At 38.1% G+C, this 288,358-nt stretch overlaps 12 protein-coding genes and 2 pseudogenes across 32 annotated transcripts; 9 read left to right on the plus strand and 5 right to left on the minus strand.

Annotated features, from left to right (window-relative positions):
• The first annotated feature begins 13,351 nt into the window (after positions 1 to 13,351).
• Positions 13,352 to 46,844, plus strand: frem1b (Fras1 related extracellular matrix 1b). Of its 4 annotated transcripts, none has more exons than XM_077226346.1 (37): positions 13,352 to 13,466; positions 13,589 to 13,692; positions 15,763 to 16,072; positions 16,148 to 16,242; positions 16,395 to 16,675; positions 17,397 to 17,596; positions 17,677 to 18,000; positions 18,817 to 18,925; positions 19,000 to 19,131; positions 21,040 to 21,384; positions 21,482 to 21,624; positions 21,712 to 21,908; positions 22,022 to 22,112; positions 22,206 to 22,373; positions 22,644 to 22,852; positions 22,975 to 23,068; positions 23,182 to 23,434; positions 32,326 to 32,520; positions 33,848 to 34,033; positions 34,503 to 34,699; positions 34,782 to 35,007; positions 35,518 to 35,662; positions 36,160 to 36,301; positions 36,795 to 36,990; positions 37,749 to 38,013; positions 39,375 to 39,789; positions 42,240 to 42,441; positions 42,514 to 42,658; positions 43,986 to 44,115; positions 44,188 to 44,260; positions 44,357 to 44,506; positions 44,599 to 44,876; positions 44,979 to 45,026; positions 45,719 to 45,898; positions 46,124 to 46,239; positions 46,333 to 46,418; positions 46,497 to 46,844. In XM_077226346.1, exons 3-37 carry the CDS (start codon positions 15,839 to 15,841, stop codon positions 46,691 to 46,693), a joined length of 6,447 nt encoding a protein of 2,148 aa, XP_077082461.1. In that variant the 5' UTR covers positions 13,352 to 13,466; positions 13,589 to 13,692; positions 15,763 to 15,838; the 3' UTR covers positions 46,694 to 46,844. The 4 variants fall into 4 exon arrangements, with proteins under 4 accessions (XP_077082461.1, XP_077082463.1, XP_077082462.1 ...); XM_077226348.1 differs by having other exon boundaries at positions 44,599 to 44,867; XM_077226347.1 differs by lacking the exons at positions 13,352 to 13,466; positions 13,589 to 13,692 and adding an exon at positions 13,956 to 14,053.
• Positions 46,845 to 47,387: 543 nt separating this feature from the next.
• Positions 47,388 to 51,225, plus strand: atpaf1 (ATP synthase mitochondrial F1 complex assembly factor 1). Its single transcript, XM_077226324.1, has 9 exons — positions 47,388 to 47,619; positions 47,708 to 47,816; positions 47,951 to 47,998; positions 48,091 to 48,153; positions 48,251 to 48,301; positions 48,491 to 48,538; positions 50,236 to 50,331; positions 50,410 to 50,517; positions 50,604 to 51,225. Exons 1-9 carry the CDS (start codon positions 47,411 to 47,413, stop codon positions 50,778 to 50,780), a joined length of 909 nt encoding a protein of 302 aa, XP_077082439.1. The 5' UTR covers positions 47,388 to 47,410; the 3' UTR covers positions 50,781 to 51,225.
• Positions 51,226 to 51,902: 677 nt separating this feature from the next.
• rab3b (RAB3B, member RAS oncogene family) lies at positions 51,903 to 57,666 on the plus strand. The gene is made up of 5 exons (XM_077226325.1): positions 51,903 to 52,161; positions 53,005 to 53,229; positions 54,595 to 54,713; positions 54,801 to 54,925; positions 55,576 to 57,666. The coding sequence occupies exons 2-5, from the start codon at positions 53,005 to 53,007 to the stop codon at positions 55,758 to 55,760; spliced, it is 654 nt and encodes a 217-aa protein (XP_077082440.1). The 5' UTR covers positions 51,903 to 52,161; the 3' UTR covers positions 55,761 to 57,666.
• A 519-nt stretch (positions 57,667 to 58,185) lies between these two features.
• On the plus strand, positions 58,186 to 71,681 carry nrd1b (nardilysin b (N-arginine dibasic convertase)). Its single transcript, XM_077226326.1, has 31 exons — positions 58,186 to 58,282; positions 58,468 to 58,631; positions 59,512 to 59,698; positions 59,772 to 59,853; positions 59,935 to 60,088; positions 60,182 to 60,255; positions 60,342 to 60,437; positions 60,526 to 60,648; positions 60,741 to 60,798; positions 60,890 to 60,963; positions 63,442 to 63,511; positions 63,724 to 63,801; positions 63,895 to 64,015; positions 64,129 to 64,187; positions 64,396 to 64,450; positions 64,551 to 64,655; positions 64,737 to 64,860; positions 66,856 to 66,942; positions 67,020 to 67,139; positions 67,216 to 67,267; positions 67,379 to 67,529; positions 67,630 to 67,757; positions 67,851 to 68,013; positions 68,098 to 68,129; positions 68,837 to 68,975; positions 69,064 to 69,111; positions 69,189 to 69,241; positions 69,323 to 69,406; positions 69,491 to 69,698; positions 70,668 to 70,757; positions 70,914 to 71,681. Exons 2-31 carry the CDS (start codon positions 58,483 to 58,485, stop codon positions 71,136 to 71,138), a joined length of 3,189 nt encoding a protein of 1,062 aa, XP_077082441.1. The 5' UTR covers positions 58,186 to 58,282; positions 58,468 to 58,482; the 3' UTR covers positions 71,139 to 71,681.
• Positions 71,682 to 72,332: 651 nt separating this feature from the next.
• axdnd1 (axonemal dynein light chain domain containing 1) lies at positions 72,333 to 82,533 on the plus strand. 2 transcript variants are annotated; one of them, XM_077226335.1, is made up of 25 exons: positions 72,333 to 72,800; positions 73,304 to 73,476; positions 73,837 to 73,940; positions 74,033 to 74,135; positions 74,220 to 74,305; positions 74,392 to 74,448; positions 74,615 to 74,723; positions 75,434 to 75,555; positions 75,633 to 75,773; positions 75,861 to 75,965; positions 76,082 to 76,202; positions 76,273 to 76,374; positions 76,460 to 76,626; positions 76,700 to 76,754; positions 76,850 to 77,084; positions 77,168 to 77,384; positions 77,597 to 77,690; positions 79,523 to 79,722; positions 79,810 to 79,894; positions 79,998 to 80,099; positions 80,188 to 80,295; positions 80,610 to 80,723; positions 80,810 to 80,901; positions 80,973 to 81,103; positions 82,352 to 82,533. In XM_077226335.1, exons 1-25 carry the CDS (start codon positions 72,701 to 72,703, stop codon positions 82,468 to 82,470), a joined length of 3,042 nt encoding a protein of 1,013 aa, XP_077082450.1. In that variant the 5' UTR covers positions 72,333 to 72,700; the 3' UTR covers positions 82,471 to 82,533. The 2 variants fall into 2 exon arrangements, with proteins under 2 accessions (XP_077082450.1, XP_077082451.1); XM_077226336.1 differs by having other exon boundaries at positions 72,689 to 72,800; positions 79,998 to 80,087.
• nphs2 (NPHS2 stomatin family member, podocin) lies at positions 82,500 to 85,277 on the minus strand. The gene is made up of 8 exons (XM_077226344.1): positions 84,925 to 85,277; positions 84,741 to 84,844; positions 84,551 to 84,623; positions 83,980 to 84,062; positions 83,368 to 83,571; positions 83,241 to 83,296; positions 83,081 to 83,159; positions 82,500 to 82,992 (listed from the first exon to the last, which is right to left on the minus strand). Exons 1-8 carry the CDS (start codon positions 85,232 to 85,234, stop codon positions 82,726 to 82,728), a joined length of 1,176 nt encoding a protein of 391 aa, XP_077082459.1. The 5' UTR covers positions 85,235 to 85,277; the 3' UTR covers positions 82,500 to 82,725.
• A 1,734-nt stretch (positions 85,278 to 87,011) lies between these two features.
• Positions 87,012 to 97,877, plus strand: tdrd5 (tudor domain containing 5). 6 transcript variants are annotated; one of them, XM_077226341.1, is made up of 17 exons: positions 87,012 to 87,069; positions 88,232 to 88,468; positions 88,849 to 89,265; positions 89,363 to 89,520; positions 89,612 to 89,695; positions 89,769 to 89,825; positions 90,113 to 90,281; positions 90,393 to 90,571; positions 91,484 to 91,698; positions 91,782 to 91,991; positions 92,103 to 92,169; positions 92,777 to 92,974; positions 93,072 to 93,215; positions 94,122 to 94,235; positions 94,303 to 94,443; positions 96,805 to 96,949; positions 97,311 to 97,877. In XM_077226341.1, exons 1-17 carry the CDS (start codon positions 87,066 to 87,068, stop codon positions 97,505 to 97,507), a joined length of 2,736 nt encoding a protein of 911 aa, XP_077082456.1. In that variant the 5' UTR covers positions 87,012 to 87,065; the 3' UTR covers positions 97,508 to 97,877. The 6 variants fall into 6 exon arrangements, with proteins under 6 accessions (XP_077082456.1, XP_077082452.1, XP_077082455.1 ...); XM_077226337.1 differs by having other exon boundaries at positions 88,849 to 89,280; positions 97,293 to 97,645; XM_077226340.1 differs by having other exon boundaries at positions 88,849 to 89,280; positions 97,311 to 97,645.
• Positions 97,878 to 100,897: 3,020 nt separating this feature from the next.
• On the plus strand, positions 100,898 to 114,999 carry fam163ab (family with sequence similarity 163 member Ab). The gene is made up of 3 exons (XM_077225752.1): positions 100,898 to 101,084; positions 113,137 to 113,251; positions 114,183 to 114,999. The coding sequence occupies exons 2-3, from the start codon at positions 113,159 to 113,161 to the stop codon at positions 114,540 to 114,542; spliced, it is 453 nt and encodes a 150-aa protein (XP_077081867.1). The 5' UTR covers positions 100,898 to 101,084; positions 113,137 to 113,158; the 3' UTR covers positions 114,543 to 114,999.
• Positions 115,000 to 116,364: 1,365 nt separating this feature from the next.
• Positions 116,365 to 198,473, plus strand: rabgap1l (RAB GTPase activating protein 1-like). 10 transcript variants are annotated; one of them, XR_013203336.1, is made up of 27 exons: positions 116,379 to 116,499; positions 122,419 to 122,605; positions 122,698 to 122,854; positions 125,327 to 125,537; positions 127,295 to 127,469; positions 127,553 to 127,713; positions 127,919 to 128,029; positions 128,936 to 129,002; positions 129,858 to 129,960; positions 130,802 to 130,968; positions 134,743 to 134,869; positions 139,379 to 139,472; positions 139,610 to 139,760; positions 168,988 to 169,101; positions 169,931 to 170,005; positions 171,119 to 171,244; positions 173,120 to 173,263; positions 177,122 to 177,163; positions 182,806 to 182,934; positions 191,077 to 191,169; positions 193,638 to 193,748; positions 193,826 to 193,930; positions 194,023 to 194,106; positions 195,584 to 195,655; positions 195,730 to 195,927; positions 196,951 to 197,179; positions 197,467 to 198,473. XR_013203336.1 is itself a non-coding variant. In XM_077226327.1 (26 exons), the coding sequence occupies exons 2-26, from the start codon at positions 122,468 to 122,470 to the stop codon at positions 197,083 to 197,085; spliced, it is 3,090 nt and encodes a 1,029-aa protein (XP_077082442.1). In that variant the 5' UTR covers positions 116,365 to 116,499; positions 122,419 to 122,467; the 3' UTR covers positions 197,086 to 198,473. The 10 variants fall into 10 exon arrangements, 7 of the variants coding, with proteins under 7 accessions (XP_077082442.1, XP_077082444.1, XP_077082443.1 ...); XM_077226327.1 differs by having other exon boundaries at positions 116,365 to 116,499; positions 196,951 to 198,473; XM_077226328.1 differs by having other exon boundaries at positions 116,414 to 116,499; positions 125,330 to 125,537; positions 196,951 to 198,473.
• On the plus strand, positions 147,193 to 150,579 carry gpr52 (G protein-coupled receptor 52). Its single transcript, XM_077226345.1, has 2 exons — positions 147,193 to 147,253; positions 147,341 to 150,579. Exon 2 carries the CDS (start codon positions 147,808 to 147,810, stop codon positions 148,918 to 148,920), a length of 1,113 nt encoding a protein of 370 aa, XP_077082460.1. The 5' UTR covers positions 147,193 to 147,253; positions 147,341 to 147,807; the 3' UTR covers positions 148,921 to 150,579.
• Positions 198,474 to 218,898: 20,425 nt separating the features above from the next.
• LOC143735964 (interferon-induced protein 44-like) lies at positions 218,899 to 223,358 on the minus strand (annotated as a pseudogene). Its single transcript, XR_013203341.1, has 9 exons — positions 223,308 to 223,358; positions 223,118 to 223,158; positions 221,637 to 222,143; positions 221,464 to 221,518; positions 220,215 to 220,410; positions 219,956 to 220,108; positions 219,698 to 219,869; positions 219,499 to 219,599; positions 218,899 to 219,421 (listed from the first exon to the last, which is right to left on the minus strand). The product of XR_013203341.1 is annotated as an interferon-induced protein 44-like (transcript).
• Positions 223,359 to 233,600: 10,242 nt separating this feature from the next.
• Positions 233,601 to 238,414, minus strand: LOC143735965 (interferon-induced protein 44-like; annotated as a pseudogene). The gene is made up of 7 exons (XR_013203342.1): positions 238,060 to 238,414; positions 237,855 to 237,909; positions 237,585 to 237,781; positions 237,339 to 237,491; positions 237,081 to 237,252; positions 234,016 to 234,116; positions 233,601 to 233,938 (listed from the first exon to the last, which is right to left on the minus strand). The product of XR_013203342.1 is annotated as an interferon-induced protein 44-like (transcript).
• Positions 238,415 to 243,923: 5,509 nt separating this feature from the next.
• Positions 243,924 to 249,040, minus strand: LOC143735962 (interferon-induced protein 44-like). Its single transcript, XM_077226390.1, has 9 exons — positions 248,892 to 249,040; positions 247,145 to 247,802; positions 246,921 to 246,981; positions 246,648 to 246,843; positions 246,389 to 246,541; positions 246,142 to 246,313; positions 245,900 to 246,000; positions 244,727 to 245,693; positions 243,924 to 244,158 (listed from the first exon to the last, which is right to left on the minus strand). Exons 2-8 carry the CDS (start codon positions 247,800 to 247,802, stop codon positions 245,523 to 245,525), a joined length of 1,512 nt encoding a protein of 503 aa, XP_077082505.1. The 5' UTR covers positions 248,892 to 249,040; the 3' UTR covers positions 243,924 to 244,158; positions 244,727 to 245,522.
• Positions 249,041 to 274,433: 25,393 nt separating this feature from the next.
• On the minus strand, positions 274,434 to 276,833 carry LOC143735596 (interferon-induced protein 44-like). The gene is made up of 7 exons (XM_077225753.1): positions 276,257 to 276,833; positions 276,057 to 276,117; positions 275,784 to 275,979; positions 275,525 to 275,677; positions 275,278 to 275,449; positions 275,036 to 275,136; positions 274,434 to 274,829 (listed from the first exon to the last, which is right to left on the minus strand). The coding sequence occupies exons 1-7, from the start codon at positions 276,831 to 276,833 to the stop codon at positions 274,659 to 274,661; spliced, it is 1,431 nt and encodes a 476-aa protein (XP_077081868.1). The 3' UTR covers positions 274,434 to 274,658.
• Positions 276,834 to 288,358: the final 11,525 nt, after the last annotated feature.

A 288,358-nucleotide genomic window follows, 5' to 3' on the forward strand; every position in this document is an offset into this window, starting at 1 on the left:
TGTAAATTGACAATCTGTACCCAAAGTTTAAAACTATCTGTCACCACGGATTGTAACAGTAGCGGCAGCGCGGAGTAAACGCGAGTAAACGCGATCATCTCTTCCTCAGTTACAGAATAAACATGAATGGACACCTGAAGGTATGCTGAAAAATACAGTATACTTACTGAAAGGCATCATAACTCGTGTAATCGCTCAATCAGTGTTTCAGCAGCGCAAAGACGTCAATAAAACTGCATAGCTTGTCACTAGCATTTTATTTACCTCAGCAGGCAAGTGATTCAGTGTCCACAACTTGTTGGTTCCTAGAGAAATTAACTCTTGCACTAAATAAATGCACAATATTATCCTATATATTATATTTTACTTAACCTGTTAATTATATCTTGATTATTTAAAGTACGTTTAAAATATCTTTAATGAAAATGACAGCAACTGTGTAAATTATTATATTTCAATAACAAATTAGAATAAAGTTAATGCAAAAACTGCCTTATGTTCAGTTTACATGTTTTCATACAATGCGTTGGGTGTTGATTATTATATCTAAAAAATAAATAGCATCTAAATTTAGGCTCTGTTGTTAACCTTTAATGTTATAGTAATGTGCGGCTCCCTATACAGCATTAGCAGATTTTTAATCCTTGCAAAACGTTTAATTGTAATTGAATTAATTTTAAGACAAAGACAGCATTTTTTCATTAAACCACTGTTTAATTTTTTTTTTTAGCTTTCTAAACCGAACCGAGACGTCAAAACCGTGGGAAATCCGAACCGTCAGTTTTGTGTATCGTTACACCCCTACTTTTTATGATTTAATCCAAATATATTATCAAAAACGGTGGTAATCAAATGTAAATTTAAACTTGTGTCCTTTTATTTTTTGGGGAAGCGCTGCAAAAACAGATTTACTAAATTAAACCATGAACAAAAAACAATATTCCTTTAAATAATGTTCAAATAAAATGTATTATTATTGTTGTTATTATTATTATTTTGAGAAGTAGGCTACGTTCTACTGTATGCCTACAATAGTAATATATTTCTGTCATAATTTCTCCTAGTAACACCGAACTTTTATTTTGACGGGTTGTGAAGACCTGTTAAAAGTGTATTTGACAATGGATTTTCTCAAATAAAATTATGAAAATGCTCATTAGGCGTTCTCTCAGAGCAGCTCTGGTAATGTTCACGTATTCATATCCTCAAATTGTTTGTGAGACGCTGAAAACACCATGAACGTCACGAGTACTTGAGTATGTAGTAGACAAACGCAGCTCAGCAGAACAATAGGGTTATATATTTACATGCAGTATTTTTGTGCTTAGCTTAAATATTCACAGACCATGTCGTGATTGGATTTATTGCACAGTTCTACTTTCCATGTATTCATCCATCCATTATTTTACATGTTTTACGTGACATCTGCATTAAGTGAATTCCATTTTCATGACTGGATTCCGGGATTCCCTTTGCATCACGTAAATCGGGACATACCTTTATCTGCAGGAGGGATGGTGTCCTATATCCTCTTTTTGCAGCCACTTTGCGTCCACATTTTTTGCAAATTGGATATCTATCCTCGAGGACAACCACGCTTTTTTTCTACTTTTCATACTGGCCATAATTCGCTTTGCGCTTAGCTTTCAGCTTCAGCTGGGCGTCACCTTTTTTGCGCGTTTGTTCTCCCGCCCTTCAATCAATTCAGTAGTTTCCGGAGTGTGTGATTTTTTTCCCCCCCTTGTATTATTATTTTTTACTCAGTAACGGATATGATTTCAAATGTAGCGAAGTACAATACTTCTAAGAAAACGTACTTAAGTAAAAGTAAAAGTACAGATTTTAAAAACTACTTTAAAAAGTAGAAGTACACAAAAAAACTACTCAATTACGTAACGCGAGTAAATGTAATTCGTTACTTTCCACCTCTGTGCAAATGTATGTCCATTTGCAAGCAATACAAATGTGCATGGGCCTTCGGATGAGACGTTAAACCGAGGTCCTGACTCTCTGTGGTCATTAAAATTCCCAGGATGTCCTTTGAAAAAGAGTAGGGGTGTAACCCCGCCCGGCATCCTTGGCCTCTGTCCATCATGGCCTCCTAATCATCCCCATATACTGATTGGCTTCATCACTGTCTCCTCTCCACCAGTAAGCTGGTGTGTGGTGGGCGTTCTGGTGCAAAATGGCTGCCGTCACATCATCCAGGTGATGCTGCACATTGATGGTGATTGAGGAGATACCCCCTTCCATTTAAAGCGCTTTGAGTACCCGGAAAAGCGCTATATAAATGTAACAAATTAATTATTATTATGGGCATCCAACGTGCCCTATTTATACAATTCCCTGCGCTAAGACGACAACAAAACTTGCGTCTTTGGCAACATCTGCTGTTCGTGCCCAAGTTGGGTTTCATGTATATATAATAGATGTGTTAGCTCTCTAAATGCTCAGTGTGTCAGGCAACAGCTGACGCCTCAGGTGAACTGTGCAGCAGTCAAATAAAATTATCTCCGCTCCACACACCTCTGCAGACCGAGAGCACAGAGACCGAAGCGCTTGGCAGAAGTCCGCAAGATGTCTGTAGTACACAACTAGTGAGTTGGGTCGGGAATGAGCGGTAAAAAATGTGAAATGCAAAAAATAATCTTTTGATCAAAAGTCATGTCCAATCAAACTCTACTGTATTGTGACATATTTGGTTGAAGCAGCCAAATTTGTCAAATGCCAACAATGACAGGTTGCGTGACATGCCCTAGTTCTCAAATCTTATCAAATCTATGAAATGTACAAATAAAGACTACATTAAAAAAAAAAAATTAATAAAGCAGGCAAAAATAAAAGTGTGGTTCCTCTCAAAAGTGATGTTGATTAATTTTAAAGGGAGTTCATTTTAACACTCAATATTAATGCCCACAGTTCTTTAGAAATATTTTTTTGTTATATGAAAAATTATGAAATATAAAATTACTACAAGTATTTTTATTTGCTTCAATTTTCAGTTGTTGTTTGTAGTAAAATTAAGTTCACTTGATCAGTTTATATATATATATATATATATATATATATATATATATATATATATATATATATATAAATCATACAATTAATAAAATATTGTTAATGCAGTAAATACATGCTGGCATATGGTTTGCCTACATTAAATAAAATAAAACCATGTTTTTGTTGTACATTCAAAATGTTCTTTTCTTTTCCACCAGAAATTTGACGTTATCATTGATACAGTATATTTGGCTTGTAAAATGCGTTCGCTCTAGACAAGACTTCAGAATTAAATAGTGTAATGCAAGGTGGGGACCTGTGACATAAATGAATATATTAATCATGCAGATCAAATCATTGTCCTCGTATTTGCATTTCCGAAATGCTAGCCTACTTTAAGCAGATTTAAATTACAAATACCATGAATCCAAACCTTCATGCATTTTAAAGAACTTGGTTGTGAGTCAGACTATAATAGACGGTCTGAATAAATGAAGCACAATCGCAAAGATTCATTCTGCTGCATTGCCAATGAGGTCCAGCAGAGGGAATCCAAATGCAAAACACCTTAATCGAGGTGTGTTAAGAGACTTTATATCGTCTCCTGTATAGTTTTTAACTATTTAAGGGGAAAAAATCTAAATGGAAGCTGTATTTTTAAACTCAAATCATGAGCTTAAATATAGCATTTAATTAAATGCTTAAATTAAATGCTATGAGTATGTCAAATGTTTTGACTAAAGAGCAGTTTTTGACTGACACTGTCCATGCACATACGATCATATAAGATTGCTGTTGTCTCCCTTGTTTTAGCATCAGTCAAAAGCCCCTTTGCATATGAGACCTCCAGGTTACTTGTATATTTTTTGATGTACAGTCAACATGTAATTGATTAAATTAACAGAAACATTTGCATAATTGAGTGGCTTTTATTCTGTATTTCTTATAGGACTTCAGCTAGGCCCAGAGCACATCCTTGGTGTGTGTCAGTGGCCGGTCAGTCATTCGGGCTGTATCTGCTGTCACCTCACATCAGACTCACTCACTCTGACAGGCGGTATTCAAAACAGGGCGTTTGGACAATGGCCCGAGCTGTCAGAGAAGATGCCAGCGTTCGCTAGGAGGAAGACAGCGACGGGGGTCACTGAAAATGTATGCAAATTTGACATTTCTTCACTCATTTGCATACATGGCCTTCAAATCAGACTGTTTATTTATTTACTTACCCCGAGTGTTCATAGACGTAATTATAATGATAGGATTTGTACATTGTATACAACATGTACCCATGAATTACTGACATATTATTTTTAGCACATGTTCGCAGTGGTGACTTATAACTGTTTCTCTGAGTCAAAGTCTCGAGTTCATCCTTTCTAGGTCATTTGAAGACAAACATTTCATATAGATTGCAGGAACATAATATAAAGAGATGTCAATCCCAGCTAACAAATGTATGTTTTAAAAATGTGGGAAAAGTGATTTTCAATGTTTCAAGACCAAGTTTTGTTGTGATTAGAACGTTTTTTAAAAGGGTATGATAATGTTAGTACAGCATTCTCCTAACCTTAATGTTAACAATAAGATTTATCAAGTACAAATAACATAATCATTTAGGTCCGTCCGTTCGTGATCGCCTTCTGGGGGTCCAATCAGTCCGTTCAACCAATAGACAATGGACCTTTTTTTGACCGCACCTTAATGAATTATATACATGACAATTAACAAAGATACCTACATTTCATCTTGGATATTTTTATACACATTATCAGTCTTTTAAGTGTGTCAACTGTATTGTTTTTTCTTTTTATTTTAGGGAGAAATAATAAAGAACATATGCTAAAAATATGATATTAGTATATCCCATAGAAAATTAAAAAATGTCAGGGGAGTAATGGCTTTTGATGATCATGCATTTTTGAGATTGTGACGTATTCTGGTTGTACTGTCTGTATAACATTGTCCTCGCTGTTTTAAATTAGAATGAGTCAGCCTCCTTTCTTTACATGGACAGCATAACCTAAGAAGCATTTACATTCTGATTGTACACAAATACTCAAGCCACTTGACACCTTGAAACACCCAGCGTCTGGACAGAGATAGCGACTAGGTCACCCAGGCTTGGCAGGCCCAGGCTTGGCTCTCCCACACAATCTGTGCTCGTGGTTTTGGCAGGTCCTCCCACTCCTCCTCCCCTCCCCACCCAGGCCCCCTCTTTGCCAGGGCTATGTGTGCTGATCTGAAGTGTCTACCATCCTCCATCGTCTCCAACTGAAGATTACACACCTGTCTGGCATGCGCGAGCAGCCAGGGACAGAGGCAGAGCCATGCGGATGGCAGCCAGCCCTGCTCCCCTGTCCCAGACCGCTCTGATGTCAGCTGGCTGTGAAAGGGAAAGGGTCTTGTACTGACCAGAGACTGTGATTAAGCTTGAACTGGGAGGTGGCCAGAGCTCTGGACCCACGCCACGCTGCCCTTGTCTGTTCAAGCCACTCCGCCAAGATTCTCCAGCCCTGGTGAGACCAAATCTGCAGCAATAAGAAAGGGAGATTGCATTGGTTTATTTATAAACTGTAGATTCGTAACTTGGGCTAATTGGTTTCCTTTTTATTGAAATGTCCATAATATTCATGATTTTTAAGTTCAAATTTGACCTATTTCCACACTATAGTGTATTACATCAGTATATCTCATCTATGAAAACAATCCTACTATACAATCTAGATTCTTATAATACGTCTTTGCATACAATTAGTATAAGGCCTCTCTGCCTGTATTTTCACCCAGTTACGGAGACTAAATTTAATGTGCTTTACGGAGACAAAGTTTAATGCGCTTTATCTAAGATTTATTCTAAAAAGTTCCAAAAAACAAAAGGGGAAGCTTTCATCCTCTTTAGGCGGTAAGTGATGAGGCATGACGCTAGGACGGTGGCCAAGTTTACTCCAGCCATTCTCTCTAATGCAAAGTCACTGTACTGCTACTTCAGTGCGCACTAGGGGAGACACGCCGCCACCGTAGCCGCTGGTAAATCTGTACGTGGCTGTCACATCAGACCTCTATCCGGAACACAACTCACAACTTATGCCGCATCTTTCGCAAATTCGACGTATAGTTGAATGCAAATCAACCAAGAAAAACACCCTTTCCAAATGAAGAAGTTCCAGTGCGCACCAGTGATAAAAGAGAAACAAATAACAGTCTCCATTTTTTCTATATGACCAAATTTTTTTGTAAATGTCTATGAAATCTTTTGTTTTTTGTAGCGATGTTTAACTGGAAATTGATTTACACTGACACCTTGTGGTGTGGATGCAAAAGATAATGTTTTAAAGCTAGCTTTTTTTACTGGTGTCATTATAGAATTAAACTGTTTACACTCAGCCATGGTTAATTTATTCCATGATCGAAAGAGTCCAATAACATGGTTAACAAGAAGTGAGATTTATTGAGCTGATCATGTGATCTTGTAATGTCAGCCCCAATGAGATGACTTACTCTATGTTCAGTTGTTTTTCCAAAAGTTTTTTAAATAAGCGGGGAAATTATTCCATGCACCTCAATCAAGATATTTTAGCAAGTATTTTATTTTATTTTTTTAGATTAAACACTAAGTGATTTCCATTTATGTTCAATTGAAATTCTTGTGTGAATATCTTCAAAGTTAAGCGGTCCCAATCTAGAGCCCTGAGGGATCTCATGGGCTTTGATATAGAACTACAGTGCCAGCAGTCATCTGCTCGTGTCTCACTTTAACATATCCTCTCACCTTCCAAAAATGCCCCTCACCCATTCTGATTGGCCTGCATACACTATTCATGAGACCCATAACTGAGAAAACTTAATCTCCCTGTACATTAATTACATTTATCCAAATATGAATGTGTCATGGCCACAGAATGGATGTTGGGGGTTGTTGTTGTTGTTATCTGGTGGGGTTAGAGTTCATTACAAATGGAAGAGGTGGATGCAGGGTGGGTACCCCGTCTTAACCCTCCAGCACTGGATGCACCGTCGATCCGCTTTTTCATTTCATGTGGAAAAACAAACTAATTACGTGGAAATATGATAATGTATTGTGCTGGAGGAGTCGCCTATGACTCTCATTAAGAGTCCATGCAATCCTACTTGTTTCCTTGCTCTAATCCACCTATCTCTCTCACTTGCTCTCTCTCTTCATCCACTCAGCTAACATGCGTTATTTCTCCCAGGGAGTGTTGCCCTTTCACGAGCCATGAACATTAGTGACCAGTCTGGGGCACTTTGCATCAAAGTCAGCCTCATTTACATAATCGTGGGATTATTCCCTTTTTTACTGCCAGTGATGGTCAACATCTCCCATGATTCCGCAAGACCGCTACCCCCCACTTCCCAAAATTCTCACATAGCTCTTCTAATACCAGCATGAAGCAGAATCCCTTACCTGGTACCTCAGGCAAGACTGTGGGCATTCCTTCTACAGATTTACTCTTTATTTATCCCTGATCCCTCCATCCTTACATGATGAAATCACATATGATTCATCAGTGCTCATTACATTTGACAAGTCTTCACTGCAGGAGCTTGTCAATTATCCTCTGGTGGCCTGTAGAGTCGCTCACACACTCTAGGCTTGTCTCGTAGCAACCCTGATAAGATCTAACAATCCTAAGGTGGATGTTAGCATTCAGAGGACCCCATTTAGTGATAATAGAACAAGTGGTACAAGTCTTAAAATTAAAGGTTCCAAAAGGTTGTTGTTTTTTTTTAACAGCAATGAAATAGAATAACCATCTTTGGTTCCCCAAAGATACTTTCAGTAAACATTTTCACAGAACAATTATTTTTTCATGGTTTTCCAATATAAAAAGAAAACGTTTGTGCAATGAAAAGGTTCTATGGATGTTAAAGGTTCTTCATGGAACCATAGATTCCAATAAAGAGAATTTATTTTCAAGAATGTAATGGTAATACTATAGTAATTTAAGATACACCACAACTATAATATTACCATGTTACCCTATCATTCAAAAGCTTGAGGTCAGTACAATTTTTTTTAAATAAGTGATTACTTTTATGCAATTAATATTAGAATTATTTCTGAAGGATCATGTGACACTGAAGATTGAAGTAATGATGCTGAAAATTCAGTTTTGCCATCATAGGAATAAATTACATTTTAAAATATATTTAAATACAGTTGTCAACATTTGAAGTGGATCAAAACCTTTCATCAAAGTTGGAATTCAAGACATGAATTTTGAACTACCCATTCTTGTCTTAGAACAACTTTGATTAACTTTTTTTACCCAATTCAAATGTTCACTATTGTAGAAAATTATTTTAAATTGTGATAATATTATTTTAAAAATTATAAACATGTCAATTAAACTTTTTGGTCTTAATTGAGCAATTTATTTATTACATCTAGCTCCTACAAGAAATATCTCTGACAAGATCTGTAAGGAAGTGAGGAAAAACACAAGACGGCATTCTCTGTTCACAACTGGCAAAGCTGGTGCAGTGAAATGGCTGCCATTGGGCTTTAGGGTCAGATACCATGCCAGCATCACCAATCCTACTACTGTTGATTAGCTGAACGAATAAGGAATATCACCTTACTTGATCCTGTGATCGTGAGGCGTTAAATCAACATCCACATCCTCCCAGTCTCCAGTGATATTGTAAGTATTATCTGTTAATTAAAAAAGTTCTTCCTGCAGTGCGATGCCAACTTCACACTGTTGGTACTTTATTGATCAAAACTCCCTTTAAACAATACTCATTGCACATTACTATGCTAGTATGGAATGTTGTCCCATATATGTAATGTAAAAAGATATTCATGTAGATTTTCATAAATAACAGTTACCCAGTCGCCTGTAAACTTTCCTGCGCATGCTAACCAAATGTTGTTGTTGTTGTTTTTTTCAGCTCACTGGGCTTGCCTTTCCCGAATCAACGGTCAAGAAGCTACATTAACTTGGTTCCTGACAAAAAGTCAAGGCCCAAATATGACAGATGCCCAAGGCCAAGGTGGGCACTCGGCCAGTGCCGCTACTGCGAAAGGGTAGCAGTCAGAACATATCAGGAGTGACTGGACACTTCAAATGGCATCAAAACTAAAGCGTATACAAGTTGCTGGCATCCTCTCAACTTCGTGACGGTGTCAAACATATTTGCAAAGATGAGATTGTAAAATAAAGGCGCTGTTTTTTACGCTTCAATAAATACTGCAGAAAGTAAGGCCGTTTTTGGAGGGGTTAATACATAATACATAGGCTATTCAAAGCTTGTTTTTAGTTCCAATGCTAATACTAACTATATGGTCCACTTTCTAACTGGGTTCACATTTAATATCCTCATACAATATTTAGCAGATCTGAAATGCCATCAGTCACAATTTTTTTGCGTGTTCCATAATTCCATACTTTCATACAGTAATATTCTACAGCTTTTATTTTTTTATATTTTCATTTTAAAACCATTTTGTGCAATTTTATTTGCTTTTGTAATTTTTATATATTTTTTTATTTCTATATATTTAATTTATTTCCATTTCAGTTACTTCAACTTAAACTAATTTATTTCAGTTAGTTGCCAAGGCCACATTTCTAATGTTCAAAGTCTAAGTTTTTCATCTTATATTTACATTTTATTTTATTTCAGCTTTATTTCAATTGCTGATTTAAAAAAAATAATAATTTTAATAAACAATAACACTGCTGCAGGTTAAATTTGGACCTACAGTAGCTATTAATGTGGAAAAAAAATCTGCAGAACATTCTAAATGTAGTATTATTATAGTATTTAATCATATTATAATTTTGCTTCTTTTTGTTCAACTTTTATTTTAATTTTAGTTATAGCAATTATGTTCTTTTTTGTCTTTTTAAAATATTTTTATGTAGCTTTAATTTTATTTTAGTTTTAGTTTGATTGATTTTAGTATTTAAGTTCAAGTTTTTCATGCTATATTTTATTTTATTTCAGCTTTATTTCAATTGCCCAAAATTATGTTTAATAATTTTTGTGGTAACACTTTATGTGCTCTACACTTTATGTAGTTGTTAAGTTTACGTATTTAGTAGGATTAAAAAATGTAGAATATGGTCATGCAGAATTAGGCATTAATATGTAAACAGCCAATATCCTATAATATGCATTCCAATAAGCAACTAGTTAATAAGGAGAATTGTACCCTAAACTAAAGTGTTACAATCTTAGTCTTAGTTAATTTTAACAACACAGATTTTAATTGGACCTAGTTAAAGGCCATTGCAATACAAAAGAGCAGCAGTTATCACTTGAACTTTGTAAAACTCAACATAAGAACATGAAACACCTTGAAAGTCTCAGAGCAAAAAGACAGAGGCTAATTTGAGCCAGCAGCTAGAAACAAGCGGCCCTGTTTTTGTGTCATGGTCTTGTTAAACATGCCTCAACACATTCTTGATTGGATGCAGCTTTGGATTAATTAGAACCGACGTGTGGACGCCATCAGCTCTGTCTGTGTGCGGCCTCAGATCTGTTACTCAACCGCGCACTGAGTCCGAGGGAGAGAGAGGGAGTTAGATATGGAAAATCAACATATTTTATATGTAATTTTCATTTTTAAAGGTGCAGTGTGTGACTTTTAGCGACATCTAGCGGTTCGGTTGCGAGTTTACACTAAGGGCTCAGCCCACCGCTCACCCCTCCCTTTCGAAGAAGCTACGGTGGCTAAAACGGGACAAACATCGTCGCCTGAGACGGCAGAGAATAGCCAGAGTAAACCAAGTTTCTGTACCACAGTCCATTATAAACCACATCATGGATAAAGTTTACAAAGCCATAGTCAGGTGAGGATCAAGGGTCTTAATACGTAATATAATAATAATAATTAGTTGATTGTCTCATGAACGTAACCAGCACATTTCTCCCCACATAGCAAACCCATAATACAGCGAGGGAGAAGAACCACATGAAACTATGCAAATATATATTTTTTCTAACAGGGTAGTAAAAGTTTAGCTGGCTAATATGAGCTGTTACTGTGGCTGAGCTGGTTAAAGCGTTAAGCCTTGTTTATACTTTATACTGGACGCGTCCGCATGAGCCCAAAGGTGCGTGCGGCAAAAATAACGTGATTGTAACAGCGCGCGCCTCCGCATCCCCTAGACACCATTTACTACACACAATAGGCTTTTTTTCTCCGATTTTGGAAACTCGATCGACTTAAAATGCTTCCAAGATCGACGGGTTGGTGATTCCTGTAACTGTTTACGGTCAATGACCAGAGTACTAATCGGCTGTCTCACGAACGTAACCAGCACATTTATCCCCACATAGCAAAGCCATAACACAGCGAGGGAGAAGAATTAAGTTACATGAAACAGTCCAACTACATATTTTACACCACTGACAAGGGAAAAGTCACTACTCACGGTGTTTATGGCTAGCTTCTAGCTTTCTGCGGCTTCTCTTTCAAGGTAGTGACGAAACGCGCTACGTAACGCTGTATGTTCGCTGTCGGCTACGGTAGAAACATGACGTCACAATATGTCGACCTTCATAGAAGGGGATTCCCGCGCCTATGTAGATATAAATGCCTCATTCTAAGGTAATAAAAACATTACGGTTTATTAAGTAAGTTCTTTATACACCACTGAACACATAGTAATGGATGTCATATTGCATTTCTGTTAATAGATACTCAAAGATTTTACACATTGCACCTTTAAATACTTGTTTTTCCAACCAAAAAACACCAAAAAGAGCAAAAATTAGGTCTACTTAAAAGATCCAGCAAGTGAGGGGTGCCGTCATTAAGCAGGAAATGCAGGGCGCAAACAAGGGCAGGACAAGTTGTATTTTCATTGCAGCATATGTTATAATACTTCAGCTCTCTGGAGACTTTTGATACTGCATATGAACGAGAATGTTCAGCTCTCCTGCAGTCACTGCTGAACATCTCTTGAACATCTAAAGAAAACAGGAAAAGTAGGAACTGATCTTAGTGAAGGAGATATCTGGGAGAAACTCAATCTAATGGACAGCGTGCTTTAGTTATTTGCTATTGATTTCTACCCAAACAGCAATTAAAATAATATTAAATTAAAGTTTATTAAAATATTTATACTTAGAGAGTGAGAGATTATATAAACAAAATATTGATCTTAATTTTTTTTAAATTATTCTTTAATCTTGAATTTCTCTAATGTTTACAAATTTTTTTTTGTATTCTATAATTATTTCCGTATTTACACTACCGTATTAAAGTTCAGTCAGTAAGATTTTTTTAATGAAACAAATGTGATGTTTATCTAAAGTCATTTTTTCTTATTTCTATAGTTAAATTAAATAATCAAAGGTCAGCAGCAAAGATATTGGTTAATAAAGTGAGAATAAATACATAAAGTATATATTTGTGTAATTTAACATAGGTTTGTGTAATATTAAGTTTGCATTTCATGGTTTTATTCATTCTGAGGAATACTGAATCTGTTTTTGTTCAAGTGAGATGAGTAAAAGCATATTCACATTAGTAGAACTACAATAAGCATCATGTTCACACACAAAGCCTCTGCACTTATACTCTCATTTCTCTCAACATGGAGACAAGAGAGCTGTCAGTCAATAAACGGAAAAACAAAGTAACTTGCATTATTTATTTGAAAAGTATCTCAGATATTTTGTTGTAAATTAATCCATTTCCAAGTAATCCATTACTTTATTAGTTTCTTGTAAAAGTAATCTAATTACGTAACTTGCATTACTTGTAAAGCAACACTGATCATTATAAATATTCCATATTATTTCATTATATTTATTTTTTCACATTTTTGTTCCTTGCTAAAACTAAAACTCCAGTTGTGTAACCGGTCTCCAAGTTTTCTTTTGGAATGACTTCCTAAAAAAAATGAGTGAGAGGCATGGCAACAGAGTTTCTCACCCCCACGCAGACGCGGCGGGGGGTAGACGAGAGTGACCGGCCCACATTTATCAGTCTGGCCTGAACGGAGTTGCACAGCAGGGAAGAGGCATGCCTTTGTCCCGCAGGTCAGCCTGGGGCAAGAGGAAGGTGTATGCGGGTAGACTGTGTTTGTGAATCATGTGAGTCGGATGTGCTACAGTTTGTCAAAACACCTTTGTGTTAAGGTTACTTCTGTTCCCTCAGCCAACAAAACGCTACTTCCATTTCCTTTAACGAAGGCTGCAGGGCCGTAAAACATCAAAGCGAACAGGGTTGCTTTTCAGACATTTGATAAATTGAAAACTTACTAGAAGCTGTTACTAATTTCACTCTCTTTTCATCTAACCTTCTTACTCTTTTTGAGAGCAGGAGGGTCTTTCCATCTTCAGGGAATCCGAACATCTGGGTTTGTGAGAAGTAGAAACCTTTGGAAACTGGTCTGCACGTTTCCTGTGTGAGGAGATTGAATTTTTCCTCCCCTTTTTCAAGTCTTCCTTCGCTCTGCTGATTTCTGTTGCTCTGCTTCAAGGTAGGACGTGATAAGCAAAGGCAAGCAGTCATGATTCTTGCATCTTTTGTTCTTCTCTCCGACTCCTTATCTTTCTTTCAGGGTCTGTTTGTGTTTTGGTGATGTTTTTCTGTGGTCTTTAGGGGGGCAGTTGAGGGTAAACCTCTGCTGTTTGAGGAGGGCTGAACTGTTCTGTTAGTCTACACACATTAAAGGAACTGCAGGCCAACCGTGGATTCAGCTGTAGGTATGTTAAGAATGCTTCTGTATTGTCTCTCTCCATCTTCTGCTCTGTGTTTTAGACAGTTAAAACTTGGCAAAATAGGACTGAATTCAAATGCAAATCTCGCTATCCTTTTTCTCGCTGGTTTATTGGTTCTTAACACAAACAATTGCTTTTTATGAGTTACCAACTTTCTCTTAAAGCCTTTTATTGTCTTCTCAGAAAGAGGTTCAGGCTGTTGATTATTTGTCTGAACATGTTAGCATCTGTGTGCATGAGTCATGTTTAAACAAGCAGATTTAAAACATCTAGATGAATTATTGAAGCTTGAAGCGAAGTCAAAACATTTACAAACCATTTTGAGAGAGCATGTTTGCACCATGAGGTAAGATTGTTAACAACACATGGTGATAAGTTCTGTTCTTTAGCCCATTTAAGTTTTTATTGAGCAATGAAATGTTCGATGTGGCTAAAACTTTGAGCTTGTATCAAAGCTTTGTCTGATAGCACCTCTGATGTTTGGCTGCATAGAAAACAACAACATTACTGTAGTTCAGATGCTTCTTTGATGCTTGATTCCATTTCCAGGACTGAGGCAGCGTGAGACTGATTAACCCTTCTGTTGCCACATAGTTTTAGACCCCATGTAATCTAAAACTTTTAGATTTTGAGGCTTTTAGATGTATGTTAGCTTTGAGAGGCAGTGTTATTTTAGTGTATTTTTTTATATATACTATAGTGTTTATTAATATTTTAAATTTGCTTTTCTTTTTAATTTTAGGTTTGGTCATTTTTCTATGTGCTTTTGTCTTTTTTTTTTATTAAAGGGACATTGTGTAGGAATTTCTCGAATCTAGCGGTGAAATTGTATTTTGCATTCAAACGAATTGTGCTCTCCAGCGCCTCGCTTTTTCAAATGCGTGTTGCATCTACGGTAGCTGTTATGTACCAAAAAGCTATGACAGGATGTCTTCTAACAGCACTTCGTCGAGTTTTCCTTCGGGTGAACAGGTTTGTTATTTCAAACAAACTGCAACTTGACACAACGAACAAACGAATGTTACAGTATGAATAATAACAGTGCAATGCAGCCTTTTAAACTCGCCGGGGCCGTGACAAGCGCCTCTCACTGCTCTGCTCCTCCGTTTCTGCTGCTTTCAGTGACGTGACGCTGGCTCTGAAAGAAAACGGGTTGTGGAAACGCGTTGGCCTAGTACTTTTTTACCCTCTCTGCTTTTATAGTTTTTCAAGATGGCGGAACGACATGGAAGCTTCCGTGGACCTACCCGTCACATGTATATAAAGATAATAAATTCTTCATTTACGAGGATCAGTCAGATAATTGGCAGAGGTATTTGTATACCATTGAGGACATATTTATGAATAAAAATATTGATTTTAGATAATAAAATACCTAAAAAACTACACATAGTCCCTTTAATTTAATTTTACTAATTTTTACTAATTTTACCTTTTTATTAGTTTTACTAATGAACTTAATAAAGCTAAATCCATTTAGCTTTATTAAGTTCAGTATTTTAAACTTAAGCTTTTTTATTTCAGTTAGTTGTCAAGTTTTCGTTTTACATCTAATATTTTTATTTTTATAGTTAAATTTTAAATAGTTAAGTTTTAGTTAACAATAACAGCTGCTTTAAGCTACCTAATGCTAGTGTACTCCTACACTGCTAAAATCCTATTATTAATGAGTATTTTATTTATTTTATGTTTTATATATATACATATATCTTATATACCTGTTCAAATATTTTTCAACTTATTAAAAAAGAAAAATGAAAAACTCAAAATCATTAAGTCATTTTTTGCAGTGTACGAGCTACAAATATGTGCAGTCTTTCTCTCCTGAGACTAAAAATACTGATGACTCATCTTGTGCTTGTGGGTGTATCCACATTTTTGTCCAATCAAATGCTTTATAGAATGAAAATATCCCTCTCCCTATGTCAGGCTACTCTTAAACAATAGTTTAATAAGTAGTCTACTTTATTGTTGTGAAATATTAATGAATGTATGAATTGTTCTATTTAATACTTATTTGTTGGTTTATATTCCTCGTCCTTTATTTTCATGCAGCACACTGTTGGAAATGAGAGCAAGACGTCTGATCTGAAAAGGATAATCTTGGATATCAAGCAACTGACCAAAAAAAATGGGGGTGTTCATTCTTGCTTTGACATTGCTCACCTTGAGTCATCTGTGGTCACATGTCCAAGCTTCCAGTCTGGTTCGGCTAAACGCAGGTCTTCGGGTAGCCAGAGGCCAGTCTGTGTTTGTCACGGCTAGTGAACTTCAGTTCCACACAAATGGTATATCTGAGGCCTGTAAGGTAGAAGTGTTGCTTACCGAGCCTGTGACGCAAAGGGTGGGGAAGCTGACTCCTCAGGTAACGAAACAAATCCAGATTCAGCACATTGAGCTATTAAATATAAAATAGGAAAATAATTGTATTGTTTCACAGGTTTTTGACTGCCAGTTCTTACCTGACGAGGTGAAGTATGTTCACAATGGCAGTCCTCTTCTTGAGGAGGACACTGTCATGCTGAGAGTCTACAGGTGAAACATTGTGTGGTCATTATCCTTGTCCAACATCAACATGTTACGGCTGTTACTTCAATAAGGGCTTTTGAGAGCTGGAAAAAAAAAACTATTTCCAAGACCTAATGTAATTTCCATACCAAAATGCTTTTTTCTATGCCTGTGTTCAGGTTTACAGAAATCCAGACTTTTGTTGAGACTGTGCTACTACAGATACATGTGCTGGAACCTCAGAGGAGCCTCACAGAGCTTGGAAATGTTCCTTTGGTGGTTCCTGAGTTCTATGGCCTTTCCAATGCCATCAATAGCAGTGTCCTTACCTTTAAAACCCAGCCTGATGTGATCTGCAAAGTACGTCTTCTCAGCTCTGAGATCAACGTCCCAGTGCTTGGTCAACTGGTCGTTGAGGATCCTGAAACAATGATAGCCACTGAGGCTGGACCAAGAAAAGGTATTACATAATTTTTATGAATTAAAAATTAATTATATTTTTGAAAAGTACTTTTTACCTTAAAATAATATTTAAAATGTAATACTATTTAATCTTTTTTTTTAAATATGATTAATATTTTTTAAATAATGTCATGTGGTTTGACACCCTAAAAACAAAAACAAAAAATGTTTATAAATGAATAATTTATTATATTTTTCTTAAAAGAAAATATTTTAAATATTTTGAAAAATATATTTTAAATATTTTTGCAAAAATGTATACAGAGATGTTGTGACTCCCCAAAAACTGAAAATGATTCAAACTGTTTATCATTTAATAAATAATGTTATTTGTTTTTTTTGTTTTTTTTAAATACTTTTTACCATTCAACATTTTATTTGAAAATAATGACTAAAATGTTTACGAAAATGTCAAGTGGCGCGACACCCCTAAAACGTAATTTTGATGAATTAATAATTCATTATATTTGTAAAGAATAACTTTTTATCTTGAAAAATATATTTAAAAACTTTTTTGAAACTAATGATTAAAATGTTAGTGTGAAAATTTGGAGAATTGTTCTTATTTTTACATAATGGTTATACCACATGACACTTTTGGAATTTTTTTTTCTTAAAAGTGGATTAAAAGGTTTTTGTTTTTTTTTACCACATGAAACCTAAATGAATACAAAGAATACATTTCTAAGAAATTCTCATCTCTATTCAAACTTTTCAAGGACGTCACACTGGAATTGCGTGCCCTGGAAATAAAGCCTGTGACCACAACACAAGGGAAGTTGAGTTCTTGAAGACGGACTGCACCGAGTTCTTAACTTCAGGTCTGAAGTACCAGCACCACAGTCCTCCATCACCTGAGATTGATTACATCCCGATCAGGGTTGAGTTTAGGGACCAGACATCCCGAGCCGTGTTGGAGGTAGAATGGCTTAAGAATCAGGTTTGTATTAAAACATAACACAGGCCTCTGAATCTTCTCCTTCCCTTCTTCTCTCTTAGACCGAGAGTATCTGGATACCGGTATTGATCCAGGGGGCCATGGAGAACCAACCTCCCCACGCTGCCTTCATGTCTACGTTCATCCTGGAGGTGGATCAGTTCATCCTCACCCCCATGACCACTGCTGCCCTGGATGCCAAAGATGACGAGACCTCTCAGGCCCAGCTCATCTTCAACGTGACCAAACCTCCAGCAGAGGGGTATATAACTCATTTGGACGATCACACTAAAACGGCATCCTCCTTTTCGTGGCAAGACCTGAATGAGATGAAAATCGCTTATCAGCCCCCAAACAGCAGTCACGCAGCCAGGAGGAACTATGAGGTCAGTTAGAGCTGATAAATTATTTGATGTACAGGAAAGTTTGAAAGGCAAATTTAAGTTTTTTTTCCTGTCAAATTATGAGATCTTTTTAAAACTTTTTAATGCGACAGGCCCCCGAATAGGATGACCCACTTGCGAGGGACTTCAATCCTAAAATTTAAAGCCAGCTATAATTTTTTTGTTTTGTTATTACAAATATATTATTTATATAAGGACCCCTTTATATCAGTGTTGTTATTGTTAACTAAATCTATCAAAAATATTTTTTTGTTCATTGAAATTAAAATAAAATATAAATATTAGAGGAAAAATGTTGCTATGGCAGCTAACTAAAATAAAAAAAATAAAGCTAAATATAAATATAAATAAATTAAAATAACAAAAGCACATAGTAAAAATTAACTAAAATGTACACTAAACTTAACGCTAAATCAAAATATGAATGAATACTGTAATAGTAAATAAATAATATTAAAATAACACTGCTTTATGTTGTGAAGTATCATAAGCATTATTATAAACCTTAAGATATTTATAATATTTAGAATAATATAATGAATTAAAAATTAATAATATATAAATGTGTAGAAAGTATTATCGAATGTTTAGAATGTCTGGAAAATATTTAATTTACAGTGTCTTGTTAACAATGTATTTTTTTTTTTTTTGTGTTAGTTTGCATCTTATCTGCCAAAATAATTCATATTTAATATAACTTCTAACCAGTGTTCTCAGAAATAAAAATGAAATGTCAAATTTGACTTTTATATTTTATTTATTAATTTATTTTTGCTTTTTAATTAATTTGTTCTCTAGGTTGAGTTTCAGGCCATCGATGGCTCATTTGTGCCGAGTCTTCCTATCCTGATGCACATCTCTATCCGCACTGCAGAGACCAACTCCCCTCGAGTCTCGTGGAATATGGGTACTCTAGCATATTAGCTAAAATAAATCATCTTCTAAATGAGACAATGAGGCTAAACATCTTTATCTTTACAGGCTTAGATTTGTTGGAAGGCCAATCCAGACCGATCACATGGGAGCACCTACAGGTTGTTGATAACGACAACATAGACGCCGTCACCCTGATAGCTATGGATGGCCCTCTTAATGGACACTTAAGTGTTAGAGGTAAAGGAATCTGTCACCTCTCTGAAAGTATAAGCAAATCCAAATGCAATTCCCAAGACCTTAGTCTCACTGATTTGTCATAGTAAGTGTATACCCACTCTTTTATTCCTTCTCCATCCATGTGGTAACCATTCATCATGTGGGCATCATTCAAGAAACATATGTCCGTGTAGCCTGCACGGGTTTGCTAATCAGGTGTAAAATGCTTCGGCAACATTTTGCCAGGGGCCGCAGACCAAAGATGTCTTTAGAGCCGTAGCGGCTGTCCTTCCACTCCAGCAGACTTTTGTTTGCACAGACCCTGAACGAAGCAGATTGTAAAGACTTATGGCATTTCATGCCAGATGTCCAACACAAGGTCATTTCTCTTCCATCAGACCATTATCTTAGCAAGCTTTGAGAACTGGTGACAATCATGTGTCTATCTGAAAAGATTTATTCATGGGAATGTTCTAGAGTTTCAAAAGCACTGAATGAAGGGATAGTTCACCCAAAAAGGTATTTTTTATACAATGAAATCAATGGGGAATAAACAACATTTAGATTTAATGGACAAAAAAAAAAAGACATTTTTCATAAACCTCTACTTTTGTGTTCCATAGAAGAAAAAAGAGAGGCATGCAGGTTTGGAATGACATGAGTAATTGATTTTTGGGTGAACTATTCCTCTAAATCTTTGGTATGTTGGAAAGAACATGCCAAATTGCGATTCCAGGTTTTGAATGGGATGTTTTGCTGCATGCGTTCTCCCGTGAAAACTGCGGTAGATTGTTTTTGTGTTTTCTGGTTTGGAGGATTTCCAGGCCCATGGCCCCGTTCCTTGTGTCATTCCCGACAGAAGACCACCTGATCAGCAGAAGCCTCCAGCCTACTTAAACAACAGCTCCCGCTTTTAGCCAAACCTTTCATTTAATTGGTGTTTACGTTTTGGGTTGATGTGTCACTTTGTGATCCCTCTGGCTGAGAATAGAAGCGTCCCATAAGTTTGGCTTCAAATCGACTCCAAAAGCACCTCATTTTACTACACGAAGATTGAGCTGAACAGCAAGTTCTGGTCCAGAATGGACCGATCTCTCTTGAGAATCTAAATGCGGATTGGGAATTGCTCACGTAGACCTCGAACTCAGGGACTCCGACCCTTGGGAAAGTCCTCAGTCAGCCTTCGGCCAAATGGAAAGCTGCCGCCCAATGTCCTCTTGCGTCAGGTATCTATATGGAGACTGTTTTTTTGGGCCTGATGCCCACAGCCACCTTTGGGCCCAATTACTTACTTGTTTCTCCATTGGACTTGTGGCCGTTTCCCCCTGATAAAGTTGCTAATTAGGTTTGCTGTGCAACCAGTCATCATTCAATCCGTCTGGTGACCTTGCCCTTCTGTCTCCCTGGCAAGCAAGAGAAACTCAGCTTCACGGTGGGCAGCAGCCATTGCCTGGGAAGGACGCCATCTTTCTTTTTATTTTTTCGCAATTGGGAGAAGCCAAAGCCAACATTTGTGCCTTCAGGCGAAAAACAAAACTTTCACAATTGCATCGAGCCAAATGAATGAAATTGCAAATGATAGTATGAGTTTAAAAATAATTTTAGATTATATTGACTACTTGTCAACATTATTGTCCGCCCAAACAACTGTTTGTGTCCATAAAATGAAACAAAAACATGATTCATCCCCATTTAATTTCATTTTATGGACAAAAACAAACAGACAAAAAACAAAATGTCTTTCGAAACATCCTTTGTGTTTTATAGAAGAAAGAATGTCATACAGATTTGGAACGACATGAGTAAATGATTCTGAGTTTTAATTTTTGGGTGAACTATCGCTTTAACTTGACCTGGAGTTTAATTGATCAAACATTCAAACAGGCCCAAACCACATTTCATAACCAATCTTTTCTTATTCATCCAAAGGTGGAAAAGGCTTCATGTTTAAGGTCAAGGATCTCAGAGAAGGCGTTGTGGTCTATCATCATTCGGACAGCGACACCACAAGGGATTACGTCGTCTTCCGAATCACAGATGGCCGCCACAGCATCAGACACAAATTCCCCATCTATGTTCTTCCAAAAGACGACACCCCTCCTTTTTTAATCAATAATGTGGCTTTTGAGGTCCAAGAAGGTGGTACGGTTAGGGTGGAGGAGTACATGCTGATGGCCTCAGACTTGGACTCCAGCGACGACTACATTCAGTATCAGCTGATTACTTTTCCCAGAGCGGGACAGCTGGTAAAGAAGTCTTCTCCTCATGAACCAGGTCAGTTGGATTTAATGCAATGGGTTTAATGGGTTATATTTCAGTAAGTTTCAACTTATCTGACGTGACTTACATTAGATGATGTCACATCAACCAGGTGTCCCAGTGAAGAGCTTCCTGCAGAGGGACCTTTTTCAAAGTCTAATCTACTACAAGCACTCAGGGGAGGAAGTGTTTGAGGATTCGTTTGATTTCATCCTCTCAGATGTCCATCAGCCTCCGAATCTATCGGACAGACATGTAACTTGGTATCTGTTTTCCTATTAAATTCCATTTCAGTGTGAATATTTATAACCGGAATGTTTTCTTTGTACGTTTTCAAATTAGACTGTGGTGATCCACGTGTTTCCAGTGAAGGACCAGTTGCCTGAGGAAGTTTCCGGAACGGTTCGCTCCATCACGGTGAAGGAAACTGAAGTAGTTTACATTACTCAGAGCCACCTGCACTTCAGAGATATAGAGCATTCGGATACTGACCTTATGTATGTTATCACTCATCCCTGCTTTAGACTGGGAAACACCAGGTATGCTTATGCATTTCCTACCTATTACAGTAACAATGATGTTTATATGTATATTATATATTATTAAGAATATGGTTCCTTTCTTGTTCATTTTACTTCTCGCATTCTTGCAGGTTATTAGATGCAGGCAGACTGTTTTATACTGACACCACAAACTCCATGAAAAAAGATGCAATGGTTCCAGTGCTTAAGTCCTTTACCCAGGTCTGAAACATGCACACAATTTAGTTCCCTAAATGTTCCATGCTATTGTAATGCGTATGTTCAGAAAGATGTTATTATTGTTGTCTTCTGCAGCATGGAGTGAACCACCATAAAGTGGCTTACATGCCTCCAATAGAGGATATTGGTCCTGAGCCTCTTTTCGTGCAGTTTGTGTTTTCTGTGAGTGACCAGCAGGGCGGCGCTCTCACAGGACTCATCTTCAATATCACAGTCACACCTGTTGACAACCAGGCCCCAGAAGTGAGTTGCTCACTCCTTGTGTTATTAAGGGAAGCGTTTGGGAACCCAAACAGTTGAGAACCACTGTATTAGAGTATAATGTTAAATCTCAGTGAGTATATTTGTAGTAGATATAGATTTAATATTTCACACTTCATTGAAGGGTACAGTATACTGTATCTACAATCCTAGTCTAAAAGTCAGTATTTATTCCTCAACAAGTTTCGTGTAATCAGTTTATCAAACATAAATCTAAATAATTGTATACATTTCCCAAACCTTCACTCATAGATGTTCACTAACTTGCTGAGGGTCGAGGAAGGTGGCGGTAGTTTCTTGATGGAGGAGCACATGTTGGTGCAGGATGTGGACAGTTCAGAAGATCAGCTCAGGGTACATGTGAAGACTCAACCTCAACATGGGAGACTGGAGCTGCAGGGCTCGACACTGCTAGAAGGAGACACCTTCAGACTGCAGGACCTCAAAGCATTGAGGGTCAGGTATGAGGTGAAAAAATTTAACTAAAAATTATATTTGTAAGGTTAAAAATTCATGTCTAAGAAGAATTGATGGGGGTGATTTTATGATCTGTTGAATATCACAATACTCTCTCTATGGCTAGATACATTCATGATGACTCTGAGACCCTGCAGGATAGTATTGGTCTTACAATCACAGATGGAATCAACTCTGCACATGGAAAGCTTTTAGTTCAGGTAATTTTCTTGATGTTTGACACATTTTATTGTGCTTGCATTGTGTTTCCATGCAGCATTCCCTTATTAAAATGCATATTTCCTTGGTGCTTCTTATTTGCATGTTTTATTAGATCATGCCCGTGAACGACGAGCCCCCACAGTTAGACTCCAACTTGAGGGCTGAACTGTCCTGCAAAGAGGGGGGTCAGGTCCAAATTACGGTTGAGTACCTCTCTGCTACAGATGTTGACAGCGAGGACACTCGGCTAACATACATGCTTGCCAGAACACCTGCACGTGGGGCGCTACAGCGAAATGGGGTCACAGTGGACAAGTTCTCCCAGCTGGATGTGCTCAATGGGCTCATCTTCTACCTGCACACAGGTTATAACCAAGACAGGAGGCTAGTTAGTGATACTTAGGTGTCACCTACTGTAGGCCTGTTTCACACATCATGCAGGTGTGCTGCGCATAGTGTTTTAAATAATAATATAATGAAAATGCACTATAAATCTTTTGTGATACAGACTTTTATGTCACGATATTAAATAATGTAGCGAAATATTTACCCATTGTTCGAAAAAAAAAGTGTAATAAGGGCTGATAAGCCCAATTATTACAATATTTATTCATATAAAATAATTGTAGCAACGTTTGTTGTTATGGGAGGAAGGAGGCGGGAACCGGCGGACATTCACAGACTTTAATAAAATAAATAAACAAATACAAAAACTAAAGTAAAGACGGCAGCCCCTCACGGTCGACTGCTGCCACACACAATAAAACAACATAAGATAAAATAGTCCAGGCCTGGATTAACAATAAATGTCAGATATTATAAATCTATTAAAAATTTTAAATAAACCACAAAATAAATAGCTTAAAATGCTACAAGTAAATTTAGGCATCAAAACATTTTAATGTACAGTTTGAAAAATGGATATTAATTTTGAGACACGCTAAAGATTATAGCATTTAACAGCGTTATTAAATTAGCTCTAAGTGAGTGTTAGATGATGGCAAAGGTAATCTATATGTGGATATAAATGTGGTATATATATATATATATATATATATGTGTGTGTGTGTATATATATATATATATATATATATATTTATTTATTTTTGTATATAAAGTGCTGGGCAAGAACTATCGTGATTAATCGCATCCAAAATAAAAGTTTGTGTTTACATAATATATGTGTGTACTGTGTATAATTATTTTGTATATATAAATACACACACATGCATGTATTTAAGACAAAATGTGTTATTTATATATAAATATATATACAGTATATCCATGCAAATATTTCTTAAATATATACATGCATGTTGTGTGTAAAATATATATACAAATAATTAACCCTAACCCTACACAGTACACACACATATATTATGTAAACACAAACTTTTTTGGATTTTGGATGCGATGAATCGTTGCCCAGGTCCAGGGCTGGACTGGCCATCGGGCATACCGGGCATTTTCCCGGTGGGCCAACGTGTTTTTTGGGCCGATACAGATCATTCTTAAAAAAAAAAAAAAAAAAAAAAAACGTTTTTGTCTAAACGGCCCATAATACTTGTACATCGGCGGCCCATTCTTTTAGTTCCCTTTCGAGAGGTCTCTCCTATTGCGTAAGTAGCTTACGCTATGGGAAAACTCCTTTTCTCGAGAATATTGAAGTCTTTATGTAAAACGCATTGCAGCTGCACAGCTGACAGCAATGAACGAAGGCAGCTCGGTCATTGGCTGTGCTGCGGCAACTTGCTCGAACCAATGACGGGGCGACTCTGAATGCGCGACCAATGAGCGCGCTTCGCGCCCGCGCGCGTCAGAGCCCGCCAAGATGGGCGTGGCCAAGAGCTATATATTGGGCGCCCCGTCATGAGAGTTCTTTAGATTTAATCTCCTTCAGCGAACACCTTCTTCGCTGGATCCTCCGGATTATTGAAGCTTCGCCGTCGAAAAGCATACCAGCGGGATTTGCTACGAGGACGTCGGCACCTTCAGCCGCCTTCTAACGCGATCCTACTGAGCCATCCGGCGTACTGCTCACGCAAGTATTTACATCTGTTCGCTCTGCGACACTTGTAAAAGAGCAAATTTTCCAAGGCGTTGTTTCAAATGCCTTCCTGCGCGTCGTGCAGAGACCTTCTCCCGGACGGGGATCGTCACATCATCTGCGCTCGCTGCCTGGGCCGGGACCACGCAGAAGCTGCTTTGACCAAGGGCGGATGCCCCGAATGTGACGACCTGGGTCTCTCCGCACTGCGGGCTCGCCTCGCCGCTTTCGCCGTGAGCGAGCCCATCGCCGCCATCCCTCTGTTCGAGCCGCGCACTAAGAAAAAGCGCCGCTCACAGAGGCTTCCTGAACCTGAGCTCAGTGACGTCACGCCGAGCCAGTCTCCGCGTGCTTCACCGCCGCTCTTGCCTTCCCCACCGCCGGTTCAGTTCACCCAGCCGGACCCACACCCCTCTAGCAGAGCGGTGGGCCTTGTGACTTTCGGCGCGTCCGAGGACGACGGGGGAATGGATGACAGCTTGTCAATCGACGCTGCATCGGACGACTGGCCGGGCTCCACTCTCGACCCCGCCCCGTCGACGCTAGCTAGCGCGAGCGGGGGCTCCACCATGGATAGCGAGATTATCCGCGTTCTCTCTAAGGCCGTGGAAGACCTCGGGCTCGATTGGTCTTCTCCCGAAGAACCAACCCGGAGCCGACTGGATGAGTGGTTTCTGCAGGGGCGCCAGCAGGCCCCTCGGCAAAGGCCTTCTCCCTTCTTCCCGGAAGTTCACGACGAACTCACCAAGTCGTGGAAAGCCCCCCACTCTGCGCGCCTAAAGCCTTCTTTTTCTTCCTCGCTCTCCTCTGTGGACGGCGCGAAGGAAAGAGGCTACGAGGGAACACCGCCCCTCGAGGAGGCCGTGGCCAATCATCTCTGCCCGCCCTCCACCACCGGATGGAAAGCCAAAGCTTCCCACCCCTCGAAGCCCTGCCGCACTACTTCAGCTCTCGCCGGTCGCGCCTACGCCGCCGCCGGCCAAGCTGCATCAGCGCTTCACTCTATGGCGGTACTTCAAGTGTTCCAAGCCAAGCTTCTCCGCTCTATGGACGAGTCTGGCCCCGAACCCGAAGCCTTTAAGGACCTACGCAGCGCGACTGACATAGCCCTGCGAGCCACGAAGGCCACCGCCCAGTCTATCGGCCGTGCCATGGCTAATTTGACTGTTCTCGAGCGCCATCTGTGGTTGACTCTGACTGAGATGAAGGACGCGGATAAGGCGCCATTTCTCGACGCGCCTATCTCCACCAGCGGGCTGTTTGGACCGGCGGTTAAGGGTTTCGCCGAACGCTTCACTGAGGCCCAGAATGCTTCACAAGCTATGCGGCATTTCCTGCCCAAGCGCTCCAGCTCATCGCAGAGCAGACAGAGGCCGCCGCAGCCGCAGCGGGCTAGAACAGCCCCCACCGCCTCTCAGCCCGCGCCTCAGGCTGACGCCCGACGCCGCTCGCGCTCTCACAACCGCAAGCCGCCTTCTGAGCGACGGGGTCCTCGGCCCAAGATTGTGCTGAACCCCGAGCCTCGAAAGCCGTCCTAGCCACAAGAATGAAAAGAGAGAGTGCGTGTCTCGCAAAAGCCGGACCACTCTCTCTGCAAAAGCTCAAGCATTACCCAGTCCCCTTACAGGCGGCTGGATATGTTCATACAGCAGTCAATGGGCCAGTCACAGAGCTCGCTCACCTGCAAACAAACGCCGTTTTTACGGCGACGCACAGAAAACACAAAAAGAGTCTTTTTCTGCCTGTGTCACTAAGGGTTCACATGTCCACAAGGTGTGCATTCCCAGATACTGTCAAAACAGTGCCAAATTCATTCCCAGCTCAAGCTGCGCACCCCATGAATGTAGATCACGTGCCTACGGTCATGTACGCACCACTACACACAAGCACTGTTCACACAGTTATAAATTCATCCCCAGTAAAAGCGGGAAACATTATAAAAGTGACGCGTGTGCCTACCACTGTTTATGCACCCCCACTTATAAACACTGTCCTTACAGTGTCAAACACAACCCCAGCCCAGGCTGCGAGTTTTACAGACACAGCGCGCGCTGCTGTAATCACACACGCGCCCATTCACTCAGCTGCTCAGCGCGCGCCCGCGCCTCTGAGAGCTATGAGCTCAGGCGATTCGCTGGCCGGGTCCCTGCGTCACAGCGGCCCGCCCCTAGCCTGTATTCAGCCCATATCTGTACACGCAGCGGCATGGGAAAATATTCCAGATATGCCGAAATGGGTATTGAATATAGTAAAGCACGGATACTCGCTCCAGTTCGCTCGCAGACCACCACGTTTTACGACTGTGGTCGAGACGAAAATGAGAAAAGAGTGCTCACATGTTCTACGCACCGAGGTGCGCAAACTAATAGAAAAGGGTGCTGTGGAAACTGTTCCCCCCTCTCTGAGCGAGGCAGGTTTTTACAGCCGCTATTTTCTCGTCCCGAAAAAGGATGGCGGTCTCCGCCCCATCCTAGATCTCAGACACCTGAACAAAGCACTAATGATTCGCTCGTTCAGAATGTTAACAACCAAGCATATCCTCGCGCAAGTACGCCCAGGAGATTGGTTTCTCTCAGTGGATCTGAAAGATGCTTACTTTCACATTCCAATAGCGCCTCATCACAGGCCGTTTCTGAGATTCGCTTTCGAGGGACAGTCGTACCAGTACACAGTACTTCCGTTCGGCCTGTCCCTGGCTCCCCGTACATTCACGAAATGTATGGATGCAGCACTTTCCCCCCTAAGGCGAAGGGGAGTGCGAATACTGAATTATCTCGACGATTGGCTGATTCTAGCACAATCAGAGAGTCAGTTAATAACACACAGATCTTGGATTATCAGCCATTTAGAATGCCTGGGTCTAAGAATCAATTTTGCAAAAAGCATACTATCTCCCAGCCAGAGGATTTCTTTCCTGGGAATAGTTCTAGACTCGATGCAAATGACAGCGCGTCTCTCATCAGAGCGCGCGCTCACCATCCGGCGCCTTGCAACATCATTCAGGGCGGGCGCGCTCGCCCCCGTCAAGCGGTTTCAGAGGATGCTCGGTCTCATGGCCTCAGCATCGGCCGTACTCCAGCTAGGATTGTTGCATATGCGCCCTCTCCAACGCTGGCTCAAGAGCCGCGTCCCTACTCACGCGTGGCGTTCGGGCCACCTTTTAATCAGAGCGAACCACGGCTGTATAAAAGCCCTGACGCACTGGAAAGCCGCCGACTGGTACCAGTCAGGCGTGAGTCTGGGTGTGAACACAAGGAGAAAGATGATAACGACAGATGCCTCCAAAATAGGTTGGGGGGCCCTTTACGAGGGCAGGCCTGTCTCCGGCTTTTGGTCAAACCCGGAGAAGCGCCTACACATAAACTGTCTGAAAATGAAAGCGGTCGCTTTGGCTCTCAGAGCCCTGCTCCCACAGCTGAGAAACGAACACGTCTTGGTCCGAACGGACAACATGACGGTAGTATCGTACATAAATCGCCAGGGTGGACTCAGGTCGAGCTCCATGCATTCAATGGCCAGGAGACTCATTTTATGGTCCCAGCACAACTTGCGCTCGCTGAGAGCAGCGCATGTGCCAGGTGCCCTGAACCAGGGGGCGGACATGCTATCCAGAGACAAAATTCTCCCAGGAGAATGGGCTCTCAACCCGCTGACGATTCACTGGTTATGGAAAACCTTTGGCAAAGCGGAGATCGACCTCTTCGCCTCCAAGGAGAACGCGCACTGCCCTCTTTTCTTCACGAAAAGCATGGATGCGCTCGCCCAGAGCTGGCCGAGCCGTCCCTTATATGCCTTTCCCCCGATCGCGATGCTACCGCAGGTCATCAGTCGGGTCAGAGAGGAGAAAGACGCAGTGCTGCTGATAGCCCCACTCTGGAAGAACCAAACATGGTTTCCAGATCTGATGCAAATGCAATCTGCACCACGGCCGATTCCACTGAGGCCAGACCTCCTCAGTCAGGCCAACGGGATGATATTTCATCCCCGCCCCGATCTGTGGGCCCTTCATGCATGGCCCCTCAACGGGTTCCCAGGAACCTCACGAGCGGAGCACTAAAAACCATCGCTGAGGCGCGGGCGCCCTCCACGAGACGCTTATATGCCCAGAAATGGAAAGTGTTCAGTGTCTGGTGTAATGCCAAGGGCCTGAACCCTGAAACATGCGAGATTACGAACGTACTCGCTTTTCTACAAGGGCTTCTGGAGGCGGGCCGCGCCCCCTCCACGCTCAAAGTATATGTGGCGGCCATCACAGCATCACACGACCCTGTAATGGAACGTCCATTGGGAAGAAACGACCTAATTATTCGTTTCCTAAGGGGCGCTAGGAGGATGAACCCTTCACGCCCCCCCTCAGTGCCGATCTGGGACCTAGCTACTGTCCTAGACGCTCTTAAAGGGCCTCCGTTCGAACCACTCCGAACCGTGCACCTTAAACAGCTCTCGCTCAAGACTGCGCTCTTGCTGGCACTCGCCTCGGTCAAGAGAGTGGGCGACCTGCACGCGCTTTCGACAAGCGCTGCCTGCCTAGAATTCGGACCTAACGACTGCAGGGTCGTCCTTAGACCGAAACATGGGTATATTCCTAAAGTGCTCACCACTCCCTTCAGAGCACAGGTTATCTCCCTAACTGCGCTATCGTCCCCAGCAGACGAACACGACGCTAATCTACTCTGCCCCGTTAGGGCTCTCAGAGTGTATTTGGAGCGTTCTGCCCTATTCAGACAGACAGAACAACTGTTTGTATGCTTTGGCGGCCGTACGAAAGGTTCCGCCGTTTCAAAGCAGAGAATCTCTCACTGGATAGTTGAAGCTATAGCGCTGGCTTATGAAGCTAAGGGACTTCAATGCCCCTGGGGAGTCAAAGCACACTCCACCAGGAGTGTGGCTTCTTCCTGGGCATGGTCGAGCGGGATACCGATCGAGGATATTTGTGCGGCGGCAGGCTGGGCCTCACCGTCCACATTTATCAGGTTCTACAACCTACAGGTCCCGACACTGCATTCCAATGTACTATCAGCATGATGCTAGTTGAACTACGAGTTCGTATCTAGATTATGTATGTGCTTGTGTCACACTGAGCGCCTTCTAGCCGCTCTGTATTCTTTCCCACATATAAAGCTCGCCTCTGCCGGCTAGTTGGATGATAACTTTGCTTTTTTAGCTCAGGCACCTGCCTCTGGCTATCATAAGGCGAAGTTCAGCACGCACGGCGTTTTGCATGGTGTTCCCATAGCGTAAGCTACTTACGCAATAGGAGAGACCTCTCGAAAGGGAACGACTCGGTTACTAACGTAACCTCGGTTCCCTGAGAGGAGGGAACGAGTATTGCGTAAGCTGCCGTGCTTGTGCTTGGTTAGTTCGCTTCAGTCGTTTTAACCTAAAGAACTCTCATGACGGGGCGCCCAATATATAGCTCTTGGCCACGCCCATCTTGGCGGGCTCTGACGCGCGCGGGCGCGAAGCGCGCTCATTGGTCGCGCATTCAGAGTCGCCCCGTCATTGGTTCGAGCAAGTTGCCGCAGCACACCCAATGACCGAGCTGCCTTCGTTCATTGCTGTCAGCTGTGCAGCTGCAATGCGTTTTACATAAAGACTTCAATATTCTCGAGAAAAGGAGTTTTCCCATAGCGTAAGCTACTTACGCAATACTCGTTCCCTCCTCTCAGGGAACCGAGGTTACGTTAGTAACCGAGTCGTTTTGCGCGCTGGGATCTGTGTACCGGTGTAATGCATTGGACAAAAAAAAGTCAGCGTTTTTCTTGATTGGCACTGGGCTGGTCCAATCACATCTTTAAACTCCTCTCCCTTTGGGCTCTAAGCGCGCGTGCAGTGACAGTGTGTATCTGTAAAAATAGTCAGAGATGGAGAAGAAACGAATGTAGGAATGTGCAGAGAAATAGCGTGAAAAAAAGAAACGGCTCCTTCAAGTGTCTGATGAGGATATTGAGGAGGATCAGGAGAGAATGAGTGAGTGTAGAGAACTGTGGTAAGCAGAACTAGGCAACTTTCAGAACACTGAGGCGATGAGTGTAGGAACCCATTAACCAGTTACGCATTATTTACACATCTGCATAGTTGAAGATTACGCATTTTACTAGAATTGTAATGAGACGCGTTTGTAAACCATGTTTTGCGCCAAAATAAAAGATCATGTGTTCATCTCTTTCAAGCGTATAATTAGTACAAAACTAATTATGAAAGTTGCTTTTACTTTTCAGTGCATTTGTTTTACAGTATATGGCTATTACTGTCATGGAATTAATATTATATAACTATTATTATGTAGTAGTGTATTGTAGACAGACACTATATCACAGCTAAAAGAGTGTTGAGTTTTTCTTTGTTCTATTTGCACACTGATTATGGGTTGGAGCTCTTAATTTTTAACTCTCAAAGTGCACCAGATTGATGAAATTAACATTAAAAAGCACAAATGTTTCTGACGTGGTGCTCCCCCGAACCCCCCTAAAGGGACAGAGGTCCACCCACCACAGATTTACCAAAAATCCTGTGTCAAACACTGGTATTGCTATGCCAATGCAGCTTATAGCTTGTTTTAGGATTCATCATTGTGGAGTAGTTTGATTGTATTTTACAATTAGTAGTTATTTCATCTATTAACTTTTACTCATTCCTACTCACTCATTAGGCTACATGGCATTAGTGGTTGTTTTAATAGGAGTTAGTATACATAGTCAGGGGTGTGAAAAGATCGGTTGTGTTTATGATTATATTTAGTGGGCCAGTCTGGGCCAAAATGCCCGGGCCGATTTTTAGTCCCAGTTCAGCCCTGCCCAGCACTAATATGTATGTATATATATATATATATATATATATATATATATATATATATATATATATATATATATATATATATATACATATATATATATATATACACACACACACACACACACACACACACACACACACACACACACACACACACACACAAATAGTAACATTGGCTAATAATCAATATGGTATCATGCATGATCATGATGAATAAGATCATGCATCCTTAAAAATGTTTGTTCATGCAGGATGTTTGAAAAGTCGTTATAGTGAATGTCTAATGAATGATAGTAAATTTAATGTCATTTTTATTAATTAAATTAGCATGAATATATATATATATATATATATATATATATATATATATATATATATATATATATATATATATATACATTCATCATTCACTAGGGGGTGAGATTGGACCTGATCCTGTCTCGGACACTGTCACTCTCATTGTGTCGGATGGAGAGGCTGGAACAATGGATGGCTGCTGCCAGGAGGATGCTGTCCCCCCGCCTGTCCCCCTGCATGGCACGCTTCCGGTCTATGACTTCAACATTACTGTGATGCCTGTCAACAACCAGGTCCCAACCATAACGCTGGGTAAACATCTACCACAGGGCCTGTAGTAAATCTCTTACTCGACAAAAGACGTTTCATACACTGGCGCTGCTTTGTGTTGAGGGACCGAATGGATTAAAACAAGATGCTCTCTAATCTAGATTTAATCGCCAGAGCATTTGGCTAAGGTGTAATTAATTCACTGTAATGACAATCCGCTTAAATCAAGCAACCAGCAATTTTCGAGGCAGGTGATGGACCGCAGATTGGTAAATGAATCACTTAATCGCGGTCTCACACACCCAGCTAAGGGATTGTCACTAATGCAAGCGTTTTATTCCCCTGTACATACGTTACGAGGCAGGGTGCAGGGGACGCCTCGCCAAAATGGGGATTTCACACTTCATTCCAGAAACTTTGCAGTTATCAATGGAGAACAGTGACCAGAGCAAAACAATGAGTAGAAGACGGTAGTTAGGTGCCGGTGGGACGTTCACAGGAAATCCTTGCATTCTTGTCGTCAGTGCATGTGGGGCGGCAGACGTACACACAGCTGGTTGGGATTAAAGAGAGAAAGCAGAGCATGTGTGGTGAAAAAGCACAGAAGAAAGAGATACATGTTCCTGTAAGAATAATTTGACAATAGGGACACTGAGGAAAGACAATGGGCAGTCCCGCATTTGGATAAAACGACACGTCCATTGTGTCTTCTATCCCTTTTCTCATTCAATCACAACTATAATCTCCTAATTCGGTTAATCCCCATCAGAAAAAAAGGAGGATTTTCCAATCTTGCGTCCATGCAGTAGATATAGACTGGTTTGTGAGGAAAAAGTAGTCATTTAATTAATTTGCATTGAATAAAGACTGGGTTGGCATAAGAGCTTTAAGCAAAGGAACGCAAGGAAAATCCAGCTCTTGCCCTGCTATGGGATGAGTTTTATCACTTTTACTCCAGACTGGGGGTCATTAATTCCTCCCCTTGTTTCCGAGCTCTATCCAAGCACAACCTCATCAGTGCCCATTCTCCATTCATTATTTATCAGTGCAGTAAATGGAAGCAGATGCCAGTAAGCATTGGCATGATGGCTTTATCAACACCCAGGTGGCAGCGGGCTGGCCGAGAGCCGAGCAAGAATGCCGGGGAAAAGAGTGAGCGTTAGTGAGGTGCCATTGTAGGTGTGAGGAAAGTGGGAGCGAGGGGAGCAGCCTGTAAATTAGAGGAAGAAGAAGAAAAATATTGGGACACGCTCTTGGGAAGAATAATATAAGCATGCTTCAATGAAGGCACTTTCAGCTCACTAAAATGAGATCTTGATGATTTCTGCTAATATTACTACTTACTTTATGCTGTTTATTGTATCATCAGGTAACATGTTTGTGGTAGATGAGGGTGCCAGTGCATGTCTGTGTGGGGGGTTGTTGGAGGCCACCGATCCTGATACTCACCCAAACCAGCTGATGATTCACTTGGTGACCCCTCCACAATATGGGTTCCTGGAGAACACCCTTCCATCCCCTGGATTTGAGAAAAGCAATGCTGGACTCCGAGTGGGTCAGTAGTATTCCTGAGGCTCTGTAAACATACCCGATGACTGTGACTTATGCCAAGCAAGACGTGTTTGTGGATTAACATCTTTTGTTGGTCATGGAACAACATTCCTGTCAAACAAACATTGTCCTCTATCCCTGACTTCAAACTTAACATTAATCAGTGTCCTTGTTCTCACTTGTTTCAAGCCCATTTTACTTTCTTTTTTCTGTAAAACACAAAAAAAAAAATTTTTTTTTAAATGTCTTTTTTTGTGTGTCTTCTATACAAAGAAAGTCATTGGGGTCCAATATTGTTTTGAAACTGTTGAAATATCATTTCATCAGCCCTGAGCCACTATCCTGAACTCTATTCCTATAATACAGGAACATGTCCTACTTGGCAAAATCATAATTTATATTTTGTTGTGTCCTTTTTAAATGGAAAGAAGACCTTATCTTTCAGACCACTAAGTCATATTGTATAAATAAAGTTTCTTTCAGCCAGCTCCACCTCAGTTTGGGTTTCATAAACTATGTCCAGTCGGTGCACCAGGGTGTGGAGCCTACAGCAGACTTCTTTACCATCAGTGTCAGTGATGGGATTCAGAGATCAGCACCATTGCCCTTCTACGTCATCATCAACCCTACCAATGATGAGACCCCATCACTGCTACTTAGCAACTTCACAGTAAGATATATTTTTTAAAGACAAAATTATCTGATAATCAAGCTGTCTACTAACAATTGTCTTGCCCCTCACCTCTTGATAGGTCATGGAGGGAGGGATGAAAGACCTCAGTCCTGATATTCTAAATGCTGTGGACATTGATATTCCAGCAGAAACTCTTACTATGTCCATCCTGGTTCCTCCAGCCCATGGCACACTGCTCAATGGCATATATGGCGTTGAGATAATTCGTTACAAAAACATGAACCCAGAGGTCCTCCAACGAACATTAGCAATCCATTCTTTCACCTTACAGGAACTACAACAAGGTCAGTTCTGGAATCTATGTGATCTGTAATACCACAAACTTTTCCTCCCCTAACTTCCGGGGTACCACTATATGCTTCTTGAGGAAGGTTGTAAGGACAGAGTCACTTCCCTGATCCAGCCACCCCTCGGTGCCTTCACTGTGGGTATCCAGGCTTGCAGAACAGATGTTGCAGTAGACAAAGGTCAATGTGTGCCTGTGGTGCTTCTGCTTCATCTGCAAAGTCTTTCCAACTGCTCTCTGCACAATTATGTCACCGTGCATGAGGTACTTGGTGACTGCACAGCTTTGCTTGTTAGCAAGTGATAAAGAGCCATTGAAACGAAGGTGAGCAGGTCATTGACAAAATGGGATGTGTAAACTGGTGTCCTTCTTGGTAGTAGTGGTAGAACTAGCTGTATTAGTCAAAGGAAGTTACCAGGAAGCAAATGCCTAGTGACTGTTATATCCTAAATGTCGCTAAACACTTAATATACTAAAATATTATTTTCTCTCTTGTGTTGATCCATAGGAATGAAGATCATGTATATGCATGACGACACAGAAACCCTCAAGGACACTTTCACCATACAGTTGACAGATGGTGGGCACACAGTCCAGGGGACTGCGTGTGTCCGCATCATACCAGTCAATGATGAAAAGCCGTGGCTACTAAAGTAAGGACGCCCTGGGATAAATTCAGAGCCAAAAAGGCGGATGAAAGCGGGAACGGGGGAGGGATTTTAGTGGCGGAGACTGGACAGCAACAGAAGGGGGAGGCCAATCCTGGATGGGGTTATGGAAGGGGGGTCAAACACAACCTGTACTGCACATGTGGCTGGGGAATCTATGTCCCTGACTGAGTAACTAGGAATTAACTTAACATCCTTGAGTAAATTGCTAATTTTTATTCCATCTTCTTCCTATAAGATCAGCAAGATCTGAGGGTGTGCATGTAAAATCCACAACAGCAGAAGTAATGTGTCTTTTTGGCAGATGCCTTCATCCTTGTTTCAAAGTCCTCACGGATTAGGATAACAGGCTGGTTCTGCTTGTGTTCCTTCCTTTTAGAAGCAGCTGTTTGTGTATTTATTTATTTAGGATTCAGGATTTTAGCATGCAGGCTTGGCACCAGTACCTTTAGTGTCCAAAGCGTCTCAATCTTTGTTCTCAGAAATGCAGGTGTTGAGGTTGAGGCCCTGGAGAAGAGACTCCTCTCCAGTGTAGTGCTGGAGGCAGAGGATCAAGACACTCCCAACAATCATATTCTCTACATCCTCAATGCAGGTCCCAGATTTGGCATCCTTCAACTCAGGGTTAGCAAGTAAAATATAGTCCTTTACATTATTCCTTAAGCCTGGAATACACTACATAACTTCTGAATAGAACTTCTGAATCGGAACAGATTAAAACACTAGGCATCACTCACTTGCCCATTTAGTAAATGTTTACAGAGGGCATCATACACTCCTTTTTAGGTCACTCCAAACACAACAAACTCACACAGAAACATGCACCTCATTGCTAGTCAAAGTCAAATATAAAACATGTTTGATATCCTTTGACTAGATGGAATCATAGTCTGAAGCTTAAAAAAACTGTAGTCCATACCTATCATACACTACAAAATCTTGCTACTGCCAAAAATATGAAGACTGTCTCTGATATTTTGCAACTAGTGCCGACCCCTCCACAATTCTAATCAGTTCAAAAACCTGGGTAAAAATCATGTAGTGTATTCCATTCCCAGCCTTTAGTGTGACATACTCTATACTTTAAGATTGTATGAAATAATGTGATTTTCTGCAGACAGAAGCTGGATGGATTGATCTGAGTCCAGGTCAGAATTTCACCCAGGAGGATGTGGAGATGAATCGCCTATGGTACACTCACACTACAGTTAACGGTTTCAAAGGCCATGACAGGTTTCACTTTGTTCTCAGTGATGGGGAAAACAGAACACCTTCACAGAGTTTCTTCATCTCTGTCCACACTGTTCAAAAGGGTAAGTTTTATTGTGAACAAAATAAAATAACTATACACCTAGTAGGAACTCAGCGTGGCTTAAAACCAACACTTTAACATAGGCTCACACCTTACATTTATTTTTCAGTTTTGAAGCTCCAGGGTTATGAAGTTCGGCAGACTGCAGTGGCATATTATGACTGTCCAAATCCTGTGACATTATAGCATTGGCATAGTGACAGACCGATTTACATTTTGTGACTCAGTGATCGCTGCTTTTGTTTTACCCTCAATCAAAGTCCAAGAAAAACAACTTTGTTGACAGATTAAATCTGTGCATGTATAATTAAAAACATTGGCTTTCCCTATGGCCAAAATGACTTTGCCAGTTGGGTGAACATGGAAGCATGGCAGCCATTGTCCTCTTGGCTACGTTCTGGCTTATCCTGGAGGAACAGAGGTGAGAATGTTCTGCCGCAAAGGATGAGCCACCTTTAAACGCCCAGCATGAATAATTAACAGAGCTGGGGCCAAACATCTGTAGTCCAGGCCCTAGTTCCCAGTACTGTCCCTGCTGCACAAACAAATCTTACACAACATCAATAAGCTTACTTGCACACAACCTCCTTTAGACTTAACACGCTTACATTTTTCAAAGCTTTACACACACAAACATATATATATATATATATATATATATATATATATATATACATACATATATGTATATATATGTAAATGTGTATTTATCTACAGTATATGCCTCTTTAACATCGTTGACCTACTTGGCACGTACAGGTGACATTGCTCTAATCACTAAACCTGTGACCTTGATGGAGGGAGAGAGAGTCATTCTGACCACTGATATTCTGATGGCCGCAGACAGTGGAAGCAAGCCAGATGAGCTCATGTACACTGTATCAGTTCCACCTGTACACGGTCACCTGCACATGGTCCAAAGTCCAGGGGTTCCAGTGTTCTCCTTCTCCCAGATGAATGTGGCTGCCAACCGGGTATGCTACACTCATGACAACAGCCGTTTTGCTGACCGTGATTCTTTTAGGTCAGTGGTTTTCATTGTTCTTTTAAAAATTTTCTATCTATCTTTGTCTGTCTGTCTACTGTGCAATCTGGTCTAGCCCATAGACGGCAAAACCTCAATGCGAAATTAGAAATTATGTAAAAGCAAGAGACTGAAAAAACAAAAAGAATAATTTTTGCTTCGTTTGCATGGGTTTCCAGCCAATTTGGCAGAAAGTTGACTTCAGTCAGAGGGTAAAGTTGACCTGTGCTGCCTTTCTCGTGTGAATCTTTGACACCCAAAATTCTGGCTTGGTTTCATCATTGGGTCATCTGGGAGCAAACAAACCTTTCCTGAGCCAAGCCTGACGAGGGGCGAGTGGCCCTTCGGAGAGGGTACGGAGCAGTCTGTGCCAATGTGTTCAGTCAGCACAGCATGGGGTGGTATGGGGTCCAATCACAGCACATGGACACTAAAGCGTTAGTCATGTGGGCCCTGAGTACTTTCAATTAGCAATTCCAACACAATCACAAGAGACTAGGGAAAAACTTGGTCATAATATCTAACAGACTTATTGTTTGAAATGTTTTTTGGGTCTTCACAGCTTGTATTTGTGTTAATTCGAGGCAAAAGATGCAGCATGCGACAGCCGGTCTCCTTGATCGGGAAAGACACCTGAGCAAACACCTGTGTGTCAAACTCTAGGCCGACAGCAGGGGCCAAAAGAGACGGGGAGACAGGGTTTTTTTCTGGGAGCCTTGTGTCTCCCTCTGCTCTTCCGTGACAGCTGATGATAAATGGCCATTATTAAGAGAGTAATAACTCAGCATGGAATTGGTTATACGGCTCTAGGAGGTGTAGTCAGAGACAGGGATCCCTGGGCACAATTACCGAGCAAATATGGGACAATGGCAATGCCAGATGTTGCACCAGTTTGGCTGTGAGAGTGGACCTGCGTGTTCTTTACGAGTCTACTGCGAGGTGGCAGTTGTGTTGTTTACCATGGCTGGCAATTATCAGCTTCAGGGCAATATGTGTTGGGAGGCAGATTGGCTTGGCAGAGGGTGGAATGGGGACTCGGCTCGCACCCCTCCCTGTCCTGTCTTTCTGCTCCAACACATCAACCATGTTGGGTGAGTATAGCAGCTCAGAACATGCTGTAACACTGACAAGACCTTAGAATAAAGTGATAAGGCATGAGGCCATGTGTTACAGTGATTTTTACTATGGTTAAAGGTTATGGTTAGATCCGAGTGGCTTATAATGGTTTTAATAAACCCCTAACCCCTAAATAAAACTGCACTATTAGCAATGTGACCAAAGGATTTTACCCTCAATGATCTGTGCATATATCAGAATTTTTTCTACCGCTTTTATGACGCAAAATATGTTCTCTCATGCAGCTTTGTAGTTACCAACAGTGTGACGTCCAGAAGCGGTACTATTCTTTTCACTGTGGAACACAGTGACCGTATCCCACCAACCCTGAGTATCAACAAAGGCCTTGAACTCACAGAGAACTCTATGAAGACCATTTCCACTAATGACCTGAAACTGACTGATCCAGACACAGCTCTAGGGAATCTCACCTACATCGTTATTCAAAGCCCACAATATGGAAAGTTGCTCTTGAAAGGTTTACCCCTCTCTAAACCTCATTTCACGCAACTGGACATCAACAACATGGATCTAGCTTACCACCATCTAAATGGACGAGCCAAGATTGACAGGTTCACCTTTCAGTCTACTGATGGAACTAACGCAGGTTATTTGGAGTATGGACAGCTGAAGAGTGAACCTGCTGTTTTTAACATACAGGTAGGCTGTTTATTATTTGGGGATATTCACCCAAAACCAATAAAAACTGGGAGATACTCTTAAATACTGTATGTAAATAGGTAGACCTACAACAACTTACTTTATAAAATGATGTTTACTGCAACCTCTTACAAAAATTAAATGCATGCATACTACAAAAACAAAAACATGCTTCAACATACCATATAGTGATTGCAGGTTACATTGAGTTTTAGGGATGTGTAGTGCAGGATAATAAAATTCATATTTTGATTCCATTTTCTTTGATGAGGAAAACCCTAATTTTAAATATGTAACTCATAATGGTGAAGGTGTCAGCTTTTATGGGTTTAGCATATAAATAGACACTAAAAGGCACAAAATGTTATAATTCATTCTTATACAAGTCTTTAAAATCATAATAAACGAATGAATTATGAGGCTGGTACCACGTTATACCATAGTTTACCTTACAGTTTCTGTCAGGAAAACGATTTCTTTCGTGCAACCAGGTAACTCTTTCAGAAATTTCCGGCTTTCTGTGTTTTCACTGTTATATGGTAGTAGGGGGCGCTATTCTGAAAGAGAACTGAATGTCCTGATGAGCACAGCTGAAAAAGAAGCAGAAACAAACTATATCATATGTACGCATGTGCATCTGGGGGGCACAAGCATTTTTTTGGGCCGGCACGGCCCCCTATTGCCCGCCCATAGCGACGGGTCTGATCTGTAAAATAACTCGATCATCAAAATTAAACCGCATATAAACCAAAACTGCTTAATGGTACTGAATGAAATGTGACCCAGGACGAGCTACAGGACTGTGGAGCTTTGAGGGTGTTGATGAACTCGATCTACTCCATATGTCTTGAGCATCATTCTGAATACGATCTGGACAAAGTATTTGACTAAAAGGCGATTTTCTTAGCTTTTTGCTCAAATTTGTGCTCTTATTAAAAAAAGCTTACCCATTCAAATTTTGATAAAAAAAAGAAGAATTCCTTAAGCAAGAACAAAATTGGTCTGTTCTTACTTTTGACATATTGCATGTTTAGATAATATTCATAGCAACATTCCGGGGGCCATACAAATTTTGTGAAAATGATCAAAAATTCCGGCGGTGGCTAGCAACTTAAAAAAATAATAAAATAAAATAAACGCTGGCGGGGAACCAGTTAACATAGCTGTTAAATAAACCGCTTTCACACAAACCACTGAGCCCAGCAAGAGAGCAACGGTTTAACAATGCGTTCCCTGTTGTATTGCATGTTAAACGGAGAGGATTTGCTGGCCAGGTGCTCGTGCAGGTCCGGTGCCATTGACTGTAGTCACAGCGTCGCTCTCCTGAGGCCCGCGCCACAATTTAATATTCCGTTGAAGCGTTCAGCGAGGCGACAAACGCGCTGGCCAGCACATCCAGCTCTGCTACCGAGAGAAAAACTCCCAACTGCACAGGTGAAGGCAGCCCAAAACTTTGTTCGAGCCCCGCGGGAGCGCGCACACTGTCACTTGGCTGAAGTCGCTGCCGCGCATTGCTTAAATGCGGCGCGTGCTTGTCTAACCGCACGACCCCTGAGACCGGGATGGATGGGCATAAATAATATAAAGGCCTATTCCTGCCCTTACTTGAATTTACATGTGATAATACCACACAACAATAGCACACATTGTGTTTTAAGGTGCCTTAAGTTGAGTTACGATTTTTCTGGTAAACAATATAGTATTGAACCGTTTTTTATACATTCATATTTTTGAACCATTTCCAAATAAAATAGAGGGAGATAGTGAGAGTTGTCAGGTTGTGAGTCAACATGTCACAACATTTATTTTAAAACTAAGTCTATGCATGTGCTTTGATAGTTTTTTTTATACAAATCTCACTTAAACAGATATTTTTCATTGTGAAATTTTGTATTAATGTTAATAAAAAATAAAATAAAAATGTAATAAATAAATAAAAATATTTCAATAAAATATGTATTTACATTTCAAAAATCAGTATTTCAAGGACAAAGCAGATACACATGACAACATTACAAGATTTAAACAACAGTGATTTCACTTAAATTAACCTGAGAAATATTTATTCTGGTAAAAAATGACTCCTAGTCTCCCCTAAATAATATATTATATATTAATTATATTTTATTTATAATAACCTTTGTTTTTTACGAATCTTATTTAGAAAAGTAGATCGTTTATCATTTAGAATTTTTAGAATTCATAAAATATACAAAATTAATAATAAATAATGAAGAAATAAATATTCTATTAACCTATGTATTTAAAAATAAAAACCAATTAATAAGGAAAAGACAAATATGCTTGACAACATTTTACAGTATTTAAACTACTAAAGTGAGCAATGGCTGTGAAATGATTGCTTGCATTCTCTAATGCTTCCCTCTAGTGGTAGCGCAGCATGAATGGCCGCTCTCTGTAGATTGTACTGAACTATTATATCTTCACAGATAAATATATTGGACAAGACACCACCCAGTATTGTAAACAAGGGGATTCCAAGTACTGTGGAGAATCTTCCAGATGGCAAACAGGGCATCTACATCACCTTCAAAGAACTGAAAGCCTCAGATCCAGACAGTCCCGACGACACTTTAGAGTTCACAATCACAAGGCCTCCACACTTCGGTTACCTTGAAAATGCCCTCACAGGCAGGTGCATGGGTCACTTGTTAATATTCACAGATTGTGTCCAGATTATAATGATTTTTCTTCCTGATATAGGTGCCTATATCAAAGGACGCTTTACCCAGAAGGATCTGGACCAGAAAGCAGTGCGCTATGTCATTCCTGCAGATATGGAAGTGACCGCAGACAGCTTTGAGTTCCAAGTCACAGACCCTGCAGGAAACACCATGCTTCCTGAAGTGTACATATATCCTCTTTTGTGGATCATTTGTTTAGATATCTTGCAAAACTTTCACTAATATATGTGCACAGTGCAGTTACTGAATGTTAGAGGTGCATAAGTACACTTCCGATGTAAAAAAAAAAAAAGAGGGAGAGAGGCATATTCCTGTATTTTCTTAAATTAGAATATTTATATATATATTTAGAATATTTATATATTTACATTGGGCAGGTCCAAGACTTGAAACAGACACAAAATTACACATGTGCACCTTTAAAAAAAATATATATATTTTACCAAATGACTCACTGAATTCTTAATGTGATTTTATAATAAATAAATAACATTTTATTTAAACTATATATATAAATATATATATATATATATATATATATATATATACTGGACAAAATTATAGACACAACTTTTGTTTTTGCCCCCATTTTTTATGAGCTGAACTCGTTGTACTATTCTATGTACACAAAAGGCCTATTTCTCTCAAATATTGTTCACAAATCTGTCTAAATCTGTGTTAGTGAGCTCTTCTCCTTTCCTGAGATAATCCATCCACCACACAGGTGTGGCATATCAAGATGCTGATTAGACAGCATTATTATTGCACAGGTGTGCCTTAGGCTGGCCACAATAAAAGGCCACTCTAAAATGTGCAGTTTTATCATACAGCACAATGCCACAGATGTCACAAGTTTTCAGGGAGCGTACTATTGGCATGCTGACTGCAGGAATGTCCACCAAAGCTGTTGCCCATGAATTGTATGTTCATTTCTCTACCATAAGCCGTCTCCAAAGGCGTTTCAGAGAATTTGGCAGTACATCCAACCGGCCTCACAACCGCAGACCACGTGTAACCACACCAGCCCAGGACCTCCACATCCAGCATCTTCACCTCCTGAGTTCAGCTCATGAAAAATGGGAGCAAAAACAAAAGTGTTGCGTTTATAATTTTGTTCAGTGTGTGTGTCCGTGTGTGTATGTGTGTGCGCGCGTGCATAATATAAAATATATTTATGTATATGATATTCTATTCTATTTGATATTCTATTATTTCTGTCAAATTAGGAATTCACTGATTAATTTGGTAAAATTATTAGCATTTTATACAATATAAACATATAAAATAATATAGTAAAATATTAACATAAATGTATAGAAAAATAAACATTATCATCAACAATGTTAAACAATATATGTTCTATTGTTTTTCTATTAAATGATAAGTATAAATTAGGACAGTTTGCATAACTAATCAGGAATTTATCTGAATTCTAGACACAATAATTTCAGTCCCAATGTAATTTTTTGGCTTTTTCGTCTGCCAACACAGGATGGAATTGAGGTGGTCTCGTGTGGAGCTGTCTGCTTCCTGTTATCGTGTTTGTGAGAATGCAGGAACTCTAGCTGTGCAGGTGGTGCGCAGTGGGAACAGCAAAGATCCGGCGTACATCGCTATACAGGTGTGCTAAACTATCTTATCTAAACTTACTATCCTACATAGAAGGAGTTTGATTGAATACTTTTTCTTACAGGTGGAAGAGGGAACAGCTAAAGTCGGGAAAGACTTCACTCACAGTTCTGCCAGTCTCGTACAGTTGGATCCAGGTGATTATCGCGTCAAACTTCAGCTGTTTACATTTACTTTTTGATTTTTTTTTATCTTTAGAATATGCTTAATCTGTGCTTTATGTTTGTGTTCAGGTGTACATGTCAAAATGTGGAACATTTACCTCAAAGATGATGGACTAGAAGAGAACCATGAGAAATTTGATGTGGTTCTGAAGACTCCAGAAAATGCTGTTTTGGGACAGAGGAACAAGGCCACAGTTGAGATTGTGGATACTAGAAATGGTAGACAGAAGTCTTCTAAAAACTAGTAGTTCTACATGCCCACATTCTGCTCTTTTATATATAGATAGCCTGAGAATATTTCCATCTTCCAGGCAAGTGTAATCCAGATGACCTTGTTGTTGAAGAAGATGAGAAGCAACATCCTTTCCAAAGCCCACCCTACGTCCAAGAGCCTGAACCACCCCTACTTGAGGAATACACTCCAGACCCAAGGAGCGGTATATTTTGGGGGAACAATCCGCCAAGAGGGGACGTCCCATATCGCACTCACTTCAGCCATTTCAGCGTGGGAGAACCTCAGGACCACTTTCACAGTCAAGGCCAAAGACAGCTGAGAATCCAGAGTAGAAGCAGACACAGAGTGAGCCAGGTCACCTCAGCTACAACATTTACGTCATCTAATATCTAGTGTGGTATTCAAAAAATGATATTACTATTATTAGTTAATACTAACATCTGAGCGTGGTTTTAGGCACATCTTTCAGAGGTGGACAACAGAAATCAAGAAAGAGTTTGGAGAGTAAGTTATTTATTTATTAGTTTTAAATATTTAATATTGTTTTTAATTCTTTGTTTATTTGATTCTTAGTATTTATTCATTTCCCCATTGTTTATTTTTTTAGTCATATTTATTTATTTGTAGTAGTAGTAGTAGTATTTATTCATTTATTTATTTTGGTTGGTTGGTTGTAGTATTATTTAATGATAGTAGTGGAATTGTTTTTTTTATTTAATTAAATTTTTTATTTCTTAGTAATATTTATATATTGCTATTAGTAGTATTTATTTATTTATTTGGTAGTGTTATTTATTTAGTATTATTTACTATTTTTTATTATATGCATGTTTGTTTATTTATTTATTAGTACTATTTATTTATTTATTTATTTGGTTGTCGTATTATTTACACATTTAGTGTTAGTATTATTTATTTGTTAATATTTATTGATATATTTATTGTTTTCAGTAATGAGAACATTATTAATACTATTTAATATTTTTTTGAATATAGTTTAATTAATTTTGCATTTGATTATTGGTATTTATTTATTAATATTATTATATCTATTGGTTTCAATATTTAGAATATTATCTATAACATTTCATATTTTAATATAATTTAACCTTTTATTTATTTACATGCATGCATGCATACACCATAATGTGCCGTGTGCAGGAGTCAAAATGTGTGATAATTCGGTCATCCATTAGTTCCATGGACTGATCCCAGTGAGAGTAGAGGAAAAGGCGGCAGCTCCTCGTGTCCACTCTGAACTGGAGATCACTCCCATCTGGACCTGGCCGGGATATGCCGCTGATGCTGAATCAGTAGAACCTCCCCAGCGGGACTCAGCCTCTTCTGTCATTGATTCAGGAGTGCGACAACACAAGGTATTATAACAGTAGCTTATCCCTACATTGGGAATCAGCTGTTGTGTATTTTTAGATCAAAAAGAGAACATCACATGGCAATGTATATTATGTATTGTTTAGACTTTGTGACCTACTCTATGTTTTATCTATCAATATAGATTTAAAGTTTATTTTGAATTTTCCTGCATACTTTCTCAAATGTTATGAGCTTTCATTACATAATTCTTTCCTCTCCCTTTAAAGTCTCAGAAGCCTGTTAGTATAGGTTGTCCTAAAGGCTGGACTCACTACAGGAGGAACTGTTATATTTTGGGGCCTGGTATTGCTAGCTGGAGCAGCGCACAACATGCTTGCATGCTGTATGTTATACCTCTATATATGCATGCATTCATACTACATACGCATTTGCCTTTTCCACTACTAAATAGTAATGTTATGACTCCAACATTTAGGCTTGAAAGTCAATTGTCAAGTATCCACTCAAAGACTGATATGAAGTGGATATGGAAGTTTGCTGGAAGGCAAGCGTTCTGGATCGGTAAGCAAACGAGATGTATATTCTGTGCGGTACTTTTTTGTAAGGACTGAATGTAAACTTTCCCTTTTAATTGTGCAGGGCTCATGGGGGGTCCACAGCAGTGGTCCTGGACGGATGGAAAACCACTGAAATTCTCCAAAATCAGGGACGATCATGAGATCCACACAAGCTCTGCCTGTGTTTTAGCTCAGAACCAGAAGATATGGATTCCTAAAAGTTGCACTGATGTATCCGAACACAAATTCGTTTGTTCAGCACCTGCAGAAATCAGTTAAAACACATTTGTTTAATTATGGTTTCTATTAATTATTTAAATTACATTGTAGCAGTCATAGCACTGAATAATTATATTTCAGCTCCCGATGACATGCTTAATGTGTTATTAAAATAAATATGATTGTTATCAAATAAATTTGATAAACAGAGTAACCTTTTATGGAGTTGTTTATTTGTGGTATGCACGGTATACATGTTTTATAATTTGACTGGTGAATTAATTGTTACAACAATAAAACTGTTAAGGAGTCCTAAATATATTATGATTTTATGATGGATGTGTATATATATATATATATATATATATATATATATATATCATTTTATTATTGAGAGATATCAAATAATCCATTCCTTAAGGTAGAAACCAATATATTTTATTCATTATTTTTAATTACATTTTTCTTGTTTTTTTATAATATAATATAATATTCTTGATTCTCATATTTTGGTTTTAACGTCAAACGGGGACATATAACATTAAAATGATAAGGAACCAATATATTTTATTCATATGTATTTCTTGGTTCTTGTTTTTAATATAATATAATTAAACATAAATAATATATAATAACTATTAATATTATGTATTATATGGTTATAACTGTATAATAATAATATGTTTTGCGTTAGGAGCATTATATAAAATAATCTAGGGTAGGAACTAATATATTTTGTGCATATTTTAAACGTGGTTCCGCCACGGACATTCATAGATGTTGGACGGGGAAAAGATGGCGGCGGCCATGGTACAAATGTCATGTTTGTACCGTGGAATGTTGGCAGTCAGGGCCACTGGCATCAGACCGCTGATTCCAGGACTTGTACCATCTCACTTCAGGGCGTTTTCCATAAAGAAAGAACCGGAGTTAGAGGAAAATCCGTATTATAATAAATATGAAGAGAAGATCAGGAAACTGCGCAGGTGAGGAGCTGTCAAATGCTGCTGATGCAGTTTCTATATAATACAATAATGTCAAATATTAATCTAGTTTGTACTCCTGTAACATCAGTTCTAAACCTCAAGAATATGAAGCCCGACTAGAGAAGCGCAGTGAGAAGAAGACAGAGCCGCTCGGACAGTCCAGACAAGCAGAGTTCGTGAAGTACATGGAGAAAGAGGTGATGAACACATTTACAGTTAATTCTAGAAATGCATTCATTAAATTCAATCTAATTTAGTAAAAATTCAAATACAAGTTGTTATGATTTAAATGCATATTGTATTTTTAAATTACTGTAATAAATGGTTGTAGTTGGACAAACGAGGTAAAGCAGGAACTGGGGGCTTCACCAAAGATATGGTAAGAAATCAAACCTCATTATTATTAAATTCCATATTTTGATTTTGAAACTTGCATTTTATTATTTGCTACCTTTTTATGTTATTTTATAGACATTAGGATCTATTCTTAACCTTGATATGGTTCAGGAGAAATCTGGATCTGAAATAGCTGAGGTAAGTATTTTCACTCTGCACTGAACTGTAAAATAATTTGTAGAAAGATTAAATAGACCACCGCACAAAAAGTCAAACCCTTCACTTTGTTGCGCAGCTTTGGATGCAGCACTTCTCGAAGAAAGACACAATTAGTGCCGTCATACCAGTGAGTTCTGTTTTACGTTATCTTATCAGTCCATTAATTTCTGTAACAATACTAATTGAATAAACTGTTTTTGCTTTATTTCAATGCAATTCAATCTATTGTGATAAAGTCAAAATTTAGATCTGATTTTGTCATCCAATCTGTAATGTTTTCACCAGAGACGAATAACCTTGTAATTCTCCATTATAGGGCTCAACATTTGATATTATTTTTGGCCGTGCCAAATCTTGCCCAACGGTAAGAATTTCAGTCTGAAACAGAAAAGGTGAAGTACATTTTTTTTAGATGGTCAAGTAAAATGTCATACCAACAAACAATAAACCCTGCAAAATGCTAAATGGCCACTTAGTGGCAGTAGATGCTTTCACTAGTGGTTTCAAGATTGAGGATTTTCAGTGTCTTTTGAATATCTTGATCATATCTGTGGCAACCGAGAGAATATTGAGATATTCGGTTCCATTAATGGTCCTCACCATAGATGGTAAAAAATGGATGACGTCTCTACTTCCTTCCACTGTAGAAAAATTAGGCCAAAGTATCCCAGTAACAGTCGTTGACGATTACGTCATTTGGAGCCCGAGTCTGCGCAGTAGTACTAAAACCAAACCTTTTGGAAAAAAAGAACACTTGAACGTATGTCAGCGTGATAAGAACTACCTAAAATGACAAAACCCATCTTTGGAAGAAAAGAAAAAAATAGATTTTATATTTTGGCTCATGTCTCATTTGATTACATGGAGAGGGCGGAGCTTATGACTTGCACTGCAGCCAGCCACTGGAGGGCGATGGAAATGTTTTGGCTTCACTTTTCAGGACGTGTGTACTGCACACATGGTTCTCACACGTGTGTGCTTTCCCCGACTGAACACAGAGGCTGTGTTCGAAATCGCCCCCTACACCCTCATCCACTATTCCCTACATTACTCCACTAATACTGTTCACTTGAAGAAGTGATTGAAAACGAGTGAGTGACTTGCATAGTTTGTGCTTGCTGTTTATGATTATTTAAAACTTACTAAACTGGCAGCTCCAGTAGCAATGAAAAGATTTATCTTGAACTCTGTTATGGAAACTATGTATAAACATTAATTAAACAATTTAATAATCAATTAAAAAGGAATTAATACCTGTATGATATTACGCTGTAGCCACATTGGACCAGCGGTTTGGAAAATGGATGGATGGATGATTCAGCTGTGAACGCCATCTTCTGGTCAGACAAGGGAATTCATGCGGTGTGCGCCTCTCACAGTGCATTATGGGTATTCTCTAGCCGATGAGCGTACATAGGTTGTACAATTGTTATTGCGGTGCATTGTGGGATTGAATGAGTGCACTCGATAATATCCCCTATGGTTTCAGACACCTCTACAAATATCTGTTCCCTCAAATAGTGCCCTATTTAACGGTATAGGGGGCGATTTCTGAGTTTCTTGCATTCATTATTCAGTGGCGGGTAATGCTGCTAATGAATCTACAGTACAAAACAGATAATGAATAACTGTTATGAAATAGTTATTTTTAGTGAATGAAAAACATACTAAATAATTTGGTTAGATTTCAGAACAAATCACTTTAATGAAGGGGTTCTTTTTATGTAATCAAACGTACAATGTAACCAGTGTAGTTCGATTCCTGAAGGAATGACTTATGAGTCGGTTATTTTTTTAGTGATTTAAAAACTGTCAGCGGGACTAGTCGTTCAATTCTCAAATTAATTACAACAGTAGTCTTGATTAAGAGTATTTTAATATGTAGTGTATAATCGAATTACAAGTACTTAATTTTTGGAATCTGATTACATAATACAGATTCCATGTAATCAGTTACTACCCAGCACTGCTCACCAGCATTTATATTGCCTTAAACTGAAATCCACTCAGTATTTATGAGAATCCACTCAAATATTTATATTTTTGTCAATCTTTGTGCAGTTTCTTTATGCTCTACCCCAGAAAGAGGGCTATGAGTTTTTTGTCGGCCAGTGGGCTGGTCATGAGATGCACTTCACATCTTTAATCAATGTTCAGGTATTATATTTTAAAATCTTTTAATATAAATTCCACACTGTTTTCTGGCTTAGGTACTAAAAATGGCTTCTATTTCAGACTATGGGAGAAAATGCACCCAGCCATCTTATTTTATACCATTATACAGACCTGCAGAAGGACAAAGGCATCGTGCTGATGACCGCTGAGATGGATATCAAATTTGTGGTAAGTTCAATGAAGTTACTAAGTAAAACAAAAAGCAAACTATGTAAATTTCAATTCTTTTTTTCTTTTTTGTAAACCTCTTTCAGACTGTCCACCAGGCACAGTGCTTGGCGAATCAGGTGCAGCTATTTTACGGATCGCAACGGCTTGAGACTTTCCGATTGGTCGAGAACTTCAACCACCAGCCAGAAGAGTTTAAACACATGTCTGTGATAGCAGAACTAGAACAGAGTGGTATTGAACCAGCAGTCACTACAAACTAATCCTATGGCATTAAATATGGTGTTGCCTATTGTGGACTATCGCCTTTGGGAAGAAACGGTCTGTAACTATGTATGGAGTCCCGTGAGAGTCTTTGCAGCAAGATAAGAAGATAATATGTGTTGCCTTTCAGCATTTGTGAGATAACCGGACATGGCAACAGACCCTTGTGGTTTTATGATTATTTTGTGCTTGAAATACAAAAAGGAAGCTTATTGTTAGGATGCCATTAAGATGCCATAGATATTGTATGTCTCCCACAAAAATAAGTAATCTTTACTACATATTTATGGATCCACTGTGTGGTGTTGTTCATAATAAACTTCACATTTTGGCAGTACCTAATTCTTTATTTTGCATATCATTACGGTAACCCTTTAATTGTTTGAACACTTATGGCGCACATAAAAATCAGAAAACAAAATAAAAAAATGACATGCAGCGAAATGGTGCTTCATTTTGACTTTTAATTTGCATGAATTTAGGTGATTTTTAGTGAATTTAAGAAGTTCGCAATAATGTTTCAAAAAGGTTTGATTTCATTTTGAACTGTTTAAGAAATAGTGTACAAAAGGCTGTGCTAAATTGTGAATAATAAGCTTGCCGTGCTTTACATTGCCTTTTAATCTCGACTGTATTCACAATACAATATAGCCTCAAGCGCCTTTTTTTTTTTTATAATACGTGTATGTATTGCCTAAACTGAGGAAACGCATTTAAAAAAAAATTTTATTCATGAAATTTCATCCTTTCGCTAGATGATATAGTTCCTGACAGAACGTCGTGAGTGCTGCGCATTGATATGGCGCAAAACTTTCTCGTTTCGTTATTATAAAGGGGTTTTTTTCGCAGGTGAAAATCCGGTCATTTCAATAAGATTTCACACGATCTGGGATCATTTCGCCTGAGGGCGAAAAAAATTCCACAAACTTCGCAAAAAAAGTAGCGCGAATTCCGCGACAACCCAAAAAAGCTGATTGTTTTGAAAGTGATATTTTATCATTTTAAACAATTTTTTTTGGAAAGTTTGCTCTTTAACCTTCTTATAAATTATTTTATTTTGTTGTTGCCAGGGTATTATATTTTAATATAGTGACATTAAAAGTGTCACTGTAAACTGATTTGAATCGTTTAGCTTACATTCAGCGTTGTAAACGCAGGTTAATTGTCGCTAATGCCCCACCCTACTGTACACTGCCACCTTTCAAATAAACCCGATGATAAATATCGATTTAACCACTTACTGTCGCTACTATACGCGTTAAGCAGGCGTTTTTGTGCGCGTTAACAGAGTCAGTGAAGACGCGTCGTCAGGTGCTGCAGCGTCCATAAACGCCCATCTAGAACAGCACCAGACGAGATAGAGCTGCGCTTACATCCGAGGTGAGCATATCCATCGTATGCCATTGATTCATTGACGGGTGCTTGTCATTTATGGATGTTTGTCGGTGAATGTCGTCCGTCAATATGTCGTTATTGTCTCAATGACTTTGTGAATGAGCTCGTGTGTTTACAGTACATTGTCATAATAACATCCTCTGATTATGCAATGATATTTATGCTTGTGAATGGCTATAGCTGCAAAATGTCACCTGTATTTGGACCTGTTATGTTGATTCTGTGATGCTTTAACGATGTTCATGCCAAACGAACCAGTGTAAAATGAGATGAAGGCTCGAAATTATGCATTGGCTTATGCATCATCAAGACTTGTTTTGATGATACATAGACCACACAGCTGGTGGTCCTGTTTTTTAAATGCTGTGTGTGTGTGTGTGTGTGTGTGTGTGTGTGTGTGTGTGTGTGTGTGTGTGTGTGTGTGTGTGTGTGTGTGTGTGTGTGTGTTACATTGTGCTTATTTAAATGTATTTTATTTATAGTGGATGCTGCTGCATCTCAGTAACAGGGATGACACCAGTCTTTATTCTTGTCTAACCATGAGTATGCGTGTGTGTGTGTGTGTGTGTGTGTGTGTATATATGTATATATATATATATATATATATATAGGCTATATATATACACACAAATATAGGCGTTATTTATTTTGCTCACACCATTTTCAGTATCCACTATTAGTAACAGGGTTGACACCAGTCTTTATTCTTGCCTTGATAACTATATTATTTAAATACCTGCTCAATACAAGTAACAGGGTTGATACCAGTCTCGACTCCTGCTTAAACCTTAACCTGTATATAACCTTAACTTCTGTACGTGTTCACAGATGGCAAAAGCAGACCAACGCTTTGGGCAGAGAGATGGATCTGATCAGAACTTTGACTACATGTTCAAACTCCTGATCATTGGCAACAGCAGTGTAGGAAAAACCAGCTTTTTATTCAGATATGCAGATGACTCCTTTAGCAACTCTTTCGTCAGCACAGTCGGCATCGACTTTAAGGTGAAGACCGTTTACAGGAACGAAAAGAGAGTCAAGCTCCAAATATGGGTGAGTGCTGTAGCAGGTTTATTGGTGTGATTAACCGCCTAATATTGCATGAGCATGCAATATGTGAATGGAAATGATTATATTTTTAGCCTCAGTTTGTTTGTTGTTCTAATGTGATTGGCTGGCATCGTTCAACTCAAACTGCATCCAGCTGCATCTATCCTCTTCCTTCCACATTCACCTATATCAGCCTGTGATTGAGAGCCATCTTTTTCTGGAGGAAAAGAAAGCAAGTGCCTCCCCCCCACACCCCACATGCATCATCGATGCTGGTTGTCATGGAAGCAACACTCCACACTGCTCCCTCTCAGAGAGAGATCCTCATAGCCAATTAAAGCGGCCCCTGAGGGTAAGGGGGCGGGCAGAGATTTCGAAAGCACACGAGCACAGAGGTGACAAATATGACACAGCCACAATGTGTGATCATTCATAATCTGGGCGTATTGATCACAAGGTCTTAAAAATAGGCTCTCATTCAAAACAGCTGCAGGGAAACTGGCGCCAAGTCGAACCAAACAAAATGGGCTTTGAATAATTAAGGGCCCAAAATAGAGAAATTACAACCTCTCATTTAGTTTGTCCTCCACATGCTTGATAGCTATTGCATTCATGGAGCACTGAAGGTCATGGTACGTCACACTGTTATAAATAAAATGCCACCAAGGTTTATATTGTGAAAGTCTGTGAGATAAAAATAATAGTTGAATAATAAAAAACAATAAATTAAGATTAACTTACCATTTATTTTTAGATATTTGTTGATTAAATGAAAAAATTATAATGGGTAATAATCTCAATAATAAATTGAGATTAGTTTGTAATGAGATAATTGTAGCCTATTCATTTTGTACATTTTTCTAATACACATTCTAATATATTGAGATGCCATACAATTTAAGGGTGTTATGTGGTTGTCAGGATGTTGCTATTTGATATTCTGGTCTCTAAAGAGCCACAAAGGATATCACAATGATAGCTATAATGATGTAATTTGAATAACTGTTCTAATTCTTTGAATATTTGAGACCTTCTACGAGAAGTGCACATCACAACTATAATGATAATGACACACAGATGACTGACAACATTGAAATTCCCTATTGAAATTTGAACATTTGGGGGGTAAAAATCCAGTTGATGAATGATAAAAACATTGACAGCCAATCAGAATCCACCTGTCTTTAAAGAGCTCGAGCATTTAAAGCAGCTGAAGACAGAACGACACAAGTGTTATTGTCCGTCGGTGTGGATTCTAATATAGTTATTGTTATAGTTATCTTTACAGTTATAGTTCTTTATGTGAATGGCCTTAAATTTATGTGATTTTTCCAAAGCATATCATTTTCTGTGTTGTCTATACTATAGGATACAGCTGGACAGGAGCGGTATAGAACTATTACTACAGCTTACTACAGAGGAGCCATGGGCTTCATCCTTATGTACGACATCACAAATGAAGAGTCCTTCAATGCAGTGCAGGACTGGTGAGCACTTTTAATCCGGAATCCATAGGTTTTTTGTCCATAATGCGCTGATAAAGTTAGATGCCATAAATGACCATTTCCTTTCAGGGCAACACAGATTAAGACCTATTCATGGGATAACGCTCAGGTTATATTAGTGGGGAACAAATGTGACATGGATGAGGAGAGGGTGGTGCCTTCTGAGAAGGGGAAACACTTGGCCGACCAGTTAGGTAAGTTATGTGCCTGATCTTTAAAGGAGTCCTATTATGTCATTTTACATCAAGTCTTGATTTTGGTTTTGGGGTCGGCTAGAATAGGTTCACATGCTTCAATAACCTAATTATAAAAAAGTTAAAAAAAATTGTTATTTTGATGAGTTAAAGCAATCTAAAAACATATATTGTTATAACTTATTGATCATATAATTTTTCACAGTGCAGGAACGCTCTGTTTAGTTCCTGTTCCTCCTTCTGAAAAGCACACTGTGCTCTGATTTGTCGACTGTACCTGTGTGTTGTGATTGGTCAACCGCTTCAAGCGTGTTTTGGAAATATCACGGCCCTTACCATAACCGTGGGTTTCAACACACTGCTAACGCAACTCTGCCAGGCCTTGCCCCCTTAATTTTGCATTGACCTTGAGCGAGAATTATTTAAATGTGGAATATTGTGAGATGTTCGTTCCCGGAAAAAAATTCAAGACTACAGTCGACTACAATACTGATGTTGAGAATAACTGGAGTGACTTGTGCTTTGTAACTTTGCAGACCTTTTTATGCTCAAACAGCAACGTTACACACTAAAGAAAGTTGAAAATGTTAGAAAAGCCTAATAGGACCCCTTTAATCTGATTCATTTTGTATTTGGATTCTTTCTCGCAGGGTTTGAGTACTTCGAAGCCAGCGCCAAGGAGAACATCAACGTCAGACAAGTATTTGAGCGCTTAGTCGACATTATCTGTGTGAAGATGTCTGAGAGAGTCGATACGGATCCACCCATAGTTACCGGTGCCAAAACCACCCGACTAACCGATAAACCTCCCCAGCTACCTCAGAATTGTTGCTGATTTCTCTCTCTACTCAACCTATCAGCAGCGGATCCGATGTCGTTTGGTTTAACGTTCTGTTGTATGCCGATCGGAACCGACCTGGGGTGCGTTTCCTGCGCAAACAACGTAACTCACTGCTTAACCACCATCGTTAGAGGAATTAACTAGTTAGTCACAAATATTTCCTGGAATCATTGTAACATGGTTGCACTTCCATTGTTTGAGCCATGTTGTCTCAACAATATAGGAAATGTAGTTAATGACATCACACACAGGTAGTGGAGAAATAACTTCTGGTAATGAATTGATTTAACATCGCTATTGATGTCAGATTATCATAAAAACTATTTTGCAATTGCTGTACATTTCATTAAGTCAGGAACTTTCCCACAACATAGTTTTTCTCAGAGATGCTACACTGTAAAAAAAAAAAAAGTTGCTGCCTTAAATTTTTAAGTACAATCAACTTGGATGTTTAAGTCATTTCAACTTAAATTACATTAAACTGACTTTAAAAAACGAGTTGAATCTTGTATAACTTATACAAAAACTTGAAAATTGCTTAACTTATTTTGATGAGGTAAAGCAGTGTAAAAACATATGTCGTTATAACGTTGATCATATCTTTTTTTTTTTTTTACAGTGTACAAACATGGCATCTGAGGACCACTTAAATATTTTTGTTCCCTTCATTTGATGTTTGATTCATCGCGGGTTCCCTCTTCATGATCCAAGCTTCCCTTACGCGTTTATGCACATGCACACTTCAAAAACAGCGCTAAAATACATAGCATTTCATACTAACAAGAAACTATGCTTCAAGCCGCAAGTCGAAAGCTGTAGTTCTAAACTCACAAAGTTGAGTTGCTTCGTTTAACTATGTTGGTAAACGTTGGAACTTGCGACTACAGTTGGCTAACGATTGCGTTCTGGAAACACACCCCTGTTTGTTTGTAGCTGTCAAACATGTGAAGTAGTTCAGTAATAATAGTACACTCTACCCTAATCAGTCCATAGGAAACTTAACGCAGGGACTAGAGCAAAGCACAAAAACTACTACTTGGCTCGCAGAACTTCAGTGCTCACTGCCGAAACTAGATTTAAAACGCAATCTGTGGTGGCACAATCTCGCTAATATTATGAATTATATATTTAATGTAGTACTTTAATGGAGGTAAAATGGTGGGTAATCTGTTTAAAGGCACAAAAATAAACTCAGACTTTTGCAAAATGGCCATTATGCAAGATTGAGTTTTCAGGGTGGTTTCGATACTCTGATCTGATTGGATCAGGATCAGAAGCAGATGCACATTGTATGTTGGACTCCATCTATTAACTGCTGGCACAGTATGTTTTGAGAATATAAGCACTTGTTTAAGCTATCTTCATCTTGAGTGGAAAAAAATGATTAGATACACAAAATAAAATTCATGTCTTGCACTAAAATACGACATTCAATTCATGTTAAACTTAGTATTGTCAGAACCACGTTACTGTTGTGTGTAATAATAGACTGAACACAATCAGCACATTTCATAGTCGGGCGTTGTTACAAAAGATATGATTCTTCACTCAAATCCTCAAGAAGAAAGTGGAGATTTATTGTGAACTCGTGCCAGGATGTTTATATTTCAGAAACCTGTAGCAAATCCTTGTGGGTTCGTGTATTATCTACCTTGGTTTTTTTATCTAGTGATGTATGAGTGTTTTATGTAATAATAGTCCAAATTATTCCAAATGAGATATCCCCCAAGTAGATTTTTTTTTTTAATGCTGCTGGAATATATAGTTGTACCTTTGCTGTCAGTGTATTTTGATTTGTAGACAATCTGCACTGGGGCGTACAGTGATTGTACAGTTGTGAATGTTACTTTTAGATGCAATTTGTAACAATAAAAGCACAAATCACATATAATAATGCTAATATTTATGTACTGTGTCTGTCATTGTATTGAGGATACTATAGTATATAGACTATATATGATAGAAAACAAAAATTGCTGAAATGAAATAAACTTATTTGACACTATATTTACTTAAAAGTCACAAAAGACACTTATCCTTATTTTTCACATAGTGTTAAAAGATTAAACAACATGGTCTTATATTAAACAACAAATCTTTGTTATTTTGTTTTTCGAATTTCTGTAGCAGTGTTATTAGTATTTATTAATATTGCACTGTATTTTTATATTTTAATTTCTATATATCTTTAATTTGATTTCCCGTTCAATTTCAGTATTTCAGTGCTAAAGTAAATGTTAGTTTTTCATCTTATATTCATATTTAATTTTAATTCAATGATTTTTAGGTTTACATTTAGTCAACAAAAATAGCTTTGATCTGAACGATTCAACCTGTTTCTAAATCAAACGCTTAAATTCCATTTTTCACACCGGTTGGCTCGACCAATCACATTGGTTCTTGTTTTTTATGTCACGGTGTATCAGCCAATGAGATTTCAGTGTATTGGGTGTGCTCAACATGAGCGTTAACGGCGCAACATCCGTAGCCTAATCCATTCGACAACAGAAAGGAAGGTATGTTACTTCATTGTATGCAAAAGTTTAATTATTAAAACGTTTTTTTAGTGTTGTGTTGTGTTGTCTTAACGCAAGTCCTGAAAAGTATTAGTAGCTACTGGAGTTTTGATACAGAAGATGACGTAAAGTGTATTCGTGACAGGTGTCAATCATGTTAAATGTAGTGCGCATGTTAAATCTAGCGTGTTTGAGTCAAAATGCCGCGAACTTCCTGTGGACCTGCCTGTGAAGTGTCTGGTGACGGTCCAGAGAGCGGAGAACCTCAACCAGCTCGAACTGACCAACCAGTCTCCGATCAAAGTGACCCGAGAGTAATCAAATCACCAAACGACCCGAAAAAATACAGGTAGCAAGACATTTTATGCTCTATAGTAAAAATATCAACAACAACAATAATAATGTATTAATGTTATGCATGTTATGTAAATAGATTGAATAATATAATAATAGTAATTAATAACAACAACTGTCATTTGCATACTATCAGTCTTTATATTAATAATTATAATAATAATAATACATTTATAAATATATTGTTATTGTTCACATATACATTTTATCATTATTATTAGTAAATATTATATAAAATATTAATAAATAAAACATATTTAAACCATAATTGAATAAATCTGATTTATCATGGATATTAGTTTATTTTATTATATTATCAAATTTATGTTTAAAATAAAATTATACATTTTGAAAAAATATGTGATTATTGTTTTATTTATAATTTAATAATTAAATAATAATTATATTATTTATATTATTTTAAAGCATATCAAATAAAATTATTAATTTTTATTTTATTTATATAAAATTATAATATCAAGTGTATTTTTTAAAATAAATGTATGAAATTGTTAAAAATTGTTGTCATTTTCTTTTTCTTTTATTATTATTAATAAAAAAAATCAATAAATGTTATAAAATAAATAACAATTTAAATGAAAATAAATGTATTTTTGAAAAATTAATATTAAAAATATTATTAAAACCGTATTTCGATACAATTTGAGAATTTCTTTTTTGTTATTATTCGTTTTTATTACATATTTGTATTTATTCACATTATCAAATGTATTTTTAGAAATACATTTTTTTTTTGTCATTACAATTTTTATTTTTTCATTTTAATAACAATACATCTCTAATTTATAAATATATATATATATTTTTTTTTTAATGGTTCTTTTTCTGACTAGAAGTAATTAAACCTTTTCCAGGTACATTGAGCTGAGCAATGGACTCAAAGTGCTTCTCATATCAGACCTCACCCAATCAGAGAGTAGCAAAGACCCGGCTGACGAAGAAGAGGAAGAGAATGTTGACAGTGAGAGTGCTGACGAAGACAGGAATGACGTGACTAAATGCAGTGAAGGGAGGAAGAAGAATTGCCGTTCAGAGAAACAGGTGACCGTCAGTTCTTTACAGTTACTTCATTTATAAATAGATATAATACTCAATATCTTATATCTTCCCTCAGTCCGCAGCTGCGCTCTGTATCAGCGTGGGAAGCTTCAGTGACCCTGCGGATCTACCTGGTCTTGCCCATTTCCTCGAACACAGTGTGTTTATTGACAGCAAGGGGTCATTTATTTTATTCTTACCTTTTTATTTCCTTTATATTCACATTGTTATTTTTCCAGTGGTCTTCATGGGCAGTGAGAAGTATCCGGACGAAAATGGCTTTGATGCTTTCCTGAAAAAACACGGAGGAAGTGACAACGCTTCCACAGACTGCGAGCGGACCATTTTCCAATTTGATGTTCAGAGGAAATGCTTCAAAGAAGCACTGGATCGGTGAGCTTAATATTCAATCATCAATCACATATTCGTTTAATTTTAGGGTGAACTGCCCCTTTAAAAACCTGCACTTGCATTATTTGTCCACAGGTGGGCGCAGTTTTTCATCTGCCCCTTGATGATTCCTGATGCAGTTGACCGGGAGGTGGAGGCCGTAGATAGCGGTCAGTAAAAACACGTCACAAACTACACTGCTGACGCCGATCAAAGTTAATAATGAAATGTAATGTAGCTAAATTCTTTTTAACAGAGTACCAGATGGGCCGACCGTCAGACTCTAACCGCAAAGAGATGCTGTTTGGAAGTTTAGCAAAAGCCAGTCATCCGATGAGCAAGTTCTTCTGGGGTCAGTCACATGTTCATAATGTTTTGAGATTATGCCAAACAAGAGAATGATGGTCATGATATTTGTCCATCCCTTGATATTTCACCAGGAAATGCTCAAACACTGAAAGACGAACCCAGAGAGAAGAATATCAACACTTATGAGCGTCTGAGAGAGTTCTGGAGGAGATTTTACTCTGCTCATTACATGACGCTCACTGTGCAGTCCAGAGGCAATGAGAATAAATCATTTGTCTCTGAATGAATACAGTACTATCCTCATATTTACATCAGGGGTCTAATTTTGGACACTTTATCCTCATAGACACACTTGATACCCTGGAAGAATGGGTGCGAGAGATCTTTATTAAGATCCCAAATAAGTACGTATGCTAAACAGTCATATTTCTTGCCATTTATGTCACCCAGGATTGATTTTACTGTAATTTTTTTCTTTTCTTTTTTTCCCCACAGTGGCCAGCCACGGGTGAATTTTTCAGACCTTCAGGATCCATTTGATACCCCAGATTTTAACAAGCTATACCGAGGTAGTGTTGGATTTTAGATTGTATAGCTAACGTCAGTTAGGTTACCTAGAATCTTTTTAAAAAGCTACATTGAACTTTAATTTAATGTAATATTATAAGTTTTAATTTAGTATGCAATTTAACTTAATATTTAATTGAAATATGAAATATTTATTTACATTTAAAAAATACAGGTCCTTCTCAAAAAATTCGCATATTGTGATAAAGTTCATTATTTTCCATAATGTAATGATAAAAATTTAACTTTCATATATTTTAGATTCATTGCACACCAACTGAAATATTTCAGGTCTTTTATTGTTTTAATACTGATGATTTTGGCATACAGCTCATGAAAACCCAAAATTCCTATCTCAAAAAATTAGCATATCATGAAAAGGGTCTCTAAACGAGCTATTAACCTAATCATCTGAATCAACTAATTAACTCTAAACACCTGCAAAAGATTCCTGAGGCTTTTAAAAACTCCCAGCCTGTTTCATTACTCAAAACCGCAATCATGGGTAAGACTGCCGACCTGACTGCTGTCCAGAAGGCCTTCATTGACACCCTCAAGCAAGAGGGTAAGACACAGAAAGAAATTTCTGAACAAATAGGCTGTTCCCAGAGTGCTGTATCAAGGCACCTCAGTGGGAAGTCTGTGGGAAGGAAAAAGTGTGGCAAAAAACGCTGCACAACGAGAAGAGGTGACCGGACCCTGAGGAAGATTGTGGAAAAGGACCGATTCCAGACCTTGGGGGACCTGCGGAAGCAGTGGACTGAGTCTGGAGTAGAAACATCCAGAGCCACCGTGCACAGGCGTGTGCAGGAAATGGGCTACAGGTGCCGCATTCCCCAGGTCAAGCCACTGTTGAACCAGAAACAGCGGCAGAAGCGCCTGACCTGGGCTACAGAGAAGCAGCACTGGACTGTTGCTCAGTGGTCCAAAGTACTTTTTTCAGATGGAAGCAAATTTTGCATGTCATTCGGAAATCAAGGTGCCAGAGTCTTGAGGAAGACTGGGGAGAAGGAAATGCCAAAATGCCTGAAGTCCAGTGTCAAGTACCCACAGTCAGTGATGGTCTTGGGTGCCATGTCAGCTGCTGGTGTTAGTCCACTGTGTTTTATCAAGGACAGGGTCAATGCAGCTAGCTATCAGGAGATTTTGGAGCACTTCATGCTTCCATGAACCCCATAGAGAATCTGTGGGATATTGTGAAGAGAAAGTTGAGAGACGCAAGACCCAACACTCTGGATGAGCTTAAGGCCGCTATCGAAGCATCCTGGGCCTCCATAACACCTCAGCAGTGCCACAGGCTGATTGCCTCCATGCCACGCCGCATTGAAGCAGTCATTTCTGCAAAAGGATTCCCGACCAAGTATTGAGTGCATAACTGAACATAATTATTTGAAGGTTGACTTTTTTTGTATTAAAAACACTTCTTTTATTGGTCGGATGAAATATGCTATTTTTTTGAGATAGGAATTTGGGGTTTTCATGAGCTGTATGCCAAAATCATCAGTATTAAAACAATAAAAGACCTGAAATATTTCAGTTGGTGTGCAATGAATCTAAAATATATGAAAGTTAAATTTTTATCATTACATTAAAATAAAATAAAACTAAATTAAATATTAAATATATATAATGTAATTTTTATTATTTTTTTGTTTATAATTATAATATTAATATTATCAATGTATATTACTAATTAATATGACAACAATAATGCTTTAGAATATTATTATGAAAACATATTTAAATACATTTTTTAAAGTAAATGGTTATTTTGTTATTATTTGTTTTTTATTTGAAAATAAAATAAAATCGATAAAATAAATTACTATTGTTGTTATTTTTATTTTTATTTTATTATTATTTTTATTATTATTATAAGTAGTAGTAGTAGTAATAAAAGCATATTGATATACATTTCATAAAGTAAATAATTTGTTATTATTAGTTTTTATGTTATTTATATTTAATGAAATTATCAAAGGTTTATTTGAAAATAAAATAAAATTTATAAATTATTGTTGTTTTTATTTTATTATTTTAATAACAATAATAAGTGGAATATAATAAAAGCATATTTGAATAAATTTAATAAATCATGTTTATTTTTAAATAAATAAAAATTATATTTAAAATAAAATAAAATATAGAAATGATATAATATAATATTATTTATATTATTATTATTATTATATTAAATAATATTATATAATAGTTGTATAAAAAATAATTATTAAAACTAAATTAAATATTAAAAAATATATATATATTTACAATTACATTTGATATAATATAATATTTATATAAATGTATTTAAATAATAAAATTTAACAATTTCTTTAATCACTTGGGTTTCATTTTATGCTAACTGTACTGAATATCATTATTTATGATTCAGTGCCTCCCAAATCTAGGCCTACTCATGTGTTGGTGAATTCAAATGAGCATTTGGAATCTTTGATAACTATGTGTGTCATTTTCAGTGGTGCCAGTAAGAAAGATTCATGCGCTGAGCATCAGCTGGGCTCTTCCACCTCAGGGCAAACATTACCGGTCAGTAACACATCCTGACAGCTGTAAAAATCTATGCACCATGTCTTACCCTGCTGAGGTCAAGATAGAGAAGTATACTCTGCTTAAAAGACCAGGATGGGATGCTGGTGGCCACCAAGCTTCTTAACCAGGACTTAATGGCATAATAGTACAAGTTTGCATTAGGCTGATGGCAATAAAGAGTGTTTGTGTTTGTACATGTTGGCATATAGAGTGAAACCCCTGCATTACATTTCCTGGCTGATTGGTCATGAAGGAGCTGGAAGTGTATTGTCTTTACTCAGAAAGAAGTGAGTTTGACTTTCTGTTCATACTTGTATCGTTAAACTGATCACTAATGAATCAGTTTGAATCAAATGAAATGAAATGCTCTGTATCTGAAGGTGCTGGGCTATCGGTCTGTTTGGAGGAAACAGTGAGACGGGTTTCGATCAGAACACCACCTACTCCATCTTCAGCGTTTCAGTCACCCTGAGCGACGAGGGCTTCCAGAACTTCTTCCAGGTCTGAAAAACCCTTCGTGTTGGCTCAATTAAGTCCTCAGTTGTTTTTATGTGGTGGGAATCCTTTTATTCCTCATTATATTTTAATAAAGAAATGTTTTATTGTGGTTGTAGGTCATTCATACAATCTTCCAGTATCTGAAGATGCTTCAGTCTATCGGACCTCAGCAGAGGTGGGCAGCAGATCATTGAAACCTGAAAAGGATTTCACAAACTGATATGACAGAATATGAAATCCTATTTACAGTAAAAATGGTTCTTGAGAAGAAAAGAACCTTTATTTTTAAGAGTTGGTTTTGATAATGTCCTTCAATCCTGTTGCTTTTGTTGAATACACAAAAACAAAAACCTCAATATTCTCTTTGTTATGCGTTTTCTCAGAATCTATGAGGAAATCCAAAAGATTGAAGCCAATGATTTTCACTATCAGGAGCAGGTGATTTGTTTTTCCCGCATTCTCTTGAGTGAAATCATCTAAATTCATAAATAGAACAGTCGCAGGCCTTCAACTCTCATATTTATGTTTTTTGTACCAGACGGAACCAATTGAGTTTGTGGCGAACATTTGTGAGAACATGCAACTTTTCCCAAAAGAGGACTTCCTGTGTGGAGACCAGCTTATGTTTGAATACAACCCAGAGGCATGGCATTGTCTTTTGGACTAAACTAGTAATGCTAAATATTTTATGAATGGTGTTCTGATGTTTAATCTGTCATTGAAGGTCATCTCAGCTGCTTTGAAACTCTTGACCCCAGTGACGGCCAACATATTACTGCTGTCACCCAAACATGATGGTCTCTGTCCACTAAAGGAGAAGTGGTTTGGGACGCAGTACAGTGTTGAAGGTAAACCGCAACAATAGATCTGGGAATGGTTTGGCTTTATTTTTAGGGATGCATAGACATTCAAATTCTGGTAGATACTGTTAGATGATAACCAATATTACTAAAAGATATTAATTTCATACATTTTTAAATATCAAAGTACAACATAGTTTGGGCTAAAATATAAATGAAAAATAATACACTGAAAAATAAATTTGCATGAAGATATTGTCACAGAATTAAAATAATCTCAAATATTGCAGAATAAATAAGTTGGCTGGTTTTTATATTCGTTAGATATGATATAATGGAAGTAGGATTAAAATTATGGCTGATTTAATTAATTTGATCACCATTAATTGATAAATGGCCAATTTTCAGATTGTATATTATTTTGTTTAAATAAAACACTAAAAAAACGAAATTTATTTACATTTTTATTTTAAATGCTTCAAGAAATTAGTGATTGATGGATGGATGATAGAAAGTTGATGGGTGGATGATAGATGGATGGATGATAGTTGATGAATAGATGGATGGATGATAGTTGGATGGATGATAATTGATGAATAGATGGATGGATGATAGTTGGATGGATGATAGATAGTTGATGGATGGATGATAGTTGATGAATGGATGGATGGATGGATGATAAATAGTTGACGGATGGATGGATGATAGATAGTTGATGGATGGATGGATGATAGTTGATGAATGGATGGATGGATGGATGGATGATAGAAAGTTTAGGTATGGATGGATGGATGGATGATAGATAGTTGGATGGATGATAGTTGAACTGATGGATGGATGATAGATAGTTGATGGATAGATAGATAGATAGATAGATAGATAGATAGATGATAGTTGATGAATGGATGTATGATAGAAAGTTTATGGATGGATGGATGGATGATAGATAGTTCGATGGATGATAGTTGATGAACTGATGGATGGATGATAGAAAGTTGATGGATGGATGGATGAATAGATGGATGATAATTGGATGGATGGATGATAGATAGTCGGATGGATGGATGATAGATAATGAATAGATGGATGGTTGATAGTTGGATGGGTGATAGATAGTTGGATGGGTGATAGATAGTTGATGGATGGATAGATAGATAGATAGATAGATAGATAGATAGATAGATAGATAGATAGAAAGTTGGATGGATGGATGATAGTTGATGAATGGATGGATGATAGAAAGTTTATGGATGGATGGATGGATGATAGATAGTTGGATGGATGATAGTTGATGAACTGATGGATGGATGATAGAAAGTTGATGGATGGATGGATGGATGGATGAATGGATGGATGATAATTGGACGGATGGATGATAGATAGTTGGATGGATGGATGATAGTTGAAGGATGGATGGATGATAGATAGTTGGATGGATGATAGTTGATGAACTGATGGATGGATGATAGAAAGTTGATGGATGGATGGATGGATGGATGAATGGATGGATGATAATTGGACGGATGGATGATAGATAGTTGGATGGATGGATGATAGTTGAAGGATGGATGGATGATAGATAGTTGGATGGATGATAGTTGATGAACTGATGGATGGATGATAGAAAGTTGATGGATGGATGGATGAATGGATGGATGATAATTGGACGGATGGATGATAGATAGTTGGATGGATGGATGATAGTTGAAGGATGGATGGATGATAGATAGTAGATGGATAGACTTACATAAAATAGTTGGTTGTCTCATAAATATATAAATGAAATGAATAAATAAATAAATCTACAGTATATGAATACTAACAGAGGTTTTTTTTTTTTTTTTTTTTTTTTTGATGTGGCACAAATAAATAAAATATTCATTAATCTATATCTATACCGTATGGTCTAAATAATCTTCCAGTATCTAAAAAAATAATATTTTACAATAAAAAATGTAAATTATAATATCAGCTGATAACCAATATGGCACCGATATATCAGGCATCAGTTTGACTTAATCATGAAGTGTTATACCTACACAGATATTCCACAAGAGTACAGTGACCTTTGGGCTGGAGATTTCCCGCTGAACTCTGACCTCCACCTCCCAGCTGAGAACAAGTTTATAGGTCAGTTCCCATTCATTCACTGGAGGTTCATTCCTTTCTTTACAACAGTTTTCATCTCAGTTCTTCCCCATCCACAGCCTCAGATTTCACCCTCAAAACATCAGACTGCCCTGACACGGACTTCCCAGTCAAAATAATCGACAACGAGAGAGGCTGTCTGTGGTTCAGAAAGGATAACAAGTTTAAAATACCCAAAGGTACCTTAACAATGAGAGAATCTCAATGGGATACACCCAATGTAATATGCGTAATTATGTCTGTATTTTCCAATAGCTTATGCACGCTTCCAGCTGCTCACTCCAATCATACTGGAATCTCCTAAAAAGTGAGTTCCTCCTCAACAAATTGAATTCATAATTCTCTACCAATCCTGTAAAAAGGCTCGAATTCTTTGGAGATCTGCCACATTATACATGGACACTTTTTCCTCTCCCAGTCTGGTCCTGTTGGATCTTTTTGTGAATATTCTGGCTCATAATCTGGCGGAGCCGGCATACGATGCAGTTGTGGCTCAGCTGGAGTATACGTTAATTCCTGGAGACCACGGCCTGTTCCTCAGACTCAAAGGATTCAACCACAAACTGCCTGTGAGTTCAATAGTGTCTCTGATTCTTTTTGAATCTGTCTCTCAAATGAAAGTGATTCATTTGAACAAACTAACTCTGCCAGTTTCGTTCATTTCTTTAGTTGCTTCTGAACCTGATCGTAGACCACCTGGCCGACTTCAGCACCGCTCCAGATGTGTTTAGCATGTTCACTGAGCAGCTGAAGAAAACCTACTACACCATCCTCATTAAACCAGATCAACTTGGAAGGTGGGTAATCGATTTCAATTTGAAACTGGTCATTTCAAACTACCAGCGATCTCCGTTTGCATCAGTCGGTCTCATTACTGTGTATTATTACAGAGATGTTCGACTGCAGATTCTTGAGCATCATCGTTTCTCTGTGATGCAGAAGTATGAAGCCATCATGGCGGACATCAGCGTGGCTGATCTCATGGACTTTGTGAATCGCTTCAAGGCCGAGTTACACATAGAAGGACTCATACAAGGAAACATCACAAGTACCGTGAGTCTTATTGACGATGTATGTCATTTTGAGCAAGTATTTACACAATAATCACTTTTTTTTGTACAATTTCTGCACAAACAGGAATCCAAGGAATTTCTGCAGTATTTTATAGAGTAAGTAGGCTGCTTTTTAATCTTGTTAGATGTAAATATAAAAGAAGTAGAGTATAATTGAATTATTTGATGTTATATGATGTTGATAATAATGGTAATGTGTTACATGTAATGCGCGTTACATTACTTGGTTACTTTTTGGACATGAATAATTACAAAATTCTACTTACAAATAGTTCATTTGATATATTTTATCAAATATTTTTTTGTTAATAATGTTGAGGTAGCGTGTTACATGTAATGCGTGTTACGTTATCAGGTTACTTTTTGGACATAAAATAACTAATTGAAATCACTTTTTATTTATTCAGAATTATTACAAAATTCCATTTACAAATAATAAATTTTGTAGATTTTATTAAATATATATTTTTTTATAATGTTAAGGTAGCATGTTACATGTAATCCGCGTTGCATTATTAGGTTACTTTTTGGAAGTAAAATAACAAAATATCACAATAAACATCACATTTTTAATTTGTTCACTTTAATTACAAAAAGGTCTACTTGAAAAATGTTTATATATTTAAATCATATATTTAAGAATCACATTATGGGGGATGAGGTGCTAATGGAAGTGCAAAAAATGTTTGAGAACCGCTGGGTTAGTTACATATAGAATTTATAGAATAATCATTTTTTTTTAATTAAGTAACATTTTTGTTTATTTATTTACTGACAAATACAACATCCTTGGTGTTTAACAGCAAACTCCAATACAAAGCTCCTCCAGCTGCACTTCCTGTCCTGTTCAGAGTGGTGGAGTTACCACAGACGCACCACTTATGTAAAGTCCAGTCCCTCAATACGGCAGACGCCAACTCAGAAGTCACAGTATACCATCAGGTAGTAGTCCATGTGACCATTTCAGATCTTCTCAAATTCTTTCATAGCTTTATGCAAGGAACATACTAAAGCATTGTTGTTTTTCCAGACAGGACTGAAAAACTTGCGAGAACATGCGCTGATGGAGCTGCTTGTGGTGATTTGGGCTGTCGCTTAAACTGAAAGTATAAGTATCGTCCTTCTTTTTTTAATACCTTTTTTTGTGTTTGCCAGATGCACATGGAAGAACCCTGCTTTGATTTCCTGAGGACAAAGGAAACTCTAGGGTCAGTTATAAAGCTTCGTCGTTCAGACTGTTTCCTTGTGTAAATCTTTCTTCAACGGATCTTACTTGACTCTTCCTTCAGGTATCAGGTGTATCCCGCCTGCAGAAACACCTCCTGTGTCCTTGGCTTTTCAGTGACCGTCGAGACTCAGGCGACCAAGTTCAGGCAAGGTTTATGTGGAAAACTAGATGTTTATCTTCTAGTCCATTTCTCAATGAATATCAATAACATTTTATTTTTACCATGCAGCACTGACTTTGTGGAAGATAAAATTGAAGCTTTTCTAGTCACCTTTGGGGAGAAGATGAATAACTTATCGGACGAGGCTTTTCAAACTCAAGTGGGCGCTCTGATCAAGCTGAAGGAGTGTGAAGACACGCAGCTCGGGGACGAAGTGGACAGGAACTGGTTTGAAGTGGTCACACAGCAGTATGTCTTTGAGAGGCTCAATAAAGAAGTGAGAAATCAGTCCATATATTCTTGTTCTTTAATATTATTAATGGTACCATAGCGGTTGTCATCCAGTGTTACAGATTATCGCATCAGCCCATACTGGATAATTGGTAATGCTAATTTCCTCTATTTGTTCATTTATCTTCCGTCACTTAAAGTTAATCATTTAAAAAAGAAAAATGTAATTTAATTACATTTTTCATACTGTAAGTTATAATTTGATGCTTTGATTCACGCATTGAAAAGAGTTTTTTTTTTATTTGGATAAAAATTATAGAAATGTAATACAGTTTATTTATTTCAAATGTGACCGATGTGAAATATAAAAAAACTGGAAACTGAAATAATAAATTAATTTAAGCTATATAGAAATCTAAAAAATCAAAAAATTGAAACATATAAATGTATTAAAGCCATATAAATATATAAGTTCATTAAAGTGAAATAAATGAATTATATAGAAATATAAAATCCCCAAAAACTAATTGAAAAAATGACAAAAGCACATAAAAAGTTACTAAAAGTTAAACTAAAATTGAAGTGAAAACGGGAAAAAAATATTCAAAATATTAATTACATTTATTTGTGCCTAATAAGACATTTTTTGTTCGTTTTTTAAATTTATTTTATATATTTACGCCACATCATTTTTGTTTGCCATTTATTTATCTATTTTAAATATTTAATCCACGTCTCCAATGTTTTTGTTAGTCTTCATTCACTTATTTATTTATGCCTTCATTTTTGTAGCAATATAAAATGACTAATTTTAGTTTTTTATGTTTTATTTATTTAAACAAAATAATATAGAATTTTAAAACTTGCCATTTATTGGTTGTCAGATATAACCTTATCAATCGTTATATATAAAAGCCAAAGTTTGAATGTCGGTGCATTTCTATTCTTATTCTTTCTTCTGAATATTTGAGAGTTTTATTTAGTGAGAATGTCACATTTGTACTCTACCCGACAGATTGAAGTCCTGAAAGATGTCACCAAAGATGAACTGGTGTCTTTTTTCATGGAGCACAGGCATGGAAACAGTAGAAAACTAAGTATACATGTATGTATGTTATTTATTTGTTTCTGTTATGATCTATTATTTAAAAAAAGGGCCTTTTGAATTTTTAAAGGGTCATTGAGACGGTAGAAAATGGTCATGAATGTTGAAACTGTTGATCATGTTAACATCTGCCAAATGACTCTATGATCCATGCAGGTGGTTGGATTCGGAGAGAAAGAGAAGGAAACCCACGGAGATGATCAATCCTGTTCTGCCCCAGAGACTCAGGATGCAGAAATAAAGATGTCCTCATATGGGAATGTGTCGGAGCTGATCTTCCTCCCCGCCTCGCCTGTCCTCACCAAAGCCACCATGATAACGGACATCCGCGCGTTCACGTCTTCCCTCAATCTGCACCCCTACCACAAAATCCTCCTGTAGACTGAAACACACTCAGAATGACCCACGGCTACCTCTATGAAAACTGTCGAAAAACTATTTCTGTCTGTCGTAATTGATTATGGTAAAGGAATAGAATAGTTCACCCCAAAAATATAGATGTATGACTTTCTTCTTTCAGCCGAACACAATCGGAGTTATATTTTAAAAAAATCCTGGCTCTTCCCAGCTTTGTTATAGCATTTAATAGTGCCCGAGTTTTTGAACCTCCAAAAAGTGCATCCATCCATCATAGAAGTAATCCATACGATCCATTAAAAGCCTTCTGAGGCAAGGCCATGGGTTTTTGTAAGAAACATATCCATATTTAAAACTTTGCATTTAATCAAGTGACGCATAAGAACTCTGTTGTTGGAGTAATCCAGTTTTTCCATGTACTGTATTTTAGAGGACAAAAAAATTAAAATGGCATTTATAAATGTATTAGATTATCAGGGATAAGTATATGTGCATATCATTAATATTGCAGTCTTACTTTTTTAAAGTAAGAATATCTAACTGTGAATAAAAATGTGGAGATGTGGACGCACAGCCTTATGTCAAATTTGGATGATGTGGTATTTAGTATGTTTTATTCAGTAGTCTAACAATTAAATGTTCATTTTAATAATACATTTTTTTTATTAAAAAAGTAATTTTAAGACTTTTTGTTTAAAAAAAAGTAACAGGCTATTTGTTTTGGTATTTTATGTATACTATTGTAGTATTTATTAATTTTTTTATTATTTTAGTTTAACTTTTAATAATTTTGTCTTTTTTAAAATGTTCTTGGTGGGTATATGACTTTATTTTATCAGTTTTAGGATTTTATATTTCTATATAGCTTTTTATAAAAAAAATAGGGTTTTTATATTTTATCTTTTATTTATTTATTTAGATTTTTTATGTTTCTATATAGCTTTATTTTATTTTTGTTTTAGTACTTCAACTTAATTTTATTTCAGTTAGAGTTGACAAACCATTTCTAATCTTGGTTCCATTTTTAGTTTTTCATCTAATAATTATGTTAATTATGTTTATGTTTAATTAGTTTTATTTTATTTCAGCTTAATTTCAATTACCGAAAATAATTTTTTAATAGTTTTAGTTAAGTTAGCAGCAGCAACAACAACGCCGGTGGCCAGCAACCAGTTTGGGCTTTGTTTGGCTACCATGGCATCATCTACCCGCTAAAATATTCATGAAATATCTTATGAATATTTAAAAGCCTTAATTTTACTACAGGAAAGAACATATGTTAACAAGATAATAAAAACTTTCTTATTTAAATATTATCTTCAGATTAGTCTCTCGAGTGTGATTTTGTAACTGGAAAGTTACATAGACACGCGACGCGTCCATGGCAACAAACTTTTATTAGCTGCTCTATTTGGAGTTGGAGCTCGTGCACAGTAGCGAGCGTTTACGCGCATTCTAGCATGGATAACGGCAGAAAGTGTGATGTTTTCGCGCGTTTGCGTCTTTTCTGCGGTTATTCGTGTGTAAATAGTGTCCTGCGAGTTTAGACCTATTTTTTTACAGTCTATGGTTTAGAAAGACTCAATATGTCAGTGTCTGTCAAGTGTAGCCCGTCTCCTCCGGATGGAGCAAAACCAGAGAGTCGCAGGACGAAGAGATCGACCAACGTTACTGCTGTCAATAACAGTGAGGAAACTATCATCTATGATCAATAATTACAGAATCCATTTTACATAATCTTTGTTTGACTAATATTTATTTGTTTGTGTGCTTATTTATTTTAATGCCACATTGCTACATCATCAACTTTAATCTTAAAGGGAAAGTTCACCCATATAATTTAGGTCATCATTTACTCACCTTCAAGTTGTTCCAAACCTGTAACGTTATGAGTTTCTGTCTTCTGATGAACACAAAAGAAGATATTTTAAAGAATGTAGGCAACCAGACATTTGACAGTAGCCATTAACTTCTATAGTATTTTTTTCCTAATATAGAAGTCAATGGGTGCCGTCAACTTTCTGGTTACCAACACTTTTTTTTTTAATAGCCTATTATAAATGTATTCATGTAATTTCACCAAATTAGTTTTATTTTTATTTTTATAATCCTAATATTCATTTAGGACATGTGACACATCACAAACCTTTTATGTTATTCTTATTTACTTATGTTATTCATGTGTCTAGTAGCCACAAAGCTTCCTCAGGAGAGGGAGAGGACACCTATAAAAGACGAAAGCAGCCTGCAAGTGCATGACGATTTAATCCCAGACGAGCTCCTTGCAACTTTAACATCCACCACATGTACTCAAGACAGACTCGGACCCCTCAGATTAAGCAAAACTCCTAAGGACTTCAAGGTTTGTGGCACTTAAGTATCTTTCACCGTGTTTTTGCCAAGTGAGATCAACATTGACATAGGAACAACATTACTATCTGCAAATGTAGTCCTAATCCTATCCCTTCACCTAAACCTAACCCTATCCATTAATTATCCCTAAAATCAGAGGGAAATGAGAGGTGAATAATACGGACGTAGAAGCACTTAACCCTAAACTTGACATAAAATGTAATCGTGTCCCTCAATCTGATTGGTTGATTGGAATGTTGTTCCAGGATCGAGAAAGACGTTGATCTAGGATCATGTTGTACTTGGAAAAATAGCGTTCGCCAAAATTGTTTCTAGTAATTGAATCAGCTCTTTTGACCTCTTTCACCAGGTATGTTTCATGAACCGCCCTGATGCAGTGTGGCACCATCCCACTAGACGCAAGAAATACCAATACTTTCTCAACCAGCCAACCTCTCTGACTGGAGCTGGAAGGTTTGAGTGAATCATTACACATAACACATACATTTATCCATAATACACTGAAGACATTTTCTAGCTCACTGTGTTTGTCTGAATCGGAACAGAGACATATCCTTTCTCTGTGATGCTCTGGTGGATCAGAGGGACCGAGTGTCTCTCCCACAAATGGCTGAAAGAAGCTCTGCTCAGTTTCAAGGAGATCACAATGCAAGTGACAGGAAATTAAACTGAATTTGATGCACAGTGTCTTTGTATATGTTGTAATTTCATGTTGTTGTTTTTGGGTTGAAGGACTTGAGTTCACTGGAAACTTTAATCCCAGAAGAATATCACATCATAAAAAACAAAGGCCTTAAGGGACTGCAGTGCTATGAAGAGTAAGTGAGTCTGCTTTGGTCAGTGACAACATCTCCCTTTTTGTACTACAGCTAAATGTTTGCTTCATTTTTATTTTTTATTTTAGCAAATTCACAGTTCTCCTAGAAGATGAGAAGAAGGAGCTAAGAGTCTTTCCATCATTGTAAGTTGCTCTAACATATTTATTTAAGATTCATTAATTTATTTAAAAATTATCAATATTTTGAAAACAAAAACTAGGAAGACATGTCATATGCATGTCTAATTTTTCTATATTTATTTGAAATTATTGATATCAATATTTATAACATTTTCTAAACAACCACTAGGAAACCAAGCGGTCGTCTTGAGGTGATTCAGTTAATGAAGGTGATGGACAACATGTTGGAAAAAGCAGGTGTCAATCAAGAGTTTCAAGAGCTAACGGAACTCTCGCAGGTTAGTTTTTTTAATGGTTTTTAAAAGGCTCATGACATGAGAAATTGAATTTGCCATTAAAACATCCTTCAGGTTTTATAGCTCCTTATTACAAAAAAAGCATTTAAAGGCGCGTTTTGATATTGCGGAATCTGTGACACCACACAGGCAAATACATTTCCATATGCCCGCCACCAGAGCAAGAATCGACGAATAGTTACAGATCGACGAATAGTTACAGATCAACGCACCATAGGCCCCGCCCACTGGCATTCAGTCGCTTAACGGCTGACATTTGCCTACACTTGATGTGAGAGTCACTTCAGAAGTAAATATAACCCATTACAATCACTGACGCTGTCTACACTGGATACAGTATATGTGCGTTCAGTTTCTGACATACTCCATTCACTTGAGTCTGCAGACAACTGGACAAATGGAAGAGTGAATGAACGTTAGCTTTGGCAGTTTAAATAGCTAGTTTGTGTGTCTGTACAGACTTTAGAGGTTCCCAGCGTTGGAAACAAGCAGATGGTTGACTTTATTGTTGTCTCGAATCGCATTGAAGGATTATATGTTTGTTCAGAGCATTTGGTTTTGTAAACGAGGCGCAGTGTAATGGAGAGTTCGCAAAGAAACTTTTGTTAAAAGATGAAGCAGCCATCTGGATTGGATCTTACAGCAGCTGGATCACAAACTGTAAATGATTTCATAATGCTTTGTCTGTTCAGATTGAAAATTTACTGGAGCTGGTTCGAATTGAGCAGAACATCTACAACATAGTATTCCACGAGCTAATCCGCCAGGTCAGCGTTGAATGTGCAGAGAGGGGTCAGCTCCTCGCCAAGCTCAGGTCTGTTTTACTTCTTTTTTTTTCCTTCTCTGTGTTTTCATTAGAGAGTGACTTCACTTCCTCTTCCACTTGTCTAGGCAGAGGTATGTGTCTCTACTGGACCGTATCCCACGGCAGGTGAAGGGTCTGCACACAGAAACCTTAGCGCAGAAGGCTCTAGATCGCCGGCTCACTGAAGACATCATTCACTTCAAAAGCTCCATTGCAAAGCTTAATATGTAACGTTTAACACAACTTAAAAATTGACCATTGAGTGTGATTTAAAAAAAACATTTTTTACTTTATGTATATTTAATCTCTAAAAGGGACCTGGGTTCTTTGAAACAACATGATGAGAGTGTGTCCAAAGAGGCAGAGGAAACCAAAGAGCAGCTTGCTAAAGCCCTGGAGGAGTCACAACGCAATGCAAAGTGCGTGAATGAATCATTAAAACAGTTTATTAGTGTGAACGGGGTGTTTACTACAGATTCACATTGATTTATTGAAACTTTATATCTGTCTGGTTGAAATAACATTCATTCTGCAGTATTGTGGCAGAGTACCATGAGCTTTATGAGTTGCAGAGGAGGAGACTTGAAGGACAGATGTCCCAGCTATATGATGAAAGAGACCTCTGGAGAAAAGCCACCTACAGTCTTGCAGTCAAGGTGATCTTTCTAATATTTTATTATAGAATTTATAATATTTGAGTCTAAATGTCTCACATTTTTCTTTCAGATAGTAAAGATAAATAAACTTCATCTGGTCAGACGGCTAAATATTAGTGAGCAGACCTGGGCCAAGACTGCAGATCGTTTCACTGGTTTCCTAACAACGAAGGTACACTTACAATACCTCTTACCTCAGTCTGTCAAGACTATAACATGTAGACTAATGGTTATATCCATGTTATTTTTATTCACAGGACTCGGAGGATGTGTCCCATATCATGGAATTGACTGACCGATGGAAAGATAAACTGACCAACTTCATGAAGAATCTCAGAAAGGCTGAAAGCAACCAACGCGAGTCCATCAAATCTGTCAGTGCTAATTTTGTTGAGTGGCAGAAATTTTATGAAGACAAATCAAGGTCAGTGAAAAAAATGTTGCTTTTTTTTCTTTGTATTTGTGTGATTTTTATTGGCTCTCTTATGGTTCGTTAGGAACCCTAATATGAAAGTTGACAAGCTGTCTGAAGACCTGAAGCAATGGTCAAAGGTTAGCAATCATTTTTTATTTATTTCTCAATTATCTTTGTAAAACTGTTTAACTTTAAATATAAAAATGATAGCTATCTATGTTCCAACTAATAGGTGTTGATGCAGCAGTGTGAGCGTTATGGAGGGGAGGACCTAGTGTCTGGTCAGGAAACACTTGAAAAGTTAACTAGCCTACAAGAGTCCTGGGTTGAGGTTTGCCTCCAGCTCTTTAGGAGACACCCTGGTCTAGATGGAGCATCACCTAAAGGCCAGGAGGCCATGAGGGAGCTGGCAAAGACCATCACTGAGCTCCAGAATCAACTGGGAATCCGTATCAATGGAGAAAGTGGTGAGAACCAAGGCCTTTGGTTCTTGACATAGTCTTTTTTTTCTCCAATGGATATCAATGTCTGCTTTTGGTTGTTAATGCAGGTATTCACGCAACGCTAATGTTGCTTATTGAAACTATGGAGTTCTGGTCGAGAAGGTTAAAGGCCTTGAGTGGACTTCCAGAGGACCAGTCTTTGGGTGATTTGCTTATGTTGGAAGAAGCTCTTGGCAACATGATGAATATGTCTGAGGAGGCTCTTCTGCTAGTGGACAGCACACAGTTAGAACGTGACAGGGCTAAAAAGAAACCCCACACCAAGTAAGAGAGATGCAAGGGACAAACATTATAGCTATCTTGACAAACATAGTACTGTCTAAATTAGCGGCTACTTTCTATGGCAGCATTGTTACTGAAATGGAGCCTCATAAGCGACTGATTTGGAACAATCTACATGGACAAACTTGGACACAAGACTTGATTCATGTTTCTGGTTGAACCATGTCCAATTTCCCTGTATATGTCTGTGACAGGATCGAATTGGATGATGTCTTCAAGACAATGAAGGAATTCCTGTTCTCTCAAGAAAACTTTTTCCACTGTGAAAATATGAGGCTTTGTGATGAGGTACAGCACAGACCTGTGTAACCTTTCTTTCATTCCCTAAGTCAGGGCTGTATATACCTGTTCCTGGAAGTCACCTTCCTGCAGAGTTCAACTGACCTGGGCTGCGTTTCCCAACAGCATCGTAAGCTTAAATCGATTGTAGAATAATTGCCACCAATGGTTAGGGGTGGGAATTGGCAAAAATGTGACGATTCGATAGTATTGCGATATTTGGGCCATAATTCAATATTATTGCGATTCTCAATATATTGCAATACAGCAAGTATTGCGATTCAATTCTGCGATATTGCGATTCATGTCCCCCATATAATCCAAAGACATTACAAAAAATTAGGAAATTAACACCGCTCAACTCACTTTAAATGTCACATTTAATTCTGTAAACATTATCTTCTACACATTAACTGAAGTGCAAAAACTTAGGAGGGTAGAGCAAAAACTTGAAAAGTGGTTCTTGAACATTCAGGACACAGGACCTTATTACAGGACAGGACATAATTATTCTCTGAATTGGAGACCTCTCACATGAATGGTAAGCTCTAGGCTTGCTACAATAGTCTGTGTTACACGTTGTTCAGTCCCAACACTGGTTTCATCACTTCCCCACCGTGGCACCGCAACAAAAACAAACAAAAAAAGTTTAAAGCGCTAAAAATGTTTAACGCAATTACGCAGTATCCTTAATACCTTAGTATTATTAAATCCTGCCTGTATTACACACACACACACACACACACGACCCACAGAAAAGACGCGCGTCAGTATCGAGTTCTCTTTCAGGCTTGAACAAACCATAACACACAAATCATCCCAAAATGTCTGTTTTGTCGAGTGTTCTCATAAGAGCAATCTTAAATGATTTAAATAAAGTCTTAAATGAACGTAGAGATTTGTGAGAAAATGGGACGCGTGTCAGATCGCGTCTCTGTCCCACATTGCACAGCATTAATGAATGTAGGCTAGTGTACGCTCAACGCCTGTCCAAATACGCTTACTCGTTTTCATTCACTCCTTCAAGTGAGTGAACCGTATTAGTGGACAAACTTAGGGAATAGGCCTAACTTAGTGAATGAGTGTTTAGGGGGCGATTTCAACAAATGTTCTCAAGCAGTGAAAAATAGTTCCCAGCACATAACTTAAAATTATTTAGATACAATAGAGTAACATAAAGCAGACATAATAGAGTAACATAACCTGAGAATAATCATAAAACCGAAATTTACCCACACTTTCGATTTGAAAGAAGACGGAGCGTCGTGTACAACCGTAATATTGAAGCCATTTTCATTTGAATTTGCTGTTGAATGTACGACAACAAAGCACCGCAACAAGCGTCACCTTGTGGATGTAATACGCAAATGTAAATGATCAGAGTAAACTCTGAGAAAACCAGAAAGTAAAACAGATAATTTTATAATTAAATATCGCAATACTTTGCGCTCCTGTATCGATATAATTGCGTGCGCAAAATATCGCGATACTGAACAGAATCGATTTTTTCCCCCACCACTACCAATGGTCTCTACGATCAACTTAGACATACAATGCTTTTGGGAAACGCTGCCCTGGGCTTGACAAGACAAGCATCATCACTCATGGCTTAGAGCTGGACAGCTGCGTCTCCAAAAGGCATTGTAAGCCAATGGTCTCTATGATCTACTTATGCTTTTGGGAAATGCAGCCCTGGACATTTAGAGTAATCCTGAAGACCTTGATTAGCTGGTTCAGGTTTGTTATCTAGGACTAGAGTGAAACTCTGCAGTAAAGTGGACTTCCAGGAGCAGGACTGGACGCCCTAAGCTATGAGTAATGATCTCATCTTGTGTTGGCAGGTAGCTTCACTTCACACAAAGCTGATTCGCTGGATGGTGGACCTTCTGCTACTAATGGTGCCAGTCCATTCAGATGACCAGGAATCGTATCTTCCAACGCCCGAATTGAACGTCATTGTGGACGTGTCTGTTGAGAAGCTAGAGGAGGATGCTAGGAACCTCTCTGGAAAGCTTGACTACTTTTCTAAGTATATCACAAGGTAACCTCACTAAACTCAACATCTTGAGAGGATACGCCTTAGTAAGTTATGGTTAAGCTGAATTTCATTACACAACTTGTCGTGCAGCTCTTGTCAGGCTGTTGTGGAGGAGGTGATCCGGAAGAACACAACTGACACAGAGAATGAGTTGTATCAGCTAGCCAAACTTCAGGTGCTTAGCAATTAAGATCTCTTTCTTGATTGGCAATAGTGATTGACATCCTGCCCGAAATGCCACTGTGTCTTGTGCACTGGTTTTTATTTTATTTTTTCAGAAAGAGTGTGGTGAGTGGGTGGAGACCTGCCGGATACTGCTGTCAGATGTGAAGGGAAACATGGTAGAACTGCAGTTGTCTGGAAAAACGGTAACACAGCCTGTGAGTGACATCCGTATGGACTCTGTGGTAGAATACAGCTATGCTAAGTAGTAAAAAATGTGAATAACTTCCTTGTACATCTTCTTAGGTAGAGAAACAACCAGAGGAACCTACCGAAGAAGATGAAGAAGAAGAAGAGGAACCAGCCATGAAAGATTCCATTGGGCCTTATTCTTTCCAAAGAGCTGATGAATATGTAACTAACACTTTTTCATATAAGCTGTTTGCTTGCTAGCCTTAAGGTGATGATACACAGGGCAACTTTTTGAGCAATGTTGCTGGGCAATCTTGGCGAGCGATTATTGCTTGGGCACTTTCCCATTGAAAATGGGCAATACATTTCTATCTGGATAATTTAGATCGGTCATGGGCCCTGTGTCTCATCTGGTTGCCCGTTGACGACAACATTGCCTAAAAAGTTGCCCTGTGTATCATAACCTTTATAGTTAGCTTGGTCCAATGGATTAGCACTAAAAAATACTATTAAATGCCACCAAATCACCTCCACAGGGGGATGAAACAGCCAGCAGACATGACAAAGATGGCTCAGTCATCAAGCTAGTTGGTTATGATGGCAATATCACTGAGAAGAACTTAGGAGAGTACACCGTCCAACTTAGAGGGGTAAGTATTTCATATCTTCTCCATGTGACCAGCTTCCCATCTACAGAGTGTAAAGCATTAATCATCAAAATCTTAATCTTTTCTAGACTGAAGAACTTGTGCTGTCTCCTCACACTGAAAATGCCCAGGCTGCCTTCAATGCATTAGAAACAGTGAGAACTCTTCAGCAAGAGCTACTGTAAGTATTAGCATTGTGAACTTAAATTTCTCTTTAATGAGATCCCATTCTACATTTGCTATATTTTCCAGAGAGGTAGAAACAAGGGCTATAAGTGCGGAGGAACAAGCATTAAAGGCAGAGGAAGACCTACAGGCAGCTCTGGACAAGATACAAGATCTGGAGAGGCAGTTACAGGCTCGTCCAAGTGTTGAGACCAAGTGTAAGTGTGTCAGGGGCTAACATTACACTTCAGATTCTGAACAAGACGGGTAAAGGTGCAGTCACATTACATATGTTGTGGGCACAAAGGTCCATTGTCTTTTGTCAAAAGTGTAACAGAATATGAAGCACTGCTCACACAGAAGAACATTTCAAATCAAACAGCTTTCTGTTGGCCAACGTGGCAAATTTGTGTGACCTGTTGTAAAATGTGTGTGGGGAAATCTTTCGGCCAAAATTCCCAAAATGGTAGATTCCTATAGAAATTTGGATTTTGCCTCTGAAAATTTGCAAAACAGCTGTAATTATGACCGAACCTTAATTTGTGTTGGGAGATCTTTTTAGTCTTATTCTTAGGCCTTAAATTGGATTTGAAGTAGTTTCTTGCAATTTTAACCCTCTGGTTTATTTTTTATTTTTTCTACTTAATTGGAATAGTATGAAACTAAGTAAAGGTTTTGGCACTTGCTGTGTGAACACAAAAAAATAGTCACACTTGTATTGTTTGTGGTCAAAAATGGCTGCATTGGAAATGAATGGGAGATTCATTTCATCTATTGGAAATGTTTGGTTCTGCAACCAAAATCTTTTACTGAAAGGTCATTTTTTAAGATATCAACCTCAAATTTGGAACACCGCTTGTTTAGATTTATGGCTTTGATTTTTTTTCAGAGTTGTAGAGTAAAACGTGTTTTGGAAAATATATATTGCATTTTCTTAACAATAAATGTAAAATTATAGTTATAACTTTTTTCAAGTGCACTTTTTTAAACTTTCACTTCAGCAATAATCTGCCAATGTGTCTTTGAAAAAAAAAGATGCCAAATTTAAATCTGTGCTCCAAATTCAAGATTTATGACCGTTTAAGTTAATTTAATTTTCAGGTCCATTCTCAAAAAGTGAATAAATGAATTATAACTACTGCATAAATATAATTTAGTACAATAAAATCAAGTGAAAATATGAAATTAAAAACATTATCAAACTAAAATATAGTACAATCATTTCATTGAAATGCGAACAGTACCAGAGGGTAAACAACATTTTACCCCTGAAAAGGATGTTAAAAATAACAATTGCCATGTTGAAGCCATATGTATTTTAATGTTGTATCCACACCACTAGGTGTCAGTATATAGTTTTAGTTGGTCAAATAAGTAAACAAAACCAATAAAATTTCTTGGTTATTAATTTAAATGGTATATATATGATATGAACTGACCTATTTCTATTTTCTGACTATTTTCAGTGAGCAAGAAGAAGGTTCCAGCAGCACCCAAGACCCCCAGCACCCCTGTCACAACTTCTGAAGCTCAGAAGACAAGAAGTCAGAAATCTGAAGCCAGCTCGAAAATGTCCAGAGACTAAATGCGAATAAAAACCGTAATAGAGCTCATGTGGGGCAAAGTAATAAAGTATTTAATAGACACATCTGTATTTAAAGTGTCCTTGTATTGCAGATATCATTAATGATTAAGATTACATTTAACAGTGTTATTAAATTATAGTGTTTTTTAAAGATAAGCTTTAAGTGAGTACCAATATATTATTCTTTCCTACGTAAAATTAGTAGAATGAAGCTGCTCACGCCTTCACATGTAAACACTGACAAAGACGTTGTCTTTACATCATGGGTGAGTCTTTGGTAGCGTCTTCAGAGCCGTCAGCTGCGGTCAGGCTTTGATTGGCAGGTCGGGTCAAACTGGCGAGGTCAATGGATTGGGTCAGCATATCAGGAGGTATGTTGAGGACCACAGCGGGCTGCTCCGAGCGCAGATTGTGGAGGAGCTGCAGGAGTCGAAGGTGCACGACCAGCGGAGAACCAGAGAGAGACTCCACCGAGGCCTTCAAAGCTTCACAAGCTGCCTTTTCTCCCTCCGCCGCGATCACCTGATACAGCGAAGCGCAGTGGTTATAGAGCTGGGTTGGTAACTAAAGGGTTGTAGGTTTGAATCCCATTTTGCACCGTTGGCCTTACTTTGACTTGCGCATGACGTCTCGCTTCGGCCTCCACAGCGAAGTTGTGTTGAAGCGCTGGTGGAAGACTGATTTCTTCTCTGCAACAGGGGACATATGTTATGAGTAACTTCATGGAACGTCCTTTGGAGTTGAATCTGTTGTTTACATTATGTACTTACATTTCCGCTCTTTCCACTTTGATTCCCCACCTGCAGGTTACCGAATCTAAAGTGACCTGTCCGACAAATGACAACTTTGTTAAAACTAATTTCAAGCCCTCATGAGATGTCATATCTGTTGAAGTACCTGAACCTCCTGGGACATCCGTTTCCTCTCCAGCAAAATATCAGTGAAGGCATGATGTGCCAGTATCTCTCTAACGGAGACCTGGGTCAGAGCCTGCAGCACATCTGGGACACCAGCGAGGGATGAAAAACACACGGACACATTCTCGATACGATAGTAACACACCGCACTCACTTCGGTACACACCAGATCTTTGGTCACCACCTGAGGATGTAAGGACAATCAAATCATATGGTGTTTATTCTTTTTCAGGCTTGTAATTTTCTTTGCGGATGATAAAATTGTATCTTTACATATATTCATTTAGCAGATGCTTTTATCCTAAACGACTCAAGGTACATATATACATTGTATCAGTTGTTTTCTCTGAAATCGAACCCATGACCTTGGTGTTGCTAGCACCATACAGTTTGAGCTACACGAAAACCCAGTCTAGAGACTAACGTGTGACCAACTGCCTCCCTCATGTTTACTTACATGCGTCAGTGGGATGGTATTTGTCGTTGTCAGCTTTTTAGAGTGCACTTCATTTGATGACTCCGAGGTCGTCTCAGAAAATACAACGCAAACTTACACATGCAGAAAATATGGAGGCTTTTTTTGTTACGTTACCGTGTGAGGAGGGATCTTAAGTATTTTCAGACGAACGTCCACTATATGGCACACATCCAAAAATGGGAGATAAAACATCAGCCCTGCAGCAAAATTAAACACGCAAAAATATTAAATCATTAAAAATAATGTTTAAATGATTTCTTATTTATATTAACATTAAAATAATGATACAATTAATGTAATACAATTATTAATATTAACACTGAAATATTGTTTACATAACTTTTTTTTCAATTACAGAAGTTATTTACTTAATAATTTTAAGGCAACAGGTTTCCTCACTTGCAAGTTGTTATATATATATATATATATATATATATATATATATATATATAGTGATCAGTTGGTTTATATATATATATATATATATATATATATATATAAAGATATATATATATAAATTGATCAGTTGATTTAACTTTTAAAAAGTATATGCATTTATATATACACACACACATATATATGATATATTTACAAATTCTTATGTTAGATTTAAATAATAAATTCTTCACATAAAAACTGCAAATATACTATATGTAAAAGTGTTGATATGTAAATGAGACCGTACCAGGGCCCCTGGGTCTCTTCTGCAATAAATGCCCCAACCGAAATACCACAGCTCTCTCATGTTCTCTCACAATCTACAAATAAACAATTTCATGTATAATAACGGTTATAAATTATAGTTATTGGAAATTAAAAGAGTTATCAAATATATCTTGATTTGTAATATATAGTCTCAAAAACTGAAAGCATACCTTCACACAGAACCAGATTAAAACGGGAAAGAAGAAGATCACCACAGACAGGACCAAAACGATGAGAAGCTGCTCACAAACTCCAAGGTATCTCTTCTTCAAGCCTTTCGAGAAAAATACATGATGAGTGACAGAAGAACTCGGGTTCTCCATCTTTTTTAGATGTTTTCTTGTCTAAGCTTACCTTCTCCAGACCCCTCAGTCTCCAATAACCCCAACAACTCCTCTCGATCTTCTTTAATTCGCTCCCTTACACTGTCTACATTTACAACAGTGCTGCTGGAGATCATCTGAGGCTCACCACTTTCCTCTTCTTCAGTCACTTCTGGTTTTTCTTTTCTTTTGTGGGGCTCTTGGAGCTTGACGGATTTAGGTGCTTTGGTTTTTCTCTCTTTAGGAGAAGGTGACGGCTCCCTCTTTGTCCGTCCGGATCTTGAAGAATGAGATGTTTCTGCTCTTTTCTCCATCTCTGCGGTGTTCAGTGAGAGGAGCATCTGGTGTCTGCTCAGCTCCTGTGTTCTGAAGGGGAGGATCTCTGTAGGCCTGTGAAGGTTCATGATGATGGGGGAGTGTTTGAGCTCTTCTAATGAATGTTTCACAATGGTGGCCTCCTACACAGTTTTGTTAGATGCACTAAATGTAAAATAACGTGCAACAAAAAGCCAAATTTTTATGCTCTCTGAGTGTCCTCTAAATGTTTATTTATGATAATGATGAACATTTTGAGTTATTTTTAAGATTTAGATTGAACATTGGCTATCTGTCTATCCATCTGTCTATCTATCCATCTATGTATGTCTGTCTGAAAATAAACATATATTTGATAAAACAAGACAATACGTTTATAATTGTTCAAATAAAAATCGATCTATCTTTTATAAAAAATTTTTTTTATAAAACTCTAGGCTATTTAGTTTACAACCTAATAGAAAAGCTATACAGATCATTAGTTGATATTGTCTTTTTAAGATCTTTACAGTTTTGCTTAAAAGCTTTGGCTCATTTTTCGAAACAGTCTTAAAATTCTCTAAACTATAAGCTCAATTGTCACAACTGTTTGCTGAAACATCAGAACTCTATTTCATGTCTGCAAAACGTAGTGACTCACCAAAAAAATTAATTCAAGCTTCAAAACCTAGTTATTGTGTCAGTAAGTTGGCACCAAAATAAAAGTTGTTTTTGTCATCGTGTGAGCCACAGATGGGTTTTTTTTTTTACCATGGAAATATTTATTTACATATAATAAAATAATATATAAAATAAAATAAATAATAAAAATAATTTGTTGACACTAACTACTTTCTATACTATCACATTGAGCATTTTAAATAGATTCAGACAGTAGGTGAAATTGACTGGGAAAAGTCAATACTGTAATACACAAAAAGAAATTGAACATTGGTATTTATAGTACATTTATTTTTGCAGAAACGTGTTACATGTAAACTGAAGATTCTCAGTTGATTGTTCATTTTTACACACTCTGTTATGTCTTTCTCTATTCATACAGTATATCTTCTTAGTTGCATATCTTCCTATTGCTCTTCCATGACAATAATTTTTAGTTTACATGTACATTTTGTAGTAAAAAATGTACTGTAAAAATACAAATGTGTTGATAAGTTGGTTGATTGGTAAGATTGTGATTCCTTTTGCATTACAACTGCAGGCCATTTGCCAGTTCAGCAGACATTTCAAACATTCCATGTCATAATATTTATGGAACATAACATGTCTGACAGATTTTGATCACTGAATGGAGCATTTTGCATGTGATTGCTCACACGATGAAAGAATTCGACAATTTCACTGAGAATTAACTTTTCAGTTTTGATCAACAAGTCATTGTGCAAATTGTAGACAACTGTACTTACTATTTTGCACACGTGCCAACAATTTGCTTAAATCAATGAGAAATTCAAAACTGATATGAACAAGAAACAGTTCAGAGATCTGAACTTGTTGTTTTGAGGGGAAAAAAAGTCTCATTTGAGAATTGAGCCAAAGCGAATGAGGAAAAATGTAATATCAAGGTCATGTGTTTGTGTATATAAACAAATTAAACAACAAGCAACTAAAACAATAAATCTCTAATTCTGTCATGAAACTAGAAGGCACAGGCGGACTGGTCCTTAACGCAGCTGATGATATTTACAACGTTAACTACTTGGCACAAGCTGATTGGTTCATGCCGCATCTGCAGCCAATGAGCTTGCTGCTCAACATTTAAATGGCTGGTTACCATACACTATAGCAGTTTGCAGCCTGCTTTCAGAGTTCATCTAAAACCCTCCACCTCCCCAGCTCCACCTGTATAGATCTGCTATGGGTAATTGATAAATGCTATTTGTGCAGCAGTAGTAGTATATCTTACATTCTCACAGCAGCGTATTGGCATATGTATTGGCAGTAGCAAGTTCCCATACTTGCTCTGCAGCAGCATTCGCAATGTTCACTCCCTGACGTAATTACCGTAGTCCCCAGATGACAACACGTGACGTTCTATTCGATCTGCATCCTCAAACTGGGAATGACACTATTAACGCCTATATCAATCTGCAGCTGTTATGTGCATCATGCATGGTACAAGTAGGATCTCTCAAGTGGATGCTTTTTACAAGTTGAAACCTTGAAATTATGGTAATTTTCAACATGGTGTGAATTGCACCTTATGTCTGACCTCTTTTTTTTTTTTTTTTTGCAAAATAGGCCTACTTCAGTTTATATTTATATATAAATTTGCTATCATTAAATATGTAAAAAGACTTTTTGAATAAAATAAATAAACATTACATAGATGTACATGTTTTTAGCACTTGGTCCCCGTAGTTTCTGTAGCACATGTTGTATATTTTTTATTTATTTTAAGAGAAATGGAAAACTACACTATCTGGTAAAAAAAAAAAAAAAAAATTAATGTGAAATAAAGAAAAAGTAGGCTATAGGCTACAACAGAAACACTGAAGCTATGTGTAAACTCGGAATGTGCGGTCTCAGCAGCACGAGCAGCTTGACTGAATGCTGATAAAGCACGTGTCTCTCTACATCTGCCAACAGGGACGCTAATGAAATACACTTTCACCTGCACTCTTAAAAATTCATCTCGGATTATATTTCTGACATAGGCTACGCTTCGCTTCATTGACGTCATTGCGCTACACCTGTGTGATACAAAATTCGATCTTTTAGGAAACGCGGCCTGTCGCGTGATCCGCACCGAACGAGAAAACGTGTTTATCTTGCACAAAAAGGTAATCACTTGTCCAGATACCAGAATAATAGACATATTAAGTATATAAATGTCTATGCTTTTAAAAGCCGTTGCGTTAAAGCAATGTTGTCAATAGGCTAAAATAACAATGAACAGTGTTGTTGTTTTTTTGTCTGTTATTTTTTTCGCAGTTGGTTAAGTCGTGTGTTGACATGAACTAATATTTACTTTAAAACGGTTATGTTTCTGTCAGCTGTTAGTAAGTTGATTCTGTTTTTAGCCGTTAGAATGACCCAAGATCAGCTCCTCGCGGGTTTGAAGAAGGACGTCCGGTCTCTCTTGATCTCAGCTAAGCGTGGCTTGACCCCTGAGCAGCTCAAGAGAGACTATCAGACCATGCTGGGCTTCCCCATTCCCCTCAGGTTACTGGGATTCAGAAATGTTTTGGATATGGTCAAGGAAATGCCGGATGTTGTGCACTTGGAGTACCACTTTGATGGCAACATCATTTTAAAAGGTGATTTCAGTATGTCATCCCTTTTGTTAGCTGGTTAATCATTTTTTATGGCCTAGAGAATGTCTATACTGTGTATTTTAATGCTAAAACTTCTTGAAGAAGACACCATTTGTATGATTGGGGGTTGTATGGATTAGTTATATTAATTTTGCATTATTTTTGAAGTGTCAACTTTAAAGAACCCATCCACTTGCATTATATGAATTTACAGAGATGGATTATTTTTCTAATAACCTTAGTTTGTGTTCCCCAGATGAAATATTTATATATGTCTTTTTTGTTTTGTTTTTCCCCTTGCTGTACTAAGGACATACTGAACTGTCTCTTCAAAACTGAGGTCATTTTCGTGGACTGTAGTTAAAAGTTTTTTCCATTTGCAGCTATTGGAGACGAGAGCACTAAAGGCATCGAAGAGCTAGTGTCCAAGCAACGGGACCACAAACCCAAAGTCAACAATCGGAGGGGAAATCTGGGGAACTTCCACACCTCTTTCCCACGGCATCAGCCCGTTATTCTCCCTCGGCGTGGCCCAGCAAAGCCCGCCCTGCCTGCTCAACTGCGCAGCCAACTAAAACAATTACTATCTCATGGGCCGATCAGATTATCGGAGCTGGAATGCAGGTATACGGCACAGTTCGGAAAGCCGCTCAAGATCACTCAATACGGCTTCTACTCCATTTCCGAGATGCTGGCGGCTGCCACGGATTTCATAATCATGCGGCAGAGTCGCACTGGTTCGCAACTACTTCTGAAAAGCTCCGTAATGCCACTAAAACAGACTGAAAATCGGATGCAGAGTATGTCCAAGAAGTGTATGTTTATGATATTGGAATCTATCGAAAGCCTAATTTGATGATCTTTTGCATGATGATTGCTCTTGATTTTATTTTGCAGTGACAACTCCTTTGGTGATAAAACAGAAGCTGGCGGGATTCAGTCCTAAAGCAACTTCACCACCAAAAAGGGACCAGCAAAGTTCACCATTGTCCCCTGCTGTTCCTAAACCAGAGCTTGTGAAGAAAGAGCCCTCTTTTGAAGAAACCATTTTTAAGGTTTGGATATTGTCTAAGCGCTTGTATGAAATAAGTGCGCTATAATTGTGCTATAAATAAATCAATACTGTCGGGGTAAATCTTCTTCCAGCTTGAGGAGGAGCTCAGACAGCAGATTCTCGAGAAGGGCACCGCTGGCACCGTCAGCCGTGAGCTGAAAGATAAGCTACGGAAGGTCAGACATAACTGCTTAAAAACTCTTGTCTTGTATTCTCACCTTGACTTATGAGATATGGATCTTATTTCAGGTTGTTGCTGAAAATGGCAGTGGGATCTCCATTCATAATCTACCCGCAGAATACAAGGTATTATCACAAAGCCTGTCTAGAACATATGAGTTAATATCTGAAGAAGAAATTGTATTTTGCATGCAGAAAATGAAGCCTATTTTTTGGGGGGCATTAACATTTTATGTTTTTTCTTTTGTATGAGATATAATATGTGATCAGCCAGAAGTTTTTGCAAAATAAACCATGACATGATGGCCAGAATCTTGTATCACTCTGTGAAAACTACAAAATCTTATCCTCAGCTATATTTTTGAGTTTCTAGATGGCACTATTTTAACTTGTGGTCTGTGTTTTGCTGTTAGCGAATGTATGGTGAGGAGTTGCCGGTGAGCCAGTGTGGCTTTCTGAGCGTGACTGAGATGGTTGGTGCTTTAAGTGATACATTTTCCATACAAAGAGGTGCTGACGAGAGTGAAAACCACTGGATGGTCGTGGAGTTCAAACCAAATGACACACAACCCAGTAAATCTGGTACTCCCCTTTCTTATTTGTGTCATATGGATTGGAACAAAAGAAACGAGTGCTTAAGATTCATTGATCACCTTTAATGAGACTTGGATTGTGATGTATTCCTTTTGCAAGAAATATCACCGGGTCACGGCACCACTTCCATTCCGACGGACGAATCACAGAATCCTTCCAGCAAGGCCTATTACTTGAGCTATGCAGACTCTGCCTGGGAGCGCGAAGAGACGGAGCAATCCACAGACCCTCAAGAGTCTGACGCTGAGCTCCGAGTCACCAATAAAACCATCCATCAGGTTAAGAGCCATTAGTGTTAATCCATTATCTTTCCTTCCCAGATTAATCATCCCCTACTGTAAACTTTCAGAGTTGCACTTTTGTAATGTCGATATTTAATTTAAATACATAAAATTGGTGTTAATGCTGTCAATCAATTAATTGCATCTAACATAAAAGTTTGTAAATGTATATACTTATATATGCATGAAGACTTCAGATGCAAAAACCTCTGACATTTTGGGTTCAGAAATTTCACTTTAATGGCAATGAAAAGGTTATTTAGTTAGTTATTGAAATGCCTTATTTTCAAAAATGTCACTGATAAGTGTAAAATTAAAAACATAAAATTGCTAATTTAAAAGAAAAATGTCAGATGGATTTACAGGTTTTTGCATCTGAAGTATATGTATTTACAAACTTTTATGTTAGATGCGATTTGTCGATTTGACCGCACTACTAACTCCATAGTATGCATGAATACTTTATTTATTCAAAATATATATTGTGACGACATATAACCTAATGTGTATATCTGGCACTATATGTTGTATTATATGCTGAGAATTATATTATAAGCCAAAACATACAATCTAATCTAATCTATATATATATAATATGAATATATATATAATATGAATGTACATTTTACATGATATTTACAGATATCTCTCTGTTTTATATATATAAACAGAAAGAGAGATATCTGTAAATATCATGTAAAATGTATATTATATTATAAACTAAGGTATATAACCTATATGTTATATAATAAATTATGACATGTATTATATAAAAAAAAATTATATACTGTATATAGATGGATATCTGTGTATATACTAAACAAAAAAACTAAAAATGTATAGATTGATCTATCTCTATATGCTAAAACAAAAAAAATCAATGTGTGTGTGTGTGGCTGTTTGTTGTAGATGGGGGATCTTTTCCCAGAGTTGATGGTGAGTCATGTATCAGCGGTTCCTCCAGACGCGGTGCGCTGTCAGAAGCTGAAGTCGCCCAATCGCAGGAGAGAGAGAGAGCTGGTGCCAGTCCTGGTGGAGCAGACAGAGTCACCCAGCCACTTCTACATCCGCTTCAGCCAAAACAAGGAGGCCAGAGCCCTGGAGAACATGATGATTGAAATGAGGTATCTCGCTGACTAATTTCATCATTATTTGGGCTGGGATTGCGTAGCGTGTCATTCCAATCATGCCCAATTCCTGTTTCCAGGAGCTGTTACTCCTACCCAGATGTGGCGGAGAGATACAGGCTGCCTGATGCCTATGTGCGGCCGGGTCAGGTGTGCTGTGTGGCCCCAAGAGACATGTGGTTCTACCGTGTTGTGATCCATGAGGTGTTCAGTGATACTGAAGTAAAGGTGTATTACGTTGATTTCGGAGACATCACAAAAGTGGAACGAAACAGCCTCAGATTTCTCAAGTAAATTGATCATTTGTTATAAATCAAATTTGTTGTAGTATAAATTAAAGTTGGACTTATGGACATATGTTTGTATCTCTGCTGCTCTGTATAATCCAAAAAACTTTCCAGAGCTTGTTACGCTGATCTCCCGGCTCAGGCGGTCCCAGCAATGTTAGCTGGAGTTCGGCCCATTACGGTAAGAAGTGTTGTTATTGTTAACTAAAAAACTATTAAAAATTGTTTTCGATAATTGAAATTAAGCTCAAATAAAATATAAATATTACTCAAAAAACTTAAAATAAAACTGAAATAAAAATAAATTAAAGCTAAAATAAAAATAAATTACAAAGTGACAAGCGCATGACAAAATTATCAAAACTTAAAGTAAAAATAAAACGAAAACTGAAAATAACCTTGGCTACAGCATCTGTTGTGTTACTTCACTGACATTCATAAATCCCCTCCCGTGGTCTCATGGGATAGTAAGGGTCCATCGTATGCGCACTTCAGAATCTCTGCAGAAGTAGTAGTTTTAGCCTATTGTTTTTCTAATACAATGTTTTCGCACATGTATAGTGTACATAGTATACTGTAGTATAGTGTATATAGTAGGGAAATATTCGACTTCGGATGCAGAGTATGAGTCTTTTTGAACGATTCATTAAAAGACCTGCCACACAAGAGTCCATTATTTTTGAATCTGAATACACTTGTTGTATGTTTGTTTTTTCATTGCAGTAGTGTTGATCCAGTCTGTATTTGAAACAACACTTTAAACAAGTTTTGGCTTTTTTTAATCTCAGAGCATTTGGACTCAGAGTGCTATCAGCTCTTTCCAGAGGATGTGTTGTGAGCGCACGCTGGTGGCCGCCATTCACAGCTACCAGAACAACTTCCTGTTGCTCTTCCTGTGCGACACCAACACGGAGGAGGATGTTTACGTTCACTCCGCCCTACAGAAAGAGGGCCACGCCCTTCCCTGCACTACCGCTTACGGATTGGTCTGGACACAAATCTTCATTTATACCCACTTACCGTAAAACCTGATTAAAATCTGATCTCCAGTGGTTGCTTGTTTCTTCTCGTTTGGCTTTTTAGGTGTCAGGGCAGTTCAATCCATTGACGTCTTACTTCGGAGATGATCAGATCAATGATGTAAAGGAGTCTCTCACACCCTCCACATGTTCTCCGGATATAGAGATCCGCTCTCAGGGAAATGGCTCTCCATGCTCCTCTCAAACGGTACCTTTAATCAAGCTTCCAGTGTCATGATACAGCACTGATGGGCTGCAAGCTCTCTGTGAATTACAGTGCCCTTCAACTGTGCCGATGGAGGGCAGGTCTGTCTGCTGAGGCTGTAAATAGAGGAATATTATGGGTCATATGGGTGCTGTTTAAGGGACGTATATCAGTTTTTACTCAAGCAGTGCGAGTTATGTTATCGGATTACTTTAAAAAAAAAAAAGTAACTAGTAAAGTATTGCATTACTTTTAAATTTACCACAAAATACCTTAGTTACTTTTTCAAATAAGTAACAAGTTATATTTGTTTTCCCATTTATTGACTGACCTCTTCTAACCCCATGTTGAGAGAAATCAGGAGTAGTGTGCGCTGTGTGTGCTGTTATGACTGTTAATTCACTTGTATTGACATTGAACATTATAATTTTATATAATCTTTCTAAGTGAAGAGAAGGAAGTGGGGGAGAAGGAACAAATGTGATGGAAGGACAGGAGGAAAATAAGCTTTCCCGCAACTTCACTCTGTGGGGTGTGGAGACAAATGGCAGTATGTGTTTGTGGTGTCCATATCCCAGGAGATCGATCGGTTTGTCTTACACCGATTGACCAGATTTAGCCATTTTAACAATATCTTCCTTGGTTGCAGAGGACAGCTTCTTCCATCTGGCTGTTTCCACACAAAATAACATCTAATAATATAGCTAATGATTGCCACACTCGATTTTCTGTTTGATTAGCATTTGTTTATTTAGAAAATCCATACAAGTTCCAAATGTGAAGCAAGCAGTTGTCACAATTTAATTAAAACAATCTATTATATTGCAGTAACTTTCTAATAAAGTTTGTGGCCAAATGACCAATCTAATTTGCGAGTCTTCATTTTGAACTCTGTTTTGTTCTTTCCAGTGTTCCAGCTCTGACAATGGAGAAACCAACTTCTCCTCCATTGATGTAGAACCAAGCCTGGACCTTCCTGCCCTCGAGTGTATAAATGTTCCTGACGTCGACACTGAGGCTCAAGTGAGTCTTATTCCACATATGTACAATAATATTTTGGATTTGTTTCTTTAAACCTCATTTCTTTCAGAGTGAGAAAGTAAATCTGTTCGAGGCCGTGCAGGGTAAAAACCCATTATTCTGCAGTCAATGGGATCAAGGGTGGACAGCAGAGGACAAAACAGATAAGACGAAACATGAACCTGACGTCAAGACAAAAGACGAATCGAAAGTAAGAACGCCATCCCGTACACAATAGGCATAATACCACAGCTTTTGAGTGTCAAATGTTTTTTGAGGTAAAATCTGCTAATGTAAGGATTCAGCCTTTCATTCCTCACAACGTTTAGCACACAGTCGTCGCTCAGAATGACATGAGGTGCTGTGCTGTGCGTCTGGAGATTTAATCTCCTGACGTATTGTCCCCTGTTCTCCTGTTGAGCCCTTTGGGAGGCAGTTGATCTTAATTGTGCGCTGATTAGATGAGAATTTTAATTAGCCTCTCCGCAGAGGTTCATCTGCTTAATCATTCAACTGAACGGTTCATTGGAAAAGGCAAGTTTCTACAAGAGACGTGCGATAGTCATTTTCAGCTATTTGCAGGATGAAATTTTAGAATCTAGCTTATAAATAAGCAGTTGCCATTTCTTTATTAAAATAAGTGCTAAAATACTTTATATTAATTGCCAATAGTCTTATTGTATTGTTGTTATTGAAAATATGTTGAAATATTTAATACTTGCTATTATAATAGTTAAAGCTGCCGTCGGCAAATTTTTTTTGATCATATTCAGTGAAATGGACACTATAATCCGACAGAACAACATAAAGTGGTTTTAGAAAAAAACCCGAGCTTCTAACTCCACCTGGAGCGTGTTATTTGTTTTGCAAAAATCCACCCATCCCGGATCATCGGGTCCAATCAGCGCAGGGGGGTGTGAGATCTGACTGTCAATCACAGGTCGTGCCCACGCCACCCTTCGCGCACGTTACAATCACATGCACACGCCTGAAGTTCGCGGAGTAAGGAAGAGTGATGGTGAAAAACATTCCAATTCCTCGGTTAACATCAAGAGCTAGGAGGTCAAAAACAACACCGGAAACGAGAACACCTGCTGAAAAGAAAGAAGTAAAGAAAGAAAGCGACCGTGCCCGTAAATAAACTAGGATCAACATCGGATCGGCATTTGAAAGGTGGAGAGATTTACGTGATATAATTGGGTTCAAGCGGGATGCAGAGCTTTCAACATTTCGTCTCGACAGGTAATTGTGCTTTATCAACCAGTTACTTTATTTATTAGTGTTATGTTAGTAATCTAAGTATGTTTGCCCAAATGTGTTGGTATAGATAGCTAACGTTAGCACTTGTTGGGCAGTTTCTTTAGCTTTGTTTGCACTGAAATCCGTGTGAACGTAACGTTAGGTGGATAAACATGTCCAGATAAGGGATAAAGTTCGGCTTTTTGGAAGAATCAATGCTACTCTATCTTTCTTACGAGAGTAAGAACAGTAGTAAAGCTACTGTTATTGTATGTGCTATCTGACTAACGATGAGGACAACGTAGAATGACCATGTCTGCCGCATATATCATACAGCAAGAATAGCGTTTCAGACAGACGATGGTGTTTATTTACGTTTAATTGGTGGGTAATCCATTTCGTAACAATCTACTCCAAAATAACAAAACAACAATAACAAAATACTCCATGGTGTTGATGAATGCTGATGAGAGGGGCGCGTTCACAGAATATCTGGTGCACAGGCACTGACGAGCACGAACTCGGTGGGAGGGTATTCGTTGATAGTGGGGGAGGGGCATGAGAGTTGTAAACATTCAAAATGTTGCCTAAGTCCACTCAATCTTCCAGACTTGCCGACTGGAGCTTTAATATTTATTGTTAAAAAAATAAATAAATTAAGATTTTGGTCACACTTTAGTTTAGGGTCCAATTCTCAAATATATTTTCCGTTTTATTCTACGACATAAAATACATCATGAGGGATCCACCGATATGAAAATTTTGGAAATAATTCTGATGTATTGGCCAAATAATCTAAATCCAAATTTTTATATAAATTTTGAGAGCCTGATTAATAAAAAAGTCTGACAATTAATACCATGTCCAAAGCGCACAATTATAATGTTCTCATTATAGGGAGGAGGAGGGGGATGGTGGTGGGAGAAACAACCCTCTCCTATATTTTGCATTTGGACTGCTGTACCCAGTTTAACTGCTAGCTGTCAATATTACATATTGCACCTTTAAATTGAGGTGGTCCTTTAAACATTTTAAAAAAATGTAATTATCTGTCTACACCATACACAACCGTTGTTGCGTCGTGCCGGAACAGCTATAAGCTGCCCACACCAGACACAATAAAGCGACTGTTGCAAATCCGTTTGTTCAAGTAGCACAAGCGTTTGAAGTACGTCAGAAATAGAACGGGGCATCAGTTTACAGTTTATTTGTCGTGTCACGTCGCACAGCATCACTGATTACAATGGGTTCTATTCTATTTGTCACGTCGTGATGCTCACGTCTGTTGTAGCCATTGTGTTATTTTAAAAGTATTCATGTTTTTTTTACATAGCCTGAGATTGTGTCTCCTCCACCTGTTCAAGAAACAGTGAGTGAACTGCAGATGTGTGTGTCTCAAGCTCAACCACAGCCCGTCTCAACCTCATGCACCAGCCCCCAGACCTCTGACCCGATCCAGATCAACTACATCTATCCAGGTAACGCACATCACTACAAAGCAAAAACAATGTATAAATATATTAGGTTAAGTAAGTGTAGTGTAAGTATATATATTATATATTACTATTTAACACATTCATTTAGTGCGGTTAATTATGGAAAACAAATGTGCTTGTGTGTATATATATATATATATATATTAGTAAAGACTATATCTTTGTTTGATTTATAGATTGTTTAGTCATATTTTTGGGATTTTGTCACATTTATTTTGGGCTATTTAATTATTTTTTTTAGAGAGGAAAATAATGGGTTAAAATTTGTTTACATTTGAAATTCCAATCTACTCTGTTTGCTTTATTGATGCAATTCTCTGCTCAGTTTTCTTAGTTTTTCCAGGTGTACCAGTCTATCCGGTCCAGCCCCCACTTTCCCAGTTCATGATGCATTTCTTAAGCAATCCAGGCCCTGTGGGACAGGGTCCACACACTCCGTTCCGGCAGCACACATCTCCGTTATCCCTGACACCAGCTGCACGCCTGTCGGCAGGAGCCAACATCCTACACTGGCGCTCCAACCCCAACCACACAGTCTGATCAGCCAGAAGCGGATTTTGGACTTTCTTTATGTTCAGTAACTTCTGTTCTTTCATTTCTTTGGCTGCAACATCCTAGAAATATATCAAATGATATAATAAAAGCAGCGGAGGATACATAAGGACAAGTCAGAGCAGATATATCTCTTGTTCGTTTTATCGTAATGCCTCTCCAGCAGCAGATCGTTCTTTATTTTTATATATTTGCATACACAATGCTAAAGTTTTGTATGTTTGCACTATGAACCAAATTGGACATTTGTTCGTTTTATTTAGGTTGCTTGTTCAGTGTTCAATTCAGAATTTTTCTTTTATCAAGAAATGTTTTATAAAGAAGAAAATGTGATAAAAAAACGAGGATACACTGAAAATTGTGTCCGTTTATTTTGCATTTAATAACATTTTAGGTGTGACGTGTCTGAACACATTTTGGAGTCATTGTATTTGTATGAGTGCAGTTTACAGGCAAATTTACAGGCTCCAACTGCTTTTCTGGGACCGTTCGCAGAAACTTAGCCGCTCCAGACCTGCGCGATACGATCTCATACATACACATGTGGAAGCTCTTCCGATGTGCTGTTCATCTTACCCTGACCGATGTTGTCTTAGTTTCACTGGATCGTTTAGAGAAACGGTCAATGTTGTATACAATCAGTGATTTCCCAACACCCCTGCTTTGTTTTACTTTACATGCCTTCAGTCAATTCCGCCCACTCTTGTAACTTGTTTTCCACCTTATGGCACATTTAGTTTGACCCAACATTCTCCGTGGGAGGATCCTTGCTCCACTGAACATGTTGAAATATTAAATTACTCAAACGGGATGTCGTGTAACCAAGTGCATCCATAACATGCCGCATAAACAGTGGCCTAGGAAAGGGTGCAGGTTAACACCACTCGGTCGGTCCTGAATCTTCCTTGTTTGGTCCAATTACTGGTAATGGCATCTCTTAACGAGCTTTCTTTGAGATGCCTGGTATCTGAACAAGACCAGCTGGAGTAGTGAAGAATATTACCTCATTTAAACAGGAGGGAAAAAATGCTGAATGTGGCAGAAACTAAATTACCATTGGACACTAAGTTAATGAAGTTTAATTGAAGAAACACTTTTCTGAGAATGGAAGCCCATTTTTGCCACATACTGTAAGAAAAAAAAAACTGTTTTGGTTAATTTTGACTTTTTGTGTCCATTTCAGCCACATTTGCCACAAGAAAATAAATTGTACAATTATGACACAGTTAAGTCACAGTTATGGCATAAAAAGTCATTTAAATTTTTTTATGTAATTAGTCAATATATTTTGACGTAATAATTGACTATCTCATAATTTGTTTCAATTTTGTCATGACTTAATTATAAAATCTTAATTGGATGTACTTAATTTCTATTTGTCATAATTGACTTTATGCTGTGATTTTAACTTTCTCATGATTACAACTTAGTATGTCATCCTTTCAACTTCTTATTTCATAGACTTAAGACATGACATACTTATGTCAAGCCAACATTCTGCCAAAATTCTGTCTTGTGATAATAGACCTCTCATAATTATCTGATATCTGTTTTTATCTGTTCTTATCTCAATTTGTGACCCTGGATCACAAAACCAGTCTTAAGTAGCACGGGTATATTTGTGGGAATAGCCAACAATACATTGTATGGGTCAAAATTATCAATTTTTCTTTTATGCCAAAAATAATTAGAATATTAAGTAAAGATCATGTTCAATGAAGATATTTTGTAAATTTCCTACCGTAAATGTATTAAACATTTATTTTTGTGAGTGAATGCAGCACAATCGCGAACATGAATGGACAACTTTAAAGGCGATTTTCTCAATATTTCGATTTTTCTGCACCCTCAGATTCCAGATTTTCAAATAGTCGTATCTCGGTCAAATATTGTCCTTTCCTAACAAACTATACATCAATGGAAAGCTTATTTATTTAGCTTTCATGTGATGTATAAATCTCAATTTCAGAAAAATTGACCATTTTGTCATCCAGGGTCACATTTCAACTTGTCATACTTTATGCACTAATTGACTTTATCTCATAATTATGATTATTGGCTTAGGATACTCCTGTCTGTCAAGTTTTTGTTTCAGTCATTTTATGTTTCATGAACAAAGGAACAGGTGATTACTTTCATGAATAGTCTGATTGCATTTCCATTAACTGGTTAGTGTTATGAAATGTAATGCATGTCAGCATTTTTCACTATTTTACTGAATACTGAGCATAAAATCAAATCACACGCAGTCAAAAAGCAGTCTAGGCCTTTCCGCTCCCAGTTCCTTCAAGCTTATAATACGCTTTGCCACAGCTGATGAATTCTAATATCTTTTGCTAACCTCTGCCAGCTCCAATAATGGAAGATGAACCCGATAAGCAAAACAAGGCAGTGAGTCACTTTTGGTGGTGACACTTTTGTTTGTTGGAGCATTGCTAGTATATGACTATATCCATGTGACAAAACATAAAATTACACAAGGACTTTTCATTTCACATCATATCTCAGTATTCTGCCACTATGGAGCATCAAAAATATATATATATATATATATATATATATATTTCTGAGCAATTAGCATGATCAAACGGATTGTTTTATGTCGTCTTTGTGTGAAGCTTGAAAGCTTTTTACTGATATACTTTGAGAGCATTTGGAGATGTACCTTTCCCATGAGCCGGATGACGCAGTGATTTTATGCCATTATAGAAGGGTCTTTGTACAAATGCAAGAGGGAAGGGAGCTCTGATAGGGATCGAATTAAAGCACACTGCTGCATGGCAAATCATATTACCCTGGTTAACTGACCCACACAGACCTTTTCCCTGCCAAGCCGCTGGTTACCATAGAGATGTTGTCCTACCTCCTGGTTTTCCTGTGGTACTCTCTGGGAAAGAGTCGATATGTGACCTACTATCTAGATTAGACTAGTTATCGCATGGTCTATAGACCTTATTTAGAGCAGCGCCATGGACGGAATAAAAGCGAGGCTGAACGTGTTTTCAATGGCATCTGCTGTAAAGCTCCTAGTTCACTTATTTTCCTACAGCTCATGTTGTCTGGAGTTTTTTTGTCTACAGAATTTTTTTGGAAATATATTTTTGGAGTGTTTTGTCAGCAGAACAATCCAGAAACGCATTAAATAACAGTACAGCCCGAACCCACTGAAGAGCATATGATGCATATCTAAAAGATAAAAGATGTGGAACATTAGGTTTTTATGATACGTTTGATTCTTTCCAATAACAACATAAATCTTTTCTGCCTGACATATGATCGCCTTTGACCTTTATAGAGTAACTATCCATCATCTGATGCTTCATCTGAGTGCGCGCGCGTCTCCTCCAGTCTCTCTCTCCACGCGCAGGGAGTAACTCCTCCTTTCGCTATTTCTGTTGTACTTGCATGGGCATTAACGCAAGCTTGAGAAATCTAAACATGTAGCCCAACAGATTTCAGGTCTGGAGAACAAGTTTATAGACCCTTTGTGTGGAAATAATCGGATGAGAGATGGTGTGATCGAGCGTTTGTCTCCAGACCTCCCTCACACAGACATTCAGTGAAGGTAGGATTGGGTTTGTCTTTTCAGATCCTGGTTTTTGTTCATTTGTGTTTTATTTGTATTTTTCTTTAATATATATATATATATATATATATATATATATATATATATATATATATATATATATAACGTTAAGCTATAGAATGGATAGGCTACTCGATTGCGTTTCTTCGAAATTAATTTGTTGGCACAATTTTGTATTGTAGCCTATTAATGACCATAATTGTTTATGTGAATTTTGTATTAATTTATATTATTATTAATTTATTTTGGTAAAAAGTCTAATTGCACGTGTGTTTTCTATGGTAGCCTATCTGGTCTAGTTCAAAATTTAAAGCCACGGCGACGACAATAATCATTTTTATAACTTAGCTTATAGTTAAGGAAAAATGAATGTTTCATGACGTCATGGAGCAAGTTTTAACATGTTTTATATAAAGATGACGTTACGTTAGTTGATACTGCGCTAAATATTCGGTCGCTCGCCTGCTATTCACACACACACACACACACACACACACACACACACACACACACACACACACACACACACACACACACACAAATATTAGCCAGTAGGAATTTGATGCAATTATGTTGTCAAGACTTGTAAAAAGTGTGAAAACTTTGGAACTGATTGTGGTTTAACCTTTATTCAGTAAGAGAAACTTCTGAAGACCAAATCTTTTGCTTGTGTTTAGTGGTTTAAAGTGATAGTGGTTTTACAGTAAGGGCATGAATGATTCTGGAACAAGATCTTTTGTTCAACATCATAGGGAAAAGAATGATAAACGGATAGTTCTGGTCATTGATTCTGATTGGTTGAGCCACGTTCGATTCCGGTGTAAAGTAGGCTACTCAACAAACATACACCTGTGACCGCATTACATCACTATTACTGCGTCTCTGGTTGCGTTCCAGTCCAAAATTGTCATGCCTTTCACTCGCTAACTCCCCTCCGGCTTGTTCAATCGGATGTAGGCCTACGTCATTGCTTACGTTGCATGAGTGCCCACTACTGACGGAACCTTTGCAATAGGCTGAATTGGAACGTGCCCCTGATCACTTAGAATCCACTATGGGGTTGATTTTTTCCCCCTTACGAAATTGTTGAATGGAGCATTCTATATAGATGTGTTTGAGTTGTTTACATTAAAAAAAACAAAAAATAAAAATTAATATATAATAGAGTTGTTTAAGGTGGGGTAAATTAAAGCAGTAGCCTACTATGCAGTTTTTTTTTAGCTTAACTGAACAGCTTCAGAGTTATTGGAATGGTTATATGACACTTTTCGGGATGAATGGTGGTCGTCTCGCCCCCCTCTGGTGCCTGTGAGTGGAAAAACCGCACTTGCAACTTTGGACCGGCGGACCGCCGTATGTAACGAATTTCTTTACGGCACTGCACACATTACACGCATACACGCCTCCATCCAGGATGCGGCCGGCTGGCTATAAGAACAACTATCGTCATGGCTAAACCGGCATATAAGAAGCAGAAAGCTAGGAAAGCATTGCCGGAGGAACAGAGAAAGAGGAAACGGCAGACTGACCAAGCAAGGAGTCAGACACGAGTTAATATTGGACCTGTGTTTTCAGAATGGAGAAAAAAATGAAGAAAGCGCGGTCGGAAGAGTCTAGAAAAAGGTAACAAGAATCTGACAGCGCGAGGAACCGGACAAGAGTACCACTCGCTCAGGCTTTCACTGTTAAAGTTGATTCCTGCGATTATCATGAGAACAGTTGTCAATATCTCACATAATTATCAGGACACAAATAAGCCTACACGTTGTAAATAGTGTAAATGAGCGGAATTTGCAAACTATTATGATAAATTGCAATAATCATGTCTAACAACATCATAATAACGGACATTGTTATGAAATAATGCGACGTACATGATGTAACTTAGTTGATGTCATCTGGCATTTAGGCTCTAACGCGGTAGGCTACTTTATTATAAAGTGCAGAGGCCGTGAGTGCAGATCATAGACAGTCACGCTCTGCGTGAGTTGTATTTACGACAGTAACGTTAAATACAAGTACTCTACAGCGACTCTAGGGGTCGCTGTTTGACCAAAACGGAAATCCTGCATAGTGTCGCTTTAAACGCAACATGCATTGACGTCACAATCGTGTTGCATTGTGGTATATGGAGCTGCCTGAAGTGTACAAATGAAGTAGACCATGGTGTCAGTGCCCAGGGGCGCCAAAGAGTCTTAATCCGCCACTGTGTGAGCAAATAGTTTTACCTTTTAAATCAAAATTTCACAGTTACAGGAATCAAAGTTTCGCATATTCACAGGAAATAGCTTATTCCTCATGGAATAATAAAGTGGATATTACTGATTCTTGACTGAAATTTGTTTTCTGTTCATCTGTTGTTGTTTGTTTTGAAATGAACATACAAAAGTGCGCAATTTAATTTTGACTGAAAACCTTACTGAGGTTTGGACCTCATTCACAGGTCAAAATCGAGGGTGTGAGGGTCTGTCCATATAAACTTCTCTCGTCCACTTCACTAAGTGGAATGTAGCCTACTTCAAAATGGCGGCGGGGATTCCCCCGAGCCGAGGGGAAGTGCTTAGGGAAGTTCGCAAGTGCGTGTCTAAATAAAAGTGGACTTGAACGCAGCCTGTGTGTTGTTTTGCAATCATTCCGCTTCGGAAGATCTACATTGCTTGGTGGAAAAATTATATTTTTAATCAATAGCATTAAATTTTTGTGTCTGTGTGCTTATTTTATGAAACCTTAACGGATATGTGAAATAACCGTTTTATAAGCTCTGCGAAGCCGTGGCTTAAAGTGAATTTAGAATAGCTATACACTTTTTGCTCCACATTGTGCCTAAAAACGCCCCTTAACTGTTCTAAATTCACTGTAAACCACGGCTTCTTGCAGCTTATTGTTTTATTCTATCCCCTAATGTATAACTAAACTTAATCCTAAATCTGATAGAAATTTTATTTCAGGGCCATCATGTCCAATTGGAAAACAGTGGGGTTTAATCCCTATTTAGATCCCTATGCTATATATTTTTATGATTACATGTTACATAATTTACATGGATGTACACCCCTCTTTGCACTAATCTCAAAGGAGACTTTTCTAAAAGAGATGCTGATTGCATCTGGGCTTTGTGGCCAATCAAAATTCAAATGCATTCTGTCAGATAACACACTTAAATAAGAGCTTTTCCAGCTGTCGCGTGAGCTTATATATACATGAGCAGAACTGCATGGCGATAGAAGAATATTGTTGTTGGAGTGCTATTTTGAATTAATGAGAATCACTGTGATTCTGCAAAGACAGTGTAACTTCAGATGATGCATAACCAGTACTTGTTGAAATCTAAGTTGATTGCTTTACAAGATAACCTCACTCATTTAAAACTATTAATAAAATAAATAATAAATAATTATTTAGTTACAGAATAATTTTACAGAGTTTTTTAAATAAAAAATATAAAAAAATTAATTATTAAAAAATAAAAATAACTTATTTTTGTTAAATTAATAAATAATTAACAGAATAATGAATAATAAAATACATCATTTAAAAAAAAAAATCTCTAGAATGGACTTTTTTTGTTGCTGTATTATTGTACTAGACTGCACACTTATTGTGTAAAATGCTATGTAAAAAGTGAGGGGTTCATATTCCATTCACTGAGTTACATGTGTTGTAACAAGATATCAGTCTAACAAAGGTCATTGTGCTGGCATACAAACACTGTGAGTTTGTTTATGGACTCTAGAGGCTGGAAATTGGTTAATGCAGTGAGCTGCTTCCCAGCCCTCTGCAGACTGTGTAGTAAAAGGGAATTAAAGCCAGTTATTTATATAAAGTATTTAATATTCACATAAAATATACAAATATGTATTAATTAATATTATTAGACAATTTAATTCTGCCGTTATTGGTTTATTTTTATTATTTTCTCCAATGTTAATAATAATAATAATAAATAAATTAATTAATACATTTAATAATTAATTATAATAATAAATGAAGAATGATTGAAATATAAATATGAATAAAATTGATGTAAAATTATAAATGAAAGCATTTAATATTAATATAAAATATATAGATATGTATTAAATAATATTTATAATTCACATTTTAAACATTTTAAATCATAAGTATTATTTTTATTAATTTATAATGATTCATTATTGAAATATAAATATGAATAATTCATATAATATTTTTCTGGAGTATTTTTCCTATAGGCTGTCTATTAGAATGTTAACACTATTATTTTTTTATATAATAATTCTTAAAAATGTTCAGTAATTGATTTTTTTTGTTGAAAGAATGATTTTCCCCTTTTCTCTTTTTTCATCATTTTTCAAACCTACACCCATATGATCATGTCCTCAGCCTGTACATCACTACCAGCAGCCTACACCTGGTTTATTGGCGTGTGAAATGAAATACACTTCTAAATGGCACTGTCCCTTATTAAATGCTGAATAAGAGGTCAGTAGTTTGAACCTGTCTGAAATTGGAGCTGCTCTGTAATACATTTAGGATTGACCTTGGAATGGGACTCTCACATAAAGCTTCTATAAATCCTGGAGTTACAGGCACATGCACCCCCAGGCTACAAGCAGAGGCATGATGGGATAGAAGAGGACGTATAGACTCATACAGTATGTGTTCACTTCTGACTGTTGAGCACGGCTTTGAGAGCAAGAAAAAAAATGGATCGTTCCATTATAGGTACTGTAGAATTTAAACAGCATGTTTATTCTTTAACTGCAATTGAGCGTGCCACAACCTGGACAGATGTGTGACGCATGCACAAGATGATCCAGATGTCTTTGTCAAAGACCATTGAGTTTTAGTTATGTTACAGTTTCCATGTACACACACAGTATATGAGTCACATAAACCCATACTGTACATTTGCAGAGGTGCATAGCCAGCTGGAAATAACGATAACAGAATTACATATTATATTACATTACTTAGTCTGCGAATCACATTTGGTTCCTTCAGCACGGCTACACTATTTAAAACTTTATAAACTATAATAACTGGCTGCAGAGAATAGAGCAAAACAAAACGCCGGTCTCGAATTAGAAGTCTAAAACGAGAAGTTTTCTAGAAAATGTCGGAGGAATTCGATATAAGAGAAGAGGAGCTATGCTTTCCCGGAAACCAGTGATTATAGTTTATAAAGTTTTAAATATAGATATTTTTCCTTCAAAACCCATCACTTATAAAATATTTAATATAACTCCGATTGTGTTCGGCTGAAATAAGAAAGTCATCAGGATGGCTTGATGGTGAGTAAATTATGGGATAATTTTCATTTTTGGGTGAACTATCCCTTTAAGGAGCAGCAGTTGGTTATATGAAAAATGTTCATGAAAATCAATGATACCCGTCCAGCGTCCACAGGTTTGTGAAGTAACACTATAGTAGATCTATTTGATATTTACTTGCTCTTTAATCTTCTAAAACCATGAACACTTTCCAAAATATCTATTACAGGCAGCACAATGAGGTAAATGCCATAAAAACAGCAGGCGAAAAATATGAGATTGGACAGTTTCTTAAAAAGGGAAGCTTGAGAGGGCAGGCCAAGTATGGATGATGAATATACATTTTTTGGAGTTTGGAAATTTAGTTTGAGTTCTATATTATGTCCTCTTCAAAGTATTGAGATCTAGTCCACAACAACTGATAAGAAATTCTTTAAAAGTAATCAAATATTAATGGATCAATACAACGACTACTAATAGCATGTAGTGCATATAATAATTATGGCTTGTGGTCACTATATGCTTTCTTTATATGGAATAGAGCAGCGTTAACATTCTCCAAAATATCTCTTTTTGTGCTCAAAAAGTCATATAGGTTCAGAAGAACATGTGAATATGTCACATGCCTATCCTGTCTTGTGCTGCACATGGGTGTTTTGTTATTTTGGGCCATGTGCTCGTGTCATTGTCTGATGCCTCCCCCTTGTTATCTGATTATTGTTTGAGTTCATCCACCTGTTCCCTCCTGATTGGTTTCCCTTTTTAAGTCCCCTCTTGTTTGCATTCTGTGTCGGTACGTTGTCTAGTGTTTCCCGTTCCCCGGGATCCTCCAGCACGTTTCATGTTCTGTTGTTATTTTGTATTCATTAGTTATGTTTTCCCCCTCGTGGGTTTTGTTCTTTTGTAATTAAAGATCATTCTCCTGCACTTGAGTCCTCGCCCCTGTTTGCATTGTACCAGCCGTGACAGAATAAATGATGACAGAATATAATTTTTCCAATTCGAAGAATGAACTTCCTTTTATGAGAAAGTTCACTGGCAGCAAGAAAAAACATTTCCATAGTCTCTCTGTTGGCTGTAATTGAACTAACCGTTATCGCTTCTCAACAAGACATCCAAAATATACAGACCATAAAATAAAATCCCTGTTTCCATTGAATATGCTGGGATTGTGGTATATTCTATTGAATAAATGGATTGTGATATATTGCTGACTGCTGACGGTAAATGCCATCATACAAAAAAAAATGACAGGAAAAGGAGTTACTGAAAACGGGTTAGTGATAGAAAAGAAAAGAAAGGATTTGTGGAATAATTAAGGAGGAAAGCAATGAATGAGATTTAGGTAGGAAGTAAACATGGAGATTATTGCATGTTTATGCATAAATACTGTTATGTAGGCTATATATTATACAGGCTATTCATGAATTCATTAAAAAAGTGCTATTTTGATAAAGTTACTTAAAAATGTATTATGACCTCTTTATTTTATTTTATTATTGTAAATACTAATTCTTGATTTTTTTAAACATGCAACCATACTCTGCTCTGATTGGTCCGATGGCCCAGTCTTTTGTGATCGGTCTACTCTGCTCTGATTGGTCAGATGGTCCAGTCTGTTGTGATCGGTCTACTCTGCTCTGATTGGTCAGATGGCCCAATCTGTTGTGATCGGTCTACTCTGCTCTGATTGGTCAGATGGTCCAGTCTGTTGTGATCGGTCTACTCTGCTCTGATTGGTCAGATGGCCCAATCTGTTGTGATCGGTCTACTCTGCTCTGATTGGTCAGGTGGTCCAGTGCAGTCTGTTGTGATCGGTCTACTCTGCTCTGATTGGTCAGATGGCTCAATCTGTTGTGATCGGTCTACTCTGCTCTGATTGGTCAGGTGGTCCAGTCTGTTGTGATCGGTCTACTCTGCTCTGATTGGTCAGATGGTCCAGTCTTTTGTGATCGGTCTACTCTGCTCTGATTGGTCAGATGGTCCAGTCTGTTGTGATCGGTCTACTCTGCTCTGATTGGTCAGATGGTCCAGTCTGTTGTGATTGATCTACTCTGCTCTGATTGGTCAGATGGTCCAGTCTGTTGTGATTGATCTACTCTACTCTGATTGGTCAGATGGTCCAGTCTGTTGTGATCGGTCTACTCTGCTCTGATTGGTCAGGTGGTCCAGTGCAGTCTGTTGTGATCGGTCTACTCTGCTCTGATTGGTCAGATGGCCCAATCTGTTGTGATCGGTCTACTCTGCTCTGATTGGTCAGGTGGTCCAGTCTGTTGTGATCGGTCTACTCTGCTCTGATTGGTCAGATGGTCCAGTCTTTTGTGATCGGTCTACTCTGCTCTGATTGGTCAGATGGTCCAGTCTGTTGTGATCGGTCTACTCTGCTCTGATTGGTCAGATGGTCCAGTCTGTTGTGATTGATCTACTCTGCTCTGATTGGTCAGATGGTCCAGTCTGTTGTGATTGATCTACTCTACTCTGATTGGTCAGATGGTCCAGTCTTTTGTGATCGGTCTACTCTGCTCTGTTTAGTCCGATGGTCCAGTCTGTTGTGATTGATCTACTCTGCTCTGATTGGTCAGATGGTCCAGTCTGTTGTGATTGATCTACTCTACTCTGATTGGTCAGATGGTCCAGTCTTTTGTGATCGGTCTACTCTGCTCTGATTGGTCAGATGATCCAGTCTGTTGTGATTGATCTACTCTACTCTGATTGGTCAGATGGTCCATTCTGTTGTGATCGGTCTACTCTGCTCTGATTGGTCAGATGGCCCAGTCTTTTGGGATCAGTCTACTCTGCTCTGATTGGTCAGATGGCCCAATCTGTTGTGATCGGTCTACTCTGCTCTGATTGGTCAGATGGTCCAGTCTTTTGTGATCGGTCTACTCTGCTCTGATTGGTCAGATGGTCCAGTCTGTTGTGATCGGTCTACTCTGCTCTGATTGGTCAGATGGCCCAGTCTTTTGTGATCGGTCTACTCTGCTCTGATTGGTCAGATGGCCCAATCTGTTGTGATCTGTCTACTCTGCTCTGATTGGTCAGATGGTCCAGTCTTTTGTGATCGGTCTACTCTGCTCTGATTGGTCGGATGGTCCAGTCTGTTGTGATCGGTCTACTCTGCTCTGATTGGTCAGATGGCCCAATCTGTTGTGATCGGTGTACTCTGCTCTGATTGGTCAGATGGTCCAGTCTTTTGTGATCGGTCTTCTCTGCTCTGATTGGTCAGATGGTCCAGTCTGTTGTGATCGGTCTACTCTGCTCTGATTGGTCAGATGGTCCAGTCTTTTGTGATCAGTCTACTCTGCTCTGATTGGTCAGATGGTCCAGTCTGTTGTGATCGGTCTACTCTGCTCTGATTGGTCAGATGGCCCAGTCTTTTGCCAATCTGTTGTGATCGGTCTACTCTGCTCTGATTTGTCAGATGGTCCAGTCTTTTGTGATCGGTCTACTCTGCTCTGATTGGTCAGATGGTCCAGTCTGTTGTGATCGGTCTACTCTGCTCTGATTGGTCAGATGGTCCAGTCTTTTGTGATCAGTCTACTCTGCTCTGATTGATCAGATGGTCCAGTCTGTTGTGATCGGTCTACTCTGCTCTGATTGGTCAGATGGTCCAGTCTTTTGTGATCGGTCTACTCTGCTCTGATTGGTCAGATGGCCCAGTCTTTTGTGATCGGTCTACTCTACTCTGATTGGTCAGATGGCCCAATCTGTTGTGATCGGTCTACTCTGCTCTGATTGGTCAGATGGCCCAGTCTTTTGTGATCGGTCTACTCTGCTCTGATTGATCAGATGGTCCAGTCTGTTGTGATCGGTCTACTCTGCTCTGATTGGTCAGATGGTCCAGTCTGTTGTGATCGGTCTACTCTGCTCTGATTGGTCAGATGGCCCAGTCTTTTGTGATCGGTCTACTCTACTCTGATTGGTCAGATGGCCCAATCTGTTGTGATCGGTCTACTCTGCTCTGATTGGTCAGATGGCCCAGTCTTTTGTGATCGGTCTACTCTGCTCTGATTGGTCAGATGCCCCAATCTGTTGTGATCGGTCTACTCTGCTCTGATTGGTCAGATGGCCCAGTCTGTTGTGATCGGTCTAATGCTTACAGTGTGTCAGAAACAAAATGGCCATTACCATATCTGAATTTCAGCTCTTTTTCCGTATCAATTTGAGCCTGAGTCCTCATCCTTTGGAATGGCATGAAGTGGATTTGGAGCACTAATAACAGCATCTTCTCGACATGTTGACAACATGAACCAAACTCTTCCTGTTTGAGGGCGGATCAGAGTAAATTTTGTTTGCGGGCAGCCAATGAAGACCATAGACTGGCATTATGCAAATTTATTACATTGTTAAATAGGTTTGTAACGGGAAGTGAGACTGTAATTGCTGAAGACTTATTTCGGCAGTTCAGAATCGATTATTTCTTTTAGGAGACAATAACAAAAATTTTCGTGCACTTTGATCTTTGAAACTTTGCAGACATTTTACATTTGCAAACAACTCTATTACACTCTACATGAAAGGTAATATTCGCTGGTGCAAGAGCATACAGTCTTTTGACTGCGCACAATGAGCTACGATGACATGCAATAAACCTGCGAACGGCCTTTAAGTTGTTTGTTTTATGTTGTGATTCATCTTTATTTTGATTTAATAAACTTCTAACGGGCCTCTCTGGATCTATTTAAGCAACCTTGCACACGTCAGGATTACTGCAAGAAACGAGAAAAAAATGGAAAAATGGAAACTTGTATGTTTTGTTTTTTTATGTGCCACAGTGCATCTCCAAGCTTAATGCTATTCATATGCATGACACTTTTAAAATATGTATACTTATCCCTATAAAAAGTGTAATATTATCATACATAATTTATATTATTAATTTGAATAATGAAACAAACTGTAGCCTTTCCACTAACGTTTATACATCCATCCTTGACTTCTCCAGATTAATTGCACTACTGTCAAGCTACATTTCATTTGAAGCACTTTATAGGTACCTGTAAAAATGCACAGAAGTGCAGCAGTGTATAATAATTCATAAAGTGCTCATTAATAGTTTAGTATCTTTGCAGGTGGGTCCGAATACTGATGCATGTGTCAGCTAGCCCGCGTCTTCTTGTACTGTTGCTGTATAATCTGAGCCGAAGCGTCCCGTACCTCGACTGCTGTTCGTTCACGCGGTATGTGAGTGGAATGCCTAAAAGATGCACCACATATTTGTCTTCTAGGCATGATTGGAGCTAGATTTATGGGCTGAAGGTCAGAGTTACTCACTGCCATCATCATTATAGCTTGTGCTTTTAGCACCAGGCTGATGGAAGATCTACTTTTACACTTATTCATTTAGCAGATGCTTTTATCCAAAGTGATTTACAAACAAAGGATATTAAAACATGCAATTGATTGAAAATTGCGAAGAGAACTACAGAACAGGGATGTAGGTTTGAGAATGTTTTTTTTGTACTATTAGTTTTGCTTTATTTAGATTTTAATAATTAATAATTGATTTTAGAAAAGGTTTCTGAGATGTTTTTTATTGTTTAAAAAACTTACTAAAATCATTGTATAGATTTGAATGCTTTTTTCTGTGTGTGTGTGTGTGTGTGTGTTTGTGTGTGTGTGTGTGTGTGTGTGTGTGTGTGTGTGTGTGTGTGTGTGTGTGTGTGTGTGTGTGTGTGTGTGTGTGTGTGTGTGTTTTCTCTGACAAAATTGAAAGTTTTTTTATATTATTTATAACAACAGTGTAGGGGGAAGGCTTTTTTGTTAATTTTATGTGTACAATTTATTTTTAGATGTTGTGAATGTTATTTTGTTTTTGCTTTATTTTGAGAGTAATTATTTTAGAAATGATTTTTTAGTATCTTTTATTGTCACAGTTTACATTTACATTTATTAATTTAGAAGCTTTTATCAAAAATTACTTAACTTAAAATGATTGTATTTTGATCTATTTGAACGCAAATTATAATATATCGTAATATATATTTATATATATTTTTTATTTTAATCAATTTGAATGCATTTGTTAATCTTTGTTAGATTTGAATGGATTTTTCATTTTATTTATAACAATATAGTAAAACGTTAGATGAAGGAATAGGCTTTTTATTTAATTTTATTTAATTTTATTTTTGGTTTATAATACACTGATACATTTCTATATATATAAAATTATACAAATATTTTAAATGATACTTTATATTTTATTTGATAATTTCACTGAATTACCATTATGTGACCTTGAATGGAAAGGCAAGTGCTCCTGTAGTTAAAAAAAAAAGGGAAAGAAAGAAGGAAAGAGTGGATGTCTCTGGGCATATAAGCGATGGGTGTGGGCAGAGAAAGAGAGAGAGAGAGAGAGAGAGAGAGAGAGAGAGAGAGAGAGGAGCAGGTGTGTCTGGTTCTCTCTCTCTCTCTCTCTCTCTCTCTCTCTCTCTCTGTCAGCCCCCTGTAAGGCTTCATTTCTCTCCTCCGGCTGCATTATTGCATGTCATCAGTGCTTCTTCTTAATCAAATCTGCAGTGCTGGTCAAACTCAATCCTGCCGACACTTCCTATGTCAGCGCGAGCTTAATGAAACTGACTGAACACTGATGATGTGTCTGTCTCAAGTGACATGGCGTTCCATACACTTAAATTGGCTCTCTTTTTTTTATTATGCAGCGCCATCTTGCGGTCAATCTGGCATTGCACCCAAAGTAATGGACCTCAAAGTGGTTGTCTGGCCTATTTTACTTGTACAGGTGGTCTGAAAGTCACTCTGTGTCTGTTCGCTTCTAGAGTTTCATGGAGATCTGGTCGGATGACAGCTGGAACTGTGGTTATAACTGGAGGAATACTCGCAACGGTGATACTCCTGTGTATCATTGTTGTGCTTTGTTACTGTCGCCTTCAGGTGAGCGCCATTGACACCTGCGGTTTAGTTTTGACTCATGAAGAAAAAAAAAGAAGTTATGAATTTCTTAGGCCTTAATAGCCTTCTGTTTATTATCACTGAAAATCCTTTGATTTATTTACATTTCTTAACATTACATTTTATATTATTATTTTACTTTTAGTTATAAATTGTTTTATTTAAAAGAATCACCAGCTTTTATTGATTTTTTACTATAATGATAACAATAGTGAAACAGTACGATGTAGATTTTTAAAATTTAAATATTATATGATTGTTTTTTTATTTTTTGTCTTGATAAATTCGAGAGAATTAGCATTTTTGTTGTTGTTTGTTGATAGATTTGAGTGAATTTTGTGAAATAATTTATTTATAAAAACAGTGAATCATTAGTTTTATTTTATTTATAAACTATTACTTTTTGTTTTTATTTATGTGATAACATTAGTGCAACGGTTTTGGTAGATTTAAATGAATGCATGCATTTGTTTTATTTATAAAAACAGTGAATTAGTTGGGGTTTTATTTTATTTTGATAGATTTGAATGAATTTCCTATTTATAAATAATTTCTTTTTTTATTTATAACAATAACAATAACGAAAGCGTAGGATGTAGAATCTTGATAAACTTGATTTAATTTTTATTTATAACAAAAACAATTGTGGAGCAGTAGGGAGTAGTTTTTATTCGAATTATAATTATTTAATTTTAATTATTTAATATTATTTAATATTTTTGATAGATTTAAATGAATTCAGTAAATTAAGTGTCTTTATTCTATTTTATAGATTTAAATGAATTATATATTTCTCTGGTTTTGTTGACACTGAACGGAAAAGTGTGTGCTCCTATAATAAACCAGCAATTAACAAATCATTTCGATTTATTTTCTGCACACCTGACTCTCTTACTACTCTGTCTGCTTCTAGTATTATTGCTGTAAGAAGAATGGCTCTGATGCAGATGCTGTTTGCCCACAACCCCAGTTTGCCTGCAACGCGTGCAGCACGTCCCGGGTGGACGGGGCCGCTTCCACCCCTCTGTCCCTGTCGCCGGAGCCCACGCCACCGCAGAGCTTCTGCCCCACCTGCTCCCCGTACGGCTCTCCGTTTTACATCCACACCATGGACGAAACGCGGAACGGGGGCGAACGCATCACTTACATACCGTCCCACTACAACAGCCCGTCCCTGTCCCTCACCCTTCCCTCATTACACAGCGCGTCATTGAGCTCTCGAAGCCGACCGGACCTCTACTCTAACACACGTGCCATAAGCACTGATGTCTGATCAGTGACGTCCACCTCGATCACTCCTAATGGCCCTTCACACACAGAACAGAGTGAACGGGGACCAAGGACAGCGAGTATCAGTTTTTACATCTGTCCAGCACTTCATTGAAATCAATAATCCTATATAATGTTTTATAGAAATTGATACAAATGCGTTCTTCCTGAATTTATTTGATTCGAATCATCATTTACTCACCCTCACATTGTTCCAAACATGAGGTTCTAAAAGCAAACAGTTTCTGATGCCCATTGACTTCCATAGAATGGAAAAAAATACAATGGAAGTATATGGAGCCCATCAACTGTTCCCATCAACAGTTCTTCAAAATCTTCTTTTGTGTTCAACAGAACATTTTGTTTTGGGTGAAATATCCCTTTAACACTGACAAATATTTTATAAATTTGTAATTTTGTCTTGTTTCCAAATAAAAACATCTAAGCATTATTGAAAACAAGATAAAGAAGCATGATTTGAGTTTATTTTTTAATTTTATTTTCTTGTTTTAGTAGACTTGACTAAACTGAGTTTAGATTAAAGTTGGATGAAACAAAACAATCTGGGTTTTTTTCCCAAAAGCAATTAACAAAAATAAATAGTAGGAATAGGATAAATAAAGGAATAAAAAAAAAATATAAAAAAAAAAAAAAGATTTTGAAAAACAAACATTAAATAAACAAATACTCTCTGAAGATACGTTTGAACATCGTTTAATGGTGTTTAAATGTTTTTACTGGAAAATAAAAATATTGTTTTGCAGTGGAAGGTAAGGGCTCTTAGTTTTCTATGCGGCCTTAAACAACTGCCGGGGGCTTTTGATTTAAGGCCTTTCAGAAATTTTGATATTTTGGGCTTCCTGTAATGTATGAGGGCTATCCTACACAAGAACTTACATATTTTGGCCATTTTCTTATTGTGCCACAATTAAACATCATTTTTCAAACATTTAAATCATTTATTTTATTGAATTTTTTGCAATGCCACTTGGTGGCGCTAGAGGTGCAGAGATTTCACCTTTAATTAATTTTCTTAGCGATCTCTATGCAAATTGAATTTAATAACATACTGTAGGTACAGAAGAGAAATTTGAGTGTCTGTTTAGTCCATGACGAGATGTTGATGTAATTTATTGATGTATGATATACTTTTCTTTTTATTACATGCAAAAGTTGAATATGTCAAATAGTCTATATAGCCTATTATGTATATATTTGTGAACTTTCATCAAACTTTTATTTAGTCAAACAATGGCCCTGGGTGTATTCCAGTTTGAGTTTATGTAAATATGTGATGCTAGCTTGATCATCATTTTATCTGTCAATGTTGAAAGCTTTGGATGTGATGATAGAAATTGGTAGCAATGTTGATATCTATGTTTAGGCAAATATATTTTTTTTTACTGTCATGTTTTTAGATTATTGTTTAGAACATAAGCAGTGTTTTACAGATGAACCAGTGAGCAAATAAAGAAATAAAGAATACATATTACTCTGATCAGTGCAAAGAAACAAAACAATTGTGATAAAGATTTAATATTCTAATAATATCTTGGCTGTACCAAGATTGTACTTTGTTATATTTTGTATTTTTTCACAGAAAGGAGTTTGTTAGAATTTATTATGTTGGCATCATATCACACCTTAATCTCATTTTCCCTTAAGTTTTTTTTTTAATTTATTGAATTACATAGTAAATTAAATGTAATGCAATAGTGTTACACACACACACACACACAAAATATATAATTATTATTCTTAAACTAGTAGTAATCGAACAGCAGGTGCTCCCGTCACCTGATTCGCTGCTGACTCACCTATTTGAAGAGGTAGGCGTGGCTCTTTCCAGCGGCGGTGATGACGTCGCCTGCGCCATGTGAATGCGGCGCGCGAGCTCTGATGAGGTTTGCGGATGTTTCTGCGTGTGCACGCGCGTCGCTCAGCTGACAGACTCACAGCAAGTAAGTTGATTTTTACCCTCTCAGGAAACTCACAACAAACACAAAAATGACAGGAAACGTCCGCGTTGACAAAGCACATGCTCTCGGGTTTCATTTATATTCAGCGTGAGCGTTTTTAAAAGCTTTTTGAGGGTCCTAAGCGAATGTTTTAAAGTTAAAGTGGCAGAAAATGAGCTAATTGTTGATTAGCAGTGGCTAGCTGGCTAAATGATTAGCTTCAGTTTAGTTTAGGCTGTTAGGATGCGTTTTTGTGTGTGTGTGTAGCATGAAAAACATTGTAAGTAGAACGAAACGGTTGTTAATAACCCTAATGTTGTGTTGTTAAAGGCGTTTCCTGTCTGTTATTTTGAATCTCTGTTATGTCAGCTGGCTAATATTTTAACAATTTATTTATGTATTATCTGTCTTAAATAGCTGGATATGTTAGCTGGCTAAAACTGTTTTGTTTTGTTGTAACTGTATATATACTGACACTAAATCGCCTATTACAAATGTCATTTCATGTGTCATTGTGCATGTGTATTTATGATATGTTTAGAGTTAATATGTAACCTTAACTTGAATATATATTTCATGTGTATATATATATATATATATATATATATATATATATATATATATATTATTATACACACACACACACGCACGTCTCAAAACCTGTTTAACAAGTCATTTAAATGACTATAAGGAACAAGTATGATGTAAAAAAATACTTTGATTTACATATTGCAAAGGAACTTTATATCAGTATTTCAGGCTTTCTAGTTTGTGTAGCTAATGTTTGAAAGGGTTCGGGATGGTTAAGCAAATATGTCAGTTTGTTTAACAACAGTGTGGAGCCAGTGCTAGCTGTGTTTTAAACACTAAAAGCCATCACTCATCATTCAAAAGCTCAAGAAGAATATCGGACAGTCTGTCTATTAATAATTAGTCTACAGTCATTGAAAATTAGTTAACGTGACCACAGAAAACAAATCATTGCGAATGCAAAGCATCAACTGTCTTCTGATTGGTCAATACAGCATTCCAGCGGTGCGATTATTTTCATACAGCCGATTATTTAGAAATGGAAAATGGATTATTTAGAAATAAAATTATATTTATTAACATTTCAGGGACTATAATGAAATTGTGTAATAAAATAATTTGTTCAAGGAAGTTTATATATACATTGTTTTTATATATTATGTAATATTATATGATTTTATATGGACTGCTTTTAAAAGCAGTAAGGCTTTATGTTCTATATCGTGAAGTGAATAGGTGTATTTTTTCATGTACACCGAAGAAAAACATGCTATAATTTCAGTTAAAAGAAAGAAAAAAAGGCAAACCCTAATTAAAAAAAAAAAAAAGAAATCATCGTTACAGGCTACAATTCCTAAATTAAAAACTCATTTGTATGCAAAAAATAAATACTAAAAATATAAAATGAGCCCTCGTTTTATACTGCACAGTTTCGTACCTTATTGCTTAATTGAATAGTTCCTCTGTTTGCTCTAAGCACCTTCCTTTTCTGCGGGCTGTCGTCATCAAGGAGATTTTCTTGTATTACTTCATGGCTGGTCCTGAAGGAGAACTCAGACCGAGAGACAGTAACTCAGAGTTGCACATCAGAACATTTTGAACTTTAAACGCTGTGTTGGACAGCGGGAAAAACTTGGCTCTTTCTCAGAAGTTCAGTGTGGATGGTGGCGTCATGTGATTAAATCTGTGTTGTAGTAACGCAGTCTTTGCCAACCTGTTCTAATACAGTATCTGTTTTTTGTCCTTTAATGATAGGCGTGAGTAATACAGAAAGCATAGAAGATAAACTATTGTTTCTAGAGCCTGTTTCTCCTGCTGCGGCCAGCAGTGTGTGTGTGTGTGTAGCTCATGCACGCCCAGAATAAGTGAACTGCACCAGTTTTATCTTGGTTGAACATCTGAGACGTTGGCTGTTTAACAGAATTGGGTGGTGTTTAATACTGATCACTACAGCTAAAGGAACATGATGTCAGTTGTGTGAATGTTTGTTTGAATTTTTGTTTAGTTGTAGTCTTATTATTGGAATGTTTTTTTTTTTTTTTTACTGAATTTATAGAACATAGGCCTAACATTTATAACATCACAACATTTATTTTTCTTAAATGTTTTTCTTCAAGATGTTGCATTGACAATGCACAATTAATGCTTTGAAATGATTGTTCGTGCTCCCTCCCAACAATTTGAGCCTGATGAATAACTGGCTAATTCCCAAATAATGACCATGAGTTTGTAATTTCAATTTTGTGTCTTTCTTGGAGTTTCTGCTGTAATTCAATTTGAATGACTAACTGGAGCAATTTAGTGAATGTCTATTTATGTTGAGCATGGAACTGGTAAATAATGAAAACGAAGGGCGCACAGAGACCTTCTGTTAGCGTTGGGTTTTATCCTGTGTGTTTTTCAATGGCTGTAATTGACGGAGAATGATGGCCACATGACTCCTCTGTATGTGAATGTGAAGACCCTTTCACCCACCATGGTGTGACCCCATGACCTGAACCCAAGAAACCCACTGTAATGTTACTGCAGTTCCTCTATCGGCTCGGTGCTTGTTAAGAGTTCATCATATTCCTCACTGCTGTTATGTGAGTTATGCTTGGTGGCATTTCTGTGATAAGGTGTGATCTGACTTGTGAAAATGAGCTGTTCGCTGGGTGTGAACATCACTGGTGGTTTAGTTGAGAACTTTTGCTCTGAGCTACTTTAGACTGTGAAGATGCATTCTGACAGATGATATCTCGATAAATGTGAGCTTGCTTGTAGAATCAGCAAAAACATGTGTGATATGCTAGATGGTTGATATCGTTTTCAGACGACACAGCTGTAATTCTGCATAAGGGACTGGTGCTTTTGCACAGATTGATTGTTAGATCCCCTTTTTTTTTATTTAGCTCCTGCCTGTCTAAACATGACTAGTATTTGAAGCTAAGATGACATGAAATGTCATGTCATAATTGACCCTTTTTAATAAATTTCCCATGTCTTATTGTGCACAATTCTGTTCCCTGTTCTAAGAAAAAAAGAATTTCATTTTGAAGTATAATACATTTCTCCACTTCTGAAGGGACTTTTCTTTACTGCTGATGTCATCAAGGCCTTGAGGTCATGGGAAAATCATAGCCTAACGATAACAATCATTAAAATATTGTGATGCGTTTTGTTTTGTAGACTTCGAATAAAAATAGATCTGTGCATTAAAGGGTTAGTTCACCCAAAAATGAAAATTCTGTCAGTATTTACTCACCCTCATGTTGTTCCAACCCCCGTAAGACCTTCGTTCATCTTCGGAACACGAAATAAGATATTTTTGATTAAATCTGAGAGCTGGATCACTCATAGGCTTCTTAAGGGGTTGAAACTTGTTCCCCAAAAAGTTATTAAAGACATCGTTAAAATAGTCCAAGTGGCTACAGTGGCTCAATATTAAGTTTATCAAACGACGAGAATACTTTTTGTGCGCAAAAAAGACAAAAATAACGACTTTATTTCAACTATTCATTTCTAGGGCTGGGTATCGTAACAAAATTATTAATCGATACCGATACCTTGACACCGGTTCCTGAACGATACTTTTTTCGATACCAATTTTATCAATATAACATTACCTAAAAAAAAAAAACTTTTATTTTTTCAGTTTGTTGACTTTTTTACACTCATATTTTGAGTCTGTAAAAAAACCACCAATGCTAAAGTTTTCTATGTTTCCTAATCATTTAACAACATGTGTTCTTTACTTCAATGAGCTCATTGTTTCTGCCTTAACTTAATGCACTGTTTAACAATGAAACTGAATGAAAATTAATTGAAATGCATTACACACAGTCACCCCTGATAATAGATCACTCTAAATTGTAATTTAGACACATGCATTTTCTGTAAAGCTCCTTTGAAACGATATGTATTGTGAAAAATGCTATACAAATAAATGTGAATTGAATTAAATATAGGCTACTGGGGTACGGGATATATGGCTCGTGCTCAGCACACATGAAGCTTGCGCAAAGCACTGGCAAAAGTAGCCTAATGATTATGGATGTGTCGGGAAACGATAGCAAGGAGATTTTTTTATTGTTTATTAATGAACAAGTGTTTACTAAACGTGTTTGCTGCAAAGATGATTATTGCGAATTTGCGATGATGACTCGTCATCCCTGCAGTAGTGAACGCACGGGCGCGCCTATATGGATTAGGTAATCAAACTATTTATTTCTAATTATTTCGTTTAAAAGTTGACATATTTTGAAAATATATAGAACTATTTCTCATGTCTGTGAGGCAAGTATCCTATACACTGAGTTTTGGTTTGTGACGCGCTCCAGTTCTTGTAGTCGAAGGCGGATAAACCTTCTACTCTCGAGTGTATTCTGTGCGCTTTTAAGTGCAGATTTACCGTGTTACCGGTCTTGGCAGCAATTATCTTGTCGAAAATATTGCATCGTGTGCTTATGGCATCGAGTCGGGTACATAGGTACACTTTTGATCATTTCCACTTATTTTCTATCTATCTGGGTTGGACGCTTACACTCACACACACACACACACACACACACACACTACAGCCTCACGTGCGACGAGGCAGAGGCACGTCTCTGGGCAGCCGCGTAAACTAGTGTTTTCCGCCACAGCCAATCATGCTGCATGTTTATTGTTTCACTGACGTTGACGAGATTAACCACTTAGGTACCGAAACTTGGTACCGAAAAACAAGACATGTTTCGATACTCGGTTGTATCGAGGCAATTCGGTCGGTGCCTAAAAAGTACCGAACTCGGTACCCAGCCCTATTCATTTCCTTCTCTGTGGGCCTCGAGTCAGTTCACTAGTGTAAAAGCGTAGAGCTTCTGTGTTGTACGTCACACGCATCACACACATGACCAGCGTCGGCCAATAGTGAGCCTACGTAGAGCTACGTCACACGCTATCACACTACGTTAACTGACTAGAGGCCCACAGAGAAGGAAATGAATAGTTGAAATAAAGTCGTTATTTTTGTTTGTTTTTGCGCACAAAAAGTGTTCTCGTCGCTTGATAAACTTAATATTGAGCCACTGTAGCCACTTGGACTATTTTAACGATGTCTTTAATAACTTTTCGGGGCTGGCAAGTGTCAACCCCTTAAGAAGCCTATGGAGGAGTGATCCAGCTCTCAGATTTCATCAAAAATATCTTAATTCGTGATCCGAAGATGAACGAAGGTCTTACGGGGTTGGAACAACATGAGGGTGAGTAAATACTGACAGAATTTTCATTTTTGAGTGAACTATCCCTTTAAGTCTTAAAGTGGTACAGACCTGCCACTTGTTCTACATGTAATGTGTTTCTTTTCATTATGTTTTTAATGCAATGTTTATTTTCATTATGTTTTTAATGCAATGTTTATTTAACTAAACAATATTTGAAGACTTATTTAACAAAGCAATATTTTAAGTTTTGAACTAGTAAATCTTATATTATATAATTCTCTGTGTGTATATGTGTATATATATATATATATATATATATATAATTTATTAACAAAGCAAATAAAATGGTATATTATTGTTTTATATTATCAGCTTAGAATCTAATATATTTTTCTTATCTTATATCTAATATTTTATGGAATACTATATAATATAAATATAATATATTATATAATAAATGTAATAGACTAATAATAATACTTTTGCAATGTAATTTGCTATTTATTTAAACAAAACAGGCAATATGTTTTGATTTATATCTTCAAAATCAAATTATGAAATACAGTTTTAATATGCAAGGAAATCCTATGCAGAAAACACAATTTAATCAATCACTATTTGAAGTTACGGATGTTAAAGTGCCCTGATAGTCGGTCTTAATGATGTAATCCAGCATGTACCCAGTGTAACAAGTCTGTCTTGTTGGTAGGGTTGCAGCAGCAGCAGCGGGCCGAGTGGGTGGACCGTCCCAGGCTATCATGGATGACAGCTCCTCTCTGGGCAGAGTGAGCGGCTCAACTGAATCTGTGTCAACCGTCACCAGTGAGGAGTTTGTTCTTGTGCCGCCCACCGCTGGGGGTTCCCCCTCCAGCTCAGAGGGGAGGCCCAGACTCAAGGTATCTCTTTCAATGTGATAGTATCCTGTCAATAAGAAGGTTAATATGAGAATAATCTAAAATGTTTTACCTCTGCCATGTCTTTGTCTCAGATGTCGTGGAATGGGAGTGAGCAGTTGGAGCGGGCGATGGAGGAGGTGTTAGATGATGTTGGTGATGGACCAAAAGCTGCAGGAGAGAAAGAAAGTCCTATAGCGCTCGACTCTCAGAACAGACCACCCAGCCTAACTCTGGACACAGCCCCCAATGGTACATCCTGCTCGCAGAAACACACTAAAATACAAACTTTCTGTATTATTATTATTATTATTATTATTACTATTATTATTATTATTATTAGTAGTAGTATTCATTTTCACAGCTAATTTGCCATTTTTATGTATATATATGTATGTATATATATATATGTGTGTATATATATATATATATATATATATATATATACATATACATATATACACATGCATCTATACATGTGCACACACACAGAAATTATTTTTGTTATATAATTATTATTTTATTTTATATTATATATTACTGTATAAATAATCTTTATTTATAAATCTTATATATATATATATATATATATATATATATATATATATATACAGGTCCTTCTCAAAAAATTAGCATATTGTGATAAAGTTCATTATTTTCCATAATGTAATGATAAAAATTAAACTTTCATATATTTTAGATTCATTGCACACCAACTGAAATATTTCAGGTCTTTTATTGTTTTAATACTGATGATTTTGGCATACAGCTCATAAAAACCCAAAATTCCTATCTCAAAAAATTTGCATATTTAATCCGACCAATAAAAGTGTTTTTAATACCTTCAAATAATTATGTTCAGTTATGCACTCAATACTTGGTCGGGAATCCTTTTGCAGAAATGACTGCTTCAATGCGGCGTGGCATGGAGGCAATCAGCCTGTGGCACTGCTGAGGTGTTATGGAGGCCCAGGATGCTTCGATAGCGCCCTTAAGCTCATCCAGAGTGTCGGGTCTTGCGTCTCTCAACTTTCTCTTCACAATATCCCACAGATTCTCTATGGGGTTCAGGTCAGGAGAGTTGGCAGGCCAATTGAGCACAGTAATACCATGGTCCGTAAACCATTTACCAGTGGTTTTGGCACTGTGAGCAGGTTCCAGGTCGTGCTGAAAAATGAAATCTTCATCTCCATAAAGCTTTTCAGCAGATGGAAGCATGAAGTGCTCCAAAATCTCCTGATAGCTAGCTGCATTGAACCTGCCCTTGATAAAACACAGTGGACCAACACCAGCAGCTGACATGGCACCCAAAACCATCACTGACTGTGGGTACTTGACACTGGACTTCAGGCATTTTGGCATTTCCTTCACCCCAGTCTTCCTCCAGACTCTGGCACCTTGATTTCCGAATGACATGCAAAATTTGCTTCCATCTGAAAAAAGTACTTTGGACCACTGAGCAACAGTCCAGTGCTGCTTCTCTGTAGCCCAGGTCAGGCGCTTCTGCCGCTGTTTCTGGTTCAAAAGTGGCTTGACCTGGGGAATGTGGCACCTGTAGTCCATTTCCTGCACACGCCTGTGCACGGTGGCTCTGGATGTTTCTACTCCAGACTCAGTCCACTGCTTCCGCAGGTCCCCCAAGGTCTGGAATCGGCCCTTCTCCACAATCTTCCTCAGGGTCCGGTCACCTCTTCTCATTGTGGAGCATTTTTTGCCACACTTTTTCCTTCCCACAGACTTCCCACTGAGGTGCCTTGATACAGCACTCTGGGAACAGCCTATTTGTTCAGAGATTTCTTTCTGTGTCTTACCCTCTTGCTTGAGGGTGTCAATGATGGCCTTCTGGACAGCAGTCAGGTCGGCAGTCTTACCCATGATTGCGGTTTTGAGTAATGAAACAGGCTGGGAGTTTTTAAAAGCCTCAGGAATCTGTTGCAGGTGTTTAGAGTTAATTAGTTGATTCAGATGATTAGGTTAATAGCTCGTTTAGAGACCCTTTTCATGATATGCTAATTTTTTGAGATAGGAATTTGGGGTTTTCATGAGCTGTATGCCAAAATCATCAGTATTAAAACAATAAAAGACCTGAAAGTTTTCAGTTGGTGTGCAATGAATCTAAAATATATGAAAGTTTAATTTTTGTCATTACATTATGGAAAATAATGAACTTTATCACAATATGCTAATTTTTTGAGAAGGATCTGTATATATATATATATATATATATAAAATAAACAATAGTCAATATGGTGTTGATTTATAATATCTTAAAGTGATGGTAAGCAGGTTTAAGATGCAAGGAAATTCTATGCAGATGTAGAAAAGCTAATTGAGAAGATATTTGTGTGCACACACTGGGGTTTTAGCAGATGTCATCTAAACTAGCCCTCTAGCTTTCTGCTTCCTGTTGCCAAGTGCTATAATTGAGGGGGCTCTGAACACACTTCCTCTTTACCTTGCGCACGCTTCCTCATTCAGTCACTCTTGACAATGGACCTTTAGATAAAACAGGTTTTTGCAAAGCACAAGTTCATTGTTTGAGGATTGCAGTAGGATTTCGACAAAAGAATACCATAAAACTATAAAACACATTTGCTCCACCTCTAAAATCTGATCTGATATGCCACTTGATTTGGATTACATTTTAAAAATAAAAACCAATTTTGAAGGAATCAAAAAAGACATGTTTCTGTAACCTTGCCACTTTGTTGCCTGTATCCACAGAAGTATCACCAGCTGTTCTGGAGAGTTTGACAGGACAGGAGGAAGAAGACAGTGTGCAGTTCAGTAAACTGTCCTATCTCGGCTGCACCTGGGTGAAAGCCCCTCGTAACGAGACGGAGGCCCAGAAAGCCATGGCCACCCTGCGGGCAGAGAGCGCCATCCCCATCCCCATCACCCTCCATGTGCCTAACGGCCCTGACGGTTGTGTCCGGTCAGTCATTTGCCAAAAATGCACTGGGGTTCACAAGTCTGAGCCCAATGTTTAAGAAACATTCATTTTGTATATTTCTATTAAAATTCTTCATTTTCATTGCAAATTATATTCTAACACTCTCAGATTTAAACATACTTTTTGAATCCCAGATTAGTGAAAATCTTATTTTTTTTTCATTGCATTTAAATCTTAAATGTGTTTTGTTTCTAGATTTAATTCATTTAATCTATTCCACATTTATTTGGCATTTTTAAATTAATTTATTTTTTCATTACAAATGATCTTCAAAAACTTTCAGTTGATTTACAGATTTACTTTTCGAAAGCTAGGTTTGACGCTTGTTTAGCTTTTTTCTAACCTAAAACATTTTATATCCTAAAAGCTGGATCTAATTTATGAATTTAATTATATTAATTTGAATTATATTAGAGGGCTGTCACAATATCAGATTATACACGGTTATCATTGCCAAAATGAATTAATATCGCGGTATTTATATAAATCTTTAAAAAATAAATAATGCTATCAGTCAAATAAAAAATGAAAAAGAAATTATATTATTTTATAGTATTATGTACAGTGATAAAGACCATGTCATTTGGCATTGCATTGTAAATATACATTATTCTAATGAAAATACCCGACATTTCTTGAAGAATATAGATAAACAATAATAATGTCATACTGTCAATTTCTGCACAAGTGCCCCCTAAAGTATGAATTAAACATAATTTACATGTGAGAGTTTAGCGCTAGTCATTAGTCCTATTTTGGGTTAAAAAAAACAAGACGAAAAAAATACTGCCTTCTAAAGTGAACATACGATAATCTATACGTTTTTATCCGAATGTGCACACTTTTGGACTAAAAGCCCAGAGGGATGTAAATATAATAAAACACAGAAAGATTTATTTAGCGTTTTTATAATTTAATACTATATTAAGCTTTTACTTTGATTAGCAGATTTACGTCAATTTTTGAATTCTAGATTTTCAGTGTTTTCTCAGACTTTTGTACTCCACTGGACTCCATATTACATCAGATGCATCTCACAACCAGTTCTAATGTGTTTATTTGCACGTGTTTCCCCTGGGGCTTCATACAAGCTTTTAGATTGAGCACTTTAGCTTTCTTGCTCTGAGACGAACCAACATTCAACATTGGGAGTTTAAAATGTGACTTCTCTTTGAGTCCTTATGATCTTCATGGTGTGTGTTTGTCTGTCAAGAGCTAACACATTTGTCACCTAAGCTGCTTTTAGCTCCTCCTTTCATGTTCGTAAGCGTGGTGTTGCATGTTTTTTTTTCTCCTCAGGAACTGGTAACCTCAGATTGAACATCTCACTGTTTCTCCTCCGTAAACCTCAGAATGACTCTTAAGTTAGCTAAGCAAACTTTGACGCACATGGAAAGTGCTGCTCTAATTCTAATGGCATTTTTACAACTTAACATTATTCATTGTAGTACTACTTATTTTGACTATATCTAAATGTAAATATCCTATTTAGTGTTAGTGATGGCACTATTAAAAGTGCGTTGACCTATTTAGTTGACTCCAGAAACGTTTTGTTTTTTGATACCTATTAGTCAGGACTAAAGTTTATGTATGGCATAAAAGATTTCCGATTATGTAATGCTTACTGCTTTGGGTTTTTCTCGCGATCTTATCAGGGCCGTCGTATTGTACGATCTGACAAGCAGCAATCGTTGTGAAAGTTGTGAAAAATGTTTTTTTTCTGTTTCTAATCACTCTAGGATCGCCGACCAGGCCACAGGAACAGAAATCGCATCTTTTCCCCTCTATAAGGTTTTGTTCTGTGCACGAGGACACGAGGGATCTGACGAGAGCGACTGCTTTTCCTTCACCGAGAGCTACCACAGCTCAGAGGACTTTCAAATCCACGTCTTCTCCTGCCACATCAAAGAGGCTGTGAGTTCAGTAATGTTTAATGTTCAAAGAGGCAGTCTTGAAATGTAGAAATCAACTAAGCTCAACCTTCTTTGCTTATTTAGGTTAGTCGCATCCTCTATAGCTTCTCAACGGCCTTCAAGCGATCTTCAAAAGCTGCCACAGACATGCGAGACTCAGTGTTGCCACTTTCCCCCGATAGCGACGTCTTCACCTTCACCGTTTCTCTAGAAGTGAGAGAAGATGACGGCAAAGGAAACTTCAGGTCTGTCATTACTCACTTTTGGAGAAGCTTCAGTTCTGCCTACTTCTTGATCTTTGTGTGTTTTTTACTGTTGCTATTCATGAACTGTTGAATTATTTTTTGGATTGTATTGTTCTTTTTTTATCAAAATAGAAGTGTAATCTTCTCTCTCTTACTTTTGCTTTCCCTCTATCTTGCTCTTTATCTCTTGCTCTATATCTTGCAGTCCAGTTCCCAAAGACAGAGATAAATATTACTTCAAGCTGCGGCAGGGTGTACATAAAAACGTGTCTGTTACTGTCCAGCAGATGTCCAACCAGGAGCTGGTAATAGAGAGGTGGGTTCAGGGAAGTGGCCACCAGAGTTTAGAAATTCAGATGTTTTGCCATTTCCTTTTATTTTGCTTTGTAATGACTACCAGGGCCTTGCCTTTAAAGAAAATAAAAAAGGCATATGTTTCACAAAACAATTAAACTGAAAGTGGTGGAGCACATGTAAGTTTTTATTTTTATTTTTATAGATTGGCAATAGGCAGTAGTTTGTCACAGCCATGAACCACGATTGGTTACTTGCTATTGCTAGTCAAAAGCAGACAGTAGGACACATTCTTGTTCTAAGCATAGATATAAATAAACTATATAATTGCATTTATTTAGACATAATTTATTTATACATATTTGCACAATGTATTAAACTACCTTATATATATATATATATATATATATACACACATATATACATTATTTAAATATTAATATAAAAATATATAATTTAAGATTTTTTTTGCAATATATCTAAATTGAAATGAGTTAAAAGGAAACCAAAAAAGTCTTAATACTGTATTGTTCTTATATAGTAATTTAACATATCTTTTATTTATATATACACGCACACACACACGTGTGTATATATATTGTATGTATATATCGTGTTACATGTATAAAGTTGATCTATAATTGTATTTTGGAGTTGAAATGTATAAGTGTGATTCATTGTGAAACCACTAGATGTTGCTGTAGTTACATTAGAGACAACCCTCTTCACTTTGAGTCTTGCTATGAAAATTAGCCCATCACAAATGTTGCCACACCTCACAGTGGCATCAGTTCCTGTCTGATAAAACTAACGCTGCTATTTCATATAGTGTATTACTCCATGAAAGAAGCTTCAAATCACAATGTCAAATTGTTATGTAATAAATAATACTTTTCCTCACGATCAAAACCATTTATTTGATGTCCAGGTGCTTTGGGATGCTGCTGAGTCCTGGTCAGAAAGTTCGTAACAGCGACATGCACCTCCTCGACATGGTGAGACACATTTCTGGAGTTTTTCCCCAGTATTCTCACAATGTGACTGCTCGGGGTGGAGATTTTATAGCTCTACCTCAGGCTCAATATTAAATGTTAACCTTTCTGTTGCCAATTTTAGAAACACTTAATGGAAATATAGGCTTTTTATTATTCATTAAAAACATAATTTTACAAAGGCCCTTGAGCAAGTTAAGCGATGGCGATTCGCACATCAAGAAACAATTAGCAGTTCAATCACGTGTAATAGGGTTCACAGGGATTCCTGAATCAAACATCCTACAAGGATTAATGTCATACTTGTCCTCAAGAAGCTTGTTGCCATCTGGATGGTTTAGACAAATGTCATCAATTGATAGTTTCTATATTGGAGCCATCAATAAATCAAAAATAATCATGATGAATCCCTTTTTTTTTGATTCGTTAATGCAATTAATCTAAAATCTGCTTTTTCCTTTTAATGTATATTGCATGCTGTTTCAGTTCCTCTTCTAAAGAAACAAACCAATTATGTATAAAAAAGATTTTTATTCTTATTAATGCTGCAGCAGGTGTTTTCAATTTGATTGTATCTCATATTTGTGGAGTTTAAATGATATTCAATGAAATTCTGCCTCGCAAATACTGCAAATGACTCATATGGGTTTGATTTATAGATATTTAATGAGGCATTAAAAAAAATCTGTCTCCTTAATTTCCTTCAACCAGTTTTTAGAAATCACACTCAAATGAATAAACGCTTCTCCTATTAGATAAATGCATTTGCTATCTTAAATTTACCACCGTTAAACTTATTTAAACTTATCTTTAGTCATTATAGAAGTAGTGGTCATTTTTGTGTGTATGTGTTTGAAGGAGTCTATGGGCAAGAGTGCCGATGGGAAGGCGTATGTGATCACTGGCATCTGGAATCCGAACACTCCGGCTTTCCAGCCACTGAACGAGGACACGCCAAAAGGTGAAAGCTAATACACAAACCTTTGAAACCGTGTAACTCGTTCACTTCTCAAGTGTCTCTAGTTCTTGTCATTGCGCATCAAGCTGTGACCAAGTTTACAGGTTTTACAGAAATTCACACTCTTTCCTGCCATCTTTTGTTTCCTTCTCACATTACTTGCAAGACATACAGTTTTCAACACTTTGAGCATGTTGAGCTTCTGTTCCAGCAGCTTTTCTTATCATGGACAAAATGTGTGCCGTCTCTCACCGTTTGTAAGTCTCAATCGAGACCCACCATAGATCTTCTATTATTTACCAGCCCATCTTTCTCACCACCACCTTTTCGGACCTGACTCTATCGTAATTGGAATCTATTTTCAGCGATTCCCTCATAAATCTTTAGCTATTGTCGTTCTTGTTTCCTGTTAATTGAAATAATAAAACCCCCTTAGTCTGAAACGGGCTGGTTTTCACTGATTTGTGGTTCGTTTCTATCAGCGGTCTGGTTTGTTTCATAATTATAGGGCTCACCTGAGAGAGAATAGCAGTTCCCTGAACGCTACATTCTGCCACACTTGCCTGGAGATATATAACCTTGAGTTTTAGAAATGTTACTTTTTTGCTGTATGCCTGATTCGACTCTTAGTTTCAGATTAAACGAGATGAAACGTTACGTGACTGAAACTTTTACACTTCCACGAAAAGAAAATGCATGGGGTAAATAATGTGGGCGGGGCTTGGTTTGATCTGTTCAAATTTGATTGGATGATGAAAAGTGGGTTTGTGAGATTACTGGATAATATTTTCCCTGCCCACATCGAGGCAGTTTTGTCTTTAACTGTGAACATTTCCCCCTCCAGATAAGCAGGTTTACATGACGGTGGCAGTGGACCTGGTGGTGACTGAGGTTGTAGAACCTGTTCGGTTCCTCATGGAGGCGCTAGTGCGGGTCTATCCGGCTAATGAGAGGTTCTGGTATTTCAGCAGGAAGGCCTTCTCTGAAACGTTTTACCTCAAGCTCAAACAGGTACACCCCCCTAAACACCCCCCCCCCCCCCCCACACACACACACACACAAAAAAACATTTACATTTTATTCATAAATGCTGAACCCTAAACTCAAGTGCTTTACACATAAATATTTTGATGATATTGGTGATGAAATATTTTATTGTTGTAATTACAATTAAAGGTGATAGCATTGATTCAATAATTGTTAAAATGAAAGCAAGAAGAATAACCCCCCCCCCCCCAAAAAAAAGAATTAATTTTATTATAAAAAATTAATATAAGTAATTAGTATTTTTTTGTTTACTATTGTCATGACAATTAAAGGTGATAATAATTGATAAAATAAATAATTGGTCGTCCAATTAAATACAATTTGTGTGTGTGTGTATATATTATTTTCATAACAATTAAAGGTGATAATATTTAATGAAATAAAATAAATTGGTGATTTAAAGGTGTATCATTTAAAAAAAATACTTACTCTGAAGCTGGTACCTTAATAATATATTTCTTATTCTTCTTTATTTCATTATAATTAATTACATTAATCAGTGAAATAAAAAGTGTATTTTCTTTTTACAAATAATTTCTTTTAAACTAGGCGTCATCTCTTAAGATAAAAAAAAATCTTTATCTATCTAAATTGGTGAAATAAAAGGTGTATAATAAATAAATAAATAAAAAGAAACACTTTTTATTGTTATGAAAATAATGTGATGGTGCCAAAAGTCTAGTTATTAGGGTTTTAAAATAAAATATCTTATTTTCAGGGGTTGAAATATGACCTGGAAACAATTTTGACAGGCTTTGTAAGATTCACCCATTTGAACAGTTCTAGACTGCGATATAGTGGCTGCGTGCGCAGATGGAGAAAAACCTTGAGGAAGGAAGTGAGCTTTTGTGAAGGGTGAATAGGGGCAGTAACTCCTGGAAGCTGTGAAGCGGCAAATGGAGGCTTTGTATAATTCGTAGCTTAATAAGAGGCCCGGCGCTCATTATCATGCTCAAGTAATTAGAGCTTGCAGCCTGCATCTCTGCCTGATTGCCTCCGTAGCTATCTTATCGCAGAGAGGAAGAATGCCTGGGCTGTAGTTAAAAGCTAATTAAAAGATAATATTATGGCGTTAGCGATAGACCGGGCCCATTCTCCACGTTATTTTATTATTCCGTATTTGTTTACGCTGCTCATTAGGTGCGAGGAATTAGCGTATAATTATTCTGGCTGTAAACATCATTCTTCGCCTGTAGTACAGTTCCACTTTGCAATTAAAAATGGAAACGACGGTTTACATAAGAGCCACATGGCGCGAGGGAAGCAGTGTCAATAGAAATGTTTGTTAGAGTTACTTGAAGCAGAGTAGTACGGGTGTAATCTCTGCAAACCTCTTCTTCTATCGCCACTTGTTTTAATTGTGTGTAATTATGTATTTGTCGTTTCCCCTGAAGCAGTGGCGAAGGTGAAGCTAACTTTGAATGCTACGCTCTCGCTGCACGCTTGCCTCTTAAAGGAACAGTTCTTCTATAAATGAAAATTCCCACTTTATAATATTTCATTTATATAATATTTACACATTATTATTTCTATAATTTATTGTGAATATAGTAATGCATCTAAATATCTTGAATATCTATATTAAAATCTGACATTACATTCATAAAATTAAAATATTTCTTATTTTTATATATATATATATATATGTGTGTGTGTGTGTGTATATATATATATATATATATATATATATATATATATATATATATATAAAAATAAGAAATATTTTAATTTTATGAATGTAATGTTAATATGTAAATGTGTGTGTGTATATATATATATATACACACACACACATACACACACACAAACGCATATATATATATATACAGGTCCTTCTCAAAAAATTAGCATATTGTGATAAAGTTCATTATTTTCCATAATGTAATGATAAAAATTAAACTTTCATATATTTTAGATTCATCGCACACCAACTGAAATATTTCAGGTCTTTTATTGTTTTAATACTGATGATTTTGGCATACAGCTCATGAAAACCTAAAATTCCTATCTCAAAAAATTAGCATATCATGAAAAGGGTCTCTAAACGAGCTATTAACCTAATCATCTGAATCAACTAATTAACTCTAAACACCTGCAACAGATTCCTGAGGCTTTTAAAAACTCCCAGCCTGTTTCATTACTCAAAACCGCAATCATGGGTAAGACTGCCGACCTGACTGCTGTCCACAAGGCCATCATTGACACCCTCAAGCAAGAGGGTAAGACACAGAAAGAAATTTCTGAACAAATAGGCTGTTCCCAGAGTGCTGTATCAAGGCATCTCAGTGGGAAGTCTGTGGGAAGGAAAAAGTCTGGCAAAAAACGCTGCACAACGAGAAGAGATGACCGGACCCTGAGGAAGATTGTGGAGAAGGACCGATTGCAGACCTTGGGGGACCTGCGGAAGCAGTGGACTGTGTCTGGAGTAGAAACATCCAGAGCCACCGTGCACAGGCGTGTGCAGGAAATGGGCTACAGGTGGCGCATTCCCCAGGTCAAGCCACTTTTGAACCAGAATCAGCGGCAGAAGAGCCTGACCTGGGCTACAGAGAAGCAGCACTGAACTGTTGCTCAGTGGTCCAAAGTACTTTTTTCGGATGAAAGCAAATTTTGCATGTCATTCGGAAATCAAGGTGCCAGAGTCTTGAGGAAGACTGGGGTGAAGGAAATGCCAAAATGCCTGAAGTCCAGTGTCAAGTACCCACAGTCAGTGATGGTCTTGGGTGCCATGTCAGCTGCTGGTGTTGGTCCACTGTGTTTTATCAAGGGCAGGGCCAATGCAGCTAGCTATCAGGAGATTTTGGAGCACTTCATGCTTCCATCTGCTGAAAAGCTTTATGGAGATGAAGATTTCATTTTTCAGCACGACCTGGCACCTGCTCACAGTGAAACTGGTAAATGGTTTACTGACCATGGTATTACTTTGCTCAATTGGCCTGCCAACTCTCCTGACCTGAACCCCATAGAGAATCTGTGGGATATTGTGAAGAGAAAGTTGAGAGACGCAAGACCCAACACTCTGGATGAGCTTAAGGCCGCTATCGAAGCATCCTGGGCCTCCATAACACCTCAGCAGTGCCACAGGCTGATTGCCTCCATGCCACGCCGCATTGAAGCAGTCATTTCTGCAAAAGGATTCCCGACCAAGTATTGAATGCATTACTGAACATAATTATTTGAAGGTTGACTTTTTTTGTATTAAAAACACTTCTTTTATTGGTCGGATTAAATATGCACATTTTTTGAGATAGGAATTTTGGGTTTTCGTGAGCTGTATGCCAAAATCATCAGTATTAAAACAATAAAAGACCTGAAATATTTCAGTTGGTGTGCAATGAATCTAAAATATATGAAAGTTTAATTTTTATCATTACATTATGGAAAATAATGAACTTTATCACAATATGCTAATTTTTTGAGAAGGACCTGTATATATAAATGTGTGTGTGTGTGTGTGTGTGTGTGTGCGTTTGTATATATACATACAGACATTCATGCATTAAAACATACATACATACATACATACATATATATATATATATATATATATATATATGTATGTATATAAGCACACTCAAACACACATATATATATATATATGTATGTATGTATGTACACACACACATTTATATATATATATATATATATATATATATATATATATATACACATACTTATATATATATATATATACACACATATTTATATATAGCATGTTTTTGCTCTATATGTTTGAAGGGCACGGGGAAGGGCAGCCAGGGAGATGCAATGTATGAAGTGGTCAGCCTGCAGAAACACACAGAATGTGCGGCTGGAACTCGTGGCCTCCTGCAGTCTTCTATGGAGGAAGAGGAACCAGAGGAAGGTATGTCACCGTCTAGTTTATCAGAGCGCTTTTCTCGGTTTTATATTTGTTGCCATTTTGAGGCCTCCATTTTCAGTTGAACTCCTTAAAGGAGCCCTACACTTTTGTAGTCTGCTGAAATCCACTTACAATGTTAGTCATTTAAATTTATTGGACCATTTTCCACATTAACTCTGACTTTAAAGTCGCCGTGAAATCAAAATGGACATTTCTTAGTTTTTTACATAATTATTATACTTTTTAATACGATTGGATCGGATTGTGATTGAATCTTGATACCTTAAAGTAATTTAATTTCCATGAGAATTTTCAGACTTTTTCAACTTACCCCCATCCAGTCTCACAAATACAAGGGAAAATGACCAACTCTAAACTTATTCAGATGGCTGTTCAGAGTGAGAGGGAGCGAACTTATGTGTGTACATGCGGATGTAAAAAGAACAGATTGCCTTGGCAGCAAAACTTTAGCAGGTCCATTTATTTTGCTATTTTTTTATTTTTATATGTCAATGCTTACACATTAAGTGAATGAGATCATCCGTCCAGATTTCCCCCCCACCAAATTTTAACATGATCAACATTCGCGCTCCTTACTTTTTCCTGCCTGCGGTTTGACAGCATGAATCCATCGCCAGCTTTAATTTAGTCTCGGCCCGTAGCTCGAGGTGAAGTGTATCAGCCGTCTGTCTTTTTCGCCAAGCGGAGACGGCCTGTGTTTTTGACAGTGTGCCACAAGCCGGAGATGTGAAACCGTGGCGTCTTTCAAGTGGTTATCAGCGCCCATTTCAGAAGAATGGATTCCAATTTGGTTAAGTGGGATTGGCTCTCGGTCTCTGTGTGTCATCTGACCACCTGGATCTGGCCGCGCTTTCTTTTTTCTTCTGTTGTCTTGGGTTCTGCTCAATTGGTCTTTTCACACAACATGGAATAATGATTACATGGGTTTGAGTAGCATGTTAAATATCACTTATAGGGCTGTTCTGCACTATTTACTACCTAATGTCCGTGAACAGTGTGGTAGTTGCATATTTGAAATGTTTAGCTGAATATTCCTAGAACGTTTTGTATAGTATAATTGGAGCTGAGAAGAATGCAAGACTGTTTACATAATCTAAGTGAAGTTGAAGGTTGCCAGATTTGGAGATTGTTTGTGTTTTAGAAAGCATAAATACAGGGACTCCATATGTTGGCAAAACAGAGCTGGAGTAAAATGCGAATATGTCTTATTACGGATAGATTTCCATAGGCTAAGCACTTTTTCCACATGGTCAGGTCTCATATTTGATAACATGAAGGATGTAGAACTAATTGAACTCTTGTAACTCATAAATCATTTGAAAAACGTATGAATATATGAACATTTATTTTAACGCATGTATCCAGAGTAAATTTTGGCACACTTTTTATTTATTTATTAGCCTATTTTGTCAATGACGGCCGTTTTTTTCCCAATTGATTGGCAGTTTAAAACTATTTGAACAGTGGAACAGAATACACAAGTATAATTTTTTTTAAAGTGTCTTCAACCTTGTGCATTCTTGAAAGCACAAAAATTGTGTCAGGAAAAAAAGACAGAGATGCAATACAACAGCAAATATGTCTGTCTAAAAAACAGCTAGAAATAATAAATAAATGTGTTTGTATGTATATATGTTTATAAAAACATACACGCATGTATATCAATGGCCACTTGACCAATGCCAAATTTGTATTTATTTTTTACATTTTACAATCAATATGTGCCAGTGCTAAAGCATTCTGGGTGGTCCCTAAGGTGGTTTGTTAAAATCCATAACCCAGAGTATGAGCACTATTGATAAAATGGTCACTGATATATTGTCATGCATAAATTCTTCACCACCGAAATATTTTCCACCTACTATTGCATTTAATCAATCGCAACTTCTTTTGCGTAGCTTCTCTCTTCTTTTGTGAAATAAATGAAATGAATGAAAGATTTATTTTTATTCAGATATTTATTTTTATTCATCTTTTGATTTGTGCAATTTATTCTGGTCTGTACAAGAAAGTCTTTGTCGTTTTTTTTTTTAAGTGTTCGTCCTCGCCATCTTTCTCTACCACATTTGAGCTCTATTGTGGAGCCAGATGGAAAAGTAGATTCATCCGCCTACATCTGCTACCGAACCGCCATGTCACCTTGCGACAGAGGCTCTGCTCAAGGCTGGTCTGTCTTTCGCTCCCTTTCACTCTCTCTCTCTCTTTCTCACTCTCTCCCTATCTCTATCTCTCTCACTTCTTGCAACGTTGCCAAGGTACTTGTGCAGTAAATGTAAAAAGAAGCCCTTTAAAAGCATTTCAAAAGAAACCACTGTGTTCCAGACCTCACATCGGGGATTGTAAAACGCACAGCATTTGAGGCTCTTGCTGGAGGTTGTGAACATTTGTAAATGGGCTCAAAAAGCAGTGCCTTGCGAGTCCTTTATTCGGTGACCCATAAATTCATCCCTGCTTTCAGCACTACAACCGGTTTTGTTTTTTATTCGAAGATCTTTACCTTAAAACTCGCTTCTTCTTGCCGTAATTACCATACGTTTAATCACAGCACTCCCAGTGTTTTTGGTCTTCTATAGTTGTCACCATTCCCTCTGCAAACATCTTTACGGGTGGCCATTTTGCGGACACAGACCTTGAGATATGGGCAGAGAGTCTGCTGGTCGGCTCTTAATGACCTTTGCAGACATTAAGTCCAAGACATTTTCTTTATCACCTCAAGGCGTGACAGTAATCTTGGGACTACGAGGCCCTGACTAATGCAGGTGTGTATGGGGTATAACTCAACTCGGTCTTCTGGATGCTGCAAGGACGAGTCTGTAATTTGTAAGTCGTGCAGCATCCTAAAATGTCCGAATGGTGTTATTCGAAGTGATGCCAAGCAAGGAGTTGAAGAGTAATGTTTGCCTACAACATGCATATCTTGTACCTTGAGACTCAGGGCGTAGACTCTCACCAAAGGGTCACGACTTGAGCTTAACCGAAAGTAGACTTCCCTAGTCCTAGTTTCGCTCCGGCACGTGGACCGTCAGTGTGATGAAGTTTTAGACTGCATCTGAAATCGCATACTTCCCTAATATATTAAACCGTATGTGAAAAGAGTAGTAGGTACAAATTCACAGTGCTCATAAAAGAGTAAGCAAAAAGCACGGATGACTTGATACGTCCACTGAGATTCTGAAGTGTGCATACGATGGGCACTTTACTATCTCATGAGGCCACGGGAGGGGATTTGTGAATGGAGGTAAACCAACGCAATTGACGCTGGTAGGTCAAATGATAATGACAACATGTCCGAATTACATTCATACTATAGAACATACGTTTTTTTAAAAACTGTCACAAAGTAATTACTTATTGAAAAATAACTTTCTTATTCAAAACTTATTTGACTTATTCAGAACTTATTCATACCTAGAGAGTATGCGATTTGGGATGCAGCCTTTGTAATCAGTACAATACCGTCGGGACTGATTTTAGCGCTTGAAAAGAAAGGTCTACTAGTGTGCACATGCTAAACGCTGAAAGGCCTGCACGTTTAACTGTGCCCTTAAGTATACCTGAGCTTTTAGTTCTTAATAATGATTGGTTACATTGAAATATCTCTCTCAAAGCGTGGTGGCAAAATGTGGCCATAAGTGATGAAACCAGTTTGTTTTTTAGTTTTATGGTGGTGTCACATTCCCCCATGGCGAAATCCAGTCGTTTCAATTGGAATCCACGCGATCTGGAATTGAGAATTTCATATAGGGCGAACATTTTTCCCAAGCTGATTTTCCAACTGGTTCAAGTTGGTCACGTAAATTCTTGTTAACAAACAGAAAGCTGTTTGCTTTCAAAGTGACTTTTGTGTGAGTGGTGTTTCATACATCACTACACTATTGTCAATGAATAGATCTTTTATGCCCGCAAAATTTTCCGAAAATATCCTGAACATGTTGCCAATGTGACCCCACCTTTTAGGCATAGTTTTTGTCTTTTGAAAACAATATATTTCCTTTATTAATATGTTTAGTTACTGACTTAGATTTTAATCAGTGGAAATATTTAAGTTGATGATTAAAGTCCAAAATGAGCCCATGTATTTTATCATTTAAACGTATCTAACAAAAACAAGTACACTATTGTAAGAGTATTGTGAATATGTATGCTTTAGTTCACTGTCTATGATTACTTGCGCATTTACTAGTGTGTAACTTTGTTCAAGTTCATTTATGCATTTGCAATATTATAACACAGTATTATGATTATGTTGTCTACATATGTTATTAATCTCATATGTATAGGTTGCGTTTCAGTGAGTTCATTAACCCTCAGGCAAAGCACTTCAGTTTACCCCTACATATCGAATCAATCCACAACTAATCTGTGGTGTTCTTTTTTTATTGTTATATTTTTTTCTACAGTATGTTTTAATTAAAACATGTCGTGCATTTTTCATCTCGTAATTATTGGCAAAACAAAACGTTAAACAAACACTTGTCCCCCTCTGTACAGATAGCGACAGTGAGATCTATAGTGGGACAGGAGACGTATCAAAGGACTGTCCCGAGATGATTCTGGAATCCTGGGCAGGGATCCTCAAAAGATGGTGATACTTTTGGCTTGACTTAAAACATTTAAGTTTGTAGTATGGCCAGATTTGGAGTGCACAGTCCATATTGAACACAACTGCAGAAAACGAACTCTGTTGTGCTGCATTGACACAGTCTGTCTTCCACCTGTCAGGCAAGGAAACCTGTTGGTGCGACCAAAGGGTCTGTCTGCTCTGGTGAAGCCTGGGATCCCGGAGGCCTTACGAGCTGAAGTATGGCAGCTCCTGTCTGACTGCCACAACGATCAGGCTTTGCTAGAGCAATACCGCATCCTCATCACCAAGGTAAGAGTGGACAACCATTACAGCGTTTTGTTTTTGTCATCGAAAAGCCCCTTTTTATGCAACTAGCATACATGCATTTCTGAACAATGCAGTCGCAAATCCACATTTGGGGTCTTTTTATTTTTTTATCATTTCTATGTTAGTAAATTTAGCTGACGCTCAACAGCAAAGTGTACCATGGGAGATTGAACGCATTGGTTGGTTTTGAAGTGAAATTGAAAATTGCTTTGGACCTGCTTTGGTCTTTCAAAGTGCTTTCGGCAAGGAAATGGAGCAAGTCTGAAGAACAGAAGAACTGCGTTTTCAAGGGTAACATTGATGATCTTTACTTACTAGTTTCCGTTTTGTCAGCGGGATGAGCCTTTGTAGTAAAGCAGGCTGTTTATTTACAAAACACATTTTCTACCCATATTGATGCTTCGCTCAGATGTTTGTTTAACCCTGTGGACTCATGGAAACGGAGCTAGTCGAATGTTTAGCAGTGCTGAGAGTGCATCTAATTGCCTTTTCCAAAAGCAATTTTACATCAAATTATGGTGATTCCAGCACAACTAAAGATCTAAGACAACTGATTATCTGGGATAGGACTGTGCTTTTTTGCAAGCTACAGATTTTTTACATGTTTGAAAAAGCTATTTCTTCATGTTGTCCTTGTGGTCAGACTGGTTCTCATGGCAAGCATGGTCAGTGACTGGAACATTCCCGCACTGAACCAACAACTTGTAGAATCAGTCTAAAATGTGGATTAGAGTTGGATTGTGGTTTCAGCCACTATTTCAGCGAGAAATGTTTTCAGTAATCCAGCTCAGCTTTGATGTTTGTTATTCTCCACTTTTGTTTTTGTTAGTTTATTTTTATTTATTTATATAATGAAGATGAGTAAAATTCACCATGAAATGTAATATTGAGGTCTAAATTTTTTCTTGTTTGAGAAGCCGGATATACGTCACAATCGGGAAGAAAAAGGCTATCACAACTTCTTTCATGCTGAATTTTATAAATGTACATTGTAAATATATGATGTGCATCGTGATTAGTCATTTTACTTTGAATGAAGAGATGGATGAAGAGAGGGAGGGATGGGGGGAGAGAGATGGAGAGATGAATAGATTATTATTAGCAAAAACAAATGATAAAATTGTGGTGTGCCAGGGGGTAAATTTATCTGCAAATGAAAAACCACTCCTTCAGGTCATTTCCTGAAGCTCAAGAATGTTTTTTTGCATTCAGCAGCTAGAGCAATTCTACTTTCAAGCCTCTGATTTCCTAGGATTTGTTTCCCAATTGACTAAAATTAATGTCAAAAGACAAAATGACTTTCGAGCAGTGTAATGATGGTGACCAGAGGTCAGCTGGAGGTGAGGATACTCCAGAACATCCCTGCATGACCTCATTCTGACCTGCCACAATCAATTTACTGTTTGGTCAGTGGTAGAAGAACCCCCCCCCCCCAAGCCATAACCCCCAACACTCACCATGGCTTTTCGCATGCAACTCTTCATATAAACCCCCATGGCATCGAGTTTTATTTTAATACTGCATCAACAAGAACATTAAGCAAAATGCTCCTTTGTATGATGATGGAGATATTTTTTGGTTAACTTGGGTTTTTCTTTATGTGCAAGCTAATAATCATTGCTTTAGGAGCTACTCCTGAAATACAGCACAATAATCAATGCCAGGCAACGAGAATGATGATGAACGGGCGCCATAAAATACCTCAGCAGTGCAAGAGAGTGTCGAATGGTGTGTGGGTGAAGACAAAGAATGAATGAAAAAACAGAAAAGGAAGAGCGAGTGGAAAGATTTTGCCGTGTAGCGTAAATCCTACAGTTTCTCCCGCAGCCGTTCCTGTCTGGCCTTTAACCATTCACTGTACTGACTTGGGCGATATGGGGCATGGAGAGTATAATTGAATCATTCATTCAATTTTATGTATTCTTCACTGCAGGTCATGTCGATATAACTGTTGTGGTGCTATTTCCGTCTGTCTACTTTTGGTAGGCTTTCCCCAGCAAATACTGATATATGTGATCTTAATTGCATTTGTAAATCATTCATTGCAGTTGATTTTGAAATTAAGTTCTGATTTTTTTTCAACCATTTGAGAGAGTTTGGAGTTCAGTGCTTGCTGTTTTTACATCATTCAGTTCGTTTTTTTTTCTCTTCAAAAACATTATCCTCTTCTTTCTAACCTGTCTGTAATGGTGTCTGACCATACAGTGTTTTAACACTGTCTTGAGTGTGCATTGTCCTTGCTGTGGATCAATGAAAATGCAACCCGTGTGGTGTTTCCAAGAGCGTGAAACTGACATTTCCACAACCTTTACTTCTCGGATGCATGAGGGATCTACCAAAGGTGCTATTCTCTTGAGTCAGGGCTTTAAGAAAAATCTGACAATTTTTGAATCTGACAATTTTTTTATTTCCAGACAAGAAAATAAACTTTTGATGGCATTATTGGATTAATCTACAGTCTACAAGATTGATTTGTTCTGTATGATACTTTTAAGAAATGTAAAAAAAAAAATAAAAAAAAAATTGTAAATTAAGTGTTTTACTTATTTAATCACTTATAATTTGAAGAGGCATGTGAAAGCACAATGGTAAGTCATTGTACTCAGCTGAGGCACACGGATCCTTAGGCTGGATCCTTTCAGCCATTTAGACAAATCGCTGGGCTGCGTCCAGCATTTCGTATTAATATGAATTTTTCGACACGACTGTTGTACCACCTTCTATTTACAATGGCTCGTGGGATTGATTATGTAGTCTTCACAAGCCTCCCTAAGTAGATGACAGTCTTTATGGAGCATGTAATGAAATCTTTGATGGAGGATCATTTCAATACAATATTTTTTTTTGCATATTCTGGAATTGCAAGAATAGTTTTTGTTTGTTGAGTGCGGGTGGTTTTGTGCAGACTTAAATCCCAGACTTAATGTTGAATGAAAGACCTCAGGGAGGTCAAATTTTTTTTCTTCAGAAAATGTAAAAATGTAGCTATATGACTTCCTATCACACAAAGATAAAGGACCATTCACATTTACCCTCGCTTAACTCAAAATCCAGTCATTTCAGTTGGAATCCACACGATCAAGTGTTTCACTCGAATGTGAAAAAGTTCACCATGCAGGTTTCTCTGATATTCAAGTTGGTCGTTTGAATTCGCCACACTGACCAATAGAAAGATGCTTTGTTTGAAAGTTACTTCTGTGTTTGCTATGCTTCAATTTGATTCTTTGCTATGGACAAAAATTTGAAACATCGCTAATGTTGACTGCACCTTATTTTTAATCACAAGCCATCTTTGCCTGTTCGTTCAATTCAAGTCTATGGGATTAACATTTTGTGTACTCAACGATTGGCCTTTGGACCAGTAAGTGAGCTGCCATTTCCCCAGTATATGAAATGTTTGGGACTTGCCCACAATGCCATCCCAGTTTCCTCCGACCAGCTGCCCCTCCCTCACAATAGACCCCTGTTCCCGGCACAGCCCGACATGTATCTTAATGCAGTCTACATCTAGTGACTGAGCTGCCATTGACTCTGGACTATATTAGTGGCATCATCATACGCCCGTTCCACCTCCCTGAGAACCAATAACCCTCAAACAACATCATTTCATTCTCGCAACGACACGCCAGTCTCCAATGAGAAAGCATTTTGGGTTATTTTTTACACATGCCTTGCTTTTATGGCACTGTAAATGTTGGAGAGGAATTTGGCCCCTATCTGCACTGTTGAGTAGATGGTCTGATAAAACAGACTATGAGGGGGGCCTAGCCTGTGTCACCAGGGTCAGCTCACTGCTGACACAGAAATGACAATATGCATTACTGAGAGACACACTTCATGCACTCGTCTCCTCTGGTCATGTGTGCAAAGGTTTGAATCACTGCTAACACGCATGCCTCCGGACTGACTGCAAGTTGTTTGTTCAACATTTTAAACATGAAAACTTTTGAATGCGACTATGATGTGATTATAAGGCGTAAGTGAACTTTTCGTGTCAGGTTTATGGTGATATTTTATGTCTGTTTAGACTTCATCTTTAGCAAAAATCTTTTTTGTCTAAAAACAACATGAAACAGCGTTTGAAGCATATAAATACTCTTATTTATATGCAGGTTTATTCCATTGTCCACAGTTTACGGGAGGTTATTTTATTCATTCAGATTGATTGGATGGTGTATATTTTGAATTGGCTTTTATTTCTTTTTCATTTTTTCATTTTAATTAGAATTTGTTTAAATATAATTTTGTGCTTTTGTCATATTTTGTGCTTTTGTCATTTTTATTAGTTTTTGTTTTTATATTTTTTTTATTTAGCTTTTATTTTTATTTCAGTGTAAGGTTTTGACATTTTTGTACTTAACTTAAAATTATACATATTTTATTACTGTTAGTTCCAAAGGAAACATTTACAATTTCAGTTTTTAAGTCTAAGTTTTTATATAATATTTATATTTCATTTTATTAAATCTATATATTAATTAACAAAAAATATTTTAAGATATTTTTAGTTAATAACATCACTGGCAAAGTGGACTATTATATTATTGGTGAACATTTTTATTTTCCACCCATGCGGGTGAAAAAGGCTTTTCAGAGAAAGCTGTCATCATTTAAAAAATACTATTAATTGTGGACATTAAGACCAGAGGCATTTATTAAAATTAAATTTTGATGTAAAGTGTCCAGTTTGATTTCATTACTATTGCTGTAAATTATGCCAAATCAAGTCCAGCTGTCATATTCACCTGTATTTGTTCAGCCAGTGCGGTGATGAGAGCCAGAGTGCCCTTCCTGTCCCTGTACAGTCAGTGTCACTTGGATCAAAAGCTCAGGCACCGACAGATGAAGAGGATTATGTCATTGTTTTCTCTAGCCTTTTCTCTTCCTTTGTGATTAATAATTTATACAGGCCTCTAGCTGCCACTTTTGTTCAGTAGTATCTTCTTCCACAAGTTATGGATCACCATATTTATCAATTTTGCCATTGTTTACTGCAGAATTCTGTATTTTAATTTGACCTAAAATCATATTTTTGTTGAATAAAAACAACAAAGCTCAGTTGTGAATCTGTAACATTAACTACATAATTGTCATTAGCTGCATTTCCATTATTATTCAAATTGCGCTGATTGCGAATTGAAAATGCGCCCAATGGAAACGCGTCAATTTCGCACATATATCGTAAAAATGTTTTTACGCTTGCATGTGGTGGTTTTTCAGCCAATTTCGAAAAAGGAATATTTAGCAAAACTGCACACAATTTATTACACAATTTAAATTTACAATTTATGCCACAATTTATCAAGACCTCGAAGCAGATAGCAGGAAACACTCAGAAACTAGGCCTCCTTTGATTAATAATAATGTCTAGTGCGGTGGCTACGATATAAGTAAACCTACTAACATCCGTTGCCATGGTTTTTGGAATAACTTATCGTGAGACAAAAAAATTTAGTTTTAGTCGCATAGCATCGGTTAATGGAAACACCGTAATTTTGCAATAGTTTTTTATCGACGTTACAAATTTGCGCAAAACTTTTGCAATCTTTTTTAAATGTAAAAATGGTCATTGTCAATTATAGGCAACCATTTAGTAATTTAGGTTTAATGAATATGGAACCCTGTTTACGCTTCCGCAACTCCCTTTGAGATGAATAGGGATGCTAAAGGATTGCTTTCTCTGGGAATTATAAACTTCATTGAGTGCAGTCTGTAAGGAAATAGTTGCGTAAGTGTTGTCTATTTATTTTCTTTTTTACAGCCACGGTTTTTTGTCATCACATTCAGTTCAGGACTGCAAGCTCACAACTCTGCAAGGATATGAAATTGTTTTGCCACGGGGCTTGAACATTTAGCAGCAGTGCAGCTGTGCAGGAAACATTGGCTGTCATTCTCGTAATCCCTTTGTATTTTATGAGCTCCTCTTGTTGTAATTATGTCTAGCAAACTTGTCAGTAAATCTGCTGAAGATCTGAATTCGTGATTGTGTTAGAGAAGACTCGGGTGGTGATATCCTTCCAGGGGAATGAAATCCCCCCCTCTCAGAGTCTCTTAATTTGTTTGTTGCACCATGTCAGCTGCTGTGAGGGAGGGTCCTGGCTAACTGAAATGCCTGGCAACTGTAACCAAGGGGCAGGCATTGCTGCGCTTGGGCACTGGTCTGTGTAAGTGACTTGAAGCAGGAAGGAAAATGAGAACGAGGGATAATAAAACGGAGCTGTAGGAGATAAAAAGGGAGACATGGAAGTCTGTGATTATTTTTGAATGGGGAAACCTCTTCAGGGTGTGCAGGAAGAGGAGGATAATCAGAAAAGAGGGAGAACATTGGAAAGAAGGAAAGAGAGAGAGCAGTGTGCTGTGAGGTGTTGTGTGAGAAAGAAGACCTCAGGTGCTGTCAAAAGGGGAGGGAGGAGAGTTTGAGAGATGGTGAGAGGGGAAAGGAGGGAGGGAGCGAATGTGATCGAGAGGCACAGTGGTAGAGAGAGCGAGACTGCGAAGGGGGAGAGGAAACTGTGAGCCACTCAGCATCTCTGAGCACCAGCAGTGAAGGGCTGCTCTCTTTTCTTCGGCTCATTTCTGCCTTGCCACACGGTTTGGAATAGATTGGTTAAAATTCTTGCTGTTCTCACCTTTTTACTGGCCTCAATTTTTAATTATTTATTTCAAAGTGCGTTTTGCACTCCATACGCTTGGCGGGAACTGCTGTCAACCTGCTTTGCCACGTAGGTCGTAGAGAGCTGACAAGGACAGGAGCAGTACGCAGATTTTCCACTTTTTTCAAAGGACTGAGTATTTTAAAGGAGACTTTCTTACGGAATGTGTGAAGTTGAATGTGTGAAGTTCGAAGTTGGCGAAGAGACGACGAGGTCTACCTCAGAAAGGAAAAAGCTGGGCATGTACAACTAATCGGATGCAGAGACTGGCATGTCATGTGATGTGCAAAGCTTTGAATGGAAATGTGGATGGAAACTGAGAACATGTGGAATGCAGACAGGATGTCCAGTGCATGCTGTCCTGATGCTATCTGAGGAGACATCTTCATGTAAGCAGCTATATACCTCTCTGGGAAAACACAGGTCTCTCCTTTTTTTAACGTGCCCTGCTTTTATCTGATATGCATGGTAAAGTTCATGAAAAGTAATTGGATTGGGAGCAAAGAAGACCAAAGCCTTCGCTGTGGCCCCCCAGAACCTGATTTTGAAATTTTGATTAGTTCCGTTTTGCCTCACTTAGACTCCTGCAGGCTATGAGCAGCGCTCTGTGCAGTGCAACTCTCATATGCTGTCCTGTGTTTGTCTAGAGTGTCTGTGTTTTCATTCGGACTATAGAAAGAGGGTCGATTCAGTGGCCAAGAGGTGCCTATTCCAGAAGCAAAACAGGGTGCATGTTATTGTTCTGTAACTGCTAGTATGATGGGAATTTTTTTGAGACATTTGCAATTCTTGAAATACCTACTCCTGAGTCCCACAAAATTGGTATGACCCAAGAACTTTCTTGATATTTATTTTGTTACATTTATCTTATAAAATGTTTAATCCTTATATTGTCTTCACCGGTCACAGGAAACCGTTTGATCTTCATTTCCTTATCCAACAATCCTGCACATTTTCCCTTAAGAGGACAACTTAAGGAATTGGTTGACTTCATTGCAATGCTGTGGACAATTTTGCCATCCGGCCTTCAGCACAGACATGCAACCCTTTTGTGATTGTTCCTGTTTCCAGCAGCCTTAGTTTGTGAAGGAAATATCTCTGTCTGACAATTACTGAATTGCTCCCAAGCATGACTGATTTCAGAGGAGCACTGGGCACCTTTTTTTCTTCTCCTTACGGACTATATTGATTTTTTGCCAATGCTCATTTCATTGAGATCCAGCCATGTGAAAGATCGAGGTAAAGGGGAAAAGACAGAAGATTGAGTTCTGCTGGAAGAGATTACTGAGAAGGCACAGACACAGGATCACTTTGCAGGCCGTCTGCACTGCATTTAGGACAACGGAACCTTATCCAAGTGGACAAGGTCCAAGACAATGAACCGATCAGGGCTGATCGAACCGGTCCCCACTGCGAACGGCAGCCTTAGCAGTCAATTTAGCGTGTCCCTAAACCACTCCTGCCCCCTAAGCTGGGCACAGAATAAGGCTGTGGAGGCTTGCGTCTTAGAGACTGCGGTCATTGTGTTGCTGACTGTACTTATCATCGCCGGGAATTTGACTGTGATCTTTGTGTTTCATTGTGCCCCATTGTTACACCACTACACTACAAGCTACTTCATCCAGACTATGGCCTATGCGGATCTGTTGGTGGGGCTAAGTTGCCTGGTTCCCACCCTTTCGCTGCTCCATTACCCAGCTGGTATCCAAGAGCCAATCACCTGTCAGGTGTTCAGCTACGTCATCTCTGTGCTCAAGAGTGTTTCAATGGCTTGTTTGGCTTGCATTAGCATGGACCGCTATCTGGCTATTACCAAACCCCTCTCCTACAACCAACTGGTAACACCCTGCCGTCTTCGATGCTGCATCATACTCATATGGATCTACTCTTGCATGGTGTTTCTCCCTTCGTTTTTTGGCTGGGGTAAGCCGGGGTACCATGGGGATATCTTTGAATGGTGTGCCCAATCTTGGCCAACATCTGCACTCTTCACTGGCTTTGTTGTTTGCCTGCTGTACGCCCCTGCAGCCCTAGTAGTCTGTTTCACCTACTTCCACATCTTCCGCATCTGCCAGCAGCACAATCGAGAGATCAGCGAGCGTCGAGCACGCTTTCCCAGTCAAGAGATGGAAACTGCCGAGGGCGGCAACCAAGCAGGTCATGGGCCAGACCGACGGTATGCTATGGTGCTTTTTCGCATCACCAGTGTCTTCTACATGTTGTGGCTCCCCTACATTTTCTATTTCCTTCTGGAGAGCTCCCATGTGCTGGACAGCCCTGCCCTTTCCTTTGTGACCACCTGGTTAGCAATTAGCAACAGCTTCTGCAACTGCGTCATTTATAGCCTGTCCAACAGTGTATTCCGGCTGGGGATGCGTAGACTCTCGCAGACGCTCTGCTCCTCCTGCTCTTTCAGCCCCTGCACTCATGATGACAAGGACTTTAGCGAGCCAAAGCCGAGGAAGAGAGCCAACTCCTGCTCCATCTGAAGATCTGCAGAGGGTTTCTTGGATCAGTCTGAAGCTGCTAAATGTTGTTGCAAATGATTTGGCCCAGATTTTAATGTAATTATAACTTGTATTGAAACTTGGTAGGTTCTTATACAGAGATTGAAGAAACTATCCACAGTGAGGATGAAGTTGTTTAGTAGTCATGTGATCTACGTTTCTTGTAAATATTAAGATGACACCTGCCTTGGTCCTGTAAATACCACTGAATGGTCACGGGCCACAGTCTGTTCGACAACTTAGAGATATGCAGTTTAGAGCGTTTGGGAGCAAAATATTAACAAGACAAAGCCAGGGGGTGGGTTCAAAGCTCTTGCTTGTGTTAGCTCTTTCTAAATATCGAGCACACTTTTTAGGCACATTACCCATGTTGCTGGTTTGGTTGTTTTGATATTTGTTGAGTTTTGTGTAGCAGCTGTAACTATAAAAACAGTTGCTTTTCAAAAGAATGAGAGCTTAAAGACCTTGTTAACTAGTTAATTTTAGCAAAGGTCTTCTCCTAGTGGCTTTTATGGTACAGTGTGTCTTGAATCTAAAATAAACACAGGCAAATCATGTCAAAAGCGATGTAGCAAATGACAAACAGCTTGGTCTGTCTTTATTTTTTCAAACTCTTCTTTCTAGATCTGATCTTTTTGTAGGAAAATCTTGAAATACCACATGCGCACAATATCAACAAATGCCTGGAATAGTTGTGGACTGTAGTTTAGATCCCCAGTGGTGTAAAGCCTTAGCTGTTTGTAATTAGACCTATTTGCCTGCAGTGACCCTTTGAGAAACATGCAACTCAGCATGTTTTATTTTTTAATTTATTTTTTTGCCAGATCAGCTTTAACTTAACTTGACGTTCACATTACCTTGAGCAGAGTTTTTTTTCCCCCACTCACTTTAATGTATGAATGTCCAAAACATATTTTCTTTGTCTTAACTCTATTGATTCATTTTTCAGTCAATATTTTTAATTACGTTCTTGGAGTTTTATCTGTTTCTAATAGATTCTGCCATAGTTTCAAATGGGTGATGGGAGAATATAATTTTTTTTCATATTCAAATAAACTTACATTTTACACCTATTTTTGGCATGTGATCTGCAGAAAAAACATGCATAGACAAATTGTGTAGTTTTGTTTTTACATTATTCTGTTGTAAGATTATTTTATACAGTCCAATTTTTTCCCCCGCAGTTATGTGGCTGTCTCTGAAGCATAATACTTACTGTCATATTGGTTTCTGCAATGAATAATGGTGGTTTAATTAAAAAAAACTGCTCCTGCTTTTTTTGTGTGCATATTTCAGTTTGTTTATGCCTGTAAACATTTATTTGCTGGTTGATGTTACAGCCCTGTACTTGCTAAACTTCCCAGCTCTAAAAAACCCCAATAAAACTAGGCTAGTTGATGTGCAGTAGATGAAATGAAGAAAATAAAAATATAATAAGAATAGAAATTAAATGGTGAGGGTGTTATTTTTTAATTAAAAACTTAGAGTAAATTGACTATTTATTTATTTTTCAACATCCAATGGATGTGAAACTGATGAACTAGCAGTATATTCCTGTATTTATTTTCGATTATGAACCTATGATGTCTCTGTCCAATTGTTTTCTGATTATGAAACAAAATAATAAAAATACAATATATATATATATTTTTTTAGTTCAGAGATTTCTTTTTTTGTGAGGCACTTTAGTTTTGCTGTCGCTGCCAGTACAATAAACTTGAACGGTGAACACTGATTTGCGATGACTGCATCTTTTGGCTGTAGTTAATTGGATTTCACGTCAATAAATTGAAATTTTATCACTTCTCATTCTCATTCTCTTTCTCATTTCTCTCTAATGCACAACTTTCTTGATTTCAGCATAGTAAAGATCCTGATTCCTTCTACATCTCAACGTATGTGACCCACTGTGTAATGTTTCCAGAGCTGTCCATAGAGGCTGGTCAGAGTTTAAGTTGCCCATGTCCTCTAAGGCTTCAGGGCAAACCGATCCCAGCGCAGCGGCCCCAGACTGCACACGCAGCAGGGTTGGCCCTCGGCGGCTGCCTCTAAAAAGGTTACAGCTCCCTTCAGAAGGGAAATTACACATGTGCAGTTAGAGCGAGGGGGGAAAATGAAGTGACCTTTTTGAAATCTAATGAGCACATCAAATGTTTCCATGATCATGGGAGGCTTTGGACCTTGGCACCAGCATGAATAAAACATGAGTGCTCAGCGGTCACTAACAGTACGTCTCATTACGCTTGCTTACACTTGTTATGTGACCTTAAAATGCTTACAACATCCTTCTTGTATCTTTATCTTTACTCCACCCAAATACCTTTTCCTGTTTGATCTGAATGACCATTTCATATCTGTGGATACCAGGCTAAGGTCTCATTTTTAAAAGCAGTGTCAGTCTTGCTGTGGGAGATTTGAGAGCCTAGCGCATCTTAATGGCCGTGTGAATTGATGTTTGGCCGGCACAGCTGCTCCGGGGCACTGGCCTTTGCCGACATTGAAGGTAATGTATGCCTCGTCACAGACGCTGACAAAAAAAGGCTTGTTTTTTTGGCAAATGTATTAGTACAGGTTGATTCAGGTCTTTTCGTAGCTTTATTTTTGGCCTGACACAAAATAGCTGTTATATAGACTGTGGTTTCCATTCTTTGCTGTCAGCTTACACAACAGTTGTTTTGAAATGTGTTTAATTCTAGCACATTTATGGTAAAATACATTTCCTTGCAGCTAATGCTGTAATTGATATATATTTTGGCTCAATGGAGTCAACTGTTTGTTAATTGGACTAACCTGAATGAGTTGTATGTTCATTTGAATTGGACGAGAATTGCCTGCGAGAAGGACACCGTTTGGCAATATTTTTTTGTACACACACTTTTTATCTTGTATTCAGTTTATCTCATTGATGCAGAAAACTCCTCCATTGAGAAAAGATGTAATTGTTCAAATTTAAGAATCAATATTGAGATTGTTCAAATGAAGATGCAAATAATTGGATATTTATGCAGCCCTAGAAATAATGTGTACTTTTATACCAGTTCAATTTGTACACCTATTTGAAATGAGGGAGGACCACAAGTTGGTTTGGTGTTGTATGGTTCTTCATGTTTCAGGGTCTCATTATGGCTCTCCTCTTTTCGAGACTCTTGCTGATGCAGCCTACACAAGAAAGCCTAATGTCAGCGAGATGCTGGTGCAGGTTGAGCTGAGGATAACAGTGCTGGTCCCTGTAATGTATTTTTAGACTGCACTCCGGTCATGCTTCTGTCATGCCCCTGACCTTTTTTATTGTACATTTAGAAGAAGATTTGAGGTTAGGTGCTAAAAGCAAAACAGGCTTTATACTATCCATGATGTGCAAAAGTGTTAAGCACATATTTACAAAATGCTATACAATGTTCCTTTTGTGTTAATCTATCGTGTTACTTTTATCTATCGACAAACTTTATATCAAAACAAATATATATATATATATTACAGGTTAAGTAAATATGATGAATAGGCTAATATAGTGCTTATACGAAATGCTTCATTTCTCTAGCGTACCAACCTGCTGTTGACAATAAATGCCTGAGGTAGATGTAATGCTATGTGAGATATTATTCTCAAGCTGTTTTATTGATATCTTTCTGCAGTTGAAACACTGGTTGATAGATGTACATATCTATCGATCGATCAATCGTCTTTTCTTCTACTTTGCTTTTTACTGGTAGCAAACAGCATTACATTACGGCTCGCTCCCCCCTCTGGATTGGACTGTGGCTCGCCTGTGACTGAATGTATTTGTTGTGCGACTGCATGCACCGAACCATTAAGTTCGTACTGTACTTGTCGGGATAAATGCTTGTACCCAGGGGCGTGTCTAGAAGGGGCGCACGGGTGGCACTGGCCCCCCTGGAATATGATTGGTCCCCCTGGATATGTTGAAATATCGCACTATGTTAGTCTGATTACTTTCATGTGTGACTGATCAAGCCAGTAACGTTAGATTATCTAATTTAACTTCGGCAGACTGTATAGAGATGACTTGTCAGTGTTATTCCGCGGCAGCGCACACGACCACATAAATATAAAATAGATAAATAGTACTTTATCTGTTGTTTTATAGACTAAAGGCACAATATCTTTTTCCAAAAAAGCCGTGCCGTGGTAAACATTAAAATGTGAGAATGTTAACTAACACCACACTGTAGCTCCATGAAACTCTCTGTAATTTAGATACTTAATGGGTTTTTGTTTAACTTTACACTGCAACAGGACATCCAAGAACGTGCACACACACACACACACACACACACACACACACACACACACACACACACACACACACACACACACACACACACACACACACACACAATGTTTGTGTTGAGAATAAAGCATGTTAAATGACTAATTAATGCCTAGGTGATGTTTCTTATTTATCACAAAACTGTGTGGTCCAATCCATGTAAAATACAGAATGATTTTCAGGCTCTTGTTCAGTTAAGTTGTTAATCGATAGTCTATGCGTTTATTAAAGTAATCAATTTGCATTATTTTTTGAAAGAATACAAATTTTAAAGAATTTTAAATGTTTTACTTTTATTCTTGCCTACATTTATTATAATTAAATTGTATGTGTATTTTATTTATAATAGGCTACTAGTATTTATCATATGATACTTTTTAAAATTCTTAATAAAAAAATAAAAACTTCCTGCATACATTTAAATTGCCACCTGGCATGGTGTTTCTTATTTGTCTTCTCTGATTTAGACCTTTTGTGGTACCGTTTTACCGATTTAGAACTTTTGTGATACCGCCGTACCGTTTAAAGGGGAACTACGTATTTTCTGCGAGACTACTGGCAATATAATATAATGTAATGTACATATTAAATATGCAGTTACTGTTGTTCAAAATCACGTCTATCACACTTGTTTGCTGTGGAGTCTTATGTTAAATAGCATTTGCCTGTAAGAGTGAACAGTTTCGTGATTTTCTCTTGATGTTGCTTCTTTTCTCATATACTTGAAGACATTTGTTCACCCTGCCAGTCTTTCATCCATATTCATGGACACAACTGAGTGGAGCTTACCGTCCAGGCCTGTGAATATTTATGAAAATCCTTTGCGTGCCATATTATGAATTCCTTTTAATATTAATCTGTGCTGCCACACAGCTTCAAGAGGCATTCTCCTCCATCAAAAGGATCCGAGTTGCACGACGGTGAGCGGGAGGAACACCTGGTCCTTTCTGTCGCTAATCAAAGGTGAAGCACTCGCGCATCCTCATTGGGCACAATGCTAATCACCATTGTCTCTGGACCTAATGGCTGTTTAATAGGGATTCTCTCTCTTCACATGCTCTAAGTGGGATATTGGTACTTGTGGTGTAAAGTGAGTGTTTAAAAGGATACCAAACCCACCCAGGCACTCTTCACGTTGTTATCTGTGGGTGGTATAGGTTAGTGGTTAGATCTGTAGTAGTAACTGAAAGGTTGTGGGTTGTAACCCACAAGGGACAGTCTATGAAAGTTTGTCATTGTGCTTTTGGGAAAGGAACTTTGTTTAATGTAGTCTTGCACTGCATGGAAAATCGAATACTTCCCTACTATATCGTATGCGAAATACAGTACAGCAAAAGACTAGTATGTCCGAATACATAGTATTAAAAAAAAAAGTAGGCGAAACAACATGAGGGTGAGTAATTATTGAATTTTCACTTTTGGGTGAACTATCCCTTAAACTGACAGTGTTATAGCTATCCCCGGTCCTCACATATTAGTTTGCTCTCGATTCTGTTCCCAGTTGCATTAACCTAAGAAAATCTCTTCCCTTCGTTAACCCTATCCAGATTAATCTGTACAACTGTAATGAAGCTGCCTAATGGTTTTTGATGTATTATGCAATACAGCACATGAGCGCAAAGATCCCACACTTAGCAGACGATTAGCGATATAGCCGTGAGGTCTGAGGATTCTCTGACTCTGTACTGCCGGCCGTGACCCACTCATGAGCAGCTGAATGGCCCGCGGTCTGTTGATACTAACATTCACGGACAGCTGTCCACTCCTCACTATTAGGCTGGTCGCATGCCCATCCGAGAATACTGCCATCTGTCCTTTTGTACATGCTGGAGCTGAGGAATTTTGGGAAGTTGGGGATAAGCCTTTTTTTGGGGGGTGGATCATGACCATGGTTTTCAAAGCTGAGATGGTTTTCCATCAGTAAGTATAATCTTGATAAGTATACATTTTGTAGCAGCTATCCAACATTTTCAATGCATTCATCACAGATTGAAAACTTGGTAAAGGTTACAGAATTGGAAGAGCAAAAGTCCATTTTTGACCTTTTTTATTTGGGCGATGACCAAAGATATAAAGCGTTTTTAATAAACTTTAAATAAATGAGATGAATGGGATCTTATTGGTTGAAGAACATAATAATAGTATTCTTCATCTACATGCATTCTGAATTTTGGTAAGTCAGATAAGGATATTTTCATTGCGTTTGATAAAATGGAATTGGCAATTTATTGTAAGTCACCCAATCATGTATCCACTCATTAACCACCGCTGATTTTTTTAATGATATGATTTTGGACACAATCACAAATCAGCGTCCCCAGTGATCTCTGTTTGGTCACATTTTTGTGTTAACAGGACTTAACAATAAGGATGGAAAATATTAGAATATTATTTAGGTAAGGGAAAAAAAAATATATGTTGATTTTTTTTTTATGCCAAATTATCACCAAGATAATACTATCTAGCTGGCTAATGTAGATGTTAGTAAGTATGAAAATGTATTGCTAAATTAATAATAATTATCTTACTCTTCTGGTAAAAAAAAAAAAAGGCAGGCCAAATAAAAATCTGAACTAGCAGAAAAAATTATTGTCGAGCCCTGGTTTATAGGGCTAATATATATTTAGCTCATACCCACTGGCTTGATGCCAGTGCCATTGCAGCTCCCGCAGGAGTGAACCCAGCTGTTGAGTCCTGGCAGCTCATGCAGACCTGCCATCCCCAGCATGCAAACTTGGCATATCTTCACACTTACTTCTTCCATTCTCTCAGGTGAGGCTCCACCTCTGCTGGGATGCTAAACCACATTGCTTTCCAAGGGATTTCAGATATCTCGCTCTAAATGAAATACCATGAGACATCCGTTCCGTCTCCAGCAGCGTTCTTGGAGTATCACCAGACTTCATTTGGCTGCACCACTGCGGCCACCTATGCGGCTAAGCAGCCTTCCCTAGGGAACATCGATGGACCCCCTCCTGCTCTGGACTTGCTTTGAGACGTGGATTAATTATAACTGAAAATGAGTGCCTAGACATTATGTTCTCACGTGCAGCGCCCTTTCCTGTCCCATCTCTTTGGATATGGGACTTTTAGGTGGTTGTTGCTTGACTATTACGGCATCTGGTGCCACAGTGGAGGCAAGAGAGCTCCAGATGTTCCCGTGAACGATAAGGGAGAGGAAAAAAGGAGGTGGTGGAGTTGGAGGGTAATGGAAGAGCATCTATTTTAGGCAAGGAGATTCTGTGCTGCACACTTGTGAATCAATGATGTGATTGCTATTATTGTTCTATATTGTGTATATATATATATATAAAAAAAACTGCGGGCAACAACTTATTGCGGTTCTCGCGCTGACACACCCCCAAGCTCATGCACAGAAAGCCTCCTCTCAGATCCTGAATTCAGTTCACTTAGGGCTTATTGCACACGAACGTTCAAATAGACACACCGTTATCTCAAAATGCCTGTCTTGCCCAGTATTCCTGTAAACACTAGCTACGCTTACATGGACACGTTTTGGTTCAATCGGAATGAAATCAATCTGATTGATGAATCCGAACAAGGTGTTTACATGAACGTTAAGTAAAGTAATCGGGTTGATGTGCGCGTTTATATGTCACAAGCTTCAAATCGGAATTGATTTTTTGACATGCGCACACTACACGAATATACTGCCGCTGTTCGTGCATAACTGTTCTCTATTGGTTCTTTGTTTGTTTTAAACAGCAGACTTAATATTTATCCGTCTCTGGTCATGATTTGGAGACAATGAGGATATAAACCGTTTTGTCGTGCTGCTTATATTTATCACGCAGTAAAACCCTGGGCCCAAAACCAGTCGTCTGTGGATGAGAGTCTGAAACGAGGACTGGTGGGACGTTTTCCTGCTCCACTTCACAGACACTGAATGAAATGAGAATTTTGGAATAACGGGACACTCATTTAGATGACCCTTTATTCAACAGGAATAACAGCTCGTTCCGTGCATCGTACGTCATTATGCTATTTCAACATCATTGCACATGCGCAATCCTTTCAATTTCGGTTTTCAATCCGATCAAGTGTTTACATGTTTTCTCAGTTTTAGTGATGCTTTCTTTTCCCAGAAAGAATGTATTGGTTACATTTTAAGTTTCAAGTTGCAGCCCCAATCATTATAGACTGATTCAATTCATTTTATGTATAAATTGCATTTTTTAATTCAAATGAATTTATAATATTTCTAATATATTTCAATTGTTACTCATATTAGACTAAGATTATTTTTTAACTACACAAATGCAGTTTATATATTTAAATACATTTTTCAAAGTAAATATATAAACAAATATGTTGTTAAAATACATTTTTAGTATGACCCATGTGTGAGCTAAGCCTAAAACGAAAACTGTTTCCGCTACTCCGTTGAATGGATTGGTTGGAGTGCGCTTGCAGAATCCTGGCGCTTGAATATCAAAACTCTAGTTCTGTGCCAGTCTATTTTTGGATATATTTGAATATTAATAATTCCGGGTTGCAAATTCTTCAAATAAATCCTGTGTGGAGGGGAGAACACAGTCGTCTTACATTGTCATGGAAACCACAAGGAAATTTTTACCCCATCGATATTTCACTTTTGATCATGAGAAATTAATTAAAATCATCGAGAGCGAGACGACGTGAATCCACAGGCCCGTTTCCGTCCCTTAGCACCACATCTCTCCCTATTGTTTTCCATGCAAAACCACCAAGGGATCATGTGCCTGAGCCTGAAATGGCAGCTAATGTCATTAGCGGGTGAACAAACGGGTTATGAAAACACACAAGGGGAGGAGTGAGAAGGACAGAGAGAGAGTGTACAGTGTGTCCCAGAGGAATTGTTCTAGCACTCTTGAGATCTTCATGACTTAATGACAGAACAAGTGTCACTTTTGGAGAGCGTGTTTTCACATGTTCTCTCGGGGGTTGCTGTGCTGGCGTGTTGAGGAGAGATCAGACCGAAGCTAATGACTCTGATGGTAATGAGACAGCATTCGCTCTCTGCAGGTCTCCTGCAGACAAACCAGACGAGGCCCCGACCTGGTTCCCCCCCCCCTTTATCCCCTTGAATTTTCTCTCATTTGCGCAAACCTTTGCTCTTTATCTCTCGTTCTCCACCTTTCTCTCTGGACTCGTCTCCTGCTCTGGCAGGCTGCCTCTGAACAGACTTCACTGCATGCCAAGCCATTTACAAATGCCTTCACTTTCCAAGCATTTTTTGCCGCTCATCCAACCTGCCATTGCAGTGTAGCTATGTGCGTCTGCAAGCTCATATAAAAATTGGCCTTTGCATTGGTTTACATATTACTGGTCGTCTTGTGGTTTTTTTCCAAAAAAAAAAGGTCACCTTTTTTATATTTACACTATTTTGTCATACCATAATTATCAGATCATACACACACACACACACACACACACGCCCACGCATAAACGTATTTATGTTATAAAAAACTTAAATTTTATTTCTCTCAACTAAAATTAATCTTTAAATTAAATTACCTGTATAATTTTAGTCAGATTGACATTGACAAAAATAATGTTAGTGATCAAATTAACATTTTAGTATTTAATATAACATTTATTTTGTGCATGTATCAGATTGATCTTATATCTGTATTGGATGCGTTTGGATGAGTTAATTAACCTGCTAGCAAATTGCTTTGGTTTATCAAGTGGGTCAACCTCCAAGATTATTGCCTATGATCGGATTATTTGAAAACATTGCTATTTTGCGCCAGTTGCGGTGTTTTTCCCCCCGTCATATTTTAATCAATAGTATGTTTTAATTCAAATCTCTTATTACCATGATGCAAAATTTTCGTCTTTTTTTTCCCCATACAATGAAAGTCTATGGGTTCCTAACAATGTTGGATAAAAACAGTTAAAACATTCTTTAAAATACCTATGTTTCACTGAAGAAAGTAAGTCATACAGGTTTGGAACATCGACATTTCTAATTTTCAAGGGCTGAACTATCCCTATAAGCCTTAGTACTGGTAGCCAGAAGGTTACTTGTCCGAACCGTGCGAGGAGTGAGTGAAATTGGTCGTGTGGAGAGAAATAAAGATTGTCGTTGTGCCTTTTCCCTAAAGGTTGCCCCTTTGTCACGCAGGTTTGGGCTGAAGGAGCGAGACCGATTGAGTCAAATCGTGGACTTGACACCTTGTGAGGGAAAAGCAGGTCACCAAGAACAATGAAGGATCGCTTCGACACCACTGTTCCCTTATCAGCCAGGCTCCACTCACAGCCCTTTAATTCATCACCGACTGTATGAAAAGCCCTATTCCCCTTTGAGACGACGCTCCTATTTCCAATCATCTCTGTGGGTTCAGCCAGATCTGTCATAGTTTAATCTACTTGACCTGAGGTGAATCTTTTGGGTCTGTACTTTCCCCATGGAAACAGATTCTACGTTTGCTTCTTTGTGTAAACGTAGGATTAGTTGTTCATTTGAATGAAGTATCGACAAGACGAGAGTTCCTGTCACTAGCTCTCAAGGTTTTTTCCCCCTTGAATCTCCCAAGACTTCAAGTCTTGTAGCTATGGCAACTTAATTCAGGAAGACTTTTGAGAGGATCCTTTTTTTAGGCTGAAAAATAATAGCCATTAAAATAGAAATTTCTCTGCTTATTATGTCCATATGCCATCTTGAGAAGTTGAGATGCTGCTTTAGATCGGTTTCTTGCGGTTCTCTAAATTCCCTGGTGTCTGGACCCTGTACTCCTGAGGTCCTGTCCCAAATGTCACCCTCAGCCCTTGCGGTCCTTATTTGGTGTTCATTGACGGTCCATAGCATCCTTATGAAACCCTAAGTGTCAAATGGAACACATGGCCATCGGAAGACCACAAGTACACATCAAACATGCCGTTTGGGACACATCCTGTATCTAAGTGTGTCCTCTCAAGTTGTCGGTTTCTCAAAGGTCATCTGGGTTAGTTTCACATCCACTACATGTTCGCTGCATTTCCCATGTGTGAAGTGCTGCCTGCATCCACCTACTTCAGTTTCTTAGATTGCTTTGGGATGTCTTGAAGGGTCATGCGTTAGTTGCCGTCGCCCCCTTTTTTACTGGTCTGTGAACTGTGTGGCCTTTTTCTTCCATAATAGTGAAGTCTAAGTTTTCTAAAGAGGAAACTGGCCCAAGGCATAAAGGGCACCTTCCATCTAGGCACTCACATCACAAATGGATAGGTAAAGAACATCCGCTGTCCCCAGGTGAAAAGACAAATATAGCCACCATTCAGCGAGCCTCCACAACCGAAAACCTGCATGGAGGCCGTTAGAGATGTTGAAAATATTAAGTCCATACTAAAATAAAAAAGCAGTAACCTTTTTCTGCAGTATCGGTAACAGCAGAGTATCACTACGCCGTTGAGTAAATGCAAACAAGCATTCTGTGCATTAGGCAGCCCACGGTGTATTTATTTTTGGTGAAATTAATCAAACAATAGTATTGCCAAGAAAAGAGATCTTAATTTTTTCATTTTATTTTGTCACCCTTTATTTAAAAATGCTCTATATCTGTTGTCATATCGGTATCAACCGATAAATGACTTTATAATGTTATCGATTTTGGTCTTTTAAGAAATATATATTGTAAATTATTGTCTAATATCAACCAATATAACAGTTATGGGTTAAATATCTGTTATCGGTATTGGTCCAAATTTCAGTGTATCCCTTAATTTATTAAATAATTACTTTGATTTAATTAATTGAGAATCACTTGAACACTACATGTCATTGTCTTAATTCAAATTTTAAATATTTGTTTTTATATTCAATAAAGTATTTAATAATGTCTTTAATAAGATGCTAGTTTTTGCTGTGATATTTCAATTAGTATCTATAATCTTAAAATCTCACTGGTATCGATATGAAAGATTTTGGTTTTGTGACAATTGTAGTCGATGTATCGGTAGATATCGCAAGTGTTCTTTCGAATTAGATCATTAGCTTGCCCAATGAATTAGCATTCAACACAGCACTGGCAATTAAAAGAGCAGTGACGACACGCTGACAGACGAGTTAACAGTCTGTCCTGAGGAACAGATGTTGCAGGCCCTCGGGAGACCGAAAAATCCTCGAAGAGCCATGACAGAACGGAGCTCTCTGGTTTTTAATGAACTTGGTGACACGGTCTCAACATTTGATGGAAGTTGTGAAACTCGTAATCCAGAAAATGTTTACATTTAGATGGAAGGGATTTGCATCCTCAAGTATACACTGCAGTTTTAAACTCAAGTTAGCATACGCCTCGAGCTGTAATCTCTGTCAGTCCCGAGTTTTCCATGATTACAGTTTTTTTTTTTTTTATCGCCTTTTGCACAAAGTCTTCGGTCTTTTGCAGTAGTTTAGCCGTGGATTGTATATGCATGTGAGGTCTGTTGATTCGGGTATGTTTTCGCACTGTGACACGGTTAATAACCGGCCGTCAATACGATCACACATCGCGCTGGCATGCATTATGCATGAACAAGATTAATCTGTCTTGGTGCTTGCGAAGCATAGAGAAGACTTCAGCCCTCCTTCCTCGCTCTCTTTTCTCTCTTTCTCTTCCTCCTCTCAGGCACCTTTTATTTTGCTGCTGCAAGGTTGGCTGCTGTGATCAGGCTAATGCTGCAGTTTGTCAATTTCAATTACGGCCCCCTTTGAACTGTGCCGATTCCAGCCAGGGAAGGAATAGAGGAGGTAATATTCCTACTGTCAATCACCTGCGATTTTTCTGCCTCGCCTTTTCCTTCCCTAATTTTAACCTCCTGCACTCCGAGGTTCATTGCAGGAAGGTTAAAGGGGTCAGAGGATTTACTTTATCATACAAAAGAGGATTCTCTCTTTGTAGACATATAACGTTCTCTTCGCATAGCTGCTTTTTATGTCCCCCTAAAACATTTATAGAAACTAAGCTGTAAAAAGGAGTCATCTTGGCTGACATTGTAAGACGGTATATGGCATATATCTGTATCCTACCGGTTATTGGCCGATAGAAGTTATTTTTAGGAAATGTATTATTTTATATACTGTACATTATAATGTTGTGATGCTTGAATTCAATTTACCTTTCTTTAGTGTTTTTTGTTGTTGTTAATTTTACAGAATAGAATTTTAGTATCGACCATTTATCGGTTTATTAGCCATAACATCGGTGTCGGGTAGAGTTTTAATATGGGTGCACCCCTATTTCATAATCATCAGTTTTTCATACAGAACGTGAAATGAATTTATGATTTTGTAATATAAATTCAACTCAGAATCATTTCTCACAGACTTTCACTGTCTTGAAATCAATTAAAATGTTTTATACTGTACATCCACATGTTATGATGCCAAATTTTATTTGTAGCGTTTAAAACAGTTGATTGTAGATTTTAGCATTTAATTTAAAAAAATCTACAGTATATTACATTTTTTAGATATTTTTTTACATTAAAAAAAATGTAAAAAATATTGACTCAATATAGTATTGAATTTTAATATAATAAGTTATCAATTATCAGCCATAACATGAAATAATTTGTAGAACTTTTTTAATATCTGTGCAATTATAAGTGAACAAAATTGTGGTATTATTGGCATTTAAGACTTCAGTTTCCTGTCCATGTTGCTATGTAGGTTATTTCATGTTCTATTCAGCACAACAACAGCGGTCATCATCTTTATTTCATCTTCCGTAGCTGAACAGCATGAGATCTTGTAATCGTTTTCCACAGACCCCGGCTTGACCTATAATGTTGCATATTACAGCATCTTGAGTTGACGGAGCAGATTCGGATCCCCGTAGTAACATCTACAGCTCCACTTGGAGCAGATTCGGCTTTTGATAGTGCATCACGCCACTTGTGTACTCTCTTCTCCTGGTGTCACATCTGAGAAATAGGTCAGCTCGCCCCGGGTGGGGCTCTGGTGACAGCCGCTTTGTTGTCAGACCCGCACAAGATCGGCGCTGACTGGCTTAGAACCCAGTGGGAGGCCCGGCACAAACTTCAGAGGCTCTTTCGCACTGTGTGCCCACCACGGAAAGTTCTAGAGTGACTGAGCGAGCCTGACGGCAGCTTCTCGGAGACAGCGCGCCTGTCTCACTCACTGTGCCTCCACACCAGCTTGTCATGCTGCATCTCTCAGTCCAGCTTGCACTAATGTTGTTTGCTGTCATTTTGGATTTCAGAGCGACTCGCTCTGTTCTTGCGGGAGACTCTGCTTGGAGCTTTTAGCCCCGGCGTTGCTGTGACCCAACCGACCGGCTTTCACCGTTCTAGGACGTGCTGAGGTGCAGTACAGCCTGTCATTTCGGGGTGTTAACAAGATGAGCGGAGGCCCCGTGAGCTTCAGGGTGAAGTACGCTGTGGAAAGAACGCATCTGTTGATGCCCTTTTGTGGCAGCTCATTTGTTGGGCCCAATTCACACAAGGCAGCATGTCAAACTGTACTAAGCATATGTGAAGGAAGCCCCGATTTTTAGTTCCTCTCATTTTTATGAGTGTGATACTAGGTGCTACCCCATCTTTAATCTTTTACTTTATATGATAACTCTCATTAATGACATATATAATGCAATTTTTTCAAAAGCGTTTTATTTTTTATATATAGTATAGAATCATAATATCCATTTTTCAAACTATACATTAAAGGGGTGGTAAAATGCCTTTTCACAAGATGTAAAATAAGTTTTTGATGTCCCCAGAGTGTGTACTGTATATGACGTTTTAGCTCAAAATACCCCACAGATATTTTTATATAGCATTTTAAAATTGTCACTTTTTGAGGGTGAGCAAAAATCCACCGTTTTTGTGTCTTTCCCTTTAAATGCAAATGAGCTGCTGCTCCCGGCACAGAGGGCGGAGCTACAACAACTTGTGTATTTAGCAGCTTCAATTACCTCACACTGACATGCACTGAAAATTTCGAATGAAGAGACTCTAGAAGTGACAACATGTAGACATTTCTGAATGGTTAGTTGATGAATTTATGTAGCTTATGTGTAGTTCTCTTCTAGTCATTAATTAGCATATTATGTCTTGATCATCTATAAATCGTGTTCCAGGGGCGGAACACGTGTTTGCGGGGTTTATGTAAATTTTAGGGTTTGTGATGTCACTAACCCGATAGGAATGGTTTAGTCCTTAAAAAGCAATTTCTTCAAAATGAAATTTCTCCCTTTGCTTTGAACTTTGAGCGTCGTTACTTTGCAGATGTTGTTTATGCTCAAACAGCAACATTACACACTAACTAAAGTTAGAAAAGTGAAATCATAATCAACCACCCCTTTAAAATGTGATTGCTGTATTTACTTGTAGCATTTAAAATTATTATGATGTTGATTTTGTTTTTAGTCTATTTTATTACATCATTAAATATGAATTATTAATTGATCATCTATGGCCATCACTAATAATTTATTAACACTGTTAATCTCAAAAATCTCAAAATGTATATACATATTTCATACTGTAAATTATATCTCAATGCCTAAATTCACTTTATTGATTAACATGAACTTTTAGTGTTATTTTAAATGTTTTATTTGTCAGATTTATTTTATACATTTTTTTTAGGTTTATTTTTTACATTTATCCAGAAGTTACTATATTTTTTTATAATGGAATTTAAAATGGTTATTAATTAAAAAGTGTCATGGCCCCCAAAATAGTTTGTTTTATGAATATATGAACATGCAATTTATCAAAAGAAAGAAAAAAAACTCAGATTTTAGCCAAAAAAAACATTTATTCTTGCTTCATGCATTCTTTTTTAATCCACACTTGAATATAAGTTTCATAAAAAACAACAACATTTTGAGCAAAAAGCTGAGAAAATTAAGTTTTTGTCAGACTACTGTACTACTGGATCCGATGCAGAACTATGATCAAAACACAGATGTAGTAGATCGAGTCCATCAACACTCCTAATGCTTGCACTGTCCTGTAGCTCGTCCTGGGTCGACATTTCATTCAGTAACATTTGGCAGTTTTAAATTATATTCTGTTTAATGTTGGTGGTCACGTTATTTTACGTATGATTACATACGATATCACTTGTTTTTGCATCTTCCTCGCACGTGTTTTGAGGAGGTTCAGTACTCTTTCAGAAGATGTGTATTAGCGCCCCCTACCGTATAACACTGAAAACACGGATTGCTGGAATATTCCGTCAATGGCGTGGAAGGAGTTAAATGACATCTTTTGTGATGTTGTGAGTTGTGACGCCTGAATTAACAGTATTTAAAACCATTGATTTTACTTTTTCACAATTTTTATTTAACATTGGCCATTTACCATTTTATATGTTCGCTGGGAATCGAATCCATAATCTTTGTGTTTGCTAGCTAGCGCCTGCCTCTACTGGTTCAGTTTCAAGAAGACAAACCCAGAATACTCACGTCCTTCTAATAAACTCCCACCCATGTTGAAGATCCTTCAGATCAATGTCCCTGAAGGTCAGTGGTTTTATCTATCTTCAGGAGCCTGGACAAATCTGACTGGCCTTCTGTTATTTGTGACCACGGGAGGCCGGCAGTGAGTTTACTCAAGCTTTTGCCATGGATGTAATCAGATTGCATCCCTTTGTTTATCCCCTCCCTGGGTCTCTGGTCTGGGCGGTTTTGCTATTGCTGAGCCTCACAGATGTTTAGTGGCCACATTACCATTCGCAGCCTGTGTCTCTGGCTTTATTTATGAATACCATTTGTCACTAACTCGCAGTTTATGAGGCAGCATTTCATTTTCATGCACACTGCGAGAAGCGAGAGTGATGGGGGTGAGAGGGAGGGATGCAAAGAGAGGAAGGGAGCAACAGTGAAACAGTCCGCTGAACTCAATCATACACCATGGTGTGATTAACCCCATACTGTGACAAAATTACAGCTTTCAGTCTTTTTGTTGCTGTTGCAAAACACACCCAAAATGGCACTCGCTGTAAAAATGCAGATCTAAAGGTCATTGCTGAGCAAAGGTCTAAGGTCTTTTGATGAATAGAAAGTTCTATTTCCTTTATTTGAAATGGAATCTTTTGTAACATCATAAATGTCTTTACTGTAACTTTTGATCAGTTTAATGCATCCTTGCTGAATAAAGTATTGATTTCTTTTACCATAAAAAAAAAGATCTTACTGACCCCACACTTTTGAACGGTACTGTATAATGTTACAAAAGCTTTCTATTTCAGGTAAGTGCTGTTCTTTTGAACTTTCTATTCATCAAAGAATCCTGAATTTTGTATATATATATTTTTTTTACATAACTGTTTCCAACATTGATAATAATAATGATTTCTGAAGGAAAATGTGACACTGAATACTGGAGTAATAACCCTGAAAATTCAGCTTTGCATTACAGGAATAAATGACATTGTAAAATGTATTAAATTAGAAAAGTAAATTGTAATAATATTTCACACTATTACTGTTTTTTTGTTTTTAATCAAATAAATCCAGCCTTGGTGAGCATAAGATACTTATTTTGAAAGCATAAAAAAATCACACACATAAATGTCTTCTGTCTGTGCATACTGAGTGAATCTCACGAAACCTGTTTTTAATAAAAAATATTACACACACACACACACACACACACACACACACACACACACACACACACACACACACACACACACGTTTGCATGTCTAGGCTATATACTGCTGTATACAGTACATATACTATATGGTTCTGTTTGTGATTGTTCTTGATTATCCATCAAGAAAAAAACCATACTGTTATCCCTCTCACATGTGTTGTGATAACCTTCATTGGAAATGGCCTTTTTGACCTCGTTTTTCCTCTGCATAAACGTAGACTGATGAAGTAAGTTACACAAATGGGTGTGCTGTGCTCTGTACTGTCATCAAGAATTCATCCGGATCATGTATATGGAGAAATGGCAGAAAAGGCGGCTGCATTATTCATAGCATGCATGTTGAAGAGAAAAGGGAAGGTAACATTAATCAGGATGTACAAGAGTACTTCAGCTGTTGATGGATAGACATACAGACAGATAAAAGACCCATATAGATGCAAATAAGACCAATACTTATAAGATTCACCTATTTTAAAGATTTGCTTCATCCGTCAGGCTTTATTCTGTCCACCCTTTAACAAACTCTCAGACACAGTGTAAACAGGTGAGGGGAGCTGGAAACCTGTCCTTCCCTCTCTCGCATTAGTTGACTAATGATGCCTTTAATTAGCCCTGACACACGCTGTTAATGGAATGGACCTTATTACAACTCAGCCTGTCAGAGACATTTCCGCAGTCACCGTCGGATGTTGCCACGGCGTCAATTCCACCGATCTGTTCACTCAGGAGTTGATAGGAAGGACAACTGATTAATATTCTGCTTGTTTAGCCGGTTTCTGACTGGCTTATGCAGCAAAACTACATTTCCCATAATTCTGCATGGCAAAACTCTCATTCTGAAGTCTGTTCGGTCCAGAGTAGATGCTTTTAAGTGTGTCTCTTGGCTCTGGTCCTGAGTTTTATCCCTGCTTTGCATGTCAGAGTCTGTTCTCCATCATTTGACTGGAACGCCGTCTGCATTTGACTTGTTAATTCGATTTGTGTCCCGCTTTGAAGAGTGTGCCGTGCTGAGTAAGACACTTTCCTGCGCTTCTTAATCCATCTCAAGTCTGTAAACACTTCACACAAGGTTATTTCTTCACTCAAGGAATCTTCATTGTGTCATCTTGACAAAATACACATTATACGTGCTACTTCAGTGTCCTCAGTCAAGCTCAGCCTTGTTTGTATTGGAGCTTAAAGGAACATGGATGGAGATCAAAGACTGTAGAGAAAATGACCATCACATTGTTAGTAATTGAGCTTTTCCAGTGCAGTTATCTGTACTGTTATCTGCACACTTATCTGGTTCGGATCACACACTTGTTTCCCTATTTGCTGTTGTATCTGTCACTGTTCCTAAAAAAAGCATCAGAAAATCCACAAAAAGTCTAGAATCTGACTTAGGTTATTTTCCAAAAATAACTGTATAAAATTGCATTTCATTTATTGTGGGGAGTTGTTGTTGTTGTTAAATAACCATGACTAATTAAATATTAGTATTAAATTAAATATTGTTATAATACAGTAGTGTTTTATTTTAACTATTATTTAGAAAATAATGATAAACAATAAGTAAATAATAAAACCATGCAATATTATTGATTATTAAATATTTATTTAAATAAGTTTAATAATGAATAATACTTAAATTACAGTAAACCATTTTATAATACAACCATTTGATTTATATAATTAAAATAAAATAAATTAATTTAAAATAAAAAAATAAATTATATTAAAATAATAAAAAGTAATTCATAAACAAATATAATACAAAATCATTATAGATCAGTTTTAATTGTAAATTAAATGTTTTAATGTATTATGAATATTACCTGTAATAATAATACAATGGCGAAAATGTATAATAGAATTACTAATATAACTAAATACTTTATTCATTTATTGATACAAATCATTATAAATAATAATTAAATAATAGTAATAATAAATAAAGTTGTAATACAAATATTTATATAAATCTAATAATACAATAGTATTTATATATTAATAAAATAATCATAAATAATAATAAATGAATACATTAAAGTTTATGTGTTATAAGCTTTATAATAATAATGAAAATAATTATAAAATAATAAATAAATAAAATAATACAAACTATTTTTTTTATCAAATAAAAAGGCTCCCAAAAATGTCTGATTGTAAGTGTTTATTGGACCCACAGGATTCTGCCCAGGAAGGCGTCATCACCAGAGACATTCATCGCACCTTCCCTGCTCACGACTACTTCAAAGACTCGGGAGGCGATGGCCAAGATTCTCTATACAAGATCTGCAAGGTGAGGTGAAAGCTGCACATCCTCCAGGCATGACTCACTCCTGCCGTCTGCTAACAAGCATCACGACACACTGCAACATCTCTTTCCACTGACCTTTTGTTTTGCTGTAACGGCCTTGGTAGATATCCAACCACATGTGCTGTCCTCGCCTCCTATCTGTTGCAAATCTACGTCCCTGAGATGGGTGAAACCTGTCCAAAATGCTAGTTTACACATCATAGATCTGTTATTATATTTAGAGGTGAAGCTGGAACTAATGTAGTTATTATCTAACAAGCAGTGAGTGCAGTTGAGTGGATGAGAAAAGGAGTGCAGTTGTCCTGTTCTCTTTTAAATCTCTTTTGTTAGGAGTCTTAAGAGGTTCTCCATCAGCTGATTGGCACCGACAGATTAAAAGGCTCTTAAATTGTGCAAAAGACCTTCAATCCAGCTAATCCTGGCAGCGGCATCTGTTTCCAGTCATTTACATATGACGAAGCAGAATTATAACGGCTTGTGATTTAAAGACAGCATGAAGCAGCATTTACAACACATTATACATATTTAATGCTAATTCATGTAGGGCAGAAGCAGATGTTACACATCTAACATACTGTTGTTTTAAGTATTTTTTTGTATCCATTATTTTCAATATAAAATATTTTTTTCTCTAAATAACATACTTTTTAAAATTATATTATTTTGTATTATTATTGATAACATCAAAAACGTTTCAGAATATTAAGTAATAGCATTACATAAAACAAAATAAAAAACAGAAAAACAAGACTTTTATTCCTTGATATTAGTTTCAGAAATCTTTGTTTCTAAAGTGATGTTTTTTCCACAGGCTTACTCTGTGTATGATGAGGAGATTGGTTATTGCCAAGGTCAATCATTTTTGGCCGCCGTATTACTTTTACATGTAAGTATTTACCCCGAATTTACCTCAAATAATCTGTTTAGTTGAGGAGAGGTGATTTTTTGTTTTTGATTTGTTTTGTTTTTTTACAATTTGTTTTTGTTTTGTGTTTTTGTTTGTTTTTATTTTATTTTTTGTTTTCTGTTTTTTTTGTGTTTTGTTGGTGGTTTGTGGATTTTTTGTTTTTGTTGTGTTTTGTTTGTTTTTGTTTTGTTTCATTAATTCTTTCATTTCCTGCTATTTGAATGCATTTTATTCGTTTGATTTATTATTAAATATTTAGTTTATGTATTTATATTTGTTTTTAATTGTTTTTTGTTTTTTTTGCGACAAAAACCCCAAAAACACTGTCACGTTGAAAAATCTGTCCGAATTTATTCCGCAACAGAAGTATATTACTTTTTCTTACTGGGCATTATGTAAATATCCTTTTAGGTCAGTATTATCTTTTAGCTCAACTCCTTTGATGGCAAATCAACACTTTAAACAGTGTTTTTGAGACCGAGTTCACTACACTTTTGACATATTCATTACTAGCTACAGTAGCTAGCTAAATAACAACACTAATAATAGTGTAAATAAAAACCTTCATCGTGCTTTATCTTTGACTTTTTGAGGACCTGCATTAATAATAGGCAGAGAGCAACAGGAAGCGAGGGAAGGACATTGATGAAACGGTTAATCCCATATTTAATTAAAGTGAGGGCTGAATAAGATGCCGTTTTTTGTTTCTCTGCGACAGCGGCCCGTATGAGGCTTGATATTAGAGTGCGTTTGGGGATTTCTATAATATAGTGTAAGTGTCTTTCTCGTGGCCTTGCCCAGGAAGCTCAGGAGCTGTCAGGAATATTAATGACAGAGCCCGTATACCTGCAGGAGCCCATTGAGCTCGGGACACACACGCTGTCTGTGTGATTTAATACCCAGCTCTCTGTCTGTCTCACTCTCCGTCTCACAAACACAAACAAACTCTGATTTCATCACTGTAGACACTGCAGTTGACACATTTAAACATCATGGGTTGGTTGTGTTTATCACAGCATATTCGTGCATTAGCATTAGCATTTGAAACCATCTAAAAATATTGTGGCGATATCGTTCACTTTTTCTCCCTAGATGCCCGAGGAGCAAGCTTTCTGCGTGCTGGTGAAGATCATGTACAACTATGGTCTCCGAGAGCTCTACAAAAACTACTTTGAAGATCTTCACTGCAAGTTCTACCAGCTGGAGCGTCTGCTACAGGTTTGGCCTTTGAGTGTTAGTTGAGAGGTTGTGTGACACACAGACTCATTCAGCTCTCATGAGCGCCTCGAGTGTAAGCGGTGGCCCTCGTGTAAGCTATTAGACCCAGTGCGCTGGAAAATGGGTTTTAATTTTGTGCTGAAATGCAATTAGGCCTGAAGTAACCTCTTTCGGCGCTAAACTCAACCTGGTTAGTATCGACTAGCTCTGCTACTGCAAGAGTGTTTGCATCGATCATGTAAAACGTGCCATACGTGTCACTCTCTGGAAGAATCTCTTCCTCTGTTGTCATTTACTTTGCATGTGTTAACACAACGCTCCCACCTCTCTGATCTGACATTGCAATTTACCCCAGAAAAAAATATTCCGTCTTTCTGCTCCGGAAGATCCTATCCAGCTCCTATCTCTCTTTTGAGATGCTAATTTAAGATGTGCCTTTGTAGATGTCGGTTAAGTCTTTGATTTATTCTCTGCTTGGTCTCTGAATACATAGAGCAACATGCTTTTTTGAGGCAAGCATCACTGTTGCCGTTTCTCATACCTAGGGTTATTGATCTGAACAACCCCCTAACTTTGGCATGTACTTTCCTGCTATAGACTGAATGGAACCTCAAAGTGTGTAGCTTGATGAGGAGAGGTGAATTATTATTATTTTTTTATTTTTTGCGATATTTTATAGTTTTTAATTTATTTTTAGACATTTGTTTTGGTTTTTATTATTTTTATTATTTTTATTTTATTTATGTTTTGAGGTGTGGAAATTACTTTTGAAAGCGATTCAGAAGTTTGATTTGATTAACTGTGGTTCGGCATATCTTAGGAAATAAATAGAAGTGCTCTTAGGGTGACCATATTGTAGTCTTCAGAAAAAAAGGGGTGGGGGGTGGGTTGGGGGGGGGGGGGGGGGTAGTTGCAGTTGTAATACATAAAGTAATACATCATTTCCATTAATTTTTTCCCCCGCAACTATAGAATAATGACAAACAAATGAAAAAAAGTTTGCACACGGTGCACTCCGCGTCTCCCACTTGTCCCGACCGGGACGGTACGTGGGAATTTTTTTTGCAGTTCAACTGTAGAGATGCACTTACGCTTCAGCATTTTGCATGCAATGCTGCTCCGCTGTCTTCTCTGCTCCCTGTGTATATGCGCGTCGCAGAGCCGCCCACAAGGCAGCCTCTCGGGAATTACGTCATACAACAAAGTACTGTATTGTGTGCAAAGGCAAGCGCCAGTCAATTTAAAGTACACGCTTAATGGTCCCATTAAAAACAGTGAAAACCGGACATTTTCATGAATTTATAAAACCCCCCCGGACAGTACGTAAAAAGTAGACATGTCCGGGCAAAAGAGGACGTTTGGTCACCCTAGCTCCCTCAGTGTTGGGTTTTCCCATTGTTACTTCATTTTTTATGTTCCTTCATTGTGCCCTGAGGAAAACAATGAACATTTTCTGTATTGATACTCCTGATAACCTCAGAAGTAGTCACTTGTTATGGTTTAAAAACAGAAAACAGTTCACAGTGACATTCTATATATCATTTTATCTGTTTGTCTCTTGTTCTAACTATTGTTATGTCTATCTATCTGTCTGTCTGTTTATCTGTCTGTCTACATATCTGTCATTTTATCATTTTGTCTGCCTGTCTATTTTCTATTGTTGTCCGTCTATTTACATATGTCTATTGTTTTATATTTAGCATTCTATAATTTTTTCTATTATTCTTTCTATTGTCTGTTTTTCTTTTTGTTTTGACATGCTTCCAAGCTCCACACCCTTTGCTTCAAATACAATTACTTTGTCATCCTGATAAAAACATGCTTGTTAATTTCCCTTGCGCTAACCATTCCTGTTTCTCTACTTCCTCTTTCCAGGAGCAGTTGCCGGACCTTTGGTCTCACTTCCAGGACCTGAACCTGGAAGCCCATATGTACGCGTCCCAGTGGTTCTTAACACTGTTTACCGCCAAGTTCCCTCTCTGCATGGTCTTCCATATCACCGACCTGCTCTTGTGTGAGGTGATAAATCCTTTTCCAGTCACATAATTACAGCAAATATGTCCTAACCAAGTCATTTAACCAATAAGATGTCACTGTGGGTTAGACTAACTAGCGCAACACAACATAAATAGAAATCGAGCCACCGACATTGGGTCTCTTTCTCTATCCATCTCTATTCTACACTTTAGTGGGTATTTTTGGTACATTTGGGCATAATATACATTTGACACACTCTGTTCGGATACTATATATATTAGGGAAGTGGGCATATTAAGATGCAGGAGTGGATTCATCAACAATAAAACGAGAGTAAGAACAAATTGATATGTGTTCGTACCTGTTATACGTACCTGTAGTGAATCTACCGGAAGTTTTGTCCTAGTAAGCAACTTGTACGATTATTAGTAAATGGGACCGAATGTTTAGTTTGTATATTGCTTGTGTCACGTTCATGTCTGGTCAGGGCAAGTTTCATGATTTAATTAATTTAGTGATTGTTAATGTCAAACTGTAAAAAAATATTGTTGGTTTAACTTAAAGTAAGTAGCCTACCAAATATTTTTTTGAGTTCATTGAAATTAAAAATTTGAGTTAATGTAATAAAGGAGATTGGATTAATCAACAGGAACTCAAAATATTATGTTATCTGAACCACATGAATTATCTAAGTTGAAAGTTGAAGAAAAAATGTTGTGATAGCAAATCATGAAAATATTTTTTTACTGTGTAGTTTCTAAATATACTGTGTATTGTCCATTGTTATTTTATGTTTGTTCATTTTGCATTAATTAATCTATACAACTTAAAATGTTAAATGTGATATATGTAGAAATGAAGGTAAGCCTAGATTAATGAATGCTATGAATTTATTGATCTTTCTTATGTCATAATTATAATGCTATATACTGTATAAGGCTAATGCTAAATCGATAAATTAATCAAATCAGGGAAATTGAATAAAAACCTGTAAAAAGTCATTTAAATTCATCTAGTTATGCTCAATTGTAAATGATTTAATTGGCTAAAAATTGCTCTTGTGCGTTTGATCTCTTCAAAATTATTATATAAAAAAATTCTTATTCTAATTATGAATGACATGAAAAGCTATGGAAATTAATCAAATATGTAAAGTATGCTCAGATTTTAAAAACTGGCTTCTTTGTGATTAATTATTATAGCAGTTACTTGTATTATTAACTATACAAATTTAATAGCTAAAAATGTAAGAGTATATGTAGAAATTTGCAATAACCTAGATTAATGAATCCTGTTAAAGATAAACTGTTAACGGATTGAATCATTTTTTACTTCCAGGGTTTTAAAATGTATTTATTTTCTGTCTAAATAATTAGTGTAGTTGTGTTGGGTTTTTAATAGCACATAGAACTGATGAAACTTAGTTTCTAAACTTCTTGAACTCCGTTAGATTTCCCAAAGCAAGCATCTTTGACTTCTTAGAAATGGGCTTTGTGTCTTTCCGAAAGTAACGCTTCGACCTTTCTGCTCCTCTGAGAGCTTTTCCTTTTATTTTTTTTTCCCATCGCTTTTTTCCCCTTTTCCTTTCATTCAGCGTCTGTGGTAGCCCGAGGCAAGACAATTAAAAGTTTCCTCAGCTTGTCTCAGTCAATGAATCGCATGATGAGAATCTGTTAGATGCTTGCGAGACACCTCTCTCTCCTCTTATCCATCTATCAGTTCATCTCTAATTCATTTAATGTTCTGCCTTCTTTTGAGGCTCTGCCTCTACTTTTGAGTAACTTGTTATAAATGAAAGCAATGTTTACCTAAGCATATTTACATTTCAGTTTATTTGTATTCTGTTTTGTCCCAAAATATTAATCCAAAGAAAATCTTTCACTGATCATCTAATGCTATCGCACACAAAACCGGAAAGCTCTTTCTCACTTTGGTAAGCTCTAATCTGATTGGCTGCCTTTCAATATTTCCTGGGACCAAGGGTTCACAGGATTTGTTATCAGTCCATTGGGAAACTAAGTCAGGTTGACTCAGCGAGTGCTATTGAGAATTGAATAACAATTGGACTCTCCAAAATTTGTAAGGTTACATGCATAAAATGTTTGAAAGATAACTTTTTAAACTATTTAACTAGATATCTTTAAGTAGGTCTTATATCTAAATGTATATATGTGTTGTTGTTTTTTAATTCTTATTTTTAACCTGAGACTTGTGTGCCGAAAATGCACACTCATCTGTTTCACACTGTCTAGGAATCTCTCATTTAGTTTATCCACTATGTGTTCGCTAAGACAGGATTAAAATGAATGGATTAGATTCACTTTGATATTCAAAAAAACATATGCAGACATAACAAAATCAATATCCACGGCCCCTGACGATACATTGAGGTTTTAAGAAGCGACCTCTTATATGTCAAAAGATCAAGGCAAATTTCCCTTCTCTTGTCATGAGACTTCTTTCAGTAGCATCAAAAATCTTACCAACCCCAAACTAAAATAAATAAAAACTAGAAACAAACAAAGACTATTCTCAATAGTTATTGAAATTAATTACTGCAATTTTGTAACATTGTATAGTGGCTCTTCAAGTTGATGAAGAATGATGAAATGCTCAGGTTGTTGTAAGTTGCTTTGCATGATTTTCTGTAAATGTAAATGCATATAGTTTGGCTATATTGATTATAACAATCGTAGTACGCCGACTTGACTTTTCTGTTAATTGGCATGCCATTATTTGAATTCATTCATATTTGTTCTCATTATTATATATTTTTTAGCTCACACTTTAGATTAGGGTCCAATTCTCACTATTAACTATGAATTTTGCCTCAATAAACTCCTAATTACTTCTTATTAATAGTAAGTAAGGTAGCTGTTAAGTTTAGGTAGGGAAGGATTAAGGATGCAGAATATGTGCTTTATAAGTACTAATAAACAGCCAATATCCTAGTAATTTGCATGCTAATAAGCAACTAGTTAATAGTAAGAATTGGACCCTAAACTAAAGTTTTAACATTTTTATTATTATATTATATATTTTATTTCATTTTTACACTTTTTAATTATTATTATTATTATTATACTTTTCCACTAGTGCCAGTTGGGAAAATTTCTCATGTTGTTGTTTTGCATAATTTCCTTTAAATGTAAATACTGATAGTTTTGCTAGTATCGATTATAACAAGCAACTTGGCTTTCAAAATCATATTTCTTGCATAACCAAAGTGTACAGCTCTAAAGCCAAAGAGAAAAGTCTTATCCCTCCCTCAACAAACACACACAATTATCCCCCCTGCAATTTCCATTTAGCCCCCTAGCGCCATCTAGAGCCTGTCGGGAAGAGATACTTTCTGCCGTCTGTTATTAATAGAGAACATGGGATATTTTTAGCTCTGTTGCCATGTGAACGGGTCCTCTAAGCGATGCTCGAGATGGGTGTTTCCATGCGGAGCTGACTTCAGCATTGCTTCTCCGCTCGCTACTGCGATGCCACCTGCTCCCCTCTGACACACACACACACACACACACAGCACCTCCCGCCCGTCCTTCACTGTGCCTGTGCACATCAACCTGCCTGTCAGTCCACCTGAGCGTGTGCGAGCGAGATTGTTTGCCTCTTCCTTCAGCTCCTGTCACTCCCACACATTTGAGCTCTTTGTATGATTCGAGCTATTTTAGGAAATGCAAATGCGTTCAACATCGCACTTCCCATTGCTAGTAGAGCGCAAAGACAGCATTGCAGCCCTTCCGAACCATTTATTCCAAACTGTATCGTCTTTATTACGATAAAACGCCTTTGTATGTGGCCTGTTTTGTAGTTCCAGGCAGTTTGATGCTCAAATAAATCCTTCTGTGTGTTTGTTTTTGTGTGTATAAATTTTTTTTAATGTCTTTACAGGGGTTGAACATCATCTTTAATGTGGCGCTGGCTCTTCTGAAGGTACTGCACATCACTACGCTTACATTTCCTTGTTTAAAATTGTTTGTAAAAGTGAGGGAGAGTAATAAAATCTGTGAAAAGTAATGCGAATGTGTCTAGTTATGCTTGGGTTTAAAATGCATTAGTTTAATTGCTTTTTGAGAGTGCAGTCTTATTTAAAATTATTACCGTTATATTTTTAAAAACTTATACTAATTATGAAAAACTGGACAGCTTAATGTAAATGAATAAAATCCATAAAAAGTGAGGCTAGTCTAAGATTTAAATTATTAGCTACTAATTGTTCTTTGTGAGCAGTGTTATCTTAGTTTGTTTAATAATTTTGTGCTTTTATCATTTTTATCAGTTTATATATAGCTTTAATTTATTTTTATTCCAGTTTTTGTTTGTCATTTTAGTACTTTAACGTTAACTAATTTCAGATAGTTGCCAAGGTGACATTTCTAATTTTCCTTTAACAATAACAACACTGTTTGTGAGTGAATATTTTTTCACCCTAATAATGAGTCATAGAAATTGAGTGATTAAAAAGCGTGGGAAACCTGGTTGAAGAATTGATGCTTTTAGTTTAATATACAGCAGGAATAAAAACATATTGAGTGTGTCTCCCTCTGCCGGTCAGAAGAAATATTGCCTTGATCTTTTTTTAAACCCAAATGTTGCTGTTCACAGACCTATCCGTTAGTTTAAGGTACACATGCGAGAATTATCTTGTGTCTTTCTGATATCTTAGGTTTTGCTATGAGCAATATTACTGAAACACTTCATATATCATAATATAATACCATAATCATATATGTAATTATATTTATCACAGTTGATATACGGTATATAAAATATGTTATGATAGTATTTTCATTACTGTAATCAAGTATTTTTTATTTTTTTGTAGTGTTTCTGGGTCCATTTATTAAGTTATATGCATATATACAGTGCTGATAGATTACTTACAAATTGTTTTAAGTTACTGATTGTAAATGACTTGACAAAAATTTTAGTTAGTAACGTAATCTAATACATTACACATTTCAGGTAATATAATCGGACTACTTTTTGATTACTTTTGACCTAACTTGTTTATCACGTTGATTTGAATAGGATAGTTGTAAACCATATTGATATAAAAATACAAAGAGAAAGAAAATATACCTGCATTTCAAATATACCTGTAATTATGGGAATTTGTGTGCAATTCTACAAACCCTGAAGATATTCTTAACGTAAATAAGCATTAGGTGTTTTTACAAAGGAAAATTTAAACGATAAAAAAGTAGTAGTAAGATGAAATGAATTATAAATAGTTCACTGCCATTGTGAGAATAACATGTAATCAATAAAGAAGTATTTTAAAACATAATATAATCTATATATATATATATATATTCAATATCATTTTTATATAATTCAAAAACGACACATGAAAACATGTTAGGAAATGCTGTGTGAACAGGAAATAATCTCAGTTTATTACTTTTCGTGCAGTCTTTTCTAACTGCATATGGGATTTTTCCTTTCATGCGATACATTGGCTCGTTCACACAACATAATAACAAATTTGATCCGAACCGCATGGCTACTGTCGGAGTGATCTATGCATGCATTTGGGTTTTGTTGTTGTGGCATTATTGATCATCAGCGACACTATGGATGACAGTATCCAGCTTTGGGTCATTAGCCCAGTAATGCCACTATGGCTCTATTAATACAGCACTATTTGTGGTGCATTAGTAATATAAAGTACGGTGCTTTTTAGAGATTTACAAGCAAAGCTCAGTCAAAATTGATCACGTTTGAATGGTAAAAACAGTGCGCATTATGCTTTTTGGAACAAAATCCACTTATAAACTACAAATATTTTCATTGTCTCTTATAGCGGTTGTGAATAAAGTGTATATTCAATTTCCACTGCGATTTAAAGGGCGGTGTGTCATTATCGGTTGGCCAATACTGTCTGCTGCAAAGCTTTTAAATGGTGTTCTCAGCACAAAAACATTAGCTTCATCCACAAAGCCACACCTTTGTCTAAGCTGCAATGACAGAATGACAAATGGCGCTATTGCAAGAGCGGGTTGCGCTGCCCTGAATGTGTCCGAGCTAACCTATAGAGGAGACGAGGATATATGCGCTGATTTAATGTTGAGAAATAGACTCCACTGGCCTGTTCTGTAATTACAGCAGATGTGAGAACCAGAATAGGACTCTCTGGTTTCTTTTTAAGGCTCTTTAAAATCCAGCTGTTCATTAAAGAGGAACTATGAGAATGTTTGTAAATTATCATCAAATCTTATGGTACTAGAATTACATAAGCCTGATGATATAATTTGTCATGTTGAAGACAAACCATGTGTTTTGTGTAATTAGTCATGACAAATGTTCTTTCATGTTATTTGTTTATATCAACTCAAAATATAAACCGTTATCACCCAGTTCTAATCTAAATGCGACTTCAAGGCGTGACGATATTAAGATAATATAACATGTCATGATTTTCTGTAAAGCTGCTTTAAAACAATATGTATTGTAAAAAAAAAACATTTGACATTAGGTGTATATTTAAACAGGTGTGATTTTTATATTTTTATGGATTCATTTAAAAAAAAGTATTCAATATTTTTTCCTATTGTCATAATGCATTTAAATGTTGTATTTTAAGTCCTATATATATGATATTCTCTTTTTTCTTTGTAATAATGCATCTTGATATTTTTTGTGTATATATATATATATATGTATGTATAAAAATACTGTGTGTATATTAAAACACACACACACACACACACATATATATATACACAGTGTGTGAGTGTTTTAATATACACACAGTATTTTTATACATATATGTATATGTATATATATATATATATATATATATATATATATACACATATATACAGAATATATATATATATATATATATATATATATACACACACAGTGTGTGTGTGTGTGTGTGTGTTTTAATATAATAAAACATTTATTTACTAGTTTAAATTATTCATCCACTTTGTCATAATGTATTGGAATGTTTTCTAGTTCACATTTTTGTATTCTAAGTATAATTTTTATTACTGTAATCCAGTATTTTTGTAGAATTTTTGTGGCAAATATTTATTATTAATTAATATATTATTATTATTTTAGTTTTTTCCTTGAACCATATTCTTGACAGATTTTGTCAATTTATGCTTATTGTCATTTCCTCACTGATTCAAATATAATGTTTCCTGTAATATAGGTACTTAAGTAGGGGGCTTGTGAATAAATATTGTAAGTATATTATGCTATTCTCCCGCTATGTTTAAATGGAAACATTAGAAACAATGAAGGCGGGTGGACAGAAACAGAGCGTTGAATGATGTGAATGTGCGTGCAAGGAAGCAAGAGATATGCATTAATAGAGAGCGAGCGTGAGGGGAGCTAGAGGGGGTTGCACTGCCTCGCTCCTATTGGCTAACCATTACGACATTCTCCCCAAAGGCTCCTAAACCCTCTCCTCCTCCTTTCTCTCTCTCTGTCCCTCCTGCTCCACCCCCCCCCCCCCCCTTCACCTCGCTCTCTGTTTCTCCACATGTTCCCCTGCCTGTCCGCCTCTTCCCTTAGCAAGCATACAGCAGCAATTAGCATTTAGCATGAGTTGCACTGGATCCTCGACCATGTCCACTGTCCATTCGTCCACGGTCTCCCATTCCCTCGCAACGCCCCTCCTATCTTCATCTCCTCCTCCCTTTCCGCCACCCCGCCGCCTTTTCTAGCACCGACAGCATCTCTGTGCGCGTCTCTCCCTCCCCGTTTTCCTCTCATGCGCTTCTTGACTTTCCCTACCGACGCTCTGACTGGCTTGATCAGGAAAGTGAAACAGAGAAGCCACTGAAGCTGGAGTAACGAAGGCCTGAAGACGAGAAGACAACAACAACCACCCAGTCTCACATCTCGCCACCTTCATCCTGGATGATTCTGGATGGACCACTCAGCCACTTCTTGACCACGACAGGATGGCGGAAGACGTGTTGTCCATGTACTCTTATCCGCAGGCTCGATTGGACGAGAATGAAGATTTCGCTTGACTCCACTTTTCTCACTCTCTCGATGCACCTTGCAAAACAGACTAGCAAAACACGGAAGACGTGCTGTCTCGACGGCACCAAGCGACTCTCCTCCTGCCTGTTGCCAGGCAACAGATTGCAAATTTGGGAATTCTGAAGGAGCCGGCCAATGATAAACCAGGATCATAGCTTTATTTCTCTTGAAGCATATAAAGCCACTTTTGGTTTGGCTTGGTTCTGGCGTCATTTAAACTAGGCGTGGTCTCCAATAGTGTTTACATTGCAGACCCAAAATGGATCATTATAAGTGTGAATCCCCCCTCCAGTTTTTGACGCCACACGCTCACGCTCGTCGAATCATGATCGAATGACACCGACACACTTGTCGAGACTGCTTTAGTGCTACCAAAATCAACCGCCTGGACTAAACTTTTACAAGATTGGCCACCGTCTCGGGACATCAACGTGGCTGACTCCAAGTCAGCCCCAGAGCCTCTGTGGGAGGACGATGCTGGGGATTCTGGACGAGCCCAAGAGGCTCTTTCACCTCTGACCCCAGAGAGAGATTTGCTTTCACCGCCTCTATGGGCTCAGATCCCACCCGCCATGAGGAGGCTTGAGGAAGGGGCCGCTGGAGAGGACAAGGCTGGGCCGGTCAATGACTCTTCTGATAGAGTCATGGGGCTGCTAGGCATGGGTCACCGCCTGTTTGTGCCCCGACTGCTGGCGGTGAGGGGCAGCTGCTGCAAATAGAAGTCATCTTCGTCTTTGTTTACATCTTTCGTATAATATGTGATTCTTACCAGGTTGCTTGTGTGACTTTTTTATGCATTTATGTAATAAAAAGCTTTTATTTGTCGTCCTGTTGAAGGGAATTGTTTCACAATGTCTTTTTTTATGTAATTAAATCAGCAAGATATTTTATTAATAATGCATTGCCTTAAGTTCACTTGCAGTATACAAACAGTGTTTTAATGTTTTAATTATTAAATGGATGCATTTTAGTATTCAAGTATTTAATGCTTTGATGTCTTAAGTTCACTTGCAGCATACTATCATTTTTTTATTTTATTTTTTTATTTTAATTCATTAATTTAATGTCTTGAAGTCACTTACATTCTATTATTTTTATGTATATTTATTTTTTCATAATACTTTAATGCTTCAGTGCGATTCATTCACTTGCAGCATACAAACCTTTTATTTTTTTGTTAGCAAAGTGAAGATTTATGGTTTGGCTAAATATCGCTTGTCGGCCATAAAATAAAAATGATATTGACGTATCACTATTGGCCATGCTTTTAACATGGGTACTTCTCTAGTCACGATTTTGTAACTGTGCAAGTCTCCTTACTCTTTTTTTCATTGGATAGATGGACATGTTTAATAGCTGTAATATCAGATGTGGCAAATTATGGCACAAACACTCGTCTTTTGAATTCTGCTTGATGTTGTGTGGTTGTCTGGTTCACATCATAAAAGGGCAGTGCAAGCACTATACGGAAAATAATCACCAGGCGAAGTTCCTTTTCAGGCTGCTTATCAGGTTGATTTCCTGAAATGACCCTAAACCCGTTCTGTTTTTCTGTCTAAATGCAGACCTCAAAGGAAGATCTGCTGCAGGCCGACTTTGAGGGTGCGCTGAAATTTTTCCGGGTCCAGCTCCCGAAACGCTATAGGGCGGCAGAGAACGCTCGGCGCCTTATGGAGCAAGCCTGCAATATAAAGGTAAAAAACAACTCAAAACATCTTTCAAAGCACTCACCATTAGAAACTATGTGCATTTATTAATCATTTATTTTATTTGATCATTTGCTATCATTTTAGTGTTAGTTGATTTCTGTTGATTTGAACAAACCCACAGCGATAAATATTATATTGAAGCATTTATACTTGTTTATGCTATGAACATGACTGATATATCAAATTATGTTGTTTATAGTGAAGAGGTGTGCTGTTAGTTGTCCAAGCGGTCAGATTTACAGATGATGAAATGGGTGAAAACTCATGGACTTGCATTGAAGGAGTTAATCATGCAATACCAGGTTGCTTTTGCATTGTTTGAGAAATTTGAAGCACTACATCACAGAGCTAGCATGCAGTTATTCAGAGAATGCAGAGACCTTGTCTGCGTTTCATGGCTCCATTGAGGCAAGGTGGCGTTAAGACTCAAGGATAAACACAACACAATTCTCTGCCTCAAACCCATGCCACACGACTTCTATACACTCTAACCCACTTTCTTCTGGAGTTAGTGCCTCTTCCATAGATTACATTTTATTTAGGGCAGGGATGTGTTGTTGAGTGTGCATGTTCAGGAAGGAAGGAGGAGTAGAGATCGAGATGATACCGAGTTCATCCGCTCCCTTGTATTTCTCTCTCTCTCCTCTCTGTAAATGCACTAACAGCAGGATTTCCTGTGCCCCCAGTCACTCTCTGCTGTGCTTCAGTAATGCAGTAATTGTATAATGCAGGGTTTAACTAGGGATGTCTGTTTGAACACTGCAATCAATTCAGACATCATTGAGAAAGTTTTGTCCAAACTGTTACTAAAGGGATATTTTCTTGGATGCTGCTACTAAGTATACAGATAAATGTCTTCTGTCTGTGCATACTGAGTGAATCTCACGAAACCTGTTTTTAATAAAAAATATTACACACACACACACACACACACACACACACACACACACACACACACACACACACACACACACACACACACACACACACACATATTTAAATATATATATATATATAATAATTCTATACATGTATGTATATATATATATATATATATAATTTATATATTATATATTAAATAATATATAAATTATATTTATATAATTTTAATTTTCTTTTTATATCTATATTTTTTATAAATATAATTATTTAAATAACTAATTCAATTTAAATATAATAAATTATATTGTAATGTTACTGTAAGTGCATAAAATGTTTGTCTTTTATTTTGTATTTTGAGTATACATTTCCGGGTAGCTTGGTGTAGGTGTGTATTTACCTGGTAGTGTTTACTGTTTTTATATAGGCCGTGTAGGGAGGGGGTGAGTAGCCAGGAACGCCCACTTTCTGTTGACCATTTCTATCGTTTCTAATAGTTTCTGATTGTCAAGTGTTTTCTATCTGCATGTCACATCATGTCAATAAAAGTTCATGGATTTTAAACGCATGGGAACACGTCATGGGCTCTTTCCTGCTGCTTAGCCTCTCAGCGGCTATAGGCTGTAATATACTGTAATATTTTGTGCTTTTAATTTTTGCTGATTTTAACTTTGTAATTTTCTGTATTATTTTTTTTATTTTTTTTTTATCATGAGAATTTAAGAAAATAAAATAAAAAGTTAAACACCTAAACATTTTAATTTTGAGGCAAAATATACATACTCATAATGTCACAATGCAACAAAAAAAATCTTACTGGTCCTAAAAATATTACTTTTATGTAAAATATAACTTTTACACATACTGTATACTTCCTTTTATATATATATATATATATATATATATATATATATATATATATATATATATATATATATATATATATATATATATATATATATAAGTAAATCAGTATCTAATGTGTTGTGCTATATTGACTATTCTCTGAGATTGGACAGAGAACCATGTATTTTGCAGCATTTAGGACACATCGAGAGAGAAATTAGAAACCAGAGAGTCAGATGCACTCTGTGGGAAACCAGCATCTGACTGAGGTGATGTAACAGGTGCATTCATCAGCTTACAAATGATTCAGCGAAGAGAGACAAGCTTCGTTTTACACCAGAGTCTTTAGGATTACTATCCTTTATTTTCCCTTGTATGGCACTTTCAACTCCCTAAAGTCCACACCCACCTACATGCTCCCTTGAGCCACATCTCTTCCACTCCCTAAAGAGAAGGAATAGGTTTACACCTGCAACATTTACACCAGGCACTCTGTTTGCAATTTGCTCAAGTCTGTTGTTTTTGTTCCTTCCGAGAGAAGACCATAAGCACAAGACGTTTGATCCCTCTTATTTTGCAACTAGATTTTCTCGTCATCATCACAAGTGGCGTTTTGCCCACGTAAATGAATTTGCTCCGTCATTGCTCCCAGCGTCTGCGCTGACCACGCCTCATTGGCGCCCGTGTGTGTGCAAATATGTACTTAGTCACACTTTCCTCTTTATCTTCTGCAAACAAAAGTGAAAGGCAAGCTGGAGAGCAGATCAATGAGGTGTTTCATCCAAAATCAGCGCTGGAGAGGGTGAATAAACAGCGTTTAGACTGCCATTCCACCTCAAAAGTGTTATTTTTATACTCACCGTTCCCCTTTTTACACTGATCTTGTTGGATTCTGGAAGATTCTGCCACTGGGATGTCGTCTGGATGTTTTTTGTGATACGGCTAGGAGGGAGGAGATTATGTGGCAAGGACAGGAAGCCTTGTGAAGCCTGTTATCTCCATATCAGACCTGGACACCAGACACTGCACACACTTAAAACACGAGGCTGTGCACAGATCACTTCTACCACCCGTGATGATGACCATTTCCAATCACATGTGTAAGAAGAGGAAATGCAAAGTGGTCGTTTCTGTTTGAAGTGGTGTGAATTTAAAGAGGATCAAGTCGCCGGGTAATACGCTTACAGTGATGGAATTCAAAGGCACCTGCTCCCGTCGAAAGCACAAGCTGTATGAACTTCCCCCACTGAGGATTACAAGCCAAATTCCAAATTTCACATCCTCTTGATATTGAAAGGGACTTAATCGTAAGGAGACTGGAAACGGCTTAGAGGAATCAGCCTTGGAGAACTCCGGTACATGCCATGTTGATTCTTTGGCTTGTAGATGTTTGCGTTTGGATACTTATTAAACCAGGAACAGACCGGCTTCAGTTCTTCTTGGGAGAATAAACGAGACCCAGACAGTTAGATGAGAAGATAAAGCGAGAACTACCAGGGGAGTCAGAAGACCCCGTTGTGGTTTGTCTGACAAACCCAAATTCCCCCTGACTCTCAACCTTTTCCGTTTGCCTCGCTCTTCATATTTCCAGTGGTAACCACCGCTATACCCATGAGACCGTGGCGGTAAGAGTCGTCCTTGCACAACTTGCAATTTAGAGTCTGCGGACGAGCACAGAGCTTCATTTCTTTGAAGGGACTGAGCGAAATACACAATCCTTGGAAGACAAAACCAGGTGTGTTTTTGTGAGTGCGTGTTCCTCTATGGTTCATCCCCCCTGCATTTATTTCCCGCCTCAAGGGGCCGGCTTTCACCCGTAAGAAACTTGTCAACTGGTCCCGGTCTCGGCAGACTTGTCAGCTCTCTCCTCCTCCTTCCTCCTCCCTCCTTCGTTTCTCGAAGTTCACCTGTCTCGCTCAGTGCTCCTCGCAGAAACTTTGCCAAAATGATGCAGGAAGTGTCGATAACGGTGGCTTACGACGCTCACGTTATCAATCAGATTAATGAAGAGGATTTCTATGCTAGTCTGGTGGCCAACTCCAAACCTAAACCGGTGGTAAGTCTCACTCAAATTGCTTTTCTTTCTTTTTTTCTTTTTTATTTATTTGGCAGCAAGAATACCATTATAGTTTTGTTATACAAGCCTTTTTATTATAGAGCTGATACTGTCTCAGGCTTTCCACTCTGAGAAGGGGTCTGTAATGAAATTACAAGGCTGTACAATTTTCCCCATTATCTTCTTATTCGAAGGAATGCCAACTTGGAGTTGAAAATACTGTGTGTGTGTGTTGGTAATAAGATGAACATGGCTGTGTTCAGGAGCAAGCGAATGTCTGTCGACCTAATGCAATTTTGCATGTTTTTTTTTTCTCCTTTTCAAATAGATGTTTTGAATACTCAGATGAGCCTAGTGACCTGAATATTCAAACATTGTCCTAGCAAATGCACTGGTTTAACAAATTCCAGTAAACCAAAATTAACCTTTGCAGTTCTTGCTATGTTTGTAACAACAAGAACTTATACTATATACTGCCATAGTAACTGTTTTACACTATGTACTGGGGGGAAATCACAAACATGTGCTGTTAATGTCAACTTGAATGGAAATGGTGATCAGCTACTCATTCATACCTGTGTAGGTGTTTTGCTTATATATAAACTCGTCATTTACACCGACCACGTTTGTTGAGGTGAAATCTCCCTGACAAACTTTCCGTATGTATAAGGCTGTGAGTGTTAAACCGAATGAATGTTTGTGTTGAGAACTTGACTTCCATGTTGGTTGTGCCATTTCAACATGTCATTCTGTGGTCTGTGGCTGTACACTGCACATCCGGACTGCGTGTTCTTCTAACATCTCTTCATCTAATGATGCCTGGTCTCTTATCTGCACCACTAACTGTCAGATTAATAGGCTGCTGCTTTTTCCTTTTTACTTCTCTCTTTCGCTGAGGCAAGCATCACTAAGCCTAACCATAAGTATTAAACTTTGGCACACACCTTGTGTATTTCATATTTTTGTTAAAATAGACAGAAAACGAGTTTACGAGATATCTAGACAACATAATATAATAGAGATTTGGAACTGGGCTCTTTAGACTTGGACTACTAGCAAAGCTCCCTAGAAAACACATAGTGAGGCCCAAGCAACCACCCAGAATGGCCTAGTAATAACCCAGTTCCCTAGAGCATCCACCCAAAACCCCTCCTTTCTCTTTTTCTGTCTCTTTTCCTTTGCTGTCCTGATATTATGAATCAATTGTGTGCTTATCCTCCTAGTTGACTCTGTTCTGAAGAGTTAGTATCATGTTCACATTCCTCCGAACAGTACAACGGACACTTTGTGCTGGAGTAGAAAGGCAAAGGTGGCTGTTTGAAACCTTTTTTCCCAAAAGGAGAAGTCGGCTTACTCAAGCGTAAGCTTTTGACTTGTCATCGTTACAACTGCTTTCCCAAACAACAAAAAGCATTGAGTGCCATTGTGGCATCGTTGATAACACAAGTGGTGCAACAGTTTCTTGTTCCTGCGATCCCCATCCTGAGGTCAGAGGTCAAGCACACTGTATGGTATGACGGTCAACAATGAGCTACTGTTCAGAAGAAGTGATGCAGATAGAGATCAGAGAAAAAGGCGGCTCCTTTTGTGTTTTTTGGATCTGAATAAAGCGGAAACATGGAGACTCGAAATGACTTTCCCAAGTGCAAACTCTGTTGATTTGGTGCACGTTTTGCGAGCATGTTGTGTGGAAACCCCAAACGTCTTTTTGTTTGCCCTCAAAATGCTGTTGTGGTGGCAGTACACATTTCTGCTTTGTGTGTGAGCGGTTTCAAACTAAAATGAAGTAGCCAATTATGAAAGGCTTTATGAAAACTGATCCCAGATCTGCTGAATGAAGACTGTAATAAACAAAGTCCCCAGCAGTAAAGCAGCGAGTAAACCCGGATGAAGAGATCCCCTCAGGACTGGCTTCACTGAGCGTGCTCCACCCTCAGAGACTCCATGCTAACTCTGGCTACGCTGCCATAGCAACAGACAGGAGCGCTGCGCTTTTAAAGGCTCCTGAGATGGTTTTGCTTTTTAAGGAAGTGTAGAAAGAGCATCATTTTGTTTTTCAAGCTCATAGTGCTGCACATTGTTTTTCGATTAGTGTCTTACCTAATACTGTATGTGGACAAATTATATATTAGCCATTACTCGAGACATAATGTCTATAGTCATAGTGTCGCATGATCCTTCAAAAAAAATCATTCTAATATGCTGATTTGGTGCTCAATTATTATTGATACTGATTCATTAATTAATGGTTCCTATTATCTGTGTTTTTGCTGCTTAACATTTTTGTGGAAATTCTTTCAGAATTCTTTGATTCGAAAGTTCAAAAGGGAATCATTTATTTGAAATAGAAATCTTTTTTAACATCACAAATGCCTTTACTGTCACTTTTGATCAATTGAATCCACCCTTGCTGAATACAATTTCTTTAAAAAAAAAAGAAATGTTAGTTTATCACGGTTTCCACAAAATATTAAGCAGCACTACTGTTTGTAACATTGATAATAATGATACATGTTTATATATTTATATATATATAAATGCTTTATCTTGTAAGTCTGACCTCCCTCCCTTTTATTTTGTACTCTTGATATTTTAAGTAATGTCCTACCTGGTCAATAATAATATCTATAATGATTTTTACTTAGAATTTTACTTTCTTTATAGTAGTGAATATTTCGATATATTATTTATATTTTTTAAGTCACGTTGTAACATTTCATGAAATATAAAGAATGGTTTATTTTGTATATAATATAGTAAAACGTATTTTGATTTTGTTTTTACATATTTTGAACATTTTATCATGTATGCGTTTTAATGTTCTCACTGTTCATTACATATAAGTAAGGAATAATTGACAATGGGCCGTTGTATTAGAGGGAGAGATTAAGCGTGTGAGAATTTCCTGAGTCATGTTTCTGTCCGAGTGTGTGTACTGTATGTGTGTGCGTTTCAGAGAGCGGGAGAAAGAGAGTATGTGCTTTCCGTATGTAATAAAATGTAATTTTGTATGGAAATAATTTGTTTTTTTTACCCCATTGTTTACTATATTTTTTTGCTCGGTCAGTGTCGTTGTGGGTTTTGGTTCTGTAGGCTGTAAAGACCTTTGAAATAACTTAAATTATTTGGCGAAATAATGTCTGTAATTTGGCGAAATGATCTCTGTAATGGTCTGTAATGTGGCCAAGAGCTGCCTGTAACTACTTTAGCCGTGCGTTTCCCTGAATATAAGTGCACACCTTAAACATTCGTCAACCAGTCAGAACCAAGCATTCAATAGCCCTGTAGTATAATGAATTAAAATAAAATTAAATGTAATTGATATAATGTATTAAAGGCATAGTTCACCCAAAAATGAAAATTCATTAATTATTCAATCCTCATGTAGTTCCAAACCTATAAGACTTTCGTTCATCTTTGGAACACAATTGAAGATCTTTTTCATGAAATCTGAGAGATTTCTGTCCCTCCATTGACAGTCCACGCAACTACCACTGTACAACTTTCAAGCCCCAGAAAGTTAAAGACATCATAAAAGTAGTAATCCATGTGACTCCCGTAGTTTAAAGGGGAACTGAAACGAAATGGGAAGTAAAGGTGATATATCAGATGTGTTATCATTGTTATTTGTGGTAGGACGCTTAAAACTACTGAAGTAGTTACAAGGGGGGAAAACAGTGATGTTAGTTTGTTGTTTTGTTACTAGGGCGCAGCCATCTTGAGCTTCAACGGTCCGTGACGTCACTGGCATGGTAGGCTACCTTGACCGCTCCAGCAAAATAGCATCTCAAGAGCATAACAAATCGAGAGGGGGGTCTTATTGCATTGTGATCTGTCCAACAAGCGAATATAACGCATCCGATGACATCAAGGACTGAATAACCTGTTTGCAAAATGACTGTGGCAAAAATGTGACCCTGGACGGTCCTGTAAACAAGTTCCACTCACCTCTTAGTTGTTATCGATGTTCACCTTCACCGTAGATCACATTTCTAAATGAATCCGACATCGTGGATGCTATCCAATATAAGCAATTTCCATTGACGACACCCGCAAGATACTTATTACTTATACCTATTACTTATTACTTATTACTCTAATAACAACAAATGTTAATTTCAGTATTGGGGAAAACTTCATATACTTTTTGTTTTTAACATTATTTTTGAATTAATTTGTTTACAATTTTAATAACCAACATGTTATCGAATTATATTTTCCCTTTAATCTCAATTTCATGAAGCGACTCAAGTGCTTTTTTTGTGCAAAAAACAAACAAGCTAAATGTTTTTTGTGAGGAGATGTACGTTTTCCAAACCTGATCTCTGATTTCCTGTCTTTCGTAGGTGCCGACAAAGAAACTGAAGAAGTTTGAGAAGGAGTATCAGTCTCTGAAAGAGAACCAGCTGCAGCAGGAAGACCCAATAGACAGATATCAGGTAAGCAGGAACCTGATTTAGCCTCCCCTCCTCCAGTCCTCATCCTCACCTCCTACGTTCATCTTCATCTTCGTCTCACTCTGTCTCAGTTCAGGACTGTGTAGCGGGCTGCTCTGGAAACCACAGACGCTGTACGTCGCAGGGAAAGAGCTAAACACTCGCCAAACATTCGCATTGTAGATTCTAGTTTTGTACACCAACTATTTTAATTTATTTTTTGAACATTTAAATGAAGGAAAAAGTGACTTTTTTAATTTAATTGCCTTGTTTATTTTTTTATCAAACATTTAAAAAAAAAAAAGGCTGGCACATAGCTTTTGTGTTTTTCTTGACACATTTAATTCTCATGTTTACATTAACTGAAATGTTTAAAAGTCAAAAAAACATGCTTTTTTATTTAAATTGATCGCATTTATTTGAATGTATTACTTTTTTTACTTTTTTAAGCTTATATTCTTACCATGAAAAGAAAAAAAATGTGTAATCCTAAGAAATATGTATATTTTTTTTATGTTTGTATGAATGTGTGCTTTCACAAGCAACGTGCAGTGTTAAAAAGCCAAGCATGCTATTAAAGGAAGCTCCATTACTCAGTGGTTTCCTTGCTGTCACTTCCTGTTTACCCTCTTCCTCACTCACCCATCTAACCAATGAGATTCCCTCACTCACCCATTTAACCAATGATCTGTGGCGGGGGGTGGAGCATGGACAGGCGGTGTTGTATGTGAGGAGCGGTGCTGGATGGGGCAGGCCTCTGCGGTTCTTGTTCTAGTGGGTGTAGTATTCACTGTGTTGGGGTCGACGGTACAGGTAAGCCTTCAGCCCACCAGCGCTCATTGGCTACTAACATCTGCCTGCGTGTGTGTTTGTTTCTCTGATCCATTTGAAATGATGACCTCAAGCCTTCCATGTTACATTAACTGTTGTGCACAACCTAACCAGCAATGTGTGTGTTTGTGTGTGTGTTTGTAAATGGAAGTCAGATGACAGCTTTCCCCTTCCTGATAAGGAAATGCGTGTCATGTGAGGCTCTCTAATCAGGCAATGCAGAAGTCACACTGTGGTCATTTAGTGTGATTTCTCAAGACTGGATGTGAAAAACTGTTCCTAGATCAGCTTGTGATCCAAGTCTCTTTACATATGGCTCCTAGTCTCCTATAGTGTCAAGTTTTTTTAGTCAATGTGCTTTTTGTGTGTTTCCTGCTTTTATTTGGGAGGGATAGTTTACTAAATTATGAGTTATGTGGAATATAATTCAAATTAAATTTATTTTTGGAATATTTCATATACAAACATGCATGAATGCATTCAATTTCTGACTAAGTTACTATTGCCAATTCTATGTGAGCAGTTTCATTTACCATTTTATATATTTTTAATTATAATTTTTGTAATCATTCCATTATTATCTTAATTAATTACTTGTTTATCATCTTTGTACTATTATAATCCCACATGTTTTTTGTATTATTTGCAGTTATCTTAACTTATTGTAACTAATTGTAATTATTTTCAATTGCAATTCATTTTTACTATTGTTATCTTTATTTGCCCTTATTATATTATTTGTCTTTATATAATGTTTTATAATTATAATCTTCTACAATTTTATGCACTTTTTTACTATTATTATCTTTATTTATTTGACTATTAATTACTTGATTTATTACCATCTATGATTTTTTACTATTATATAGTGTCTTAGTAATTTATATATTTGTGCTACTATTTATTTATTTGCTATTATTAATTCAACTATTTTTTATTATAATAATAATCTTGTATAATTGTATATAATTTATCTATTTATTTAGTTGTTACTTTATTTACTCCATGTAATATGTATATATTTTTACTGTTATAACAATCTTTTAGAATTTTAGATTTTTTATTTTAGAATTATTTTACAGTTTTTTTACTTCTTTATTTCCTATAATTATCTTAATTTATTACCCATCTGTAATTTTTAATGATATTATAATATTTTACTACTATATATAGTTTACTATATATAAGATAATAATTGGAAATAAGGTATTAAACCAGTAAAAAAATCTTCTAAAATAGTAAAAGATTGTAATTACAGTAAAAATGTATATATATATATATATATATATATATATATATATATATATTTTATATAGCAATTTTAAATCATTTTATGTAAAAATAAATAAATAAATAATGCTCTGTGATAAATAAGTAACTGTCAAAAATATTGAAATACGAGAATTTTAGTGACAAAATTAGTCTACGTCCTTTCAATTCGTTGCATTCATGTATTGCAAAACGGTGCAATTTACACAATCATGTACTTTCATACACATTTGTAATGCTTACATGTTAGTGCTTGGGAAATTTGAGTCTGTAGCTTGTGCAAAGCTAGCCTCGCAGTCTTTTCAGTCTCCGTCTCTTAACCTGCACTTTCTCCATAAAGTATTAAATGAACTGCGTATGTGTCCCTGCAGAGAGAAAACCGGCGACTGCAGGAGGCCAGCATGCGTCTGGAGCAGGAGAACGATGATCTTGCCCATGAACTGGTGACCAGCAAGATAGCACTGAGGAATGACCTGGACCAGGTATTTCTACACTAGTTAACACACTATACATTGGCTTTTGTTTAGATCATGTGTGTTTAAAAGTTCTGCATTCTCAGGCCGAGGACAAAGCTGATGTTTTGAACAAGGAACTGCTCAACACTAAACAACGACTCGTAGAGACCGAGGAAGAGAAGAGAAGACAGGAGGAGGAGACGGCACAGGTACGAGGATCGAGGACTCTAAATGTCTCTGACGCTGTGGCGTATTAAACTTAACTGCTACAGACATGAACGAGACTGTTTGTGCTTTTCAGCTGAAGGAAGTGTTCAGGAGAGAGCTGGAGAAAGCAGAGTTAGAGATCAAGAAGACCACAGCTATCATAGCAGAGTATAAACAGGTATGCTGGAGTGTCACATACATATCTAGAAATCCCAGAATCCTCTAAATTCACCCCACACTTCAGGGCAGTGGGATTAAAGTTAATGCATATAAAAAAATTGTTGCTTGAAATAAAATAAATGTTACCTGAATCAGGGTTATTATAGTTAACTGAAACTAAAACCATAAAAAAAAATTGTTGCTTGAAATAAAATAAATGTTAACTGAAAAAGAAAAAATAATATTTCATTTAGTTATAACTGAAACTAAATTTAAAATAAAAATGAAAAAAAAATACTAAAAAATTGTATTAAAATGAAAATGGTACTTCAAAATATTAATAAAAATATATTCGTATCTCAATGGTACTAAAATAATACTGACTGAAATAAAATGTTTAAAATATTTATTTTATTTAGTTTCCTAAGGAAACATCTAATTTCCATTTAATTTAACTTGATGTACTAAAATAACTCCAACTGAAATCATGTGAATTTCATCTAGCAGTGGGGTGAGGGGGGGTTGGGGGTAAATACGGCACTAAACAAAAATATTCTCAAGTAATTTTTGAAGGGTACGCAAATAATAGCCAACATTTTACTTGTAGCTTACACAGAGGTATATTTGTGTAAATATGAGTTAGATTCATAGTTTCACCATGCGGTCATATTATAATTATTCAATTATCTTGTGTCCTCCACATAGTATTTTAGGTTTCGTCTGGGATACACAAGCCCACTGATCTGCCACTTAACATCATATTGAGGAAATCCCTACACAACAGTAGATCTGCAATATTAGCCTAATATTAGTTCACACATAGGCTGTGTTAGTTGTAGTGTGTGACTTACCAACCAACAAGGGGGGGGGTGTAAGGTGGAAAGCAGGCAGTGGACCAAAGCACTGTGGGGCAAGGGAGGGGGGATTCAAAATGTTTCTGAACTTAAAATAATTGTGTACGTACTAAAACAATACAAACGATTTAAGTATATATCATTATATTATTTACAATACACAGCATGGTTTTTATTTATATTTTAAGTTGGGACAACCCTCAGATGGAAATGGAAAATATAAAAAAAACTTTCAAACTAGTAAAATAAAAAATATAACAAAAATCCGAATAACACGAAAACAACACGACTGAAATAAAATGTTAAAATATAAACTTATTTTATTTCAGTTAGTTGCTGGCCAAAAAACATTTTTATTGATTTAACATGATGTACTAAAATACCTAAAACACTAGAACTGAAATAAAAACGTATATAAAAATATATAAAAAATGATAAAATCAACAAAAATGGCTTAAACTTCAAATAAATCGAAATTGGAAAATGAAAATTATAACCGAATTCAAGCTAGAAATAAAAACTCTAATAGTATCTCAATCATGCTAAAATAACATCTTCAGGACCGTACATCCCTTTTTTTAGCATTTATTGTGATGGATGGAGTATAATAAGATCTGAAATATGGTCTTTTGTTTGTGTTAGATATGTTCCCAGTTGAGCACGAGGCTGGAGAAACAGCAGGCGTCCACAAAAGAAGAGCTGGATATAGTTAAGGTGGGTAACTAGTCTTTGAGTGCTCTAATGTGGGCTGTTGAGTGTGTGACGATCAGTATCTCTTGTTCTTCCAGGCTAAAGTGATGGCGTGTGAGCGCTGTAGGGAAGTGTTCAGCAAAGACGGACCCCTGCAGATCCCTGCGGTGAGTCAGGACAACCGGGACACGGACATGGATGAGGAGAAGGACTCGCTCAAGGCCCAGCTAAGAGAGCTAGAGCTAGAGCTGGCGCAAACCAAACTCCAGCTGGTGGAGGCCAAGTGCAAGATCCAGGTCAGTCGTCATAGAAGATAGATTTATACAATCAAAGTCAACTTTTATCTGTTTAAAACTAGCTACTAATAATTATTAGTTTACAATAAACATATTTGAAATCAGTGTTTTATAGATATAGTTTTATCTCAGTAATAAAGTCAGTAAACAGTAATAAAGTCATAACATTACTATTTGTTACATTTTGAGAATAGTTGTGTTTTCACTACGTCATTTTAATATTGATTTTCTTATGATTACTCATATTACAACTTTGTAGGTCTGAGTTTGTTAAAAATTTAAGCTCTATTTTCAAAGCATTACTAGTAAAATTTCAGTGTTACGTCTTGATTCACATAATCTTGACTTTTATCGAATTTTACAATTTATTTTCTGAATTTTGACTAACCTGTGATTTTTTTTTTAACCTGTGAACTTTGTTCACGCAATTTTGACTTAAATCTCAGTTACGACTTTGTTCACATAATTCTGACTTAAATCTCATAAAGTTGCGACTTTGTTCACATAATTTTGACTCAAATCTCATAATGTTACGACTTTGTTAACGCAATTTTGACTTAAATCTAATGTTACGACTTCGTTCACATAATTTTGACTCAAATCTCGTTTAAACTTTGTTCACATTATTTTGACTTAAATCTCATAATGTTACAACTTTGTTCACATTATTTTGACTTAGAAAAAGTCATAACAATATGAAATTTTATGTAATTTTGCTTTACTTTCATAATTTTTACTTTATTCTTGTCATTTTTACTTAAATCTCGTAATTTTATGACTTTGCTCACAAACTTTTGCTTTAATCTCATAATTTTGATTTAATTTTCAAACTATTACAAATGTAATCTTGTACTGTTAAGACTTTATTCTCAAAACTTTGACTTTATCCTTGCCTACTTCGATTTTTTTTGTGGCACTAAAACGCTGCTGTCGTATCTTACCAAAGAAACTCCGCTAACAAATGTAAATATTACTTAGCAGTTAACACCAACTTAAATATAATTTGTTCATGTTATGTACCAGGAGCTGGAGCATCAGAGGGGTGTTTTGATGACTGAGGTTCAAGCTGCCAAAAACTCCTGGTTCAGTAAAACACTGGGCAACCTCAAGAATTCCTCCGGTAACCAGTCACCCTCCTCACCCAAAGAGGGCCAGTAGGACTCGCCAAGGGCTTAACCAAAGGGTTAGAGGAGTGTGACCCTTTCACTTGGCCAATCGGAGTAGAAAACAAGCTCTCTAATGAACACTACTAGCAACACAACATGGCAATGCAGTATTCCCTCGCATGGACTAATGAAGGACTTGAACAAACCTCTCCATCCAGATGCACTTACTACTATTACAATTTTATTTGCTTGCGATGCCACCTAGTGGATATTAACAAGTAATCATTCAATTATTCCCATGTTCACCCTGTTATCCACTTCTGTGGATTGAGTGTGTTAGCAAACTCTCAGTTCTAGCATGCAAGTACATAAACTATGACCTTTAGACCATCAGATTAAAGAGTCTAATTGTTTTGTTTAGCTTTTCTCAGAGGGAATACTGCATTCTGCTTACATTTTAAAAGTAAAAAAAAAAAAGTTTTGTTTTTCTATATAGAAATAATAAATGTAACTGTTTTGTCATATAAATATGTATAACTAAATGTTGATTTTTATTTTAATCTTGTACAGTTCTGAAAGGAAAGTGTTCCATTATTTTTTACGATTTTGAATATGAATGTCCTCTTTATAAATGTCAAATACCGAAAAGCACAGAAAATATAGACCGTGTATGGAAACAAGCACCCCGTGACATTCCCTTTCCGTCCATTCTCGTAGTTTTCCATCGCTGTAGACTTTTCATAGACGAATTCGCAGTGAGCACGCAATTCATCAGACGACGCAAAGCTTTCACGTCGCGATGGCCACACGATATTCATGCCAAGCTGCCCATATTGTTTTATGTTATTTAACAGGTACACATGAGCGATTCAGTGACAGATGTCATGCAGAAATCACGAACTTGTCAAGATGTCTTTTTTGTCAAGATGTCCGAGCGTCTTAAAAGCCATATGGAGTCAGAGTGTACACCTGCAATCAATTTCATCTGCCATTTGTCAGGATGTCCATATTAATAGTTTTCCTATACGTGTTGTATTTCACCTAGCGGATTTGAATAATCTGCATGGCTCTTATTCACGCTAAGCCACAATATTTACAATGATATATAAAAAAAAGGTTCTTGTCTTCTATTTTGTCATTTTTTGAAAGTGATTTAAAAATGCCAAACTAATTATACAAATTAAGAAAGAGATGTCAGTTTAATATGAATTGATAATGCTGTCCTGTGGGTTTCTACAGATGGTTATAGGTGTTTTTATATTGTGATCTACATGACGGAAGACATTTGCGTCTGGTTTATTGTTGGTTCATCTGTTCCACTGTTCCAGCCTGCTGATGTCGTCTATCTAGAAACTATCTGACAGTAAATATATGGTTCTTGGTCCATGTTTCATTTGATTCACACGTTTCGTTGTTTCAATAAACAGTAACGCTAATTCATCTTTTGTCTGTATATTTATCTTTTCTGGTAGTATCTCAGCTTCACTTACCTTTTACCATATGACGAAGCGTGCAATGCATGGTATCGCGATACTACTTGGTATCATGATACTTACACGTATTTCAGGTCACAGTGCCAGCAGTTTCACGCCAGGTTCTTCATACTCCATTTGTATGTGTAACGTATTGTTATACGTATGCAGTGCAAAGGGTATGGTATGGGTATTCGCCTTCCATAGTTAACACGTCATCTACGCGTTAACACGTAAGTCTCACACTTTTTGGCCCTCTTGGCCTTCCACACGGGCTCATTGTGCTGTCACATATGACGTGTCGCATATATATCCACGGCTGTATTCCACAAACATAACGTTTATTCATTAAAATGTGGTTACTGAAAATGTTTTTTTCAGCATTGAGATTCTCTCTGTACACAGTAAAGTTAGGTACAATCTCTTATAGACATATTCACTTTTAAACGCACTACATCACCACCATACATCGCACTGCATCACCATAAAGTGCCTTTGAGACTTTACAGTTTACAAGATAAAAACCTGAGATTTTCCATTTAACTTCATATTTGTTGTATTAAGGAGACCCTAGGCTGTTAGAAATGCATTTTGGTCAATTTCAACACTTTTTATAAATTATCTGCAATGTATGAGCAAAACACTAGGCCTATATGTCCACCCTATCATGAACAAATTCTAAATATATTTTTATTGCATAGTGATTAAAATTTACAGAAAGATATTAAATTCCTTTCTCAACAATTAATTTTAGTTAATCGGAAAAGTCTTTCGATTATAAAGAAATTACTGCAAAAATATGCAATAGTTACACTTTGAATACACAGAATATCAAACATCTGAACAAACTTTCGGTTAAACTTTAAGGTGATGTAATTACATGGTACTTGCTCAAATAAATACTGAGTAATATTAATTTACTACATGTACTTACTAGAGTTACGGTTACGGTTATTATCTGTTAGTAGCCTACTATAATACATTTCATATTCAACAATATTATTGATCTGCCTTACTTCAGGTGGACGATGATGCAAATTTTTATTATTTTCATGTTATCACTGTGAAGTTGCTTTGATACAATCTGTATTGTAAAAAGCGCTTTATAAATAAAATTGACTTGACTACTATAGTAAGTAATTGTAGTAACGTGTAACTGCGTCACCTTAAAATAAAGTGTTACCAAACTTTCAAACAATATTAACTGCCCCTCAATTCTTTATAAAGAAATCACACAAAAGGTTTTGCAAACTTGTTAAAATACTTTGCCTTTTTTCATAAGATGAAGATGACGAGGTGGACCTTTGCATGACGGTGGACAAATGCTTTAATGAGTGAAGAGAACAGGAACTTTAGAGAAACAACAAGAAACCCTCAAGCAATATATGACACTCTAAATATTTAACTAAAACCACTCACTTGATTTGTTAAAAAACTCCCCCACATTTTTGAATGGGTTTTGTTTCACAATCCTCTCCAGGGTGCGGTTATCCCTGTTGCTTGTACACTTTTTTCTACCACATCTTTTCCTTCCCTTCACCTCTCTATTAATGTGCTGGGACACAGAGCTCTGTGAACAGCCAGCCTTTTTAGCAATGACCTTTTGTGTCTTGCCCTCCTTGTGCAAGATGTCAATGATCGTCTTTTGGACAACTGTCAAGTCAGCAGTCTTCCCCATGATTGTGTAGCCTACAGAACTAGACTGAGAGACCAATGCCTTTGCAGGTGTTTTGGGTTAATTAGCTGATTAGAGTGTGGCACCAGGGGTGTTCAATATTGAACCTTTTCACAATATTCTAATTTTCTGAGATACTGATTTTAGTTGTCAGTTATAATCATCAAAATTAAAAGGTATGAACACTTGAAATATATCAGTCTGTGTGTAATGAATGAATATAATATCCACATTTCACTTTTTGAATGGAATTAACTGGAATAAATAAACTTTTTGATGATATTCTAATTATATGACCAGCATATATAATTATGTTGTCAGTCTGTTGTCACACACAGAGGCAGAGTACAAAGTTTCCCAGTTAGTTGAACCAGAAGATTCAACAACATTTTAAACAAAAATTCTAAATATAAAGTGTGACAAAAATTCGATTTTGATGTCTAATATATATCCAAAAGCAATACCTAATAAAAGCAAGTCATTCTGAAAACACTGTTCTCAGCAACTTTTCAAGAGTGTGAAGTTATCATTTGCAGCTCAAAATTAAGTCCAGAAGTATTTATCTCAAGGTATTTTTATAATTTTATTAAACTAATTATATAAAACCTAGTCACTACAGGTGAACTGGATCTATGCCTTTATTTTGTTATTCAAATTGATAGAAAAAGACAAGAGCTAAGAGATTTCTTATCCATTAATGCAGGCAAAAGCACAGCAATGCATAAGTTAAACTCTAAACAATTAAAAGTATAAAATAAACTGTTACACACAGAGAGAGAGAGAGAGAGAGAGAGAGAGAGAGAGAGAGAGAGAGAGATCAAAAGGATAAGTTGGACTGTTTTACCAGTTAGTTGAGCCAGAAAATACATTTCCAAAAAAAAAAAAAACTAAACTGTGACAGAAAGTAGTCTTTGATTATGTCTAAATATATATACAAATGCAAAAGCTAATAAAAGTTAATAATTATGTATGAAATTCATTTGAGATATCAAAAATCTGCTGGCAATTTATGATCCTCAGTGTTTTAGCTTTATCCTGACCGAGTTTGCTCATAATAGTTAACTTCCTGTTTGGCTGGTGTATGATTTAGAGAGTGAAAGTTGTTTGGCCTGATGAGATCTAAAAGTGTTTGAAGTTTGGTTACTGTAGGTGAAAAGGGGTGCGCTACAGAGCCCCTCAAATACAATCATATATAAGGATCCACTGCAGGGCCCCCCACAATTCCCCATGTCCACTTGTGCGACCCTGATGGCCGACGATTCCAGTGTGTGTGCAAAGTTTCAAGAGTTTTTGAGCATGTTAAGGGCCCCAAAGGTGCCCAAAAATGTGAAATAAAACTATATCTCAAGAAAACAACAGGGCCCTTCGCCCCTATAGGGCTTGAGTGAACAAAAGATCTCAAAACCTGAGCGGAAACATACTCAGCTGTCCACAGAACGTTCCTCCATGGTTTCTCCTCAGCACTGATTTGAGAGCCTGGCACAATAAGTAAAACGTTAACAATTAAAAAACAAAGTTATTTAAAAGGACTGAAACTTATTGTACATGACTACATGTGCATATAAAACTCTTTTTTCCAGATGATTGACTTACTCTGCTCCACTTTGTACACCTCACATTCAGTCAATTGAGCGTCGTTCCCATACATCGTTCCCGTATTAACACTAAATGTACTCCCTCCTTGATTTAACAAAACTGGTTGGTTGTTGTAGCAAAAGTACAACTGTTGGCCGAAGTTGGGTCCTCCAGCGTCATCAAGACATGCATTATATCCACTGTTAATTTTGATGCACACAGGGATCTTGCCTTGAAAGCTAAATAAGAATATGTCTGGATCAGTAATGTGCTGCCCACTTTGAGTATAATCTACACTAGTGTATCCACCAAAGATGTAGCCTGATCTGTTGTACAAGTAAAGTGGGACCCTGACGGTCACATCGCTGATGGAAGGCAGAAGCATTATATCCATGAACAGAAGCTTTGTAGAGAAGAGTCAGTTCAACATTCCCCAGCAGGGCACAGAGCTGATTTATTTTCTCCTCTGTTAAATCAGAAGTGAGGGAGTCCGTGGTAACATTTCTGACTTGTCTTTTATGCATCCTTGAAGACAAAGACATGCAAATAATAAATACAATATAATTGTAATCCAGCTTAATGAATTAATATTTTCAGTCAGCACATTACACTAACAGGGTACACTTTTGGGTTCTATTTTATTTATTTATGATTATATGTACTCAATGCATTCATAAAGTTTATAACCATTCAATCCTGTTACCAAATTTATAAAAAAAGAAGAGAAAATCACCATCTTTCTTCAATATATTGGAAATATAAGGTATAATAAGACATTCAGTCCCAAACTAAACTGTATGAAAGCATTTTCAACTAAAAACAAAAAACATATGCGTTTTGACCGTTCATTCACAACAACTGCGTTTTGGGGGCGTGAAAATGCAAACTTTTGAAAACGGGTTCCAAAGTGCAAGTTTTTGAAAACGATTACATTAACGTCTCCGTATAAACTACAAAAACAATTTTTTTTGGAAAAGGTGACGTCACGCGCATGTGTAATATGTGCTCAGTCTATAGACCTTATGCACAAGAGAAACGAGGGCGCCGCCATCTTTAGAATATTGTCTTTGCGGTCACTCTGTATATTTCTATGGCATCGCTGTCCAGCAGTAATAAGCTGGTGAAGTTGATTTACTTATTGTAGAGTTAACGAAAGTTATCATGAGCATTGTAATGTTTATCATAAGCATTGTAAAGCATATGTCTTAACAAATGGACCTTGGAATTTGTTTTTAACGAGCCGTTCATTCATAACTACGCAAGATCGCTGTGAAAATACAGACCGGAAGTCAAAAGACAACGAGCTCAGCGCTGAAAAGAGGCGTGGCTACATAAGGTCTATAAGTGTTTCTGTACAAATTTTGACGTGTGTAAACAGGGATGATGTCCTGTGTCAGGGCCGGATTAACCATTAGGGCAACTGGGCACTTGCCCAGGGGCCCACGACATCTAAGGGGCCCGGGGCACCAGGGGCGGAGTGGCAATCGGGAGTGTCGTGAGTTTCCCCGGTGGGCCGGTAGTGTTTCGAGGCCGCGAGGGCCGGTCTGATAAAATGTATTCATTGCAAGTTCGCCATGCACACTTGTGGCCCAAGCGAGGGGAAGAAAACAAATATTTTGGATAACGGAGCGTATATTTGCACTGAGTGCCTGTCTTTTTAGCAAAAAGACGCCCTTCACGGAATAGCTACAGTGGCGCAGGTCATAGCGCGTGAAGTTCTAGAAAGGAGCTTTAGATGCGCTCGACCCGAGTTCGAATCCGCCTTTTGCCGAACTCTCTCTTCTCCCTTTTCGCAACACATATGAGATGTAAAATGTATAACCTTACCTAACATAACGGTCTCTAGCGTTATATTTTGCCAACGAACTAAAATCGAAACCATGATATGGCCTTGTGCCTTTATAAAACAGCACAAGACTTTAAGAATAGGCATCCTGTTTGTGCTGCGTGATTTAAAGAAAAGTGCGCTCTTTGCTCACGCGATCAGCATGGTTATCTGGTGTTTTCTCCTAAATAAAAGCTCAAGGGTTTATTTCTTGCAGGTGAAGAAATTAGGACAAAAGTATTTTAATTTGTATTATAATGTAATGTAGACTAAAATATACTTTTGAAATATTCATTTTCATTTATGCCCCCGAACCCCCCTAGAGGCACAGAGGTCCACCCAACATAGTTTTGCAAATTCCTATGGGAAAGAACGACCATTTATGAACTTTACTCCAGCATAGTACAACGTTCCTTTTAAGTCAGTTAAACTGTAAATGCCATATTAAAATTTCCTTGAACAAAATATACATTTGGCCTGCCTAAGGGGGGGGGGGGGGGGCTACAAGACATTGTGCCCAGGGGCCTCTGAACTCTAAGGGGTCATGACATGGTTTTTTGTTTTGTTTTATTATGTTCCCTTAGGTGCAATTATAGGATTACTATAGTTTTTTGTACAAATTTTTTTTTTAAATATAGTGATTTATGACATTTTCCCACCCTGTTTCTCACCTCTGATTCAAACAGTCTGTTTTGGAGGTGTTTCCCCTTTAAGAGTTCAGTGGTAACGCCCACTGTTATGATTGGCTTACGTAAGTGCTGCTTATGCATAAATTATTAACGTTTATCATTTTGTATCACACGTAGACTACACAATGCTCCACCAAGTGAAACTTCGGTCTTCCGATCTTTTACCATCGTGTCAATTCTCAAGTGATTTTGATTCAAATGCGCAGGAGAGAGAGAGAGAGAGAGAGAGAGAGAGAGAGAGAGAGAGAGAGAGAGAGAGATTTGAAGGCGCGCGCGCGGCCGGGGCTCTCTCTCTCTCTCTGCTCGTTCTTCAGTAACATGCCCTGTCACACTCATCTGATCACTCACCGTTCAAATTAAGCTTTGGCGGGCTGCATATGCTTCAAATAAACTGCATCCGACTGTTTTCACTGACGTCTTGATCGTTCGGCAGCGTATTCAAAGACTCAAACAGGAACAGCACATCTGCGTAGCATCGCAGTCATCTTGTAAACAGACCCACTCGCTGCACGACAACGCATGCGATGATGCGAAATGAGGCGTAGTTGTCTTGCGCTGGAGGCGGTCATATGCAAACGACTGGTACGTCACTTCGCACCGTGACGTAACTTCATACCATGGATCTAGAACGAGCTGTATTTAGAGCTTGATTAAATAAATGCTTCGTTTATAATGGGGAGGACGTCTTAAGCTATGAAGCTTGCAGGAAGTTTTAATAGTACATAGATCTCTTATATACCAAAAGATCAAGGCAAATTTGGTTTCTCATGTCATGACCCCTTTAATCCGGCCCTGTCCTTAGTGCGCGAAAAGGAAATCGCAATGGAAAAACGTTTCCGTTTTTAGTAGGCTACATTGTTGTCGTGTAAACATACCCCAAATTATGGTAGCAGGGTTGAAAAGCTGTAGCTACAAATCTCAAGTAAAATTAATAGAATGTAAAATGAATGTTCTATTGGTATAAAACACCTGTATACAAATTTGTCTCTTTTTTTTACTTAAATTTATATTATATTTTGTTTATATTACAACAGCTAAAAACAGGTCATATTTAGTTTGATGTCCTGCGGATGATCCACATTTTCTGAAGGTCAAGTACCTTCTTTGAGTGGCCATTTGTTGAAAAAGTTCATTTAAAACTCACTCTTCCCCCGTTTGTGGCTTGTGTATTAATTTGTTTGTTTGATGTAGCCTACTAATGCACAATTTTATTTTATTTTTCGTACTTACTTTCCTTTTAACTTGCTATTCATTGCTTCTGTGAATTGCCACTGTACAAATAGTTACAGTATATGAATTGGCAGATCAAAATAAATTCATTTTACAGCATATTTTCCAAACACTAATCAATAAAAAACTTTAAAAAACAATTTAAAATACATGCATGTAATGTTTTATACTCTTGTAATATGTACATGTAACTTACCTTTCGTAGAGCACTTGCTGTGTGAAAAGCAACACTGAAATGCTTCAACTTGTTCTTAGGATCACTGTAAAAAATTTAACGTAAAATCAACAGTAACTTACTGGCCACAAATATCCAGCAAGCTTCAGTATTTTATTCCACGGTAAAATTACTGTAAATCTGACTACAGCAGTTCACAGCATACTGTATAATAACTTACAGTATATTTATACTGTAAAATTAATTGCAGTTCTTGTTTTTGCACTGTATTTTAAAATACTGTAAAGTTACTATGCAGTATAATTGATTACAGTAGTTTTTATATTCACATACACAACATATTATAACTAACTACAATCTGTTACACGCTAAAAAAAAGAATGAAATATAAAGGCTTGTATGCAAAAAATATTTCACACTGATTATTAGATGTCATGTCAATTATGACAATACTCAGAAGTCAGTTTAAAAACTTTTATTACAATTTAATTCATTAAACTGTAAAAACACTCCAGACTTGGAAGGGCCAATGCAGATCCCAGATTGTTGCTGCCTATAGAGAACAAAACACAAAAATTTAGTTGCACTACAGCTTGACAAACATCAATGTGATAAACAGCTTTCATTTAATTTACAGTATATGGAACCACAATACATTCCACCAGGAGATGTGCCAAAACTTAATACCTTTAACGTTAAATGAGCATGAAACTATGTGAGGGTGAGTACATTTTTGGGTGTACTATACCTTTAAATTAAATTCTAAGATCCTGATCTCCTCGATACATGTTAAAATCTGAATTCGCTCTAATTTTATGAATTTAAATGCGTTCTTCAATAGCTGATAATGATTTACCTCGGGGATTATAAAACGGGGATTGTAGCCTAATGGCCATTTTCGTGAATATCAAACGAATATCAAATATACAACTAAATTAACCGCAGTCCGTTGGCAGTGGCTGTATCCAGACATCAATAAACTAACGTTAGTGCACTTGAAGAAGTGAATGAAAACTAGTGAGCAAAATCGAACCCTCGTCTGGTCTGAATGACCGTGGATGCAGAGATGAGGGTAGGGCTGAAACGATTCCTCAAGTTACTCGAGTTACTCGATTACAAAAATTCCTCGAGGCAAAAACTCTGCCTCGAAGCCTCGTTAAATTCCTATGTAAAATTTAATTCAATATACGCGGATCTATACTATGGCGCGTGATACATTTTGAATTTATTTGGCGCGATGGTGGAGAGTAACGTCCATAAACGGGAGAGAATGTCTAAAGTTTGGGAACATTACATACTTAAAAAGGAAGAAAGGAAGAGAACAAGGTGCAATGTGTCTACTGCGAAGTAGACCTGGCATGCCACAACAGTACGACTTCAATGATTCAGAATCTGAACCGAAAACATCCACTCCATCCTGTCACCAAGCGTCATTGAAACATTAACCTAATGGTGTGTTCACACCGAACGCGAATAGAGCGTCAAATACGCATCTATCGCGTCTAGTTAGACTCTTAAACATTCGCTCGAGTTAAAATTTTTCAACGTGCGCGGAAGACGTTCGCGTCATTCGCGGCACCCGGCGCGAATGATGCGTCTATTCGTGTCTTTGCACTGACTTTTTTATGTAATCTACTCGCGCAAATAATTAAATTTGCGTTCGGTGTGTGAACCCCTTCACTCACACACGCATACACACACGCGCATGCACCCTCGTCTCTCTCACGCGCCAGTCAGATCAATTGCGGCAATGCATCACATATGCAAACTTTCATGTAGCCACGCAACAATAATTTCAGCATGCATTCACTGTATACACCGCGACGTGATGGAGAAACAAATATTGTATTGCAGTCTTTGCGAGACCTTGTTTGTATGTCACGTTTTCCAAATAGTTACAGACAACAACAAAAAATGAAATTCCCCAGCCTGCTTCTCCAAATCCACTCTTACTTTTGGGGAAGACATTTTAATTGGCTACCAAAGTAATTGAGCATAGAACATTGTTGGCACTTATACTAAATGGGTAAAAATTGCAATAAATACGCCTAGTTTTGGAACCAAATGTTGGAGTTGGAATAAGTTTTTTTTTTTTTTTGAGAAATAAAAGCCAAATGCTGTCACGGTGTATGAATTCATTGTCTCTCTCTCGTCTTGCGTGCTGTTGTGTGTGTGTGCGTTAATTGTGGGCGTGGTCACTGATCAGCGATGATCAGCAGCGCCAGCTGGCTTCAATCAGTTTTTTCCTTTATATGTTCAGTAACTGGTGTCTTATGTTGTCAGATCGTTGTTCTTCCCGGTGTGTTCCTGTTCCTGTTCCTGAGCTGTTCTCCCTCCTGTGGATTTCCCTTGTGTCGTCGTCGTCGTGTTTCCTCGAGTTTCCCTTGCACTTCCACGGATTACTGAGTACCTCACTGGAGATTCATCACGGGACTGAGCACTTCACTGGAGATTCATCACTGGACTGGAAGCACTTCACTGGAGATTCATCACTGGACTGGAAGCACCTCACTGGAGATTCTTCACTGTTTGTCCACCGAGGTCCCTGTGTCACCCACCATCTGCGCTGGTGTCCGTCCGATCCACCATTCTGACCAGCTGTGTTGTTTCCCTTGTTGTGTGCCTGACCGTGTTGTTCTTATACTTACCATTACTAATAAAGCGTTTTTGCTATTGCATCCTTCTCCAGCTTCTGTCACAGAACGATCTGACCACATTATGGATGCAGCAGGCGCAAGAAGTTGGGATGAGTTCGCTTCGAGAAGCATCACGCGTATGGACCAACAGGAAGAGAGCATCGCCAACACAGGTCGGGCGGTCCAAGCGCTTGTGACGCAGGTGTCCGAGCTCACCCAACAACTACAACATCTGAGAGTTCCCACTGCGCCACCCACACCGCCCATTCAACCCGTACCACCAGAGCGGCATCATCAACGCGAGCCACGCCTACCTACCCCTGAAGGATACTCAGGTGAACCCGAGTTTTGCAGAACATTTTTGACCCGATGTTCAATGCATTTTTCATTACAGCCGCTGACGTTCTCCCAAGAACAAACTAAAGTGGCGTTCGTTCTAACGTTACTGTCTGGCAAGGCGGCTGTTTGGGGAACGGCGGTGTGGGAAAATCAAGATCCATGCTGCACCTCGTTCCAGGCACTCTCCGACGCAATGAGAAGGGTTTTCGATCGTGCGGTGGCGTGTAGGGAGGCGGCCAGACTACTCGCCGATCTCCGCCAGGGTAATGGCTCGGTGTCGGAATATTCCATCCAGTTCCGCACCCTGGCCGCAGAGTGCCAATGGAACGAGGAGGCGCAGTGGGACCGTTTCCTGCATGGGTTGGCTGACCGTGTCCAGAGGGAGATTTACATGCTGGACCTTCCTCAGACATTGAACGGACTCATCGAGCTAGCGCTGAGAGTCGATGCACGGCTGAGCAGGATGGGTCGGTTTCGGCAGGATCATCAGTATCGCAGCACGGAGGATTCCCGGGTCGGCAGCAGGGACACGGTCAGTCCCATCCCCGATTCCGAGCCCATGCAGGTGGGTAGAGCTCGGCTTTCCCGGGAGGAGCGCGAGAGGCGGAGATCCCAGGGGCTTTGCCTATACTGTGGGAAGGCGGGCCATTTCATTCATGCCTGCCCAGTAAAAGATCAAGCCCGGTAGTGACTTTGAGGCTACTATCGGGTGGGATCTCCGCCGAGAAGACCTCATCACCATCATCATCTACCCTCCTCCCGGTAAGACTAAGGTGGGCAACCTGCACACACGACACCAAGGCATTACTGGATTCTGGGGCGGAAGGTAATTTTATGGATTTTGGACTGGCTAAAAAACTTTCTATTCCCATTTCTCCACTTGAGCACCAGATCTCCGTTAATGCCCTCAACGGCCAACTCCTCCCCGACATTTCTCACATTACTGAATCCATCACTCTCATCAAATCCGGCAATCACATTGAGACTATAAAATTCCTCCTCATGGACTCACCACTCGCACCAGTTGTACTTGGTCATCCGTGGCTCACCTTGCACAATCCCAGAGTCGATTGGGGCCACAATTCAGTGTCTTCATGGAGTAATAAGTGTCATGAGTCTTGTCTCGTATCTGCGTGTTCGTCTGTACCTGTTTCTGTGTTCCAGGAGGAGGCAGTGAATTTGTCTAACGTGCCCGAGGAGTACCAGGACCTGAGAGAAGTGTTCAGTAAGTCTCGAGCTGCTTCTCTTCCTCCTCATCGTCCCTATGACTGTGCTATAGACTTAGAGCCTGGTAAGTCTCCGCCTAAGGGCAAATTATATTCGCTTTCTGTTCCAGAGAGGGAGGCTATGGAGAAATATATTTCTGATTCTCTAGCATCCAGATTCATTCGCCCTTCTTCATCTCCAGCGGGGGCGGGGTTCTTTTTTGTGGGGAAGAGGGATGGGTCTCTGCGACCGTGTATTGATTACCGAGGGCTGAACAACATCACGGTAAAGAATACTTATCCTTTGCCGTTGATGTCTTCAGCCTTCGAGCGATTGCAGGGAGCATCCATCTTCACAAAATTGGATTTACGTAACGCTTATCATTTGGTCCGCATAAGGAAGGGTGATGAATGGAAGACCGTGTTTAATACCCCTAGGGGGCACTTTGAATATTTGGTTATGCCGTTGGGCTGTCCAACTCCCCAGCGGTCTTCCAAGCACTCGTCAATGACGTGCTGAGAGATATGGTCGACCAATTCATATGTTTACCTGGATGACATATTGATTTTTTCATCTTCTCTCCAGGAACACGTTCAGCACGTCAGACGAGTGCTTCAGAGGTTACTAGAGAATGGGCTTTTTGTCAAGGCGGAGAAATACGTTTTTCATGCACAGTCTGTTCCTTTCCTAGGGTTTATCGTCTCGTCTGAGGGAATGCGTATGGATCCTGACAAGGTTAAGGCTGTGATTGATTGGCCTAGTCCAGATTCCCGTAAGGCCCTGCAGAGGTTTCTGGGATTTGCCAATTTCTATCGGCATTTTATTCGCAACTTCAGCCAACTAGCCGCGCCTCTGACTGCCTTGACCTCCCCCAGAACGACGTTCAGGTGGTCCGATACAGCCGAGGCTGTGTTCGCCAAACTTAAGAGCCGCTTTGTTTCGGCTCCCATCCTCGTTACCCCTGATCCATCACGTCAGTTCGTGGTGGAGGTCGACGCGTCAGAGGTGGGGGTAGGAGCAGTTCTTTCCCAACGTTCTTCCACAGACGACAGGATGCACCCCTGCGCGTTTTTATCCCATCGCTTATCACCTGCTGAGCGTAATTATGACATTGGTAACAGAGAGTTGTTGGCAGTCAAGTTAGCGCTGGAAGAATGGCGTCACCGGTTAGAAGGCTCAGGGGTACCTTTTATCGTATGGACTGATCATAAGAATCTGGAATATATCAGAACCGCCAAAAGACTCAACTCTAGGCAGGCTCGGTGGGCACTTTTTTTCGGACGTTTTGACTTTTCTCTCTCGTACCGCCCGGGTTCCAAAAACATCAAACCCGATTCTTTATCTCGTATTTTTGACCAATCCGAACGCCCGTCTACTCCCGAGTGTATTTTACCTGAGACATTAGTGATCTCCACTCTCAGATGGGAGGTCGAGTCGAAGGTCATGAAGGCCTTAGAAGGGGTAACGCCTCCGCTGATTGCCCACCGAATCGGTTGTTTGTGCCAGAGGAGTGTCGGTCCAACGTTATTCAGTGGGGGCATTGTTCCAGTGTGGCTTGTCATCCAGGAGTTAATCGCACCAGTTATTTGGTCAGGCAACGATTCTGGTGGCCACTTATGGCTCGTGACATCCGCAGTTTTGTTTTGGCTTGCTCTGTTTGTGCCATTGGTAAATCCTCCAATCGACCCCCAGATGGGTTACTCCAAACGCTGTCTGTCCCTTCGAGACCCTGGTCCCACATCGCACTAGATTTTATTACCGCCCTCCCAGGGCAAGACGGTCGTTTTGACTGTCGTGGACCGGTTCTCGAAGGCGGCTTATTTTATTCCCTTGCCCAAATTACCCTCTGCCAAGGAGACAGCGGTAACTGTCATTGATCACGTCTTTCGCTTACATGGCCTTCCGATAGACGTGGTTTCTGACAGGGGTCCCCAAATTGTGTCCAAATTTTGGCAAGAATTTTGTAAGTTACTGGGAGCGACTGTCAGTCTTTCTTCGGGGTTCCATCCCCAAAGGAATGGTCAAACTGAGAGAGCCAACGAAGATCTGGAGAGAGTGTTGCGATGTTTGGTTTCCAAGAATCCTTCCTCCTGGTGTCAACAATTGTCTATGGTGGAGTACGCCCACAATTCGTTACCAGTGTCATCCACGGGTCTCACTCCGTTTGAATGTAGTTTAGGTTACCAGCCACCAGTTTTTGCCAGTACGGAATCCGAGGTCGCGGTCCCCTCCGCCCACGCCTTCGTCCAGAGGTGCCGCCACACTTGGATGAGAGCCCGTGAGACTCTTCTCCAAGTGGGGGCGCGCACTAAGGCTAAGGCCGATCGCCACCGGTCGAAGCCTCCCGTATACGTTGTGGGTCAAAAAGTGTGGCTTTCTACTAAGAATATTCCTCTCCGATCCGTATCTAATAAACTTGCTCCCAAATTTATCGGCCCGTTTCCTGTCACCAAGATCATTAGTCCGGTGGCAGTCCGACTCAAACTTCCTCCTGGGTACAGGAGAATTCATCCCGCCTTCCATGTGTCTAAGATTAAACCTGTGTTTCATGCACGCATTAATCCGCCAGTCCCGGTTCCTCCCCCGCCGCGTCTCGTAGATGGGGAACCAACTTATTCGGTTAACCGTATTCTGGACTCGAGACGGAGGGGACGCGGATTTTAGTACCTGGTGGACTGGGAAGGTTACGGTCCGGAGGAGAGAAGTTGGGTTCCTGCTAGAGACATTCTGGATCACTCCCTTATCGATGATTACAATCAACAGGTAAGGCCGTCTGGGAACGCCAGGATGCGTTCTTAGAGGAGGGGGTACTGTCACGGTGTATGAATTCATTGTCTCTCTCTCGTCTTGCGTGCTGTTGTGTGTGTGTGTGCGTTAATTGTGGGCGTGGTCACTGATCAGCAGCGCCAGCTGGCTTCAATCAGTTTTTTCCTTTATATGTTCAGTAACTGGTGTCTTATGTTGTCAGATCGTTGTTCTTCCCGGTGTGTTCCTGTTCCTGAGCTGTTCTTCCTCCTGTGGATTTCCCTTGTGTCGTCGTCGTGTTTCCTCGAGTTTCCCTTGCACTTCCACGGATTACTGAGTACCTCACTGGAGATTCATCACGGGACTGAGCACTTCACTGGAGATTCATCACTGGACTGGAAGCACTTCACTGGAGATTCATCACTGGACTGGAAGCACTTCACTGGAGATTCATCACTGGACTGGAAGCACCTCACTGGAGATTCTTCACTGGTTGTCCACCGAGGTCCCTGTGTCACCCACCATCTGCGCCGGTGTCCGTCCGATCCACCATTCTGACCAGCTGTGTTGTTTCCCTTGTTGTGTGCCTGACCGTGTTGTTCTTATACTTACCATTACTAATAAAGTGTTTTTGCTATTGCATCCTTCTCCAGCTTCTGTCACAAATGCTTGATCATTTTACAGCCACATCATTTTCGTTATGCATTATTTGTTTTGGTTGTTTAAAAACACACACAAAAAATTATCCGATTACTCGATTAATCTATCGATTAAGTGCTAGATTAATCGATTACAAAAAGAATCGATAGCTGCAGCCCTAGATGAGGGAATTCCTTCGGCGCGACTTTAACTGCCTGTGTATTCAATTTAACTGTGCATCGGTTGTACTCACGTTATAGATGTATAATATGACTTAAAACACTGTGGTTGTCCCTTCAAGTCGTGCAAAACATGGGTTGATTTCGAACGCCTTGTAGGGGTAACATAACGTTAGGCGCATATGACTCGATCGCGACCAGATGCGACAGGCCACACGCACACGGTGTAGTTCATTTCACACAAATGTTCAGAAACAAGAACATTTCGATTACTTTGTACTAAACTTGAAATTATTAACTAACATTAACAGCAAACCTTGTGATAAATAGTATTTGGCTAACTGGATCTGAGTGTTTGCGTTACAAAGCTATCAAACTCACCACCGGTTTAATGGTAAAACGAATATCTTCACATTTGGGGTGAAACATTTAGAAATACACATCTTTAAGATATTGAATAAAAATAAAATTTTACATCTCACCTGGCTGGTTCTTGCTGGTAGTGCCCCGTCCTCAAAGGCTCAAATTCGAGTGATGGCTGATGGTTTAGATTATTGGTTGCCGGGTGTATATGCCGTGCGATTCCGCTCTTTCTGCAATTAAGTGCGTTTATAAAAAGAAAAATAATAATAATAAAAAAACATCATGGGAATTGATTTGATCTATTTTATATAGCCTATGTTAATGATCATAGGATGGGACTATATCTCCCACCCACAAAATTGTAGGCTATACCATATGAGATTAGTTGGGTTTGTGACAAAATCTGGCAACCATAAAGACACACAATTAAAAAACGCCCACATAAAATATTTTACTTTTTTTAACTATTTGCTAAATTCCTTAATATATGGGTTACCTTATGAAATAAGGTACCTTATTATAAAATTCCTAAACTGAAATTACCTCAATAAACCAAAAAAAATCCTCTGTTGGGCTTGTCCGTTGGAATATTACTGTCATCAATTTAACAGTAATATAAGGATTACTGTAATTATTTTCGTACTCTTTTGTTTTTTTCAAAAAATAGCATAAATTGACAGCAACTTTCCTGTAAATAGTTTCTACAGTAAGACAAAGCTGGAAATACAGCAACAATACTGTAAAAGCTATCAATTTGACAGAAACTTACTGTAAACTATATCTACGGTAAACTTTCACTGATAATACAGCAATAACACTGTGAAAACAACAGAAATCATTTACAGTGACGTTACACCCAAGTCAAACCTGTTCTAAGTTCCTTAATTTATGTGGTACAGGAAGGGTTTTTGGATTGAAATGTATCAACAAACAATTAATTAATTCTCAGGTCTGTAAAACAAGTGTGTTGAGGGAGATAAAAAAAACATCACTAATAGTTTGAGCAAACAGAAGTACCTGTGGTGTGGGAACCGCCCAGCGATTCCTCACCTGGCTTTGTGTCTGAGCAAACAGGTTCTCAAAAACATTAGAAACATAGTGAACACCAGAGGTTTCCATGTCTGTCACATATACTTTTCAGTTGTGTATTGTTTCCAGTTTCAACTAAAGAGTTACATGTACATATACATGACACAGGGGCGTCAGTTTGTGTTGAAAAGTGGTGGGGACAAAAGATCAGATGAAAAAAACATTACAGCAGGACGGGAAAAATATTGAGTAGGCCTACAACGCATCATAAATGGGCATAGCGTAGGCCAGTCAACAACACGAAAATACTCAGCATAAAACCCTCAATAATGTCGACTGCACATGTACCAGTCCCTCCAACACCAGCTCAACCGAACAGTGCCAAAGCACCATAATGTGGCCCATACAGGGCTCGACATTAACGCTTGTCCGGGACAAGTGGATTTTTTTAAGGGACAAGTAAAAGAGAATTTTACTTGCCCGACCGGACAAGTAGCCTGATTAAAACAAATATATATCAATACCAAAAATAAACAAATAACTAGGGAATCACTAATCCGAGAGAATGATTCTGATTTTATTACCGTATTTTCCGGACTATAAGTCGCACTTTTTTTCATACCTTGGCTGGCTGTTTGAATGAATCAACGACTCACTCATTAAGACGGTTGCCTGCCACCACCTGCTGGCGGTTTAGTGTTATGTTTAAAAGTAGTATCATTCTTTCCAAACGTTTCTTATTTGTATATTTAAATCAATTTCATAACATTATTTTATGCAATTGTTATTTTTCAGTGTAAATGATTTAATTTGATCAGCCCTACCTAACAGCCCTATAGTGTTTTATTATTCTAAATAATTGAATTTATTGATCAAATTAAGGAATTTAAAATGAAAGTTGAAGCATACATTTAATGAAATTGGGGGGGGAGATGCCCTTTAAATGTGCAGATATTACAATATGCTGATTTAAATATCAAAGCTGATTGAACACTGATGAGAATATTGCTTCAGAATAAATCAACACACACACACACACAAAAAAAAAAAAAAAAATCCGTACAAGCTACTTTTTTACTCGGACAAGTGAATGACAGATTTACTTGTCCGAAGGACAAGCACATGAAAAGGCTTAATGTCTAATGTAGAAAAAAGCAGCGAGTTAAGTCATTGATTTCAATGAAATTCATTACATGTAAAAGAAAACTGTGACGTGCCTCTAGGCCCGTCCTACGGAGGTAATTAATGTGAAACACCTGCAGAGGGTTATAAAAGGTAATGGTTCTCTGACTTGGGGTGGCTTCGGTTACCCTCTGGTTTTTTTGTTAGTTTGGGTTGTCGTTTTATTGGTTTGCTTGCTTTATGTACAGTGCCGATCCTGACCTCCCTGGGGCCCTAAGCAAAATTCTGCTAAGGGGCCCTCTACCTGACCCCATGGGTGAACGTGATTTCACCAAGTACCACATGTTCCTGGATCAACTTTCCAATCAACCAATCAGATTTGAGGGACAAGTTTACAGTTTATGTCAAGTTTAGGCTTAGAATCAGGGTGAAGTCCTTAAACATCAGTGTTATTCACTGATCATTACCCTCTGATTTTAGGGAAAAGTTATGGGTAGGGTTATGTTTAAGGGTAGGGATTGGGTAAGGACTACATTTTGGGACAGGAATGTTGATCCAGGATCAACAAAATATGTTGATCCAGGACCATGTCTTACTTGGCAAAAGCTATGTAAACCGATTGCCATTTACACACAGTCACACCTGACACTTCAGTGCTCCCAATACAATCCTCCCTCCTTTAAACAAAACAGTCAAAGAATTAGTACAAAAATATAGAACAGAATGAGGTTCAAACGACCAATATTTATTGAATAGAGTATTTCTATAGAATATTGGCTGATGATCCAGCATCTCCTCTACTGACAAACTTAAGCATAGCACCTGCAAATTATAGATAACTCATTTTATAAGCTGCATCAGACCCATTCAAACTGGCTCCCAATTTCCTTTTATTCATTTTCAAATATAACATACTATTAATACTATGACTTGGCTCTTGTAATATTTAACTAGTGAACTAGTGATGCAGATATCAATAATCCCTGTGAGTGATGACATCATTGATATAAAAAATTAACTTTTGTACAAGTGAACATGTAATTCCTGATATCAAAAATAGACATTGGTTAATAAAAATGTAACTAAGGGGCCCTATAGTAAAAATAATCAAGAATTCACATTGCAAATAGTAAAAAAAAAAAAATCTTGATATCAAAAATGCATGAACTGTAAATGAATAAAATCTAAAATGGCTTGCCATAGCATGTTAAAGGTTTTTTTAATTATGCATGTTGAAGCAATTTTTGATTTATGATTAATATTTACTGAGGGATGTCCATCCATATTGACCAGTATGTCCAGCTAGCTATTCAACATCTAAAATTCAATATAGCCAATAAATCAGTAGTCAAATTGTCAAAACATTGCTTTCCATCTTGTATAATTAGTGCAGTTGTTTAGAGTTTTTAACTACACATTGACTGAGACTAGATAATCAGTGTCTTGTTTTAAAAGTATATTTACTGTATAATGTGTACTTTGATGAGGAGTGCCATCATTCACGCCCATATATTGTACAGTATGTCTGGTCGTGGTCTCCACATATATTTCTGCTTGAAAAATGCGCGTTTCATTTCGTGCGCGCGCATATGAACGCACGATAACACACGCGACGCGGTTATCTTTTCCGAGCTGCAGTAAACAAACACCGTTGCACTTTGTCGTTCATCAAAAACAAACGTAATAAATAATTGTATTTTACTCTCACTTTTGTCAGGCACAAAGTGATGCAAGAGATGCACTGACTGCCTGCCCAGCTAGGTTAGCAAGACCAAAAAAACACAGTAGAAATGCACATAAACTTAACTTTGCTGACATCAAACTTGGAGAGGAGAGAACACAAGTTTACCTGTTTGTTTTTCCCGCAATTCACTCTCATGTTTTCCCCCCCTATTTTCGTGACCAGAAGAATAGTTTCACTTAATTTTGTCATGGATGTTGTAAACATTAATTGACGCGCTATGGCACGAGGGGGAGGCGGGGCCTTGAGTAATTTGCGGGGCCCTACGCAGCTTGCGTAGTGAGCGTATAGGGCGGATCGGCTCTGTTTATGTATTAGTTTTAGTTGGGAAGTTATGTTTACAGGCCTGTGTTATTGGAACGTGTTTATTGTGTTTTGCGTTAATTATGTAGCTTATTCTTTATTGTAAATAAAATCTCTTTGACTGGCTTAGTTTGTTCTCGTTGCCTCCCTCATTTGTCGCGGTTTAGAGCCGGCCGTGACAAAACACACCATAAGCATACAACACAACATATCTGCATCAAATAACACCAGATAAAATTTAAACAATGTGGGATTTGCAGCCCACATAGAATGCAGTGCCTGTTTGTCATGAGAGAGAATGGATAACTTGGACAAGAAGAAACTGTGTCAAGAATTTGTTCAAGTTACTGATCGGTGCATGCATGTTTTTTGGTCATTTTAGAATCAGTAATAGTTTATTTTGTTTAAGTTACTTTTTTTGGACAATGTACATTGTTTCTTTCTGTATCTAAACTGCATTGCATGTTTTATTTCGTGCAAATAAACCTTTAACATTTCTTGGTTCGCTTGATTTTTCAGAACATTTTAACCAAATGCTTTCAAAAAGTGGTGGGGACAAAATCAGCCATTTCAAAAAGTGGTGGGGACATGTCCCCAGCGTCCCCAGTGTAAATGACACCTATGACATGACACCTCTTGGCCTGTAAAATATATTAAAAACATTTTGATAAGCTAAAGAAAAGTTGTTGCATCTTTGTAATTTTTTGGCATCTTATAATCAAGTCAGTTTGGGATTATATCCGGAGAGTACCATAAGAGTTCATTGACATTTGCCTATTGGTCGAAAGTTGCAAATGAAGGATAAATCTGGACATAACCTTAGCCAAATTACCTCTGTTGGTGTCAGAGGAAAGAAAAATGAGCACTTGTTCCTGCAAAAAAAAGCATCATACAGGCCTCCAGGGTGATACCGCACATTAACTCAGTGTCATAATATTTAATTGTGATCAGGAATCCATACATACAGTTTTTGCTTATGCCGATATAAGAAATAACTCATTCCATAATGGACTTGACTCATGGAAAGTTGCATTTCTTTTAGAACAGTGTGAAAGTCCTAATTTGTTATATTATATTGTAAACTTGATAAGATACTGATCTTACATCATTCTTGCATTAAATAAGCCACAATAAATAAATGTAATACAAGTAATACACCAATTGTCTGGCTTAAAAATACATTATGGCAACTAAGCCACCTATATGCTATTCAAAGACAATTTTAGCCAAAACTGAGGAAAAACTCAATGAAAAGCATTTTAAAAAAGGTTGCTCTACACAGGACCAACATCATCCAGATAGTCGTCTGCAAAGTTGAGCATCTGCTGTAGAGCGGTGAGTAGCAGGACGTCACAGTTGAGCTCCAGCTCCAGCTCCTGATTGTAGTTCTTCACCGGTAACACACAAGACACCGGCACACCTAACCGAGAGCTCACCTCCTGCACCTGCAGACACAAAACAACATCTCAGTCACTCTGAGTCCTGCGGGAACCACTCATGTGATCATGTGACCATGCCTCACCTTCGTCTTGATGTAGGAACTGACATAAAGGCTTTGAAGATCTTCCTCCACTAGAGGACATGCTTCATCTACTTTTGTCATCAAGACGATCTGAGCAATGCCTGAAAATAATGTGGTGTGTCACATGCAACTATCAGGTAGCTCAATGTACAACCTACTTTGGATTACTCACATGATTGGAATAAATATGTTCACTTACCCAGTGAGTTCACTTTTCTGCGTATGGCAGCGAGTTTTTCCTCTAGTTTGCTGGACATGAGGGAGATTTTGGTGGCGTCGATCACGTACACCACACAGTGGATCTTCTCCTGTAGAGATGCAGGTCTGGAGGCCTTTTGCTCTTCCGGTTGAAACGGTGTTGTGGGGTTGAACTGAATTGAAAGTAATGGAAGTGAAAGATAAACTTCACTCATAAATATACATTTGCAAGCCTAGAAACATTAACCCATGCACTTACTTTATAGCGGTCTGGTACGTGACCTTGCAGAATGCTGCTGATGTCATCAATATCCAGTCCTGCACCTGATTGCTCCTCGAGTCCCATGGTGTCACACAACACAAACGGCAAAGGTTTTCCTTCACGACCGTCTTTCACTGGGTATGTGCGAAACTACCAACCAAGAAGAGAAACACATCAAGATCTGAAGTCATCAAGAGCGGTTCCTAGACCTGAAGAGATTTCTGTAGGAAACACTAGAATCCTGTTGAAACTGTACCTGTGTGGTGAGACTAGTTCCTGCAGATCCTGACATGGCTTTACTGGTCATGCGACCCATGAAGACGGAGTTGATGGAGTTGAAGAAACTGGATTTTCCAGCACCTACAGGACCGATCATTAGGATTCTGATCCGACTCACAGACGTCATCATGGGTTTATAATCCCTGATCGATTCCATGAGCTCGTCTCTTCGTCTACAACATAAACACATTTTTATATGATGATGGGTCCAAACCCCGACGCCACTGCTACGTCTGTGGCTTTAGTACAACTGTGCGTGACAGGCAATGTGCATTTAAAGCAGGTAAATGTAAAAGAACTGTCAAAATCGTTTGAATATGCCACATTTACTGCAGCCAGCTGGTGCCACTATGACCATGAACCACAACAGCCACTTCCACGAGATCAATAAAATTTAGATGAATATCATGTCATAGAATGTTATAGGTCGCTTTCAAATGAGTGTGAATTTATCATTTGCATAAGTTTTTATCTTGAGGATTTTTTAATATTTGCATTAATCTTATTATTAAACTAACTATATAATACTATGTTGTCAGTCTGTTGTCACACACAGAGGCAGAGTACAAAGTTTCCCAGTTAGTTGAACCAGAAGATTCAACAACATTTTAAACAAAAAAATTCGAAATCTAAAGTGTGACAGAAAGTAGATTTTGATGTCTAATATATATCCAAAAGCAATACCTAATAAAAGCAAGTCATTCTGAAAACACTGTTCTCAGCAACTTTTCAAGAGTGTGAAGTTATCATTTGCAGCTCAAAATTAAGTCCAGAAGTATTTATCTCAAGGTATTTTTATAATTTTATTAAACTAATTATATAAAACCTAGTCACTACAGGTGAACTGGATCTATGCCTTTATTTTGTTATTCTAATTGATAGAAAAAGACAAGAGCTAAGAGATTTCTTATCCATTAATGCAGGCAAAAGCACAGCAATGAATAAGTTAAACTCTAAACAATTAAAAGTATAAAATACACCTCAAATATAACCATATATAAGGATCCACTGCAGGGCCCCCCACAATCCCTCATGTCCACTTGTGCGACCCTGATGGCCGACGATTCCAGTGTGTGTGCAAAGTTTCAAGAGTTTTTGAGCATGTTAAGGGCCCCAAAGGTGCCCAGAAATGTGAAATAAAACTATATCTCAAGAAAACAACAGGGCCCTTCGCCCCTATAGGGCTTGAGTGAACAAAAGATCTCAAAACCTGAGCGGAAACATACTCAGCTGTCCACAGAACGTTCCTCCATGGTTTCTCCTCAGCACTGATTTGAGAGCCTGGCACAATAAGTAAAACGTTAACAATAAAAAACAAAGTTATTTAAAAGGACTGAAACTTATTGTACATGACTACATGTGCATATAAAACTCTTTTTTTTTCGGATGATTGACTTACTCTGCTCCACTTTGTACACCTCACATTCAGTCAATTGAGCGTCGTTCCCATACATTGTTCCCGTATTAACACTAAATGTACTTCCTCCTTGATTTAACAAAACTGGTTGGTTGTTGTAGCAAAAGTACAACTGTTGGCCGAAGTTGGGTCCTCCAGCGTCATCAAGACGTGCATTATATCCACTGTTAATTTTGATGCACACAGGGATCTTGCCTTGAAAGCTAAATAAGAATATGTCTGGATCAGTAATGTGCTGCCCACTTTGAGTATAATCTACACTAGTGTATCCACCAAAGATGTAGCCTGATCTGTTGTACAAGTAAAGTGGGACCCTGACGGTCACATCGCTGATGGAAGGCAGAAGCATTATATCCATGAACAGAAGCTTTGTAGAGAAGAGTCAGTTCAACATTCCCCAGCAGGGCACAGAGCTGATTTATTTTCTCCTCTGTTAAATCAGAAGTGAGGGAGTCCGTGGTAACATTTCTGACTTGTCTTTTATGCATCCTTGAAGACAAAGACATGCAAATAATACAATATAAATTGAGCTCAATGAATTAATATTTTCAGTCAGCACATTCCACTAACAGGGTACACTTTTGGGTCCTATTTTATTTATTTATTTAATTTTACATCATGATTAGATGTGCTTACTGTATCCATAAAGCTTAACCATTCAACCCAGTTACCAAATTATTGCACGAAAAAAAAGAAAAGAAGACCAAATCAGTAATTTTCTTTAATTTATTGGAAATATAAGGTATCATATATAAGACATTCGGTCCCAAACTAAACTGTATTTAGAAGGGCCATTTACATGACAGCATTTTCAACGAAAAACGTTTGTTGTCATTTGGACAACAACAGCGTTTTGGGGGTGTGAAAATGCAAACTTTTGAAAACGGGTTCCAAACCATTACGACTCCATATAAACAACAACAAAAAAACACAAATTTGTGAAAAAGGTGATGTGTATTTAAGCATGTGTATTTTGTGTTCAGTCTATAGGCGCGAAGTGTTTCTTTACAAAGTGACATCAATGTGAACAGGAATGTTGTCCTTCGTGCGCGAAAAGGAAATCGCAAAAGAAAAAGTTTTCCGTTTTTAGTACATCTTTGTCGTGTAAACATACCCCAAATTTCGGTAGCAGGGTTGAAAAGCTGTAGCTACAAATATCAAGTAAAATGAATAGAATGTAAAATGAATGTTCTATTGGTATAAAACACCTGTATACAAATGTGTCTATTTTGTTTACTTAAATTTATACTATATTTTGTTTATATTACAACAGCTAAAAACAGCTCATATTTAGTTTGATGTCCTGCGGATGATCCACATTTTCTGAAGGTCAAGTACCTTCTTTGAGTGGCCATTTGTTAAAAAAGTTCATTAAAAGTCACTCTTCCCCCGTTTGTGGCTTGTGTATTAATTTGTTTGTTTGATATACTAATGCACAATTCAATTTTATTTTTCGTACTTACTTTCCTTTAAACTTGCTGTTCATTGCTTCTGTGAATTGCCACTGTACAAAGAGTTATGAATTAGCAGATCAAAATAAATTCATTTTACAGCATATTTTCCAAACACTAATCAATAAAAAACTATTAAACCAATTTAGAATATATGTATGTATTTTATACTATTGTAATATGTACAATACATGTAACTTACCTTTCGTAGAGCACTTGCTGTGTGATAAGCAACACTGAAATGGTTCAGCTTGTTCTTAGGATGTTACACCCAAGTCAAACCTGTTCTAAATTCCTTAATTCCTGTGGTACAGGAAAGTTTTTTGCATTGAAATGTGTCAACAAACAGTTAATGAATTCTCAGGTCTCTTAAACAAGTGTGTTGAGGGAGATGAAAACTGCACTAATATAACAAACAGACGTAGGGGAGAGCGTGGACGATTGAGACACGGGACGGTTGAACCGTTAGCCTTTTTTACACGTCCGGGTTCTGTGTTTTCCGGTGCTCGCCAACGCCGGATAAACTTACTTCCGGTGACAAAAACAGTGGCCAAGTCCAAGAATAAAGTGTTGCTGTAGCGTCCCTCAGTGCTGCAATTCTAAGCAAAAACAACCTTATTTAAGTTTTCACGGGTTTCCTTTGAACGAAGACCAAAAAAAAGAAAAAAAAGAAAAAAAAGAAATGGGTCATCGCTATTAGAAGGGAAGAAGGGTTTACGTTCGTCATTCGGAGAGGTAGCAGGCATAGACATCATAGCACGTATATGGCAAGCCGCTTTAACATTTAAAGGAGCCGTATGTAAGATTGTGTCAAAACTGGTACTGCAATCACTTTCAAATTACTGTTGAGCTGTGTATCCCCTCCCCCTCCTCCCTGACTCGAGGTTGAGGATGCAGGATCCAGCAGGAACGTAGGCTGCTACAAGAAGCTTCCAATGGCAAGTGACGAGTCCTACACAGTAAGTTTTTTTTCTGTTAATTATGTTTATGCTTCAAATGAGAGTTTTGCAAAGTAATTATATATCGCAAAAATTTACTAATGTAAAGATGTACGCTCGTATGTGACAGTACATTGTTAGAACAGTAGCTGTTAGTGTAACTTGTAACGGTAGGTATCTGTCATTAACGTAAGTACAAGCACAAGCCGTCACTGTGTGTAACCGATATCAAAGATACAGCTATTCATTTAGCTGACGCTATAAGTGAAAGCGACCAGCTGTATTTTTTAGCTTACCCTGCAGTACACGTCCATAACGCTAAAATATGTGATCTGAAAGATTACATGTCATTCTATTATTTTTGGCTGTAGAACTTGCATGATAAACAAGTAGGCTACAAAACGTTCCAAGTGGGACAAATTATTCACTTCATAGGCTACAGTGTGCTTTTCATTGGTGTTTTCATTCAGCATAATGACAGAGAAACGGGCTCTGATAATGCATTGCTAATGTTAGCAATGACGACTCGCCATTTTTATTACCCAAACAATTCCTTACCTTTTCAATTCGATGACCCACCTCCTCCATTTGAGCTAACGTAACGTTACTTTGCACAAACATGCATAACTTTGTTCGACTGTCATGAATATTTGAAATGTCCATTTACATCAAGTACAAGTTAGCCAAACATAGATGAATCTTACCTGTCCAGGAGAAAATTAGCAACGTTGGCGTCTGTCTTCAAATTCTTCTCCGTTTTCAGCCGTCTTCATCTTTCAAAGGCATCTCCTATACAGATCCTTGTTTTATTTCGGACTTTGTCACAAAGTATTTCGGATTCATAACGAGGTTGTTTTGGTATGCAACGTTAGACATTTTTTTTTAAGCGATTCTGACACGTTTGTAGCTGCAGCTGTGGTAACTAGAGCAGAGCTGGCAACCTGGATGCCCCAACACTACTGACTTCGTGATTGGTAGATAGGTGGAGGGTGGTGCATCAGACCAAAACACAACATGACAACATCAACATCAGTTGAGGGCTGCAACTTCACTTTTTAAATGACAATATCCTGGCCGGACTACTGTTGTCAGTGATATAAGTATTTGAAATGAACATGATTTCTTAATGTCTAGTGACATATCAGGGCCATTTTATGATTAATTGAAATCAATTATTTACATACGGCTCCTTTAAGTTAATCATTTAAACCTACTAGTCTCTATTTTCATGCTACTAGTACTTATTTTTTAGATACTACTTTTTACTAGATACTACTATTTATTAGATACTAGTATTTATTCCAAATGTTACTAGTAAGAATTTTTATTTTACTAGTAAGATTTTTAATTAAACTCTACAGTGGCCGTTCTGACTAGTCACATCATAAGACTAGTAAAAAAGCAGTCGTGACTAGTAAGATTAGTTACTAATAGTAATAGTTACTAGTAACAATTACAAAAGATACTAGTGTCTAATGGCGCTTTTCCACTGCATGGTACGCTTCGGCTCGCTTTAAATGGTACCACCTCTGTTGAGGTTCCAAGCGTACCGTACCGATACTAAAATGTGACATGAAAACACTGCAGATCACTGATTGGTCAGACAGACAGCTTGTCACCACCAGCGTCATTGTATTTGCGAGACATCAAACCCGCTAGATTTAAATAGCCAGTAACAGCCACAGCTGTAGCACCTGTTTTAAAACTACTTGCTTGACTTGCTTGAAGAAAAAAAACTTCCAAAAAAAGTAATAGCTGAATCGTGGTCAGTGGACGAGTGCAGACGTTCCTCTCGTTGGCTGCCGCGGAGCGGGTAAACTATAACGATCAGTCATAATCCCAGCCACTTTGAAGCGGTACTAACTGCAGTGGAAAAGCAAACCGAGCTAAAGCGAACCGAGCCGTGCCGCGCCGCGCCGAGTCGTACCACGCAGTGGAAAAACGAAGCGAGCCCAACCGTGCCGCGCCGAACCGTTCTGAGCCGTACCGAGCCGTTTACCATGCAGTGGAAAAGTGCCATAATAAATAGGTACTAGTATCTATTGAATAAGTACTAGTAGCTAATTAATAAATACTAGTAGCTATTAATAAGTACTAGTATCTAATGAATACGTACTATCTAATGAATAAGTACTAGTTGCTAATGAATAAGTACTAGTATCTATTTAATAGGTACTACTAGAATCTAAAAAATAAGTACTAGTACCTAATGAACAACTACTAGTATCTAATATACTGTATATGTAGGGTACTAGTCACAATTGGAATACATACTAGTCAGAACTGAATAGTTGATATCAGAATGACAGAAGTGAATGGCAAAATTTTGAATTTGTTAAAAAAGAATAGTTACTAGTCACTATCGAAATAAGTACTAGTTTCTAATGAATAAGTAGTAGTATCTATTTAATAGGTACTATTCAATTCACTAGCGTCCCGAGATAACAGCAGAAAGGCAGATGGGAAATAATTAGCATAGCTGCTGTTCATAATATTAATGCATTCGATCTGATTCAACAGTAGTATAAAAGGTAAGCATTATGTGAATGCTTGGCTAAAGAGATGCGTCTTTAATCTAGTTTTAAACTGGGACAGCGAGTCTGAGCCTCGAACAATATCAGGAAGGCTATTCCAGAGTTTAGGAGCTAAATGTGAGAACACCCTCCCTCCTTTAGTGGACTTAGATATCCTAAGAATGACCAGAAGCCTCGAATTTAGTGATCTTAATGAGAGGTTTTATTACTGCCAGCTTGAATATTCTTGGAACATGACCTAAAAATAAAGACGAATTAATAATATTGAGAAGAGGCTCTTCCACTACAGGTAACACTTCTTTCAGTAGTTTAGTGGGTATTGGATCTAATAAACATCTTGTTGGTTTAGATGCAATGATAAGTTTATTTAGCTCTTCCTGTCCTATAGTTGTAAAGCGGTGTAGTTGTTCTTGAGGGGCGATAATTGAGGCTGAATCATAAGACACCATAAAAGATTGTACATTTACAATTGTGTTTCTGATGCTTTCTATTTTCTCAGTGAAGAAATTCATAAAATCATTACTAGGCGAGAGTGAGGGCGGGACCAGGCAGGACGTTGATTTCGCGGCTTTACTTCCTGCTCACTACTGCGCATGCCTACTATACTGTAACGGAATATTTTGCTCTGGTGATGTCTGTTTATTTGTTAGTCTAGCCACGGTGTTAAATAAAAACCTTGGATAATTTTGGTTATTTTCTATTAGTTTGCGGAGATGCTCAGCCCTGGCTGCTTTTAGAGCCTTTATATAACGTGACTAGAAGGAACGTGACTTATCTTAATAAGTACTATCTAATAATAAGTACTAGTACCAATTTAATAGGCACTAGAATCTAATGAATAAATACTAGTAACTAATGAATAAGCATTAGTATCTAATAAATAAGGACTAGTATCTAATGAATAAGTACTAGTATCTTTAAAAAGGGACTAGTACCTAAAAAATAAGCACTAGTATCTAAAGAAAAGGTACTAGTACCTAAAGAATAAGCACTAGTATCTAAAGAAAAGGCACTAGTACCTAAAGAATAAGCACTAGTAGCTAATGAATAAATACTAGTACTTAAATAATAGCATCTAAAAAATAAGTACTAGTAGCATGAAAATAGAGACTAGTAGGTTTAAATGATTAAATGTTAAAACGGCTTGCCATTGTACGTATTGTCTTCCTGTTGGAGTAATGTAATCAACTTACATCAAATTAGTAATTAGACTGGAGTTTATAATATAATTTTACTGTACATAAGTATATTTATCCACTTTGTACACCTCACATTCAGTTAGTTCAGTGTCATTCTCATATAGTGTGGCAAGACTAAAATTGAACGCATTAACCCTCACTGGATTAAATGTAAATGGCAGGCTTGTGCACAATTCAGAATTGAATTGAGAATGACTCCTGAATTCCAATTCAATTCTTGTTTTAATTGAATTTTAATTGATGTCAAAAACAGGATCTAGAATTACAATTCGAATTTGAATTAAAGTAAGCAGAATTGCAATTCAAAACAAATTCTAAGAAATTCATATAGATATTTTAAGTGAAGTGTTTAACAATGAAGCTTTACAGTATATGTCAGATTCAGATATGATTGCGTTACATATTCTATAAATTATATTAGTTTGAACTACTTGTACAGATTACATTGGGACATTTTATGGTTCACTTTTATTATTGTGACCATTTATTTCTAGTATTATTTATTGGATTTGGGCACTTTATAATTATTAATTTTTTTTTCTTTGAGCCTAATGCGCAATTGCGCTGTGCCCACTGTTTGTATTTGTCTATGCTTTATTTTTCAGTTATGCACTTTTTTTCGTTTCTGCTCTCGTCTTGATCTGGTTTGTTTAATAAATATTATTTTTTAATTAAAGTGGACGTGCCTTGTGTGTTTAATAGTAAAAGCTTTAAATTAATAGTCTATTCGTGTCTCAACCGCGAAGCTGAGCTCCTATGTAAATGATAGTGTCTGTCAGTTATCATAACCTATGACAAAAACAATTGTCTAAAGTATGTTGCATATTCCTGCAAATAGCCCACTAGTTTATTATAATAAATATGTTTATTTATAATTCATTTAGGCGGACAAGCCTACCAAGTACTGGGCAGCTAATGATTAATTTATAATTATAATAATTAATTAATTTCAGGACTTCAGTCGACCAGGATTTTCTTTGGTTGATTATATCCCTAATATTTATTGCTTTTATAACATTCATAGCAACTATGTTTCTTACACATTAATGTCCCCTTTCTCTCTGAAGAAAGCCTGCCTACGCCTTTCATAGTAGCCTATCTTCCACAGCCGAAGGCGTAACGTGAAGAGGGGAGCTTCAGGAAAAGTAAGTACCTCCTAAGCAAATAAACAGCAATATTTTAAATTCAAATCTATAACACACTGCGGCACTGGCAATCAATTAAGAGTCATTAAAATTGGAATGGTATGTTCTCGAAGCGCAGTTAAAAATCTGGCTGCAGCATTTTGAACCATTTGCAGCTGTGACACTGGGACATTCCAACATACACTCACCTAAAGGATTATTAGGAACACCTGTTCAATTTCTCATTAATGCAATTATCTAATCAACCAATCACATGGCAGTTGCTTCAATGCATTTAGGGGTGTGGTCCTGGTCAAGATAATCTCATGAACTCCAAACTGAATGTCAGAATGGGAAAGAAAGGTGATTTAAGCAATTTTGAGTGTGGCATGGTTGTTGGTGCCAGACGGGCCAGTCTGAGTATTTCACAATCTGCTCAGTTACTGGGATTTTCACGCACAACCATTTCAGGGTTTACAAAGAATGGTGTGAAAAGGGAAAAACATCCAGTATGCGGCAGTCCTGTGGGCGAAAATTCCTTGTAAATGCTAGAGGTCAGAGGAGAATGGGCCGACTGATTCAAGCTGTTAGAAGAGTAACTTTGAGTGAAATAACCACTCGTTACAAACGAGGTATGCAGCAAAGCATTTGTGAAGCCACAACACGTACAACCTTGAGGCGGATGGGCTACAACAGCAGAAGACCCCACCGGGTACCACTCATCTCCACTACAAATAGGAAAAAGAGGCAACAATTTGCAAGAGCTCACCAAAATTGGACAGTTGAAGACTGGAAAAATGTTGCCTGGTCTGGTGAGTCTCGATTTCTGTTGAGAACTTCGGGTTGGTAGAGTCAGAATTTGGCGTAAACAGAATGAGAACATGGATCCATCATGCCTTGTTACCACTGTGAAGGCTGCTGGTGGTGGTGTAATGGTGTCGGGGATGTTTTCTTGGCACACTTTAGGCCCCTTAGTGCCAATTTGGCATCGTTTAAATGCCACGGCCTACCTGAGCATTGTTTCTGACCATGTCCATCCCTTTATGGCCACCATGTACCGATCCTCTGATGGCTACTTCCAGCAGGATAATGCACCATGTCACAAAGCTCGAATCATTTCAAATTGGTTTCTTGAACATGACAATGAGTTCACTGTATTAAAATGGCCCCCACAGTCACCAGATCTCAACCCAATAGAGCATCTTTGGGATGTGGTGGAACGGGAGCTTCGTGCCCTGGATGTGCATCCCACAAATCTCCATCAACTGCAAGATGCTATCCTATCAATATGGGCCAGCTTTTCTAAAGAATACTTTCAGCACCTTGTTGAATCAATGCCACGTAGAATTAAGGCAGTTCTGAAGGCAAAAGGGGGTCAAACACAGTATTAGTATGGTGTTCCTAATAATCCTTTAGGTGAGTGTATAAGGAATCACAATAATCCAAACGAGATAGGACGATGGCATGTATAAGTCTTTCAAGATCTAGGATAGGAAGGACTTTACTCTGGACAAAAGTTAATAGCACTATGAAGCATGACTTAACTACTGCAGTAATGTGTTGGTCAAACTTAAGGAAGGAATCAAAAATAACTCAAGATTTTTCACAGCCTGTTTGATGTAGGAAAATTAAAATTTCCTGTGTTAAAATTATTTTTTTCTTTAGCCACAGAAAACAACTGCTTGCATTTTAATGTAAAAAGTTCCAGGATCTTATGTCGGCTAAACATGCAAGCAAGGTTTCTAAACCTTTCTTTTCATTATGCTTCAAAGGTAGGCAGATTTGATGGTCATCTGCATAAAAATGAGAAGACACTTCATGCCTCCTAAGAATAGAGCCTCATGAAAGCATCTAGAAAACAAAGTTGCACCCAAAATGGAGCCTTGGGGAACACCACAGTTAAGAGTAGCAGATGAAACAGAGGCTCCAATACCTACTGAAAAGTTTCTGTTTCTAAAAAAAGATTTAAATCAGATAAGGGCACTTCCTCGGATGCCCACACACTGTGTGACAAGGCGTGACAATAGAATGTCATGGTCAACAGTGTCAAACGCTGCTCTCAAATCTAAAAGCACTAAAATTACTGAGGAACCTGAGATAATATTCTATGTTGTAATTGTTTGAAAATTATCATTTTTTTCATTTTATAGACTTGAAACTGAGAGTTGAAAATTAATAGCAACATTCATGATATATATAACTAAGTCAACTATATGCAAAGAATCTGTGCTACATTTTTGTCTCAAAATATCTACTAGACAGTAATGCCAAATACATTGTAGTGAACAAAAGTGAAGAATTATAGAACATAAGTCTTGAAGATCAAGCATAAAAAGTACAGAGAAATTACACAAATTGAGTTGTTTAACTAAAAAAAGTGTACTCAACTGTATTCTTATTTAATATTAAAAAAATAAAAAGTAAACTTTTTCATTGCTCAATGAAATACGAGTATAGAAGTACTGCATGTTTCGGCATAAAAGCAAATGATGAGCGTCCAGAGTGTGATCACAGACCTGAAAACTCACAAAAGGTAAAAAGGATGGCATGTTTATGAATGAAATCCTTGGAAGGGGGGCGGGGATTCTGGGGGCATCCTCCCCCTTAAGAATTATTTGTGATTTTAACATGTAAACAGAGCATTATGGTGCACTCTGACAAGAAAATAAAGGGAAAAGACAACATTACAAAAAAACAAAGTCTTTTATCCACAGTATTCCTGCGCCCCATGACGCTTTGCGCGAATTTTGGGTGTAACTTCCGTTAAGCTGTAAACAATCAGTGAAAGACTAGCTCTGGACGCAATAATATATTTTTAAACCGTGTACGATGACATTACATTATTCTACTTACCCTTCAACCATTGAAAATTAAAAGGACATTTTCAAAGTGTAAAAGCGTAAACAAGGTATTTTCAACAGACCATGAATAATCTATGAAAAAGTATCTTTCCACAGCAAAATCGGCGGTAATCTGTATTATGTAACATACGTTGCCTTAATAATAAAAAAATGTTTTACTTCAGCATTGCGTGATACTATTTTAAAGTGATTTCAGTCATTTTGACAGATAATAAATTGTAAATTTACCTGTGAAACCAAACCTGGAAAGAGACGTGCAGGATTTGGGGAGTAAGGCTACATCGTAAATTAAATCGGGAGAACAGACCACAAATGTGCAGTATATGTTGACCTTTATCATACTATTACAGCGAAATTCAAAAGTAAAAAAGAAAATAATCATGAGGAAAAGAATGCAGAGCTCTTACTATAGATATTCTTGTTATAACATGTCACGTTAAAATACCACGTTATTCTGATGTTATTCTAGATAAAACATAAAAGAAAACTGATAGCTCATTAAGTCAAACTGACGGATCAGCTTTATTTGTAGGGCAACCTTATGATTTGAAATGATTCGTTTCAGTCTTTATGAATGGGAGTTCCCCAAACCGGAAGTGCCACCCACAATTCAAAACGCAGTAAGCTCGTCAGGAATAAGGTGGATATAAAAAAAAAAACTGACCGCGAGAAACTTTGCTGGACTCCCCTCACCTCTGCTTTTGCCTCAACCTTTAGCCAGGACATCTGCACCTCAGCCCTGATTCAACTTTGCATAATATGCCAAAGCCTGTGTTTCTGTTTAAAGCAAAGACTCCAGCACGCGTGCTGATTGGAAAATACTAGAGACATCCTCGATCTGCCCCACATGACACCTAAGCGGCAGCTTATTACATGATATATGACCACGGTGAAGGTCATATGCAAATACCCAATTGTTGTTTTGTGACTTTGAAATCTAAAACTGAAGAAAAATGCTTAACTTTAACATATTTAAATTGAATACATTAGCAAACAACTCTGATCATGTTAATACGTAACCTTTCTCAATCACTCATTAAAACACAGCGGGTCTTGTTCGTCTTTATTTCCCTTGTAACTTCCGACAATGACAGAGGTTAAGAAAGATAAAAATACAGATGCAGCGGGAGTTAGCATTGAATTTAGCAAAAGTATTCCAATTCATTCTGAACTGAAGTTGTTATACACTGATGTTAGCTTACTTGCTAACAAGCTTACCCACAGGTTGGGAAAAGTTTGATGGGTTAACGTTAGGAAAAATGTATACCATACTTGACTTACTAACCGACAAGGTAACTTGATTTGATTTACTGTAAAGCAACTAGTTACCTTAGGCAAGCAATACAGGTGAAACTCGAAAAATTAGAATATCATGCAACAGAATGTATTTCAGTAATTCAAATTAAAAGGTGAAACTAATATATTTAGTATATATAACTATATACATATGCATGATTATACTTTTCAGAGGGCCGACATTTCTGTGTTTAAAATCCTTTTTTTAAATTGATGTCAAGTAACATTCTAATTTTCTGAGATTTTGAATTTGGGGTTTTCATAAACTGTAAGCCATAATCATCAAAATTATAACTTTTGCACGATATTCAAATTTTTTGAGTTTCCCCTGTACATCGTTATCAGAAAACTAACCTCAAAATTGTCATAGTACTGCGAAAAGTTGTTTTAATCTACAGAAAAGTAGAAAATGATTCCGATTGGCCAAAATACACATTTCCGATTATTGTGAGGTTTATTATTCCTTGCAATTTTACCCCAAACCCCCCCTGAAAAAAATGTATCTACACGATTCACATACATGCATATTTTGAATAAAAATTTCGCCGAAAAGCAACTAGTTTGGATGTATAGTAATCAGCTTTCCTTAAGCTATGTAAATGATTTGCAGAGCTTTCGATTTGGCCATTTTCAAATCTGGTCTCAGCCACAAGAACTGAGAAAAAAACTTATATAGGGTTGCCCTCCACAGGACGTGTATCATCAAAATAGTCGTCAGGACGTATATCATCAAAATAGTCGTCTGCAAAGCGAAGCATCTGCTGTAGCGCGGTGAGTAGCAGGACGTCACAGTTGAGCTCCAGCTCCAGCTCCTGATTGTAGTTCTTCACCGGTAACACACAAGACACCGGCACACCCAACCGAGAGCTCACCTCCTGCACCTGCAGACACAAAACAACATCTCAGTCACTCTGAGTCCTGCGGGAACCGCTCATGTGATCATGTGACCATGTCTCACCTTCGTCTTGATGTAGGAACTGACATAAAGGCTTTGAAGATCTTCCTCCACTAGAGGACATGCTTCATCTACTTTTGTCATCAAGACGATCTGAGCAATGCCTGAAAATAATGTGGTGTGTCACATGCAACTATCAGGTAGCTCAATGTACAACCTACTTTGGATTACTCACATGATTGGCATAAATATCAGTGTTTCCCCCTAGGATTTTTTTCAGGTGTCAGGGGGGGTGGTAGATCCCCCGAAAATAGCGTCGCGGAGTAAATTGTTACGGATACGTGGTGTCAAAATTTTAGTAATCAAAAATCATGTCTAATTAATTGAAATCATGAAACTTTTATAAACAATTATCAAACTTATACAATATTTAAAAAACATTCTATGAAATATTTTTTTTTCATACAGATTCGGTGTTGTGTTTTTCTGGTAATCAGATGTAGATAAAACATTAAAGGGGTGGTAAAACACGATTTAACTTTTCTAACTTTAGCAGCTAGTGTGTAATGTTGCTGTTTGAGCATAAACAACATCTGCAAAGTTACAGCGCTCAAATTCAAAGCAAAGGGAGATATTTGCTTTTAAAAAATTCAATTTCTAAGGACTACAGCAAACGGCCGGTTTTGGACTACACGACATTCCTCCGGGTTTGCTGACGTCAGCAAATCCCATTATTTACATAAACCCCTCCTCCGAGAATACTTAATAAGCAGGGCGAGGCCATTTTATATTGCTGTTTTGGAGATGAGTTGTCGCAATGCCATCGAAACACTGCTGTTATTTTCATCTTGATTGCAGGTCCGCTTTGTTCAGCCTTCCTAGGGATGAGCGAGTTAGGGATCAATGGTTAAAATTTATTTTTAAATCGGTCCCTCATAATTATGACCCAATTCTCGCTCTCTGTGCTGCACACGGAGGAAAGCTTTCACAATCTTCGCAAGGTCAATGCATGATTCAGCAGTTCCCACTTTAAGAACAGAAGCTTTTGTTTACGGGCCACAACCTGTGAGTATGATTTATTTTTCGTCGATGTGTTTTCCTGTAATAGTTCGTATTGTTAATTGTACGTTGTAGCAAGGAAGTAAACCAATGACAACACTGTTTGGCTCTGCTGGTTTGTTAAATGCTCATTCATACTTAACGTTATCCGAAAACACCTAACGTTACACACTTTTTTTTTAATCTCAACAGCGTACTTGGAATTAGTGTAAATTATTCTTTGATTAGAGCTTTTATGTTTATCTACATGCTTGTTTATCTACAGGCATGCTAAACATGGTTCTGTGTTTGATTTGGCAGCCGATGTTTAGTGTTCATTTTGGGTTAATAGTTCTGTCGACAGATATTTGTCTACAATCGTTCTAAAAATACAAAAGTAACGGTGGCATAAAGTCAGAAACGATCACTATAGATCCGCAGTCTTTACTCAAAAAAATCCCTTTGAGGACTGTAGTATAATTTGTTAGAACGATTATATGAAATTCTTGTTTATGAAGCTTGTTTTTTTGTAATTCTATAATAATTAGTACAATTAAATAACAGCATATCTAAAAAGTAATGAGAGAACAACAAAAAACAAACCTTTCTGAAACGTTGTTTAACAGCTGTGCTTGAGCAGGTTCTGCTCGATCATCTTCACTAACGTTTCCCCGGGTCCGATTGGTTTTATTTACGCCATTGTTTATAATACACCAAAGCACAAACTACGGTAAAGGCAAGGGGCGTGACGTTTCCGGAAAACGTGCACTAGGCGGTTAGCGAATCACAACACACTGGGCCAGCTAACCAATCTGAGCCCATTGCGTAATTTTGAGGGACTGGCTTCATAGAACCCGGAAACCATCAGATCGTTTTTACAAGGAGGGGCAGAGCAGTGTAGAATAAAGGTAAAATATATGAAAAATAATGCAATTTTTAAAAAACAAAGCATGAACACATGTTACAGTGCACCCCACAAACACAATCAAGCCTTCGAAAAAATGCGTTTTACCACCCCTTTAATTAAATTGTTTTAATTATATGAAATTAAACAACTTTTTGTCAAACAACGTGCTGCACAATGAGCTTTACTGTTAAAATTAAAACATGGAAGAAAAATTTTGATTATTCCTGAAAAAAGAAAGTTTTGATGATAATTTATTTGTATTAGTGTTAGTATTATTACATTGAGACGTATCTAAATTCTACTGTACAACAGTAATATATTTCTGTCAAGTTAAACCAACCTTTTATTTTGAGTTGCTGTGATGACCTTTGAGTTTCTGTGTTTATGACATGAGGATAGTTTTTTTTCAAATGAAGGTTAAATGCTCACGAAGTGACTTTCAGAGCGGATCTAGAGTCTGGAGATGAAGTTCATGCATTTGTGTCCTCATAGGCAAAAAAACAGCTCGAGCATCAAATGTCCTTCTGTGTGTGTGTGTGTGTGTGTGTGTGTGTGTGTGTTAGTGTTTGTTAGTGTTTGTTTTTGTGATTTGTGAGGACACAAATGTGTATAATGACATGGTATTACACTGGTATTACAACTTGAACTTGAATTTCATGAGTCCTCATATTACAAATGGCTTTAAAAACATTCTAAACAGTGTTTTATTAAAAATGTAAAAATGCAGAATGTCTCCTGTGATGGGTAGGTTTAGGGATAGGGGCAGTGTAAGGGGATAGAATATACAGTTTGTCCAGTATAAAACCATTACGCCTATGGAATGTCCTCACAAATCACAAAAACAAACGTGTGTGTGTGTGTGTGTGTGTGTGTGTGTGTGTGTGTGTGTGTGGGGGGTAAATGAAACTGCGAGTCATCTACACCATTCATTCACACAGAACATGTAGGATGCATATTTAAATAGTCTTTTTGCGGTTTAATATTCGAACACTAGTCTATATCGTGATTTGATTTCAAGTGTACTGAACTGCTTTATCATGAAAATCATAACCTCTAAAGTTACTACATGTTGCTTGTGTGTCCATTTTTATTTATTTATATATTCTTGTCATTCTTTCAGGCGGGTCGTTTTGAGGGGGCGGTGGTAACAATGGTAGGGGAAACACTGAATATGTTCACTTACCCAGTGTGTTCACTTTTCTGCGTATGGCAGCGAGTTTTTCCTCTAGTTTGCTGGACATGAGGGAGATTTTGGTGGCGTCGATCACGTACACCACACAGTGGATCTTCTCCTGTAGAGATGCAGGTCGGGAGGCCTTTTGCTCATCCGGTTGAAATGGTGCCATGGGGTTGAACTGAATTGAAAGTAATGGAAGTGAAAGATAGATTTTACTCATAAATATACATTTCCAAGCCTTGAAACATGAACCCATGCACTTACTTTATAGCGGTCTGGTACGTGACCTTGAAGAATGCTGCTGATGTCATCAATATCCAGTCCTGCACCTGATTGCTCCTCGAGTCCCATGGTGTCACACAACACAAATGGCAAAGGTTTTCCTTCACGACCGTCTTTCACCGGGTATGTGCGAAACTACCAACAAACAGGAATCATTATTAATTGTGGAACAATTCTTGTTTTATGTCACAAGCCAAGGCAGGTCCTGAAGTCCTGTTGAATCTGTACCTGTACGGTCAGACTAGTTCCTGCAGATCCTGACATGGCTTTATTGGTCACATGACCAGTGAAGACGGAGTTGATGGAGTTGAAGAAACTGGATTTTACCGAAGCCTACAGGACCGATCATCAGGATTCGAACACGGCTGATAGACGTCATCAGGGGTTTATGATTCCTGATCAATCCCATGAGCTCGTCTCTTCGTCTACAACAGATCGGTTTTATTATTTTAGATTTCCATTGGAAATTAGAAAAATAGAGATTAAAAAGAACCATACTCAGTTGTCCACAGAACATTCCTCCACGGTTTCTCCTCAATGCTGACTTGAGGCTCTGGGAATTGTTGAATAAAGATAGAATTTTTTATTGGAGTATTGTTAAAAAAAGAAAAAAAAGTTAATTTTATTAAAGAGACAAAAATATATTTGTACCTGATTTTTTGTGTAGAATATAGGTTGGTAATAAAGCTGATGGTTGACTTACCCGGTTCCACTTTGTACACCTCACATTCACTCAGTTGAGTGTCATTCCCATACATTGATGAGGTATTAATGTTGAATACACCATGCATATCCCGATGATACACAGCTGGTTGGTTGTTGTAGCAAAAGTGCAACTGTTGGCCAAAATTGGGCCCTTTAGCATCATCAAGACGTGCATACTGTCCACTGTTAACTTTGATGTAGCTACAGGTTCCACCTTGAAAGCTGAATAGGAAAGCTTCCTCATCTGTAATTTGCCGTCCACTTTGAGTATAATCTACACTAGTGTATCCACCAAAGATGTAGCCTGATCTGTTGTACGCTACAAGTAAAGTGGGACCCTGACGGTCACATCGCTGATGGAAGGCAGAAGCATTATATCCATGAACAGAAGCTTTGTAGAGAAGAGTCAGTTCAACATTCCCTAGTGAAGCACAGAGCTGTTCTTTTCGCTCTTCGGGTAAATTAGAAGTGAGGGGATCTGTGCTTACTTTTCTAACTTTGGCTTTTTGCATCTGTGACAAAAGAACATATAAATTACAAAAAAAAAATCTCCACACAATCATTATAATGCAGTCTTCGGCCTTCTTAGGAGAAAGTGCCATTTGTGTCCACATATCTTAATACTGAGAACAGGAATTGCAGGATAATCGTTCGAGACACTTAACTGTGTTATGTAAACTAAATTTAAGCAATTTCATTTTAAAATGTTCATATTTGCTTTCTTTATCGAATGACTTAGAACCAAGTTGGATTCTATGTTTACTTTTATTAAAATTGAAATATGCTTTCATTGTCACTATGTAGTTTATATAAAATGTTTTAAACATTTCAGAGAAATACAGATTTCTTTATTTGATTGTTTTGCTTTTTTACTTAAAATTGTAAATAAAATTACTTTATATAAAAAAAAATAATGGTCTTGTCCGTCGACTGCATGTTTACATAGAAAACCAATATAAAAACAGTGCAGTGGAACATAAAAAAATTGAAATGGATATAAACAATGAAAAGCTTCAAATTTAAGACAAACAATTCATTGATATTCAATAACCGTTTGCTGGAAGATTACATTGATTTTATCTCGGATAAATAACTTATTAGTAGCCGACTTATTAGTTATTGCGTGCATATTAATGTTGCTGTAGATTAAAAAAATAACTTACGTTTCGTAAACACTCGCTCTTTGCTAGAAACCTCGAAATGCTGCTTCTTTTGTGGACTTAGACCCGAGATGAGCAACGCTCTAACTGCACTGATATTTGCATTGGCGTGTTTCTGAGGGTGATATTAATGTTATATAAAACGTCATAAAAGCATTCATCTCTTGAAGATTTTTCTTTTTTTTACAACAGTGACGTTGACACTGAACCTCTCTGCACACTTGCCTTCTCCTTTTAAAAAAGTCCTAGAATCGACATAGAATCGACAGTAAATGAACATGAAACTGAAAATACACGGTCAAAGCCAGCCACACTTTTTTTAGCACGCGCGTCTAATTGTGCACTTACGGTATCGGTGCTGGAAGAGGTCAAAATTTTTAGACTCTATTTTCTGCTATTTTGCATCTTATCAGGGCACAATTAATTGAAGTTCATGATTTAAAAAAAACATGACTTTTATTTTATTTTTTATTATTTTAATGTTTGTAGGCCTTTATATGATTTACATTAATTACATAATTTATTCATGTTCATATGAATTTTAATTGTCATACATCATTAATTTTTTTTAATTTCTATTGTTAATTTTAATGTTTTTATATTTATTATACATTCATTATTATACTTTATTTATTCATGTTAATGAAATGAAATATTAATGTTAATTATCAAACATTTATTTTGCATTTTTATTGTTGATTTTAATGTTTGTATATAAAGTATACATTCATTATTATACATCATGTATTAATGTTTATTTATAATTTACTTACATTTTTTCATGTTAATGTAGGCTAAATGACAAATATAATACAACAGGCTTTTGGTGGCTTTTAATCTGTAAATGATATAATTGAATTGCATATATGACTTATAAAAACCTGACCTATGAAATATACATTCATACCTAATGTATGAAATATGATACTCAAAACACACACACACACACACACACACACACACACACACACACACACACACACACACACAGTTTTAGTTTTGTGTGTGTGTGTGTGTGTGTGTGTGTGTGTGTGTGTGTGTGTGTTTTGAGTATCATATTTCATACATTAGGTATGAATGTAAATTTCATAGATCAGGTTTTTATAAGTCATATATGCAATTCAATTATAATTGACAGATTAAAAGCCTGTTGTATCATATTTGTCATTTACATTAACAAGAAAAATGTAAGTAAATAATAAATAAACATTAATACATGATTTATAATATTTAATGTATACTTTATATACAAGCATTAAAATCAACAATAAAAATGCAAAATAAATGTATGATAATTAACATTAATATTTAATTTCATTAACATGAATAAATAAAGTATAATAATTAATGTTTAATATATATAAAAACATTAAAATGATAAATAAAAATGTCCAGAGCCCATACCGTATGGAGGACCAGGAGTGCCACTTAAAAATAAAATGAAGATTCAATATATCAATTTAATAATCCAAACATAAAAATTGATATAAATAAATCACTTTTAAATGGACAAATTAATAGACATTTTTAAAGTTGTTTATTTAATTCGTGTTTTTAAATGTATTGCAATAAAACCATAAAACAATAAATAAATAAAAACATTTTAAATGTATAAATAGACACATTTAAAATTGTTTATTTAATTAATGTTTTTAAACGTAGATTAATAAAGCAATAAATAGTACTTTAATAAATCATTTTAAAGGCACATGTTAAATCGCTTTTTTTAAGCATTTGGTAAACCATTTCTCTATCTATTTGCCAAATGCTTTTCTTTGTCGGTTTGCCAAATGCTTTTCTTTATCCATTTGTCAATCGAGTTAAAAAATGGCATTGGACAGTACACACGTGGGAGCAACCAATCACCTTTCGCCTGTCTCCCACTTGTAAATGTAACACGCACTGTCATTGGACAGTTAGAGAGACCATACGTCATTAGCGGGAGTTTGAAGACGGGTTCGAGGCGAGCGACGCAAAAATAGCAGGTGAATCTGAATGTGTTTTCAGAGGGATTGCGGATGATTTGTTGTCTTTAGCTGATTTCTGCGGAAGAAATTCTCCTTTCGATTATCATTTTATATATCGAAGAGTTTCACAGTTGAGGGAAGACGTTGCAAACGCAGCGGATAATTGTGGTTGTACAATAAATGGAAGGATTTGGGTTATGTTTGATGAGGCAGCCGTCACGCTATTGTACTTCCAAGCATTCTTGAACAACACCAGTCGTTGGATGTACCAGCAGAAGAGACGGCAAGATGTATCGCTGTGTCGCTAAGGACAGTCTGACGAAAACTTGCACATGATGGTTTGAGGTATGTAGAAGAAAATGTTGTATAATTTTTTCCTGAAAGAATGGCCTCCCATCGTCCCGTGCCTTGAACGGCCTGCTCGCTAGTTTTAACTACAGCGGTCAATCTTATGACAATCTTATGATCCTTATGTGTTTCAGCATGTCTTAACTAAACATTAGGCTGGATATTTAACGTTAAGTTACTGCTACAGTTGAGTTGGTTACGTGAAGGTGGAAAATTCGATTGTATGTGAGTGCTTTAAAGTCCCTGTAAAGTCAAAATGTTCTGAGTTTGTCATACCACAAAAAATTGTTTTAATAGCCACCCAGACCATTTTGAATGGTAAGAAAAAGCCGCCAAGTAGATATCAAAATCTTGAAAAAATTTGATCAAACGCTGGTGGCTTGGCACGGGACAATGGGAGGCCATTCTTTCAGGAAAAAATTATACAACATTTTCTTTTACATACCTCAAACCATCATGTGCAAGTTTTCGTCAGACTGTCCTTAGCGACACACGATACATCTTGCCGTCTCTTCTGCTGGTACATCCAACGACTGGTGTTGTTCAAGAATGCTTGGAAGTACAATAGCGTGACGGCTGCCTCATCAAACATAACCCAAATCCTTCCATTTATTGTACAACCACAATTATCCGCTGCGTTTGCAACGTCTTCCCTCAACTGTGAAACTCTTCGATATATAAAATGATAATCGAAAGGAGAATTTCTTCCGCAGAAATCAGCTAAAGACAACAAATCATCCGCAATCCCTCTGAAAACACATTCAGATTCACCTGCTATTTTTGCGTCGCTCGCCTCTAACCCGTCTTCAAACTCCCGCTAATGACGTATGGTCTCTCTAACTGTCCAATGACAGTGCGTGTTACATTTACAAGTGGGAGACAGGCGAAAGGTGATTGGTTGCTCCCACGTGTGTACTGTCCAATGCCATTTTTTAACTCGATTGACAAATGGATAAAGAAAAGCATTTGGCAAACCGACAAAGAAAAGCATTTGGCAAATAGATAGAGAAATGGTTTACCAAATGCTTAAAAAAAGCGATTTAACATGTGCCTTTAAAGTACATTTTTATTGTTTTATTAATCTACGTTTAAAAACATGAATTAAATAAACAATTTTAAATGTGTCTATTTATTTATACATTTAAAATGTTTTTATCTATTTATTGTTTTATGGTTTAATTGCAATACATTTAAAAACACGAATTAAATAAACAACTTTAAAAATGTCTATTAATTTGTCCATTTAAAAGTGATTTATTTATATAGATTTTTATGTTTGAATTATTAAATTTATATATTGGTTCTTCATTTCATTTTTAAGTGGCACTCCTGGTCCTCCATAATACCGTAAGTGCACGATTAGAAGCGAAACTAAAAAAAAATGTGCAGCTTGCTTGACCGTGTATTTTCAACGCGCGGCCCACTTGACCGCAGTCACAGACTGCATATTCACGTGTGAAACCGACTGTTTACGATTACGATAAAATTGCCTACTTTCAAAATATAGAATAATTAGGCGAACATACAATATTTAATAGGCCTACCTTAAAGATATTTTGACCACGATACCTACCTTTTTCTTTGTGCAACATAAACATTTAAATGTAAGCTATTTCCTGACTGTCAATATGCCAGAAGAACGCTACAAGTATCCTGCCCATCAGAGGTGTGGACTTCGCCCGCTGCATTCGCGCGCACCTCCCTAAACCAATATTATCTGTCTGCAGTCCCGGACGCGATATTTTTTTTCACAGGATGGTAGGGGAAGACTCATGAATATTCATTAGGGAACTCATCCCTGATTGGTCTTAACCCCAGTGACTGGTAGGTTTAGGGGCGGGGTTAGGGGTAGGTCATCAGACCCCCAGTGACGGGTAGGTTTAGGGGCGGGGTTAGGGGGTAGGTCATCAGACCAATCAGGCATGAGTTCCCTAATGAATATTCATGAGTCTTCCCCTACCATCCTGTGAAAAAAAATATCGCGTCCCGGAGGCTGCATTTTCAGGACCCCACTTCTAGGACCGCATTTCTAGGACCCTAGTTTTTTGTGACAGCGCCACCTACCGAGTCGGAGAACCGCAGTCCCAGGAACGCATTTCCAGGACCCTAGTTTTGGAGGACCGAAAAAAGTGCCACCAAGCCAAGGCAGTATTTCCACCCAGTTTTAACTACATTCGAGTTTTTTTTCTCCAAGTTTTATTACACCCAAATACTACTTTCTTTATTGCAATTAAACCAGGTTCCTAGGAATGTTGAGAAATTATTGGGTCTAAGTAGCATACTATAATAACTCAAGTAAAATAACAAAGGAATCATGTTATAGTCTTTTCAGTCACTAGATGGACCACATTTTCAAGTACAGAGGGAAGACAAGGATGACTCTGGGGGAAGATTTAAGATTGTGTATTTTACAAAATAATATATAACACCTGAACTTGAACACACAACATATTTTACAAAATAATATATAACAACTGAAATTGAACACACAAAATATTTTACAAAATAATATATAACAACTGAACTTGAGAACACACACAAAAACAAATTTGATCATGACGTGAACCACATAGACAAACTACAATGGATGGACAAACACATGGACAACATCATCACTGACTCCTAAGAGAGAGAAAGAGACGTGAATTAAATAAGGAACATTTAGTTGAACATGTTCTACTCTCTAATTTTAAATTTCATATTTAAAAGATCTTAGTTACCACAGAGTAATGATAATGATAAAAATAATGATATCAATCTCCATACCAATTAATTTTCATAATACAATTATTGCATACTGTTCAAATAATTGGGAAAAAAAATGATTTTGATGTTGTGGGAACAAAGGTTCTAGAAACACTCATGTCAATAAAGCCCCTCTGAACTGAGAAAAAAAAATAATAGAGAGAGAGAAAATGGAAAAACAATGAGTAATTAACAAGCTTTCAGAACGAACATGCTACAGTTTATTGTGCTGTAAATAAGTCAACACAGGCTTATCATGCAACAGTTCCGTTAAATGAATGTGCTAACAATTCATTTTCCAGCATTAGAGGCTAATATATGATGGCTATGCATTCAAGACTGTTTAGCAAATCACCAGCACATTAGCAACGTTAACTTTCCAATGAAATGCATCACAATTGTTTTTAAAGTTAAAAATAAAAATTGATTCGCATTTGATACTCACACTCTGAATGTCATCCATCTTCGCTGGTCCTCTAATTCGGTAGGTGGCGTTGTCACTAAAAACCTAGGGTCCTAGAAATGCGGTCCTAGAAGTGGGGTCCTGAAAATGCAGCCTCCGTTTTTGCAGGCAGATGCTACTCCCCTAAACGGACGAGGCATTTATATGATACAGTTAATTCAAGCCGCGCTCCCCGGTGTACTACCTTGTACTATTTCCGTAGTACGGAGCAAAGTCAGTAAGTATTAAAATAATCATGCCTGTTTAATTATCATGCAGGTAATTATGCAAAGTCATCCATGACCTTCAAGAGATGCTTTTATCACAGTTGTTCCAAAATGATAAAATATAGGCTATCATTTTATCATTATATAAAGTATATTTTATTAATTATATTTTTCTATACACAGTTGAAAAATGTGTATAGAATTTTTCAATTTACACAGTTCAACTTACACAGTTGTTGGCTAGATTTCTCTTAATTTGCAGTACTAACATTCATTATAGTCAAAACCATATTTGTGGCACAAAATCATAACAATCAACAGCAATAATGCAACATGCTTAAGTGATATAAGAACTTTGTTTGCACTTCCTATCATTACCTTGAATGAGTAGGCCTATGTAAGATTCTTAAAGAAATACAATGGACACTAATGACTAATCTTAAGATGCCTTATTGTGGTGATCTAGAGATGTAGCCTACATCGATAATAAGTACAAGTTTAAACACAAATATAATATTAAATCGGCTACAAAGGGAGATAAAACTCCACTAGTAGCACTTTATAAGATTGTCCTAAATAGGACCAACATCATCCAGATAGTCGTCTGAAAAGTTGAGCATCTGCTGTAGAGCAGTGAGAATCAGGACGTCACAGTTGAGCTCCAGCTCCAGCTCCTGACTGTAGTTCTTCACCGGTAACACACAAGACACCGGCACTCCCAACCGAGAGCTCACCTCCTGCACCTGCAGACACAAAACAACATGTCATTTACATTTATACATTTAGCAGGCATTGCTATCCAAAGTGACTAAGATGAGCATGAGCAAATTGTCACAAAACCGACAATATTTGAAGGCTATGGAGAGTGACTTTGTGCCTTGATGTGAAGGAACAACAAGTCACTGAGTCCTGAACGAAAAGTCCATGTGATCGGGTGATCATGCCTCACCTTCGTCTTGATGTAAGAAGAGATATAAATATTTTGAAGATCTTCCACCACATCAGGACATGCTTCATCTACTTTTGTCATCAAAACCATTTGGGGAATGCCTGAAAATGTGTAAATAACCATTAGTTAGTCTTGGAACATTTGACATAAGACAAGAATTATGCAACAAACCGCAAGTATGTTAGTCACTAGATTACAATTAATCTTTGATATAACAATTATCTAAAAATGTCTTAACTTACCCAGTGTATTCACTTTTCTGCGTATGGCAGCGAGTTTTTCCTCTAGTTTGCTGGACATGAGGGAGATTTTGGTGGCGTCGATCACGTACACCACACAGTGGATCTTCTCCTGTAGAGATGCAGGTCTGGAAGCCTTTTGCTCTTCCGGTTGAAATGGTGTTGTGGGGTTGAACTGAATCAAGAGGATTTAGAATGAAATAAGCATTGTTATTTATATATACTTCATTCTGGAGAACAGTGCACTTACTTTATAGCGGTCTGCTACGTGACCTTGAAGAATGCTGCTGATGTCATCAATATCCAGTCCTGCACCTGATTGCTCCTCGAGTCCCATGGTGTCACACAACACAAACGGCAAAGGTTTTCCTTCACGACCGTCTTTCACTGGGTATGTGCGAAACTACCAACCAAGAAGAGAAACACATCAAGATCTGAAGTCATCAAGAGCTGTTCCTCGACCTGAAGAGATTTCTGTAGGAAACACTAGAATCCTGTTGAATCTGTACCTGTGTGGTGAGACTAGTTCCTGCAGATCCTGACATGGCTTTACTGGTCATGCGACCCATGAAGACGGAGTTAATGGAGTTGAAGAAACTGGATTTTCCAGCACCTACAGGACCGATCATTAGGATTCTGATCCGACTCACAGACGTCATCATGGGTTTATAATCTCTGATCGATTCCATGAGCTCGTCTCTTTGTCTACAACAGAGATCACAACTTTATTATAACAGTTCTGTATGAAATCAGCAGCAAAATATCACTGAGTGAAAACTTACTTTGCTGTCCACTGAACATTTCTCCATGGCTTCATCTTGGCACTGATCTGAGGATCTTTTTCTGAGGAAGTTTTATTATACAACTTACTTTCACCATAACATTAACAGCAGTACATTTAAAGATACTGGACTCTGAATTTCTATAATTTACTCTACACAACTATGTGTGTGTATATCAAATACAATAAACATTTATATAAAAAAAATTCTGATAGTTGACTTACTCTGTTCCACTTTGTACACCTCACATTCATTCAGATCAGTGTCGTTCCCATACAGTGTGGCAGGATTAAAATTGAATGGATTACCCCTCGCTTCAAATTCACCATATAAACTCTGTACTTGATGATACGTTCCAAATGTAAAAGGATGTCCTTGACGACTCGCTCCAGATGAAAACAGTCTTTTATGACTCGCTCCAAGTAAATTCTGTCCTTGACGACTCGCTCCAAATAAATTCTGTCCTTGATGATACACAGCTGGTTGGTTGTTGTAGCAAAAGTACAACTGTTGGCCGAAGTTGGGTGCTCCAGCGTCATCAAGACGTGCATTATATCCACTGTTAATTTTGATGCACACAGGGATCTTGCCTTGAACATTGAATAGGAAAGCTTCCTCATCTGTTATTTCTCGTCCACTTTGAGTATAATCTACACTAGTGTATCCACCAAAGATGTAGCCTGATCTGTTGTACGCTACAAGTAAAGTGGGACCCTGACGGTCACATCGCTGATGGAAGGCAGAAGCATTATATCCATGAATAGAAGCTTTGTAGAGAAGAGTCAGTTCAACATTCCCCAGCAGGGCACAGAGCAGATTTCTTTGCTCTTCCGTTAAATCAGAAGTGAGGGAGTCCAAGCGTAGACTTCCCAGTGTTTTCATCTTTAAGACAAGACAAAAAAGACATGCCATAGAAATTACTGGTCTTTTATGTATAACATAGATTTCATTTTGTTTTCCTTTTTTTTTTTGATTAATCCTTTTTAGTTTTGTCAATCATTTAGTGCTATCTTTAAGAATACATATTGAAACCAGCATTATTGGGTGAATTGATAATCCTTAAAAAAAATTCTATAGTTGTGGATTCAGTTTTTTACACTCATAGAAATTATCGCACTTTAGTTAACAAAACGGTCAACCCAGACTAACAGTAAACCATTTTTTAATTAATGCACATGTCCACATAAACGAATACATTTCTAACACAAGATGTTTACGTAAACATAATTTTCTAATATGGTATCGCAGATGGAGCTCAGGGTGGAGCCACATGAACAAGCCTTATCATTGTAAGCAGTGTTTGCATAAGCTTTCTGCCGCACTGTCAGAAACTAGACCGTTTAACTAGAAATGAAACTGAAATCGGCTCGACAAAGAATGTCACTGGCAGACAGATGAGAAAGGCATAATATCCAAATCAAAGGTTTATTTAACTAGAGATCCAGCAGATAGCAACACACACTTAACAGTGAAGACACCGGACACTGAACTCAAACAGAACTGAACATATATAGGCTACAGCTGAATGTAATTAGTGTCCGTGACAACAAATGAGTGAGGAAGGCAGGTGATGACAAAACATAAGGAGTCTTAGTGGTGTGAGAGTGTGACAGAATGACTGAATGGACAAAATAATTTTTATTTAATCATTGCAATGTAATAACAGTTTGTTAAAAGTTAAGGTTACACTTTATTTTAAAGCGTCATTGTTACAGTGTAATTATATGTTTAAGTACGGAGTAATATTAAGCAACTACATGTAGGCCTATTTACTTTACGGTTAGGGTAGGATTAGAGGGTTAGTTGCACTAAGGACACTGTACCAAAGTTAAAGAATTATTTAGATCTGAGAAACTACTTTCGTGTTTAAAAACGATAGCATTAATTAGACGTACGTTTTAGATTAGCCTATAGAACATTACAATTTTTGATATTCATGATTTATGACAGGCTATCGTCTATGAGGCTTACCTTTTAGCTGTATCTTTGTGCATCAAACACTGAAATGCTCTTCATACAAGATCATACACCAGCATGAAAAAAAGCATGTAGGCTAGAGCTCCTCCTATAAAACACTAATCTGCCTTTTCCTTTCCTTTCCCCTTTCACTGGCCTGTCCTAGGCTACTTAACATACTGTTAACATACTTAACAACAGCAGACATTATCTTTGGGCAGTAACCACATAGTTTATCTATCTATCTATCTATCTATCTATCTATCTATCTATCTATCTATCTATCTATCTATCTATCTATCTATCTATCTATCTATCTATCTATATTAATTTATTATATAATTTGTATATACAACACTCGTTTTTGCATGCTTTAATGAAATTATGTGTATTCAAATATGCTCTGTCCGAAATAGAAAGAAATAGAAGTAATAAGGCATTCTCTTAAAATGATCTACTGTGCATTAATTAGGTCATCAATTGATTATTGTAGAATAATACATGGCTCAACATCAACCTCACTGCTTACTAGATAGAGGTGATACAAAACCAAGCTCTTAGAATATGTTGTGGAGCTTTTAGATCCTCTCCTGTAGAAATGGGTGAAATGCCACTTGACATTCGTGAAATTCAGCTAAAAATTGTATATTTGTTATTGTGTTAAAGGTCATTTTACAAATCAGCCAGTCAAAAAAATATTGGGAAATTGCTGGGAATATGAGAAGATCTGAATAGCTTTGGCTGGACAGTAGGCAAGCAGGCTCAACAAATAGGCATCAGTAATATCAACATTAGCCCCACAGCGGCTCTGCCGGTCTATCCACCTTGGCTCTTCTCTATGCCAACAGTTGATCTGCAAAAACTTTAAAAGCAAATAAATGAAAAACAGAAATATGTTCCAAAAGAGATAATAGTGCAGCAGTATTTAAATACTGAATACTTAAATTTTTTGCAAATTATACAGATGGAATAGAACATGGGTGTACAGCCGCTCCAATGTATATTCCTCATATAAATCTGCAAAAGGACTTCTAACAAAATCGGTATATCGCAAATGGATGGTCACTATTCAGATAGCCTTACAGTGGGTAGAAGAAATCCAAACTACAACATAGTAGCCTAATCTGTTCAGATTAAAATTCTGCATTTACAAGTATATTGAATGGAAAATCAGAAACTAGGCTAGATATATCAATAGAAGTACTACAAAGTTTGTATAGAATCTGCCAAATGAGAATTAGAGTAGAATTTTTATTAGTGCCGATGTTGTGCCGAATTTCGACCCCCTGCCAAATTATTAACCCCCTCGTTGAAGTCAGAACCTGATTGCCTAACCCCAGCCCTAATCCTAACCCCTCCCCCACAACTAATCCTAAACCTACCAATGCTAGGGGGGTAATAATTTGGCGGGGGTCAACATTTGGCACAACACCTGTTCATGTTGGAGTGACGGAAAACCCCCAAGGGACGCTTCAGTTTCCGGCTGATGGATTACCCCCTTGGAAAGGATGTACACATAAATGGATCCTTAGCGGCCTATCCTACCCCATAAGTCATTGCGCTCCGGTGACGACAGCATTTTTATTAAGAAAAATGACGGACGACTGTTTTTGTCGCTTAGCAACTGTGACAGCTACCGATGACGAGCGGGAGTAACATTTGAACAGCACTTTTTTATATTCAACTTTTTCTTTTATATTCAACGGTTGTGCAATCCGTCCCCTCAGTTTATAAACTGTACTCACGAATTCTTAAACTGTTCCCTCGGTTTAACAAATCGTGCCCACGTTTTAATAAACAGTACCCACAAGTTCCTGATCCGCGCTCTCAGATTTGTATACCGTGCCTTCAGTTTTCGCAATCTGTGCCCACGCTTTCGCAATCCGTTCCAACGGGTTTGTAAACTGTACTCACGGTATTGTGGCCCCTCCCCCAGTCTGTGCCGGATGATTCAACCAGGCCACCTGTTTAGGTGCGGGATGCATTGCATTGTGTTTAAACTTCATTTTTTTAAATGGATCATTTCTTGAATTTTCTATAAAACGACATTTACTTGTATCTTCAAAGTCAATTTTTTGGGGGGAGGAAAAAGCTCAATATAATAGAATAAGCAAAAAAAGACTTCACATATAAAAAAGAAATATAACACAGGCAAGGTTAGGTTATATAAAAAATAAATTCATAAATTATTTTATGATTAACATATCACTGTCTTCAGTGAACTGAATCATTATTATTATTACATTTAGGCTACATATTTAGAAGACGCTTTTATCCAAAAAAGGAACAAAGCAATTCGTCAAATGTCAGTCATAATACAGGTTAGACAATAATAATACAGGGCTAAGATTATCAGAAATAAATACGATTTTGACTCATATCCAAGTGTTTGTGTGGATTGTAGAGTGCGCTTGCTGCATGGCACAGAGGCGCCGGCTTAAACATTTGCATTTTCCTATCAACAGTGGAAACAACTTAAAATACTGTATAATTTCTGGTCATACAGAAAAGAATAATACATCATTCGCAACTACTTTTATTTGTGTAAACTCACAATAACAAGAAAACGTTGTGCTTTTGTAAAATAAAAGAAAACAATCAGGCGCACTTTCATGATCTCCGGAGTTCATAAATGAACTGAAACAAAATATAGTCTACCTATATAAAGCTTGAAATGTCCACTTTTAAACAAACAAATTCGAATCGAAAGCAAATACCGTCTGATTATGTAATCCGAATGAAAGGTGCATCTCTCTCTAAAGGCACATCCACTTTACAGTGGAGATGTGTGGAGATATGTTTGCAGCCGACACTAATTTAGAAAACACTTGTTTATTAATAATTTCATTTTTGTTTAAACTTCATTTTTTAAATGGATAATTTCTTGAATTTTCTAAAAAAAAAAAAAAAAACATTTAGGCTTCTTGTATCTTTTAAGTCCATTTTTTTGGGAGGACAAAGCTCAGTATAATAGAATAAGCAAAAAAAAGACTTCACATATAAAAAAGAAATATAAGTAAATTATAAATATACAAACACAAGGTTAGGTTATATAAAAATAAAACATTCATAAACATTCATTCATAAAACATTCATAGTTCTGCAGGTGACAAACGATGGGAATAAAACGCGCAAGGTGCATCTTATCGTCCGCAAGGGAGCGCTGGGAAAGTACCGCACCGACCCCCACCTCTGACGCGTCGACCTCCACAACAAACTGACGTGAGGGATCAGGCGTCACCAGAATGGGAGCTGAAACAAAGCGACTTTTTAGATTAGAAAATGCAGCTTCAGCTGCACCAGACCACCTGAACGTCACCCTGGAGGAGGTCAAGGCAGTCAAAAGGGGCGACCAGCTGGCTGAAATTATGAATGAAACGTCGGTAGAAATTGGCAAAACCCAGAAACCTCTGCAGGGTCTTGCGAGAATCTGGGGTTGGCCAATCAACCACAGCCTGAATCTTTTCGGGGTCCATGCAAACCCCCTCGGCTGACATGATGAACCCCAAAAAAGGAATAGACTGCATGAAAAACGCATTTCTCCACCTTGACAAAAAGCCCATTCTCAAGCAGCCTCTGAAGCACTCGTCTGACATGCTGGACGTGCTCCTGGAGAGACGAAGAAAAAATCAATATGTCATCCAGGTAAACATAAATGAACTGATCGACCATGTCTCTCAGCACGTCATTGACGAGTGCCCGGAAGACCGCGGGAGCATTGGACAGCCCAAACGGCATGACCAGATATTCAAAATGCCCTCTGGGGCTATTAAATGCAGTCTTCCACTCATCTCCCTTCCTGATGCGTACCAAATGATAAGCGTTACGGAGATCCAACTTTGTTGAAAAGGAAGCCCCCTGCAACCGATAGAAAGCTGAAGAAATCAGCGGCAAAGGATTTAAGTATTCTTTGTCGTGATTTTTATTCAACACCCGATAGTCGATGCAAGGTCGCAGATAACCATCCTTCTTACCCACAAATAAGAAACCCGCACCAGCAGGGGAGGAAGAAGGGCGGATGATCTTGGCTGCAAGAGAATCAGAAATATATTTCTCCATAGCCTCCCTTTCTGGAACAGAAAGCGAATATACCCTGCCCTTAGGCAAAGAAGTACCTGGCAATAGATCTATAGCACAGTCATAAGGACGATGCAGAGGAAGAGAAGTAGCTTGAGACTTACTAAACACCTCCTTCAGGTCCAGCTACTCTTTGGGCATGTTAGACAGGTCTACAGATTCCTCCTGCAACACAGAACAAGAGACAGATGAACAAGCAGACACCAAACAAGACGCATGACAATAACTGCTCCAGGAATAAATAGTGTTCTGTTGCCAGTTAATGTGAGGATTATGACGAGACAACCAAGGGTGACCAAGAACCACAGGGGTCAGCGGAGAATCAATCAATAGGAGTTTGATTTCTTTAGAGTGGTTACCGAACGTGATGAAATGGATAGGGCCAGTAAACCGGGTGATTGAAGGCATAGCTTGACGGCTGAGTGCATGGACGGCTATGGTAGAGGAAAGCATGACCACAGGAATATTGAGCTGTGAAATGGACAGACAGAGTCCATTGTTTCTTAGACGATCCCTCTCCTCCCTGGTCAGCCGGGTTCTGCCCACCTACATGGGTTCTGGATTTTGAGTGGGGCTGGAACACTGGAAAAATCCACTTCAGAAAAAGGAGATTGACGTGTGCGCTGATCACGGTGCCGCAGACGACTGTCCTCACAAATCGCCAGCTCGATCAAACCATCTAGATTAGTAGGCAAGTCCAAACCCAATATCTCCCTTTGGATACGGTCAGCCAACCCATGCAGGAAATTATCCCACTGAGCCTCCTCGTTCCATTTGGTTTCCGCCGCCAGAGTGCGAAAATCAATAGAGGAATCGGCCACTGACCGATTGCCCTGTTGTAAATCCGCCAGCTCCCGGGCAGCCTCTCGACCTGAAACTGCTCTAACAAACACCCTTTTCAGTTCGTCGGCGAAGGACTGGAACAAGTCGCAGCAAGGATGTTTATTAACCCACACCGCCGTTCCCCAACGAGCAGTACGTTCCGTTAACAAGGTGATCTTCAGCACCACCTTAGATCGCTCCGTACACAAAAGCTTGACATAATTGAGGCTCACCGGCATAAGGAGCAGGAGGTGGAAGACGGGGCTCAACTCGAAGATCCATCCGTTCAGTGGGAAGGGAAACAGACGGTGGGGTTGGCACAGTGGGTGCTCCGGCTGTCTCAGTTCCAAGCTGCCGGAGCTGGGTAGTTACCTCAGACACCTGTGCCACCAAAGCTTGCACCGCACGACCCGTTGCCATTATCTGTTCCTCCTGTTGCACCATACGAGCATTGTTGTTCGTTAGAAAATTTCTCCTCTGACTTTCACTTGCTGAATCCATCCTGGTCAGTTCGTTATGTCAGGTTACAAAACACGAGATTCACTTGCAAGTGCACAAAAACATTTAATGGAAGATAAGTGAACAGATACAAAGAGAGTCTAGAGTGTTGTGGGTGCAAATGGAATATCCTTGGTAGCACAGGGACTACAATGGGCAGTGATGATGAATATGTACATTTCCTGAAGAAAATGTGAGTGGTGCTTACAGTGGAAAAACTCACCACTCGGTTGCTAGAGTGTGGTACATGATTGCATACGAGCCAACAAACATGTCTGCACGATGTTCTGGTGCTGAGATATGGCTTATTCATGTTGTTCAGTTAGTTGCTAGGGCGTTGCTAGAGTTTTCTGGGTGGTTGCTAGGCGGTTGCTAGGGTGTTCTGGGTGGTTGCTATGGTGTTCTAGTTAGTTGCTTGGGTATTCTGGGTGGTTGCTAGGGTGTTGCTAGGCGGTTGCTAGGGTATTCTGAGTGGTTGCTAGGGTGTTCTGGGTGGTTGCTAGGCGGTTGCTTGGGTGTTCGGGGTGTCCTTTATCCTGGATTACAAATGAGAAAAAATACCTGTAAGAATTTTTAAAGAATTAATTTAAAATTTGAATATCAAACTCGGTCAAAACAACTGCAACATGTTCCTCTGGGGGGCAGTAGTACAGCACACTCTTTATGAGGAGGCGTTGCAAGATTTCTCCCAATAGTTGCTTTCCAGGGACGTGCACAGGAATTATGAGGGGCAGTTGCTCTGACCTGAAAAAAGGGCTTCCTGTACATTCAGTTGTGCTTCTTGCTCGTATTCAGTTCTGATGGTAGTGTAGGATTACAAATTTTATTTTAAATGTATAATTGAGCTTCCAATACAATAGCATAGAAACTGAGAAAGTTTATTAGTGTGAATTTTGTATCTAAGGTAAATGATGTCACAAACCTGCCTGTTCCTGTCTGTCCAGCTCTCTATTGTAAGTTAAATTGGTCAGAGCACTGAGACTATCACCTTTTGTCTTTATGCACTGCCTGGCCATTAAGATAATGTGAAGGTATCGGTGAAGAGTCTGGCTGATTGGATTAGGATATTTACATTACACTGTTATGCTGATTGGATTAGGATTGGTAACACTCTCAGTCTAGGGCACATCCTTAACCCAGATGCCTCATTTGCATGCTTTTGTTTCCACCTTTATGTAACTCCTCCTCCTGAAAGGGTATATGAACTAAATGTATACTGCCTTAGTTAGACTTGATTGAGATGACTACAGCGACGAAATAAAGAACTTATACCTCAACAATCTCCTGGTCTGCAACTCTATCTTTTCTACACTTGAGAAGAAGAAGTTCACAACAGATGGTGCCCTGTGACCCGGATGGAGAAACTGAAACTCAACAAAGAATGAACTTTTGAAACTTCAAAGCTCAAAGATCTCAACAAAGATCTGACTTTCCAGTTCCAGACTGAATCTTTTGAATCCAGAAAGATCTCAACAAAGCTGCCTGAGTTCGCGAACTGAATCTCAACAAAGATCTCAACAAAGCTGACTGTGTTCCAGAACTGAATCTCAACAAAGATCTCAACAAAGCTAACTGAGTTCCAGAACCAAGCTCAACAAAGATCTCTGACTGAGTTTCCAGACGGAATTTTTTCCATACAACAATAATTTGGTGAGTTTCACTCCATTCAAAGAACCGTTGAAAAACCAGTAAAAATTATCCTCTGTGCCGTCAGAGAAAGAGTTATCAGACAGCTGTAGTGTTTGATTACCCAAAGTTATCCTTTAGAAGTTGTCTTTTAAAGATGAAAATATATCCTCTGTTCAGGCAGGGACGTTTTTAACATCACATGTTAAAAAGATATCCTCTGTGTCAGGCAGGGAAGATTAGTATTATTTTGCTAATTATTTGTTTTGTTGTTTGTTACCTTGTGGTGTTACCCTCTAAAAAATTTCTTTTAGAGAAGAGAGTTTGATCCTCTGAATAGTCAGGGAAGTTGTTGGTATCCTCTGTGCAGACAGGGAAGATTTTAGCATTCAAGTTAAAATATTGTTAGCCTCTGTGCAAGCAGAGAAGAGGTAGTCTTACAGGCTATTTATTTTGGTTACCCTTTTAAAAGTTTTTTCTTTTAGAGAGGAAAGTTTGATCCTCTGTTTCAGGCAGGGAAGAGTTAGCAATACATGCTAGTAATTTTGTTTTATCCTCTAAAAAGTTAGGAAGGTGAAAGATCCTTTCCGTTTCTTTCAGGGAAGATTAGCGTAACGTGCTAATATTTTGTGTTTCATCCTCTGTTTCTGGCAGGGAAGTTAAATGTGATGTGTTGGTAACAAGGAAGGTTTATCAACAGTTTGATCTGTGACATAAGTGTAGACTCTTTTGATCAGAGAAGTTTTAGTGTTTTTGATTGTGTGATAAAGAAATCCACAAAATGGTTAGAACGAATGCTAGGCTGGTTCCAACAACTGAAAAATTTGGTCTTGCGACTCCTTTGTGGTCAGATAGTGAATTTAAAACACTGTTAGGAGAACAAATGAACCTAATAGTCACTGAGAAAGTTAGAAAAGAACTAACGCAGAAATATGAGATTCATCCAGACAAAACTTGGTCGGTAGATGAGTGTAAAAAAGTACTAGGAGCAAGTATTCGCAAGAACAATGTGAAAAGGCATAATATGTTGCCATAGAGAATTTGGTTTAGCACTAGCTACAGAACAGTCTAAACGCAACTCAGAGCTAGAGAAACAGATTAATGAGCTCCGGGCTAAAGTTTCCTCTTTAACCAAGAAATTGAACCGCAACAAAGATGCAGAAAAAACTGATGGGGAAGAAGTAAGTCAGCCTGATAACATTTACCCTGATTTACGAACGTTCTTTGAAACAGATGTAGCCGTCCAATCAGTCACTGATAAGCCTGTTAATTCAGTTTATGTGTGTGGAGCTAGAAAAAAAACACAGGGAATTGAGGAAAATGAAAGTGTTTCTACCCACCCTTCTGTAGTCCGAATACAAACTGTCGCAAAAGCCCTTGGACCTAAGGATATAGAACGACTCTCTGAGAGTTTACCCTCACCACGTAAACAGTTTTCTGAATTTAGAAGGGCATTCATAGGCAAAATTCGTCTATATGACATGTCGTTAACAGAAGTCACACAGTTAATGTCACAAATTTTAACTGATTCTGAATTCAACAGTTTTGAATCTGCAGTGACTTCTGAACTACAACATGCCAGTAGAGGCGATATGAGAGAAGGTGTTTTGAAAATCCTAAAGACTATCTTAGGACCCAAAATAGACTGGTCTAGAGTTACTAGCTGTGTACAAAAGAAAGAAGAAACGGTAAATGAATATACTGAACGGTTTTGTCAGTCAGCCATAACTTACAGTGGAATAGTGGATGATTCCGAAAGTGTGCTCGATGACAAAGGACCACTAATTCGTATCTGGTCAGATGGCCTTGTAGCCGAATACAGAAGAGCTTTGCCATTCCTAGATCTAACTTGGTCTAACAGAACTCTCAGAAGTAACGTTGACAGGTTAGCTGCATGGGAAAGAGATGCTGATGTTAAAACCAAAGTGAGAGTAGCAGCAGCAGCTACATTTAGCACAGCAAAACAAGAAAACAGGTGGTCTAAAAAAGAAGGGAGCTGCCACTATTGTGGAAGATTAGGACATTGGGAGAAAGAGTGTAGGAAGAAATTGCAAGATACAAAAAGAAATGCTATGCATAATTCTGCTCCTTCTCAGCCTGCTTACAACCCGGAAGCAGTTCCGCAAGTGTCCACTGAAACTTTAGGACAGCTTGTTCAGGCTCTTTTAAGAGCACAAAAAGACCAGGAAAAAAACTAATTGTTGGGGCTGTGAGTAGCTACCTTACCCTTGTAATACATCATAATGACACAAGAATTTTTGTGAAAGGTAGCATACAAGAGAAAGAAATTGATTTTTTGCTTGATACAGGTGCAGAAATTACCATAATTCCTACAAAATTGGCTAAAGGTTTAGACATTCCGTACAAGAAAACCAAATTTTCTTTAACTGGCGTAATAGGTGAAGATTCCGATTTGTATGAAACCCCGCCCATAGATGTACAATTTGGCCCAAAAACTCTGACTACAAAATTGTTATGTGCTCCATTAAATACAGGTGCAATTTTAGGCATGGATCTCCTGAGACAAATACATCTAACTTTAGACGTGTCCTCAGAATCTGCTAGCATTCAAATTTCCTCAGCACAAGTTTCTACCAATAATGTAATCCCTCCAGAGTATGCTTTCTTACAGAATCATCCAATTTGGGCTAAAGACAAGGATGATTGTGGTTTGTTGACAGGTGTAGAACCAATAAAATTGACGGGGACTCCACCTCCGGTCACCAAACAATATCCGATCAATAAGGAAGCTATACAGGGGATCAAACCTATTGTAGAAAAGTTGCTGACGCAAGGAGTGCTAGTTAAAACCAACAGTCCCTGTAACTCACCCATTTGGCCCATCAAGAAATCCAATGGGACATGGAGACTTACAATAGACTACAGAGTAGCCAATAAAAATATTGATAAAATCACCCCTCTAGTGGCAGATCCTTCCACAATTTGTAATGGCATACCATTAGAGAGTAAGATTTTTTCAGTAATTGATATGTCTAATGGATTCTTTTCTGTACCGTTGCACTCTGACAGCCAGCCATGGTTAGCTTTCACAGTTGACTATGAGCAATACCAGTGGACACGTTTGCCACAGGGATTTCAAAACTCCCCAACCATATACCATCAGGCTGTCAGACGTGATTTGTGTGACCCAGAATGTCCGGTAAAACAGTCCACTATGATCCAATATGTCGATGATATTTTGATTTCCTCAACAGATCACGAGGTACATCAAACTGAATTGGCATCATTGTTGGACTATTTGCATAAGAAAGGACACAAATGCAGCTTTCACAAAGCTCAAATTGCTAAAAAGCAAGTCACATTTCTGGGTCAAACAATTGGTGCAGGAAATAGATCCATTACACAGGATCGAGCGGCTTCAGTCAAAGCCATACCCCCGCCTACTACCATTAAAACACTCCGATCATTTTTAGGAACAGCAGGTTACTGTAGACCTTGGATTGAAGACTATGCCTCAATTGCACAGCCGCTCTATGACTTGTTGAAAGGCCATGGTAAAGATTCTGATACTGTTTGTATGGAAGAATGTCACCTCAAAGCGTTCAATGATTTGAAGAGAGCACTATGTCAAGCACCAGCATTAGGAATTGCCCAAACTGATAGACCATTTGTGCTTTATGTCCATGAACATTTAAGCTTCATGACTGCATGTCTAATGCAAGATCATGGGGGCAGTTTACGCCCAATTCATTACTATTCTGGTAAACTTGACATAGTAGCTCAAGGTATGGGCCCATGCCTCAGAGCAGTACAGGCAGTGCATCTAGCGCTTCAGGCTTCATCAGGAATGGTGTTAGGACAGTCTGTAAACGTAAGATGTCCGCACGCAGTGTCCGCATTAATGAATCAAGCAAAAGTCACTTCTGTCACTTCCTCTCGCTGGGGAAATTGGTTAGCAACTCTCACAGCCCCGAATATTGTCTTACAGCGTGCACCTGTCACGAATCCGTCCTCATGTATGATGTCTGCTATGACTGAAGTTTTGTTAGAGGATGAAGGAGAAATGACACACGATTGTGTTACGCTTACATATACACCTATGAGTGAAATAAAAGAAACTCCCACAGAGAATTCAGAATTTGAGTTGTTTGTTGACGGTTCAGCTCAAGTAATTGAAGGTAACAGACGAGCAGGTTATGCAGTAACGTCCACCACGGAAGTGTTAGCTTCAGGACGTCTTCCAGATCATTTTTCAGCTCAAGCTGCAGAACTAGTAGCCCTAACAAGAGCATGCACGCTAGCTTCAGGATCAGTTGCTAATATCTACACAGATTCCAGATATGCTTTTGGGGTAATTCATGATTTTGGTGTCATTTGGCAAACCAGACAGTTTCTAACTTCTGCTGGATCCCCCATTAAGCATGCTGAATTAGTGAAAGATCTAATGTTTTCCATGAAACTTCCAAAGAAATTAGCAGTGATCAAAGTGAAAGCACATCTCACAACTAATACTACGGAAGCTAAAGGTAATGCTCTTGCTGATATGGCAGCTAAACAGGCTTGTTTCTATGCAACTGTACAAGTGTGTTCAGGTAGTGCAGCACAGAAGACAATTATGCCTCCTGAATCAATAATTGATCTGTACAAAGACGTTCCTCTGTATGAAGCATGGACATGGTTAGACAAAGGAGCCACAGTGGATTCATCTGGTTGCTGGACCAAAGGGGGAAAGTATGTCGCTCCCGAATCACTGCTGCCATATTTGGCTCAACAAATACACAGTTTAGGTCACAGTGGTCCAGCAACGATGAATCACAGGTTCTCAAATCAGTGGTGGAATCCAAAATTCAGAAATGTAGCCACAGAAACAGCCAAGAGGTGTGTTACATGTCAGAAAAATAATGATATACCAGCAGCCACTACACCAGCAGCACATACCCCAGCTCCACCAGGACCATTTCGTCCCCTGCAAGTTGATTACATATCATTGCCTCGTTGTAAGGGAAAAACTGATGTTTTGGTAGTAATAGACAAGTTCTCAAGATGGGTAGAAGCTTATCCAACAGGGCGTGCTACAGCTGCACATACTGCTAAATGTCTTGTCACTGATTTCATTCCCAGATGGGGATTACCAGATTGGATTGACTCAGATCAAGGTACACACTTCACAGGACAGGTAGTCAAGGAAGTGTCTAGAATGTTGCAGATTAAGTGGAACCTCCACTGCCCCTATAGGCCACAAGCATCAGGACAGGTTGAACGTGCAAACAGAACAATCAAAATCAGGCTAAGCAAAATGCATCAGGAAGGAGTACCATGGGTAGAAGCGTTGCCAGCAGTACTGTGTAGTATGAGAGCATCACCTAACAGAACAGTAGGACTGAGCCCTCATGAGATTATTACTGGACGCCCCATGCAGATGCCAGGTGTGATTGATCTTAGAAATGCTGATGTACACATTACCTCAGATGCCCTGATTGCTTACTGTGAAAACCTAACAAAGGCGGTACAGAGTGCCAGAGGGAGAGTTGAGTCATGTTGGCAGACTTCACCAGAAGGGGGACACACAATCATCCCAGGTCAATGGGTCATGATAAAGTCATTCAGAAATAAGCCATTAGAACCAAAGTGGCATGGGCCACATCAAGTGATGTTGATTACAGCCGCTGCAGTATTGTGTCAGGGAAGGAAAACCTGGACTCATTGTACACACTGTAAGGTTGTTCCCCCACCAACAGGGATAGGTTAGGACACAGAACCAGTGAGGAGCCCCGGGAAGAACCGAATGCAATAGGCTTCGGGGGTTAACCCTGGGGTGAAGACTTCCCTCATAGGCCCTATCCTAGTCCATCCTTACCTCACTGTTCTTTAGGTGTCAAAGGAATTAAGAAATAGGGAGAGATGGAACGACAATAGCAGACCCAGAAAAAGTTTACAACCCTAGTGTTTGAACAAATACTGCTCTACTGCTTAGCAGACTCGGAAGTTTACAACCCTAGTGTTTGAACAAATACTGCTCTCCTGTCTTTTGTTTTCTTTCTTACTCTGTGCAGATACCACTGATGACTTCCCGAGACCCATACGCACTGACCTCGTCATCTGCGTATGAAGCCACAAGAAAACCTCAAGAAACAACTTGACCCTCTTCCGAGCCAACTATCACAAAAGGATAAAGAAAAGAAAAAGAAAAAAATACACAACGCAGAGACTCACATACGAAACCTTCAGTCATCCATCAACATGATCAAGATTGTCGTACCAGTAACATCACAGACACTCTCGCTTCGCACAAGATAATGATCTTACAGAACAGAGTGGCCTTAGATTACATTCTAGCAACGGAAGGAGCCTGCACCATCATCGGACCTGAGTGCTGCACCGGGTTTTAATGGATCCAACAGAGAACTTGAACAAAATCCAACAAGACATTCTTGATCTTTCAGCAAAATTACACCAGATGACTGAAGTAAATTTTTCATGGTTCGGAAACTTGATTGGGAAACCCTGGCTGTGGATAAAGGAAATAGCAATTCTGCTGTTATTTCTTCTAATAGCGTACTATCTATGCGTCCACAGTATCAAGTGTTTCATTCAACAAATGACTCACGCCCCTCACAAAGAAATGACAGTTCCAAACAGAAAAGACTATTACCCTTAAGAACTTCACGGACCCTAAATTTGCATGTTTGTTTCTGTGTCAGCATGCAATTGCAGAAAAGCAAACATAGAACACGCATTATGTGCCTGTAACGATCACAAGTTACAAGAATGAACTTTTAAGTCTTTAAATTTGTATTTTGTGAGAGTTATTTAGAACTCTCAAAGGGGGAACTGTAGGATTACAAATTTTATTTTAAATGTATAATTGAGCTTCCAATACAATAGCATAGAAACTGAGAAAGTTTATTAGTGTGAATTTTGTATCTAAGGTAAATGATGTCACAAACCTGCCTGTTCCTGTCTGTCCAGCTCTCTATTGTAAGTTAAATTGGTCAGAGCACTGAGACTATCACCTTTTGTCTTTATGCACTGCCTGGCCATTAAGATAATGTGAAGGTATCGGTGAAGAGTCTGGCTGATTGGATTAGGATATTTACATTACACTGTTATGCTGATTGGATTAGGATTGGTAACACTCTCAGTCTAGGGCACATCCTTAACCCAGATGCCTCATTTGCATGCTTTTGTTTCCACCTTTATGTAACTCCTCCTCCTGAAAGGGTATATGAACTAAATGTATACTGCCTTAGTTAGACTTGATTGAGATGACTACAGCGACGAAATAAAGAACTTATACCTCAACAATCTCCTGGTCTGCAACTCTATCTTTTCTACACTTGAGAAGAAGAAGTTCACAACAGTAGGCTACGGGCAACTACGCATGATTTGAGGTATGATTGCGTAAAGGGAACAGGAATTCCGGTAGGGAACAGAATCGACTGCTAAACCCAGGGCCGATCCTGAACTAAGGACCTAAGCAAAAGGGGCCCTCTACCTGACCTGTGACGCCGTGAGCTATGTAAACCATTTGCCATTGCCACACAATCACACCTGACACTTCAGTGCTCCCAATACAATTCTCCCTCCTTGAAACAAAACAGTCAAAGAATAAGTACAACAATATAGAACAGAATGAGGTTCAAACAAACAATATTTTTTGAATAGAGTATTTTCTATAGAATGTTGACATAAGTGAATATTAACGTAAACATAAATAAGAAGAAAATAATAAATTATAACCCTGAGCTTTGGCTTTTGGGATTAACTTTGGTTCTCTCTACAGCCTGGGTATTTTCGGCATCAGTATGATTTTTATTTATTTATTATTATGCATGTTGAAGCAATTCTTGATTTATGGTTATTATTTACTGAGGGATGTGCATCCATATTGACCAGTATGTCCAGCTAATCAACATTTTAAATTCAATATAGCCTATAAATCAATAGTCAATCAATGTCAAATTGTCAATACATTGCTTTCTATCTTGCATAATTAGTGCAGTTGTTTAGAGTTTTTAACTACACTGAGACTAGATCATCAGTTTCTTGTTTTATAAATGTGACTTTGATTGGGAGTGCCATCATTCACGTGCATGTATTGTACAGTATGTCTGGTCTCCACATATTTCTGCTTGAAAAATGCGAGTTTCATTTCGTGCACGCGCATATGAACGCACGATAACACACGCGACGCGGTTATGTTTTCCGAGCTGCAGTAAACAAACACCGTTGCACTTTGTCGTTTATCAAAAACAAACGTAATACATTTTTTTATTTTACTCTCACTTTTGTCAGGCACAAAGTGATGCAAGAGATGCACTGCCTGCCCAGCTAGGTTAGCAAGACCGAAAAACATCAAACTTTGCTGACATCAAACTTAGAGAGGAGAGAAGTTTACCTGATTGTTGTTCCCGCAATTCACTCTCATGGGTTTTTTCTTCTACATCTTTTCGTGACCAGAAGGATAGTTTCGCTTCATTTTGTCATGGATGTTGTACACATTAATTGACACGCTATGACACGAGATGGAGGCGGGGCCTTAAGTAATTTGTGGGGTCTTACGCACGTGCAGCGCTGCAGCCACGTAAACAGTTTGCCCTTCCCTTACTGACTTTCACTTTCGGTGCACGAATGGAAGTGAATGAGGCTTTGCGATTTAAAAAAAATAAATAACAATTTTATCTAGGCCTATGTGAAATTCTGCAGCCATTGTACGATTTTATAATTTTTTTCTCGGAAGGGCAACCGGAGTCGAGAAGGTCATATGGGCAGTTGCCCGGGCAACCTGAGCAACCCCCCTGTGCACATCCCTGTTGCTTTCAATAACACGTGTTATGCTGTAGTTTTATGAATAACACAAATACAAAATTGTTCTTCTAAAACCAGTGACAACACACAGCATTTGAAGTTAAGTTAGAACACTTTATTTATTTTCAATGAGCTTATGTCCTTCCTTGAATATCAATACCTTGTGCTGTGACAAAGTTCATCAAAATGTCCTTCTAGGAACCAGCAACAACACACACAGGGTCTATATTCAGAAAAAAGTCTATATGTATTTTACACAAATTTATTTGCACATCTGAATCTCAGTAGCATTGTTTTTTTTTATCTCTTATGACAGTTAAACAAACTGAAAGCAGTTATTTAGTTATTTTAACAATTAACACACTATTTGAATTGGAAGAGATTGAATATCAAGGTTTCTACTCAAAATTTAAAACTTCTTTGTCTTAATAACATTACTATTACCATTAATTTTATTCTTCCCAATGTATAACATTTAAAATGTTTTTACCAGGTGAGATTGAGTGTGTGTGTGTGTGGCTTTGTGTGGACAGTTTGAGCACATTTCGTGCACGATTCTGTATCACGATTCGTGGCAGGGCCACGTTAATTCTTATTTTCGTAACTCCAGCACGTTTTTTAAACTAATGCATTTCAATTGGGTGCATCTTTCGTGCAACAGCACGATTCTTTCTGCCGTTATTTTCGTAACTCCAGCACGTTTTTTAAACTAATGCATTCCAATTGGATGCATCTTTCGTGAATCGTGCAACAGCACGATTCTGTCTGGAACCCTGCAGCGTTGAAATTTGACGTCTCGGGTCAGCACGACCCCAAAAAAAATTATTTCATTATATATTCAGGGCGAGTCAAATGGCTCCCATAGATCATTTTTATCTGGCCCTCCAACTGGTTTTTGATGTATAAAAAATCCTCGCAATCTGATTACAAAGTGCCCTCTGCGCAAAGGTTTAGCGCGTTCATCAAGGGTGAGTTTAACAACGCACCCCAGACAGCATTTACATCTGTGCCAGGTCCGTTTTCGAATCAGTAGATTCGCGCAGCAGTCGCACTCAATATGCAGATCTGCACCAACTCTGCGCCAGACTTGTCTGTAGCTTCGACTGTGACAGTCCGTCCGGCGGGTGCGGCGCCGAACCGGGGCAGACCATACGCGCCACAACTGAATTGAGTCCGCCTGGCGGGTTTGGACCAGATCCGCGCAAGCTGCGCAGACGATACGCGCCACAACTGAATAGAGTCCGCCTCGCGGTTGTGGACCGGATCGGATCCGCGCGAGCTGCGCAGACCGGACGCGCGGGCGCCACCCCACATAAACCCGCTGACAAGAGTGGAAGACTGCAGGCTGCACCGTCTCTGCTAATTGGTAAGTGCATTATACACGTATAATTTAGTAAGTACATTATAAAAGTAAACTGGTGTTGATGTCATATTAGTCTGTTACATAATTATATTAAAAATAAAAGTTTACAAACGTTTACACTGACATTCTGACAACCTGAGACGTGTCAGATAAGCTGGGTAGTAGCAGGCGGTTAGCTGGTAGTAACTTATAGGCTATTTTAAACATCCACAACTAATGTGAACATATGCTTTAAGGCTGAATCGGTGATATTTGCTTATTATTCTCCAAAATTGCTGAATATCGTGTCCATTGTGTGTTAGCTGCAAAATCGTATAACGTTAGCCTACCCCTTACCAGTGGTGACTGCAACAATAACAAATTAATGACTTCCCACGTCCAAATACATTAAACTAGTTCGACGTCAGTATCATATCAATTCTCACTGTATTATACCGACTGTAGAGTGGGACATATATGTGATATGTCGATATGTTAGCTATCAAACTACCTGCAAATTACTGTTGCTTACCTCCAGTTCGTGTTGCAAAATGGATAAACCATAATAACGTTACCCACGTCTTCTAAGCCACTGCGATGTGCCTCTTTTATTAATTTGTTAAACAAGCTGTTTGTGAAATAGCCTAAAGGGTTTTTTAATTTCCATTGATGACTGATTATTGCAATGTTCGGACATACTATTTATAGGCTGTTAATAACTTTAATTATAGGCCTATAATTCATTGTATAATCGATCTAACGTTAAATGTTTTTAGATAATTTTCAGCCCAAGCAAGCTTCTATATAATATTATTATCCTCCCAGCGTGTCTATGCGGTGATGCGCAGTTAAATTATTGCGTGGCAAATTAATAATAATAGCCTATCAATTTAACAATAAAAGTAGGCCTTCCCTAATAATAATAACAACAACAATAATAATAATACAGTCATACTAATAATAATTTAATGCATAAATTGGAAATGCTAAATCCTCTTAAGGCGATCTAGACACGGCAGGCAAAAACATTTTCTCTCATTAGGTTCAAAATTATTTTTTCATTGTGTTCACATATTAGATGGAGAAATAATTACAGAGGGATTTATGGATATCTACTTTTGTTATCCTGTAAATCAAAATATACTGTCTATGAATATGTTGCCCATTTAATAATCTTTCATTGCGCAAAAGTATTATGATATGATTATGAAAGACTCCAATACAGTGCGGCACAAAGTGCTTATGCGCATCCCAAGCGCAGAATGATGCGCTTGAAGCAACACAGACTCACAGCGCGCACCGCTTCGAGTCCGCATTGAAAAGTTCCAAGCACAAAGGAAAGACATATTGATGCGTAGTGTATTATACAGTATCTATCTACGCAATAGTTTATTCAGCCTTTTCTTTTAACAGTTTTAAATGCTCTCCAGTGTTGTGATCTAACAGACACACGGTAAAAAGTAACATGATTAAGGTACAGCAAGTCCAGCAAGATAGTCATTTTATACGAAACCATAGAGCTTTATCTACAGATCAAGTATAATAATAGTAACATTGAATCATCTTGGAGAGTTTCATCGAGTTGACTGTCATAACCGAACGCGCCGCGCTGTTGAATGCTGAATGGAGAATGATTGACAGCCGCAGCGGAGGGAAAAGTTTATGTGATCTTGAATTTAATTACTTAAATATTCATTTCTATCTCACATTGTACTATAGAATGGCTTCAGAACACTTATAATATAGTGCACGAACACTTAGTGGTGCTTTATAATGCTTTTGTGGGGCTTAACATTAACACAATAGTAAACACACAATATCGGATTTAGATCGGCCTCGTCTGACCGATACCCGATCCGGCAAAAATGGCAGTATCGGAGCCGATACCGATACTGGATCGGATCGGCCCCATCCCTACTCCTAAGTATTATATATAGATGCCTTTCACTTTACTTAATCACCACTCTCTCATTCATTCACTCACTACTCTATGAAGGTAAAAGAGTATCAACACTCTAGAGCACGTAGATGTGAATTTGAGAACTTGTACAATACATATTCATACTTGTACGTGAACATTTACACTCACAGCTCCAATGTGAAAACCTGTCAAATTAAAATATGAGGTTGAATGTTGAAATTTGCACTCGCAGACAAAAGTCACAAACCTGTATTCTGAATTTGAAGCTGCAGACAAGCAGTCACAAATGTGTAAAATGCCATTCACAGAAATACAATGACAGACACAAACTTGTAATATATATTTGTATTTAATCGCAGTACAACCTCAATTAGGCACTTGCAACTTCTCAAATCTGTCACTGAATCAGAATCAGAATCAGAAAGAGCTTTATTGCCAAGTGTGCTTGCACACACAAGGAATTTGTTTTGGTACTGAGGCTTCCAGTGGACAAATACAAATACAACAAGAAACATAATACTACAAATTCTAAGAATAAAAAATAAAAATATAAATATATGAGAATAAAAGTATCACAGTTGGGTTTAGTCAGAATAGACATTTTCAGATTTACAGATTATGAACATATATTACAGTGTTGTGAATATTATGAATAAATAAATCTACATATAAGTATTACCTGAGTTGTAGGGTATTGCACTAAACAGTGGGAGTATTGCACTTAAAGGGTCACTCCACCCATTTCAACATTAATCTTTATTGAAAGTGGGTTATATATGTAGTCGAAATGTAAAAGAAATTTTGAATTTGGTGCCCTCTTGACCGAGAAAAGACAGAAAATAACTTTGGGGCGCATTTGTATGTAAGACAACAACTCCCACAATGCAGCTCCGCAAGCCACTCCCACTAATCCAGAACAGCGCGAACATCAGAGAAATCACTCTTCCGTCTACAAGAAGGCTAGCTGCCAAATGAGTTTGAAATTCATTTCACAAAAAATGTCTAGTTAGTTGGCTGTGGCGAGCAGGACGAGGGCGAGGGACGTGAGAGGACGACGCGAGTGATAATGAATGACACCTGTGCAGCGGTCTCATATCTCTCACGGAGGAGCGGAAGCACAAAGGGAACAGGCCTGATTTTATGTTTTGTTTCTGTTGTGTGTGGCCAGCTGGCTTATACTTTTGTTTTGTATTTGTTTATTTTACTATTAAAAAGTTCAAATGTTCGCCGGTTCCAGCCTCCTTCTTCCCACAACAACGAACCCCGTTACATTGGCAAACATTAGTGAATTACTCGTTTGTATTTCTTTCTATATGGTGAATTATTGCATGATACCTGGATGTTCAGTCAGGCGAAACTAGGATGGTTCACATCACAACACAAACGTCCGTGTGGTCGTCTGATTCAGAGATTTCGTCCAGGAGAAATTGCGATCGTTGAAATTCTCTGCAGCAGACGGACTCTATCTGTGTCCGTAGCGCACAGCGAGAGCACACGCACCAGCAGCCCGCCTCAGCTCGACCCAGTCCGGGCTCCTCGTCCGCGACAGGCAGCCGCCTCCTGATCCTCCATCAGCCTCAGCTGCTCTTCACTATATTGCGGCCCGTAAAGATAGCCACGAACAGCGGATTCGAGCAGCAGAATTTCAAAATCCTCTACTTCCATATCATGTTTAGTTTCTTCCATCATTGTCGTAACTTCCTATATCCACAGCGCTGGTTAGCTTAGCTTATAAACAAGATGGCTGATATTGCTTTCAGTATCTGCAAGTGAAGTCCCACCCACTGATCTGTGATAGCTCTGTTAGCGCATTAGGCACAACCCCCTATGGGCGGGTTTGAAAGGGTGGGAATTTGTGCTTGTAGTCTATACAGAAATCCCCCCTTTTTACACTTCCTCCTACAATGACGTCAAATGACGATTTTTGCGTCATTGTAGGAGGAAGTGAAAAAGGTAAATAGTAGATTTCTCTCGTCTCAGGGGAAAATGAAAGAATGTTGCACGACCATTCAATAGTATGACTGGTTGTCTAACAATGGACCTCTAAATGCAAATGGGTGGAGTGACCCTTTAAGGCATATGCCTTGGGAGGAGTGTTAACTGTTCAGGAGGGAAATGGCCTGTGGGAAGAAACTGTTCCTGTGCCGAGATGTTCTTGTGGCCAGTGATCTGAGTCGCCGTTGACGGTAACCGTTCAAACAGGAGGTGTCCAGGGTGAGTGGAGTCTGTGATGATTTTACCTGCTCTCTTCCTCACTCTGGAAGAGTACAGGTCCTGGAGGGATGGCAGGGGGGCACCAATAATCCTCTCTGCAGTCCGGACTGTCCGTTGTAGTCTCCTGATGTCTAATTTGGTAGCTGAACCAAACCAGACAGTGATGGAAGTGCATAAGACAGACTCAATGACGGCTGAGTAGAACTGAATCAGCAGCTCCTGTGGCAAGTTGAACTTCCTCAGCTGGCGAAGGAAGTACAGTCTCTGCTGGGCCTTTTTCACAGTGGAGTCAATGTGATTGTCCCACTTCAGGTCCTGAGAGATGATAGTGCCCAGGAACCTGAATGACTCCACCGCTTCCACAGTGCTGTTCATGATGGTGAGTGGGGGGAGTGCTGAGCTGTTCCTCCTGAAGTCCACGATCATCTCCACTGTTTTGAGCGTGTTCAGCTCAAGGTTGTTGTAACTGCACCAGACAGCCAGCTGTTCAACCTCCAATCTGTAAGCAGACTCGTCACCGTTCCGGATGAGACCGATGACAGTGGTGTCGTCGGCAAATTTCAGGAGCTTGACAGAGGGGTCTTTAGAAGTGCAGTCATTAGTGTACAGGGAGAAGAGCAGTGGGGAGAGAACGCACCCTTGAGGGGCGCCAGTGCTGGTGGTGAGAGTCCTGGATGTGTGTTTCCCCAGGAAGCTGGAGATCCACTGACAGATCGAGGATGGTATGGAGAGCTGGGTCAGTTTGGCTGTGAGAAGATCAGGCATGATGGTATTGAAGGCTGAACTGAAGTCCACAAAGAGGATCCTTGCATAAGTCCCAGGTCTGTCGAGATGTTGCAGGATATAATGCAGTCCCATGTTGACTGCATCATCCACAGACCTGTTTGCTCTGTAAGCAAACTGAAAGGGATCCAGCAGGGGTCCAGTGATGTCCTTCAGGTGGGCCAACACCAGTCTTTCAAACGACTTCATGACCACAGACGTGAGAGCGACAGGTCTGTAGTCATTAAGTCCAGTGATTTTGGGTTTTTTGGGGACCGGAATGATAGTAGAGCGTTTGAAGCAGCAGGGAACTTCACACTGCTCCAATGATCTATTGAAGATCTGTGTGAAGACCGGGGCCAGTTGGTCAGCACAGGCTTTTAAACAAGCAGATGAGATGCCGTCTGGCCCTGAGGCTTTCCTAGTCTTCTGTTTTTTGAAGACTCGGCTCACGTCCTCCACACAGACCTTAAGCTCAGGTTGGATGGCAGGAGGTGCAGGAGGTGATGGTGAATGTGTGAAGTGCAGGTTTTGCTTCTGCAATTTCAATTTCAAACTTCATGGGGGGGGGGGGGGGGGGGGATGGGGTTCCTCCCTCCCTCCCTCCCTCCCGTAGAAAACGCTTAATGAGGGTTAATGGACCAACAGTTATAAAAAATAAAACACAATTCGTTATAAATTATTAATAAAACACAGGCAGCAGGTTTATTTGCTCTGAACACAAATTTGCTTTCTTTAGTCATATTCTGCGCTCATCGGCTTTTCTGTTGATTGCATTATTAGTATGGTGTTTACTGAGTTTGATAATATAATTTATTTCTTTAAATATCAGTCTAATGCATTAAGTCATGTTAGCATTTCAGAGCGTCCCCCTTTCTCTCTTACTGCCACTGAGTTGCAAGTGCACAAGTTAGTTTTGCAACTTGCACGAAAAGAGTAGCAAAATTCAAGGCGCGAAATTTGAAATTGCAGTGACAGATTTGAGAAGTTGCAAGTGCCTAATTGAGGTTGTGCTGAGATTAAATTCAAATATATATTACAAGTTTGTGAATGTCGTATTTCTGTGAATGGCATTTTACACATTTGTGACTACTTGTCTGCAGCTTCAAATTCAGAATACAGGTTTGTGACTTTTGTCTGCGAGTGCAAATTTCAACATTCAACTTCAGATTTTAATTTGACAGGTTTTCACATTGGAGCTGTGAGTGTAAATGTTCACGTACAAGTATGAATATTTATTGTACAAGTTATCAAATTCACATCTACGTGCTTTTGAGTGTTGATACTCTTTTACCTTAATACTACTCATTCTACACCACTTTAGTCACATTTATTATTATTTATTTGTGCAAGCATTGTACTATAATGTCATGTAATAAAAATCTTTGAATATTGGATCTAATATTTACTCTTTGTTTCTTTGCTTTGTGTCCTTTTTGTACGTCTTACAGGAGCAGTGTGGAAGAATCGCATGTCTGACAAAGCCACAGACACCGAAATAAACCAGTATAACATCAGGTGGTTTAATCTGGCATGCGACCGTGGGGGTGGCCGCCGTGCCAACTAATGAGCAATAAATGTGATTAAAATAAAAAAAGTTTTTTGAAAATTACAAATTGTCTGGGTGTTTGTGCCTTAATTGTCTGATAGCCTAAATATGAATCAAAGACCATGGCCGGATGAGCCCCAGATGTAAAATATGAGTCACGGATCTGGGCCAGATCTGCACCACATGTCATGGCATTAATGACATGTACTGGGCCAGACATGTACTGGGCCAGTGCTGGGCCAGATCTGTCTCTGATCCGTAATTCCAACCTGTTCCGGTATTGGGCCGTTGGAAAGAATGAGCCCGGCCCAGGTCCGTTTAGCGGATCTGCGCCAAATGCTAATGAAGACCTGGCCCAAATACATTTTGCAAACACATAAACTAGGCCTACAGTATGTGTGTTCTCGTCTGCATTTTAAAACCCTTTGAACACAACCTGTTTTTAATTTTTTTGCCAAATCATCATTGATGTATTGAAGTGTTTCGTAGCTGAATCTCTAACAAATGTCAAACTTCATTGTATTTAGTGGAAAAATACAATGATCTCTATGCGCAGGCGGCTGAGAGACAGATCCGAAGGGACCGTCTGCAAAGTGCAAAACCCGAAAAGTGTTACTACAAAAACAGTCCATAACTTCAATGTCACACACTATGTCACCAAATTCAGTTCACACATAACTGCTGTCCTGTTGGTTAAAACACTTATTTTGAGGAAAAAATATATTTTTGTGTAATTTTTATTTTAACAAGTATTCAATGACTTGTAACTGACTGTAACTCACTCCATTGTTGGCAAATTCAGTTCTTACTCCATCTTCCACCCGAAAGTCCCCCCTCCGTTTTTTTATACTTACAGTTGTTGGTGTGATTTATGTTAATTTGCAGTACTAATATTCATTAGTATTATACTAAAAACCATATTGAACGAATTAGCAGCTACTCTCAGTGGGGGGCTGGGACACGTTGGAAAGAGGCAGGGAACAGGCAAACCACGGTCAGATGGTTGGAGAGTTGAATCGGGTTGGAAGGAGGAGGACACAGACAGTTCAGCCAAATTCACCTCAAAGGGTGTATTTATTAAATCATCTTTTATCTTGTCTTCTTGGCTGGTATATGGGCGTATGGGTATGTGGGTGTGTGCTGTAACAAGAACAAAGAAACAATCAGCACACAACCAGCAATAACAGTTTAAATCAAACTCACCAAATCCAACTTTGGTAATTTGGCCCTAAAAGCCATCCACAATTACTGCTCATATTGCAATCAACAGAATATCAATATAAATAATCATAATATATCATATAATAATATATAATATAATTATATAACACAACTGTGTTATAGTAACACATTAAAGATAAAGAACAAACATGTACAAACATGACAAGGCATGGAGAATAATTAATTAGCTACCATAGCAGTGGGTTTACAACATCAGTCAATGTAAGGAATCAGAATAAACATTTACGTCTTCAATTACTTTCTACTTCCGGTTTAGGCTACTTCCGGTGGCATAGTACACGCGATACCGCTGTTTAGTAAACAAACACTCGCAGCCAACTCAATTGCACGCTAACAGCCCACAATGGATAGCAAATGCAGCTGAGAGCATTAGGGGTTGGTGTGGCAAACGTAATACCACCGCAACCACCACCAAGTCAAACATTTGCAAGTGGAGAAAGGGAAGTAAACTCATGTTTGGAAGACGCACACAGGATTAATCACGGGCTAGCAGGAGATCAGGAGATGCGAGTTCGGTCAGGTCACACCTGGATGCAAACAGGAGCACTGCTTGACCAGGTAAGTTATATCCCCTGCCTAATAATTAGTGACAGGTGTGTCTTCTGTGCAACACGTGAGGGAGTCGCAGCTGCAGGCAATTCGGGCCAATCATGGGGGATAGAGCGGGCGAGTGAGGCTTTTGTACACATATTGTGTTACAAAATAATAACAATCAACAGCAATAATGCAACATGCTTAAGTGATATAAGAACTTTGTTTGCACTTCCTATCATTACCTTGAATGAGTATTTACGATTCTTAAAGAAATAGAATGGACAAAGAGAACATAATAATCTTAAGATGCCTTATTGTGGTGATCTAGATATGTACATTGATGTAGTACAAGGTTAAACACAAATATAATATTAAATCAGCTACAAAGGGAGATAAACTCCACTAGTAGCACTTTATAAGATTGTCCTAAAAAGGTCCAACATCATCCAGATAGTCGTCTGCAAAGTTGAGCATCTGCTGTAGAGCGGTGAGAAGCAGGACGTCACAGTTGAGCTCCAGCTCCAGCTCCTGACTGTAGTTCTTCACCGGTAACACACAAGACACCGGCACTCCCAACCGAGAGCTCACCTCCTGCACCTGCAGACACAAAACAGCATGTCATTTACATTTATACATTTAGCAGGCATTGCTATCCAAAGTGACTAAGATGAGCATGAGCAATTTGTCACAAAACCGACAATATTTGAAGGCTATGGAGAGTGACTTTGTGCCTTGATGTGAAGGAACAACAAGTCACTGAGTCCTGAACGAAAAGTCCATGTGATCGGGTGATCATGCCTCACCTTCGTCTTGATGTAAGAAGAGATATAAATATTTTGAAGATCTTCCACCACATCAGGACATGCTTCATCTACTTTTGTCATCAAAACCATTTGGGGAATGCCTGAAAATGTGTAAATAACCATTAGTTAGTCTTGGAACATTTGACATAAGACAAGAATTATGCAACAAACCGCAAGTATGTTAGTCACTAGATTACAATTAATCTTTGATATAACAATTATCTAAAAATGTGTTGACTTACCAAGTGTGTTCACTTTTCTGCGTATGGCACCGAGTTTTTCCTCTAGTTTGCTGGACATGAGGGAGATTTTGGTGGCGTCGATCACGTACACCACGCAGTGGATCTTCTCCTGTAGAGATGCAGGTCTGGAAGCCTTTTGCTCTTCCGGTTGAAATGGTGTTGTGGGGTTGAACTGAATCAAGAGGATTTAGAATGAAATAAGCATTGTTATTTATATATACTTCATTCTGGAGAACAGTGCACTTACTTTATAGCGGTCTGGTACGTGACCTTGAAGAATGCTGCTGATGTCATCAATATCCAGTCCTGCAGCTGATTGCTCCTCGAGTCCCATGGTGTCACACAACACAAATGGCAAAGGTTTTCCTTCACGACCGTCTTTCACTGGGTATGTGCGAAACTACCAACCAAGAAGAGAAACAGATCAAGATCTGAAGTCATCAAGAGCTGTTCCTCGACCTGAAGAGATTTCTGTAGGAAACACTAGAATCCTGTTGAAACTGTACCTGTGTGGTGAGACTAGTTCCTGCAGATCCTGACATGGCTTTACTGGTCATGCGACCCATGAAGACGGAGTTGATGGAGTTGAAGAAACTGGATTTTCCAGCACCTACAGGACCGATCATTAGGATTCTGATCCGACTCACAGACGTCATCATGGGTTTATAATCTCTGATCGATTCCATGAGCTCGTCTCTTCGTCTACAACAGAGATCACAACTTTATTATAACAGTTCTGTATGAAATCAGCAGCAAAATATCACTCAGTGAAAACTTACTTTGCTGTCCACTGAACATTTCTCCATGGCTTCATCTTGGCACTGATCTGAAGATCTTTTTCTGAGGAAGTTTTATTATACAACTTGCCATAACATTAACAGCAGATACTGGACTCTGAATTTCTATAATTTACTCTATATGTGTGTATATCAAATACAATAAACATTTATAAAAAAAAAAATTCTGATAGTTGACTTACTCTGTTCCACTTTGTACACCTCACATTCATTCAGCTGAGTGTCGTTCCCATACAGTGTGGCAGGATTAAAATTGAATGGATTAACCCTCGCTCCAAATCCACCATATAAATTCTGTCCTTGATTATACACTCCATATTTATCATATACATTCTGTCCTTGATGATACACAGCTGGTTGGTTGTTGTAGCAAAAGTACAACTGTTGGCCGAAGTTGGGTGCTCGACCGTCATCAAGACGTGCATTACATCCACTGTTAACTTTGATGCACACAGGGATCTTGCCTTGAAGGTTGAATAGGAAAGCTTCCTCATCTGTTATTTGCCGTCCACTTTGAGTATAATCTACACTAGTGTATCCACCAAAGATGTAGCCTGATCTGTTGTACGCTACAAGTAAAGTGGGACCCTGACGGTCACATCGCTGATGGAAGGCAGAAGCATTATATCCATGAATAGAAGCTTTGTAGAGAAGAGTCAGTTCAACATTCCCCAGCAGGGCACAGAGCAGATTTCTTTGCTCTTCCGTTAAATCAGAAGTGAGGGAGTCCAAGCATAGATTTCTCAGTATTTTGTTCATCTTTAAGACAAGACAAAAAAGACATGCCTTAGAAATTACTGGTCTTTTATGTATAGCATAGATTTCATTTTGTTTTCCATATATTTTTTGATTAATCCTTTATAGTTTTGTCAATCATTTAGTGCTATCTTTATGAATACATATTGAAGCCAGCATTATTGGGTTAATTGATAATCCTTAAAAAAAAATCTAGTTGTGGTTTCAGTTTTTAACACTCATAGTAATCGCACTACAGTTTACTACAAGTTAACACAACTGTCAACTTAGACTAACAGTAAACCATTTTTTAATTAATGCACATGTCCACATAAACTAATACATTTCTAATACAAGATGTTAACGTAAACATTATTTTCTAATATGGTATCGCAGATGGAGCTCAGGGTGGAGCCACATGAACAAGCCTTATCATTGTAAGCAGTGTTTGCATAAGCTTTCTGCCGCACTGTCAGAAACTAGACCGTTTAACTAGAAATGAAACTGAAATCGGCTCGACAAAGAATGTCACTGGCAGACAGATGAGAAAGGCATAATATCCAAATCAAAGGTTTATTTAACTAGAGATCCAGCAGATAGCAACACACACTTAACAGTGAAGACACCGGACACTGAACTCAAACAGAACTGAACATATATAGGCTACAGCTGAATGTAATTAGTGTCCGTGACAACAAATGAGTGAGGAAGGCAGGTGATGACAAAACATAAGGAGTCTTAGTGGTGTGAGAGTGTGACAGAATGACTGAATGGACAAAATAATTTTTATTTAATCATTGCAATGTAATAACAGTTTGTTAAAAGTTAAGGTTACACTTTATTTTAAGGCATCATTGTTTCAGTGTAATTATACATTTAAGTACGGAGTAATATTAAGCAACTACATGTAGGCCTATTTACTTTACGGTTAGGGTAGGATTAGAGGGTAAGTTGCATGTAATTATGCATAATTTATCATTTACTTACTATGGTAAGTACATGTAACATGTAACAAGGACACTGTAAAATAAAGTGTTACCAAAGTTAAATAATTATTTAGATCTGAGAAACTACTTTCGTGTTTAAAAACGATAGCATTAATTAGACTTACGTTTTAGTATAGCCTATAGAACATTACCATTTTTAACTTATGACAGGCTATCGTCTATGAAGCTTACCTTTTAGCTGAATCTTTGTGCATCAAACACTGAAATGCTCTTCGTACACGATCATACACCAGCATGAAAAAAAGCATGTAGGCTAGAGCTCCTCCTATAAAACACTGATCTGCCTTTTCCTTTCCTTTCCCCTTTCCCTGGCCTGTCCTAGGCTACTTAAAATACTCCAGAGAACAGCAGACATTATTATTTTTGGGCAGTAACCATGGTAATATAATAATATAATTTGTATTTACAACACTCGTTTTTGCATATTTTAATGAAATTATGTGTATTCAAATATGCTCTGTCCGAAATAGAAAGAAATAGAAGTAATAAGGCATTCTCTTAAAATGGTATACTGTGCATTAATTAGGTCATCAATTGATTATTGTAGAATAATACATGGCTCAACATCAACCTCACTGCTTACTAGATAGAGGTGATTCAAAACCAAGGTCTCAGTGTCACAGTGTCTGGTTGTGTTTCCCTGGGTTATCACTAGAGGTCCTCGTTCTCACGGTGTCATTCACATTAGACTACAATTCCCAGCATTCTGTTCTGTCACTTATCTGATTATTGCACTCAGCTGTTTCCCATCACCTTGTTAGTTCTGTGTGTATATATTCCCTGTCTGTGTAAGTGTTTGTTACGGAGTCCTTGGTTTATGTCACCTCACTTTCTAGTCTGTATCTGCCCGTTTCTTGTTTTTGTCTTGTGTTTTGGATTGTCTTATTGGATTTTGACACCTGCCTGGATGACTACGAGTTTGGATTGCCCTTTAATTAAAAACTGCTGCTCTTGGATTTTCTGCCTCCTGTGTGTGTTCCGTGACACTTAGAATATGTTATGGAGCTTTTAGATCCTCTCCTGTAGAAATGGGTGAAATGGCACTTGACATTCGTGAAATTCAGCTAAAAATTGTATATTGGACATTAAAGGTAATTTTACAAATCATCCAGTCAAAAAAATATTGGGAAACTGCTGGGAATATGAGAAGATCTGAATAGCTTTGGCTGGACAGTAGGCAAGCAGGCTCAACAAACAGGCATCAGCAGCGCCGCCGCTCCCACCACGCGCATCACGCGCTGTGCGTAGGGCACCAAGTGCTGAGGGGGGCACCAAAAATAGCCTAATGAAAAATCAATCATCATATCATAGTCATAATAATTATAGTGCCGATATTATTTCATTATAGAAATATTATTAGGCACTTTTTAGGGATGTATATAACAAGACAGGCGGAACAAGAGTATTTAATTGCTCTAGAAAGTAACGATGGTGCCGCCGCCGCCTCAGTGTTCCGTTGGATTGCGCGTTAAAAAGTTAAAGTTAAACCGGCAAAAATAAACGTTTTTTTTTTTTCCCGGGGGCGGGGGGCACCATAAAGGAATTATGCTTAGGGCACCAAAATGTCTAGCAGCGGTACTGGGCATCAGTAATATCAACATTAGCCCCACAGCGGCTCTGCCGGTCTATCCACCTTGGCTCTTCTCTATGCCAACAGTTGATCTGCAAAAACTTTAAAAGCAAATAAATGAAAACCAGAAATATGTTCTAAAAGAGATAATAGTGCAGCAGTATTTAAATAGTGAACTTTTAAATTTTTTGCAAATTTATACAGATGGATCGGATCCATCACATGGGTGTACAGCCGCTCCAATGTATATTCCTCATATAAATCTGCAAAAAGAACTGCTAACAATATCGTTATATCGCAACAGAGATGGTCACTATTCAGATAGCCTTACAGTGGGTAGAAGAAATCCAACCTACAACATAGTAGCCTAAGCTGTTCAGATTAAAATTCTGCATTTACAAGTATATTGAATGGAAAATCAGAAACTAGGCTAGATATATCAATAGAAGTACTACTAAGTTTGTATAGAATCTTCCCAATTAGAATTTTGAGTAGAATTTTTATTGTGCCGAATTTCGACCCCCTGCCAAATTATTACCCCCCTCATTGAAGTCAGTACCTGATTGCCTAATCCTAGTCCCTCCGCCACAACTAATGCTAAACTTACCAATGCTAGTGGGGTAACACCTGTTCATGTTGGAGTGAAGGAAAACAAGGAGGTGGATTAAGATAGTTAAACAGGCACATACACATTTATCAACAGGGCATCTTGCAATTTACCTTTAATATTTCTTAATTTCCTAAATAACCAAACATTAACAATATAAGGGCAGATCCTTTGAGCGCAGCTGATGACGAAGTGAAGTGACGCTCGAGTGATCAAGAATATTGCAATATACAGAATAGCTTTCCTTCGATTCCTCCTTCCTCATTTTCTTTCCTTACAGCCTTCCCTCGTACAGGGAGTGGAGCTGAGACTCGAGGAAAGGAAACGAGGATGCACAGATAAGAAATGAGAAGCACCGTATAGCTGTGTCCCAATGTGAAGGCTGCATCCTCCGAAGGCCGTATTTGACAGCTGATTGGTCGCATTTGAAGGCCGATTGCGTCACAGTGGCGCAACGAAGGATGTCCCAATTCAAAGGCTGCACTCTTCGATTGCGTCACCGCGGCGTGATGAAGGCTGTCCCAATTCAATTGTCCACCCTTCGAAGACCGTATTCGAAAGCCGGTTGTGTCATCGCAGCGCGACGAAGGCTACCCTGATTCAAAATCGACGCCAAATGCACCCTTCGTTTCCCTGTGAAAGAAATGGACACAGAGACTCCCTTGATTTCAACGGAGAAAAGTGAAGCCCATTAGAAGCACTCACTTCCTGATGGCTGAGCGTACTGCGCAGGCTCAAACTGAGCTTTTATACATTGTCGTGTTTCTTTAGAAATAATAAATGGACAAATGAATTCTTTGGACGCCTCAGATGTAAAGTTATTCGCTGTCAAAGTGACGCCAAAATGAATGGGAGTCAATGGAATGCTAACAGCAGGTGATAGTCTGCTACAATGGCGGACCCCAAGGGAGGCTTTAGTTTCCAGCTGATGAATTACCCCCTTGGAAAGGAAGAATACATAAATGGATCCTTAGCGGCCTATGCTACCCCATAAGTCATTGCGCGCTCGTGACGACAGCATTTTTATTAAGAAAAATGACGGACGATTGTTTTTGTCGCCTAGCAACTGTGACAGCTACGGATGATGAGCGGGAATAACATTTGAACTGTACTTTTTTATATTCAACTGGGTTTTATATTCTGGGGGGGAAAAAAACAATCCATGGTGACGGTTGTGTAATCCGTCCCCTCAGTTTATAAACTGCACTCACAAATTCTTAAACTGTTCCCTCGGTTTAACGGATCGTGCACACGTTTTAATAAACAGTACCCATGAGTTCCTAATCCGCGCTCTCAGATTTGTAAACCGTACCCTCAGTTCTGGCAATCCGTTCCCACGGGTTTGTAAACTGTACGGTATTGTGCAGTCCCCCAGTCTGTGCTGGATGATTCAACCAGGCAACCTGTTTAGGTGCGGGATGCATTGCATTGTGTTTAAACTTCATTTTTTAAAATGGACAATTTCTTGAATTTTCTAAAAAATGACATTAACTTAACACCAAAATAATAATAATTATCATTATTATTATTACATTTAGGCTACATATTTAGAAGACGCTTCTATCCAAAAAAGGAACAAAGCAATTTGTCAAATGTCAGTCATAATACAGGTTAGACAATAATAATACAGGGCTAAGATTGTCAGAAATAAATAAGATTTTGACGCATATCCAAGTGTTTGTGTGGAGTTTGGAGTGCGCTTGCTGCATGGCACAGAGGCGCTGGTGCTAACACTTGCATTTTCCTATCAACAGCGGCCAGCTTAACCGCCAACAGCTCTCTGTTACCAATATCATAGTTACCAATATCATACCAATATCATAGGTGACAAACGATGGGAAAAAACGCGCAAGGGTGCATCTTATCATCCGCGAGGGAGCGCTGGGAAAGTACCGCACCGACCCCCACCTCTGACGCGTCGACCTCCACCACAAACTGACGTGAGGGATCAGGGGTCACCAGAATGGGAGCCGAAACAAAGCGACTTTTTAGGTTAGAAAATGCAGCTTCAGCTGCACCAGACCACCTAAACGTCACCCTGGAGGAGGTCAAGGCAGTCAAAGGGGCGACCAGTTGGCTGAAATTACGAATGAAACGTCGACAATAATTGGCAAATCCCAGAAACCTCTGCAGGGCCTTGCGAGAATCTGGGGTTGGCCAATCATCCACAGCCTGAATCTTTCCGGGGTCCATGCACACCCCCTCGGACGACACAATGAACCCCAAAAAAGGAATAGACTGCATAAAAAACGCATTTCACCACCTTGACAAAAAGCCCATTCTCAAGCAGCCTCTGAAGCACTCGTCTGACATGCTGGACTTGCTCCTGGAGGGACGAAGAAAAAATCAATAAATCATCCAGGTAAACAAATGAACTGATCGACCATGTCTCTCAGCTCATCATTGACGAGTGCCTGGAAGACCGCGGGAGCATTGGACAGCCCAAACGGCATGACCAGATATTCAAAATGCCCCCTCGGGCAATTGAATGCGATCTTCCACTCATCCCCCTTCCTGATGCGTACCAAATGATAAGCGTTACGGAGATCCAACTTTGTGAAAAAGGAAGCCCCCTGCAACCGCTCAAAAGCTGAAGACATCAGTGCCAAAGGATAAGTATTCCTTGTCGTGATTTTATTCAACAGCCGATAGCCGATGCAAGGTCGCAGAGAACCATCCTTCTTTACCCACAAATAAGAAACCCGCACCAGCAGGGGAGGAAGAAGGGCGGATGATCTTGGCTGCAAGAGAAACAGAAATATATTTCTCCATAGCCTCCCTTTCTGGAACAGAAAGCAAATATACCCTGCCCTTAGGCAAAGAAATACCTGGCAATAGATCTATAGCACAGTCATAAGGACGATGCAGAGGAAGAGAAGTAGCTCGAGACTTACTGAACACCTCCTTCAGTTCCAGATACTCTTTGGGCATGTTAGACAGGTCTACAGATTCCTCCTGCAACACAGAACAAGAGACAGAAGAACAAGCAGACACCAAACAAGACGCATGACAATAACTGCTCCAGGAACAAATAGTGTTCTGTTGCCAGTTAATGTGAGGATTATGACGAGACAACCAAGGGTGACCAAGAACCACAGGGGTCAGCGGAGAATCAATCAATAGTAGTTGGATTTTTTTAGAGTGGTTACCGGACGTGAGTACAGTACAGACAGAGTACATTGTTTCTCCAACCATCCCTCTCCTCCCTGGTCAGCCGGGTTCTGCCCATCTACATGGGTTCTGGATTTTGAGTGGGGCTGACCGTAACACTGGAAAAATCCACTTCAGAAAAAGGAGATTGATGCGTGCGCTGATCACGGCGCCCCAGACGACTGTCCACACGAATCGCCAGCTCGATCAAACCATTAGGGGTGGGGGAAAAAATCGATTCTTAGATGCATCGCGATGCGGACGTGGATGATTCTGAATCGATTCACAAATGTCAAAAATCGATTTTCAAAAAAAAACTTTTTTTTTTTTTAGATATGTAGCCTATTTATAATGACGTAATATTGACGGAATGCAAAAGACCGAAGTCTGAAGCGCGGAAGTGCAGTGCCAAGACCGTCTGTCTGTGGCGTGTGAGATAGAGGGAGAGAGAGTAACAGAGACGCGATGGCTGAGCGCGAAATCCAAACACCCTCCTAATTAAAAGCTGACGTGTGGAAATATTTTGGCTTCTATGAAGTTGAAGGGGGAAAGGAGCTGGACAAGAGCCACACTAGTTGTACGCTTTGTAGAATAAAACTAAAATATTTCGGCAACACGACAAATATGAGAAGCCATATGACACGTTTCCACCCAGAGGAGGAAAAACACTCGGCTGTACCAGAGCCGTTTCTCTCTATGGCTCTGGGCTGCACCGGTGTTCAGACGATTTCTGCTGCGTTGTCGAAAAATGCTACCCAAACGCGAATCGATCACAGATAATGTTGATTCATTCTCTATTGTTTCCATAATGGTGTAAATCTCACAATATTATGACATCGTTATTTCATTTTAATCAGGGTAAGTGTATGGGGAGCATATTTTGATATTTTAAATGAACTAGCAATTATCACATTTGTTATAACAAGTAAAAATGATATTATTATATGAAATAAAATTATAATAAAATTCGAAGTTAAGAGTACAGTATAATGTACTGTTTTTATTTTTAAAACGGTGTGAAAAGTAAAAATTATCATCAAATATTCATCTTTGACCTGTCAAAAGTTTCCTAAAAGTCTCCACAGCAAGGACGCATAGATTTATGGGTGTGGTAAGCAGAAGAAAAATGAGTCTGCACATGCGCATAACCAGTAAGTAGCACATCTCGATGGGTAGCATGAATCGTCAGAACACATGTTGTTGTTATATTATTAATTTACTACAAGTATGCTAGTTCAGGCACACATTTATTTTCCTGTTGGTTCTTTGCAATGTTAATAAAATATATTGTACGTTAATTCTCTATGGGTCACTACTTTGTACTTTTAAAGCAAAGTATTTATATTCACACACACACACACACACACACACACACACACACACACACACACACACACACACACACACACACACACACACACACACACACAAACACACACACACACACACACACACACAAAGATTCAGATAATGGCTTTAGAATCGAATCGCAGGCCTCTGAATCGTAATCGAATCGAATCGTGAGGTGCCTAGAGATTCCCACCCCTACAAACCATCTAGATTATTAGGCAAGTCCAAACCCAATATCTCCCTTTGGATACGGTCAGCCAACCCATGCAGGAAATTATCCCACTGTGCCTCCTCGTTCCATTTGGTTTCCGCCACCAGAGTGCGAAAATCAATAGAGTAATCGGCGACTGACCGATTGCCCTGTTGTAAATCCGCCAGCTCCCGGGCAGCCTCTCGACCTGAAACTGCTCTAACAAACACCCTTTTCAGTTCGTCGGCGAAGTACTGGAACGAGTCGCAGCAAGGATGTTTATTAGCCCACACCGCCGTTCCCCAACGAGCAGCACGTTCCGTTAACAAGGTGATCTTCAGCACCACCTTAGATCGCTCCGTAGGAAACGATGTGGTTTGGAGTGTGAAAAACAAAGAACACTTCGCCACAAAAGCTTGACATAATTGAGGCTCACCGGCATAAGGAGCAGGAGGTGGAAGACGGGGCTCAACTCGAAGATCCATCCGCTCAGTGGGAAGGGAAACAGACGGTGGGGTTGGCACAGTGGGTGCTCCGGCTGTCTCAGTTCCAAGCTGCCGGAGCTGGGTAGTTACCTCAGACACCTGTGCCACCAAGGCTTACACCGCACAACCCGTTGCCATTATCTGTTCCTCCTGTTGCGCCATACGAGCATTGTTGTTCGTCAGAAAATTTCTCCTCTCACTTTCACTTGCTGAATCCATCCTGGTCGGTTCGTTATGTCAGGTTACAAAACACGAGATTCACTTGCAAGTGCAGAAAAACATTTAATGGAAGATAAGTGAACAGATACGAAGAGAGTCAAGAGTGTTTTGGGTGCAGATGGAATATCCTCGATAGCACAGGGACTACTGTTGAGAAGTTTTGTGTCCCTTAAGCTGCAAGGTGCAAAGCATGTGCCACACCCCTCTTAACCTGTTAATTTTCCTATTAACTCTAGCTCCACCCACCTGATTTCAAGTCAATTAGGACGCTATAATAGGCTTTATTGACTGCACCTGTGCCCACAGCATGTTCCTTGTGTTTGTTGCACATGGATGTACTGTGCAGAGGACTGAGTTTTTCTCCTTTCTTTGTTTTTTCCTGCGTGTGCGTAATTGACCATGTAAGTGCTTTTTGTTTGATACTTAATATTGTTCTGTATTTCTCAAGTTTGTCTTTAAAGGTGTTTATTTTAATGCTTGCTATATTTCCTGTTTAGGCATTGTCTTTAGTAATTTAGATGTATATTTGATTAACTTTATAGTATGAGTAGATTGCTTCATATATTGTTTTGTTTTTTGTAATACTGTTTCTATTGCTTTTTCTTGAACACTTACACAACAATGTACATCACATGTCTGTAACATCACATAAAATGTAAAAAAAAAAAAAAAACACAAAAAAAAAACACCGGGGCTCATATTACATGAAAAGTGCAATAGCACAAACCAACATTGGATAATAAAGTATGTACTTTGGAAGCCAGAGTTAACAACACTGTAAGGAACTTAGCTATATGAAATAATGAAATATTAATAATCAATAATAACTTGTTATGATTAATTATGAATATTTGGGTCAGTTAATTGGATTAACTTGACATGGCTAAATTAATATTACAATCAATTAATCAGTTCGTCCAACGAACTCTTTTGATTATTAATTTATTCTAAGAAAGGTATATCTTCCCTGGCCACAGAAGAATAATTATTTCTTAGCATGTACAGTGTTTTGAGCATGTAGCAAGAACAAAAAACGTAAAGGGACTTCGTATTGCAAGCAAATCAGAACCAAATACATAAAGTGCATAAGTTTTATTAACTAAATCATAAACATAAATAAACTAAACACACATATATAGAGAAAAACAGAAATAGGTTAGTGATAGGATTAAATTGGAAACCGGAAAAAGGGCAATGAGAAGAACCATCAGACTTTCATTTTCACATTTCATTGAATTGAATACTTGCATTTGTAGAGGGAACAATTCTTGAAGTTGTTGAAAGTCAAGTCGTTGATGGTTCCGGCAGTGTCAAGTGGAAGTTGGTTGAGAGTTCTCTTTCTCCAGGAACGCATGGCTGGTTTGGTCAAGGCCTGAGGCCCTGTTGAGGCCACACCGAGCACCCAGGAGAAGTGAGGAAGTCGGAAGTGTTGGTGATTGGAGTCGTTGTTGGTTGGAGTCTTTGTTCCAAAACTCCTGAGATTGTCCTTGGTTCTTTGTGAGAGAGTCATCTCTCTCCTGCCTGAGCCCATATCTGGTTGGATCGAGGCCTGCTGGGCCCTGGGGCCCCCGTGGAGGGGGAGGGGGTTCCCCAGTATCACCAGAACAGTGTTGCGGCTGGATGAAAGAACTAAGAGAGGGAGGTCACATGAGGACTGTCTCTAATAAAGGCTGGAAAGGATCCACCCCCAAGGGTTGAACTCGACCAATAAGATCGGTGACATGTCTGAGAGGGAAAATGGCTCTTAGTTGATTTACGAGTCTTTGTCTCAAGCATGGTTATGCCTTCATTAATGCTCAGATAGCTATAACACATCCACACTGCATTCTAGAAGAAGATGATGTAGATCAAAGTGTGAGTCATTAAATGAGGATTAATTAGGTAGGAGGCATGATACAGGTGAGGTTACATTGATCGTTAGTTGGTGGTATACCAGGGTACATCCCATACGTAATAGTCACAATAGTCATCACAGTTTTATGCATGTTCATGTATAGAACAGTTAGTCTATGATTAATGCAGCAAAGTCTGTTTTAAAGAGGGTTTCTGTGTTCCCATTGTATCTCTCTCTTGTGCATGTTGCCACATTCCTCGGAGGTCATAAAATCTCCTTATCATGCCCTGTAACATGACACTGTTTCTGCCCTTGTGTTTGTTCATTTGGGCTGTTAGTTTTGGAGTTTCATAAACCTTTGTATATAATGAATAATTAGTGTGTGTCTGATTGGTCCATACCCTACAATACACTGCAATCAGTAATAGCCACAGATAAGAGAAATAAAGTAAAATAGGGTTAGTGCAAATTAAAATATATTTTCAAATGAATATAATACCTTATCAAGCATTTTGTTCCTCCTCTATTATATTATTCATATCCCCATGCTCAATAAATAATAAAAAGGGACTCCAAATCCTCTTAAATTGGTCTTCTTTACCCTTAAGAATATATGTTATCTTTTCCACTGCAATTCATGAAGATATTTCTCTTAACCATCGAGATATAGTAGGCCTTTCTATCTTTTTCCAATAAATGGCGATGAGCCGTTTGGAATGTAGAATACACATGTCTATCAATACTTGAGTGTCCTTTTCAAATTTTCCAGTTGTCTGGATGAATACCATAATGAAAAGCCCAGGATCCAGTGGCAATCTCACTGAGACTATATGCCATATCATATTATTAATTTCTTTCCAAAACTCTTTTATTTTATCACATTCTTACATACAATGAATTAGTGCGCCTTTTGCACTGGTACATTTAAAACAGGTATCTGGTATGTTGCTATACATTTTTTTTAGTTTTACAGGAGTTATGTACGCATAATAAGCCAATTGTACTGTAATAGTTTTAGTCTGCTGTTAACTGTATGTGTTTTGGGCTTTTGCACATCTTTGTTTCCATTTTTTCTTATCTTCAATCCAAAGTCTTGCTCCCCACATGGCTAGTCTGGATGCAGATGACTCCTGAGAA

The sequence above is a fragment of the Siphateles boraxobius genome, unplaced genomic scaffold (genome assembly GCF_051911475.1).
Source record: "Siphateles boraxobius isolate OS27281-9 unplaced genomic scaffold, OSU_SipBor_1 13, whole genome shotgun sequence".
NCBI lineage: Eukaryota > Metazoa > Chordata > Actinopteri > Cypriniformes > Leuciscidae > Siphateles > Siphateles boraxobius.

What these genes read in the sequence shown, in the direction of transcription:
- axdnd1 (XM_077226335.1), top strand. Translation starts at nt 72,701, where the DNA reads ATGTCAGTGTCTGTCAAGTGTAGCCCGTCTCCTCCGGATGGAGCAAAA. An exon ending in AGTTTCAAGGAGATCACAAT is followed by an intron (nt 74,136 to 74,219) that starts GCAAGTGACAGG and finishes TTTGGGTTGAAG; the next exon opens with GACTTGAGTTCACTGGAAAC. An exon ending in CCTACAGTCTTGCAGTCAAG is followed by an intron (nt 76,203 to 76,272) that starts GTGATCTTTCTA and finishes TTTTTCTTTCAG; the next exon opens with ATAGTAAAGATAAATAAACT.
- rabgap1l (XM_077226327.1), top strand. Translation starts at nt 122,468, where the DNA reads ATGGATGACAGCTCCTCTCTGGGCAGAGTGAGCGGCTCAACTGAATCT. An exon ending in GAACGAGGACACGCCAAAAG is followed by an intron (nt 129,961 to 130,801) that starts GTGAAAGCTAAT and finishes TTCCCCCTCCAG; the next exon opens with ATAAGCAGGTTTACATGACG. An exon ending in ACCCAATAGACAGATATCAG is followed by an intron (nt 191,170 to 193,637) that starts GTAAGCAGGAAC and finishes GTGTCCCTGCAG; the next exon opens with AGAGAAAACCGGCGACTGCA.
- nphs2 (XM_077226344.1), bottom strand. Translation starts at nt 85,234, where the DNA reads ATGCTCCTCTCACTGAACACCGCAGAGATGGAGAAAAGAGCAGAAACA. An exon ending in TAATCTGGTTCTGTGTGAAG is followed by an intron (nt 84,624 to 84,740) that starts GTATGCTTTCAG and finishes GTTTATTTGTAG; the next exon opens with ATTGTGAGAGAACATGAGAG. An exon ending in AAAGTGGAAAGAGCGGAAAT is followed by an intron (nt 83,160 to 83,240) that starts GTAAGTACATAA and finishes CCCCTGTTGCAG; the next exon opens with AGAAGAAATCAGTCTTCCAC.
- gpr52 (XM_077226345.1), top strand. Translation starts at nt 147,808, where the DNA reads ATGAACCGATCAGGGCTGATCGAACCGGTCCCCACTGCGAACGGCAGC.
- frem1b (XM_077226346.1), top strand. Translation starts at nt 15,839, where the DNA reads ATGGGGGTGTTCATTCTTGCTTTGACATTGCTCACCTTGAGTCATCTG. An exon ending in CTCAAAGCATTGAGGGTCAG is followed by an intron (nt 22,853 to 22,974) that starts GTATGAGGTGAA and finishes CTCTATGGCTAG; the next exon opens with ATACATTCATGATGACTCTG. An exon ending in CAATGCTGGACTCCGAGTGG is followed by an intron (nt 34,034 to 34,502) that starts GTCAGTAGTATT and finishes GTATAAATAAAG; the next exon opens with TTTCTTTCAGCCAGCTCCAC.
- nrd1b (XM_077226326.1), top strand. Translation starts at nt 58,483, where the DNA reads ATGCCGCGAACTTCCTGTGGACCTGCCTGTGAAGTGTCTGGTGACGGT. An exon ending in AACGACCCGAAAAAATACAG is followed by an intron (nt 58,632 to 59,511) that starts GTAGCAAGACAT and finishes AACCTTTTCCAG; the next exon opens with GTACATTGAGCTGAGCAATG. An exon ending in AGCTGAGAACAAGTTTATAG is followed by an intron (nt 66,943 to 67,019) that starts GTCAGTTCCCAT and finishes CCCCATCCACAG; the next exon opens with CCTCAGATTTCACCCTCAAA.
- atpaf1 (XM_077226324.1), top strand. Translation starts at nt 47,411, where the DNA reads ATGTTGGACGGGGAAAAGATGGCGGCGGCCATGGTACAAATGTCATGT. An exon ending in CTGGATCTGAAATAGCTGAG is followed by an intron (nt 48,154 to 48,250) that starts GTAAGTATTTTC and finishes TTTGTTGCGCAG; the next exon opens with CTTTGGATGCAGCACTTCTC. An exon ending in CATCTTTAATCAATGTTCAG is followed by an intron (nt 50,332 to 50,409) that starts GTATTATATTTT and finishes CTTCTATTTCAG; the next exon opens with ACTATGGGAGAAAATGCACC.
- LOC143735596 (XM_077225753.1), bottom strand. Translation starts at nt 276,833, where the DNA reads ATGAACAAAATACTGAGAAATCTATGCTTGGACTCCCTCACTTCTGAT. An exon ending in AATGTTCAGTGGACAGCAAA is followed by an intron (nt 275,980 to 276,056) that starts GTAAGTTTTCAC and finishes TCTCTGTTGTAG; the next exon opens with ACGAAGAGACGAGCTCATGG. An exon ending in ACGTACCAGACCGCTATAAA is followed by an intron (nt 275,450 to 275,524) that starts GTAAGTGCACTG and finishes CTCTTGATTCAG; the next exon opens with TTCAACCCCACAACACCATT.
- fam163ab (XM_077225752.1), top strand. Translation starts at nt 113,159, where the DNA reads ATGACAGCTGGAACTGTGGTTATAACTGGAGGAATACTCGCAACGGTG. An exon ending in TTTGTTACTGTCGCCTTCAG is followed by an intron (nt 113,252 to 114,182) that starts GTGAGCGCCATT and finishes GTCTGCTTCTAG; the next exon opens with TATTATTGCTGTAAGAAGAA.
- tdrd5 (XM_077226337.1), top strand. An exon ending in GCACTACCGCTTACGGATTG is followed by an intron (nt 92,975 to 93,071) that starts GTCTGGACACAA and finishes TTGGCTTTTTAG; the next exon opens with GTGTCAGGGCAGTTCAATCC. An exon ending in GATCAACTACATCTATCCAG is followed by an intron (nt 96,950 to 97,292) that starts GTAACGCACATC and finishes TTCTCTGCTCAG; the next exon opens with TTTTCTTAGTTTTTCCAGGT.
- rab3b (XM_077226325.1), top strand. Translation starts at nt 53,005, where the DNA reads ATGGCAAAAGCAGACCAACGCTTTGGGCAGAGAGATGGATCTGATCAG. An exon ending in GAGTCAAGCTCCAAATATGG is followed by an intron (nt 53,230 to 54,594) that starts GTGAGTGCTGTA and finishes TCTATACTATAG; the next exon opens with GATACAGCTGGACAGGAGCG. An exon ending in ACACTTGGCCGACCAGTTAG is followed by an intron (nt 54,926 to 55,575) that starts GTAAGTTATGTG and finishes TCTTTCTCGCAG; the next exon opens with GGTTTGAGTACTTCGAAGCC.
- LOC143735962 (XM_077226390.1), bottom strand. Translation starts at nt 247,802, where the DNA reads ATGAAAACACTGGGAAGTCTACGCTTGGACTCCCTCACTTCTGATTTA. An exon ending in GAACTAGTCTCACCACACAG is followed by an intron (nt 246,542 to 246,647) that starts GTACAGATTCAA and finishes CTTGGTTGGTAG; the next exon opens with TTTCGCACATACCCAGTGAA. An exon ending in CTTCTTACATCAAGACGAAG is followed by an intron (nt 245,694 to 245,899) that starts GTGAGGCATGAT and finishes TTGTGTCTGCAG; the next exon opens with GTGCAGGAGGTGAGCTCTCG.